At 42.6% G+C, this 258,654-nt stretch overlaps 2 protein-coding genes across 10 annotated transcripts in view; one reads left to right on the top strand and one right to left on the bottom strand.

Annotated features, from left to right (window-relative positions):
• The first annotated feature begins 29,923 nt into the window (after positions 1-29,923).
• On the top strand, positions 29,924-222,694 carry LOC126636387 (multiple epidermal growth factor-like domains protein 6). Of its 6 annotated transcripts, none has more exons than XM_050308502.1 (38): positions 29,924-30,044; positions 42,266-42,400; positions 43,055-43,164; positions 44,581-44,685; positions 133,751-133,873; positions 153,400-153,522; positions 159,560-159,682; positions 164,101-164,223; positions 166,824-166,946; positions 169,512-169,649; positions 171,983-172,105; positions 172,985-173,107; positions 174,049-174,207; positions 176,586-176,717; positions 178,752-178,880; positions 179,106-179,234; positions 180,356-180,490; positions 181,450-181,584; positions 182,035-182,160; positions 183,179-183,310; positions 184,162-184,290; positions 185,871-186,002; positions 188,886-189,014; positions 194,761-194,889; positions 199,849-199,977; positions 201,579-201,707; positions 202,201-202,326; positions 203,375-203,503; positions 203,706-203,834; positions 204,906-205,037; positions 209,876-210,004; positions 210,864-210,989; positions 211,416-211,544; positions 213,769-213,897; positions 214,187-214,315; positions 214,987-215,112; positions 217,433-217,561; positions 217,899-222,694. In XM_050308502.1, the coding sequence occupies exons 1-38, from the start codon at positions 29,953-29,955 to the stop codon at positions 217,976-217,978; spliced, it is 4,788 nt and encodes a 1,595-aa protein (XP_050164459.1). In that variant the 5' UTR covers positions 29,924-29,952; the 3' UTR covers positions 217,979-222,694. The 6 variants fall into 6 exon arrangements, 5 of the variants coding, with proteins under 5 accessions (XP_050164459.1, XP_050164460.1, XP_050164461.1 ...); XM_050308505.1 differs by lacking the exon at positions 29,924-30,044 and adding an exon at positions 30,528-30,621; XM_050308503.1 differs by lacking the exon at positions 164,101-164,223.
• Positions 222,695-257,010: 34,316 nt separating this feature from the next.
• Positions 257,011-258,654, bottom strand: part of MECOM (MDS1 and EVI1 complex locus) — a 331,033-nt gene continuing 329,389 nt past the window's right edge. For all 4 annotated transcript variants that reach the window (XM_050308405.1, XM_050308404.1, XM_050308406.1 and 1 more), the window contains one exon: positions 257,011-258,654. This exon is cut by the window's right edge and continues 54 nt beyond it. In XM_050308405.1, the coding sequence (XP_050164362.1) occupies positions 258,574-258,654 (81 nt within the window). In that variant the 3' untranslated portion in view covers positions 257,011-258,573.

Here is a 258,654-nt window from a genome sequence, read left to right as displayed (position 1 = left end):
GACATGGGGTGTGTGTGACAGCGGGGGTGTGACAGCGGAGGTGACACTCAGAACGTGGTCCATGTGGCACAGCCATCACCGCCTGGGGCTGAGGGGTGAGGGGAAAGCAAAGCCCCAGAGAGCCTGGTGTTGTAGCCAAGCACCTGAGGCACTTACACCCTTCCTAAAATCATTGAATGGCCTGGGTTGGAAGGGACCTTAAAACTCATCTCATTCCAAACCCCCTGCCCAAACCCAATGGGCAGGGACACCTTCCACTAGCCCAGGTTGCTGAAAGCTCCATCCAACCTGGTCTTGGACAATTCCAGGGATGGGGCAGCCCCAGCTTCTCTGGGCAACCTGTGCCAGGGCCTCCCCACCCTCAGGGGGAAGAATGTTTCCCACAATAATCAATCTAAACCTATTCATCAGAATAATTTATTTTTTCATAGGCCACTCGCCACAGTTTGTTTTGGGTGCTGTGCCATGGCCTTCACTGCTCTTGGCCTTTCCCTCTCTCTCACAGCTCCCAGCCCAGGCCATGCAATTCAGGCACAGAAAAACAAAACCCAACCAAGACTCAAGCTAAAACTAGGAGTAGTAATAATAATAATAATAATTAAAAAATCAAATATATACTCCCAAGTTATATTTTCTAAAAATATCTAATTAATCTATGTTTTTCATAGGCATTATTCTGGCCTTAAAGGAAAAACTACATCAAAGAAGCTTTAAAAAATTCATATTCAAATATTCTACAAATATTCTACATATACCAGTAATTAATAGTCAGTACTACAAGCTGGTAAGATTTAACTAAATGTATTTCAAATATCTGTTGTTTATATTTTAATTTATCAGAATGCCTTTCTCTCCATCTGAAGACCAAAATGTTCACAATGATGCATTAGACACCCAGGAAGGAATTGTAATGGCTTTGAAATAGTGATAATTGGAAAAGAAAAAAAAAAATCCTAATTTTTTTTCCTTGATTTTAGGAAGCTTCCTAAGGTGCTCGAAGTTACATTTAAAATCTTTTGTACCAAAGCATGAGGGTTTCAAGTTGAGGCATTTTCATCCTGCTTTATAGTATCCATTTCTTTCACAAAGTGTTCCCAGAAGGTTTCTTAGTATCTCCTCCAAATTCCAGCTCCCCTCCCTCTCTCTCCCAGACTCCTCAGAGCTGTCCTGTGCTTTTTCCCCTGCCAGGCACCTCGGGCTGAGCTCAGCTGAGTAAAATGAGATAATTCTTTATTTTGAGGCTGAGACTTTGAAATCATTGAAGGTGATTTATACTTTGGTATCGCAGCTCTTCAAATGATTTAATTTCTTGTGGTTGCACTTGTTGCTTTCATCACCTTCCCCAGAACCAGCCTATGCCTTTTGATTAGTTTGCACTGGAGAACAGTTGGGTAACCTTTAAAAATGTTTAAAAAAATGTTAAAATGTAAATTTAAGAGGACACTGAACTCACATTGGTTTTAATACCTATTCCAAATACATTTAATTGATTATGGTGTAAATATTCTTTATCCACTTGTAGAATTTGGCAACATCATTAACAAATGCTGAGGGGGAAAAAAAATTAGTATCTCATTCTATTTAATCAAATATTACTTATACTCAGTATTAGCTAGTGATATATCTCCCCTTCACCTTGTGTAAATTGTGATTCTTCATGAGCAAACCAATTAAAGTTAAAATGAGGACTTTATTGGGAGCAAGGGACTATTATGCAAAGCTATTAGGCAAATTTGAATTGGAAGTCCCAAAATAGAAAGGTTTGGACCTAAAAGAGGCTGCAATATATTCAAAAGCCTTAAATTAGTTGCTAGGAGAGGAAGAACGTTGCTTTGACTAATCTCTGGGTGCCTTGCTGATATAATCAGAAAAGATGGGGGATAAGTGCTTTTGGAGCCTCGGGAAGCCTGCTTGGAGGCTGCAAAGGGAACTCGAGGCAGCAATTTATACACACCTATTTGTCACCTTTAGCTTCATTTCCCAAGCAAGTGAGGCTTTGTGCAATCAAACTGTCAGTCTGTGCTGTGGGGACGAGCCATTGGCCAAAGCACTGGCCAACTTCAGTCAGATTTGAGTGGGTTGAGCACAAATGGAGTTTCTCTAAGTTCTGAGAAATTAGGGGAGAAATGCATAAATTACAGTAGATCCCTTACAGAAAGAAAGGCTACATGGACTCAGATTCAGCTAAGAAGCTGATCAGGGGAGAGATGTTGGAAACACCCCCTTTCTTGGGGGGGACGTGGGTTCTCAATGTCAACACAAGATGTGGGAAGCCAGTCCTCTCTAATTTGGACATCACAGAACTACATTTGGGGTTTCTTTCTTTTTTTCCTCCTTTGCCTGTTTTCCTCCTCATGATGTAATTATCTTCCACTTTCTTTCATTTTTTTTTTCACTGTCAGTTTTACTGAACTTGATGCCACAATTATTTCGTAACTAGGGATAACAGTTTCTAAAAAAAAGTGACCATTGAACAGCTTTGAGGTTTTCCTGAATGATGCAGTGAGCACAGCAGTTAGATGGATCAGGCAGCAGGTCTTTTATTTACTTATACATATTTTTTTTTAATCCCACCAACCAGCGGACCAGGGATCCAAAGTGATGGAAATGCACAGTGAAGGTTGCCCCTCACAAGTCACAGCCCATTCCCTTGGTTGCCAGAAGCTAAGGAATGTTCTGGCAAGGCCTGTGTTTTTACCTCTGCAGCTACAAAGTGCATTCCACCCACAGATGTTTAGCCAAGAATGACCTTTCTGTCCAGTGGCTAAGGCTTCCTAATGCATACAAAGATTGTTTTAACTCTCAGTGCCATTTATTAGTGATCAGGAGCTGAAGGAATAAAAAGGTTGGGCTTGAAGAGGTAAGCGCTCCTGGGAAAATTGAATTTATCCCTGCCTGAGGTCACAGTTTGTGACATGAGGGGAAGTCAGGGTTTTTATAGCTGGCCTGTGTCTGAGTGCCCAGCTTGAGTAATCAGTTGAACTCTGCTTGTGGATGCCCAAATTTGAGGTGAGGTCAAGGAGGGCTGTGTTTTGATATAGAAAGTGCTAGGGGGAAAAAAATCAAACAATGTATCCCAAACTGGACACTCAAAATGAACAGAGCTTTGACATTTGTGTTCTAGTACCCTAAATTCTGGCTGTGGAACAGTAGATGATGACTGACTTCTACTTCATGCATGCATATAAGGATACATTTTTCTAAATATCTTGGCATTCGTAGTAGGAATGGGGATGGAACACCAGAAATAATTCTGTGTGGCTCCATGGAATAATTTAAATAGCATTCCGTGCTGAGGTGAGAATGTGGATACTGGTGGAGGTGACCAAGGAGGCCACACTGTGACTTTGGGTATCTTGTTCCTGGTGCTTCCTGATTTAAACAGTCTTGTCGTTATAGTGGCTCCACCACATCATCCTTTGTAAATAATTAATGCAGGTGAGCAGATGCACTAAAATGTTTTAGCAGGACTAGGAAGTAATGGAGCTGCTTTTGCCACAGACCTACAAATTCACTTATGTGTGACATGCAGGGTGCACTTGGAATTGCCAGACATTACTTTATGTCACTGCCATTCAGTCCCCACAGCTGAGCCTCAGCGTATCCTGTGCTGGAGCCATTACTTGCCTGTCGAGGCAGAGCAGCTTTTTAAGAAACACTGAAATCTGATCAGCCTTTTGCTGCAATCCCCAGGAAAAAAAACCCTCCTCGTGCCGTTACATGCTCCGTTGTTCTTAACGTGACAGCTACCACAAAAACAAGAGTAAACACTTAGAAAGGGCAGGATCCCAAAACAACAACGGGCACACGATCCACCTTATGAGAAATTTGCAATTGGAAACCCCGGCGTTGCTGAGGAACAAAAAAGAACAATAATAATGATTGAGTGCTAATGGTAATCTGGATAATCCGACAATTATTTGGATATTTGAACCTTGGGCACTGATCTAACAGCATGTTATTTACATTAAAACAGGGATCTGTGAGTATTTTGCCAATGAGTGTTTTGTTGATGCTGCAGATCCCTCCAAACCACCGGGTGAAATGCAAACAACAAACAATAAACAACAACAATTCAGGCTGTCCCTTGCAGGGGGATGAGTTTTGTAGCACGAACAGCAGCACATCAAAGCCCAGGGGGTTGTGCTGCACTGAGGTGGGAACGGCAGGGAAAAAAATCCAGCTCCTGGGGGAACACCATGGAGGTGTAAGAACTCGGGAGCCTGGTGGTTTTTCCACGCAGTTGAGGGCTGGGGAATTCTGTGTCCTCGCTGTGAGGGAAATGGGCTTCCCCATTTTACAGTTTCAGAAGGCAGCAGTTGCATTCCGTGTTTTATGAGTTGGAGGAAATTGTTGAGCTTGGGAACGCTGACTACAGACGTTGTTTTTTTTTTCTCATACATAGAATAATCTCCAGTGATTACATTTTCCTGGTGCATTTCACTGTGCTGTCCAGACTGGAGGCCACGGCAGATGCAGGAGCAAACAAGTCAGTGAATTTTGAATTGTTCCATCCCCTGCTTTTTCCAGCCTTGTCAGACTTATCCATGGGTTTTTTGGTTTTTTTTTGGTTTTTTCACAGTCTTTGGTTTTCCAGCACCTGAACAAAAGCCAGGGCCTGATATCCCACAGCTGTAAAATTGGCCTTCCAGAAATCTCATCTTCATAATAGTTTCCATTATCGCTGCACTGTAAGATAGTGAGTGATGAACTAATGCACTTCTCATTGATGTTTATATCTGGGATATCTTTGTGATTCAAGGATGTGAAGTGAAAACTTCTAAATGGAGTTTGGAAACTGTTACTTTGTAGAATTAGTTTGAGGAGAGAAAACAAAACACTCTGGAATTTACGTAGGAAATCTGAAGAAACGTAGATAAAGAACTTTAAATGAGCTTAAAATGAACTCTGGACTTTACCAGCCATATCCACATTCATTTTTGTCTTCAGGGGACTGCTATCTCTGATAGTGATGTTATCATGGCCTGCCAGACTCAGAAGCTGTTTTTTCCAGTCAGTTACAGGATTATCCCCAAATTGTAGTTTTAATTTAATTGCAGTTATTGACTTCTAGCTTTTGTGCTGCTCTTATTCACCAGGAAAACGTGTGCAGGCCTCTCTCCCAAAGCACGACTATCTGTCCTAATTGTTAGTCTTGGAAGTGTTTGCTGTTGCATTACAAACTAAAATTAGTTCCAGTGCAAAGGAATTTTACAGATTTGTTTGGGAACATATAAAAATATAGAGAGGAGTGGAGAAAAGGGCTGAATTTGAGAAAAGCCTGTCTGAAAAAAACCTCCATCTCTTTTCCTGAAAGATATCCAAAATTACTTCAGACCTATTAGTGAGGAATTTCTCTTGACTTCCTCCTGTTGAGAGAATTAGTTTTATTTGCTACCAAAACCTTTGTGTAAGACTCTTTCCCCATCCCCTTATTTGCTGGAAGGTAAATGGCTGCTGGCAGCTCTCAGTCACTGCCACATCAGTTTTCCTGACAGCTTTCCCTGTTTCCCAGCTCCTCAGTCTGTCTGGGATAAGGGATGTTCTTGCAGAGATCAGGTTTATTATGCACATAAGTGAGGATGAAAAAGTAAAGCAGCACTAAGGGCTTGTCTGAAGATGGTCCTAAAATACATAATTAATGGTTATACCAGTTAGATTCTTGAACCAGCTGTAGAAATGACGCTGGGAATTGATCTTTTGGTCTGTGAAAAAGCATATCTTGGCTTTTGGCTTGGATCCCTTCAGCACTGTAAGGAGAGGAAAAAAAAAAGATGCCGGGAGCTGTTTGTTTTTGCAGTTATTAGAACCGATGAGCTCAGAGTTTGGAAATGCTGCAGAAAGGGAGAGAAGACCTGGAGCAAAGCAAGGGGAATTCACACGCAGGGTGGAGGGGGAATGTTGGATATCGGTGCCACCTAGTGGGAACTCTCCGGAAGATCGAGGACAAACAGGCTGCTGCTGTACACCCTGAAATACCTCCCAGAGAAATAAGGAAATCCCTGATGAGGGCGGGGGTGCTCTGCAGCATCAATAAGTGAGGCAGGGAGCGTGTGAGATGAAGGCAACAGCTGGTGGGTAAAAAAAAAATAAAGTTAATTAAATCTCTGCTACAGCTCCTTGCAAGGGGACTCTTGTCTTTTAGAATTAGTTAACAAAAAACCCTTAATGACACTGCTCAGGCAGTGTGGAGGAGCTCTTTGCCTGTGATGTGACACGAGCATTGCCCTGAAGTTCTGGGGAGGGACAGGAGACACTGTGCACATGCAGGATTTATTAACTGTACCTGGATTGCAAGTGCTTGGAGGCAAAGGAGCTCATAAAGTTTTACAAGCATTTACAGAGCACATTTACATCGTGAATAAAGAAGTGCCATGGCTGCTGGTAAGAGCCTTAGTGTGGAGTGACTGCATAGTAAATAATGAACCCTGGGAGTAAAACCTGCTCCTCTGCGTTATCAGACATTCTTGTGCTCTGGCCGTGATGATGAACAGCCTCTGAGACAGATGAAGTCCAGCTTGCCTTTCTTGTTCGATTTTTTTGAAGAAAAAAAAAAAAGTTAATTTCTTTAGGAAATGATGTTGAAATCAGCCCAAGGTGTTGTGCTTGGGTGTTGTTCTCCTTCAAACCTCGCAATTCACTGCCTGATTCAAACAGAATTACCAGAGGGCAGCGATGTCAGATATGACATTCCTGAAAGTTTCATGCAAATAAGTGTCTGGGTAGAGGAGAGAGAGCCAGGAGGGAAAGGCTGAACTGTGCCTTTCTGGAATCACAGGAAAAACCTACCATTGCTTTTCGTAGCAAACTATACATCACAAGATTTTCAAAGAAAAGGCTTCTGTTGGAACTATTTGTTGAGGCAAAAGTAACAGAAAAGTGGAAGTAAAACAGGAATGCGAACGGGATTAGGGCATTGAGCAGCATCAGGGATTTTACTCCTGATTACACTCACTGCAGTGGAATCACATTGCCAGGGCACAGTCACCACCCTCACAGCCCAGCTATTCCCTGGCACCCTGGCACCATTCAATGCCACAAAGATCTTTGATGGAACACATTCATATCCTGGCAGAAACCCCAAACCTGAGGTTTGCCTTACCTAAGATGTCTCTCGCTGTTTCATAACAGAGCAGCCTGGTGCACTGTGAACATTTTCCTTCTGTTTGCCACTCATTCTGCTTTAAATGTGAGCTCACTCTGTGCCCAGGTGAGGGTTCAGAACTGCAGTGTGTGATGCCAGCAGACACAGGAACTGGTGGTGCCTCAAGAAGGTGCCCTGTGGTTTAAAAGGGGATGAAAATTCATGTAGGAATGGGCTGAGCTCACCATCTGTGTGCTGCCCTTGGGACATCTTTGCTTCTCTTGTCTCTGGGCTCAGAGAAGCTCTCTTTTCCTTCCCACTTATTCAGTCCTTGGTGTGAAGAGAGGAGGATTTGGTTGATGGGGCAGTCAACCTTGCACCTGTAGGGATCAAAGGTGTGTTCACAATAAGTCAGGCCAATTCTTGAGGAGGAGAGGGGGAGAGAGAAGAGATACCACAAACCTGGTGATCCAGCTGATAGGATCACAGAATCAGTTGGGAGGGACCTTAAAGATCACTTAATTCCAAACCCCCTGATGTGGAAAGGGACACCTTCCACCAGACCAGACTCCTCAGCTCCATCCAGCCTGGCCTTGGACACTTCCAGGGATGGGATATCCGTGATCACTGGGGCAAACATCCCCAATCCCCACAGCATCAGGTACACTTGGAAACCTGATTCTCTGAGGTTTCTCTTTGGATATTTTATGCTTTTTGGAGTCTCCTTTATGCTGACCTGCTACAGGGCTGGCACAGGGGACTTTGCAGATGAGTTTTAACATGCATGTTATCTATAGCATGTTGTTTATTTATCTTCAAAGGGAATCTCCTTCCCAAACAGCCCCACAGAAGGTCCTGTGTTTAAAAATAGCAACCCTGAAGAGCCTTTGGGCTGTTCTTCTTGCTGAGTGCACGAGTCAAGGAGAAGCCTGAATATGCAGGGAGGAAGTGACACAGACATTGCTCGTGATGAGAGCACTGAGCAAATGGAAACCAGGAATTTGGCAGGAGCAGCCAGGAAGATTAAAATACATCTGGACTAGAGCTGTGGTATTCCAAGGGGTAAAATAACCAAAACAACTGGAAATCAAAATACATTATTGGATATTTTAGCATTCAAATGCCAGCAAGGAGGGGAGCGAATCTGCCAAATAACATTTTATTATGCTGAGCTTTCTACTGTGGCTCAGGTAAACTTCCTGGGTGATTAAATTTAAGTTGCTTGATCTGTGCAGTGCCTCAAAGAATGGAGGAAGCTGCTGCAACAAAGCAACATGGCTCTTGAGTTCATATGGGACACGTAGAAGAAACAGGCTGCTAGGAGGCAGATGTTCTCCAGCTTCAGAGAGCACAGAGGTCTAAATCTGAAGGTTACAGTTAAATAAAATAATTCCTGACCTCTTAGACTTAAAAAATGGTGGATTAAAAGTGCAATTCCTAATCAAATCAAGCATGCATTATATTTGCCTAAGGTCTGCACTTCTCAGAATTACTCTGTAATGCGTGTTATGTGTATGAAACAAAGACTGGAATTCCTGCAGGCAGTTTGCTGGGTGACACACTGCTTCTATTAAAGCCAACATCAGATTATTGACTGTAGCACACTCAAGATTTCACTTTTACTTTCTTTTCCCTTCACAATTTAATACGTGGTTGCTTTGTTTTGACTTGACTTATAACCTAAGGCATGACTAATGCTGATACGGGGCGATAAAACTTCCTGTTAGAGTAAATCCCAAGGAGCTCCAGGAACTTTATTGTCAATTTGGACTCGTACCAACGTTACAGTGGAGAATTTTTTTCATTTTTATTTCCACAGTAAAAGTAAGAGGCCCCAGCTGCAACATGACAGCCAGGCTGTGTGTTAGAGCAGTTTAGGTCCAGAGCCAGACCCCTATTCTGCTGTCTGAATCTTTTTCTAATTAAAATACACTTGGTCTACTGTTACAGGGCTGAAGAGCTTTTGAAGTCAGACTCTCACTTTTTCACTTTCACAGGGTATTTTGGGGAAAGAAGGTTGTCTCTGTTTTGGGACACGTGAATGGAGCTTTGTTAATAGATTATAGTAACCATAGGGTGGATGACACTGTAAACTTCATATTCCATTTTGATTTACTCATCCCAGCTTTTTGCTGCATTTATCACAATGGTATTTGGGGAAATAACTAGGTTTCAGAGTGAGCTTACTGAACTTTCTGAATATGTCTTATTTTCCCCCCTCAAGTCAGTGTCCACTGTCTTTTTGGACTCTGTTCATGTGTTCCAGAGCAAATCTTGAAAGTAGGTTTTGTATGATCTTCTGAAGACATGAAGCCTTGGGATCAGTCAGGATTACCCATCCTTTTTGGACACATCACTCGTAACAAAATATGCCAATATTTCTCAATAAATATCAAAGGCACATGGCCTGGTCTGAAGGAAAGGAAGTTTTTTTTGATATAAAATAAATTTCCATTTTTCAAGTGGGAGTTATAGTATCCAGGATATTTTTCTTGAAAACAGGTTCTTTTCCTTATTAATGGTCATACTTGGCTTGGTTTTTTTTTTCACTTCCAAAGGAAATTGTGCAGTTCAGCCCATGTACAGCAGTCCTGTATAACAGGAAACTTCACCCAAGAGATCTGACCATCAGTCTTGAAATCACTGGAAATCTTTTTAGTCCTTCACGGGCCCCAAACTCTTTGGTTATAAAACAGCTCCAGAACATGCATCCAAGCTTTCTGTCCTGTTTCCACGCCAGGGTGTTTTGTTGGGACACAGTTTAAATTCCTTTGAACTCAAATTCTCCTTGACTACAAGAAACATTGCCTGGGATCCTGCCTTTAAAAACAGCAAAGTGAAGGAGCCTCTGTGCTCGGTCACAACTGGTCAGGCTTTTGTGATCTGAGCTGCTTTTCCCACAAACATCTTCAGTGTGAAAAGGAGGCCACCCTGTCAAAGCTCTGCCCCTGAGATGGAGGGATAAATCCTGTCAGAGGCCACAGCCATGGCACATGGATGTCACAATCTTCTCTGAATCAGGGAAATGAAGAATTCAGCCATGGCTTCTGCATTCCTTCTGGGATCACATTGCCCAGAGAGGCTGTGGATCCTCCATCCCTGGAAGTGCTCAAGGCCAGGTTAGGTGGGACTTGGAACAACCTGGGAGAGTGGAAGGTGTCCCTGCCTGTGGCAAGGGTGGAGCAAGATGGTCTTAAGGTCCCTTCCAACCCAAACCATTCTGTGATTCTTTTCTATGATTCTATGCCTAAAATATTCCAAACCCTGGCCTTCTGACTGGTTTGGATATCATGCTGAAAAGACCTGATGTCATCCCAAGGCAGATTGGGATCATAGTGTAAATCTCCAGTTTTTTTAGGCTGGGGTGAGTTTCTGCCTTCAAATAATGAGCTGCTTTTACTGAAACAACCAACCAGGAATGTGCTCCTGCCAATTTAAGTTATTTTCCTTTGCACCTAAAGGTTGAGACTGGAAAAGTCAGGGGTTTTTTTATGTTGTACTTTGATCATACTGTTTCTCTGCCCAGTATCTTATAAATTCCTTATCCCTTGAATTTATCCCAAAGTGGACTTCACTTTGGGGCCATACTGGCTCCTGGGATCAGGACCCTGTTGTTGAAGGGAATTTGGAAAAGGGATTGCAAAACACAGGGTATGAGCACACACAATAAATGTGCAGTGAAGAGCTTTTAGCTTGTGTCTTTCCATCAGTAGAGCCTGTCTAGTAATGGCCAATAATTCTGACACAGCTGAAAAGAGGATGATGGGGGAGACAAAAAGAAGAGTTGATGTTGATTCCCAACTCATTAGCAGCCCTTTTAAAGGAGGGAAACACACTAAAAATTCCTTATCCAAGCTCCCTGGTGTGTCTTATTTTTTACATTACTTCTAGAATGCAGATGCCTTCTGGACAAGGGCCACCTATGTTATGCATTAGTATGGTTTTCTGATTCACATTCATCATCAGGAAGCTTATCCAAGCCTTTTCAGGAATATCCATTTGGATTGAGAGCTGCATGACCTGTAACTCCATCTTTTCCTGACAATGAGCATCATAAAAGTAAATGACCTGAGTACATTTGTGGCAGTGTTTGCAGAAACAAATCCAACAGATCCTTCTGGGGTTCTTCGTCACCTCTCAGATGCTGAATACTAAGTCTTTGGGAGTGAGTAAATGATCCTTTTTTTGGGGGGTTTCAATGAAATATGACTTCACTGGCAGTGACAGGGAAGCCTCTGTATGCAAATCAACTTGTGCAGATGAGATATTGTTTTACTTTTTAATGAGAGGAGAAAGGCTGACTGAAGTACAGCGGTGCTTGTACATCAAAAAGGAGCAGTGTATTTGTTAGCCAAATTTAACACCTTGTAAGGAGAACATGGAGAGACAGAAATATTCCTTGCAAGCACAGCCTGGTGGGAAAATGCTGAGGTGCTCTGGCTCTCAGTCAGCACAGTCCTGCTTTACACAGGTATGTGCACTTCCAGGATGGGCTGGTTGCTCTCCAAACAGCTCAGGTGTGGTTCCAGTGTTCAATTTGTGTTGCATTTATCCATTACAGCCTATGGGTGGCACTGGCATGTGAACCTCTCAGCAAATGCAGAGGTTGTAGCCAGGTGGGGTTGGTCTCTTCTCCCAGGTAACAAGAGACAGTCTGAGAGTAAATGGCCTCAAGTTACACCAGGGGAAGGTTTAGATTGGATATTATGGAAAATTTCCTAGTGGAAAAGCTCTTCAAGCCTTGGAACAGGCTGCCCAGGGCAGTGGTGGAGTCACCATCCCTGGAAGTGTTCAAAAGAATGTAGCACTTATGGACAAGGTTTTGTGGTGAACGTGATGGTGGTGCTGGGATGACATTGGACTTGATAATCTTAAATGTTTTGCCAACTTCAGTGATCCTGTGATTCTGTGATTTTGTGATCCCTGGTCACTTACAGAAGAAACTTCTCCAACCCACCTGGTGTTTCTCTCCGACACAGGTTTTTACCCAGAAATTCTGTTTTCTGCTATTCAGGCACCCAAACCGGGAGCCAGTTTGAGATTAGTCCTTCCTCTCCTTTCTTCTCTCCTTGTTCAATCACGTTTAACTAGGCATTTTTTTAAAAAATTCTTGTTCTATTTGCACTCTACAATTCCCAACAGCTCCAGCACATGTCAGGAACGTGATCCTGAGGGTCACGCAGGGGGAACTCGGAGAATTCTGGTTTGGGTGGGTGTTCAGACAACGACATTTCGGACCTTAGTGCAGGCCCAGAGACCCGGTGTGTTGTTCCTGTGGGGTACAGGAGGATGGCAGACGTCCTTCTGTCACGAAATCCGCATCCCAGAGGCGCTGGAAAGGCGGGACCGGGCGCTTTCCCGGGATCCGGTGCCGTTCCAGGGTCCGGCCGCCAGGTGGCACCAGGTCACCGATGCTGGGCGATATCCCGGGAATTCCCGCATCGTCTCCCGGACATTCCCGCATCTCCCGCATCATCTCCCGGACATTCCCGCATCTCCCGCATCATCGCCTGGTCCAGGCAGACCGGGGAGAGTCGGGTCTGTCTCGGAGAGGGAATGCTGGGCTGAGCAAGGTGAGCTTTGAGCTTCGGCTCCGCCTTCGCCTCCTTTTTGTCTGACAAAACCAAGTCCTGGGAAAGTAAAACCACTTTTGGTTTAGGTTTCAGACTCCATAAAATGTAAATTTCTCCAGAAGGTGACTGCGGAGGTTGGGCTCCAAATATTCAAACCTCTTCAAGGAAAAAAAAAGAATAATTGTGGTTACAGAGTTCTCTACACCAGCAGGTTTTTTTTCATGGGGATCCAAGGAAGTGTTGACTCCTGGTCTGAAGGATCTTTGTGAGAGGATCTTTTTGAGAGGATCTTTCAAACCATCTACCATTCATGCTCCAGGACAACTTTGTGGAAAGCCATTTGTTCTCATCCCCCCAACTCTGGGTTTCCTCTTGTTTCCTTCAGATCTGCAGCTGAACAGATTGAACTGGGTGGATTTCATCAGCCCTGTAGCAGCTACATGCTACTGTTGGTTGTTTTGTTCCTCTCTCCTTACTCCTGCTGTGCCTGTGCAGTTCCAGGTGTTTGGGGAACATTTGTCAGCTCTTGGGAAAGGATCAGCCAGATGCTGTAATACAATCATAGACTCACAGAGAGGTTTAGGTTGGAAGGGACCTTAAAGACCATCTTGTTCCACCCCTGCCAAGGGCAGGGACATCTTCCACTATCCCAGTTGCTCCAAGCCCTGTTCAACCTGGCCTTGGACACTTCCAGGGATGGGGCAGCCACAGCTTCTCTGGGCAAGCTGTGCCAGGGCCTCACCACTCTCTGAATAAAGGATTTCTTTTTAAGTTAGTCCTCCTATTCTGCACTGCTCTGATCTGCTTCAAACAGCCTCAGGAAAAGTTCTGGTTTAAAGAGCACCCTCGGTTTCTGAGTGAGCTGGTTGGTGGGTTTGGAGGTGAATTCATCACTGTAACGACACAAAGGCACTGCCTCAGAGTGGGAACCTTTGGTACACGTGTAAATAAAGAGGGTTTTTTGTTTACTGTGATCTTTTCATCATTTGCATTGGGCAGCACCTGGCATTGCACAGGGTAGCCTGACTGAAGAGGTTGGTTACTTGGAGCAGCAGCATTTCCTCCTCCACAAAGCAGTGAATTGACACTGTATTGATACTCGTCTTCCACTCTTCTACTCTCTTCACTTGACAGTAACCCTGTTCAAGGAAAATAAAAGCTAGTTTTATTTCAGAGGGTTTTTTTTATTTATTTAACAGTTTTATTTCAGAGACAAAAAAGAAATGGGAAAAAGGAAATAGAAAAAAAATCCTTTCCTAGATAGTGGCAATTTCTGCACAGAGATCAAAGATGTTCTCATTATATCACTAAACAAGAAACTATAACTGTATGTTCATGTTCACCTAAAATTCCCATCAGCTTGCACTTTCATGGGTTAGTTTTATGCCTTCTACTATCTTGAAAAAACCCAAAACATTATGCTGTACCAGACTTGTGTCTTGGGAACTGGACCAGGCTGTCAGATAACCATGCTCTGAGCATCCTATCTGCATCTGCTTGACCTTGGACATGCTACCTACAGCCTCTGTCTCCCTGTGAATTTGGGATGTCCATTTGCTTCTTCCCATGTGTTGTTTACTTAAACTATAAAATTTCAACCTCTCGCTGTATATTTTTTCACAACTGATTTTGTCTCAGTGGACACCCTTAGATGTTGATACAATGGAAGAATATTTGCTGTGATTTTTTTATTGATTCCCCCCCCCCTTTCTGTTTGAAAAGTGCTGATAATATTCAGAAAAACTTTCCCAGAACTTTAAGGCAGCCTTTGCCAGAGGTTTGTAAATTGTTTTGAGATCTGCAGGAGGAACATTCTGGAGTGCCAAGTGAGATGATAATAGTGTCTGTTTATACAGTCCATAGACTTTCAGTGCAGACAAGTAATAAAGTGCTTGTACCCAGCTGAAACTGGGGGCTTACAAAACATTTTAATTCCCTTCTTCCCCCCACTCCAGGTCTTGTCCTGCTTTTCCTTGACCTGCTGTTCTCGGTGTGCTGGGGAGTTGCTTATTTCCAGTGCAAATTTGATGCACACAGCCCAAAGTCTGCCCTGGAAGTGAAGCACTTTGGTTTCTGTTGTCTCATTATTTTCCTTCGTGACACGAGGGGGGTTTTGCAAAGCTTTATTGAAACCAACAGGAACTGTCTCACAGTCAGAAATACCTACTAGGTATTGAGTTTGTATACTTGGGCTTGGACACCAACATTTATGGCAAATTGGTTTAAAACTTACTGTAACAGAGTTGCTGTGGCCCCACAGGATTATTTATATCTCAGCATTTTCAGCCCTTAAAGTTCAGGGTTTATTTCAGAAATGAAAAATGCATCTGTTCATCTCTGCTAAATGGATTTTATTTTGCTCCTGTGCAGACCCATCACTGGGAACTGCTCAAACTGGAGGCCTCAGTCAGGCCCCTGAAAAGGAGAGGGAAGTGGAAATCTGTGTACATGGGGGCTCACCAGGCAGCTCCAAATGGGGCCTTTGGTCACTCATTTTTCTCAGGAAAAGCTTTTATAGGAGTTGTTTGTGGAGGAAAAAAAATCCCAGTAATCTTGAAAGCGTTGGAAACATGTTTTTCCCTTCAGCGGACATCTGCTGTGCTAAAGACAAAGCAGGGTTGGAGAATAACGATGATTTCTGTAGCTCCAGATGATCTGCTCTGCTTGTCCATCCCCAGAACAAACCTCATTTGTCAAAAGTTTCGCTGAGGATTGGTGAGGGTCGATGTGAGCACGGCGTGCTGAAGTGTGCCTGGAGAAATCCCATCCTCATCATAACTCACGGAAACGCGGAGCCAAAGGCAGAGCATCCCCAGCAGTCTGGAGCTCACAGCATCAGTGACCATAAAAAGTCCTCTTGGGTTTGCACTGAAGGGGAGGAGAAGATGGTGGGAAGTTTTTTTGGATACCCACTTTTTGGTAAGTTGTAAACATACCAGGAAAGCTCTTTGCAGCGTGAGAATTTCCTCTGGAGTCCAGGAGTTGAAAACTGGATGGACTAAGTAGTGACAAGTCCTTCTTGCAGCTTCAGCACTAGCTGGATATAGGCCCTTTCTCTGGGAGAAGATAAGATTATGGGTATTTTGTTTGTTAGAAGAAGATTCACTGAGTGAGAGTAATTCATGTTTCCTAAGCATGCCACACTTCCTTAATGTGCCTTTTCTACAAGCGAAATGTGCCTGTGTCCTGTCCATCATCTGTCCTAGGAATGGGGAAATGAGTGACAGAAACTATTTGTTAAAAATTGTTAAAATTGTTTCACAAATGCTGCAGGAAAGATACATCCTTTATGTAGTTGCGCTGTGATATATCCTTAAAGTGAAATATATTGGGGAAAAAACATGGTCAGTGGGGTGTGTTAAAGGATTTTTATTTGCATGGGTGATTCGCTTTGCCAGCTCTGACTTATCAATCTGTGGATTCTGACTAAATATCAGTTTGATATTTGTCCCTTTTAACCACATACTGGAGCTGGAGTTTGCTCAGCAAAACTGTCACCCCCCCAGCTGATCCAAAGATCAGCTCTTTTCTTATCATCCTGATCTGTCTGAGCCTTAATAGGAAGACATTTGTTTTGCATATCTAAGGGCAATAAAACAAAACCATTGCAGAAGGGAACAGGTGGAAACATTCATGTTCTCTGATGTTTAGACTTGTATATCACAACAGATCCTGATTTCCAGAGACTGATGGTTTATTATTAGTTTATTTCTCATAATTAGGCTGTCTGTGTGCTCACATGGACTTCGTGAGTCACATCTCAGCACATTATCTTGGGAAACAGACCTATTATTTTTGAAAGCCATCCAGCAATAAATTAGCTTGGAAGAAATGATAGTCCAAACCACCTTTTGAATAGATTGCTGTCATGCTTGGTTCCTATCAAAGGGAAGCCTGGATTTTTTGTCATGACATATGGATTAGCTGAGCCTCTCCTGCTGCGAGAAAACAAAAGACAATTGGTGATGCATGGGGAAAAAAGATCTTAAAACAGAGACATCAACAAAGAAACACGACAGCATGAAAAGACAGAGTACAGTCTGCTGTCCACATTTACAAAGTCATCCTGCCTGCAACTCCAACATACAGATATTGCCTATTTTTCTCCTCAAAGTCAGTGACAGCGTTCCTTAACTACAGCATCTCCAAAGCCCTGCACCTCAGGCAGGAGGAGGGAGATGTTAACCATGTTTGGTTTGATCTCGATCCTGCTTTCCTGCTTGCTGTGGAGCCACAATAAGCTCACCCATTGTCCACAAGGAATAATTCTCCAAGCCCAGTTCCTTCCTTTGCTCTGGCTTTCATTTGCTCTTCCACCCCAGTGGGACCAGGTGGATATTTCGATGGGATGCAACAGAACAAGCTGATCTCTGCATTTCCCCCTCGTTATTTATGCATGAATATGGCTTTTACCTGACATAATTGTATGGTTTTTTCTGGTGTTATGTGCACTTCTGAGGCATTCCCATAGCTCACTACACGCTGTTTAATGTGACTTTGCATTTTCCAATCATGTCTTGATGCTGCACCCAGACAAATATGGAAGTTTAATGCAGCTGGGTCTCGTGTGTCAGCTCCATGCCAGATCCTGAGGCTCTGAGGTTTATTTTACTGTGGATGAGGGGAAGGCCCTGGCTGCCAGCAGAGGTCACACAGCCATGGTGCCTCTCTTCTAGGAGTGCAGCTTCATGAATTTTGAACTTCCTGATGTGACTTCTAGAACTGAACCAAGTGAATCTTGATCATTATCTCATTTTCTTGTTCAGGTGGCCTGAACCAGTATTTTGGCTTTTACCCCTTGAGCACTTTTTGTTTCAGTGTCTTCAGTAATAAATGCTGAGCATTTTCTCAGTTTTTAGAGAACCAGGCATTTTATTTCCTATCTCTTTAAAAGTATGTCTCTTCTCTGAAATTCAGGCTATTTGTGTGAAAAATTATTCATCTATTGTGCAGTTGCTGTCATACTGACTATTGCTTTTAAGTGTGATTGATTCTTAAAGAACAGCTAATAGAGCTCTTTGCCCACTATCCTCTTGTCATTGCTGTAGATAGAAAAAAAAACCCTTTCAGCAAGAGAAACTATTGATTTTATTACACCTTGTACAGACTGCCATCAAAATAGAACCAGAGAGCTTGATCCTTCCCTTACTAATCCCTGTTTTACATTGGTAATTCCTCTGGCTTATTGCTGTGAGCAATGAGAGGGGCTCACACAGCCCTCTGCAGATGGAAGGATTGGAACTGTCATCCCTTAAGACACTGTCCCTTGAAATTATTCATAAGAAAAGCACATGGACCGGGGGACTTGCCCAGAAACCCCGAGAAGGCAGAAGAAAATGGTCACATCTTACTTTACCCACAGAGCCTTTAATTATTGATGAGCTCTACCTGCTTACATAACCCCCCTAATGTAAATATACCTGCACATCACAGGCATTAATGGATTTGTCCTTAGGCCACCTTGGCAAGGCAGGGAGGACTTAAAGGGAAATTTGAAATTAAAGCACAACCCCCCGGTGCCTTAAGACATCGAGGTGAAATACGAGTGCTTTAATCCTGGCAGAGCAGTGAGAATTGCAAGCCTAAAGCTCGTAATGGCCGTGGTTTTGATAGTGATGCTTCCCTAATGCTTAACAATCTGTTTCAGCTCGTGGCCAGAGCTGTGCCTGTCCTAGCTGGGTTCAGCAGCTCTGCCTGCCCCGTGCTGACACCCCTCTGTGCAGGCTGCTGCCTGAGATAACCCCTCCAGAAGTCATGAAAACAGGATTTATCCTCACTAGGAATGACTCTGAAGGACACAGGTCTCTCTATTCTTGCACAACAGTTCAAAAGGAAAGATTTTCCTCCTGTGCTCCATGTGCTTCTGCCAGCCTTCCTCTGTGGAAGCACCTGACAAAGGAGGGATAAGGATGAGAAACTGGGGATTTCTGGAGAAACACTGAGAGAAAGAGGAATCCAAGGCAAGGATGCAGATGGATGGAGGAGCTCTGAGCAGGCTGTGGCCCCTCAGTGTGGTGCAGGAGCAGAAGGAGGCACTGAGCTGAGAGAGAGGTGACTTGGCCTTGATCCCTCTCCTAAAGATTGCCAATTTATCAGTGATCACTGGACAACAAAAATCAGGATAATCCCAGACTGCAGATTCCAAACTGACATAGTTATTTTTTCACAGGGCAGTATTTATGCCCAGAGGAAGGTGGGATTTAGGACGTGTCTTTGCCTTTGTATTTTTCTATAGGATAATTTCTAGGCTTCCTCGTGGTGATGCTGTGGATTCATTTCTCCTCTGCTATGAGATTAGGTGCTGCAACTCTACTTTAGGAGCTAAATAGCCCGAAGTTATCTCTTTTACAACTTTACAGCGCTTCTCGTGGCTTCTTTCAGGTCACCTACGAGCTCTGGGAGCAAGAAAATAAACTCAGTGGCCTATAAACTTTTAATTCCTAAGCCATTAAATTCTGGTTCCCTGTGCTGCATTTACTGACTTTTAAGTAAGTGAAAACAAGCCTTAAGATGGACAGGATGTTTTATCAGTAAAAAAATGCATATCTGAATGACATCACTGCTGTTCTCAACACTTAAAGAGAGCAAATACAAAAAAAAAACCCATAAATTTGAAGATTCCAGCTGAGTAACGTTGCAACAGCCAAAATATAACACAGCAGTTCAGGAAGCAAATCCCATTTTCACTGAAAATTGCAGTGTAATGTATACAAAGAGCAACTGCTTTTCAAAGCAGGTTTTAGTACATCAGTGTGATCTCTAATGACAGGAGCAGATGTCCTGGGGAGCTGATACCTAGTGCAACACCCACAGAGTTCAGTGACAGGGGAGGAGCACCACAGCTGCAGAGGCATCCCCCTGCATCCATATGGCATCCCCTTTACCCATATCAGGTCCCCACCGAGCTCTGAATGCCAATTGCACGTTGCCCTGGCCCAAATTATCAGCTATAATGCAGCTAATTGGTGTTAAGTGGATGTTGTCTACCATATCAATTTAATGAAATTAAATGTTTCTGTTGAATTTTTGCCTCCCGTGAGTTCAGCAGGAAAGTGGGGGAAATGCTGTTGCACAGGATGCTCTGCAGTTGTTTAGACCCCCCCAAAATCAACTTTGTAAGTGCTGGTCAATGGATGGTCTTTTTCCTCTGTGTGTCATTGTTGGAGATAAAGGTCCTTTAAAGAAAATTTAGGAGGGAACTTGCTGATGGTGTACAAAGATGTGATGGAAACTCTAATTCCTCTGTTAGCCCTGCAGTGCTGACCTTGGCTGAGCTGGCTGATTAGTAAATATTTAGCTGCAAAGGACGGTGCTGTTGCATTGAAAAGAAAGTTGACATGTATTATTTTCTAATTCTAACTAAATTATATTAAAAAAAATATCATTCCCATTGCTAATAACATTGCAAATAAACTCAGACAGCAGGTCTGGACTGCCTTGGCACCACTGGTGTTGTTACCCTTGCTATCAAGACATCGGTGCAAGCAAATATGCCTTTTGAAACTGCAGCTGGTCTTTGCTTTTCTTAGCCTCTGGGTGTTTTTCTGTGACCTAAAAGACAAAAATATTTCTTTGCTAAGAGAAAACATCGTAGCATGCCCTAATATCAGGGTTAGTTTGCCGTTTTTTTTTTTTGGTTATTATTTAGATTAGCACAGGGCTAAAGATCCCCAGGATTCTCTTGCACACAAATCAGAAAGATTATTCCCACTTCAAGGAGCAAAAGGCTGTTGGAAGTCACTGAAAGTCAGTTAAACTGGCAATCTCCAAAGCTGTTTCAGGCAGTTACTTCAGGTATAGCACTGCTTTGAGCAGGGAAATTACTAGAAGGAGATCAGTGTGTTGTTCTTGTACCTGAGGCTGCAGCACACTCTGGCTGGAGGGATACAATTCATAACTGGAAGGCTGAAACCCAGCAAGGAATGTGGGATGGAAAGGCACTGCCTGGTGCCCAAGTCCAGTCCCCTGTTACCACAGAAAAGCACATTTTGGAGTTCTTTTAGTGAATTTATAAATTTCCACCACACAGATAGCTTGCGTTAGGAGGCTATTTCAGACACTCTCTGCTCAAACCTATGTGTGGCTGGTTTGGACTGGCCTGTTCCCATGCCAGGCTTGTCTTTTCCTGTGCCAACATCCTCGTGTGGCCCTGATATTTATCCTGTCCCACCCCCCTTTTCACAGTGTGCTTTAAGAGAGCACTCAAATAACAACCTCTCTTTGTGCCACCTTGACCTTCATTTTACTACTTTAAACAAGCCTTATTGCTCGTCTAAACAGATCAAATCCCTTCTCTTTTCCTGGCTGCCTCTTTTGTTCATCCTCACAGACCCTCTCCATGTCTGCATCATTCTGAATTCTCTTCTCCATGTTCCTGAAGAGTTCAAACTCTATGTGGTATCTCAGAAGACCCCTTAGTAGGAGCAATTATTATTAGTCCCCAAGTGTTCCTTTTAGCTTCTCGTGGCTTTAGATTTCATCCACCTTGTCCACAGACTTCAGCCTCAAAATAACCTTGTTTTTCCAGCATGAGATTCTCATCCTCTCCAACCTTTTCCCCAGCAAGCTCCATGAGGTTATGCCTGTCATTTGTGCTATATTTTTTTCCCTGAGACTCATCACTGAGGCTTCATTAACGAGCTTCCCATAACTAAACAATTCCCTTTTGGACACAGCTGATCATTTCATCCTCCTTAGCTTTTCTTGAGGCTGAACAAGTTACTTTGCACATCTAATGTGCAAATGCTTCACTGAAATCTTTCTAGGATGGAGTTTGCACCTAAAGGGTCAATAATAAAACAAAACTGTTGAGTTAGCTGGACAAGGTTTAGCTTCATAAACTTTTTACAACTTTTTGCCATTTCCATTAATCTTTCATTACAGTAAACTTCAGAAAAACTTTTGATTTTTGCCCTAATTTGGAGGTCAAGTCTGAAATGGCTGCTTAACTGCTGACATTGCCTTTCTCCTCTGTATACTTAGGTGCTTAATTTCTTATTGTTTTGCTATTTGAATTAATAAAACATGCTTGATTTGCAGCACTTAACCCCCTCAGTGCTGATCTCCTTGGGAGCAAAGACAGCTTTTTGCCTGCTGTGTGTATTCTTAGCCGCTTTTTGTGTAACTCTTTGTGGCAATCCGGGTTTCTCTGCCACTTTTCTTGCAACCCTCAACGTGGGTTTCTCCCCAGGTTAATGACAGGCACAGAATTATTAGCTGGGGATTCCATTCCAACGCCAGGTTTGTTGCTGTTGGATATAATGGTGGCACAACCCTTTAAAGCCTCAGATAAACAGCCATGCAGGCACGTGTGGAAATATTTAATTGCCACTTTCCTGCTGCAGTTCCTGGGCTCGCTGGCTCCTGGAGCGCGGTCAGCGCAATTCCCGCCCTCCGAAGGGTTTTATTTGCGTTTAGCAACAAATACTGCTGATGCCAAAATCTGCCTCCCCCAAGGATTCAAAAAAGAAAAGCTTATTAAACCATTTTCAGCTCCTCAGCTCCCTGTGGACAGCAGTGTTTAAATCCTGCTGTATAATATATAAATACCTGTCCGTGTGTGCGTGGCAGGGTGAGGTTGACTCTGGGCATTAACAGAGCTGGTCCAGGATGTGTAGGATTCCCTGAGAATAAAGGAAATTAAATACCTTTCTGCATATCACTGGTTATTACAGTGACAAGAATCCTCTTTGCTCCTCATCACCCATGATGAGGAAAGCAGGATCTGTGTACTGTTAACTCTTTAACAGTTCATTTGTTTCTTCTAAGAGAACTCAGTTATGAACATTTGAATATTTATTTATTTATTTATTTTAAATCATGGCCAAAGAGTACTTTTGGAACATATGTTTTAGCAAGAGGCATTCTCGTCTATGGGGAAGGGACCCAGCAGGAGAGAAGGAGAGAAAAAACCCCTTTTTTTTCTATCAAAACATGACAAAGTTATCTTAATTTTAAAACATCTGTTTTAGTTCTAAAACCATCTGAAAATCTGGGTCAGGTCTTGCAGTTGCTACTCGTTCCAAAGACATACTGCAGTCCAGGAGTGTTAATAGGGGACAAACAAATGCAAAATCTTAGATTTTTTTTTCTCTTAGATTTCAGTATTATCAATCCCATTTAATTCTCCTGGCCTCTGTTAATAGTTGGTAAATAGATTTATAGTGGAGGAACTGTCAGGAGGAAAAAGCACAGACAAATTCTCCTCTATGCTATGGATAAAGCACCTTTCAAAAGCAATAAAAACATGAAGAATATGGAAAAAAAAATCCCTTTTTTCATTTCATCCTTCCCTCCAAGCCACTACATTAATTAGCTCTCTGACTGATTACTCAGTCAAGGACTTAAAAGATCAATGGTGACAGTAGCCAGGCAGGTAATTTAGAGGGAAAAACAGGAAAGTCTAATGTCTTTGGGAGAATGAAATGTGGTCTAGTTGTGTCAGCAGAACAGACAGAGAGGAAAGTTATACACAGAAACACACTATTGAGTTCCAGTTCTTCTGTGACAAATTACCTGCAAGTGTATTCCTGGGATTTCATTAGCTCCTAATTGGGAGCAAACAAACAAAGCATTTCTTCCTTTGAATTTTAGTATTTTAAGTGCCAGTGATGTGCTCAGCACTGTGTTAGACAAAGGAGAACACACGGGCTCACAGGGCAGCTCACATCTGCCATCCATGAGCAATTCCAAAGGGACTGGCAAACCCCGAGGAGAATTCGACTTCTGAGCACTTTTTTTTTTTTCTTTGATATATTTTGCCACTGCGTTTTCAGTGATGTAGATGAGAGTTACTGGTTTTAACATCTAAAAACCCAAATTTTGAGGGGGCTGCCTACCCCCGGAGGATAAATTAGAATGATTGAAGTATCAGGGCTGGTTTAAGCTGCAGTTTTACACCAGTGTTGTTGTGGCCAGCTTTGTGTGATTGAGTTCATCCCTTTAGTGCTGCCCTGGCACTCTCTGAACTGTGCTGTGAACTAACTAAAAAATTCATCAGGAGAAGAAGACCTCTTTTATCACATATTTCAATATTTTTTGCATTTATTTGTTCGAATTTTCTGAGAGAGTAACAGCTCTTTGAAATTTCCTGTCCTCTGGATAGATCAAGAATATTTGATAATCAGATTGTGTTGTCTCCCTCTGGTTGTCTGTCCAAGTCTCAAAGGGCTCTTTGTATCTCCTCACTTGATGAGCCTTGAAACCCTCCGAGCACGAACACCCCAAATTTGATTTCTCTCAACACGTGAGCAAACAGGTACTCTGCTAAATTTTTGAAAGAGCTGCTTGTTCAGCTGTTTGCAGGTTTTTCAGGTGGGTGAGAGCAGGGCCAAAAGAAGATCACTGAGAAAATAAAATGTTAAAAACCAAACAAAATGTTTCCTCCTAGAAAATATCTTGTAATACATGCACTGCTCTACCAAATAATGGATTGCTCTGAAGTTTCTAGACCTTAATTCTTCTCTTTGTGTTGAGATGAGGCTGGAACAGCTCCATTAAATTTAGAGTTACATCTGGCTCTCACCTGTGTAGGTCAGAGAAGACGTGAGTCACCCCCAAAAGTGTGATTTCAATTTGAATGTACACAAGCACACCAGATTAGCCACTCACTGGAGTGTCATTATCCCAAATCCAGAAATAGATAAAAGTACTCCCAGTTGCTATTGCCTGCCAACATAAAACTTATTTTAGGATTATATTGTCAAGAGCGTGTTTTTACCAGGGTTTTGGTTAACTAATGCTAAAGAGGAAAGCTCAGGAATGAGATCAGTGTTCTTTACAGAAGTAATTGTGAATGTGGGTAACATTTTATTTTCCCAATCAGATGTAATAGCTCCCTACAGAAATATCCTCCTGACTTGAATATCAATGGCTTTCTGCTAATTCTGACAAAAAGAAACACTTTGTTTGAGCATTTTGTTTCCTTTTTGGAGGGACTGAGGGCACTGAGGGGAGACCTTATTGTTCTCTAGAATTACCAAAAGGAGGTTGTAGAGAGAGGGGGGTCAGTCCCTTTTCCCAGGTGAGTCCCAGTGACAGGACAAGAGGAAATATTCTCAAGTTGTGCCCTCCTTCTTGTTTTGATAAAGGGGAGGTTTAAATTTGATATCAGGGAAAATTTCTCCATGGAAACATTGGAATAGGCTGCCCAGGGCACTGGTGGGGCCACCATTCCTGGAAGTGTTCAAGAAACATGTGGATGTTTCTTGATGTCACTTGAGGACATGGTTTAGTGGTGAACATGATGGTGGTGGCTGACAGCTGGACTTGATGATCTTAAAGGTCTTTTCCAACCTTAACAATTCTGTGATTCTACTGCTATGGGGGCAGATTTTTCAGACTGTTCAGTCTCCAGTTTGCTCGAGCACAGCGAGTTTGTCGTTGCTCTCCATGCAGGGGGGTGGCTCTTGGTGGCAGGCAGTGTGTGTGGATGGCTCTGTGGCTCCCAAGTAATGGAAGGGAGGGTCAGAGGGCAGGAATGCTCAGAAAGACAGAAATGAGGCAGGAATTTCAATCCAACGCTAATAGATGGGGTTCGGAGGGTGCTATTAGCAGAAATTATCACTGTGTTAATGTATTTCAGGCAGCGTTTTTTACAGTTAAATGGTGTTATTTTCCTAGTTATCCATTCCCTGACAAGTGGTTATAATCAAAGCTGTCTGTGAGCACTATTATCAGAAACTTACTATTATGTGCTGGAGGAAAAAATATCGGGGGATGCTGCAGTGCCAGAAACCTATTATATGTTTTAAAGATCTACTGCAACACCAAGTATTTATTTATGTACTACTTTTACCTCCTGTGGAAGAAAATAATTTTAACTTAATTTTCTTGTCTTCCCCAACTGCTTTGGAAAATGCACCTCCCAAAATAAGCCCATAATTATGATTAACAACGAGGGCTGGATCCTCACTCGCTGTAAATTAGTGTTCCCCTATTCCTTGCAATGGAGCAAGGCCAATTCCCTGCAACAGAGAAAGCTCCCAGTGCCCTTGGAATGCTACTTTACATCTTTAAGGGTATTAACAAACATTCTTTAATGTAGCATTGTACAGAACTTGCTCTGGCCAGAACTTAAAACCCAGGATAAATCAGGCGTCGTGGTCCTAAAAGTCTTAGAAATTATCTTGTAAGCAAAATGAATCCCTCCAATATATCCCGTGGATGAATTAAATCTACAAAACTGCTATTGCTCTGTCATGTGGCCTGGCTTTGGAGCACAGCTTTATTTTCTTCTTAATTTTCAGGTTAGCCCTATACTTAAAAATATTACTGTAATTCTGGCATAGCTCTGTGAAGGAGGGAACTCCAAAGAGACAACATAGAAAGGAGGTAATTGCCAAAAAATGTTTATATGTATATAGTTGACTACAAAACATGAAGGAAAAAAAATTCAAGTACCATAGGGATTTTGAGGTCAAGGATATGAACAGGCAATAATAGATTCTTCACTTTTCATTTAATATATCCTTAATAACAATCAGATTAATTGGAGCATCAGAGTAATCAATACATTTTTGAACACATCCTCTTTTAGGCTGCTCTGCCGTGCTCTCCATTCAGTGGGTGCAGCTGAAAATGATGGGCCAAGACTAAGAGTAATGAAGAAAAATTCAGAATTCCTGAGGATCCACGGACAGACACTTTGCATCTGAAACAGGTACAATCCCTGCAACTTGTACTTCCCAGACCTCCACTTCTCAGCATCCCCTCCTTTTCATCTTACACCTGGGAACTGAACAAACAGAACCCAAAATCAGGATTTGGAACAATCCTAAATCAGGGATACTGTGAAGACAAATGGTAAATGTCTGTTGCCCCAGCTGCTAAGTTAATTACTGTAATGGGAAACATCTTGACAGAAGCATTGCATATGGTTATTAGCAATTAACCCACCACTCCAAAAATCACAATTCCTGCTAATAACAGAACAGAGCTCAGCCTTCCTAATTACAATCTCTGCACGAAAATTTCTTTGTATCAGAAGGGAATGTGAAATCCTGTAACTAGCTAAGATTTAAAAAGGCTGGAAATGGAGATGCTGAGAATTAGACAGAAAAATGAAAATAGAACAGGATGGTGTGTTACTGACTCAAAGTTGTGGGCAACACTCACTCATGCTTGGGGATACACAGCAACTGTCACAGCATCTTTGTAGGAAGACAAAATTATAAATCAAAATTGAAATGCTAATGAAGAGGGAAATACGCTTTTAAGTGGAGAGGATAGGATGGAATGTCGTGAGAGATACCAGCCCTTCTACAGAATTCATGATCTGGACAGTGCTGTAAACAATGTGCTGAATTTGGATCGCACTGGAATCTGACAGGACAATTTTCGGATCAACAAGAGAGGAGAATCACGTAATTTCCATCCCACAGAAAGTCCTTCAGTGATATATGGAGGGTGTGAGCTGCTTTTTCCCTAAGCACTTGCATTCCAGGCAATTGGAGCCCATTATAACTCACCTGCACAAAGCCACCAGCGGGGGAACTGGTGCTCAGTTCAAAAGCTGGTTTAGCTGAGCAAGATGCAATTTAATTCCCCAACAGGGAAGGGAACTCTTGTCAACATGTTTAGTGACTTTTTTGGTGGTGACCACGATGTGATTTGGAGATGTCCAGCTCAAAGATGGACAATTTGTAGCAAATTAATTTCCTGAGAGTAGGCACGTGCCCAGCTGGCCATGGCAGGGATGTGGAGTACAAAGAAGTCACCAGTTCTGTATCCAGTGCCCTTTTGTCCTGACACAGCCCACTGTTACAACAGTAAAAATTGGAATACAGGAGTCAGCTTCTACCTCTGTCAGCTCTGAAGGTTTAACTGACTTGGGGCACAGCAGATCAAATATCCCAGCAGGCTTTGAAACTTCCATCAGTGCTGCAGCTCCACTCACGGGAATGATGCCATTTAAGTCAACAGCTTTGCAGAATATTCTCAATGGAAACATATTCTGAGGAGAAAGCACTAGATAACATTTATAACATTGCACAGGTTGGGTTTCTGCTGGAGTTCAGGACAATGCCAGTGTCACAGCAGACAAAGCCAGGCCTGCAAAGCTTTCTGCCCAGGTTGCAGGAGATTTTACCCAGCTCCATCTCCAGATTTTGGCTGCAGCTGTGTTTTGCTGCATGGCCCCCCCAGGCAAAGGTCTCATCTATTAAGTGGCCTTCACTCTGCATTTCAGTACCTCCCAATTTGCACGTTGCTGTTCCATTATTCTTAACAACTGAGTGTAATAAATGTTGTGTGTAATTTGTAATGATCACACACAGCTTTGAAAAATAATGTTGAACTGTTTATTTTTGAGTTCCTTAAGATGGAAAAAATTATTTTTTCAAGGCTAATTTACCTCTCCTGGAAAAAAAAACCCAAACAGCTGAGCAATAAGATCCTTTGCTATTTTGCCATGATGTGATCCTGAATATAAGCCAGGTTGGGATGACATCACAGGACATAATGAACACTCAGCCTTGACATAATGAAGGTCTATTATTTTATGAAGAAAGATTTTCTGGGGTTTAAGAAATAAAATGATTAGAAAACTATGTGCTCTGCAGGAGGTAATGAGATTAGCTCAACACATGGTCCTGCAGAGCTAAAACTACTCCAGACACAAGAAAGACTCAGCCATTCAGTGGAAATTTCAGGGTACAATTAATCTGCTCTAAGGTCAGATAAGGGCTGTGTCTTTTCCTCACCATGAAAAAGAAATCAGTTGATAAAATCTCGAGGGATCATGTCAATGCAAGCTTCAAAGCAAGGAACAATATAAACCCAGTTTTCTTGTTATGAATGGTAAATGTTTACCTACTTTAGCAAAGACCTTGGAAAATAAAAGCCATACAGGAAACTGCTTGTAAAGTGCGTGTAAAAGGAACAGCCGGTGGATCTTGTTACAGGACTGAAAGGAAGATAAATTAATGCACTGTAAAAAGGAGGCTGAGTCCTGACCTGTGAGGATGCTGGTGTATCCATCCAGTTCTCTCTGTCACAAATCTGTACAGGAGCTGGTTTGGAGCAACCTGATTCCAAGCCCATTCCACTGGAGTGGAAAGAAATCGCAGTTTTTAGCATGGGTTGGCTCAGGGCCCATCTGCTTGTTCACAGCCCAGTGCCTGGTTAGTCACAGGTCTCTTGAGAGAGGAAAACTGTGGTGTAATGGACCCTGAGACCTACATTAGATCATAAAATGCTTAAGGTGTGTTTTTCTCATTTTTTATTGCTACTATGTGCAGTTCCCTTTCCAGGTCAGTTGGTCTCCCGTCTCTCACCAGTAAAGGAGAAAGAGTTGCCTTCTGACAGCAGTAAAGGTCTGTGGAGAACATAAAGATGAGAGGATGGATGGTCTAGAGGATGGCAGGCAGCTCTGGGATTTAAAACCCACTCCTCAGCCCCCGTTTTTATGTTCTTGCTGTGACTAACTCTCAGCTGCAGCAGTTCATCCCTCCCTGAAGATGTTAAATGCATTTATTTTCATGGTTACCTCTTTGAAGTGCTCAGATGTGATTGCAAAGGGCATCACACACAGAACAAAGGACCAGAGGAAAAAGGAGAAGCCAAGATACGTCTCTGGCAGAGGGACAGAACCAGAGCTGAAGGCAGAGCTGGGGGTGTCCAGATCTCGCATAGAATATCCTGAGCTGGAAGGGACCCACAAGGATCATCGAAGTCCAACTCCCATCCATAACCAAGGACTACAGCAAGAATCACACCAGGTGCCCGACAGCATTGTCTGAACACTTACTGAGCTCTGCCCTGGGGAGCCTGTTCCAGTGCCCGATCACGCTCTCTGTGAAGAACCTTTTCCCAACACCCACCCTGACCCTCCCCTGACACAGCTTCACGCCGCTGCCTCCCACGGTCCTCCCCGGGAACTGGCGACGGTGCAGGAGCGTGAATTTGCACGTCCCTTCGTGTCCTACTCGGTGAGAACAATCCCCTCCTCTGCGAGAACAATCCCCTCCTCTGCGCTGCGCCCGGCAGGGATGTGGAGCAGGAGGGAGCTCCCTTTACAGCAGGGGGATGAGGGCACATCGCAGCGGGGGGCTGTGAGGACACGGGCAGGGCAGAGCAGAGCCATCTCCCACCCCCTCGGAGCTCGGGGCGGTGCGGGAGCCCCGGGACAGCCCCGGTGGGGGCGGGTCGGGGGCGGGCCGGGACCGCCCCATCAGTGGCGCGTCTCGCCGCCGCTTTAAATGATTTGGGGGCCGGGGGCGGCGGGGCTGCTGCTGCTGCGGGTGCTGCCGGAGCTGCCGCGGCCGCTCCATCCTCTTTTCCTCCCCCGGCAGCGCGATGGGAGCGGGGCCGGCGCTGCTGTGCCCGTTCCTGCCCCTGTGCTGGGCTCTGGCGAGCGCGGCCGCGGAGCCGCCGCTGCAGCGGGGCATGTGAGTGTGCCGGGGGTCTGGGGGCTCGGGGGAGGGGGCAGCACCACCGGGACACGCCGCCTTTGTCCCCGCGGGCGGGTCCTGCGACCCCCGGGGCAACCTCACCCCAAAGAAAGTTTGGGTGGGAGCGCCCCAACTCAGCGCAGGGCGCGGACCCGCGGGGGTGCTTTGGGTGGGCACTCGAGAGGCTCCCCGGGCGGGCTCGCCTCCGATGTGGCATCTGAAGGGAGCTCCGTGGAGCGCATCGGCATCCCCGGGTCTGCTCCTGCCCTCCCGTTCAACGAGCCAGAGCAGAGCCGAGCCCTGCGAGGGGCACGCTGAGCTCTGCCCGGGGGGAGAGCAGCTGGAGGGGGATCAGAGTGACGGACGTGAATCCGGGAGGGGGATCAGAGTGACGGACGTGAATCCGGGAGGGAAGAAGCGAGGCGGGGAGCGGGCGAGGTGGGAGCGCGGGGAGCATCCTCCCGCAGCGGTGAGCGCACACAAAGGAGCCGGGGCCGCACGTGTGCGGGTGCGGGGGGAAGTTTCTGCGAGGTGTTTCTCTCTGCACGGCGTGAGCAACAAACGGCCTTTTGTTGTAAGTGCGGCGTGACATTTGTGCCTAGATGTAGTTTTCTGGTCAAATTCTGAACCAGGGGCGCCAGCCGGCAGCGTGCGCAGGATCTGTGGTTAAAGTTTGTGCTCGTCGGAATGGAACGTTTCTGGAAACTGTTTCCTGCTTTGTGTATCTTTTCCCTGCAAGGCTCTTCTTGTGTTTTTAAGGAATGTGGTGTCCCCTGCTTCCCCCTCAAAGCCACCTGACAACAGCCTTCTCAGGTGTCTGTGTATACCCTAATTTCTAATCTCTTATCTTCCTGTTTTTTGGGGTTTTTTTTGTTTTGTTTTTTTTTTTTACTTCATCAACTTCATCCTACCCTTTCATAATAATGACTTGTATTTACTTTCAACGTAGCTATTTCTTCTGTCAGAAAGTCGAGATTTCCAAGCCTATTGCTCATTAGTTTTCTATGCAATACTATGTAAATAAGCATTCAGCAGAAGTGCTTTTAAGGTGGTTTATATTACTCCATTTTGCTGGAGAACAAAGTATCCATCCCAGTGTTTAGAGAAGTTAAGTTCATTCTGTGGTAAAGCATTTTCCTTTGTTAAAAGTGCTCTGTGTTCCTTTCAGATGTACCTCTTGCTCTCTTTCAGAGCAATTACTCTATTAGGAGGAGGAATAGCATTGGCCTACATTAATCTTTTTGCATTTGACATCAGTAATAACTATGATTCTGCACTTTTGAAGCTGGAGGTGCTGTTAACCGTGTGTTGCCTCCAAACAATTCTTGTTTGCTTTCACCTTTCTCAAGGTAGTGTCACTGAAAGAATGCAGGAAACATTCCCTTCTGGAAATGATGCTGTGTGAGGATGGGCTGAAGTCACTGGGAGCAGCAGTTGCACTGTTTGCCAGCAGCAATCACAAACACCCACCCAGACCCACAGACCCGTGGCAGAGCCCTGAGTGCTTCTCCCAAGAGGCATATTCCTGAAATTGCTGCACTTCTTACTGCTTTTCCTGAGCTGTGGCAAGAATAAGTATTACTCCAAACTTATTTTATGCTGTGTAGGGACTTTACCTTTGGTGTAAACAGAAATGCTCAGTCATGACTCCTTAGCCTGCCAGCTTTCATCAAGAACAAGTGGAATGTCCCAGAGGATTCTTTCCATGAATCACCTTTTTCTAGTCATTCTGGCTTGTTCTTTTGACATTGGTCATCTGCAGTCAATGGAATAAGAACAACAAATGTATCCCTTGGAACACAGCATGCTGGGTACGTTCTTTGCTGTTGTTGTGATTGAGATCTTATGTGGCTGAGGCTATACAGGATATTCTTCATAATTGTTTTTGTTCTGCTGCTAACTCGAGTGCTCGCTCCTCGCTAGGATCTGTGTGGATGTTGGTGTTCTGCTCCCAAGCCCCCTGAGGAGATTTAATGTAGAACAGATAACAGGATGACTAGCTATTTCCATCAGCTGCATTTCCAGACAATTAGCCCTTGATGATCTTGTATTAGAACTTTGGAGAACACTGGAAGGACCAGAGAACAAATATGCCATTTTCGTTGGAAAGCATATTTGAGCCTCAAAATGAAGAATTAACCGTCTCTTATCATAAAAAGCACATTTTTAACAGTGTGCTCTGTAGTTCAAAACTGGGGTATGTAATGAAGTGTAGATGTCATGAATGGTTATCCAGCACTGGGTTCACTTTCAGCATCGTGCTTCATGGAATTCCAGGGTGGCTGTGGGACAGTTCAGAAATAAGAATTGAGAGTAGAGGGCTTGAGTTGCAGGAATAGGAGCTAAGAGGAGAGGGCTTGAGCTGCTGTCAGAAGTGGTAAATCCTCTCTTAGAGAAATATTCCACTAGGAGTTTGAGCAGTACAGATGTCTGCTCGTGGTTGGTGATATAGGACAGAGCAAGAGGCTGGAGTGGTTATGAGGTGCGTGCAAGGAACCTCCTTTGTGCAATAAATATGACCTTCCAGGGTTAAGACTGGGCTCAAGAATGGATTCCTCTGTTCCCAGGTGACATGAGTGAGGACTTCTTTGAAGAAGCCATGAGATAAGCTTTGTTCCTGGCTTTTCCATGCCCCTTGACTCGCTCTGCAGTTTTGCAGGTCCAGGGTGACACCTGAAGGATCTGCTTTGGTCTTAGAGGACTCAGTCACAGTCCTGCAATAAAACTGTTTTGTTTAGGGTTTCCCTTTACTGCTCACATGTTGCAGCTGCATATTTTCACTTTGTCCATAAACAAGTAAATCTGGTCGCATTCCAAGGAACACCTGGATGCGGAGCCAGATTCCTGGCTGAGTAACTGTTTTCCAGCTCCTTGAATTCTATTGGACACTGTAGGGTTTCTTGTGCTCCTCCAGATAAATCATGTTCCCAAAAGCAAAGTCGTTCACTTAGATGTTTATCTGCATTTGCAGCACTCCAGGAAACTTGGCCCTTCAGCTGTACCAGTTGTTGGGCTGGAATGATACGGGACTCTTCTTGCTCCAGGTCTCAGTGCACACAGATGTGGCTGTGGCCACTACTTCCAAGTGACATAAATAAAGATTTCTTTTAAGGAATAATTAAGAGAGGTAATTAAGAAAGGTGAAGTTCACTTTTTTTTTTTTTTCTTTCTGAGGGCTGGAACGTGTTTCAGGTTGAGCTGCTGCTGTTGTACAAAGCATTTCCATATGAAGAGATGGCTCTGGGTTTTGATTGCTGCAGTGAAACAAATTGCAAGTCAATTGGAATGTGTTGGAATGCAATGCAGAAAACAAAGTAACACAAGAAATGCTTCTATGAAGTATATGGTGATACAGCTTGAACTTGGAGCCTGGAGTTGTGTCATAATACTGTCTAAATGATGTGAAAAGTAAGGTTGTGTAGTAATTTCTTGGTGAGAAATTATCTCAGTGTATTGGCTGTTTAGCCAATACACTGTATTTTCACCTGTGGTGATGCCAATTTGCAGGTGTCAGGAAAGTTTGTATTCCCAGCATTAAATAGGGGCTTTAAGTATTTCTAGGGGTTTTTTTGAACTGAAATGAGTAATGCAGTAGAATCTGCGTCCATTTCTTTCAATGGGTTGTCTTCTGTTCAGAGATTTGTCACTTTAAAGAAAAAAATTAAAAAGTGAAAATAAGCACCTGATTATAAAAATAAGCCCCTAGTTTATTTATGTTTGCATCTTACATTAAGACCAAGTCTTTCTCATCAGTTCCTTTAAAGGGATGCTGACAGCCCAGAGCCACTGCCAGTTGTTTTCAGCTGAATCCTCAAGCACTTCTTCCCATTTCTGCCTCCCCAGAACCTTTAAGGCTGCAATAAACCCTCACTTCTCTCGAGTAGCAGCCACTGCAGCCTTTGAAGTTTGGGTAATGTGATTCTGGCAACACAGCTGAAATGCCTTGGCATCAAAGTTTATGGTGGTTTCATCCCCTCAATCCCACATCCCTTCCCCCCCTACCCAGTCTTTTAATATGCAGTTGAAGTCTGAGGTGTTTCTCATCTTTGTGACTGTGAACATCCCCCTGAACAAAAATTAGTCTGTTTAGCCTGTGCACTACAGAGTGTTGCCACCAGATAGAGCTCATGCTGGTCAGCATTAGAGCACACAATCCCATTTTTCAAGACTTTGCACTTAAAGCTTCTGTTTCGCAGTTCCTAAAGGAAAATTAATTTTCGATTTAGTCTTTTAACAGATGGTAAAAAGGCTCTTTTTTTCCCCCTCTTTTTTTTTTCCCCTGGTATATTCACTGTCAGGAGACTTAAAGATAATGAATGAGTGTCATCTTGCTATAGTACTTTTCCTGATTTATGACATTTTCCTGCTCTTCTGGAGAAAAATGAGATCGAGGCTTTCTCCTCAAGTCTGAAATAGCTGTAAGACAGGATCATAAAATGTGATTGCCTGAAGTTGCTGTATTTATCAAAGTTCTCAATTTGGCTGTAAATATTTTCCAGTTTTATAAATATTTGTTTTTGTACCAGATACGTCACAAAATATATTTACAAGAGGCTCAGAAATTTGCTACCCATAATCACAGCAGCTTATATATACACTGCATGATTCTTAAATCTGCATGTTTAAAGTAGGTGCTTTTCATTTTTAATGGGATTTGGCTTCTCAAGTTACTCTTTGAAAATGTCCAAGAGGGGAGAACTTGTCAGGTTTCTTGAGGTTTAATTGTTCAGCATTATGAAATGTTGATATAGTTTAGTTATTTATGCAATGCTTTGATGTTCATATACTGTGTGTTTGCAGTATTTCTGATTTCTAGGAAAATTGCCTGTTTTTTTGCTTGGACTTCCTTCTTCTGCATTGTTTTTATCCAGTACTGTTTCTTTATCCTAGTTCTAGGCATGCCATGATCTAGATATGACAGAGAACATGGAGTACTTTTTAATAAATTTGAAGAAACCTCCTGGTGAGGAGGGGTGAGATCATCTGTAATGTAAAAACTTCATCTTTGGATGACTTGTCAGTTGTGATGGAAGCGATGCTTTGGCTCCCAGAGAGTTAACAGCCCATGTTGCAGACTTGTGTTATTCACCAATTAAATACCTTCTCTTTGAACACAGTTAATAGATTTCCTTCCTCTGAAATTCAAGCCTGTTATTGCTTATGTTCTCTCTCGAATCCATTGCTTTTAATTTATTTCTGAGGAGAAAGAAATTTCCTTTCATTACTGCGAAATCAAAGCGTTTTAAAATTACGGACTGAACATATGCGGTCTTGGGTCCATGCTTTGGATTCCAGGCCGGTCTTGGTTTAAAACTAATCATTAATTGTTCCTGAGGTGAACTTGAGATTTCTGCCTTTGGTGTAGGATGATGTGTGCTTTAATGTGTACACAAGCCGAGCCCACACTGAGCTGTATTTCAGTGCCTTTGACCTGTGGATGAATATTTGATCTCCTGAGTGTGAAAAGGGGAATGTTATTTAAGTCAGAGTGCTGATGCTCTTTTTTTTGTGTTCTTTCGCAGGAACACCTTGCTTTCCCCTTAAGTCAGAGCAGAATGTGGCACAAAATGTTGTTGAGTGGGGAATACCATGCCCAGATTGTATTTTTGTGTACCCAAATCATAATATCTTGGGCTGTGCCTGGAGAGGAGTTATAAGGTGCTTTGTATTGTTTTGTAACGAAAGAATCCACTCAAAATATGAAACACTTGGGTGTTTTGGACCTGGTCTTTTCAGGTTAGAATATTCTCGTATAGGAAATGAGTTTTCATACATTTTATCCCTCAGAAGACTCTTCAGTGGTTACCCTTGTGTTTGTAATTGCTGGGGCTCTCCCTGCCTGACAGGTGCATCACCAGTGGTGAAAAATACAGTTGCATAAAGTTATCTCTAGTAATTGTACTGTTCATGAGGCAAGACCTGTCCTTCTCTTTGTCTGTAGAATAATACCAGGAATCTGTGGGTTATTTAGAACCTCTGTAAGTTTCTAATACAAAAGATCAAAATGTTTGAGGGTTCTTTTTTTTCTCCCCCCTTTTACCACCCTTGAACAGTAATCCACTAATGCACACTTGTTAGTTGCCATATTTATGTGGCTTAACTTCATGAAATATTGAGCTCTATGGAAATTGCTTAATGTTTAAGAAACAACAAGCAAACAAACATAAATCCAAACCAAACAAAAACCCCCATCAAATGGGTATTTGCGTCAGTGGTACCAAGGTTTATAGAGGGATAAAAGGCAAGGAATATTTTAACACTTAAAACGCTGGCAGGTAGGGATTTTTCTGACATATATTAGATGTTAATTCAAAAGTGAGCTTTCAAAATAGAGTTTTGGGCCTGAAACTGTTAAAATTCGGCAACCACCAGAAAAGCAGTGAGAAGTTCTTAGATACTGGTTGCCAAAATGAAACTGAGGATTTTGCGACCTTCTAACTAATTTAATTGTCAGACAACATGGCACTTTCTGTGCACCAAAATGAGCTTTGTCTCCCTGTGACAAAGTGGCGTGACCTTTTCAGTGATTTTATTTTAATATTTTAGTATCAGGTCCTATTGTGCCTTCTTGCCAAAAGAAGCTCAGGTGTTTGTACCTGGCAGATTTGCTGGGGTGACTTGTATTGCACCCCCCCTGCAGTGGAATGAGAATGGGGATGGTGTAGTCAAGGTGAAATGTCAGCTAGAGATGGATGTTTAGCTACTCAATGCTTTCCTCCATAATGTTGAAATGCTTAGTTTTGTCTGTATCCTGGAAATTTATTTGCTTTGTCTTAACAATGAGAACATGCAAGCTATTTCTTAGCATAGTATGTGATGTCCCTGGTGGTTTTCTAATTGTATTAGAGATGGATCCTTGGGACAAGGGTTCTTAATTTGTCTGTAAAGCTCTATGTTGGTGCTGCTTGAGGCTTTGCAGGCCTGGTCACCTGCAGGGATGCTGACACTCTCCTGGATGAAGTAGAAGAAACTGTAAAAATGGATGTTGCAAGGGACTGAGACTACATGACACTATTAAAAAAAAAAAAAAAAAAAAAAAGAAAAGTGACTTGGCAAATCATAGTAGAATGAGCTGGATGTGCATGTTTATCTTCTGCTTTTCCTGCTAACCCAAATAGATTATTCTGTCCTGGGGGAGGGCTGAGGATGGTTAAACAGGAGCTGAACGACAGGCACTGCACTATGAGAGCGGTAAGGACTAAAAATCTTATTGTTGTTGTAATAGCTGAGTGTGTAATTAATCATCTCCTATTGATCTGCTCTTCATCTGGCTGCAGTGCACAAAGGCTGAGGGACTCTCCTGTCCTTTGGCTGCTCCCTCCAATCAAGGGGGATGTGAGAAAGACCCAGCAGTGCATCAGTCACCTGTGGGCTGAGTCTTCTGTGGTGGACCTTCCTCCACAGAGCCAGAGAACAGCAGTGATAATGAGACCTAATCTAAATGAGCTTGGTGCTTACAATCCACGTCCCAGAGGGCGTATAAACATCACAAATATTGATACAGGATCAGGAGAGAGCAGGGATTGATTAGTGGTCAAGGGAGAGGGATGTCCTAATTGTCTCTGGCGGTGCTGATTCGTTTTCTGAGGGAAATGTGGGGACAGGAGCCTTAAAATAGATTAAGGGCAGAAAGTTCGTCAGTTTAAAAGAGAAAATCTGTTTCTGTCATTCCAGACTTTCTGAATTAATATTACTATTAAGCAATAAATATCTAGAGACAAAATTAATCTATATAAATAAATATATGTAACTTGTTCTTTGGACCTTTTGTTTCCTGTGACCTTTTTTCCTAATTTGACTTTCCTTTTTGTGTTCAAATAAAATTTGTTGTTTTTTTCTCCTTTCCAATGGAGATTATATTTATATAGAAAACTTTTAATTGACATCTTGTTTGCACACATCATGTTGCTGGCTGTTTCTCCTCTACAGTGCCACATGTTTGTTCATGGTGCCACCCTGCCTTTCTAGAGATCTGGGGATGTTTTGCTCGTGTGGTTGGAGGTGTGAGGGCATCCAGACAATTTTCTGGCCTGAGAAGTTTGTGACCAAAGCCACTGTAGCAACATACACTGATGTTGACCAGAAAACAGTTGTATCTCTCGAGCAAAACCACTTGTCATCACATCAGTGGAGAATTTAGCCCTGACTGTAATCTCGGTTTCCTTAAGCAGAGTTCTTATTTGATGTTGTCAAACTGAACCTGGAAAAGCAGGCTACGCTTTTCTAAACTTTTAATAGCGGGCATAAAGGCATGAAAGCACTGACCAATTAGTGTTTTGAGAATACAGGATTCCAGCAAGTTGCTTCTCATGACAGGTTTCATCTATTGACTGTTCTATGGGAAGATCAATGGTGTTCAGGCTGCAAATCCGTCAGCTGAGGCAGTATAGGCTACAACAGCTCACTTTTAGGAAGATGTTAGCAGCCATCTGACTTAGTGTAGAAGGTGGTGTCATTCACACAGTCTCTGTGGAAAGACCTAAAATCAGACAGACAAATCAGTCTTTGCTTCTTATTCATTAAGGTTTTGATTTAAAGTTTGCACTGTAGAAAGGAGCCTTTAGGGATATGTTGATGTGTGTTTGCTCTCTCACTCCCGTTAAATCTGCCTAACTTGAGCTTCTTGTATTGAGCTGGAAGAAAAGTGGGTTGGGAGAATGAGAGATTTAATTTAATTGTCATTCCAAGAGCCAGGTGTCAGGCTCGTGTTAGGCAGAAAATGAAAATATCCCTGTCACAGAGATATGATGTATGTTTGTAACCAAGAAACAAGAAAAGGGAGCGCCCAAGGCCAGGCTGGGCAGGGCTTGGAGCAGCCTGGTCTAGTGGAAGGTGTCCCTGCCCATGGCAAGGGAGTTGGAACTAGGTGATCTTTAAGGTCCCTTCTAATTCCAATCATTCTATGATTCTGTGGTACAGCTATTCCCTTTCTTTTTAAAATTCTAACCACAGGAATGACTTATATCCCGCCTGGAGAAGCTTTTAATTGTCCCTGAACTTTCCTGTTGTGCAGTGGTTCACAGGCACCACAGCCATACGATTAGCCCAGGCTGCTCTTGCTTCATGTTGGCCTAATTATCTGTTCATTAGAATCTCAAGTCTCGAGCTGGAAGTGTGGAGGGTGTCTTTGTTTAAAGGGCAGTCTCCTAATGCAAATATTAAGAGAGCTTTCTGCCTCGCCTGAGTCAGAGTGACAAGCTAATAATAGCCTTCGTGTTAGCCTTGGCTAACAGAGAGCATCAGGATAAAAAGGTTTTAAGGGACTGGTGTATCAATCAAATCACAGGCCATAATATGCATTTGAGTGTTTTGCTTGTTTTAACACTTAAACTCCCATTAAGAAGTGTTTTCTGAACGCAGAGGGCATGGGAGTAAAAATGGAGCCGTTCTCCTCTAAATACGCCCTTACATCCACTTGAGGCTTCAGGTTAGCCTTGGGTGGCCTCTATTAGCAGAATCCCATAGTACAAAAGCTTTGAATAGCTTTCCATAGCTGGGGTTTTGTTCAAGTCACTGTCCTTAAGTTAATAGGTAAGGTATCAAACAAGTCAGATGGCTTAAAAACCGTTATGTTGACTCTGGGGGGGGAACTGTGAAGATGGTGAGTTGCTGGAGAGGGCATGTTTGATTCCCAGCTTTGCCAGCAGAGGATTACATGTTATGCAATTGCTGCAATTTAATTATAGTGTTTCAGTGGTTTTGATATCTGCCTTTAAATTATCCCAAGGGCATCTAGGAGGAATGGCTTACTTTGAATAAATCTTAATAAATATATGGCTCTGCTGCTGGCTTGTTTTGCTCTGTGAGTGCCATTTGTTCCTATTAACTGTATCCTGGAAGTCAATACAGCTATTCCTGGAAACATGGCAATATCACATGGGCAGGAACTTATGGGATGGGCTCAATATGTCATTACAACCATTGTCAGCTTCTCCCTTTTATTTATGGAAGGGCGATGCATATGAATGTACCTTTATCTGGGAAGTTTTAGGCAATTCTAATAAAAGGAGATATGCATGAATTATCAGAACATGATGTTCTATTCACTGGAGGGAGAGTCATTTTAAAAAGCCTGCTAAGTGAGATGTGGTTGCTAAGTAAGGAGAGGGTTTTATTAGACCAACTGACGTAATAGAACAAAAAAAAAAAAAAGTCAGGCAAGATTTTGGGTACACAAAGATCTTCTTCAGATGGGAAACAAATGGCAGACTTTGGGCTGAGAATGGCTTGGGAACAATGGCTCTGAATTTAAGCTGGATCTGTTAAATGGGGAGGTAATTCTAGAGGGAAGGGGTAGATGGAACACATGGGAAGGATTGCTAAGTGATGGAAGTGGCACGGGAATGTGGAGGAAGGCTGGTTTCTGGAGGAATTTACAGCAATCTGAAACTGGGCTGTGACTGTCTTCTATCTTCCTTCAAGGTGTTGGCAGCTGCAGGCAGGGGAGGAATGGGAAATGCAGAGCAATATAGAAATTAGACTCTGCATTGGAGAAGGAAGAACACGGGGGACGTCCACTGGCAGTGTTGTTTAATACGATGGAGATGAGCAGTTTCTCTAAAGCCTAAAGCAAAAAACATTCTAATTCAGGAAAGTAACTTCTGTCAAACAAGGTTTTCCGGTACAAATGGACTCTACTGTTTTTCCATGGTGAGATAGGACAACTGGAGCATACAGTTGTGGACTTTTTTCTGATGTCCTTAACATTGGCTACCTGAATTCCTGAGGGGGTGGTTGGCTTCAAAATCTGTTCTTAAATCTCATTTGTCTCTCTCCTGAAGTGTCCTTGTTGGGCAGAGGACTTCTTTCCCCAGAGGTAATATACCAGGCATTCCCTGGGAGCTGTGGTACCTTTGGGAGACCTGGTTGGATTTCCCATCCTCTGGGCTTGGCAGGACCACCAGCTTGTGTGAAATACAGGGAATATTGTGGAGTGGGTTTGATCTAGGCAGGGTTTCTTCCATGTATTCAGCTCAGCAGTAAAATTCATCATGGTTATAGTATTTTCCTGTTCTGCACAGGCTTAATCTAATGATATTTGTAAACTACTTGAAGACCTGTGGATGAAAGATGTGCTCTATTATTAGCAAGGCTACTTTGTGTGGTGTTCAGACATAATAGGGAGCCTCAGAGATAAAAAGCACCATAAATCTTGAATGAGATATTAACAATATCCAGTGTAGCTGATGAGAACTAACTGCCAGGCAGCTGTTGGGCTGGAACTGTTCTCTCTTATTAGAGCAACCCCCCCTGGTTTTGTAGCTCAGGCTCGTGTTTGTACCTGTGTCAACTGACAGGAAAGAAGGGTGACAGTGTGTGTGGTATTTGATCACTCTTTTAGCTTGAAGTGAGGTCTCAGGCTGAAATTTGGGGAAAGACTTGTCTGCTGATTGTTGTTGTTGCCAGAGTGGGTAAACAGGGTCCCTGTTCCCCTCTGTGCTTTAGTTATTGAGGCTTAAGTTTGGAAAGCCTCACCAGGCTGTCTTGGGGAATTGGTAATTAAATTATTGCATTAACAATCTGTAAACTACTCGAAGAAATGGCTGAATTAATTTCACTTTGTTACAGCAGGCTCCTGCCTCAAAAGACGACAAACTCCCTCCCTTTTTTGTGGTTTTAGTTAGACCCTGAAAGTTTGATGCCGTTGTTTTCTGTCATATAGAATTTCCTCATTTACACCAGGACAAAGAAATTGGGATAAGGCTGACAGTCTCTGCAAAACCATTGACATGTAACCTTTTCTTTGGCCCTCCATAGCTCCTGCAATCCTGCTATTTTTGAACTCTGGCTAGGTAGCAGGATGAAGATTACATATCATCCTCCAAAGCAGCGCTTTTGTTTTGGTCTTGTTATTTTAGGAATAATCAGCAGAGAACAAGGATGCTTCCCCTTTACGAATTTCATGTGGTTCCCTCAGGGGACTGATAGCAAGGGAGGGCTCTTGTAGAATACACAATTTCCCCAGAAGCAGTTTAGATAAATCTTATCTGCCCTTGAATCTGTGGTAAATCTTTCACTGACTCGTGTGGAGTCTGAATTTCAGTGTGTGTTTATGTCCTGCTTCCTAAGACACAGAGCTGCAGTGTTTTTAAACAGCTGTGTAAATGCTGTTTCAAACTGTTATTAACTGTTCTACATAGAATAATTTTATGCGTATTTCTCTAAATGTCTGAATTTTATGCTGGAAACAATAAAATATGTCTTTTTTTTCCCTCAAGGCCGAATGTGTGCCCGGTGTTCGAGTTGGCCCTGGTGGGACACCAAGAGCCCTGCGTTCAAGCCTTCAGTCGGATGGTCAAGATGTGGAAACAAGGGTGTACAAAGAGGAGGTGGTGTGTGAGCTACGAGAGAAGGTAATGTATTATCTATATCATCACAAATGGATTTCACCACTAAACTTTGTGCAAGTTCTTTTACTTTGTCAGAAAGTTGTGAACTTACTTTGTCAGAAATGTGTGTGACTTGGTTATGGACAAAGTGCCCTGCTGAGACTTTACTTAAAATCTCTTCTTACTGAGTAGAAAATGGGACTTTTTTAGTGTGTTTTGGGTTGGTCATGAACTTCTTGACTGGCTTTAGATCACAATTTTACATTATCAGAAAATGCTCCTGTCTCATTCGTGTCCAGGTGAAGTCCAGCTGTCAAGTCATTGACTTTGAAAAATTAAACTTCTTTCTGTTTCTGTCATATGCTTGGAACTGATGGGAGATCTGACTCTCCCAACAGCTAAACCCAAAACTGATTGCAAAACAAAATTACTCACCTTTGACTAGCCTGAACACAAATTCTTCCAAAAAAATACGTGGACATAAGAACATGTAAGAGCTATTGGATGTTATCAGGATGCAGTTTGCTGTATTTGCTTCATTTTTAACGAGAGCTTCTGATAGAGGCTGGAAAGAAAAAGTCTGGTAAATATGACAGATGAGTAGAGTTAGTTACTGATGAGATGTGAATGGGTGGAACAGAAGTTGTGACTGTTCTCTGAAACTTTCTCTCCTCCAAGGTCCGGGTACTACACAGTTTACAAGCAGGTGTACAGGATGGAGCACCAGACTGTCTACAAGTGCTGCCCTGGGTGGGCCCAGCGTGACAACGAACCTGGCTGTTTGCACTGTAAGTTGGTGGCAAAACTGTGACAAACCAAGGGAGATGGCATCCCTAGCCCTTCAACCTACTTCCAGAAAGATGGATTTTGTGCCTTGCTGGTTATAGCGGGGATTTCCAGTTCTAAGGAGGTGATCTGGTGACGGGGAAAGGAAACACCCTTTTAAAAATACTAAAGCAGTCATGTAAAAGTACCAGATAGCTCTAATTTTAATCTGACAGCATAGATTAACAGTCTAAACTCTGATTATAGTTGTTGCAGCATTTTTGTGCCAGTCTGGCTTTGACAGGCCAGCCAAATTTATTGCTGTTACCCAAATTATGCAAAGAAATCTGCTGTAAGGCACTTGTTTCTTGGACGTGGCACTCACTGCAGAGCCTGCCTGAGTTTGGCTTTTTCATTGCTGTTGTTGCCATCGGAGCAATTGTGGTTTTGCCCTGTGGTTCTCCATCTGATGAGAACCTGTTTCTATCTAATCATGATTGGATGTTTTCCTAAAAGATAGAATTTAATTTAAATGATGAGGAAGCACTTCAGCCACTGTTAACAAGATGTCAGTGGAAGATGGCAACCTACTCAGTGTTTAGTTTTGTTACTGTTTTGTCAGTAATTGTATTTTCTGTATGAGAGTTAGCATCTGTTCTTACATATTTTTTTAATCTTCAAACCAACTTGAGGGCTGTGTTCAGACATCTTGCTTTTATGATTGTCTTTGTAGTTAAAAAATAAAAACAAGCCTGAGAGGGGTTCCTGTTAGCTTTAGCCTGAATCTACATATTTAGTGTGCACCTGTTTAGTTGTAAGAAGTCAAAGATATGTTTACAATCTGTATTTTAATCTCTGGTGTAAGGGAATTTAATGTATGTGAGCACCAGTGGCAATATGAAATTATTTTCTTCCTGAAAGAGCAGTGCAAGACTTGCTTTGAATTCTTTAAGGCACCAAAGTGGTTGAATTACTCTTTGATACTCTTTGCAACTTTGGCTCAAGTCTGTGGAACTCAAGTTGTTGTAAATAAAAACTGTTCTGGGTTGGAGGAAGGGAAGAATTGTCATTCCCTTGCACATATAGAACATTTTTTAGTACCAGTGGTTCTTTGTTGTGGAGCAGTTCCTCTGCTCCTTTGTTCTGGATTCAGGCAGTGTTTTGAGTCCTTAGAAACTGTTTTCTGCCTCTGAAGCATCTTTAAGAAAATGCAGTTTAACTTGGTCTTATTTTTATTAAACTTCTTTGTATCAGCATGGTAGTCATACCCATGACAGCAAGTTCTACTGAAGCCCAACCTTTTCCACATAAACAAAAAGCTGGGTTCCTTCATATTTGGAAGGTGTTGTTACAACAGGGCTATGACTTTGGCAGTTCTGGAGGATCCTTGGCACAAAACCAACTCAAATCCCCTGTTTCATTCTGTTTGTGTGCACCAGTGCTCTGCACAGCTGGCACTTGCTTCAACGGAGGGAAATGTTCTGAAGAAGGATCCCAGGTGTGCCAGTGTCCTGCAGGATTTCAGGGGCCTCGCTGCCAGTATGGTGAGTCAAATGTAAATTGTTTCAAACGCATGTGGTGTTTGGGGAAAATGCACGTTCAACAGCAATTGGTGAAACGTGAGTATTTTTTTAACGTTGACTCAAAATTAAAAATGCCTTTGCTGCACTTCTGAGTGTTTATTTGGTAATTTTCTTGTTTTCCAAAATTGTATTTTTTTTGGCACTGGATTATAACAAAGCAAGATGAAAACTTAAGTTGATTGATGTCAGAAGCGAGTGAGCATCTGTAAAGGATAATATCACTGAATATTGGTAATGGGGTCCAGTGGAATACCTTTCAACTGCTTCTCAACCTCCACATCCTTGTGGTGCTCTTACTAAATTTCTCAGCATTGCTTTTACACTTGTGAAAGTAAATTCTGAGTCAGAACAGGTGGGCAGTGGCTAAAGAATGTAGCAAGTGAACCAAAGGTGCTTGTTTATGGGGCTTTTTTTGGTGCCTCTGAAAGTAGGAAGGCTGGTTTTACAGATCACTACCAAGTATTTCCTAGTATTCTTGGAGTAATTTATTCACTAATCTTCCATTTCACTGTGTTCTAGCATATGATAGACTAAATTCTGTACGACTTAGACTATCACCCACTCTCAGTGAGGATCCTTTGTCTCACACACTGGCTCACAATCTATAAACCCACAATGGCTTGTCTTGTAATTTAACATACTGTGTGAAGCTCTCCAAAATTACAGAGCTGCATCCATTTGGCTTCTTAAGGGAAGGAAGAAAGTCATTCCTTCAGAGTAGGCTGTGATTGGGACAAAGGATTTCTTTTGTATCAGGCAAATGATAATTTCCTTTTCAACTGAAGCACGCTATGTTTTGTTCAAAGAAAGGCAGATTTTTAAGTGCTTCAGGTCTTCCCTTTTGCATTCTAATATGTTCACGTCCTCACCTGGCTTGTCTGTCGTGAAATATAAGTGAGAAGGAATGTAACAATAAATAAAGTGCTGCTTCCAGTGAATGTTCTGCTGACATGAGACTGCACTGTGCCAGCAGCTGCCTTCAGACAGAGTTAGTTCAGGTAAGCTGTGATTGTGTATTTCTTTACTGCCCAGAGAAACAACCAGTTTATATAGATAAGTTGACATGAACCAGAGTGACACCAATGCAGGTTGTTTTGTTCTCAGCTTACAGAAGAGCTGCTGTTTCAAGGTAAGAAAGATGAGGCTCTCTGAGCAGCTTTTACCAAATGCAGTGTAAGTTTTAGCAAAATATGAACTGTTCTTGCTTGTCTTTTGAGTCTCCTTTTGCTTGGAAATACCTACAGCACTAAGGCATTCCCAACAGGCAGATTGTGTGGGTGCAGCCTGTGGACAGCACAGGTCAGATTTCCAGACCGGACTGAGATTGTTCAGTCTCTATTTCACAGGCTGGTGACTGCAGACACTGTAAAACAATGAGAGGTGTCCTGCAGCTCTTGCCCTTTGCAGTTGGGTGGAACTTTTTTATCTTGGTCGTTTGTCTGCTCTCTATTGATTCCCGAGGTCTGAATGGAATTCCAGTCGTCATCATTTTCAGGTTTATACAGCAGCTGCTATCGCAGCCTGGCAGGAGTAAGTTTATAAATTAAATTCTGAAGGAAAAAAAAAACCCTCCTTTCAGGAAGAATGTTATGGACCATTCACCTGCCTAACAAAAGCAAGGTAATTTAGAGTGTAAGGCCTCTTAACCATTGCAGGCATCTCCAGTCTGGTGCTCGTGGGGTTTGTACCGTATTTGTGCAAGCAAAACTGGATAAGAAATGTAGTGTGGGACTAGCAGCTACAGCCTCTAGTTTTCTTGGCTGATGTTGGAATACTGCTCTGAAAGTAGCTTGGATTTAATGCAGCTGCATTACTTAATGGTAATGCACTGTGGGTTTAAATGATCATTAAGTCTAGACCCTGCCTTGCCTACTTTCCTGTGCAGCCTTACTGTAAAATCGACTGTTTTCCTTCCAGCAATTGAACTAAAGGAAAAGGAATCTCTCCTACCAGCATCTTTTGCTTTGAGGATTCTGTGGAATAGGCGAGTTCCAGGAAAACCACAGACTCTTTTTGGAACACGTGCTATAAAATGGCAGTGGAAAAGCTGGTCCTGTGAGATGTGAGGCTGCCACCGGGGCTGTTGTTGGTGCTGAGGCCCCTGACCTTGTACCTCGAGACCCTGTCCCTCAGCTGCCCCTTTGGCAGGAGTGTTCAGGAAGCTGTTTCAAGGGCTTTTACACAGGGAAAGGGAGGCTCTAACTGGATATCAGACCATAAACTGCTGGCAGAAATCTGCCCCTCGGACGTTCTTGGTTGTAATCTTGGTTTCTGTCACTTTTGGTTTTGTGGCCTCCTGTCTGTCTCCTGACAGAGGAGGAATCGTGGGCATTTCATAGCTGCACCTGCACTCACTGGAGCTAAATTGCTGTGTGTATCCCACTTTATATCTCCCACTCTACAACCCTTTTGCTTATCTTCTTTCTTTTTCTGTCATCAGTGTTGACAGTTAATTCTGAAGTTCCACTCTTGCAGTGACTCCCATGATCTCCTTGCTGGGCACTATGATCTGCAGACAGTAGGCCAGGAATTATTATAAAAATATTATTAAATTCAGTTACTGTAAAAAGTAAATGGGAACATTCATCTCAAGAACCTTCTAATCTTGGTTTTCCTACTGGTGGGATTTGCTTGCCATTAAGTTGGGAAGTAGATCAGCATCCTGGAAATGAAGATTTGTCCTGGTCTGTCCTACAGAAAGTTTGTGAGGGATCATCTGGAATGACTCAGGACAGCCCAGTGGCTCACTGCAATCTGAGCAGAGATGATTATTCACAATTGACATGATCTCAGCTAATGACTTTTCAAAGATATCCTGTGGTGTTTTTGCAGCCTGGAGCACGACACATTCCTGATTAGACGCTGAAAGGGTCAGAGGTCCGGTTACAAACTTACTGTAATTGTGTTTAGAAATGTGTTACTGCATCTCTTGTACACGTCACTCCTCAGTTTTATTATTTCATGCACACAAGCAGCAAATAAAAACTCAGAAGAAAGATTTATGGGTGAGATGGTCGAGTTCTTCATCCAGCCATTACAGGGATTCGGTAACAGATTGAGCTGTCTCTGGCATTGTCTGCTGCAATTCATCTTGTAATAATAGACTTATATCAATTACAATGTGAACTTGCAAGCTGGATTTCTTCCTAGTTTCTTTTTGGTTTTTTTCTTTTAACTTGTTTGGACATTGTGATCCCCACTTCTCCCAGGGAAAATAAGAGAAGATTTGTAACAAAATGAGAAGGTAAAACCCAGTGCTGAGAATCAAGTCTGCTGCAGTGCTGGTGTCATTGTTATTCACTACTTGTCCTGGTAATCTTGTTCAAGGCCTGCTGGCCACCTGAGCTGGACATGAAAGTAAATTAATTTCATTTAGCTTGTTTAATTCAGCCCTGGGACTTGCACTTGGACACGCAGCCAGTGAAAACATCCCAAATTCTACAAACAAGTATTATTTACTCTTCGTGTACATAAAATTGCTCAGTGCAAAATGAGGGGTTAGCTTTGGCTCTTAAACGTTTTGTCATCGAACCTCAAGTTGTTGCTGGTTTTACCAAGTGTCTCCTGATGGTTTTAATAGTTAAAGACAGAGTGATAACTGAAAAAAATTACAGGTTTTGTAATTTTGTGACTGCAGCAAAGTCTCAGCATTACTAAGGTTTTGCAAGAGGCTCCCATAATTAGGAAAGAATAACTACAACTCTCTGAGATGATGGATGTTATCAGAAGATGTTTAAAAATAGGTGAGGAATGTCCGGGGCAGACTTGTCAGGAAAGTCATCTTATGGTGACATGTTTGTCATCTCAGCTTAATCATTTGGAGAAAGCTGCACACAATATTCCAGTGTTTAACAGATCAAGTGTCTATAGATTTAAATTTTACGCTGTAATGTTTGCTGTAACACGGGTGGAATTTTAAATGCTTTTACAGTGCCTGATGTAGATTACAGGGGATTGTAGGGAAAGCTTCCCAAGCCCACATCTCAAGTGCAGTGTGGTCTGCTGAGTGCAGTGCTTGCCTGATGAGAGCTTTCTTTTTCACCTGCCACTGACCTTGGATATTAGTACAGTAACTTTTAGCAAATTATCCCACTATGCCTGGATTCCTTTGTCCATGAAGTGTTGATAATGACAGCGTGTTCCTTTGTAAAGCGCTTTGAGACCCAAGTAATTAAGTGTCAGATAATGGCACTGGAATGTGTATATAAAGGCAAAATGCACACTGCATGGGTAGCTAAATGAAATGCTTATGAGATAGATATTCATCAGTTCATTGACTGGCTGTCAATCTCTTCCCTAGCTCTGGTCACACGCTATTAAGATATTGAACTATATAAAGATTCTGGGAAACAAAAGTGTCAGCACCTCCTAGTCCAGGTAGTTCAGAGTTTACACTACAGAACTACTTAAAACAAAAGTGCCTTTTTTTTCTTTCAAACCATCGATTAAAATGGCAGGAATTTTGGTGTTGCTTCTCACAAATAAAAATATTTGCTCATTCACTGTCAAAAAGAATTTTCTTCAGTTTTCTTCTGTCTTCCTGCAATGACTTATTTGATAAAACTTCTGATTAATGCACTGTCTGCCATCCTGGTGTCTTGCAGAGATGTAGATCTTCTTCTTAGAGACTGAAGACCTACGCCAACCTTATAGGGCAGTGTATACCTATGAGCCAGTGTTACAAATTCTCCTCCTCTGGAGGTCCTTTAAAATAGAGAGTGGGAAAGTGAGAGCTCAGGGAGATGTCTTCTGTTTTCATGGATCTCTGTTTCCCAGTGAAATGAGATAATGTTTGAGTATTTCTGAGGGTAGATTAGTTCTAAAAGTGCTTATGCAGGGCTGCTGATATCAGAACCTTCACTGTTCCAGGTGTTCTGGCCTTTTTTCCCCCCCCATGTTTTGGTTATGAGACCTGTGCAGTTTTAACAAAGGTAACATTTTTAACATGAAAATTCTCCACTAGCCCATAGGGAGAGTGGAGAGGAGGGTGCAAAGATAATTTATGCTCAGATTGCTCTAGTTTAGTGCATAAAATATCTTGAAGATATGAGGTTTGGGTTTTTTCCTGTGCTAGCACAGTCATTCTGCTCCAAATGACTCAGTCTCATTAGTGAAATTCCAGCGAGCCTCTCATGGCAAGGGAAGCAGAGATGACTGATTAGGCTGCCCAGGATTGCAAAGTACCTGTCCTCTGGTAGGAAGAAACCTTGTGATCATCCTCTACTCCTAGTGGGACCTGCTCTCCTGTTCTTCCTCTGCTCCTTTTCAACTCCCAGGAAAACTGATCCATCCCTCCTGTACCCAATTTTTGGCCGCCGTTCTCTTCTGGTGATTGAGAAGCGCTGGCGGACAGCAAGTACAAAGGTGTAGGTGCTTCTGGTGCTTCCCATGGCAGTGAAGGAGCCCCAGTGAGTAATGGCTTGATGTTGTGTTAAAGAAGGAGACACTCTCATCTCAGCCAGTTCTAAAGCAAATGGTTTTAATTCCAGGCAGTCCAGGTTTTAAATCTCAGTATAAATTTGTTGCATTGCAAAAGCAGAAGCCCTTGATTTAGATGAACTGATCTGAGAACCCAGTAAATATTTAGCTCTTTGCTGGGATTCTTTTCCACACTGAAGATTTCACAGACACTTAAAACTGCTTCCAAGGCTGTTTCAGGTGATTTTTATTCAGTGTTAAGTGTTCTGCTGCTCAACATGCATTCGAAAAATATCCCTTATTTAACTTCTTTTTGGTGGTTTTGGATTTAAAGTCCTGCTTCAGTTGGCTTGAAAATTTTGCCCTTGCTAAAGTAAGGGTGACCCTTTCAAATTTCCCCTCTCATTGTCAGCATCTTATTTGATACTGCTGTTTTTAGTGCATTAGTCCTGCTAATGGTGCTATTGGTGTCCTGCTGTCACCACTGCCTTCATTTGGATGCTCCTCATGCAATCTGCCTCTTGGTGACCTTGCAAGTTGCCTTGGGTGGGGCTGTGAAGCATCACAAGGTCTACAAATCTAGGTTTGGCCCTTCCAGAAGCAAGGGGAAAATGGAAAAAAAAAAACCCTTATGTCTTTGTCTTTGAGTGTGTAATTAGTTTACCAACTTTATTGAAATTTTAACCAGAGTAAAGTACTCTTCTATAACCTTTTAGATAGCTGGAGACCTTCATCACTTCAGTGACCAAATTACCTCAAAAATCTGAAAAACAAAAATGCGCTGCTTGATTTTTTCTAAATTTTTTTTATTCTTTGTTACCCCTAAACCTTGATGAAGCCTATAAATTTTGCATTGGATTTTACAATGTTTTGAAAAAGAGACTATTTTAAGTCTGTAGAAAGATTTTTTTTTTTTACAGTGTCACCCCCTATGGATCTGTCAGAAGTGACCTGCTGTCAGGGTTTGGTCTCATGGTGACACACCTCTCTCTAGTCTATCTCCTGCACTCTGCACTTTGATGGCAGCTGATAGGTGTCCTGAAGCTTCAAACATATTATGATTTGAATATATTAAATTTTAGACATCATATATTTGTATTAGTTTGTGACTAGAGATCACTGGACCTAAATATGAAGTGTTACAGGCCTGGAGCTGATTAGAAACCCATGAGAAAGAGGAGCTGGATGTTCTTTGGTGCAGAGGCAAATGTAGTGCACAGAACACTGCAGAAGGCACAGGCTATCTGCAATCTCTCCAGAAAAAAGGTTATGATTAAGATAAAATGATGTTATCTAAGTGGCAGATAACAGCTGATTCAGAGGTTGATTCCACTTATGAGCAAGATCCTAGGAAGGATTCACAAACCCTGGAAGCTGGGCTTCCTCCAACCTTCCCGTTTGTTTTTCTTTGCCTTCCCCCTGCCTTTGCTTCCCTCTTCACACCCACCTGCTCTTTGCCAGTGCTGTCTGTAGCAACACCTTTCAGTGCTGGTAAGATATGAACCTCTCCAGATAAAAAGCCCTTGGAAGTAGCCACTAAAAAGCCAGGAGGAATAAAAGCCCGGCCGTTCTAAAACGAGAGTGGTAAAACACTGATTGGAAAATCGTGACTGGCTCTCTCCTGGATATGACAGGAGATAATAATCAGCCCATCTTGCTGAAAGGCTCTTGAGTGCCTGGGCTTCACAGCCCTCAGGATGGAGGGACAGGCAGACAGAGGCAGTGGGGAAACAGCAAACAAAGATGTCAGAAGTAAATGAACCTCAGAATAACCACCCAAGAGCGAATTCACCTTTATTGTCTTTGCTACAAAGAGCTGTTTGCCTTTTGCAGCAAGCACTAAGTGAAAAATAATAGGGGAAAAGTTGCTTTCTGGCTGCTGGCATTTATTCTGTGGTTGGTTCAGGAAATGTGCTGAATGTTGTGTGCAGAGACGGTTGCAGATGAATTCTTACCCTCCATCCCCAAAAGGTGAGCGAGTGGACCTTGAGCCTCCAGGAACATCTGGCTTCTATTTCATGACTCCTGCTGGTCTCTGTGACCGTGGGCACATTTATTTGGGTTTGCAGCTTGCTTCAGTGCAGTGCAGAGGGGTTTGAGCTGGATCACAATCCGGTGATGGGGATGAGTTTAGCCTGTGGTACCGTGGCTGGGCTGTGACAACACCCAGTTCGTGACGTGTTTATGTAGCTCTGAATGCAACCCCTGTATTACAGAATCATCTAGATAATGTGGGGCTTTAATGATTTGGCAGAATATCCAGCAGGTCATTATGCGTTTAAAAATCATTTTGGCAATGAATTTTGGGAGTTTTTCAGAGTGAATTTGGAGGTGGTCACTATGCATCTCATTCCTCTCTCAATAAATAGCTCTCTGGTTTTTTTAGCCTACCTGTGCTTGGAGTGAGAGGTCAACCACTTCTGTCTTCTGCTGTGCTTTGTCACCCATCCTCAAAAATGTTTGGACTGATGAAGGTTTCCAAAGAGGTACAAACAAAGCTGAGTTCGCTGTGGCTTTCTACTTCAGTGGAATTAGTCTTGCTTGTCATTGCTGATTGCTGTTACTGCCATGAAGTGTTCTTGGGGATTGTCATTGCAATATTTCTTATAAAAGGTAGGAAATGGAGTTGCCTTGAGCAGCACCTCAAGAATTGTGACTGACAAAGTCAAATTTAGGCAGCTGATTATTTTTGCTGACTTAAACACTTAGACACATGAATGTGAACAGATTTTGACTGTAAAAGAAAAAAAGGATACCTCTAGAAATGTGTGTGTACAGCTGTTCAGGATTGCATTATAGAACCATAGAATGGTTTAGGTCTTTACAGACATTAAAGATCATCTTGTTCTACCTCCCTGCCATGGGCAGGGACAACTTCCAGTAGACCAGGTTGCTCCAAGCCCTGTCTGATTTGGCCTTGGACACTTCCAGGGATGGGGCAGCCACAGCTTCTCTGGTCTGGTATCTCTAAGTCTGACTCAAGGCATGGACAGTGGTCTTTAAGAAATTATTTTAGCATCAAAGGAAGGTCTGTGGTGCCTGGCCTGGTTCCTCTCCTTGCATTTTGTTCGAGCTGGATCTTGATATGTGCTTTATGCCAGAGCCTTAAGAGTAGATCTTTAAATGTGTATCCTCTCCTACTCTGTTTCTACAGGAAACTCCTTTCATCCTGTGCCTTGTGTCTCCTTGGGTGTCCTCTCAGTGCTTTTAAGGGAACAGCCATTTGCTGTCAGCCATCATCCCCCTAGAAATTTGTTTTCCCAGGTCTGAGGACCGCAACAGAATCCTTCTATATAAATACGATTTTACAGTCATTTAACAGCATTTTCAGTGCTGATGTTTATTTCATCTAAAAGGGGCAAAAGAGTTAATTGCATTGTCTAGGAAGAGAGACAGAATCTTGCCAGCAACCACGAGGCATTGCTGCTCACTTGGATATAACTGAGCTCACAGTAGTGGCAGCTGGATTTAATTATAAGTTTGCAACCCTGTGGTTTCAGCAGCAGCTGCTGAAGAATGGATAATGCAAGTAGCCTTCGAAGCCATTCACATTAGAGATAAAACCTTGTCATTCACAGAGACAGCTGACTGAACAAGTATTAAAATGAATAAAGATTTCCCCAGGGAGGTTGCAGGATGAGGTTTGTTTTTTGTCTCTCTGGATCTTGCTCAGATATGTCAGGCATGTGGTGTTTTATTCTGTTTCCACCCAAAAATATGAGACTATTGACAAATAAAAGCCTTAGAGTATCTAATCCGAGCATTGGTTGTGTGATTAACCTAAACAAGTTAGAAAGGAAATAATACTTACTGGATTATTTTGTGTTTCAGTAGTAGTGTGAAATAAACACTATCCCAGCCTGGAATAGGGGGGAGGATGGGGGGAGGCTTAAGCATGTGCTAAAGGCATCTTAAAGTTTCACTTTGTTATTTTGTACAATGCTGTGTCACTAAAAGGCCACCACAATTGGCATACTCTGTGGCTAGAGAAATGATGTTTTCATTTTTATGGCTGATGTATTTCAGTTTTTTCTAGAATGTAGAATTTAAAATTCTAAAGCGAATTTGAGTTTTGTACAGCTTAAACTAGAAGCTACAGCCTCCACAGGGAAATTCAAATATTCTCCAAGTCAGATTGGAGCAAGACCTTGGTCTAAATGATGCTGAAATTCAATGTTTGATGCAGATGTAGGACTAGTTTCAAACTCGGCTGTAGTGGTGCCATTCATCATAACATCCTAATACACCTGAAAAAGTGTTTGCTGCTCTGCTTTCTCCAGGGAGATAAATCTGCACCATTTCGTGTGTGGATACAGAGCCTGTGGTGTCATGTGCAACACAAGGATGTGTCCTAACAAGTTTATTTACCCTTGCTTAATTTTCTCTGCTCAGAAAGGCTTTCCAGCATCTCTCAAATGACAGTAACTACAGTGCAAACCTCGACAGTTACTCTGGAAACATGGAGAAGGTTTTCATCCCTACTCAGTTAATTTTCCAGCTGTCATTTGCCAGCATCGTTGGTCACAGCCGCTTCCTAAAATGAATTCACTTGCTCTTAAATTTTGAGGTGAGTAATGATTTGCAGTCCTGGAAAACCTTTTCTGTTTTCCCTGCCATGAGACTTGCTGTTCTCTGAAAACAGGCCCTGTTTAAGTTAAGTTTAGGTGGGCACATAAAAGCCCTGGAAAGTTGGGCAAATTCTGGACTTGACTGTCTCAAAGCTGAGCCTTTTTTCCCCAATAATAATGAAGCACTGAATTACTCTGCTTAAAGGAAGTGCAGCTTTTATTTGCCTAAGCAGATATCTCATTTCTGCTTTGTCACATCCCCTGTGGAGGAAGAGGCAGCTGTGGCTGAGGTGGTCCCTGGAGGTGCTGGCCCTTGTCAGTCTTTGAAATTATTTTGTTTTTATTGAGTGTCTTCATCATTCCTGCTTCTTTTCCCTCTTTATTTTTTTTCCCTGTCCTCACTACTTCTCAAACCTGAAGATTCGACTTAAACTTGAGATCCAGTTACTTCAAAATTGTTTTCTTCTTCTTCAGGTGCTTTGTAATAACCTTTTCTAAGTACACCAAAAGTTGAAAAGGCCAAATCTATTTCGTGGCCACCTGGAATAAAAGTGGCTACTCCTGCTTTTCAGATGTTTGAGAGATTCTGATGGTGGTACTGAAGCGAGGGAAATGGTGTCTGTGCTATCCTTTTAAAGAAAACTTATTTCTAGCTGTTTCTTTTTTTTTGTAAAATCTAATTGCTTTTGCTTCACCAAGAATTCACAGGCAATTGCTTTTCTCACTATTACCCACACTGCAAGGACAGCTTTTGTGTTCAGGGTTGCTGACCTGAATCTGTTTTCTCTCCCTGTAATCTCATCCTGTTTTGGAGCTCAGAAAGCTGACAGGAGTTCGGGGAGGCAGTGGGACCTCTTGGATGTCTTACATCGCTTCCTTCACATGTGAATACCAGAAATCCTGTTAGTATATAATATAAAGGCTAAATGAGGAAGGAAATAGCTCATTTTTAGGGCTAGATTTTCGACTTTTCCATCCATCTCCTCTTCCTACCTCTACTCCAATCCAAAATGCATCTGCAGTGTGACTTTTTTCTCCCCCCCTGACCCTTTGCAACTCTGACTGTGGCCTCTGGATCCCTGTGCTTTGTTTATGCTGTAAATAATGTAAAAACTGTAAATGGAGCTTATTTGGGGTGGTGGGAAAAAAGTCAAAATCCAAATGATGTTAAACCTCCTGAATGTCTTTCTCATCTCGGATCTTTGTACCCTATGGAACATAGTTTTGAGAGTGTGTGTAGTGCTTGTTTAGCTGAATAACCCTGTCTGCTTCTTGTGCTACTGCTACAAATAGGAGCTATTTATGTGAGTGATATTTTCCAAGCTGGAATCTGCAGTCTGTCCCTTCTCAATCCTTGTACAGTCAAAGAAGTTGAGGGTTCAGTTAAACCCTTTCTTCCCCGTTTTCTTTACTTTGTGGTTAAAATTTGCTTTCATCAGCTGGAAGGTGGTACTGTTTGGAAAGATCCGAGAACTGAATTTGTTTATGTGGTGTGCAAAAATAATTTCCAATCTCCACTTGCAATAATCTTCCTTTAGTTTTACATGGTGTGGGAAGCAACAGGAGGGAGAATGTGCTAACAGAGTAGATAAGATAGATGTTCATCAGAGGGCAAACCTAATAACTGTGAAATAAGTGAATATATTACAGTGCTTGCTGAATTCTTTGCATGGAGAGCAAATCCATCTGTAGCATGACTGTGCAGTTATCCATTGATTGCAGCAGAGTTGTACTTTGCATCTCTAGAGAATTTAGCCACAATTTGTTTCGTGTTCCACCTTTGTTCCAGCCAAGTAAACCTGAGACAGAAGAAAATTGCACAATACATGGGGAAAAATGGGAAAAGAATAAAACTGTAGGTGTAGCTTGGAGTGTTGCTCTCGTCATCATCTTTGTGTTTCCGAGAGCTTTGTGTGACGATCCATTTCTCCTGGCAGTTGTTCATTATCCTGCCAGCACTTGGCATTATCATTCATTCTGACAAGCACATAATAAAGCTGAGAGTTTTAGAGCTGATGAACTACTGTATCTGGGAATAAATAGTCCAGGATCTTCGGGTTGTGCAACTAATTCAGGTTCGCTGAAAACATTTGCTTTTGGTTTCGTGTCTAATTTTGTGTGAAAATGGGATGGCAAATAGAAGAATCCCCTAAAAACTGAACTGCCATCACTCCTATCGTGGATTATGACCAGCTTATTGCAGGTGAAGGATAAAGCTAATCAGCAGTTTAGACAAGTGAATGAAGGGTAACATAACTTACTAAAGTCTCAGAGAAAATTATAGTTATCCATCCAGAACAGTTCCAAGTGAGGTTTGGTCAGCACCTGACTCATTTTCTCAAAATCCTTGTGTACTCTGAGATAAGCATTTGTAATGTAAGGTTGCTGTCCTTATTGAAAATGAAAAAGGTGACACATTACAAGAATTTTTTTTTCCTGTAAAAGTCTAACTGGGCACTTGGTGAGCTCAAGCACTTCATCCAGTCCAGTTATTCCATCCTAGGAATGCTTCTTTCCACGTGCTTTAGCCTTAAAAATAAATAAGATTATCCAAAGAAGAAAGCTTGAACTACCACAGAATATCCAGACCCCCATATTTGTGATGTACCCACGTTTTCAGATGTACCTAAAAATCCAGAAAAGCAAGATGCACAGGTTGCAGTGGGGGAGAACTCGTGGGAGAAGAACTGAGTGAGGTTAAATCTGCTCTGACTTGTTCTTGATTACCAAGAATTTCTTGAAACAGGGCTATTCTATCAGTGCAAGTTTTCCTTATTAATAGATATATTACTCTCGAGGCCTCTTTATAAATGTTCATTTACATAAGCTTTCAAAAATGCAAATTCAATGCCAGTATCTTTCTTTTCTTTTTAACAGACATAACAATGTATCAAGTGGAAAGCCTGTATAGCAACAGCACATTCTAATTTATAAATAGGAAAGTATACTCCAAATATGCTGGGACTCAGAAGTTGAATATGCTTGAAGTATAGTTCATCATAGTGTAAATTATAGCCTGGTTACCTTGCACAAACACCTCTGACTGGCCTGCAGTGCAGTTCATTCCCTCTGTACAACTCACTGGATAGAATGCCTTGAGTTTTGTTTGCCCTTTATCTTGACACAGGTACTTAGTAACTATCACCTGATTTATTTCATTGGGCTTGTTCCCTTCCAGTATCAAATTTCCTGACTTGGTAGTTTTAAAAAGGTCATATTTTTTGCTCTGTTGGGAGGCCCATATTTCTGTCACCATTTCAAAGGTTTCCTGTGTGGTCATTATTAAGCTTGTTCAGTGCTAACAGGGAACCTGTGAGGTTTTTAACTAGTGATGGTGAAGAACTCTTGCCCATATAAAATCCAGCATGACAAAGGTGCCAGCCTCTTCCTGATGGCACTCTCGTGTCTGTGGGCTAAATTAGTTGATGACTTGCACAGCTTTGCTGCACTGAAGCACCAGGCCAAAGGATGGGTGGTTGTATTCACCCAGAAACCACATCAGCATGGTTCATATCTTATATTGCACACCAGCTTGGGGAAAAGAAAATAAATATGGTCTCGTGTGTGAGAACACAGAGTGACTGGAGGTTGCTCTCCAATGGTTCTGTGTCATCATCCCAGCTGAGGGACTGAGCATTTCTCCTTTATCCAGCACTTTCAGCAGAAAGAATCCAGCCCCTTTCTGAAGTCCCTTTGCCAGTGGGATCCAGGGTCATCTTTCAGTGCCTTCCCTTGCTTTCCTTCTGTGTTTGGTCTTGCACAGTGTCAGCATGAGCTGTGAGGCTCAGTGTTAGGTGGCTTTATTTGGTGGTCCCTGGACACGAGCCAGAGCACACTGAAATCTGTGGAACACATCTTGTGTTTTGTTGCACTGAAGTACGAGAGAAGTCCATTCAGGAATTCTGGACAGCACGTGTGAAGTATCTTTCCCAGGCCAAGAAGAATTTGTTGCTGTTCCAGCAACAGCAATCCACAAAGGAAATGTTAAATGGCACAGTGTCCTCTGGCCTGTTCCTCCCTCAGTCTTTCCTCCACTGTAAGGGATTGTCCTGTTCCTGTCACTCACTCTTTGGGATGAATACGTGTGTGTTTCCCTGGAAGGACTGAGTGCTCTTCAGTCCAGGCCTTAAAGAATCACCAGGCCTTATGAAGGAAGTGGTGGCTTTTGGGTGTTCCCACCAACAGAACAACAGATGTTCTTCAGGAGCACCATCCCCATCCCTGCTCTTGCCCAGTTCAGCAGGAGGTGTTGCCATTGTTTCTGGCCTCTCACACCCCTTTTGTTGTGCTGGGTGTTTTGCCATGTTTAAACTCTACATCAGGTTTATTTTACTTTGCTAGAGAAAACAAACATTTAACCTTACCTTCTTGGGTCTGTCCTTGGCTCACCTGATGTCTGGGACAAGCAACACCCAGACTTTTCCTCATCTTACCCATCTATGAAGTACATGTAAGTGTGGCTTTGGTGTTTTTCCTTAATAATTGCAAAGCCTTTTGGAAGCCCTTGTAAAGAATTTCATCTCTATGGAGAAACACTCATTAAAAACCCTTTCTGTTCACAATGAAGGAAGTAAGATTCTGTGGTTTAAAAAACCCCACTCATTTCAAAATCCTCCAAGTATTGCAGCAACTACATTAAAATTGAGGAGAGCTATTGATTTAATGCACACAATATGATATTGTGCTATGTTAGGCTTTTCTTTTGCTAGAAATGTATTATTGATTGTTTTCACTTTGACCAGATAGTAATGACTAGTGAAGTAAGTCTTTACAAGTTGCCAATATCAAGAAATGCTTGAAAACTTTCTTGCCATTTTTGACTGTAGCGTACTTGTAATGATCTCACTCTTTTTCATGCTTAAGTAAATCATTGTCTTAATTTTCTTGAGAATAGATGTAAGCTGAAAGTACAAGTTTATATAAATGGCAGTACTTTGTGACTTGCTGCTTCAATTTAAAGGTAGGAAAATGTGAATGTTGCAAATACTTGAAGGGACTTTGGCTGGAATTACCCTGACTTAGGCTCTTTTCAGCCCTGCTGACTTTGAGGGGAGGGATATGAGGCAGCAGAAGACTTGATGCACCATTAACCTCGCTAAAATAGAGGACTTTTTCGATTCTTAGATACTTGCAGCTCTTACTGAAACTGCTGGTAAGTTTAAATGAGACAATGCAACTTCAGGTTAAAATGTGTGACCTTGAAACAAACAGTCCCAGCAGAATTGGGGAGAGCAGGAGCAAAGTGGTAAAATCCCATGTTGTGTAATGGTGGCTGTCTCTGGCAGGGTCCCTCCTGACTGCACACACCCCTCAGCATGTTTGGAAGCTTCAGTATCATTTTGGTAAGTGCTGGGCTGTCCCCCTGGAGTAAATGAGAAATGATCACCTTCCACTACAAGTGCTGGGAGACTTCACACACGTGGGGCACGACTGAATCTTTCTGTCCAGTGTCTCCAAGCTGGTGCCCAGAGAGTGTGGCAGAATAAAAGGCCAGGCTGGTTCAGGTGGAGAGGATAAAAAGTAGTCAGAAGGGAGAAGAGGAGTTTTGACTTCGACAGATAAGAGTGTGAAGTGATTTGGAGTGGCAGTTGTGCAATTACGTGGATCTGGGACTATGTGGGCAGAGGGAATAGTCCTGGAGCCAGAGGAGAAAATTAGGAATAGGAGCCAGGAGAGCGGATGATTGTTTCATTTTTATTCTTATTATTTATAACATTAATTTTTTATAGATTTTTTGTTCTTCCTGACTGACGCCAGAAAGTTCGTGGTTAGTGCTGCAAACTGAGGTTCTGGTCTTGGCAGTGAAATGCAGCTCCAGGATTTTGGCCGGTCGGCTTGTTTAACTCTGCCCATCTGTCATCAGCATCCTTTATTCCATGGCAGAGAGAAACAGGGAGTTTGACTTCAGAGATGCTTGTTATGCCTGGCATGTCACTGCTCGTGACAGATCTGATGTACTCGTGTAGCAATTAATGGTGGTGCAGATTTTCTTTTGGCACCATCGTGTTTCATGAGTTTTCATCATCCTGCACTTGGTTTGAAGTGAACAAAATGCTGAATATTAGAGACAGAGGAGGCTGAGGCTGCAGTGCTTTTGTAAGTAGCATGAGAGAAGATGTGCCATAGTGTAGGGCTGGCTGGGCAACAAGATCTGTTCTGAGATTCTTTTCAACATGAGAGAGATGTTTTGTCTTGATCTTGCTCTGATTTAGAACAGAGCAGCAAAATTCAAGTGTTTATGGACCTGAAGATCTGCCTTATGTTGCTTCAGATAGAGAACATCTATAACTTTAGAAGACACCTGATCTTGCAGGTGCTGAATAAACCTGAAATGATCATTGTGACCTCTGTTAGACTCATCAATAAAATGAAGAGATGCAACGTGACGTGCCCCTGGTTCTGTGCAAGCCTTGCAGCCTGGCTGTTTCCAGAACATCCCATTGTGTTACTCAAGGAAACCCTGTGGTTTGTGGTCCATAACCCCTCCAGATGAGCTCTTAGGGTTGTTGCAGACCAGGGATCTGCAGCTGCCACCTGCAGGAGCTGCTGAGCAGCTTTGCTCTGCACGAGCATGTCTCACCAGAACTGCATTTCAGCTCATGTGTTTTCTGTAAGATACTTCTTTTATTGAAGGATCTAAAATCTAAACAAGCTTGTTTTTCTTGGAAAGTTCTCAATAGCTCTTATTGTATATTAAATTCTGCTGGTGTTTCTGGAAGATCTGATTGGCACCAGTCACTGCAGTGGGCCTCTTCTCATTGATGGTCACCAGAATGGGTTTAGTACAGCACTAAAATCTCCTCTGCTGAGAATGTAACTACTTTGTTTTTAACGTAAAACTAGTGAAATAACACATGAAGTCTAACTACTTTGCCTCAGAATGAAATTCAATGTAAATATTTAGGCTAAAATATGAAATATTTTAAAGCAAGATACAGTATTCAGCATCTAATCGTGTAAAATAAGGTAACAAAACAAAGATAATCTTTCTCTTCCCCAAATTAAAAAACCCACAGTGCTGATCTCACTTAAGCCTGTATAAATAATTACTCTGAATTAATTTTGAGTTTCTGTTTATTCTGCAACGTGCTTGTCTGACAGCTGTTTGTGTGCAGTTGTGGCTTTATAGCCCAATTCTGCTGCTGCTGATGTGAATGTCAAACTCAGCTTCCTTCAGTGGAAGGAGAATTGGACCCATCTGAAGAGTAATACTGCAAGTTCTTACTTTATAAGAATAAATTGCTACAGAAAACCTTGCTGTCTGGGTTTTCAGTGCCTAGAATGTGTTTTCCACATTCGAACTGTAACCAGCAACAAGTCGAAACTTGCATTATCTTTGCTGGTTTTACTGGCTATTACAACATATTTCCAAACTGTTTTACAGGCATAATATTTCAGGCTTTTGCTCATTGTAGTCTTTAAGCTGAAAAATGGCCTTCTAGAGCGGAGCTGTCCAAGTCCAGTTTGGCAGCTGCTCCTCTGCAGACTCGTGTGCGCCTCCCTTTAAACCCCGTCGATCGAGTTATTCCATACTGCATTACAGATTTCTTATATAAATAACTTCAAATCTCCCAGGGGCTGAAACAACAGTCCTGGCCTGTGACTTTTGTGATCTTTTCTGCCTTTGCTGGCAGTGATGTGTGTGTGGGTCCTGACTCAGCTACTGCACTCTTCTGCCTGCTTTATTTTTCCCTCCCTTCTTTTCCATTATTAATATCGAAGGATCACTTTGTTGCCTCAGCCTAAGTCTGCACACCCCATTTGCTGGTCAGTTTTGGTCTTCCAGCCTGGAAGGTCTGGATCATCTAAGCTTTAGAAAAGCCTTAAAGTAAGTCTTTAATATAGGAAAAGATTCCTCAGAGCTCGGACTTCATTCTGTTTGCCAGTGCTATGGGTGACAACTAAAATATCCAGTGATACCATTTTCAAACCAGCACTGTTTAGGTCCTTTTTCCCAAATGCTGCTTCATTCCTCCTCTGTTTCCCTGCTGTTGATAGGGATGGAAGGGACAGGTGTTTAATGTGGTTTAGTCACTTCACCATTTGCATAACAACCAAAAGCATCCACTAAAAATCCCTTTCTGCCTTACAATAACATAGTATGCAAAAATGAACAAATATATTTGAAATGTCCATGCCTTTTAATTAGCACTGCCAGTATTCCTGTAATGAACATATCCCCTGGAAGAGTTATTATTTTAATGCCTTCTTTTGGGGTGTGGGGGAGTGGATCTGAAGATATACTTTAGCAAAAACCCTTTTTTTTGAGAGAGAGTAAACATATATCTCTGCAGAGCAGCTGTGATGGGTGTCACTGAACTGAGTGATTGATTGGTGTCTGTGTGACTTTCAAAATAAGTTAGAGAATATTTTTTTTATTAAATGTGTCTTTCTGGTTTCAATAAAGAAGGAACAAGCTGGTTTTAGATGCTGTGAGAAATTCCTAACAGTTTCTTGAGTTTCTTTTTCCCAGCCACCTGTGTTAGAAGGTGGGAATTCTGTTTTATTCCAGTTTTTAGGGTTGCCTAGGGCACTTAGTAAAGTCAGTATTGTTTGTTTGTGACTCTGCTATGTACAGAGATTGTCTCTTAATGAATATGTAATTTGTGTATGTACACAAATATTATCAGAGGGTAAGAAAAAAGGTTAATTCTGTAAATCTGCAGAGTTTTTAGTGGAACTTTAAAGGTAAGTAAATGGTGCTTCTCTACTTTCCTTGTTTACAGAGTAACTCTAAGTCCAAGTTCACTGTTGCCAGATATTCCCTGTGCATTCTGAATACAAACAAAGAAATTCTTTAAAGGTGGCTCTTCCCAGCTGACCTCTTGACAAATGCTTACAGAGAGAGCAGGACCTTTCCAAGACAAGCTTTTTTTTCAGAGGATCTGTTTCTCAGCTGAGAGTCCTTTAGGACTGATGCTTCAGCACTCGCCTGGATATTGAAATCTGGGCACCATTAACTGGAGTGTCCCAATTACTTTAATTGACACCGACATATTTGAGGAGAGAGGCTGTTTCCAAGGTTACCAGGATTTGAATTACAGCATCACTTTTTAAAAAGAAGAAGAAGAAGAAAAAAAAAGGATAGAAAAAGCCACCCTCCCTCTAAACTCCAGTCCTATTAAAAGTCAAAGAAATCATAGTAAGAGTGGAGTAGGCTCTTCCCAGTGCTAGTAAATACAGTCTAAGCAAAATTATCCAATGTCTTATCTAATGCTGTGGCCACTTTGATTTGATTTATTTGCAAAGTACCAGTGTTATGACTAAATGCTCTTAAAGGATCGGTTTCTGGATTATAGCTGCAGCCACTGGGGAATATTGTGAAACACTTTCCTCAGTGTCAGATCCATGTGCATGTCTGGCACTGAAAGAAAACACATCTCCTCTCATCACCCGTTTTCAGGAGAAATGTGTGTTGCAGTCGATAGAAATGAGAGTTGAGGCTTCAGCTCTGTTCTATATTAATGTTAAAATGTTCATCTTATTACAAGTTGGCCTAATTCTAGAAGTATAGTGTCTTCCAAGCACTTTTAAATAATTCTTCAAAATAATTTCTGTGCCGTGATGCAACTCTCATTTCCACTGCTGCATCCCAACATCTGTTTCACTTTAGTGGGAATTTCAAACACTTATCCTCGATGTGCTGTGTGAAATTTTTAGACTATAATTTTATCCAGTTTTCCAGGGCCAGTTTTAGGCTGTTGTGGATTACAAGAGGGAGGTACAAGGAAAGTTAATGCTTAAAGGTTCTCAGTTTTCCTTCTGCCCCACTGCTGCCACTTTATTGTGAGTACTGCACTGTAACACAAAGAACAGGAGTTTGCTGTGACATCTGGAGCTCCTTGTCTGGTTGGTGGCTTTCTTTCCTCCATAATGTGGTTCCACATTCGAACTCACCCTCCCCTCTGCCCTGCAGACTCTCTTCTCATCCTCAGGCTCTCCAGCAGCCATGGAAATGTTAAGGACCTGCCAGTGGTGACTGTAAAGGAAGAGAGAATGTTGGAAGGATGGGGAGAGAATGCAGCAGGGGAGCATCTATAAAATACATGTTAATCTCTGTCCTCTGGCAGTCAGCTTTGCATTTAGTTTGGGGGATGAACATTGTGGGAATTGACTCAGCCAGTGCTGGAGCTGAACATTTGCTGTTTTCTCCCCTTCTGTTGTCTTGTAGACTAAGTGGTGCTTCAAAGTTCAGAGGATCATTTTGTTCTTAATTCTGTGCTTTCTGTAATGGTCTAATGGAGAAAGTCTCTCTGCCTGCAAGTTCAGCCAATTCACTTTCTGTGAACTCTCCTGCGAAATTTTCCTCTGTCTCCATCGTTGTAAATCAGGAGCAGCTTTGCTGGCCCCAGTCTGAAAACACTTCGTGTAATTGAAACTGGAGAGCTTGAAAAATAGTTTGCAAAAGGTTTTGTGGCAGGAGTTGCCTTAAGAGAAGAAGCTTTTAGTCCTCCTGTGACAGTGCTGTGTCAGGTACATTGCCTGTATGTTGTGGAACAGGGATGGGTCCCCAGTTAATTTATACCTCAGTATCTCCTGTAGATGTGATATCTCCCACTGGCTCAGCTTTCTGGTTGAACAGGTCCAGTGCCATGTTGCCTAATACTCTGGCAGGCCTGCATTCCCAAAATCCCTCACTTTCTGGAGCATAAAGCAGCAAAAAGGCACTGAAAGCCTCGATGCTGGTTCAAAGCTATTGATAAATGTCTGGACGTGGAAGGAGAGAAATTCTGTGAGATCTCCAGAGCAATTATGTAGCTGTGATGAGTTTAAATAAAGTTCAGGAAGACACACTGGACTCTCAGATCATCAGTCATCTGTGTGGATGAGACTGTAATTGTTGCAGGCACGCTGTCCAGCTCTGGAAGGCTCTGGTAAGGAATTGTTTTCAAGACAAGTTCATCATCAATATTGTTATGTAAGAGTGAAACCAATTTTTTTCTTATTGGACAAAGCTGAAATATCCATGGATCTTATCCAGGGGATATCTTCTTTTAAAGCCATTCTGGGTTATAACAGCTTTACTGAACTATAACCAGTAAGGAAATTAAAAGGCTGTTCTTGGAGCCCTAGATGTGGAGAATGCCACAGTAGGTGGGAAGGGCTTGTGAGAAGTTTTTTTTCTAGCCCACGGGTCAGGTGTTTATGTTAACAAGTGGAAGTTATTTATGAGATTAACCTAAACTTCAGACTGTGTTTGGCCGGGAGAGGGGAAGAGGCAGCAACACCCTCTGAACAGCACAATAAAAACAAGGCATTTAATTTTTTAACATCTTCATTAAGTGAAGCCTGACAGTTCTAGGCATGTGTGCCATTCCTGTTTTAATCATATAAATGATGCATACACAGAAATGATACACAACTCATTTATTTGGAATTATTTAGTGTTCTTTGTGCTGCTTCTGTGAAAAATAGCCTTTTCTTACAATCTTTTAGAGCTCTGACTAGAGAATTGCATTCCTTAGTGTTGAACTGGAGTTTTTAGGCACTGTGACGTGTAGCAGGAGGTTTGTGTGTTAAGGACTGGATAAATGCTGGGCAAAAAGTCTGTAGAGAGAAGGCTGACAAAGGAAAGGCTCATTTTCTTTGCTAAACCAAATCTACCAAGAACACCTTCTACTGAACGTTATTTTTCTTAATTTTAAAATTCAGTCACCTCTTTCATTCTGTACAGAATCGAGCACTCAGGGTAAATGAATTGTAAATAAGACCAATCCCTTTGACTGCAGAGGTGCGCAGTGTTCTTCCAGTGCTTTTATACTGGGACCAGTATAAATGCTGAGCTGAGACCCAGTGCAAGCTGTAGCAGCAAGGAAGTGTTTCTGAATGTGTCTGAAAGGGTGTTGGATGGAAAATGACTGTGGCAGTGCAGCCCTGCTGTCTGTGCTTGCCTGAAATAAAAGGTCAGGAAGGTGCAGAAACACTTTGTGGTCTTGTAAAAGGCTGGCCCAGATCCCATCTCTGGAACTATCCCATATAGAACACAGGGAATCAAGAATTAAACTGTGAAGAGACCAAAGGAGAAAAGCACAGAGTGCAGTTGCAGCTATTTTTTTTTTTATTTTTTATTTAAGAATGCCAGTTAGAGATCTCATTGCAAGAACTTAAAAAATTATAAATTCTGAATGTTTTGAAACAAATTTGTAAAACTATTGTCTCTTTTTAGCAAATATGGTTGTGTACCCTTCACGGATATGTTGTAGGAGTTGCTTATTAAATCCACTGAGGCTGTTTGTCACCTGGTGAGACACGTCCTGATACCCAGCCATGATTTCCTAGTTCCAGTTTCACAAAAAATCATGCTGGGGATGTGGAGTGAAATTGCAAACTTTTATTTTGCTCCAACCCATTGAAGAATTGCTTTAACACACTTCATCATTTATCTCCTCATTTGTATTCAACTGCTGTTCTGGGATTTGCCAGACTCGAAGGTTTTTCGTTTTACTATTTCTCTCTTTGTTAAAAAAAAAGAAAAAGAGGAAAGAAAGAAAAAGAAAAAAAAGATGTAGTAGCTGGTTGCACTTCATAACCGTCTGGGGCTGAAGTCATGGCTCCCTTAGAATTGATGGAAAAGCACTCCTTGACTGTAATGAAACTGAGTTTTCCTTTTGAGATCTGTTTATAATTATGAAAACAAACCTTTCCTTTTTTTTTCCTCTTTGCCTTCTCCTCCATCCTTCCTTGACTTTTCAGCCCCGCTCGCTTGCATCACATTCAAATGCAATTTGTAGTAACAACAACAAACTTCATTTCTTTTGTATGACCAACTTAAGGGACCCCCAAGGTCCAACTCCTTGCCCTCCACAGGACCATTCCCAACAATCCCTCTCTGTCCCTGAGAGTCTTGTCCAAACCCTCCTGGAGCTCTGGCAGCCTTGGGGCTGTGACCGCTGTCCTGGGGAGCCTGTTTAGTACCCAACAACCCTCTGGAGGAAGAACCTTTTCCCAGTACCCAGCCTAAACCTCCCCTGACACAGCTCCAGCCGTTCCCTGGGGTCCTGTAACTGGTCACCAAAGAGGAGAGATCAGTACCTGCCTTTCCTCTTCCCCTCATGAGGAAGTTTTTTAGGCTGCTGTGGGGTTTCCCCTCCGTCTCCTCCAGGCTGAACAGTCCAAGTGCCCTCAGCTGCTCCTCATTTGGCTTCCCCTCAGGGCCCCTTCACCATCTTCATAGCCCTTCATGGTCAACTTTCCTCACAAATTCTGGTGCCTTTTGAAGAGGAGAAATAGCCCAATAGGTTTTGATGCTGACAGGAAGCAGAACATGCTTGACAAGGCTGAAAAAACACACTTAGGTTATCTGTTCATCCCTGGAGTTGTTGCAGAAAGGATCTGCAGCCCTGACTGAAGGTATTAGAGTGTATGTAAGTCTCTAAGATCTCACCCTGAATGTCTCACTGAGCACTCGACTGTCCTACTGAAAGCACAAATGAATTAGGACATGCTGCAGGCTCAGAAGCAGTTGGTAGAGTTGCAGCCTGTTTTACAACTACAGCGTTCCGCTCCCCCAGCCAAAACTTTCTGATGTCTTCTTAGAAAAACTGATTCTGGATACAGTGGCCAACAGGTGTTTGAAGGAGGCAGATAACAGTGTTTTCTAAATTTGTCCACTGTAAATAAAGCCCAGTGGTTGCTTTAGCCAGCGTTGTTGTGTGGAAAGCCCTGGGTTTGCGGTGCCTTTGTGAAGAGGGAATTGGATGTACAAGTTCCTCCATTGTTAGGTAACCTCAGCAACCAGCTCCTCTGAAAGTGAACATGAAAGGGGCTCGTGTCTCCAGACATTGCCTGGCTGCAATTGCGTTTCTATAACAACTTGAGGGATCATTAATAAATTTGAAACACAGCTTCTCCCCCTAAGCGTTTCTTGCAGCAGAACGGGGGCTTGGACTGGATTTCAAAGAGAACATCATGTCTACAATTTATTTTCTGAGTAAAATACATTTCTTTCTGAATCAGAATTGAGCTGATACACTGTAATAAAAAACCCCTGATGGCTTTAAAATTTGTCCAGTGGGTAGCTTGCTCAAACAAGTAATTATCTCTAACATTCTGTAAATTATTAACTCCTTAAGATATAAAAACATTTGTCTGTCTAACTGCTTTTGCAATGTTTTCTTTTCCTATGTTATTTTTCCTCTTCTCTTGTATCTGGAGATTCAAAAATAACTAAAGATCTTGCAGGTTTTATGCCCACTTATTTTTATTTTTAGGTTTTTTTATATTGCTCACCTCTTAGGATGAATTTTCAAAGGTTGCTTCTGAGAAAATTCATTAATGATGCTTTTTTGAGATATGTATTTCATGGGATTATAAAAAGCAGCTTCTGATCCCATTTTTACTACCAATTTGTTCTTGGGGTTGTCAGTTAATTTGTCTGTTCCTCAGTTTCTGAAATAAAACTGAGCTTATCTTGTAATGAGGTGTTTGACAACTGTTACATAGCTAACAAGAATGAGGAAGGGTAGTCACAGAAAGAGTTTCAGAAACTCTTGTAACCTTGTGCATATATAATGATACTATGGTTTTTCAAAGGTTTTACCTTCTGTGACTGCCATACTTTTAAAAAGGGGAAAAAACCCAACATGCAGAAAGCCGTTTTCTAGATTTTGTCTCATCTGTAAGTTGCCCAAAACTTTAGGAAAAATAAATGTCATCAAGGTACATGCTGAAAGAATTTATGCAGATTGCAGCATCTTCCTGTTTGTGCTTTGACTTGGTAATTCTACATCTGTTCACTGGTCATCATTTGCAGAAGGAAATGATTTAGGGCTGTAATTAATATTGGCCAGTGCTCATACTAACCTGACTTTCAGTTGAAATTATTCTTCCAATTTAATTTTAGAGGCAGTAGATCTCACTGCAGGTACACAGTCTTCCCCAGGAATGGCAAGATTTCCTTGGTGCAAATGGAACATTTTGAAGAGTCTGTAATTATGACAGAGGCTTGATCAATATTTATTTTCCTTTCTAGATATACTATGGCTTTCTGGGTGGAGAGCTGGTGAAGTGATTTACCTCCTGTAAGCACTGCTGTGCTGAAATGCACCGAGCACAGCGTCATAAAACCAGATAAGACAGTTAATCTAAAAGTCCATTGTAGAATAAGAAATGTTATTATTATGGCCTATGTAGAACGGTCCAGCGTGTTCCTAGAGAGCAGCTCGGATGATTCACACAGTCCTTGTTTCCATTACAGCTGTCCCCAGTGAGTAATGGGGTGCTGTCCAGAAAACAGGATTTTTACAGCTCCTCCTCTTTGTGAAAATCTGTTGTTCTGCACCGGCTCTGTCTGCTGTTACTTCCATGTCTCAAACATATCCTTTCAGAGGACAAAAATACACAGGCATTGCTGAGTGAAGCTGAGAGGAGCTCTGCTAATTCTACTCTTGCATTCACTCAGATTACTGAGCTCATCTTGGGATGCAGAGCCCAAGTCACTCCATTGCATCTCTGTTGCTGTCGAATATAAAACACCAACGTGGAGCTGTCTCTTGTTTGCCCTATAATTTTCAGCCATTGACTCTGTTCTATGATGCCCTCAGGAGGTTATTAAGAAAGTAACTCATTATGGGAATCCAAAGTGCAGTGATAATCGTTTGCCATAAACTGCGTAATGGAAGAATTTTGTAGATTGTTAAAGCTCATTTTAACATTCTTTATTTCATGTTCTGCTTTGGATTAATGCAGAGGCATTGCAGACAAAGAATGGATGGTTGCTGCTGGATTCGTGAACTTTGGATCAGGGTGGATAGGAGTCAATGAATAGAAGCAGATGGTTCCTATTGGGCAAACAGGGTCTGGGAAATCAAATTGGTGTGTATTTTTACTCTTTTTTTTTTTTTTTTTTTTTTTTGCAAATAGTAAGAACACCAGTCATGATTTCGAGGTCTCTAGTGTGGTTTTACCAGATGCTTCCAGTGCAAAACTCTTACTCTTTCTGGCAGTAAGATTAATGCACTCTGCCTGCCCAGCATACTCTGTTCTCCACAGTTAGTAACATTAGAGGACTAGAAAATATAGTAATAAAACCCTTTTAGCATAAGCAAGTGCATTGTCCCTCAGTGTGATATTGAAAGGGGTTGAGATGGTTCACTGGAAAATACTTGATACATCAACATACAGAACTGCCAAATCACAGAAGTTGGGTGGAGGCCAGAGGGAGAAAGAGGAGCATGTTCCTGGTGATTTGGGGGAAAAAGGGGGGACAAAAATGCAGGGCTTATCAGCTTCTGTTGAAAGATGTAAAGCAGTAGATCTATTTCTTGTTTAACTCATGTATGGTATTTCACTTAAACATCATTACTGTGGAGTCCAGTTATGGATGAGGTTCTCAGGGTGGTGAAAATACGAAGGGATTTTGCTTATCTCTGCTCAGAATTGCACCTTAAATGTAAAAGGAAGGTAGAAAACCAATGAGAATTTAAACTACTTACTGGTTCTGTGACATAATTGTTGAGTTTCTTAGTAACAAAAAGTTGCTCCAGAGATTTTTGAAGGTGGGCAGTGATTTAGTTTTGTTCAGGGAGAGTTGTGTCCCTGCCTGGTCCCACAAGGTGAGAGACAATGTAAGACAATATGCAAGGAGAGATGTTTGCTTTTATTTTTATCATGTGGGTAATCAAGTCTGACATCTTGATTGACGGGACAGAGCTGTTGGGGACCTTGGAAGTGAGGTAAGGCAGGAAAATGTATGCTTGATGTCTCAGAGAGGAAGGAGCCAGTAGAAGAAAGAGAACCAAGATCTGGCTGCAGATCCCACTTACCCAGGCTGGGGGTTTCACAAGTCTGTATGGACATGAACAAGGGAAGTTGCAACACTTGGACTCTAAATAAAATGAAAAAAATGATGTGCAGGTTAGCAGATAACCTCAGAGGATGGTGATGTACCTGGCAGGCAAAAGAAGATAGAACAGTTTTTTTCACTCCAATTAATACCCAGACAGAAAACATGGCAACCTCGTTCTCCCCACTGCAATTAGTCCTCAAAGGAGCTGGAGATCCCTTTAAAACATCTAACCAATTTGTTAATTAGCTTGTCCATTCAAAGGTACATATGTAAGAGCTCAAGGAAATAATTGGAATACCTGGAATTCCAGTTTCTGTGGGAAAACAGAATTATAATTTTAACTCCATGTAAAAGCAAACAGGAAGCTAGCTCCTGTTTTGAGCAAAACCATATGAGCATTAGGAAAAAGGCAGATGAAGATGATAAACCAAGCAATTAATTTTGGAAAAGCTACCCCAGAGACTGGATGGATCTTAATCTAGAGTTTTCCTCACTGTCAAGTGTTTGCTCCCATTTGTTACCTGCAGCAGGCTCTGTCCTCGCATTTTATTTCTCCTTTTGATATTTTATTGTTGCTACCAATTGTTTTGATCTTCACTTTTCCCACCTTACCAGTTTGAAAAAATTCATCAAATGCCTGACCATGACCAGAACTATTAATCTTTTGTGCTTCATTGTTGCATATTTTTTGTATCTTATTTTCTAAAGCTAAGACATATTTAGCATCAGACCTTTGTGGCTGACACATTCCCCTTTTGTAAGGAGTCTTTATTTTGGAAGTCCACTGAGACTTGCAAATAAATTGAGTTGACCTGTGCAGCTCTCTGTGTGTTTGTCTCCTGCCTGACCCTCCCCTCACACTGCCAGCAGACAGATTTGAGGGAATATGATTATATGAGAAAGCAAATCCTCTGTTTGTAATTGCTTTTAATTGCTGTTGCTTGGCACTAAAACCTGCTAGTGCTCCTTTCCCCCGAAATATTTTTTTCTCTACAGGAACTTTTGTTTAAAATTATGATCTCAGCTGTTGAGTGACTATGCCATGACTAGTTCCTAGCTACTATAATTAGCAGCTAATTAGAAGCATTGATTGCACGTCTAACACTGCGTCTATTCAGGAGCAAATGTACCTTTTCTGTGGCTCAGGTGAAATGAGCTCAGTGGTTTGTTATTCTGCCCTCTGATCATCCCCCCTGCACCGGGAGCTTTCCCTTTCATGTGCTATCTGTAGGAAATTTGTCTCTGTCAGCAGCGTTCCCTTGCTCTGCACACCCGAGGATGTGGCTCTGTTTTAGGAGAATTAGTCTGTGTTGGGGGGGAAAGTCTCAGAGGGGGAATTTGTCCAGCCATTTGGGTCAGGAATCTCATCCCTGTGCAGGATTTTCAATCCAGCTATTGCAGTATTATGCAAAGACTTGCAAACTGGAAGATGAAGCGAGCTGTAGACGAGGGGGATGTTTGTTAATATACTTTGCCTGTGCAAGCTGCAGATAACAAACAACAATAGTGATGCAGGGTCTGATACACAGCTGCCAGTAAACTGGGCTTTTTGTTAAAAAAGGTGATCTAGATAACATCTCACAAAAGATAAGGGCAAGGATTTTCATTTGAAAATGTATGTATAGTCTACCTTCCTTGGATTTGAATCTCTAGTTAAATCCCTATAATTTTTGTTTGTTTGTTTGTTCTGTGTCAGTCCTGATAGTGGTACTTTCAGGATAGGTTTTGTATATGAAACTTAGGAAACAGTCATTTTAATGACAAATTCTTTGCTGTATTAAGATACAGTCTTGTTTTTTCTCTGTGTAGACAATGCTGAATTATTTTCCCTTTCAAGCAGCCTACTGGGAAGTGAAAGAAAATGTTAAGTACTTCAGATAGCAAGAGCAAAGCTAAAGGTTGAATGGAAATCTCTGCCTTGCTGCTGCTGACAGTGGTTCTGATATTTCTCTGGCACTTTGTTTACCGGATGGAAATATTTCATCACTGATAACTTTTTCTGTTTGTCACAAAACCCAGAACTGGACTTCATCTCTTTAAGCCCTGGGTAGTAGAATTAATACAGGGAGAGTCACAGAGTGGTGCTGAGAAGGCTGGAAAAGTTAGCACTTATTTTTTTAAAGAAAAATGAAATTACATATGTGAAAATGAAACTTTTTTTTCTCACCTTATCTTACTGTTTCATCACAGACCTTGCAACTCACATTCTCTCTGTCGGATGCTTAAGGTTTTGATGTGATAACTCAAACTGTTCTGCAAACTTGAAAGCTCAAGGAAATGCCTGTAAGCACATATTAATGATACAGTTTTTCTGGATTAAATTCACTTATATCATTCCTGAAAGAGGAGATAAGTTTGAATTCCTAAATCTGCCCAATTACTCTCTGGTGCAATATCTTCTTTATGCTTTGATAAAGGGAAAGTGGGAGATGTGGCTTTATTTAAAACAAAATGAATATTTAGGAAAACAGAAGTATGAGAGTTTTCATGTGTCCTGTAGGAGCAGAGCAGACTATTTTGCTGAAATACCTTATCTGTTAAATGTTGCAAAATTTGAAGTCTTACCTAGTAGGATGCCAAATGTACAATGTTAATTTTGTCTGTGTATGTTCTGAGTGTTGGCTTGAAGGTTTTTTAAGCATTTGAGCCAGGAAAGTGCCCGTAAGGATCTTACTACCCTTGCTAAGACTCCATCCCTCTAATTACCAACCAAAATACCCTATCAGCAATGTGCACAATGGTCACAGAAGAAATCCCAAATATATTTAAAGCCCTAACTCCACACAGCCTACATTTTATTTAATATTCTTTGTAAGCATGATTCTCGTGAAAAGAGAAACAGGACCACGTGAAACATCAGCTCTGGATCCTTCCACCTGCCCCAGAATGGGAGTAGGGACACTGCCTTCCAAATTGCTGGACCACCAACATGCCTCAAGCATGCTGTCCCTGGTGGAAACCCTTCCTTTCAAGCAGAGAGTGCCTTTGTTCCCACTTCAGGCTTCCAGTAAGGCAATTTGTGAAAATTGGGGTTATTTTCAGCGTGGGGAGGTATTAGCTGTAATCTGGGTTAAAGCCATTTAACTTTGGAACTCATATTGGGAGCACAGAATTTATTTGACTGGGAGCCATAGTTATTTCCAGCACTTTTAGAAGAAAGTCAACCTAGCAAATGCTGGTTATCTTTATTTCTTACCACTGTGTTCCAAACAGTGGTGCTCTCAGCACTCTACATATTTGAAAGTTCAAAGGCTGTTTCACATTAAGCAGCTTTATTCCCTGAAAGTGTATTCTTGTACCATTACTGGAATCTCAGACCTCCCTGCTTGGTCATAAGTCCCTCTTAAGCTTCCATCACCTCTTTGCAATGATGCTTTTAATGAGACTCTGCAGTTCACATCTGGCTTTTACTACTGTGGATGTGTGACAGAACACAAAGGGTTCCTTGTTTAAAAACGAAGTCCTGAGGTTTGTAAGAAAGCAGTTGGAGTTGAAAGTGGCTCTAAACAAAATCCATTTAAAGTGGATTCAATTCTACGAGAGTGTTTCTTGGATATCAAAGGCCTTCATTTCTTGTTTATGATAGGTAAAAACTGTATAGATCATTGCTTGGTATTGTTTTGCTCTTATTTCACTACATCAATGCCTGCTTACTTTAGGATAGCATCTATATTCAGTAAACCTATTTATCCATAAAGAGCCAGTGAGTCTACATTCTCTGTGCAGCAAAGTATCTCAATGTTTACACAGCACCAGCCACTGTTGGCCTTTGGTGACAGGTAGTGAATAATATTTGCAGTGGGAACAGAACAACCTTCTGTCTCTCTCGTGGCCAGACCCCTCAGGAAAGGGTTGTGTTTGCACTGGGAAGCTCCCAGGCACCACCAGTCAGGAGGCAGAGAGGGGCAGCTCCGGGAGGGGTTTACTGGCTGATGGATCCAAGATCTGCAAGATTTGCTAATCCAAAACCTCTCGTGTTTTGGAAAGGGGAAGAGGGCGGGCATTTGGGAGAGCACTTTCTCCTCTGAGCGCGACATCCGCGGAACGACTGGAATGGCAGGCGGGAGCTGGGAAGAGTGTTACGGTCCCCTGTGCTGTGCAACAGAAGGTGCTTGCACAGAGGCCCTCTTGCAAAGTGCAGAAATACGCTCAAGCACCGTGGTTTTTGTAACTCACTGGTAATCTTGCAGAATTTCACCACATGTTATGGGATGACATGCAGGGAAGAGCTGGGGGAGCGGAGAGGCCTGGCCGGGGTTGGCGGGGCTGTGGGATTGCTTTGCGTGGGCTGAGTTGGTGGGTTCTTTCTGCTTTGCTGTGTTGTTGTTTTTCACCTCCCACCACCTCTTTCTGGTTTGTTTGAACTGATTCAGAATGGGGACAGTTTCACTCTGCTGTGTGCTCTCAGCTGGGTTAGTTTGGAATTTCCTCCACACTACCTGTTGCTAATTTTTAGCTGATTTAGACCCACTGCATCTGGGAGCTGAGCTAACGGGACACAAATCTTGTAGGAAGTGATGGAAATGGCAATTTGCTGTGCCATGTTGGCACCTTGCTTGCTTTTGTACAGGTTCCTGCAGCTGAGGCCTCTGAGTGATCCCATATTTGTGCTGATTTCAGACAGGCTGACAGGTTGTGTCTTTTCGTACTGCCCTTTGGTCCTCTAATTTTACTTGCTTCTCAACATTGCTTATGTCATGCAAAGAAGTAATAAACAACAAAAAAAAAAAGATGATTCAGATTAATGGCATGTGGGAAGACAGGAGATAGGGTATTGAACAAATGATAATTCTGGAGAAATAAAAAATTTGTGATTGTGCAGTTACATATGATCCTCCTTAGTGTATACAGAGAAGTGCAAATGATAGAGCTAATCCCGGGATCCCAGCACAGTGTTTGAATAAAATAATTTTTGTCAAGTTATTTCAAGGAATGCTGACGTTAACCTCCTTAATAAGGATTGAATAAAAAAGTTGATCTCTGGAGATAAGAAGTATATTCAGTGCTATCTCTGTGAGATTCAGCGATATGGAATAAAAACAGTTCTTGGATCGCATACATGCAGTAATTTTACTTGGGATGATTTTTGAAGTTGGAAACCAAAACCAGTGAAACGAAAAGAAATGCAGTGAAAAAATACAAGCCTTCATAGATGTTTTTAAGTTAAAAGGTAGCCTACAGAGCTTTTCTGTCACTGTTGTGGGTGCCAAGAATCCTGGGGCTCTCTTGGCTCGCTCTGCTCATCTGAAGCCTTTGTTGGGTTTGCTGTGTGGGGTTGGTGAGGGCCCTGGTTGCTGTTGGTGTTCAGAGGAACATCTGTGAGGGAGCTGGTGGGATTTAAGGGGCAGGTGAGGTGCACTGCACCTGTACAGTCTTTAGAAATTCGTCTAAAGCACAATAAGCGGCGGTAGCCCGTGATTGAGACGAGGAAACAATCTGTGGACAAACCTGAACAAAGCCTGAGCAAGTCAAAGCCAGTGCAGAATTTCTGTGATCCTGTTTTTCACCTGCAAAACACTGATGGGCACAATTTGTAGGTCAGGGTGTGAGATTTGTTTGGCAGCCCGTTTGTGGCACGCTTGGCTGGACTGTGGTCGCGTTGTCACCGGGACTGCTGCCAGCCTGACCTTGTCGGGGCTGGCAGTCTCCAGCTCAGCCCCATCTGTGAGATGGACAGGTTTGTGAGTCTCCCTGTGCCCATGGATGCTCAACTCTGCTCATCTTCACTTTTCTGATACGTGACAGATGATTTCCTGCAATTTTGTTTTCTTGGACATGACATTGTATTTACTTTCTTCCCCCTTAGAGGTTGATTTACTTTTTGTAATTCCTGCCAGGAACGTAAATTTAGAAGGCTTGGTTCTCTAGAGCCAAAGCAATCCCTGTGGTTTGGCATCTGAATGTATTCCAAAGCAAGAAAAGTCTACCCTCCCCTTTGTGTTTAGTCATAATATTGCTTTCAGTCCAGGCAGAAAGAAATATTGTAAAAATATTTAATTCAAGCAGAATTTCACAAATGCAGCTTGCCCTACTCTTCTGGTGCAGGTATGGATATTATTATGTAAATTTCCTTAGGTAATAAGTATCAAAGACTTCCAGTATCGGTTAAATTTTGTACTGTGTTGGTGTATTTATCGGCCAGCACGAGGTGCCAAGAAAACATTTTGGTTCTTTGTGATACCTCTGCTCCTGTTGTGCTGTGTTCTGTAGCACTGGTGTTCTCAGGGACTTCAGTGCTGCAAACACTTTGTATGAAATACTCTCCACTGTGAGTGAGGTTACCGTAATCTGTCCTTAAAATTCAAGATAAGGAGTTTCTGCACCTCCAAGTCCTGAATAGTTGCTTTTGTAACACACAGCACGGTGAGAAATAGAGCCGAGCAATTGAATGCAGGAAAGATCACCAAGGTCTAAGGGAAACAAATACAAAAAAAAAGAATACTGTGCTGAACAAGCAGAAGCCTTTGCATTGAACAGGCACCAGAAACTTTATCTTCTGGGGGCAGATTGTGTGATCTTTGCCTGGTTATCTGCTCCAGAAGCAGAAAGCACTTTGGCCAGGAAGGTTTCTCTTCCCTTCTTTCACTCTCTCATTATGTGGCCTGATTTTTTGCCTGTTTAACCTTTCGTGCTCACACAAGGTTAGAGCTTAGAGGATATTTTTTGCTGTTCCCACTAAAAGCTGCAGTGTGAGGAAAGTACAGAATGCAGCTTCATCTGCTGCAGCTCCTCAGTTAATCCAAAGTGCTGCAGAGGCACCGAAATTGCAGGGCCAGGTGCCAAATTGGTTTTGTCTGCCTCTTCTTTCTCAGGGCTGAGTTAAAGGCATCAATGCATTCATGTTTTGTTAGATGACACCCTTATCACCTCATCTCTGATCACATGGGAGTTCTATCACATAAACTTTGTGATGTAGGAGAGAAACTGAGGCACGTTGTTCAATGTTTGCGGACATATGACTTGGTGAAAACAGCAATAATTATGCCAGATTTCCCTATCTGGAGTTATTTTTGTAACTCCTATGTGCCAGTTTATGTGGGGTTTAGCTCTTTCCATCAAGGGGTGTCTGTTTTGCTGGTAATTTGTTCATTACCTGAAGGACAGGTAGCTCCTGGAGCTTGAATTTTCAGAAATACTGGCTACCTAAATAATCTGAGAAATATAGGGTATGTGAGCTTGACAACTGAGAAAAGACTTTTGGGCTATAAAGTGCTGGTCACAGCCTTCCAAAGCTGAGTCACAGAACCGCAGGATGGGTCAGGTTGGAAGTGACCACATCTGGTCCAACCTCCCTTCTCCAGCAGGGTCATCCCAGAGCGCAAGGCACAGGACTGCATCCAAACGGTTCTGGAATATCTCCACTGAGGGAGACTCCACAACTCCTCTGGGCAAACTGTTTTTCTCAATTCCAGAAAAATAGTTTCTTTTACTGGTGCATGACAGTGGTAAATACTTGGGTGTTTGGTCCAAGTGCTTTGGTTTGACTAAAGCTCAGTGGGGCATAAATGAGACCTTAAACCAGCCCTGTCCAAAGGTAAAACACAGTTCCTCCCCCTTCAGGTTGTTGGCACCATAAATTGAAACAAATCTGCACTGTGTGTCCAGGTCAGGCTTTCTCTACTCCTCCTGTCTTCAGTTTGATCCAACTACTCTCAAGTCTCTCCACTGCTACTTTGGGAATAGATCAGGCACTAATTGTCCCTTTAGTGAGAAAGTTGACCTCTTGTCTGATTATTTTTCTTTTACTGAATTAATTTCTTCTTGTATTTGAAAAGAGACTTCGGATGCCACTGAAGTGGACTCTGTTATACAAAGGAAACTGAGATTTCAAAGAAATAATAATGATGACACTTCTCTTGTACTTCCTTCTGATGTGCCCTATAGGAACATCCTGACACCATCATGAGTGGAAGTCAGTAGAGGCTTCCCATTAACCCCTAACCAAGTTCATACAAAAATAAATGGAATTTTTCATGATACTTTATAAGGACGAGTTATACCTTCAGATACTTCTCTTTATTCTATAGCAGCTTGATAAACCAGTTGGCTGTAAAGAAAGTAAATATATCTTTGTGTATTGCAGCCAACTCTTTTCAAAACTGAAGCATCCTAGGTTGGATTTTTTTTGTTGTTGTTGTTGAACCCTGACGGCACGAAAAGCTTTTGTGTTAATGCATGTATAGTTTTTATAAGTGAATGAAATTCTGAGTCATTATAAATTAGCATTAGAAGAACACTTGAGATTAAATGTTTTGTGAATAACACACCTCTATTGTGACTGTGTGACATCTTAATACTTCGGGTAATATTGTTTTAATTGAGAATTCCAGGAAGCTGCGACCCATATGTATCTTTTTTGAATTTTTATATCCAGAAAGTATTTAGAGGTCACCCACTTCCTTGAAATGTCTTCTCTTTAGCTAAATCACAAGCGTTGTTCTTTGAAAAGAGCAAGAGCAGTAATGAGATGCTGCCTTCCTCCCAAAGAAATCTGGAGCCTGGGAAGAAACTCTGTGGGGAAACCAAACGTAACCATCTAATATTTTCTGAAGAATGATTTCTCCTCCAGGGTTGCTATTTCATGTTTTTATTCTAATAGATCTTGTTAAACAATGAGGCAGGTAACTCTGCCCTTACTTTTAATGACTGCTTTCAAAAAAGTGCAGCTGTTCATCAAGTTAACTGCTTAATTATGGTTCCCTAGGCCATTTACAAATGTGCCCCGAAACAGTCTATCAGAGTAAAGATTAATTGAAGTCTTTTTGTTGTCTGAGGAAAATTTGAAGTAATTTTGTTGTCTGGAGAGAATTTCAGAAACTTTTGTTGCTGTTCCCCAGTTTTCTGGGTGAGCTCACAGGTGAGGTGTCAGGGACTTGTGTTGGGGTTGTCATGTGTGACAACCTTTTTATTTTCAGCTCTAGACAGCGTGTCACTGTTTCTAAAACTGTACCTCTGTTTAGAAGCTGATCCCAGGTCTATATCTCAGACTTTCAATCAGCTCGTGGCTGTGTGTTGGCTTCCTGCTGTGACTCAGAGGACCAAAAGAGCTTCCACTTCAGTGATCAGCAGGCTCTGATAATGAGAGGGAATGTAGAGATGGTGATTTTTCTTTGAACAACCAGTAAAAGTTACTTCATTAACCCAACATGGGTACAAAAAATATCTGTCCAAATAGGCAGTGCCTACCTGCTAAGAGATTGCCACCCCGAATAATGTTTGATATTTGATGTATATTCTGCTTTTCATCAGTGCCTGTGGGCTTTATGAAGTGTTTATGAACTTTTTTGCTTCTCTCCTTATGAAAGTGCATTAACCTCCAGGCTGGAGTTCCTCAGTCATTGCATCACATGCCAGTAGCATGAGGGAAAAATGAAAGAGAACTTTAAAAATTTTGTTCTCCTCTCTCGGTAGTGTAGGAAGGTCCTGATCGTTCTTGGGCCCCTGTTTTGCTGAGCAACGTAAAGCTACATAACAGGAAGATAATTTATTTCCCAGGTATTGTAATAAGATAAATATAAACTTAACAATAACAGGTGGAGGTAACAGATTGAGAGAGCACAAGTTAATGATGATGTGGCTATAATTAAAGTATTAGCACTGGTTATTTTACAACAGCTGCTTTGTTGTCTGGAACAACCTATCCAGCCAAAGTAACAATGATATAGGTGAGAATGCAGCTTCTAAAAAAAAACCCTCAAGAAGGCATTGCCTTCTTGTCACTAATGCAAACTCATCTTACTGTTGCTCTGCACTCATCAGTGATTTTGAACAATTACTGCACCTTTTCACAATCTGGTCCACAAGATGGATCTTAGGAGAGTCTCAATCTAATGCTGTAGTGAGATGGGGGTTTACTCCTTAACCGTGTTATTTTGGACATGTTTGTTTTTAAAAATTACTTTTTTTTTTTTTTTAAAAATTAAATACTTGTTCTTTGAAATTTTATTAAGGCTTAAATAATGAATTTTTAAAGAATTGTCCATTCTCAGCCACATTCTTGAAGTCTATAATTCTGAAAATTGATGGAGACAAAAGGAGTTCCCATATCTGTGGAACTCTCACAAACAGCAAGCACAAGGTGATGCTGAAAGACAAACATCCATTTCACTTTTTGAAAAACTTGGAGAATTGGGGCCTGGTGGGGAAGAAAACCAAGCCCTATAATAGAGAGACAAATACCCCTACAAGTATATTGAAGCATCTCAAGTTTGACCAGAATTCTGTTACTTAAGAGGGGTTGTTTTACACTGAAGTAATAGTATCAGTCAGAGGAAGAAAGTTGGGGTGCTGTGACGATAAGAAATAGGAGCAGATTCAAGAGGAATTCCCTCTTTGTCAGAGACTGCCATTAACTGGATTTTCTTTCTAGTCTTGAAAAGCCACAGGAATATTGTTTTAGTTTAGGTTTCCAAAGATAATAATTAGATGTAGGCAGGAACACATGGCATAAGGTGGGTGAGGTCCATGGTGCTCTTTCACTGCTGTGGTTCTCTCAGAAAAAATCTGGCATAAAGTTACAACATATAAGATGTTTATTATTTTAGTGCTTGCTCTCGTTAAGATCTGCCTGTGTAGCTGATGTCTTGTTTCTAAAAGTACTTTAAAAACCAAATAAATACTTTTTCTTTGGAGGGAAATTTTATTGAGGGCTAAATAATGAATTTTTGAAGGATTGTCCATTCTCAGCCTTGGAGTCTATAATTTTAAAAATTCTGGGAGTCTATATCATTTTGAAAATTGATGGAGACAAAGAGAAGACAAGCGATTTTTCAGTGCATTAAGAAGACAATGGATTTTTCAGTGCTTGTGAAAAGCACAGAATCTTATAAAATCTGGGGGTCTGTCCCCACCAGGAGGTGACTTTAGTCCTCAACCTGCTAATTCCCATGTAATAAGTGATTGGAACAAACATACCGCTAGTAACTGAAATATTTATCATGGCTCTTCCAAAGGCAGTGACAACCTGGGCCGGTGGAAGGTGGTTGGAACGAGATGAGCTTTAAGGTTCCCTTCCAACCCAAACCATTGTGTGATTCCATGGCAATCCCTGGAGCGGTGCAGGGGAGCTGGAGGTGTGACACACACACACTCCTCAGCTTTTGCTCTGCCTCAAAGCAGTGCTGCCATCCTCATCCTCTGAAGGGGAGCTGGAGAAGCTCCGGGCGTCAGTCCGAGCCGGCAGAGTCAGCGAGAGCCCATTAATCATCGTGACCTGCTCAGTCCCTGCAACCCTTCCGTGGTTCTCGGTGCTCTGAGCTGCACCTTGCCCCTCTGCAAATGGAATTAAAGAAGCAGCTGTTCTGCAGAGAATGATTTCCTGGGAAAAGAAATCGCTTAAGTTTTGAAATATTTTTTTTTTTTTTAGAAGCAGAGGAGTTAAAAAATGCCGTATTCAGGTCAACAATTCGTTAGGAGACGTTCCTTGAAAAGGCAGTCTCCTTGGTTTTGAGTGATGCCGCTTTGCAACATCCCATTTTGCAGTGTAAGCTCGCAAGACCTCAAATGTTGTTGCCTTTGCTCAGCACATCACATGTATTAATAATTAAAGTTGGATTCCAAGGGACAACTGGGCTTTGATATGCAACTCCTCTGCCTCCTCCCTTCTCTGTTCATTAGGGACCTTTGGAGTGAGGGAGAAAAAGGGAGAGATTTTCATTCCACTTTTGCTTTGCACACTGAAAGGGCAGTTTTTTGAACTGCAGTAACAAATTTATTTTTTCATTGGGCTTGCTGATTGGATTAGCAATACTGCTGGCTTTATTACCCCTGATTAAAGTCAGGGCACTGGGGATCTGACAAATGAATTCTGTCTGTAGTTCACCCAACACACACTGTTTAATCCTGTTGATTGCAAGGCTTACCAAAATTGTTTAGTCACAAAGCTAGTTCTGTAAGTCAGCAGGGGGGAAAAAAGGTAAATAAAAGATGACTCAGGAGGAAATGAGTTTGCAAATTATGTAGACTTATGTAACCTCTACTAAAAGTCCAGAAAATCAGTGTTAGAAGTTAAGCTCTGGGGAGACCTTTCATTCCTCTGCTCTGTCCCTATATTGATGCTGGATTATTTTCTGTGCTATACATCTTTTAAACCTTGCAGAAAGGAGATGAGGCCTGAGTGTTCTGCTCATGAAAATTACTCAGTGGTGAAACAAAAATAAAAGCTGAACATATTTCACCGTTTTCTGTGTTCCTTGGACCTCAAATCTCTTAAATGTGGATGAATGATTGAATTATTTTGCTTCCATAAACATTTCCTTTCCTCCGTAAAACTGAATAGAGTAATGGCTCTTTACTAAAAGTATTAGTGGGAGAAAAATTAGTAGGCAACTATTTTTGGTTATAATTATGTATGAGGTTTGAGGTTGTCATTGTTCTCTAAATGCCTTATGTCTGCACTCCTCAATTTCTGCCACATTTTTCAGGCTGCAGCCCTGCTTGGCTCCCACCGTGTGCCCTCAAGGAATTAGGCAGACTGTGGCCAGATTTCGTGGTGATCCTTCTACACTGCCAAGGTTTTTACAGTGCAGTGTTCAGTCAGACCTGCTACCCCCTACCCCTGGCTTCTCCTGCTCTGTCACTGATCTGGTGGAGTTTTCCAGAGTTTTGGTTTGCCAGTCATTGGGAATCATGAGAAGGAAAGACAAGTCCAAGCAGGGATGGAGTGGTTGGTTGCTGAGAGTGCGAGTTACACAGCAAAGATTATGTATTGCATGACCTCCCAAGGAAAAGCCTAGTCTTAAAATATCTTGCTAAAGCCTAGAGGGATATGATGAGACTCACCTTAAAAATGGAAATCTGGAACCTCTCTCTTTCTTCAGGTGAAGGTCAGGACTGGTTGTCCCTGCATAGAACGTGTTTGTGCTCCTGGAGTGAAAACTGGAAGGTTGATGTGAGCATTTAAAGTCTTGTTTGTTGGCCCTGCTCAACAACACTGCTTTAGCATTGAGAGCTGGCCTTGACTCGTCAGTGTTGTTGCTTAATTCAGTGCAGTAACATTGGAAATCTTCTGTTAAAAACCACTGAATTAGCTTTCGACTGTAGAAGGAGGTTTTATAAATGAGACGTGATAAATCAAAGCTTTTTTTTTTTTTTTCCTTTTTTTTAGGGGTGTAATTGTACTGAGTGCTCTTGGAATGGGTTTTGTGGGTTTGGAAGCTAAATACTGCAATTTCAATGTGGCAGAAATATGTTTTGGTGAGAATTAATTCCCGAGTAACAGAATTATGTTTATGTCTACTCAGCCTCTATCCTCTCCAAGGCAGCATCTGGCTTATTCTCCTTCCCAATTTCACGTTTGGATAAAGTCCGAGTGAGAAAACTCTGGGCTGTGCTGCAGTTCTCCAAGTAACTCAGGGAACCCAGTCCTGCTGAAATCCTTTCCTAGCTCTCCCCTCAGTGCTGTAACAGGTCATGGGAAGACTCTGAGTACCCAGATAAAGGGATGATGTGTTTGTGCCTCTAATTCTCTGACTTTCTGTGAGAAAGAATTCACGGAACCGCAGAATCATTCAGATGGGAAAAGACACCCAGAATCACAGAGTCCAACCTTGTGCATTCATAATTTGCTGCATAGCTTGACCAGATTTGCAGGTGACAGGCCCAGACAGGCCCAAAAATCAAGGGGAGCTTTTAGTGCAGCAGCTTCTCCCGGTGTTTGGATCTGTGTTATGCTGTGGGAACGGGCTCTTCTGCCCCTCCCCGTGTTCTCACCAGGTGAGAGTCAAGGCAAAGTTGGTAGGAATGAGCTGCCTTGGCTTCCCTCTGTGCCTTCATCAGCAGCTACTGCATGTTTAATAATCCTGCAATAACAAAGCAGGACATCTGGGAGCATCTCTGCTCCCATTAAGGTGGGGAAGTGGTGTTTTCCCAACAAGGTTGTTTTCACCACTGCCTTGTTATCCTTTTCCATTGCTTCTCCCTGCCATGTTTGGGGTCTTGGCTTCTGTACTTTTGTTAATAAATTGAAAACACACAGTGGTACTCAAATCTTGTTAAGTGATGTTTGGGTTGCCTCATAAAACAAGATAATTGTGCAATCACAGAATGGTTTAAACATCTGATTTGGATTTGAAACAAAAATGCTGTGTAATTGCTCTCTAAAACTTGTAACTCACACGAAATGGATGTTATCAGGCAGATGTTCTTTTATTCCACCAGCACACTTGGAATCTCTGGCTCTTAAGTACCAGGGTAAGTGAAACATGCTCAATTAGCTCAATTGGCTGTGGCCAACCCTTCTGCCCAGCTTCTGGCTCCTGGGTACTTCTCTGCAATGGCTCCTGGCAATTTTCTCAAGCCCTTGATGGTGTTATACCAGTGAACTGATTCTGTGCTATGGGACACAAAATCTGTAAAAGTTTGGGGACAACAGCACTTACGGCTGCTCCCTGAAAATTGAGGATTTTGTGATAAATAGGCTTAAAATGGCACTGATGTGTAAAACAACTCGCAGCTTGCTCCAGAGTTACTTGGATGGAAACCTCTTCTTTCATCAAGATAGGAGGTTTTAAAACCTGAATTCTTTCGTTTTAAAACCTATTTTAATGTTTTGCTGACCCACTGTCATGCCTGTGTGCCCTCTCTCCTTGGTTTCACATCCATTTGTGTGTTCTGTGCAAACCAAAAGTTTACCATATAAGCTTGAAAACTCGGTGCAGACAAATAACCCAACAGTGTCCTTAGTTTCTAAAGCTTGGTTATATCAGATCTGATCAGCAGTTAAATGGGAAAGCAAAGGATGAGGCAGAAATTGCTTTTAAATGTAGTGTGGTGAGCAGAGATTGTGTCTGGTCGTGTATTGAGCAAAAGCCAAACCTTGGACATAAAAGGATAGTAGCAGGTTTTGGGCACCTTTAAACCCAAAACTTGATCCTCATTGCCCTTTGATGCTGTTTTAACCAGCTGAGATCTAAACTGGGATCTTTAATTTGTCTAGCTAAATTTCCCTTGAGGATTCAGATTAGACTCTTCTCCCAGCTCTCCATTGCTGATTGCTGGCAGGTTTTTTCTTTCTACCCTTTTTGTCACTAATGTAAGAAAAATGAATATCCTCAAACATAAACTCTTTTATTGCGTAGATGAGACCATTTCTTTCATTTTCATTGTGATGCATCAGCTCCTAAAGGCATCACACATGAGTCTAAAAGAGAGAAAGGCAGATAGATATGGTGACTGAGGTCTGCATTACTCACCATTCTGAATAAAACAGGCTCTGAGCTGGAGGTAAGAGTAGCTGGAGATGCAGTGAAGCAGCACAAAGGGGGGGCATGTAGGCATCTCTGTCTTCTGCAGGACACAGGGCTTCCAGGAACCCTCCTTCCTCCAGGAGAACTGTAAAATTCTGTGGCTGGATTAATTAATTCCTAGAAACAGAAGTTTAGGTCATAAAAGATAATTAAAATAACCACTACGCCACAAAGCACCTTCTGATTTTATGGGAAACACTGATCCTGCTTAGAAGCATTTATGGGATAATTTTTCAATTAAAATCAGGACAAACAGAGAAAAAATAATCATGTGCAAGCAAGGCCTCCAAGCTAATTTTAGGAGACAAAAACAATGAGCAGATACCAAAGTGCAACATGAGACTGTAAAGGATTGTAACTTGTGTAGTTGACAGTCTGATAATCCCTGTGCAGTCATCCTGAAATATTGCTAAATTAACTTAAAGTTGCCTCATAACAAAAATTGATTTTTTTTCCCCTCCTTATCAGACTTTTCTTTCCTTCAGGAGAAAAAAGCCAGCATCATATTTGTTGCACTTAAAGTGTGCCTGGGCGCCTTGAAATCTGGTCCGTGGATTAAAATGAATTAGGGATGAACAGAAGTTTATTTCTGATCAGAACTGAACTTGCAGCTGAAATTTCCATGGTTTTTTTGGGGTCAGCTCTGGCTGTGCTGGACAAATTTGTTGAAGACAGCTGGGGCTGTGCTGTGCAGGAATGTTGGATTCATGGTTCTCATTAACCTGTGCAGGATGTGTGACATGGGCAGTCAGGAGATCATGGAAATACGGTGCTGCCTCACGGGACCTCTTTGATAAAGAAAACAAAAATAGCCTGTGCACTTCTACTGAACTAAATGGGGGATTTCACCTTTCTAGCAAAGTCAGGTCCACCTGGCAGTGAAATTGGGCCAGCCCTTAAACCCCCCCTCTCTTTGTGCACTGTCACAGCACTGCTGTGGGTGTTGGAGGTGGGAGCTGTGGGGTGCCTGTCCTGGGCACCAGGAATGGAGCTGGTTTGCTTTAACATTCCTTACTCTCAGAACATGAATTTCTCGGATGTGAAGCTCACTGCTGGGGTCAGGCTGCAAAACAGGACGGTGGTTATGAATCCGTAACAGCTGCAGGACTAGGTAATTTTGCAGCTAATTTTTTCTGTGGTTTTTAGTGACTGAGTGATTAACTCAGAGCTTAGAATTAAAGTTAAGTTTAAGCCGCAGTGTTGCTTCCTTTAATCAAATCGTCTTCCTTTGTGGTGGGACAGGAACAAGTGGATTTGAGCACAGATCCTGGTGTCTGTATGTTGTTCACATAAGTTATTCTGAGGTTTGTGCTTGGAAATGGAATCTCTGCCACATTTAGCGTTGTTCTGATTGCACCAATTAAACCCTTACGAGGGTACCTTTGGAGAAGGGAAGGAGGTGAGGACAGAGCACTGCAACAACAAGAATTGAAAACCAAACCCCTTCACTGTGTTGGTGTTTAGTTATTTAAGACCAATTGTGCCAGTGCTGTGGTACATCCTTAATCCAACTGGTGGTGCTTGTGCCTTTAAATTGCAACTGAATAAAACTTGATTGTAGATGAGCACGAGATCATAGAATCCCAGAATGGCTTGGGTTGGAAGTGACCTTGAAACTCATCTTGTTCCACCCTCTCCATGGGCAGGGACACCTTCCACTATCCCAGGTTGCTCCAAGCCCTGTCCAACCTGTCCTTGAACACTCTCAGGGCCGGGGCAGCCACAGCTTCTCTGGGCAACCTGTGCCAGGGCCTCCCCACCCTCAGGTGAAGGGAAGAATTTATTCCTAAGGTCCAGATATTCATACAGAAAGATGATCTCATTTTAACAGCTGGGTATTTCAAGATAGTCCTTGCTGGTTTTCTTTTATTTCTATTTTTTGGGGTTGTGTTTTTTTTATGGCAATACCTTCTTTTCGATTAGCACCCCCATAAACCAGAAACAGAGCATCCTATGCTTTACAGACTTAAAAGCTTTACAGACTTGAAACCAATTTATACCGTATATTTTATATACATCTATATTCTTGGGTGGATAAAGATTTTAATTCAGCAACACTAAACTGTAAATTACATATCAGTATTTGAAACTCTTCCATTCAGAAGCTGTTTCTGACTTGTTAATAAGGGTATGAAGGATTCAGGAAATAATTGTGGTAGTCATATTGTGTGCTATGATAAGAGAGTTACACTAATGAGGGCTGACTGAGATTTACTGATCTTGGAAAAGGTGGGAGAATTGGTAATTATTTCATTGCAGAGAAGATTACACCACATAGGGGAAGGTGGTTGGTGGGGTGAGAGCAGCACTGATGGGATCATGTTATACAGGAACATAGCATCCCTCTCAGAGCTTGGAAGGGGGTTGAAAATGTGCTAACTTGGAGAAGGGAAAAACAAGCAGCTGGCATTTGCTAAAGTAAATAGTAACAGTAGAAATGAGGTTGTAGGGCCTGGGAGAACTTGAAAGGACTCCAACTGCTCATGGAGTTTCTAACACTCAGGAAGGGGACGGAGAATTCTGAATGCACACAGTATGCAGATGTCTAACAGCAGCCAGGGAAGGTGTGGAATTTGAGACTTTGCTGAAGGTGAAAGGAGTTTCAACAGGGAAACATTCAGCAGCCTGGGAAGGTCTGAACTGGGGGCACGTGAGATCGCAACGTGGAACGTTCTCACTGGGACAGCAGAGCTCTCCTTCCCCCATGAGCCCAGACAGGACCCTCAACCTTCCTGTTTCCCTGGTGAAATGGGAAGATTGGTGTTTCCCTGCCTCACTGATAGTAAATGCATTAAATACTAAAAGAGTCTCATGAAATAATATAGACCTAGGACTGGAAGAAGCTCCTGGGCCACTGACAGGATTTCCAGCTAGCATGAGCAGATGTGTCTTATTAATCCCCCTACAAACTTGTTAAGCAATTGCTTTAAAAACCTTATGTTCTAGTATTTGTATCGTTCTTTCAGATCTTACTGTCATTAAATATTTTTTTGTTGCTGTTAAACCATCTGGCAGTGGACGCAGATCTCTAGTTTTTCTAAGAGTTTCTTCAGTTTTTCCTGTTGGGTTTTGGGTTCCTCGTTTAGTACCAGACATAAATCCAACTAAATGAAGAGTTGAGGGGCATAAAAAAACCATTAATTCTTTTATTTTGTGACCCCTGTGCAGGCAATGCTTATTTGAACCGTAGACTGAACCTTCACTGTTGTGATGGAAACTTTGTGTTTTCATATGTGTTTAGTTAAAACACATTTCAGAGCACAAAATATTTATAGATCTTGGACTTGTTGTGTCAAGTCTCTGCTTACATTTTTTTTTCCCCCCCCGGGAACTCAGCATAAAAAATATGAAGAAAAAAAAAAAAAGAGGGGAAAAAGTCCAGTTCCCTTGCCTGCCCATTTTGTTCATCTTCAGGCCAACAGGGATGTTTTTGGTGAAGGAAAAGCTTCTCAGATGAGCATCTCTTAAACACGCCACACTCCACAAAGGAATTTTGTATTTCAATTAAAAATCTTAAATGAGGCTTCATGCCCAGGCAGAGCATGGCAGGACACCTGCAGGTGACTGATCAGCTTGGATGTGGCATTAGGCAGCGACTGGGGAATAAAGTCTAATAAATAAATCTGGGAAGGGCAGCAGTGGGAGGGGTGAATCATAGAATAACAGGTTGGAAAGGGACCTCAGGGATCATCTGGTCCAGCCTTTCATGGCAAAAGCAAGCAAAATGCTGTGGTGTTATTTTAGGACAAAAGCAGGTGGTTGTTAATGGGAAGATTGGATGTGAGCACAATAACATTAAACAGAAGGGAAGAAAAAGTGGTAGGGGACAGGGATAAAATTATTTTTGAAGATGGTATTTTTGGTTGCTATGACATTTCATTCAAAAATATTAGACATACTGCTGTAGATTAAGTGCAAAATGTTTTGAAAAAGCACAGAGAAGAGTCTTGGTTGCTTTTTTTTTACAGTGTGCTTGGATACAAGGTACAGCTTTTCATGGTGTGTTTTGCTGTGTTTTTAAATGCAACTAAACCACAATACGTGATTTCTAGTTTTCAGAAAGCAGATTTGTGGCATTAATGAAACACTCTTTGTGCTATATAAAATGTGCAATGGCCAAAATGCAAAAGACAGACTTTGCTGTATGTTAAAGCCAATTTTATTTGCCCAGGGAAAGATTAGCTATGGTAGAAATCATAAGTTATGATTTTTTTCCTCCCCTTTCAGGGAGGAGTGAAGTTCTTTCCTCTCCTTCCCACTTTCCGGTTCAAGAAGAAGCAGAAATGTCTGGTGGTCTCATCACATTTCTCACCTCACCTTTTAACTGGCTGTTTTATTTAGATTCACTTTTAGTGAAGGTCACGCTCCTCTCTGATGTCATTAACTGTGAGACACTTCTTACAAACCTTCATTTCTGTAATAAATCTGAGAAATGTCAGCTGGAATGCAGGGTAGAGTCCTTTCGCTGTCCTTCCCTGTTTGCATGCTGGGTTTTTGTGGACTGTAATTACACTCTCTATTTTCTTTACTTACAAGGTCAAGGTATGATCCCTATTTCCACCTTGCCATCCTGGTTGGAATTGCAGCTCCAGCAGTTACTGTCGACATTAGATATATCTGCTTCCCCTCCAACAGCTGTAAGAAAGGGAAGTCAACTGAACAGGAATATCAAGTTCTGTTGATGCCATTCTTTCCTCAGGCCAGCTTGAATCACTTTCCAGATAAACATTTCCATCCCAATTGTTTGTAAGTGGTTTCTATCAGTGTGTCAAATTTTTACTTGTATTTGTATTCCATTTTGATATATTTATTTGAGGTGGAATTGGCTCTAAATCTAACTACACACACACACACACACACACACTGAAGTATTTTTGTGCTCCAGGTTGCATCAGCTGGTTGAGCATCCTGTCTGCCACTTGGATTTTGGGTCCTGTTATCCAAACTAACTTGCAGACTGACACCAGACTTCCAAGGAAGCCTTGGGATGAGCCACGCAGCTTCCACCCCGGAGCTGTGAGCTGTGCAGCTGCGCTGATCCTCAGCATTTAGCAAAATGATCAATGTGAAAGAAGAGACATCCCTGTGGCAGCTGCTGCTGCTCTGGGTTCCTGGCCAGGATGGCAGCAGAAGTGCACATCAGCATCCTCGGTGCCATACGGCTGGAGACTGCTGTGTCGCACACCATGTGGAAGATGAGAGAGAATAATTTCAGTGGAGTATTTAGGGAAGGCTGCTGGGTGTTTTAGGTGCCTCTGTGTCCTCACATTGACCCTTTCTCTGCAGTGTATCTGCTTAGTTAAATCTTGTCAGCGTGAAGGTTTGCGACGCACACTTTTCCTTATATCGGATAAATTAGTCTGGTGAGAGTATTACTCCAGTAATAAATTTTACCTTATGCCTCCCTCTCCTCATCCCTCCTTCCTGTTGTGAGCAGGCTTTACATCCTGATATGCCCTTTAAGTATCTTTACAAATAACTGAATTAACTTTCTTTTGTGACTTTTATCCTGTGTGTTAGATGGGGCTGACGTTGTTGGTGGAGCTGCTTTTTAGGTAATGGCTGGTGTTTGATACCAAATGCCCCTTTTTAAATGCAAAGAAAACATATCCTGCCAAAATGAAAACAAAGGGTGTTAAGCAAAGACCAGGCACATAGGGCTTGCCTGATGCTCAGAAGTTGTTTTTTTTTGCTTTCTCTCTGAACTCTTGTCAAAGTCTAGAATTCATGAAAGTTAAAAAAAAAAGAGCCTTGATTCGCTTCTCGTGCCCTTGGGGAATATGGATGGCAAAAGGATTTAAAATTCTGATCCAGCGGCTTCAAAAACGTGGCATCTGAAATAAATTATTTTCGCTGCAGAGCAGCAAGTGAGCTTTTACACTCAAGTCATTCCTTTTGAACTTGTGTGGGGTGTGCACCACGGCTGGCTCGAGCCGCACGGCACCGAGAAAACACCGTCTTTGGAGCTGTCGCCTTCCTGGCTCGGCCTCGTCCCAGCAGCTGCCAGACTGCTGTCTGTCCTTTGGTATTGATCATCTGGCTGGAAAATGAGAAGATAATTAAGAGCCTGAAATCTAAGAGGGCATTGTTTGAAAAACAAGGCAAGGCCTAGATGGAAGGGATTCCTGGTGGAAATCACCTGGAGATTGGAGTGTTCCACTTAGCTGCGGATTTGCCTCATAAATCTTAGCAGTTCTGTTCCATGTTGAATGAATTTAGTGTCAGCAAATTCTAAAACTCTGTCTAAAGTGTCTAATGAATTTATAAGCCACTAGAGAAGATAGGATGCTTTGCTTGCAGCGTGGAGCTTAATTTGATATTCAAGGTCAGCACATCAAGCTTCTTAATCAGGACCGTTATGAGGAAAACATTCCTGCTCAAGCAAAGGAGCAGCAAACTGGATCAATGCAAGAAGGAGCATTTACACAGCTGCTTAACATGTTCTTGTTTTAGTCTTCTGACCAAGTTGAACCAAAACTCTTATCTCTTCTTCTACTAAACTAGTGCATTAAAATGTAAAAAAACTTCCTTTAGTTTCCAAGGTTTTGGTAAGTGGCTGTGAAACCACCTCATCCCATTCTCTTTAGCAAGGTGACAGTGTTCTGGTGCCCTACATTTCAAATGGAGAATCTGAAGCCTTCAAGTTTTACTGCACTAAATGGTCTCTTTAATTGTGCCACAATAGAAGTGAAACACAGGGAAGGAACTTAAGGAACGCTTTGCGAAGGAGCTGGGAGCTGCATTGGGGAATTAGTGAAGGTATTCTGTTTATATTAGCAAATGAAGATAAGAACTCCTCAGCTCTTTAGCAGCAGAGTTAAAATCTCAGTCCTTAGGGCACTCTTTTCGATGGAAAAACAGTCTGATGGTTTAATAATTTTATTTGTACAGTTGATAACAGGAATCGCTTCTGTCTTCACAAACTAATGTCCAAGGGTTGAAGCAATAGTGTTCAAATACAGCTGCTTTTGTGAGTGCTTTAGGCATTTGACCTTCACTTTGCCCTTCAAATGGGTGTTTTTGGCTCTGTATCTGCAGACAACGTAAGCAGAGTGTCCAAAATTATTTCAGGCTGAGATACTGTCAATATGTCATCAACTACAGCCCTACTGGGGAGTTTTAAAATTCCTTCCAACACATAATGGATATATCTGTTTAAACAGTTCTTAAAATTCTGAGGAGACAGACAAATCCGGCAGAAAATCAATAGGGTGTTGCTAGTGGCTCTATTATTTATTAATTTCAGCACCATCCAGTACTGCTTGGTGAATACCAAGGGCCAGGGCTTTTTAAAGTACATTATAAAATAATATCTTAAGGGGAATGGGGTAATTTGAAAGTTCTTTGATCAGGTAAATATCTCCATAGGGTCCATCAACTCGATTCAGTTCCTTTTGAAGTCTGAGGTGCATTTTAGAGCCAAACCTCGGCATGTAGATTGATATTTGCATGGATTTCTGTGGAGATACTTTTCTTCATAGTGTTTTATTTTCTCTGAAATTAGAATATGTAGGCTTTGGTGTGATCCTTGTGTCCATGATGTTCTGTAATCTTTCTAAGAAATGAAGTGAAAACTGATACATAGAAATATTTCTTTCCACTTATTGGGCTATCTGGTGTGTCTTATAAATAAAGATTTAAGAAAAGCTGCTTCAGTAAGTATATTTATATTGAGAATAAATCTATTTTATCACAGTACAAGCCATTATTGCTCAGTGTGGGTGTCTGCTATAAATTGGCAATAGCTTGGGGCAGCTTCTAAATGGTAAATTGTGATTATGAAGATATTAAAGCCAGGCACTATCCTCAGAATAAGTATGTAATGATGACACCTTCTTACTTGCAGATGTACTTCCTGCATGTATTTATGGTCCAACCTGCTGATGGAAGAAACTAAAATAGAAACTAAAATGGGGCTTTTCTCAGGGCTAAGCACATCCACCCATCCTCCTTGGGAAAGCTCTGATATCAGGATCTTCATGGCCAGTAATAAATTCAGCATGAAAAATAAAAAATAAAAATTGTCAGGGTTTTTAGATTCAAAATGAAATTGCTATGCTGTCCAAAATCAATGTGAGGAAGGCAATAAACTGATCAAGATAAACCTAAAGCTCTCCTGGGAATAGGGCAATCTCCTGGGCATCTCCTAGAGCACTGTATTTATAAAGAGATGCAGCATTTCAGCACTCACAAAAGTACTGGCAGGAGGGAAGCATACTTTTTTTCTGAAAAAATTTACATTTGTAGTGAAAAATGTGGCAGTTCTTGTGTTTTCCATTTGAAAAAAGAGAAATTAAACTGCAAATCTGATTGGCAGGGAATTTTGTGTGGAGCCTGGTCAGCAGTAGAGAAGGCTAGAAAGGAAAAACTAAACATCTGTCAAAAATCTAACTAAACTAAACCAAATTTTGAACTAAAAACTGGTTCTTTTGATGTATTCCTAGAACTGTGCAAGTGTGCTGGGATAGGACAGAATGGGACCTTTTAGGGCCGTGAGGAATTACCTGTTTTGGGGGAATTTAGGGCAACTGGATCGATCTGGGTAACCAGATCAAATCTGCTGCAGCTGTAGGCCAGCCATGTCACATAAGCCACATATTTTTGTTTTCAGACTACCGTTGTATTTTTCATTTCATTCGCTTCCCTTTCCTGTTCTATAAGTGAGTGACCAGGGGTACAGGACACACTCTGAGTCCTCCTGCCTGGCCACCACGCTGCTCCCTTCTCTAACCTTCAGGAGCTTACTGAGAAGCCTCCCAACTACTGAGTGTGTTTCTCATTTGCTGTAGAACAGACTGAATCATGAAGCTGATGCCCCAGACAATGCAAAACTTCCATCTCCCTGTTTAAGTTAACCCAGTAATGCAGCCCAGATGGCTGCAATCAGCTCCAGGTGCATGGCCGTGGCTCATGGCTGCTCTTACCCTCCTGATTTAACATGAGTTGCTGGTAGGTGCCTATTGGTGTTCATAAAAGGGTGATTAGTTATTTATATTACATTTTTAAAATGTTTCTTTGTTGTTCTCTGAGGACTTTACAGAGGGAAGAGGGCAAAGAATCAGCTTTCACAGCAAGTTTCACATCCCTGCACTGTTTGGGATTTGAGCCTTGTGGTTCACTCTCACCTTGTGTTAGGGAAAAGCTATTTGTCACAGGTACAGAAGTGGAAACTTTCTCTTTAGCAGTAATAAGATTGTTAAGTTATTGTTTTTAAGGAAATTAAACAGTGGAATTATCCTGCTAGAGCCATCTTGGAACCTTTGTCTTACACTGTCATTTTCCCTCCATGAATTGAGAATGAAAACAACTTTTTAAAAAGTTTTTCTATCATCATAATAGACTGAAGCATTTTATAATTAAACCTAGCACAGGTTTTTAAGACTGCAGTTTAGAAGGAACTGCTCATGAGGTTTTTTTATATTGTATTATTTCAATATTATTTCAGTTGTGTTGTTGGGAAAGGGCCATTCTCATTTTGGCTTCCATGCTTGGTGTGTTATTTATGTAATGGGGGTATAAATTCTGTTTGGATGGTTTTATGGACACCGTAGGTTCTGTGACCTAAGATATAGAAGGAGTTTAAACCATTTAAAAGCAGTTGAATCTGATCCTAAACTGGGGAGACAGTGTCAACTGCCAGCACAGTGAAAGTGGCTTTATTCTCATTTGAAATAAAAATATAAAAAGCACATGTGATAGTTGCTTTTAGAACCACCTTTGGAGTTTGAATCTCAAGAGCTGTTTTCTAGGATAATGATTCTAAATATTATATCTTTATTATCTATTAATGTGTTTTTATACATAAAATCACCTTAAAATCATGCATGAATTAGGTCAAGTTCACTCTAGGAAGAGTCTGGGCCAAACACAGTAAAGTGTGAAGCTACACATGAAAAATAAGCTCTAATCCACTTAGTAGCTTCTCTGTACAAAAGCTGTGACCGTTTGAACTGAGCAGTGGGGTGTGGATGTAGGACTCCTAGAGGAAAATTATGAGGGGGTATTTGGGAGAAGGTATGACCTACAAAGGCAAGAAATCTCATTCTAGTATTCCTTTTGTTCCTTAAACAGTAATATGCACATACTTGGGGTTTTTGTTTTTTATTAAATTTATAGGTTAATTTTCTTTGCCAGCTGGACTGTGTAGCTGTATAAGTCTAGTGCAGCTTATTGTTTCATTTGGAATTCCAATTTAGAACAGGAAGTCGTTTCTTAATGTCAGATTTGAATTAACATATTTTTCTGCAATATATTTGAGCATGCAAATATTGTATTCTAGTTTATGGTATCAGAATACCTGTTAAATACACTTTTATCTTCCCCTTCACTCGAAAAGTCATTGTTGCCTGAGATATACTACTTTTGTCGAAGGCAGATATTTTTCATTTTCAATAATTTATTACATATAAATCTTTGCTTATAACTTCACGAAGCCTTCAGGCTGGAGGCATTGTTGAAGAAGAGTTATAGAAGGCAATCATTTTTTATATGTTCCTAATAAATGGAACTAGGCCAGGTAAGGGTATAAAAAAGTCAATCCGTGAGAAGCGAAGACGTGAAGCCAGTGGATTGCATTTGTGTTCTCATCTGAATAAGAAACAGTGCAAACACTACAGAGAGATCAAGTGAGGTTTGTTGTGCATCTGGGCACAAAAAAACAACTCAGGGAAAGGAAAATTCCTGTTCTGGGAGACTTATTTTCTTCCTTCTGAGGATCTCAAGTAGGGGAGGTGTGTGTGTGTGTCAAGTGGTTACATCCCAATGCATTTGGTTACCTTGGGTTTCAGATACAGAACCACCTTTTGATCTGAGTTTCCTGCAAACTCGGTTCAATGGGCAGCTGAATTGTGGATGTAATTTTTCACCAAATACACTTGAAATTATATTGACTGTATGAAGCTGTTTTTCCTCACACAAACCAGTGCACAGGGACAGTTTCCGTGTTCAGCCTTGCTGTGTCAGGCCACGTGATGCCAGTGCCACCATAAAACCTGAACAGTTCCTGCTGAGTGGCAGGTGACAGAGCAGCCAGGATTATAGAGCTGTGGGGCTATAAAATAAGAATCAGATTCCATGTCCATGTAGTTGTATATTAAAAAACCTACAGAGAACAACAAAAACTCCCCCTGAGACTTGCCCCCCTTGCAGCATGCACACCTTCCTGGCTTGGCTGCTTCTCCCATCGCTTATTATCCTACTAAAGTTATAGATGTATTCTGACACCAGCTTGGTGCTGTAAGAGCAGCAGTCAAGAGACTTCAGTGCCTGTGCAGGTGTGTCAGGTGTAAAATCAGAGTCTCAGGGAGCACACAAATTCACCTGAACTGCGGCGCGGGAGAGCAGAAGGCAACGCCGTGTCCTGGTCCGTCACATTCCTGTGTAACACGGGCAGGAAATTCAGCTCCTATAAATCCTCCTGGCTGCACTTGTTAGGGTTCACTTAGTGCTGTTTACAGCACTTGAGGACGTGTCCCTGTTGCACCCACTGCTGACACCGTGTCAGCGTGACTGTCCCATTTGTGCATTCTCTGGTTCAACGGCAGCTTCTGCTTGACACCTGCACGGCAACAGAAATCCTGGTTTGTTTCTAGTGGGAACGAAAGGAGTTGAAAAATTCACAATTCTCAGAATTCTTACAAGTGGAAACCATGGTTTTCAGGATGTTGGATACCCTGAGAAAAACGTTTTTGTGTTTGTGCTGAAGAGACTGAGCTTCAGGGTCAGCCTTGGCACAAACATGATTAGCAGCTGTGGGAGAGTTCAAGGCTCATGGTGTTCAGGTACGGAAACAATAGAGAAAAAAATGAAAATAAACTTCTATCTGAATTCCTTTTTAGGAAAAGAACATAAAAATAACTGTACTAAGTCTAACAAGTCTTAAAAACAAGGCAAGTAGGAGTTTCTGTGACCTTCCCCAGTGTGGGAATGTCTCACCCGCCTGTGTCTCCCCAAGCCAGGGCTTTGCTGTTGGGAGTGATGCTCAGTCTGAGACACTACCTGAAGAGAAAGATTAATGTGTCAGCGCTGGCTTAAATTGTCAAGCAGGTAATATTTCTTTTTTTTCTACAAAAGTAATTACTAGTGAAGTAAAGGATGGGTTTAGGCATCCAGAGGTTTAAACTGACATGAAGTATTTGGTGCGACTGTTCTACGAAGTGATTTATCCAGGTGGATCCAGAGGGTTGGTGCAATGAAAATATTTCTGGTTACTCTTACTGCTTACCATGCATAAAATCCCTGAAAGAGAAATATCTGAACCGTCCTGAAGAGTAATACTGGAAAGAAACCCAGGATGTGTGGTTCCTTGCAGTTCGTATTCATCATCCCATTCGCATTGCTTTCTTTATGTTTCCCGGAAAATTCCAGTAAACCACGAATACTATTTACTGCTAAAACACCCCAACACTTCCACTGTGTTACTAGAACTGCAAACTGCAGATCTTTAAATGACATGAAAGCAAGATCATTTGGCTGATTACCCATTTTCGCAATGATAGGTTTCCTTGTTGTGCGCGGAAAGTAAATGATAACGTTTAAGTCACATGGAATCTGGATGTGCAGAGCTTTCCGGGAGGTGATACCAGAGCCTCGTAGCATAAAGCAGTAATTGATGTGACTGATCCGTGAGTGAACCCTGCGAGGTGTAAGATGAATAGCAATGACTTGCAGGAGCTGCAGTAATGAGGCAGGCTGTGCTTTGCTCTGCTCTGCCAGAGGTGTGCAGAGCTGCAGGTTGCAGGGACTAAAACTGCATGGCAAGGGCGTCCTAATATAAACCCAGAATTCTAGTTTTTCAGCTGTTTCAAGTAGACCTCCAAACTGATGGGTTTGGATCTGGAGATTTTATAGGAAGAACAAATTCTCTTGTGCGTATGTCGTGCTAAAGAGGTTTTTGTAATTTTTTTTTTTTTCCATAAATCTTCCTTCTGAGCAAAATCCCTGTGGTATTTCAAGCGTTGCTTTGGTGTTTTCATAACAAGTTACAGGATGGTTTCTTGTACGTAGCAAAACAGGCTGCTTAACTTATTCAAGCTTTTTAAAAGGAAGAGCAGTTTCCTTCTGCAAAACTGTTCTTGAATTAATGAAGGTATAACCTGTTATGCTTTGGTTTAGTAGTAACACAGTCATTTGTGAATTTGCCCATTATATTTCTTCTACCAAAAGAACCATCTGCAAAACAGCTTTCTTCTAACAAGGGCTGTAAAACATCGGACTCAGAATTTCACAGTCACTTTTTATATTCCCTAACCAGTATGTTTCAGATTTGAAATTATGCATTTGCTGACTTCTTGACACAATTGAAGAATTGAAAAGCACCTGGTGGTCACTGCTGAAGTGCTTCCAGTGTCCCTTAGGCTGAGGAGGTGCCTTCCAGCTGTTTCCACCTTGGCAGTGCTGATGTTTAGCTGATGGTTCACTGTTCCACTCTGGTAATTGTGGAGTTGTGGTGGGATAATTTAAAAAAAACACCAAGTCTCATTTGGCCACGTTGAATGGGACTTTCTCTCATGGCTTTTTCACTTCTTATCATTGAAACTGCACGTGAAAGTGTGATGTGAAAGCAGAAAGTTGAGGAGGATTAACAAAGCCAGTAGCAGTTAAACTGACTCAACCAGCTCACCTCAATGCATGTTGGGCATCACACCAGCAGTGGTTTGCTCAGAGCTCTGGCACTATGAGCAAAACGGATATTTAATCCTTAATTTCCTTTGTTTTTCCATGTCCTCTGCATTCAGGTCCAGCCTTAGCAACACTGTTGAGTTTCAATTTCTTTGTCTGTAAGAATTAAGTTGAGGGGAAGGAGAGTTTGTGTTGCTGGAGCTCAATGGCAGCACTCTCACTGACTTCTGTGGGGTGACAAAATAGCACCCAGGAACTGGGGATGGAGGAAGGAGGGATGGGCCATTACTGTTTGGATCTGAGGGGCGGTGGGAGTTAAAAGGGTCATGAAGTTTATGCATTATTGACAGAATACCCATAATGGCTCCTTAGGAGCTATTACACAGTGATATGTGAGGGCCTGAGTTGGGGATGGTTTAATTTATGAATCATTTCTGTGATGGATTGCCTGCTCTGCCAGCCTGGCTGCTGCACTAACTCGGGGTTCTTAATTCATTATGAAAGATTTTATGCAAAGTAATTGCTGTACAACACCACTCTTCAGAATGAAATAATGTGGATGTTCACCCCCCCACACACCCTTTCCTTCTAGTGAAAGCTTTTGTTCACAATCTGAGAAATGCTCCGTTTGTGAAGTATCATCTGGAAAAGCTTTGCAAGGAAGCAGCTCTGCTAAGGAGCAGAGCTTCTGAAATGGCAAATAGTTTTGCACTTTGAGGTCTAATCTTTCAGGTTTCGGGTTCACTTCTGTCTAATGAAGTCTCATGTTAATTCAGGCAGAGGGAACATATTGAAATTCTTCATTCACAAATCCTCCAGAGGCTTTCAGGAATTGGTTCTGAAATATCAGAGGTGAAATTTAAAAAGGTCTTTTTATTATTTTGGTGGTTTTCCTGTACAGTCTTGAGCGAGGCTCATAATCTCTCTCTGCCTTTCTCTTCTTATTGCAAAACAAAGCTGCCCATGTGCCTTTTTTAAAGAAAGTGAATTACTTTTTCAAGCAGCATAAAAAGAGGGAACTCAGTTTTACAGTATGTGGAACCCCAAATAAGTACAAATGAGTTCAGAAGAACTAGACAAATTTTGTACCCATCTGCAGCATTTGGATTCTGTGGCCCAGATACAGTTTTTGTCTTAGGAAATCCCAAAAGAGTGTGAACAGAGATTGAAGGGATGGAGCACCTCTCCTATGAGGAAAGACTGAGAGAATTGGGATTGTTCAGCCTGGAGAAGAGAAGCGTCAGGGTGACCTGATTGTGGCCTTCCAGTGCCTGAAGGGAACCAACAAGATGGAGAGAGATTTTATTTACAAGGGTTGGAGCAGCAGGACAAGGGGGAATGGCTTCAAACAGAGAGAGGGCAGGGTTAGATGGGATATTGGGAAGAAACTCTTCCCTGTGAGGGTGGGCAGGCCCTGGCACAGGTTGCCCAGAGAAGCTGTGGCTGCCCCATCCCTGGAAGTGTTCAAGGCCAGGTTGGACAGGGCTTGGAGCAACCTGGGATAGTGGAAGATGTCCCTGCCCATGGCAGGGGGTGGAAGGAGCTGGTCTTTAATGTCCTTTTCAACCCAGGCTATTTTCTGAGTCTTCCTTTGCTCCTGATGTGCTGATTTCCCAGCCATCAGCCAGCCAGATGCTGAACCAGGTCAGGCTGTGATCCTCAGGGACACGTCAAGGACCCTCTTTCCTCACCTGGTTTTAACTGTAAACCCTTCCCAGCAGAGACTGCCTGTCCTGCAGGGCAGGTTAGAGCCCTGTTCTTCGAGGCATGGAGGAGATCATCTTCCCCACACAGTGCAGGGGCATGCAGGGATATTGAAGTCAGCCCCAGAATAAGAAGCTTGTTAATATGGTTCACACTTAATTTATTCTGCTCCTCGGGGGGTGAGTGGCGAGTCATTATTGAGCGAGAGCACAAACACAGAAATCCAAGGCATGGGTTTGATAGTTATTTTAAAAATCTTAATTCCTTCATTCTGCTTTCTTAATTCAAAGCAGGGATGGAATTGTACTATATTCTTCTGGGAAACGCAAAAATTGATTCCTCTGGGGGGAAAAAAAATTCAAATGAGAGTTTAAAAATAGCTCAAGTGATCCTTTTTCTTTCCATTAATATGTCCTATTTTTGAAGCCTTGAGATGAAATCTTCAAGATTTTTTTTTTTTCTTTCCAATAAATGGATGAATAACTTAAAAGTGCAATCCCAGAAATCTTGTAAGAGGGTACAAGCTCTTCTGCCTTGGCTAAGATTGATGAGGTTAGCCTGACTGGCAAGTGTGCAGTTTACATGCTAATAGCAAGTAGGCTGTCTCGCAGGGAGAAAATACATTGCAGAGTAAGTGTGGAATGTTTACTAGTCCCAGTAAAGTGCAACAGAGACAGTACAAATGATGTAAGAGGAATGCTGTGCAGGAAATATAAGTCATGAGATCAGGCATATGTGTTTCTTGGCCAAAACCCCTTTGTTTTAGAACCAATCCACGAGGGCTGGGAGCAGACAGACGTCACCCTCACCACCTTCACCCCACGCTGGGTTCCACAGGGATGCAGCAGCGTTCCCAAAGCTTCCCCCACGGCTCCAGAAATCAAGGGTGGGTAAGACCTCGTAAGCAAACTCTAAGGCGACCCATACTTGGTTTCAGGGGCTGTGTGGTCCTCCTCGACTCTGGGCATCGATGTGCTTCCTACGGGCCCTGTCCTCACACAAAACTCAGCCTGGGTGGCGAGCAGAGGGCAATTCTGCTTTTCTCCTGCTTCCAGAGAAGTTTGTGACAGTGAAAAGCTGAAGGAACTGTTCCTACTAAGAGCCTTTTGTGTTGGGAGGCACAAAGCTTTGCTTTCGCTGGTGAGGAGGGAAAGAAGGGAGGGTTTAAAATCTCACCCTCCTTTTTATCGTATGAGCCGTAAATTTGGGGGAGATTTTTAAGGCTCAGCGACTGAACACAAAATGAAATTTATCCCTGATGCCTCATAGGTGGTTTGTATTTTTGTGGAAGGCATCTTGGATTCATTGGCTGGAGCTTCCTTGTAAAAATAGGACAAAAAACTTTGTTTCCTTCACAGACTTACACAGCCTAATATTTATAAATTCATCACATCTTGATTTTAGTATTACTGTAATTTTAGGAGGTGGAAGGGAAGGGTGTCACATTGTTTGTGCTGAACCTATTTTCCCCTAAATTTTCTTCTTGAAGAAGAGAAAATTCAATTAATTTTCCTTTTGAGAATGTTGTTTTTATACAAGAAGCCCATCAAGAAGTGTCCTGCTGTAATGACTGTACCTTTATTTTGGTCTTGCATCATATTTTAAGTTTTGTAGACAAATCCATATGAGTTTTCATTAAGCACAGCTAGAGACTTACTCAAATCCTCATTTACTAAAATCAAATGGAAGTTTCTAAAGAAGCAAAGGAAAAACTGGCAGGAAGCTGTACTAGGCTGTGATGCCTGTCCAGTGTTATTGAAATGTGGTTTTTTCCCCCCAATGACTGTGAATTTTCTGTTCTCTTGGTTGTGTATCTGTTCATATTTGCCTGCACAGGTGTAGCTTTCTAAATTAATTATTCCAATATTTCTTGGATTGGTACCCCTTGAAGCAGCTGACAAACGTGGTGGACCAAGGAATCAGCACTTTGCTACAGAAAATGTCTTTGGGTTTTGGTTTTGCCCCTGGGTACAGACAGAAACATATAAGTAAAAGAAGTATAGACAAATACAAGCATCTGTTATATGATCAATAACCTTAAACAAAACAAGTTACCTGCTCTAAGTAAGCTCCAAAATTCGCTGTCAGGGGCTCTCTGAACTCAAATGTTGAGAAAATTAAGAAATATGAAAAGCCTTGCAATGATACTTTACTGCAGAAACACAAAGTTCATGAACTGCGATGCTCTAGCAAGAGTTTTAAAAAATAAATAAATAAATAAAATCACATCCCTGCATGCCATTTATCCACATCCTTCCTCATTTACGTACTGGCAATCAAAATAACCCGCTCCCCCATCCTCTGATAGGCTTTTCCAGCCTCTTTCTGTTTTAATTGCTCTGTTTCCTTCTGGCACGTAGGATAGGGTCTTTATTTATTTATTTTTTTCTTACCTCATATTTGAGGGGCAATAGTTTTCAGATACATGCTTTTCTAGGAATATAATATTTTGGGTAGTATATTTTTAAAGCTGATTTACTGTTTTTCTTTTGTTAGCTTCAGGGTTAGAAGCTTTGGGCAAATTTTAAAGTCTGTGTTTGATCTTTTTTTTTTTTTCCTCTTTCCTGGAAATATGACAGTTCATGGCAATCAGTAAGCTTTATCTTTCTCAGTTTTCTGCAAAATAATTATCTCCTTATGTGAAAGGATATTTTTGCATTTTAACAGGGACCATTTCAGAAAAGGCCATACTTCCATAATTTTTGAAACAATTGCGTTTAATGATAAAAATAATCCTTAAAAAAACTAATCTAAACTTCGTTGTCTCCTTTTTTCTCCGTGCAAGTTTTGCAATCCATAAGGAGAAAGCCAGTGGAATATTAGGCATTTGTAAATCCCAACTTGAGGACAGGCACGCTGAGAAGTCAATATGACTGTTGGTTGAGAAGAGGGCCCATAAAAAATGAAAATATTCTTATTTACAGAGGTTTAATTATTCTTTTGTGTGTTGACATCCCTTTCATTTTCTGTTTAGAACATGCATCTCCTGTACAGTTCATACATGTTATCACTTTAATTTTGGATGTGCAGTGTCCTGCTCTGGGCACAGCTGCAGTAACTCCAGAGCTGTCCCCAGTCCTGGCACTGCCCATAAAATCCACAGCGGGGGGAACTGCAGGTGGCGGCATGGAAGTCCCAATCAGAACATCTGGAATCGCACTGCTTCAAATCCTGCAAGGGAAAACAACTCTCCTTTTGCTTAAAAATTAATTTTCCTCCAGTTCCCTGCCTTGCTTCAGCACCGTGTCTGCTGAGACAGCATCTAACGCTGCTGGTCCCACCAGTGTCTTGTCTTGGGCTTTCATGTTTGTTCTGCTGTAGCTGGAATATTTCTGCTGCTTAATATATTGAGCCCCTTCCCCCCCATCCCTTTTACACTTCTCCTTTATTGTTTTCTTTGTGCTCAGTCTTCCCTGAATGTTTCCATTGCCCAGGATAGAAGGACCAGAGTAGCTGTTAATTATAACAGAGAACTGCAAGGCACCACGTCACATCTTTTTGGGTGCAGATAAATTACACTGCATCAATAGCTGTTGGTATCTGTGATGTTTAAGGAACTGTGACACATCTAAAAGTGCTGGAGGTATTACCCTGTTTTAAAAGATTTTTGATTATGCTGAAGAATCATTTGTAGGAGTTAATCCCATTCTCTTTTCTCAGTGAAAAGAGGGAGAATCTCTGTCTTGCCTCTGTGGAAAGCATTTAACCATTCAATTAGCAAGTTCATCTGGAAGCATGTGAAAAAAGACACAAAAATCCTCCTGGGCATGCTGTATGAATACCAATGTATTAATTAAAATCTACCTAAATATGTCAGTATTCTGCAGTTAGATTCATATCATCTTTTATCATAAAGTTACAGTTTATATATCATTAGGTGTTTATCTTTTAAAAGGGATATGTTTTCTGGGACATATAAAATTCTGGAAGGCTCCTGGGTTTATAAAAATGTCTCATAACTGCAGAGAACCATATTGGCATTAGAGCAGGGAGATCTGCTGGGATGCCTCGTGTTGGGCCCTGGAAAGGCAAGATCTGTTTGGGTTTGTCCCTCTGGTCTCCTTTCTTTGTTTAAACTGTGAAATGCACAATGTAAACACACAGCAGAAATGGCCAAACCCAAATGTAATCTTTACATTTTGCTGCTTTTGGTTTAGGGTTTTTTTTTTTTTAAAGCTCTGAAGTGCTCAGGCTCCTTAAACTTTGTGCTGAATCAGCAAATGTGCCTCTTGGGATGATCCATTCCACCAGGTTCAGGTCTTGTTATCACCTCACCTGCTCTCACTCCACTTTCTCTGACTGTCTCCCTTACTTTGTCCCATTCTCTTCAGTTATTCTTCCTTTTACTCTAGTGCTTCCTACCCAGCTTCTCAAAATGACTATTTTGGGACCCTAAATCCACGTGAATTTACAGCAAGAACAGATGCTGGTGCTTTGGAGTCCATATTTCCTCTGACCCCCTTTACAAAAAGGACTAAAAACCAGGATTTCCCTGCTGGATTGTGGCATGAATCCAGGAGATGGGTTTTGGAGGGAAAATTAGCAGCTATTGCAAGGCTCATGCTAAATCTCAGGGGTGAGAGACCTCACATAATACCCTCAGTTGTGGCTTACTGTAAGTAGGAGGGTGTCATTCAGGGTGAACTTGGGTGCTGTGCTGGAAAATACTCAATATATGTTGGATTTGATATTAATTTTAAATTAATACGTGCTGAAAGTATTTATAAAGGAGCTGTAGACGTGGCATTTAGGGACGTGGTTTAGTGGTGGGCTTGGCAGTGCCTGTAACCAGGACCATGTCCCTTTGCTCCTTTGTCCCTTTGCTGGGCTTATCCATGTGCTACAAGAGAGAAGGAGCAGGGCACAGACACAGGTGTCCATCTGTCCACGGACTGCCCTCCCTTGGCTGTGTCCCTTTAAGCCCTTTGTGTCTCCTGTGCTGCTTTAAAAAGTTCATAAAGTTTCCCCATTCCATTTGCTGTTGCTAGGTGCTGGGTGGTGGAGGTTTTTTTTTTTTTTTTTTTTTCATTGTGCTTGTTATGAACAAGCCTTCAGCAGGCTAAGAATATTTTATAAGGTTAGAAAATGGTGTTAAATGTTAATTAGCAGTTGCATAATCCCAGGTGGCATCCTCTCACATGCACTCGTCAATTTTTAATGAGTGTCACTCGTGCACATCAAACTCAAAATTAGCTTTCTTTCCCAAGTACTCTGTTTGATTTTCACACTCACTTCCCCTCCCCTTCTCCTTTGATGTTACTGACACAATATATCATGCTGGCATTTGCTTTGGTTTCATCTCCAATGCATATTGTCATGTAGCTAGTTAGTTATCTGCAACATAGACACATCCTCCTACCCGTAGGAGCGCAGTTCAGAGAAGCACAGAATGAAGCCTGGCTTTTATTTTTTTTTTTTTCCTTCTTAGGCGTAGCCTCTCGTAACTTCAGTGAGGAAAACTTGATGCAAAGGCATTTTGGGGTTTGATCTGAGAATTCAGAGTACTAGAGCTGCACTCTGAGCTTAGCTGGAGGTGACCCTCACTGATCTGCTCCGCATCTGCTGGAGCCCTGGTGTAGTTCCTCCAAATTAAAATTTGGAGAAACGGTCTCTGTATCTCCGTTTAATTTATCACAAGTTAAAAAGGCTGACAAGGAGTGTTGTAGATCCATGCATGAGGTATCTGGTGGATGTTGCCCCGCTTTATCTGTGAATTGTGCTGGTATAAAAGCATGAGTACTCATAAGTGGAAAGGGAGATTTAGCATTCCTAGCAAGCTCAGCCCCGTATGGGATTGCCCTCTGTGGGTTGGGTTGGTTTCTGGAAGGTGTCAGGAATGAAAGTGGCCCAAGCCCAGTAATGATTTGCAGATCTGCACGTGCAGGTGAAGTAACCTGATGGTTGTAGCCCTTGTACCACATCTTTGGCTGAGTAAGATCAACTCCATCCCTGTGGAGTCTGTCTCTTGGCTTCCTCAGTTTGAGCAGAGCTGTGGACTCAAACCTGTTAAGCAAGTTGTTGATAAATCCCAGACCAGTGGAACAGAAGCTCAGATAACTGAATTTTCACTGCTGATCATTTCCATTAGTCTTCTTGCTTGTTAGAAGCCAAACTCCATCCCCCCTGCCCTTCCCTCAACATGCACAGCTTGGCCCTTAGGTTCTGATTTGATCATGGAAGTAATTTCACTTTGGTCTGCATTTTGCTTTGATTTTTGTTTGTTAAGGAAAGAGTTCTTCTAAGCATCAGGATGATTTTGTTTTGTTAAATGGAGTTGTTAGCTCACTTGGCAGGAGGCTCTGTACAGACTTTGCTTTGATTTCCCCTAAGAATACCATGTGTTTGAAAAATATTGGCTTCTTGACACTGTAGTGCCAGTGACCTCTCTTTCCAATGAACAAACTCAGCTTTAAATTATTTTTTATTAATCAAGATTTTATCTCTTACCAGAGATTGACAGCTTTCCAAAATCCTTTTGACAGCTACTGTTACATGCAAGAGGTGAACCAGAATTAACGATCAAGGGTTATGGGCCTGATTCCTGCTGTTACTTCCCCAAACTTGAATGGAGGGGGGGAAGCTCACTGATCCTCCTGCACTTACACCAGCACAAATGAGATTAGAATCCAGTCGTGTATCCAGGAAAATGAAAATGTCATGGCAATGACTTGTGTCCAACTTGTGGAATAAACAGATCAAGCAGGAGTAATTGCGTTTCTCTTTCCCCCTCCCTGCACACGGACACTTCTCACTGTCCTTTGATGATCTGCACAGAAAATATAGAGGATAATAAATATTTCCACACTCTTTGCTAGTTTGCAAGAATAATGTAGCCACTTAAAGGGAAGAAGGTGGCAAGATGATCACGAGGTGTTGAAGTGCCAAAAAACCTGTGTATTTTCTGAAAGCTTCCTACTGAAAATGTGGGGTTTGTTATTTGTTGTTTGGTTTTTTTTTAATTTACAGTAGCAAAGGTGAGGGGAGAATCTTGGGCGGGGGGGGGGTGGTGGTGTTTGTTGTTTTTGTGGTTAGTTTTTGGTTTTTGTATCCCAGCAGCACATAGAAGGCCCGGTCCTGTGCAGACACCAGTGCAGGCACTGTCCAAGGAGGCAGTAGGGGTAAATCAAATGGTGCCCCACTGCCAACTCCCTCTGCACTGCTCTCCAGTGCAAGCAAAGATACAAAATGCTCAGATGTGCCCACTGAAACATATTGTGCTTTCATTTCAGAGTTCTTACTGCATGGGAGAACTTAAAAGATAGTTTTAATATCAATTAACGTTGGTTTGATCCTTTAAGAGAAAAATTCTGATAGGAATCCAGCCCTTGCTGTTCCTGAACTTACATCTGCTCCAGACCCATCTGGAAACTCAAATGTGGTGGATGACTTTAGGAAAGAAATGATTACTGAGTGTTTATTCCAGTCTGGATCAGAAGTTGAATGTTAAAAATGCCATGAGATAACTTCATGTGCTGGGATTTGTCACCTCGACTGAGATTCTTAAAAGCTTTGAACTGTCCACAGTATTTATTAGGACTGAGTTTGGACTTGTTTTGACTCTCCCTGTCACTCTTCAGGTTTTCATGCTTTCTTTTCAAGAGCTTTGGACTGTCCATTGAAGCTTTGAGGAGATAGGTACCATTAAAGAGGATGTGTTTCTCAGACTATATTTCTTGGTAGACTATCAAGACAAATTATCAGCTGCTTCTGGGAGACCTCCAGTCATTTCAGGTGCATTTGTGATCGAGCATGTCCTGCCAGGCATTTGCCTCTTGAAAGCAGCTTATTCTCCTGTGTCTGCTAAGCCAAGTGTGTCAGCCTTAAAATGCTGCCTGAATGGTGCCTCAGCCTGGAGAAAGGAGCAGAAAGGTGCTCTCAGTGCATTGCCTCCTGTTCTATTTCCTGACTCATAATTTTCAAACACACGTGCTATAATAAGTGAAACCTATTCATTTGGAGGGCAGGATTTTTTTCTTCTTTTCCTCCCCCCTCCTTGCTTTTGAATTATGATTTACTTAATGTAAGATATTCTGCTTTCCAGGAGACAGAAAATTGGTTGCTTCTGCCAATATTTGGAGTTATAAACCATTGCTTGAACTTTATGATGGCATGGATCCCAGTGTATAGATTGTTACTGTGGTTAAGGATTGTCTTATCAGCTCTAACAGCCCTTGGTGTTGCTTCAGGCCATTAAGCAACAAATTGCCTGTAAGGAATAATTTGTTGCATTTCCTCTACCTTGTTTTATAATGGAAGGTATTATATTTAATGTTATGTGTCCTTGGGTTCAGTTGTCACCAGTTCTTCAGCCTATGTAAGTGTCCAGTTATTCCCTCTCTTGGGAATATACCTTAGAGAAGGTGAGGTGGATTTTAAAGTATTTTGAATTAACAGCAGAGTTTTACTTGTTCGAATTGTGAGTCCAGCAATCCCATGGACTCTGTGTTCTAATGCCTGGGTTTGTTTTTTAGTCCATGGCAATTTCTAGGACAGGCAAATGCAGACGTTTGATCATCCATTTGCATGTCAATATTGAGTTTAATGCATATGCTGGCTTGCAGAAAGTTGTGACAGAAGAAGGATGTCAAAAGACAGAATTACTGCAGAGATGTAATTGTGGTATAAAATTATTAAATAACATTGGAGATGTGATAAAATTAGAGTGTGGCCCTATTTTGAATTAAGACTATGTTTCATGTCATCTTCTCACATTGTGTTAAACCCTATTTATTCAAACCTTAATTGACTCTAAGCTGTGTAATGGAAACGAGAATCAGCCCATTGTTCTCAATGGGTTTTACTGTCCATGTTTACAGCTTGTTTTGCCAAAGAGAGGAGTTAAGGCTTTTTCAGCCTTCATAACTTTCATTGTCATTTGAAGGAGAAAGAAGCAAAGACACGAGTTCTCAAGACACAACAGAAATATTGACCCCCTTGGTGTTCTATCCACAGCAAAGTCCCTCCTCCATATAAACAACATCCCTGTCTCCATCCAGGCAGTGGTGGAGCAAACACACTTGTCTTTAGCCAGGCCTCACTCACTGTTCTCTTGTTTCATTCTGTTGCTTCACTGGAATTAATTTGGTTTCCCTGGAAGTGGGCTGAGAACTGTCCCTAAGGCACGTCTGAAAACAGGCTGAAGGGCTGGGAGTAATGACCAATTATACTGCATTATATCAAAAGCCAAATGATTGGGGGATCACAGGGTTGGAAAATGTTGTGACAAAAGGTAAGAAAGGTGTTTGATGGTTCTTTCCTGCTTCCTGGACCATCTTCTGTGTATGGCTCGCTTTGAAGCGAAGGCTGGATTCCAGCCATCCCCGGTGATCTGCTCCAGACAGGTGTTAGCATTTCACAGTTACTGATTTGGGCAGGGTGATTTAAAAACCTGTTAAATGCCTTTTCTCCTTCTGCTGTGAGACTTGAAGAGCCAACAAATCCAAGGACAGTGCTGTAGAGAGAGCTGTACGTGAGTGAACTCCATTGATTTTTGATGGAGAACTCCATCGATTTTGATGGAGCCACACTGACTGACACCACCCAAGGAATCTGCCTGAAATGAGAGGTGGATTGTGGTTTTTTTTCCCCTTATTATTGAGAGACTTAGAGGTCTTTACGTTCTAGTTAGCCTAGAAATGTGCAAATTTGTTGAAAGCTTTTGGTGACACGGGGAACAAGAAGGACGTAATTTGGCTCTGTGGAACTTTAAGCAGGAAGGTGAGAAACTGAGGAGTTTAATTTTCCTTTAAGAGGAATGTGAATCAGAAATAACTGCTGAAATCAGTGAGGTACACAAATGTAAAAATTGGAGAAAGCAAAAAGCAAATCTCTCCCATTAGCATTTTCCTTGTAAATTCAATGCATCTGATAAAGAAATCATTTAGAAATAATAAACATGCCATTTTTGCAGTCACATTTCAGAGCAGAACCACACTTCAAGGGCTGTAATTGTGACCTACATTTTGAATTATTTGATAAGGCTGACCCCCCATGATGATCTCAAATTAAAATCTTATAAATTACCACTTTCTGGCAAATAGGCTTGCTGTTATCATTTCACTCTGACATTTATTCTTTGCTATGGGTCACTGCTTTATTACTGTAAGAGCTTTTGGCCAAGTGCTGTTCCCAAAGCATAGGAGAGACGTTAAAGGTTAATTTCTTGCAAACTGTGAGAAAATGTTATGTCTCATTCATTTAGACTTGCATTACTGAATTTGCATTCTTTTTATAGTATGTGTATTAGTATGTAGCTAAAATCCCTCACAGCAAATCAACCAATAAATTGCAGTGAATTGCAGTGCAGTAATGAATTGCTTGTCATTTGGTTTCTAACAACAATAAGAAGGAGGGTTTTTTATGGTCTTGGCCAGACAATTAACATATTCTCTGGTGGTGTAACTCTGAAGTCTTTGGAGCTCTGCCTGCAGAGGACTTGGCCCAAAAGTTGCAAGTGCCATAAAAGTTGATTGTCATGTCTTCATCTGAGCATGCCTGGGGCTGTAGCCTTGCTATAAAAAATTATGATGATGAGAGCTAATGTTTGGTTCTGCCCTGCACTGGGTATTCAAATGGACAGGCAATTCCCCTGGAAATTCACAGCAGCACCTCGAATGGAAAACAATTCTTGGTTGGCCAACACAAGACCAGATGGGCTATCCCCCTCAGGAAGAGCCCTGAGAAGTGTTTGTTCTGCATGCAAACGGAATTCATCTGGGATTTGACAAGGGGACAGTGTATGGAGGACTTTTTGGGATTTGTCAGACCTGCCTTTCAGGTGGTGACAAAGCCAGAAGGCAGCAGGAGTGATGTGAATGTGCAATTGCCTTCCAAAGATATTGCATTCCATGTGAGGGTGTTTTTTTTAAGGTATTAATGTCTACCTTCCCAGTGGGAAATACTGTAGAGGAAACTGTTAATTGTCTCCATACTCAGCTGGTGTCAAGGAGAAGGAGCTGAATGACTGTGTAATACCTTCATGTTGCCTGGGCAAGCACTTCCCTGGGGGATTGAAGTTGTCCTTAGAAAGAAAAGGGGTACAGCATGGAGTTGGTAAGAGCAGACACCCCCACACACCTAGTTCTCTTTGGGGTTACTCAGAGGAGTTTGGCTATGAGGAGGAGAAGGAGGGAGGGAGGGAAACACTGACACAGCTCTTTACCAGACAGAAATGATTAAAAAATGACTCGTGGTCTACACCATGTGAGCGATCACTGGGAGCTCCCTGAAGAAATAGGTTAATAAAGTTGTGACCTAATTAAATCACAGATCTTGTTTGTCTCCTTGCCCACTGGAGACTGACATGTTCCAGACTTTGCCATGACACCAGCCCCGAGGATTACGTGCCTCGTGCAGGACAGTGTGAGCAGGTGAGAGATGTTTTACACATCGAGTCACTGAATATTCCACTTTTATGTTGGATGGGGACTCGCATTAGTTAGTTTGTTGTTTACTAGTTGGGCTTGCAGATAGTTTCTGCTTAGCATCAGGAAACATCTGTGTGATCTCTCCTGAGGCTTTTGTCATTACTACACTGTCTAGTCTTAATTCTCTCTGATTATTTTGGCCATCATGCAGTCTCCCTCTACTGCCAAGTTTCGAGGCTTCAGTAAATAGCAAATTAAATGTGTAACCTGCATGTAAAAAACTCCTATATATCATAAAGGCGCTGCTTCACTCTGCACTGCATGACTCATCTGTACAGTAAAAGGAAGATTAGCTGTGTTAGCGAGGCTTACACAAGGTTTACTTCATGCCAGCTGCTGGTTACTCACAACTGTGGGTTCTCAGGGAAGCAAATCCCGTGCCTGGTACTGGTGGATCATTGTTGCCCATCCCAGGTTTGACACTGGCAGAGGTTGGAGCTGACTCCCAGTAAGGTTTGTAGCAGTTTAGAACCAGAAATCGAATTAGTGCCTCGTTCCTGGCACTGAATGAGGTTTGTTTGGAAAGTGAGAACGGTGAAATGTTCTCTATCAGGTTGTACTGTGCAATGTCCCTATACAATAGGGAATACTTATATATATATTTGAGCTTCATATCCTACCCTTTTATGGCTTCACTGGGGTTAAGATAGGAAATGGAGCATTATGTGTGTCCCTATTTGGCCATAAATCTGACCTTTTGAGATTTTATTTTCTTCAGTGTGTGAGCATATTGTGTCTATGCTTTCATCCTGATTTGGACTTTTATTTTGAGTTAAGCTCACTGATAGTTGTCAGTGAAGGATGTAGAACTGCAGCTATGAAATTCAATAAGCCACTGATATGATTATAAAAGCCTCAACAAATAGCTGTGACATTCAGCCCTCACAGAGCTCGTTTTTTTCATTCTCATTCTTACCTAAAGAAGTGCTAATGAGAACATTTTGGAGTGACTTCTATAACTTTTCACTGCTTTCTTGTATGAGACTTGGAGGTTTTGTTTGGATTCGTAAGACAGCTTTTTTATGAGATTTTTTTTTTTCCACAGAGAAACATCAGGGACTGCAAGGAGAAAAATGACAGAAACATGTTGGAGATGAAAATAGATCAGTGTTTGGCACTTCATGCTGTTTAATTAGGAAACATTTAGTTCTCTTTAATTTAGTTATTTGTTTGAGGTAAAGAACTTCTAAGGATTTTGCCATTAAAGATCTCATTGTACATCAATATACACATTGATTTTTGGAGTAGTTTGAGATCATGCGTGTTTTCTCCAATGTATTGCTAAAGCAAATCCACAAATTGTTATTTCTGTGCCAGTCTAATTGACTGAGGGGTCAAGTGGTGGGACCTTCTGTCTCAAGGAAATCCGGCCTCTCGGATATTTCCTTAAACTGTCAGAGGACTGAACAACCTCGTAAGGAAATGCATTTGGTGAAGGGTCATCCAGTCTTAGTGCCATAATACAAACTATTTTGAAGAATATACAAAGAAAGTGCCTGGAGATTAGAATTTTATCACTTGGATGACAAACTTACCAGTGCACTTTGAGTTGCCAGTCGATGCAATGCCTTGACTAAATTTGGAACTTACTGTGTTTAAGAGTCAATAGCAACTAATCCTTTTTTTAACCATGGTGGTAATTAAATTTCTATCTGATTTAATTCTGATTGTTTTAAAGCTTTATCATCTAAGTATTAATGAAAATTAGCCAATTTGATTTTTTCATTGTTAAGAGGATACATCAGGAAGAAGTTGTTTCCTTGTTTTTCCAGAGTCCTCAGCCCAAACTTGCCTCAACAGAAAGGCTGTTTGGATTTAATTTTAAAAACAAATAATGAATGGAAAACCCTGCTTAGCTCCTTTGATAAGAAAAAATAATTCATAAAGGATACAGATTGCAAAGTAGGGGCTTTTTAAGTGCGTGATGATAAGAAATAATTTTTTTTAGGAATGAAATGAGACCCTTTCAAAATCTTGTGCCAGGAGAGGGAACGAATGTTTCTAAGTGCTGGAGAAGTCAGACTGGTGACAATTGTCATTTGAGTGGATTAGGGAGAATAATGAGTGTCTCCTCTCACACTGTTCTGCTGCCTTGCTCTCCAGCTGCTTTCAGCCCCTCGCCCTGGATGTCTATTACCTATTTCATTGATAGAGGACTGTATGAATTTGTCCTCTAGGTAAACACATTTCTATTTTAAAGGGTGCAGAAATTGTTCCAAGATACGACTAAATGATCAGAATGTGCTCTCAGCTCCAGGTGTAATTTTTGCCTTATTGATTTGTTCTGGGGCTGGCTACAGTACATTTAAAACCACTCAAGTGAGTGGAAAATGAGGGAATATCCTCCAGCAGCATGGACTGGCCAGATGATGCAACAGGTTTTTTTGTGTGTGCTGCAAGTCCTGGTATTGTACAAGTTTAAATTAAAAGGGAGATTTCAATTTTAATGTAAGCAGTGAGGGTACAATGTGCAACTTCAAAATAAAAAAGGCAGAAATACAGTATTAAATGTAAGTGTTAAGTCAGTGTTAAGGCTCCTGAGATGTGTGTCGAGGTTGTTATTCTTCCAAATTTAAATACCCAGTAGTACTTTTCGAAACCCACTTGTACAGACATGCTATTTCTCTTTGAACAATAATGATTTGCCACCTTTTGTTTTATCTTTTGAATGTCCAGGGTGGCAGCATTACCACGTCAAAACTAAATCATATTTCTTATGTCTTATTTCATTCCCTTTAGCAGCATTTGACAAGAGAGAGAAGACTGTTGTATTTTCAGCAGCAAAATACCATACATCCTTAGGAGAAATTATAAAACTTATCAGACACATTTTAATAACTTCAGTCACATGTACTGAAAGCAGGCAGAAGCAAAATATTGACTAATGAAGTATTTACACATGGAAAAATTTGGTTATTTACTGTGTTGCAAGGGCTTATGACCATTTTATGGAGATTTCTATGCTGTGAGATTTAATAATCTTTCTGATTTGTCACTCCAGTGGACTGAAGTTGCTTGTGAATTTACCCTAAATAGAATTTTCTAATCATCCTTAAGGAAAATTAGAAATATGTGGCAGATTAACAAAGCAGCCATTCATCTGCTGGGTTAAATGCACTAACATGAACTTAACAAGCGATGTCGTCTTTTAACACATGCAAAGGACCAAATTATCTGCTGAAAGACTGACATTATGTAAATGTAACATTTGCTGGACCTCTAAACCCTGTGATTAAATTACTGTCTAAATTATTCTGCAATATGAATGTCGCCTAGAAAAAGAAAAGCTGTAAAAGAGACGACTGTGACATCTTTGGGGTTTGCAGTATTTCCATAATGAGTGTTTGAAATGAAGGGTTTGTATATATAACTCAAAATCTTAATGAAATGAGAAGAAAGGAAGGGGAGGGCGTGACGTGAGGAAAACTTACTTTTGCAAAGAGGTAGATTTATCCTGGGGTTTCCACAAGGCTCTGTTAGCAGAAGAAGTATGGCTCAATTAAGAGGGGGATTTAATCCACAAATCAAAACTTGTCACCGGAGAGACGCTTCCCCCACCTTCCTCTGCGGATGTGTTGGGTAATCAGTGGCAGGTAATCTGTTTTCACTTAGTGCTCTGAGAGTGACACATCTGTAAAATAGCAGAAAAATGAAAAGGGAAGAGTGTGCTGAGACTGTGGTATTGCAAGTAATTATGGCCCTGAAAGGCTGCGTGGAAATTGTTCCCTGAGAAAAGCCATCTCCTCGTGCAGAATGGGCGATCAGTTAACTGGCTCTGTGTCATTAGCTCATGGAAATTATCTTACTTGTATTTCACTCATTCAAAAAATTAAAATCTAGCAGAACAAATGGGCTTCAGCAAATGGAGGAGTTGAATGTTTTATTAATTGGCTGCTTGGTAAGCTGTGACAACAACGGAGAGGGGCTGAACTTCGCCAGGAGGCGTCATCTGAGCCTCAGGGAACACCTGTGAGGTGAAATTACTGACTGACAGCCCTTTTTGGATTACACAGCACCAGGGTCCAGAGTGATGGAGAGTTAACACTCCCCTGAAAATCCATAAAGAGCAGGGGTTTGGTCCTTTTGTGTCTCCATGAAGCCCCAGGTGGGAATCCACCACAGATGGAAAGCAGCAAAACTCAGATGCTTGGAGAAACCCCTTGATATCCACCCTCACTGGCAGGTTAAAGATTTCTGTAAAGCTCAACTGTATTTGTTTGGTGGAGCTTTTACTTTTTGGTAGGGGCCTTTTTCTCTCTCCTCTCTGTGCCTCTTTCCTGGGGGAAGAATTTGGGGAGGACAGGGAAGTCTGTAGGAGGGGAGGGCAGCTCTGAGACCTTGGAGATGAAACACTCCTGCTTCCTGTTCACCATTTAGTAAACATGTAATAATAGATAAAAGGAGACAAATACATGTTCATTTACTGAAAGCAAGGTGTTACATTTCTGGTTTTAGAGTGGTTGATTTGAGCTCACACTAAGGAACACTGACAGAGAAGGGGGGGTGGGAGGAGAAAAGACAGAAATATTAGCAAACCAGCATCAAACAGATACTAATTTTGTGTGTTTCCAGGCTTTGCCAACCAACTGAAACATCTAGAACAGACTTGCTCCACAAAAATGTCTTGTAGTTTGTAAGACACCTTGTTTTATTTGTGCTCCTAGCTTTCCTTCCCTCCCTCGCTTCCTGAAAATAAGCACTGCAAATTTTGCTTCGCCCCATAATACTGTCCCCTTCATATGGAGATTTTTTGGACTATTTATTCACAGGTCTTTATTAGAAATAAAGACAGTCAGTATGATCAGTGCTGGTATATGTCAGTATGAACTCAGCAGACTGATTTGGGGGGGGTGGGTCCTTTTTCACATGGATCTTGCATTTCTGACCAGTTTTGCCTTCAAGGTTTGTTGCTCCCTATCTCCACCATGCCCAGTGATATTTTATAATCAGGAAGGCTGGTTCCAACACATGGTTGTCCCTCCTTGTTTTCTCAGCAGTTTGATGGCACTTCTTGGTTCTTTTTGTAAATGTTTGTGGTTATGAGGACCAGAAAATTCAGTGTGATTGTTTTAACTGCAATGTGTGCATGTTACCTTTTCTCAGGCAGCAGCAAAGTTTCCCCTCAGACAGTGATGTTTTCCTGAGAGCCTTGTTCTTGCTTGATGTGCCAGATCCTGGATGTTTTAGATAGAACCAGCTCATTCAGATTCTGGGGAAATCCAGATGTCTTTCTAGATTGATTCGTGTTTCCCCCAGCCAAGCGATCGAGGTGCTGTTTCCAGATGAAGCAAATCTCTCTTTTGATCCTACAGACCCTTAAACAACTTCACCTCTTCTCCCTTTCCCCCCCTCCTTGTGATTTTGTTCAGTGAGAGCAGGGCTGAAGAGGGTTTAATTCAGGTGATTTTTTAGTGATGCTGCCTGTCCCAGTGCACTGCCATCTGCCACTTCAATGGGGTGTGACGGTTTTGTTCTTTTTGTGAGGAAAAAAGCTATTTTTCATAAAACAAGCCTGCAGGTGTCCTTCTGGCTTCCCTTCATCTGAAGCCTTCCTATTGTGTGGGAAGAAAAGCAGAAAAAAACTGTGGATAGTAATGATAGTAATAATAATGAAACCCTCTAAACTGATCCCCCTCCCCAAACTATTTGCAGATTCAACCAAGATGGTATCTTAATGTTTGAAACTTGCTTTTTATTTATGGTTTGTCTTCAAGCCTTAATGATGTGCCCTGGCCCCTTCACAGCTGGGAGAAGACTCTGCAGAGTGACTTAGTGGTTTGGTGGTTTTCCTCTTTTGAGGTGAAAATACAATTTTCTGTGCAACTGTGCCAAAGTTACCTCCAGGATTGGCTTTGTTTTTGGTTTGAAAATGAAATGTTCCTGGTTTGCCTTTCTCCATTCCCTGTTCCTGTTCAGTCAGTGCCCCATAAATACACCTGAACACAACCCCTGCTCTAAGCAGTTCAGTTTGTGATTGAAAATACCAGGAAAATAGAGAAGCACAAGAATCAGTGGCAAATATACTCCCTTTGAAGTTTATTTAAATTCTGGAGGAAATTAATTGCACAGGTAATTATATGAGTTTAAATGCTTTGAGGGTGAGGGCTGGTCCTATATTTGATTATCTCTGATATATATATATACACATTGCTCTTAATTATACCATAATGCCTGGTAACTGAGAATTTTGGTCATTTCTGGCACAAAAATATGTAGTTTTTCAGTATGTTGTTCTTGAGCTTAAATTACCACAGGTTTACACCTGTGGACTATAAACTAAACTTTATCATTAATTTTTCAGCATTTAAAAAGAAAAAGTAGGCTAAACTTCAGCTGTTGTAGATGAAGTATTTAGAATAATTTCCCAAAGCCCTTCATAAATGTGACATTGATTCATTGATATACAGACCATTAGCAGTTAGTCTCCTCTGTTCATCTATCATTTCAATTATCTCTAGACTTCCCCAGGGTCTTTGACAAATGGGAGACAATTTGCATTTTGTACATTAATGACCTTGGTGGAATTTGTAATTTTATCCCCCCATCTTATAATTATACTTTAGCGTTGGAGGGGAAAACCCCCCAAAAACTGCACTTGGCCAGTTTTTAATTTAATCGGAAGTGTGTGGGAATTGAGGTGTGGGAAAAGGAAGAAATAAGGGAAAAAGGAACAATTAAGGAATAAAATGCTTAAAAATATTTTTCACCTCGTGAAGAACCTCTACCTGAGGTCTGTTTTACAAGGGAATGGGTCTCAGGCTTAGGGAAGTCTGACAATGCACAAGAGGAATTTCAAGAAATGGTCCCTAAAAAGACAAAAAAAAAAAGGAGAGGGAAAAGAGCCATGTTTTAAAACATGAATTCTGGAGGTGAATGGCACAGGTGGATGTCCAAGCATCTAACATGGACCACAACATCCCTCGCTGCTTTGCACCATCAGACAGCTGCTCCACAGGGAGCCAGACTCGGCTGTGGAAAGTGGGAATGATTCATTCAGTGATCATAGAAATGATAAGGTTGGAAGAGATCTCTAAGGTCAAGTCCGACCATTCCCCCAGCACTGCCAAGCCCACCATTAACCACGTCCCCAAGTGCCACATGCACTCACCTTTTAAATCCCCCCAGAGATGGGGACTTCCCCACTGTCCTGGGCAGCTGTGCCAGGGCTCAACAACCCTTTTGGGGAAGAAACTTTACCCAGTATCCATCCAAACCTCCCCAGCACAATTTGAGGGCATTTCCTCTTGTCCTGTTGAGTATTATCTGGGAAAAGAGATCAACTCCCACCTTGCTATGACCTCCCTTCAACTGCACGTAGCCTGCTGGACCTGGCAGAGGTTTATGTTGAAGCTCTCCAGACTTCAGGAGTTGTCTCCACAGAATATCTCACTAAAACTCCTGCAATGTGCAGCAGGAAGGTGAACTGTGGGCTAGAGTAGCACCAAGGTTGGCTCTAGGTAAAAATGTCAGGTGTTAAAACAATTTCCATTAATGATTTTGGGTTGTCTGATACTCACAAATAATCCTTCTTGGCTTTATGTTTTATAGAACATAAGGTAAACTATTAACTTCCTACTCTCCCATGTTTGAACCTCTGGTGTTTTGCTCCAGTGGTGAAACAACCAGGTTTTAGAGTTACCTGTATTGGCCACTGTTCACAGATTTCCTTTGTTTAAAAGAATAAATGCAGAGAAGTATCCCCATGTTGTCAGTTCTTTTCGCTGTTTGTTAATGGTCATAGTGTGGGAGATATGAGATATAAGTATTTAGTAAAATGAAAAAGTAAAAGTATTTAGTAAAAGTAGGAGTTGTAAGTATCCGGGAAAATTAAGCCTTGAAAGCTTCTAGGTGGGTCAAAGAGGTGGTGCAGTGCAGACAGAAAAAGTAAAATTAATAACTAAAGTATCCTGTAATTGAAGAACAAGTTGCAGTCTCGCTCCATTCGTTCCTTCAGCAGAAAACTTCACAGCCAACTTTCAGGATTTTGGGGTAATGTGTTGTTTTTTCGAGTAACACAGGGAGACGTACGCAGTGACTGCATCCATCGTGGGGAAGGAATATTCTCCAGGAATATTCTCCAGTTGTTAAAAATTCCCCGTTGCCATCAGTAACGGCAGCGTGGTATCTGAGACACCAGAGGCTTTGCCTTTCCCTTTGAACACGAAATCACTGCAGTCTCTCAGACAACATTAGGTGGTAACTGTTGGCAACAGAGACGATGTTGGGAGCGACGTATTTTTCTGGCTGGATTTCCAGAACCATCCATAACATTGCACTACACGTCCTCTGCTCGTAGATCACACTTCCCTTTTGTGCGTCAGAACGACTTTGGCTGTCTCTGCCACGCAAAAATTAAAAAAAAAAAGGTAATTAGCCTGGGTTGGATGTGAGGAATTTCTTTTCTGATTGGAACTGAAAGGGTGAAATTCCAAACGTGGAAACCCGAGCTGTGAACTGGCACCGACCGACCTGCGGCCGCGGCGATCCCACCTGGATGCTCACGCTTAGGGGGGGTTTATGCACATAGGAAGAAAAATCTTGGTATGAAATCGTGCTCAACCCAGTCTGGGATGTGTTCAGGCCAGGCTGTTCAGCCTTGGATCCCTCTGACGTGCGTTGCACAACTGTTTTTCCAAAAGCTGAAGAGCCGGCAGCGCGTGGTTTGAAGAGGTTTGGTTAAATGAGATGCTCTGAGTGGTCCATAAGAGTGAGCTAAAGATCAAGGTAAACATATTTATGGATTTATTTCCTCACTCTTCTGAAAGCAGGACTCAGACTCCAAACAATCCACATATCTGTGGATATACTTGTCTTTTACCTGTGCTCGTGTGCACGCAAGTGTCAGCTGGATACAGATTTATTTTCACACAATCTCACAACCTTGCTTAGATTTTTCTACCCCGATAGTGTCTGCCTTTTGCTGTCTGTTTTTTAATTTTTTGAACATCTACAGTAGATCTTTAAAACTTTGAGCTTATTTCTAATACATGTTCTGTTTAACAGTATTGAGTTTAGTACTTGGACCTTACTGCTGCTCAGAAAATAGAGCTGGTTATCCTCAATCCAACAATCTTACAGGAGTGTGGTGTTATTTAAGATTTTACTATGGTACACAGTTTGTTAATAGTGAGGAACATAAAATATTTCATCTGTTTGCAGGGAGAGAAGTAGAGGAACACATGTTTGAAGGTGTAAAATGGTCATGTATAAAAAGACCAACTCATGTAGCAACTTTGAAGTTTTAAACTATTTACACTGAGACAGTGATGTCTTGCTGAAAACACAAATGCAAATTTCTCTTTGGTTATACCCCTTGCAAAAACTGGTGATGGATCTCCATCAAAACCAGATGCCTGAGATCCAGAGAGATTTGAAAGGCAAATTTAGTTTGTGTTGGGAACCAGAGTGTAAAGTTTGGGTTACATAAAACCGGCTCGTTCTGGCTCTGGTACGAACCAATTTTAGCAATGCAGGATTAACAATTTCAGCCCTCCAACTTCTGCCTGCGATCACCTTTGACACTGGTTGGTTTATAAACCTTGAGATCACGTATTTTTATAAGCTGGACTCCCAGGCTGTAAAGCTGAGCCTGCTGCCTGTGCTCAGGCCAGGAGCTACAGGTGGGGAGCACATGTGTGTGCAGGAGCTGGGCAGCTCCTGGGTTCAAATGCCGGTGTCAGGTGGAGGGAACTTGCTGCCAAACTGTTCTTTCTGCAGAGTGTCTGCCTTACCCCATCGTGCTGAGCCTGATTTATTTGTTTTAAAGGAGACCTCTGTGCTGTTCTGCTAGGAAAGGCCCCGAGGAATCACAGCTGTGCTCTGCTGCTCATTGTTAATTTAACTGGAAAAAGAAAATCCTGTTCCTTCAGCTCTTTGCTTCGAGCTTGTCACTGGTAAAATCTTCATGCAAGTTAATGGTTTGTACATCCCTCCTTTTCTCAGGCTTCATCTAACTCTGTATCCAAGTTTAAGTGTCCTGCTTAGTGGGAATTCCCTTTCAGTTAAAGGATGCTCACCTCACTGCCGTTTCTGATGAGGGGGATTCAGACCTCTCTGAAATATTTAGCTCCTCTTCAGCACTAAATGCCATCTCTGCCTTTCCAAAGCACCCAGGGACTCCCTCACACCGGGGACATTAAGCAATAGTTAACAAGCACCCATTGGTGTCAGATAAGTTAGAAGAATTCATAAAACAAATTAGGTAATGGAATCTCTGGGAATAATGACTTCCCTTGGGCTGCTTTACAAATTAAACTGATGAAGATTTAATCTTTTTTTTTTTTTTTTCCCCTCATGGGTTTTTTTGCCCTTGACACACAAGATCAGTTACTAGAACACACAATGACTGTGTCTTAAACATCTATCTGTGTAAACCAAATAATAGGTTCTCGTCTATGTCTCTGGTAAAAGAGTGACCTGGTTGTGTGGTTGTGTTTCAGCCACGCAGGGAAATGATTACAGAAATGTTGTTTTCTGTAGTAGAAAGTGAGGTGGCTTTACAACTCTAGTTAGAGCAGGATTTTTGTCAGGGCAGTGAGTAATTCTGCCCACAGAACTGTTAGAAAGATCCTCTAGAAATGGGGGAAAAAAGATAGGAGGGAATATTCATGAGGACATAGGAAAGAAGAAATATTTAACCTGTTTCAGTTTGTAGCAGAGGCTTTTTGATTTGAGGCTAGATCTGAGGATGAGTAAAGTTTTTGACTGACTAACAAGGACAACTATTAAGAAAAATAAGAAAAGAAAACAGGAGCTTCCATTTAAATTCTCCATAATGAATTCCTGTTCTAAACTAGAAGCTGGGCACACATCATCCTTTCTCTGCTAAGAAATTTCTTACATTCATTTCTGTTCGTAATGGTTTGGGAAAAGAAAAAAAGGAAAAAAAGGTTTTCATTATTCATGTGAAAAATGAACTAATTTGCTCACATGCTTAGTCCTGGGGTTAATTATATTATGAAAAAGAATATTTTGTAAGGAAATGGCTTATTACAATAGGAGTGCCTTGGAATTTAAGCTGCCCAATTTGTCAGCTTGCTCAAACCGTACAATTGCAATAATCACCCTGTTTGTAGGTTAAGCAGCAACTTCTGGACTTGGGGCTTTGGTCCTGTGGTGGGGACTGTGGGCAGGAGAGGGTTTGATGTGCTCTCTACCCTGCAGCAGCACCTGTCACTTGGCACCCACGTCCTGCCAGGACATCAGGCAGTGTTTTGTACCAGGTGAGAGCCTGCCCTGGTGTGAATTGAATTATCAGAATTGGCTGTGGAGTGCTTCAGGTGTCCCTTTTCCATAGTGTTGCAGTGGAGGAAAGGACTCTCCTGGATTCGAGGCGTTTATTTCACAGGTGTAGATAAAAAGAGCCGTTCACTTTCTCAGACCGATCAGTTCTGCTCCTGAGCACAAAGGCAGAAAAAGCCGGAATAAACACTTACTTTATTCTGCACTTACAATAGGGCTTTTCTTTTGTTGTCTTTTGTGCAGCTCGGAGCTAAAGCTGTGATTTGAGTGTCCTTTACGTGAAAGTTTGGGAGCTGATTTCCAGACAAGCCGTTCCGGTAGCGCTCGGTTCCCCGTTCCTGCACCCTGCTGGCTGGAGCTCCTCGTCCTCCTCGCACTCCTGCTGTCACAAACTCCAGTGGCTGCTATATTTAGCAATAACACAGCAGAGCTTTTGAGCATCCCACGTTGCACATGGAATGCCAGCACAGAATTGGTAGAATCTGACCCATCCTTACAGGTTTTACCTGGAACAAGCATTTATTTCTGTTTGAAATGGCTCATTCACCTTCTCTCCTGGGGAGTCTGAAAGGCATCAGCAATGGACACCTCTATCTTTTTCTCTGGTTTTGTTGTTTGTGTGTTGGACTATTGCAGTGGTCCTCAGAGGACATAGCATCTTAAATCTCTTAAAAATTCAGGTTGATCAGAACACATGAGCAGCTGCCTTTTCTTCCTTGCTATTCTTTTTTAATGCCAGTGCTGTGGTATCTGATCTTGTGTTTGGTCCTGAAGATGTTGGCACTACCTAACCCATGGGTACCTTCAGGTTATTTACACTTATACATGTCACAAGCTGACACTCTCCAGCTGTCTTGGCCTGAAAACCTCTAAAAATTTTCATAGCCTTGATTTTTGTTTTTATATTTTTAAATGTGAGAGCAATTAGTTCTTATGGACCTCTGTAAAACTAAATGACTGTAAATCCTAAGCTTTTAGAAATCACCCAGAATATTTTTTTCTCTATCCATTTTAAATTCAATTCTGATGATAGCCTAATTTTTAGACCTTTAATGGAACCTGAAGGAAAGACAGAAGTTCTTGAGATACAGGAGCAAGAGAGGAAAGTTGAACATCTTGTTGGGAATAATAGAAAATACTAGGAAAGAGCAGCCTTAGTTCATGATCAGGTGGCTGATACCTTCTACTGACTTCCTCAGCCAGGAAAGCAGAAGGATGTCTGGGGTTCAAGGTGCACTTTGTGATCTCCTTTGGGCACCAGGATTTAGCTCAGCTGGACTCAACCACTGGACTTGTTTTGGGATTCAAAACATAAAAGAAATCCAGTTGCTGAGTCTTGAAGTCTCACTAATAATGACTGCTTTGGAAATGATGTCTGAAGAATGTTTACCTGCCTGCAAAGATATGTAAGGGCTTATACTGTGGAATCAAACTTTCAAAGTCTTTCCTTGTTTGTGTGTGCATAACCAACACTTGTCGGTGCTGCAAAAAGTTAGACATACCACAAAGAGATTGCATTTTTAGGGCAAAAGCACTTCTAGACCAAAGCAAGGGTTTTTAAGGATGTCACTGCAGAGTCCCAAATTCTTCCTAAGGAGGCTCCATTTTGTGGCATCGAAAGTCAAAGCAGAAAGAAACCCATCTCGGCAGAGCTCTGACGTAGGGAAGCTGCCCTACAGCCAGAGATGCTTGCTTTTATGTTTTACTCATAACCATCATAGCAGGCAAAGGCAAACACTTGTCTAATTTGATAAAATATCTTTAATTGCAGCAGCAGTACTTGAGGTTTGGGCTGGCTGCATCAGCTCTGTTTGTAATCACAGCTCCAGCCGCACTCCACAATCAGCCCCAATTGCTGCCAATTAACATCCGTTAGGCTGGTGTTGCTTTATTCAGATCTTCTGGGGTGTTCAGTTGCATTATTCATACCTTGTCTGGGAAAACATAGTTTAAAAATGAGCACTATTACAGGATTTCATTGTACTGTGATAGGTCTTTTTTCTCCACCTCTCGGTTTAGTTATTCTAGTTGGTGAAGAGAGGAAAACTTTGGGCGTGATTTAGGTCTTGCATTTCACTTTTAGGAAATAGCTGTTCCTGCTTGAAAGAGAATCTTAAAGAGGGATTAAAAGAAATCAAAGCTGGTGTTTTTTCACATACAAGTTTGGGTTTGGAAGTTGTTGTTTCAAAATGTCACCGATGTGCAGCACATTAGGAATGAAAAGAAGAACAAGAAAGAGAGAGAGTAGCCATGTGTATGGTTATGGAGAGCTGTCATAACCAGGGATAGAGATGTTAAAAGGGCTTTTAAATGCCAGGTTTCAGAACTGAGTCTACTCTGTAGTTAGCAGAGAGCAGGAGGGTGAGGGCTTGTGGTGGAAGGGGCCATCTCTGTACCCACAGCACTGGCACGAGATGAGCTATAAGTCCAGTCTAACACAGCAGCACCTTGGGCTTTAGGAGCTTATTGTTTAACTTATTTAAACTTTGAGCCTGGTTTTTTCCCCTAGAGAATTTTATTCTGACTTCAAAGGAGTTGTTCTTAACGTGAGCAAGTGCAAATGGTTGCTTAATGTGTTTGGTTTTATTTTTTCTTCAGATGATGATTTTAATAAGGAAATACGAATTCTAGCTAAGTATGTCTAACAAGGAGCTTTGTTTGCTTTTGGTTTTGCATCTAAGATTCATTAAATGGAAGTTCTTAGTGCCCCAATAAAAAAAGAAACCAAACCATGGCAGAGACCCACATCCCTGGGGAACACGGGCCATGCACACAATCGTTAGGTGACTGATGTTCTCTGCACGTAGGAATGTGACACGGGGATAAAGAGGAATGAGTGCAGCAGTAATTTCTTTAATTAAAAAAAAAGCCAAAAAAAAAATGAAAAAGGGGAGGTGATAAGCTGTGAGAGCACAGGTGCCACAGCTGCTGATGGAGACAGTGGAAGTGATGGGTGTTTTCCGGGAGGTGACGCTCAGGGAGCCTGTGCCAAACCCTCAGATAAGTTTGCTCCACTAATCAGGTGCTTGTTAATAATGGCTCAGATTTACGATACTTCATAACGGCCCAAGAAGAAATATTCATCCTGTTATTGACTTTGGGGAGGAAGAAAACCTAATAAAGCATTGAGAGTGCTTAATCAATACCCGGGCAGGGCTGCGCTGACTATCAGAATGAGCAGCTTTGTTTGCTATTCAGGCGGGTAATTTATGGTTAGTGCTGGAAGTGATGTATGTAATTTATGTTTTAGAGACAATTACTGCTCAAAGACAACTGCTGCAAAGCTTTTGCAGCAGACCAAGGGAAAGACAAATGCAGTCTTTGGGGTGTGAGTGTTGTGTCTGACAGCCTGTCCAGTATGTTTGCTCATTAGATTATATTTATGTATAACGTTGCTGTGATCTACGTGTGTGTGTGCTTGTGTGAACCACATTTTCTCGTAGCAGTGAGTGGCCTTTAAAGTTCAAATCAACTGTTTCAGGTTTCTGGATTTTTTTTTTTTTTAGACCTATGGTTTTGGTTGCGGACCATCTAAGCTGTAATTTAAAAAAAAACCCCACTGTGTAAAGCCTAAGTTAATAAAGCACCTATTCGCTGGATCTTTAGCACTTAAAAAGAATCAAATCAGATTATTTAGATCTGTAAATAAATAATTGTCAAATATGCATTGTCTTAGCAGACACTTGCCTATACCATCTCCTTATAGAAGCAAATTGTAAAATAGTTGCAGATATACATCTTTGTGTACGAGGCACTCAGATATATTAAGGTGCACATAGCAGGGCATTTAAGTTGCATGTGATAAACTATATTCAGGTTTTGATCCTAACCATTATGAGGGTTCTTTTACCTGACAGCTTTTGAGTTACGTTTTCTGAGTTAGGAATTTACATCTCTAAATTGCTATAAAAGTCAATATAAGCTGCCAGTGCCTCTTAGAGAGAGTAATCAAACTGCTCTCTTAAAGATATTTAACATTTAGATTCCTGAAATCAGACCACCTTCATCACAGTCTTCAGAAGAAAGTCCCAAGTGTTATTACTGTTATTAGTGAAATGCTGTCTTCCCACTAAATAATGAGTTCTGGTTACTTTGACCCCTAATTGAAGCTCGGTGTTTTAGCCTAATGCTTTTAAACTAATCAAAATCACCTTCCCTCTCCACGCTGGTGGGCTTTGTTCATGCGGGCTTGCCATAACAATGTGAATGATTTTGCAGATTTTATTCCACTCCAGTGATTTATTGCAAGTCCAGGGAGCTCTGGAGTCGGCGGCTCACGGGTCAGAGCGTGGGCGAGCCCCAGAGCTGGGCACCAAAAAGGCAAGTTTGCCTGTGGTTGTGCTAAATAAATAAAAGTTGTTGCTCATATGCAGCCGATAAATATAGAAACTGTGGAAAATGGGTTTGAAATACCGGGCTGCAGCTCTGAGATTCCTTTTGCTGCCTTAAAAATTAGTCTTTGTGTTAATGCATGTTGCGTAAAGTTGTTGTATGGGTAAAGTAGGAGCGCTTTAAATTCTAGGCAGGGCGTTAACTGGTGTGTTCCACAGATCCAAACATACAAACCGTTGCCAAAATTTTGTTGTTGTTTCATTCCATGGTTTTCATGCTGCAGATTTGAGCTCCTGCTCGGTGCAGGGGCTTTCTCCTTCCCCAGGTCTGGCCAGTCCTCTGGTCAGAGCAGGCTTAATCCCCCACTGGTTTTTAAAGATGCTGAATTCAGCTGCATGTGGAGACCCTGCAGAGCTGCAGCCCTCACCTATAGCTCAGTGTAGAGGACACTTCTGCCCCAATGCCAATATATATTTCTGCTTTCTAGACTGATTGTTTTGTTCATCTGCTTTCTACATCTGAGAGCTAGTGACAGTGCAGGTCACTGCTGCTAGCTTTCAAATTGGAATTGCCAGTGAAAAACACTTTGTCCAGTGTCTGCTTTTATGTGAAGTTTTCATTTATTTGTGGGAAATCTGAAATCATCTAGATTTTCATAGAAGACTTGGTGAAGGGTTGTTTTCCCCAGGGCTGAGGATGTGTGATATTTTCAGACAGGGAGTGAGAAGCATTAAACAAGTATAGAGAAGTAAGGGGTTGGGATCAGTCCTTCTCCATTTAGCACGTAGCTCCTAGGCATGGTTAATTGGGCAAAGATGGTCCATTTCATTAAAAAAAAAAAAAAAAAGGCATATTACCTTACATATCAAGTATTTGATGAGATTTTTGGAGCAAGGACATCTTTTTACGTAGTGTGGGACATGGACACATGTCAACAATCCACATTTCAACGTACTAGTGGATTTAAAATACATTGTAGACTTTTTCCCCACAGTTTGTAGACAGGTCATTAATAAAATTAATATCTAGTTAATCTAGATGAAAGGAGTTTTCAGTTATTTTTCCCTATGACTTCCCATGGCAGGATTGAAGGCTCACATCCAGTGTGTCCCATGGATAATGTTTTTGTGTTGCAACATTGGCTCTATAAATAAATGGGAAACACTGCAGTAGCAAACATCACATTTATTTCTTGTTTTGAAGTGCCTACAGCGTGTCATTACAGATGGATTGATAGGCTTGATAACATTGAACTTTTGTCAGACCTAACATGGCAGACTTGTTACATGTCAGAAATTTTCTGTCATTTTTCTCACTATTCAGAAGACAAAATATATTTGCAACCTTGAATGACATTGGATATGGAAAGCAGACAGAAATTATTTATCATTTGACAGAATTGTTTTTGTTGGGTTTATTTTTTGGTGTTTGTTTTTTGGTTTGTTGTTGTTGTTTTGGTTTTTGGTGTGTTTTTTTTTCCCCAGTGGCAAAGCTGTGATCAGATTTAAAAATCCTGACTTACTCTGTTTAAGGAATATGGAACAGCTGACTGTGGCTTGTAAGAGCTGCATGAACCATCCTCTTACAAATGTAAAACACATTCTTTATTACTTCACATTCAGCTCATTTATTTTTGTGCTTCTTGGACTGAGGCAACATCTGACCTTTTATTATGGAGTTGAAGAAAACAACTTGGTAGGGTGCAGACAATGGAGAAGGTCTTGTACAGGAGGCAGGACAGTGAAGGATGTGGGTGCTTAGAGAGCGAATCTTCATGGAATTTAACCATAAACTAGTGTAATTTATACCTATTGAGTGTATTCCTTCAAATATAAGTGCTCTGTAATAGGGATAAAGCTTTATCAAAAAGCTTATTTTGGTGTCTTAACTCAGAAATTAAAGTATAGTTTATATTACGATGATCAGCTTTAAATAAGGTATTTGTTTTAAAGAGACATGAGGATGAAAAATCAAGTTTTGTGTGTAAAACAGAAAAAACAATGGGTGCCTGGTGTAAAAAAAAAACAAAAACAAACAACAAAGAAATGGATAAAAACATTTCATCAGAGGATGAAAACAAGCATTAAGGTAGAGACAAGAAAATCCTGGATGGAGCATTAAGAAGATAGAGTTGGAAGAAGTAGAAAATGAGTTCTCAGTCATACAGCACCAATACTTTCATAGCTGGACCAGGGCATTTCATGTTGAAAAAGAAAGGAAAAGATTTCTGATTCCTAATAGACCTGCAGTCAAAGGAGAAACATTCTATATATTAGTATGCAACAGCACTGTACACTTCCAAATGGATTATAGCCTAGTGAAATCAAGAGGATAATGATTAGCTCCTCAGCTAGAAAGGTTTCCTTCCAATATTTTGGTTCAAAATATAGACACTGGTGTTAATAAATTGGGCTGTGTATCGTAGGCCACCTCATTTAGTCAATATTTTATGCCGGGAGATCAGGTGGGTTTGTGGGTGCTAAACACGGTGTGGAAGAACAAAGCAGCTCTTCCCTTTATTTTGATTAAAAAAAAAAAAAAAAAAAAAAAAGAAAAAAGAGCAAGAGACTTTATTAGTTTTCAATACTGTCGGTATAAACAGAAGTCGAAGCTGTGGAGCAGGGTTATTATGTGGCTCATTACTGTTTATTACCACGAGGCACATCAAGATGTCTGCGAGTGAGGGTGGTTGGGGGGTGAGGCGGGGGGAGTAAATCACTTGGAACGTGCCTGTTTGCCGCTCTCCTGCGCGGTGCTGGGAGCATCCTGCCTCCTTCCAGTGCTTTGAGGAATATGTCCAAAATCTGTCGCTTGTCATATGTTCTCCCCGTCTCTTGCCGAGGAGAAGCGAACAGACGCACGTCTTATTTTGGTACCATTTGTTTTTGCGTTTCGGAGTGGAGTGGAGTGGGGAGGGGGGAGTGTTTTTCTCCTGTCGGAAAAGTTTCCGTCTAATTTGCGTCCCCGTGAAATGGAGAAGGGCCTTGTTGACTTCACGCGAGTTAGGGCTGGGTTTGTTGTGTAGCTCTGAGATAAGTGAATTGTAAGTGAGTTTTACTTTATTTTCTGTGTGGCCTGTCCATGTTTTTCGGCATCACTGAGAACAAAGAAGTTTTCCTTGTGTTGGTCATTGCACAGATTCTGGAGCCGGAGAGAAGAGAGATGGTTTTAGTGAGTTCGTGCCTCTTCAGCTGCACTTTCACAAATATTTGTGTTTCACCACACACTTTTCTTTAAGCTTTTTAATTTGTGTTTCACCACAAGCTTTTTAATAGTCTGAAACCTCTTCAAAAATTTTCTTTTAGCCTGTGGCTTTTAGCCAGTATCAGAAATGAGCCAGTAAAGTGAAGCTCGAGCTCATCAAAGAACTAACAAACCTTGGTAAATCTTAGTCTTTAACATCGAAGGTTTGCAGCTGAAAGGCTTTCACCTCTCTTGCATGAATGTGAAATTCTTTTTTTTTTTGATTTGTCTTCCCAAACTAATTAAATGGGTTTTTTTAAAGCCTCCTTTCCCCATTGGGAACGTGGAGTGCTGCTAATATGAAGTAACTGCCTGTGGTTTTTACAGTCATGGTGATGCTTATCTTCTCTTGCTTAATCTTCCTCCTCCTGATTTTCATTCTCTCTAGCCCAAATGCAATGTGTGATCCCAACCAGTGCCAAAGGCCTTGTGGATGAGAGATCTGGCACCTTCAACCTCATCCTGGGCCTGATGATTTCTTTGGAATTCCATACATAGGGTACATAAGTACAGGGTTAAAAAGCATATGTCTTTGCTATTGATTTTTCACTGCCACAGGCTGCTTATTTACTTATTTCTTTTTTCCATGCTGTTCTTTAATGTTCTTCATTTATAATGGGTAAGGTTCTATTTTGCATGCAGGCAAACAGTAACTTATCAAGTGAATAAGGTGTATAGATACCAGTGCCTGACAGAAAGCAGGTTAGACAGAAAGCTTAATTGATTTAAAAGACTACACTCTTTCAGAGGTTTCTCATCTCTGCCACAGCTGCTGGAAGCAACATAATACACAAGTGAGGCTGCTGGAAGTGACTGTATAAAGGTTGTTCCTGATGTTGCTGCACAGGGGTGGAATTTGGCCAGTTGGGTAGAACCTGCAGCCAGAGCTGGCTGGACTCTGCACTCAACCTGCGCAGAAGAGGGGGAGGAAAATCCCACCCTTGCAACTCTTAGAATCATAGAATTGTTTAGGTTTAAAAGACCATTAAGACCATCAAGTCCAACCATTCCCCCAGCACTGCCAAGCCCATCACTGAAATGTGTCCCCAAGTGCCCCATCTACTAATGGTTGGGATCGATGGTCGTAGAGGTGTTTTCCAATTGTAAGGATTCCATGATACTTGTCTTTTAGATCCCGACAGGGATGATGACTCCACTACTTCACTGGGCAGCCTGAGAGCTTGGCAACCCTTACCATGAAGAGATGTTTCCTAATATCCAGTCCAAACTTCACCCTGGTGCAACTTGGTTGGTCTGGGGGGGTGGGGCACTCAGCAAGATATCCAGGAGTTGCTGCTCCTGGCGTTGCTTCACTCCTTATCTGTACATCCCAGTAACTGTCTCATTTTGTCACTTTGGAATTACACACAACTGTCCTCAAATCCCCAGGAAAAATGGCCAGTGCCCACTCCTTACTGACTGCTGTGCCCTTTCCTCTGGCAGATGTCAACGAGTGCACCGTGGAGAACGGGGGCTGTCAGGACCAGTGCTGCAACACCGTCGGCAGCTACCACTGCAAGTGTCCAGCTGGCCAGAAACTGCAGGAAGATGGAAAATCGTGTGGAGGTAATTTTTTGTGCTGTGTCTCCCTGCTGTTAAGGAATCAGAGGAGAGACACTGGAAAGGAGAAGGAAATGCTGGCTTTTATGTGGTGCCAGCTGAGGAGCGTGTGCTCCGAGTTGTGGAGAGTGCGGATCTTCTCATGCCTGGATTATGAAGATGTAACTGTAAGAACACTTCAAAGGGTTGGGGGGTTGTTTTATTTTGTTGAAAAAATGTTATCACTTAACCTGGATTGGCCGTGCCATGTTCTGATTATGGGATTTCCATCATCAATTTAAAAACTTGAGGAAAGTGTATACGTTTGATAATATTTCATCTGCCTCTAAAGCAAAATGGTTCTTATCAGAAAATACACATACATTTCACATTTCAATCACAATTCCACAGCTAGAGATTAACCGAATAAAAAAGGATTTAAAACCACATGCTATGTAAACCCATTTGTCTTTTTCCTAAGGGAAATATAAGTCTAGTTAGTGCATTATAGGGTAAAATTCGTTCTTATGCAAAAGCTTGACGTTGTGCAGAAGGAAAACATCAGAGAAGCTTGTGTTAGAACACATATTGAATTATGGTCAGACTTCTGACTGGTAAACAGAGTGGGTGTAAACAAGCCCAGCTGATGTGTTGACCTACAGTCACTACATTCTGTGCATCATCAGATGCTGCAAAAGGCAGAGGAGGTCAGGTGTAAGGTACCCAGGGTGTAATGGATTGCAGGCCAGAGCAGTTCCTTCCTCCTGAGCTCTCCCCTCACACAGGTCATGAGTGTGTGCTGCCATATGATCTTGAGAGCTCTGCTATGTGCCTGGATTCCACCCTCCACTGCATTTCATTGCTGCAGTAACTGCACCATTGGTGGTTTTTTGTATTATCTCAGGGTAGGTTTTCATGAATTGTATTATCATCTTTTCACAAGAAACTCTCTTCTCTGGCTTTTCCTGTTGCACAGTGCCAGACAAATTCCTTTCTCCCAGGATTTCCTTTTACCATTGTCCAACTCCTTTTTAAGATTTGTACAAAGCACTGTGTTTCTTGCTTGTCACGTGCTTTATCCTAACTTTATAATCGATTTGGCTGTGCTCCTTTTTTCACTAAAAGATGATAGAACTATTTTCTACGGCAACCTATCACTTGAGATCCACCTTGAGAGCGTAAACAAGCTGTAGATGATTATTTTATTTTGATTGAAGCATTTGTTATGATCCTCCATGCTTTCAGTTTGTCCTTTTGAGAGCTCAGCCCAGGAACACCATGCCTGATTCACAGATTCCTGCTACTTCACCTCAGACTGCTCCTACCTCTTTTGGGCACTGAATGGTAATGTTCCCATGAACCAGTGGACAGGTCTGTATTTTGGTGACTAGTTACTGCTTTCAAGTCTGCATAAAAGTTGTCCAAACCCCAAGTTTTTGAAAGCAGGGGTCCTACTCATTGTAATCCTAATTTTCATGGCATGCAAGAGTCCTTTTTTCTTTAAAATAGTTAATTAAATTAAAGTTCCTTCTGCACAATTCATCTATTCTTAAAATATACTTTAAATTCTAGCATTTTGACATCCTTTAAAAACTCAAACAGAGCTTAAGATACTTGATTCTTGTGCTATATTTTATCTGACCAAAAATTGCAAGAGAATATATAATTAGCTGTTTTGAAGCCACTTTTTGAAATGTTTAGGCTAAAATGGAAACACACAAACTGGAAGGGCTCAAGTCACAGGACAAAGTGAAGTAGTGGTGACACTAAATACGCCTGACCTTTTGCAGAGGTGATAATACAAGGAGCACATGGCTCTACTGACCTGCAAAAAGGCCAGCTTTGGCCAACTTCTGGCCATCAGATGTTACAGTGTGAGTAACTTAGTGGTTGATTATGACATGAGGGGAAAGCGAGCTTCCAGACAAAACTGCCTGTGCTGCTGGAAGGTCTTTCAGGACGTGCCACTGAATTGGTGTTTCATTGATGCCTCTGCGTTGCCCAGTGGAGTCATTTTGCAGATGGGAGTAAAACAGCTTCCCGTTCAGTTTAACCAGAGTTTTTGCAGGAATAAGGCTTATCGTCGTTCTGGGTTGTTCCATTCTTTCTGCCTTTACAGCATCACTGTTCTTTGTGTTGCCCCTCAGTCTACACTCCAGTGTTAAATAGATGTGCACTATTGTTCTGCTCCCATTACTCGTCTCATGGTTGGTTTTATTTCACCGGTGACTGAAATGATCGATCGGTGTACAGGGTTTTTTATAAACCAAGGTACAAATAAGGTGCATTGTTAGAAAAGCAGCATGGAAGTAGCACAGATTTTATTCAGCAAGTCATTATTAGTAGAAAGATTGATTGTGTTTTTTCAGAAACAAAATAGAGCATCCTTCTGACAAAAGGGAAAGGTGTTGTCAGAAAATAACTGTTGGGTTTTTTAAAATATTTTTTAGCCATTTATAGCTGTTTAATGCTAAGGAAGGGAATCCAACAACATAAAGAAGTATACTACTGGTTTGATCAATCATTGCTAGGGGGGATGGATGGGGGGATGGGGTTGTGAGCAATTTTTTTTGGAGACCCAAAAGCCTGATTTTGGGTCTAGAATGAGCTGAGGATGCTCAGCATCTCCAGCTTCTAGTGTGTCAGAGGTGTGTGCAAGACACAAGGCTCCATGAATATGCACAAGACAACAGAATATAATAGGTGAGATAATCTTAAAATAGTTATTGCTCTCAGCTTTGACTAAACCTTCCCTTCCTCAGGTGGTTCTGTGGCTGCTTGGAACCACGTGGGGAGGGGGATTGAGCACCACAGCCTGGGACACCCCACACTTTGGGGTCCATGCTCCTGCTGAGGGGTCTTTCCTAAATAACTGGGGGCTCTTACAGCAGGATATAACATTCAGAGTTGTGTGGTATGTAAAGCCTTACTTCAGTGAGGGATGCTTGCACCGAGAGGCAAGTTGTGGTGAGGTGAAGGCACGTGCATCTCTAGAGAAATGCCAGCCAGAGCTGTGACCTGATTAGCCTTTCAAAACTAATTATCTCCATGTTGTACTGCAGCTTTCACTCTCCAGCCTTCATGCTCAGAACTTCAGTTTGCTTCTCTGACAGAGAAATATTTTCTGGCAGTTACTGGCACAGGCATTACAGATTGTGACAGAAAGCTCCTGCTTCCCTCCCGCTCTTCATGTGTCTGATGGAAATGAGTGATGAGAAGGGATTTGGATTTAAATCACTGCACAAATAATATGACAAATTAGGATTTGACATTTACTAGTGTATGACTGTTGGCCTGACGCTGTGCCCTGTGGATCTGGACTGGTGTGTGGTGTTTCAGGGACGTTTCTGGTCAGGGTCTGTGGGTGGATTTGCTCAGAAAGGTGTCTGTAACGTGGTCTGAGGAAGGCAGTGGAAATATATGCATGTGCAATACCTCCTTGTTTGCTGAGCAGAGGTACCACTGACAACCCATGGCAGTGAGATATGCTGTGAAATGTATAGACATTTAATATTTTATTCCAATGCAAAGCAGTTCTGCTCAAGCTTTGCAAAAGGCAGAACTGGTATTTTCTGAACATAAATACCATTTTAAATGGTAATTTTAAAGCTCAGTTGTTGGCACAGGTCCAGATCTGTAAGGGATGCTGAGGTTACAGCTACAAAAGCGTGTTTTCACACATGAATAAGCTGCAGAAGTCAACTAGAAAAAAAGGTCGTGACCTTATGTTAACCTTCTTTGGCAAATTGTCATTTCTTATTTATATTATTGTGCTCTCATCTGTCAAGGCAACTGAAGGAACTTAGAGGCAAGTGAAGTTCTGTGATTAACTGTTGATGAGAAGAAGCTTCTATTTTACTGATTAGAGTGATATTGCAATCACAGCAAGCCCGTCCCAGGAGGTTTCGGTCGAACCTCGGAGCCCTGGCTGGTTCCCTGACCTTTGCCAGAGGGACTTTGGGAGCAGCTGCTTCCAGAGCCAGTGTGTGACTTTGCAGGATCACTGCTGGTTACCCCAGTAATGGGAGAGTCACCGCTGTCACTGCTGGAGCCTGATCCCAGGAGGGATGGGAACTCTCCGAACACTGTTGCCTCAGAAGAGTTAATAGCTGGGCTAAAAGGAATACTGAGAGCAAGAAAGTGTTTACTGAAGTGACCCCAGGGTTTTTAAGTTGGTAAGGTTTGAGATGTAACTTATTCTTGTCAAATTCTGGTTCTATCAAAGAGAACAAATGTTAATTCTGCATTTGTTTTCCCTGCCCAACAAATCAGTGTACAGGCTTCTGCCATGTCCTGTGGTAAAACCTGAAGGTCATAATACCATGCAGCTCTAGGGAAATGCCAATTCATTCATTTAATATTTATTAGAACAGGAGAAATTAGTCCACTGGAGGGATTCAGGAGGATTTTGCATCGTTTTATCTCTGAAAGTTGCGTTTGACTCAACAGGTAGTGTCAGCATGCTGTGACACAGAGGTAGTTGGTTCCAGGATCACTTCAACCGAAGGAGAACCAGGGAAATACATTTTACAAAAGGAAAAAATGCAACAGCTCTTGTTACAGCTGCAACAAGTAGCAAGCTGTATGAACTCAGCTCTTAGGGCAGTCAAGTGAAGGTACTTCTCCAGTAGGTGTAGCCACCCCGACTTCTTTGTCTTTCATTATTTCAAGACCTTGTCTTGAGAAAAGGAAATAAATCCAGTTGCAGGAATTTTATCACAATTACCTAATTATTTGTAACTGAATTACTGTGCCCCCCTAATGTCCTCCTCAGAGAGTTAGGGCAACAGGCAACTCCATCTCATGACCTTAACAGACCCTGCATGAACAATCTTGATAACGAAGGTGTTTCAGTATATTGGAATTTTACAGCAATTCCAAAAGGAAAAGAATGGGCAAAAGAAAAAGACTTTTGAGAGGAAAGAAGGTAAAACCTATTTCTCATTTTTTCCGGTGCTGTGCTTAGTTGCTCTCAGGTATCCTGGGAATCCAGCTTTTGGGGCTAAGTCAGAAAATTCCAAATATTTAAGTTTCAAAACATAAAAAAACTCTGTGCAGCACTGCCATCGGGTTAGGAATAAACATTTTCTTCTCCATTTGTTTGCACATCCAGAATACTGGTAGGTGTCTGATATTTTAAATGAATTCAACAAGAAGCAATATCTGTTTTTACATTTAAATATTGTTTATTTATAGTTGCTCCTACCTGTCAAATCAGTATTTTTAGTCACAAGCAAGAAGCATAATTACTGCTTTTAATTTCAGATCCCAGTTGATAATAATAATAATAATAAAAAAAGGTTCCCCTACTTCTCTTATAAAGGCAACTATATTAACTTAAACTAAGGATTAATTGTGCATTATAAGCACCATTGTGCACTCAGGCTTCTGTGGTTTCCTGGAGACTATTTGATTTAGGCAGGAGAACTGAGGGGTGTTTGTGCTCGGCCGTGGAAAAGCTCCAGGCAGAAACTACTGGAGACATTCACAGCTACGTTTACAAACTATTGGGAATATAAGTTTATTTCTACTCCTGAGTAAGATTCTTACAGAATTCGCTTTTTTTAAGCGTTTGTCTCTGGCTTTTGAGAAGAAATGAAGGCTTGAGGTGGTTCCTCTCACCTCACTTACAGTCTCCTATGCCATGTTGGAGCTGGCTGGGATCAGGCTGGGATCAATAGCTGTGTGAGGCTGTTACACTCTCCTAGGCAAATAGTGTCATCTATCTGCATTTGTCTGTTCCTGGTAGTTCTACAGCAAAAAATGTGCTCAAAATAAGTAGTAAAAATGACAGCAGATTCGTGGTAAAGGTAACACTGACTGCAGGTTTTTGGACTTTTTAAATGGATTAGCTTAGTCCTGATTCACGGCAAGCCCGAGCAGGCAGGAACCCGAGCTGGATTCCAGGGGCTCATTCCAGGATGGCAGTGGCTGTCAGCACAGCAAATGCCTTGGCTTGCTCTGTTCAGCCCCCTTTGCTTTTTGTGAGCCCTTCCCAGCCTCATCCACTCAGTTACACACTGGGGACACACAAACCCTTTCAATCTTATTAGAATATATCATATCAGCAAATCCCAGTATTTTATGTCTGAGCTGTTTCTCCTTATTCAGGAGAAGGACACATCACTTAGGCCAGAAGAGACACTTCCAACCTGGTTTAGAGCATTTGTGTCGGTCTTGGCCGAGAAGAGCATCCAATGCTATGATAACTGATTTACTGTTGAATTTTAATTACCCTTGTTCAGTTTTTTTCCTGATTCCTGCTCGACTGTTGCTAAAGTCTCCCCACTCCCCTCTCACGCACCGAACAAAGGCGGCTGTGAGCTGAACCACCCAGTTTCTCACATCTGCTATCCCTCAGGGTAGACAAGCTAACAGTTATGACAGCTCCCTCCAAAGTGAGTATTGCCATTGAAGGCTGAGCTCGTTTATCCTGGATACATGTTTTTATCGATTGGAGCTGAGAACAGGCACAGTCAGTTTGCAGTCACTTTTTAAGTAGAAGTTTTGTGCACACCAGTTGGGTGTAGACAGCATTATCCTAATCCAAGGCTCCAAAGCAACAGCTGAAGGAGTCCTACCTGTATTTACAGCCTTGACTCTTGGGGCAGTCTGGGACCACCTATATTTCAATGGTTATTTCGAGATAATTCTGGTAAATCTCTTTTTTTTTCCTTGGAGGAAAAAAAATCTCCTTTTTCCATGGATCTTGTTTTTTGGTGCCTAGATTTTTCTCTTTGAATGCCTAATTCAACTGCAACGTTTTAATAACAGCCTTTTGCATAAACAAACCATGGAACTGGCAGTTTAATGTTCAGGTTATGTCAGGATTACACAGGGCTGGGTGTAGTGCAGCTTGTCACCATGTCATACGTTTCCTGCAGCACATCCTCTGCTGTGTTCCGAGGCGCCGTGCCTTTTAAAAAGCACAGTATTATTCATACCCCACAGAAAACTGGCACGCTTTTCCTGCATCTCACTTATCAGATGAATTATTGATCACCAATCTGACACGGACTGAAAGGGAAAACTTGTTTCTGGATGTCACAGGTAGCAACAAACGCAGAGTCCCATCTCCAGAGCATCTGCTGGCCCCGTCCATATGGCGCTCGAAGCTCCCCGTGCGTCACAGCTGATTATAGACTCGGCACACGGGCTGCTTCCCAAGGCTCCCAGCTCCCTCTTGTCTTCCTCTGGGAGCTGAAGAGCCTCACATGGGCTCTACCAGCTGGAAGGAAGCACAAAGTGGGAACCATAGCTTGCCATTATCTCTGGAAAGGAGCGGCTGTGGGAAGTGCAGGGACGGTGACAGTCACCCCCTCTGTGGTGTTTCTGCGTGCGGCTCCAGGTCTTGCAGTTGTGAGTTTGTGCAGAAAGCTGGGCGTGAGCTAAAACAATACAAAAAATAGCCTGAAAAGTTTTCTTTGTGCAAACAACTCCATGAATAAGGCTGTATTGATCAGCTTTTGACAATGAAGACAATTAGGGTTCAGAAATATTGTAGTATTTGCTACACTACTCAAGGATTTAATGCTTTTAATTAACGCAGGAGCTTTGAATAGTTACATGAAAAGCATTATACAGCTATATGAAAAGACTGTTATTGTCCAGGCAAAATAAAATATTTAGAAATAATACGACAAAAATGATAGACTGCAGTGCAAATATGTTTTGAGATATTTCTAGGGCTCTGATTAGTTTATATTAGCTAGTTTCTAGCATTTATGACTACCTCTGAAAGGCAGGTTATGGAGAATGTTAACATTCCACTGGGCTGATTGACGATAATTAGTTTATTTTAAAGGAAAGGAGAGAAGCACGGTATTGTTGGAGCTGACTAATGTGAATTAAAAGCCAGGTAATCTTTTCTGCAATTACAGAGATACAATGATTGCCGTTGTCAGAGAAGAAAATCCACTCGTACTTTTAAGAATCATTATGTAGGAAGAGTTTTGCAAGCCTGAAATTGAAGCTCTGGTCATGGTCTCCAAAATTACGGTTAGTAGTAATTTTATGCAGAAGCAAGACTTTCGAATACTTAAATTACAGCTTGTTTGTAGCAAGGTATTTACCAGCAAATATAAGCATCTTATAAACATCACATGAGTCATCTTGGTGTTCATTTTGAGCACATCAAAAATGTAAATTGCAGCCAAATTATTCTTGTGTGGAGAGGCGAGGCTCAGAAACCTTAAATTTGTGCTTTAAATGGAAATTATGAGAGGAAAAATGTGCACATTTGCCTTTCAGTGGAGAGTATTGTGTGGGGTAACTACAGCTTTCTCTATGGCTTTGCCTGCAGGCTTCACAAACAAGGACTAAGACAGGAAGGAACACGGCTCCTGAGTGGTGTTTATGTTCCTCTTTAGCAGCATTTAATCCTGATCTTCACCAGGACAGCTAATAGAACTTGTTTTTTGGGGGCTTTTTAATTGAAATGCCTGTGGATTTCACGAGCCATCTGATATATCTTTAAAAAGCCTTAAAACAATTTGTGATAAAATCTAAAGCAAACAGAAATCTGTCAGCCTCTCTGTTCAAAGCCTTGGCCCAAAGGAAGCGATCCAGACATGGCTGTCAGCGAGATAGCAACTGCTGGGAGAGCTCCACTGCGTTATTAAAAGATCAGTAGTTTGATCAGCATCATATTGGATTACTCAAACTTCAATTACAGGAGTACCTGAGGGCTTTAGCTGGGATATATTAGAAGACCAACTTGAAGCAAACCTGCTGTTGTTGCATACCGGGTCTGTGAAAGACCCACCTGAGAACCTTTTAACAGTTTCCTGTGCCAAAAGAGACTCAGTGTCAGCCAAGGAGTTCAAAAACAAGTAATGAAAATGGAGCAATTGGCTGATTAATTTGATGTGATTTTTTTTAATCTCAGGAAGAGGAAAAAAAAAACAGGTAAAAAAATTTCTTCTGTGGCAGGTGTCATTGTTCCTACAAAGGCAGGCTGAGAGGGTTGGGGTGGTTCAGCTCGGAGAAGAGAAGACTCTGGGGGGATCTTACCTTTCAGGGGCTACAAGAGCTGGAGAGAGAATTTGGACAAGGGCATGGAGGGTTGAGACAAAGGGGAATGGCTTCCCACTGCCAGAGGGCAGGTTTAGATTAGGTATGGGGAAGAAATTCTTCCCTGTGAGGGTGGTGAGGCCCTGGCACAGGTTGCCCAGACAAGCTGTGGATACCCTATCCCTGGAAGTGTTCAAGGACAGGTTGGACAGGGTTCTGAGCAACCTGGTCTAGTGGAAGGTGTCCCTGCCCATGGTAGGGGGATTAAACTGGGCTATCTTCAAGCTCCCTTCCAACCCAAACCATTCTGTCATTCTGTGGTTAGGATCCAGCTCTGGAAGTTGGCATTGGCATGTTTTGGATGTGTTAATGCCAATTCTCTCTCCTTGTGGTTGAATCTCTGCAGAGGCTCATGTGATGTGTGTCACGAGGAAGCAGAGCAGGAAAATCTCTGTAAAATGCTGGCATTTGCTCACTGGCAATTCGTGTTACAGATTGTCCTGGAGCTGGGATGGCTCCAGTGGAGGATCAACGCTCGTGGTGGTATCTGAAGAGGCACCCCATGAACAAATGGCTGTAGAGCAGTGCCAGGAGCCAGCTCTCACAGAGATGGGGGAGGCTGTGCTGTGGGCTCTAGTTTAGAAGGGCAGAGATGGATCTTGGTGGCTGAATGGTGTGTGTGCCCTCCCTGTTCTCCTAGTCCTGCACAGCCTCGTCACAAATGACATCCATGTTTCCAGCCAGCACAGCACGTGTAGTGTAAGGTGGAAACATCAGATTACAAAGGTGTTTGCATGATCATAATTTCCTTGTGCATTTTTTACCTACTGTGAGTGGAAAACGCATTTCTCCGCATTCTGTTGTAGCAAAGACACTCACGGAGCTCAGCGAGTGTTCATTAATATTGCTGCTAGCAAAAACCAGGTGTTCTCATCAGATCAGGCATTCCTCTGGTTTTATTCCATAACTGCTCTTCCAAACAGCCACGTCCTGCTGAGAAAAGATGCTGATGGCCCAACACGTAAACCTCCTTAATGCGGCTCAGATCTGAGTCCACACAAGGAGTCTGGGCTGTATCACGCTGTCACTTATTAAGTACATCTCCTCCTAGAGATCCTTTCCTCCTTTGCCACCCTCCTGCCTCCCAGCATGGCCCAACTGGATTGTGCTGAGGAGCTGTATTTAAAAATTGATGGCCCCATAACTAATTTTCCCTCTCCTCTTCTGGCCCACGTCACAGAATCTTGCAGGAGCGTTGCAGTAGCTGCTGATGGAGATGATGGAGATCTCAAAGCCTTTCTCCTAAGCAGAAATTACATAAAATTTTGATTGTTGTCTTTCAATACAGGCAAAACATTCCCTTCTTACTTCCCTGTTTACAGCTGGTACATTCATTTCTTTTCTACAGGAAACAGCGAAATTAATGAAGCTGTTTTTTCCAGTATATAAACATTTTACAAGAGCCTAAGTTACGCATTTATCTGGATTGTTGTTCTTCAGCTTTTGCTCCCGTGTTATTTCATGTGGTCATTCACTTATCCTGGCACCAGTTCTCCACTGAGAGTTTGTGTCCATCTGTGTGGGTTTCATATTGATGGGAGCTGGAGTCGTCAAGGGTGTGCAGTTGCCAAAATATCTATTAGTGTAACCCCACTGTGGAGGCTGGTAACCCTACCGCTCTTCCTTTTTTGGCTTTTCTTTGCTGAGATCCCAAAATGGATCATTCTTTTTTGCTTTAAAGACTAAGAGTGGAGAAAAATGTACAGATCTGCTTTGTGAAAAGGTGGAAAATATGTATTTCTTCACAGCTGTGTGAAAGCATCACGGTGTTGTCAGAGGTCTGTCGGTGAAATTATCACATTCCTTACTTTAATTCTATACCCTGATTTCCTTGCAAATTATCTGGTCTAAATAATTGCTTAAAACTTATATATATATATGTCTGTGTGTGTATATTTAATGAAGAATGCCTTGAAACTCTAATTAGAGCTGCTTGACTCCAAAGCAGTTTACATATCACAGGCTTACACAGCTATCAAACAGATGCTTCTCCTTTTTTTCATTCAGCTGACATTTTCATTTTCTCTGCATATTTTGAGGACTGAGCAGTGATGTGTTTTGACTCCTGAGGCTACAGATGATATCAAAATGAGGATTAGAAATGAAGCTTTACCTGTCAATTAAGTTGTTAAGCTTGTCCTCCATGGTGTGTACACTTTGAAATGGCCTGTTTATTGAATTTGAAATAGTTTTCATTCTTGACTTTGTTTAAATTGAATGGACAGTTCTAATTATAATCTTCAGGGTTTTCAACTGCAACATATGGTTTGCATATAGAGTTGTGGATGAGGAGCTCTTGGATGTTTATTGAGCTAAACCACTGTTAAATATCTCAGGAGACAGTGGCATGTCAGGCATTGAGAGTGAGCAGAAATGGGCAGTACAAATATTGGCCAATTTTCTCCTTTCACTTCACTCTGTCCAGGAGATCTCCTGGGGGACATCTGAGAAATGAACTGTGGTGGAAGGATCCAGGCATTGGTGAGGAACAAGTCACCTCTTTCAGTGGTTGCCTTGTGCCCATCTTCACATGAAAGCAATATTTATTAAAAAAACCACAAAACAAACAAAAAGAAAACAACAACAACAACAAAAACCCACAAACCAACAAAACCAACCAAACAAAAAAAATTCATCTTTTCCCCTCATATATTCCTCCCCCACCCCAACAGTGAATTCAAATTACCAGGATCTTTGGCAAGTCAGTGTTGTTCTTTCCAATCACCTGTGGGCTCACTAACAGGATTGTGTGACATCTCACAGCAGTTTATTCTCCAATACAGCCTAGATCAAGAAATGGAATCCAGTTTTTTTAGACTTGATGGAGTGAATTGTCCCTTTCAGTGTCTGTAGAAGTCTTCTCCCCAAAAGCAGGTTGTGGGCAGCTCTCAGCAGGTTGTGTGCTGTGAGCAGCTCTTGCTGTTTCTCCACAGCTGCTCCGTGGATCTGCCAAAAAATGCCAGGGCTCAGAGATGCCTCTGTCCTCTTCCCTCCTTGAAAATAAGCATCAGATGTGTCTCCTTTCAAATCTGGACATAAGTATTTACTAAGGCAAACGTGGTCCTATCCATGTTCAGCATCTCACAGCACCGTGGTCTCTGTCCTTTGGTGTTCTCTGTACAAAGAGAGAGAAACCAGAGGTAAGAGAAAGGAAACCCAATCTAGACACAGCTAGAAATCCTTGAAACTACCTAGAAAAGCACCTGAAGTGTAGGGCAAGGTACCAACTACTGTGATGTGACCGAATCTCCAAGGGAGATCTGAAGGGAGGTGACAGACTGAAAGACAGTGAATCCAGTACAAAAAGCTTTGGTTGTTTAATTTGGTTGATTAATGCCATTATTTACCTTTCCCATTTTCAGGGGAAGGTAAATAATCAGGTAAGTTGGAAAGCCTATTTCTGTGCATGGCTATTTGAACAGTCCTGCCAAATGGGTGCTGGTAAAAACTGCTTTGTCCTTAATCCCGGGTGAAGAAATGTAGAAATCTGACTGCACTAACAGGGGTGCTCCTTCACTGTGGAGGCTAAAGGGGTAAGGAATCATTAACCAGGCCTTTTAACCAGCATCTTACCAGATCTGATGTGTTGTCCCTTTTGGTAGCTTGCTGAAACCATTCCATTAATTAATTCTGCTGTAGCAGCCTTGCCTTGGACACCTGTGACTTACAGGAATGTGAGTGAGCTGCAGTGATCGGGGTAACCTGGCTGGCTTGGAACCAGAGCAGACAAGGGATGCTCATTTAATCCATCAGAGGGGCCAGGAAAGGGCAGAGCAAATAGCTGAGGAGCAAAAATAAAAGCCTGGGAGCACTAACAGTTCAAAATGACCCAGCTGGCTCTGCAGGAGCACATTTATCTATGCTGAAAGCTGTTTCATGAAGGTGTTTTAACACCAGGTTCTAGCAGACCACTCAAAAGAGCTTGTGGCATATTTGTGGGGTTTTATGAAGCATAAAAGAGCCCTAGACCAGGGGGTTTGCAATTTAAAATCTCCCAGCCATCCAAAACTGCTCTTCTCAGTATTTGCTGCTCGCTTTGGTTCAATGAAAAAGAAATATGTTTTCTATTAATATGAACATATTTTTTTTTCTTTTTAATTTTAGGCTTTATTTTTGACCGGACTTTAAACTTGTATTTTCCTTCCTAAAGTCAGTGCCAAAGTCAAACTTCCTTCATGGTGGAAAAGATGGACAAATATTTGTCGAGCAACAGGAGTTTCAAACCTCATCCAATCTAAGTTTCAAACCCTGAAAACCACTTTAGTGTTAGTAAAGCAGGAGATCCTTTAAAAAACTTCTGCCGCAAGAGCAAATTATGCCCTGCTTAGTAGTGAGTGCATTTGTGAGGGGATTCACACTGGTTGTCAAATTATGGACATTCTTAAGCTCGAGACTCGAGGGACTGTGATTTAAAGGAAGTTGTGAGTTGAATCTGTTATAAATGTACCTACTTATAGCAATAACAAGGTCTTATTTTCAGTTTTACTTTTATAGAATAATTTCTGACTTTTGTGATCAACTTAAGAATGGCTGGGAAGCATAAATTATTTAATTTAGAGACACACTAAATTAATGTGTAAAATGCACCATGTAAATTAGTGGGGAAAGACCATATGATATTTTCACTTCATAACTTGTGTGAGGTTTAAACATCATTTGGAATATATAGAAGAGAGTAGTCACAGTGTAGTTACAAATAACAGAAGGGAAAAGCACTGTCATGCATCTTTGTTGATTTTAAATATCATGTTAAATAGCAAACAAGCAGAGTTTTCATGTCAGATGTACTAAAAGATCTGCAGCTGAAGAGATGGGGGAGCTGGTCAGGGCAAGGGAGGGATAAGACAGATTGTTGGAACTTATTTCCAAATGAATGTTCAAGTTGAACAGTTTATGCACTTGTGGCAATTTTAAATAGAGACATTTAAGATTCCTCATTGTGGTTCTTAAGATCCAATCTTCCCTCTTTCTCTATCACCGTTATAACTGGCTGATCCTCACAAGATCATGTGGGGACCAACAACTCCCTGGGCAAAGAGGAGCCAAAACCTGATTTTACTGAATTTTGAGGTAATCCTACAAAGATTAGGCCTTGCTTCCTCTTTTCGGTCATGATTTTTTAAAAATAAATAATTACTATAATTATTTTTTATTATAATCTGACTTTAAAACCACCAGCATAAACTGTCCTCTAAGTAAAATACAAGCAGGGGTTTGTGTATCTCTGCTTTTGCTGGTCACATCCTTCCTGCAGCGAGCTGGGGAATTGTGGTGGCTGGGAAATGGAAACGTGTGTGTGTCATTCATTCCAGTATTATGTAGTATTTCTCAGGATTTCTGCTAAAAAGGGTGTAGTTATGCTTCTGTGAAAGTCATTTTGGCCAGATCCACAGATGGTGCTGTGGTGGTTTGGGTCCCTGGGTGCAGGTGGCTGTGCCAGCAGGAACCCAGAAAGGGTTCTTACATCAGCTCCCAGCTGGACAGAAATATTGTCACCCATAGGAAGTCTCTGTGAGGTGGGTGATGCTCAGAACTCCTTGGTTCCTGCCTCTCCTTGGTGTTCTTTGCTTGCTAAAGAGTTTTTGACAAAACCCAGTAAATAAATAAATAAATAAATAGCCCCAAAATCATAGAATTGTTAAGGTTGGAAAAGACCTTTAAGACCATCCAGTCCAGCTGTCAGCCCAACATCACCACCATATTCACCACTAAACCATATCCTCAAGTGTGAAATCCACGCTTCCAGGATGGTGACTCCACCCCTGCCACAGGCAGCCTGTTCCAATTCTTTACAACTCTTTTTTTTATCCTTATATCTAATCCAATATTTTTCCTTATATCTCATCTAAATTATCAGGTTGGTACAGTCCAGTTCTGGTTTCTTTCTCCATCAGTGCCTGGGCACTGAGAAGAGGAAATTTCATCTCTGTTTATCTGTCAGAAAGTACTGGCTTTGAACAGTTCTCCATCTGTGCATGTTTTTATATCCAAGAGAGAAATCCTGTTCATTTGTCACCCTGAAGAAATGCCACTGGCTTGGTAAAGCTTCCTGAGAGGTAAACTTTGCTTTGTCTTCAGTGTGAATGCCATCCCTGGGCACATCTTTTTCCACTCAGGATTCTCAAAATGGGATCCTTCAGGTTTTTATTTGCACTTTTAAGGATGTACCTGGTTTGTAGTTGGCAACGTCAGCTCTGGTTGCAGCTCTTGACCTGCAAGTGCTGCTGGGCTATTCCAAGGGGAGAACTTAAAAACTGGGAGCCAAAAAGTAGTCCACCCACTCACAACCCTGTCTTGCTCAGTATGGTCAGAAAAGAGGGGAAATATCATAAAAATTGAGAGGATAATGCAAAAACTCAGTTCTGCTGCCATCAGAACAGTCTTTTTCCTTCTTTTGGGATTTAGTTCTGTATGTTGTTTACATTTCTTAGTGGCTTATAAAAGCAAAGCTATTTGTTAGTTAGGGAATTGATCTGGCAGCATCTTGCCTTTTTTTTTTTTTTTTCCTTTGTACAAAAGATGATTTCAGGTTTAGCATTTATCAGTGTTTAACACCACTGTTGGTGTATTCTTTAGGAACTGATTGGTCGTATCTGTTCCTAATATTTTAGTAATGATAAGAAAAAAGCCACTGATGTGATGACCCTGAATTCCAAACAAGCAGTCGCACAGCTCTGTATTGGGCAGAGAAAACAGACTGTTGCCAATGTGGCTCCTCAAATCATTTAGGGACAAACCTCCTTCAAGATTAGCAGGTCCCTAAATCAAGGGTGTGGAAGATTCACAATCTGTAACTTCTTCAGCAGGACCCGCCCTTGGAAAGGGCACAGCGCTGACAGCAGATACATTTGTACACTGCATCCTCTTCTCCTGTGTTTGGAACTTGGGATGTACCTTGTGATGGGATGGAGGAAAGGTCAGTCCAAGTGCACAGACCCCAGAAGGGTGAAGAGCTCTGAAAGATGCATGTCATGGTGGCTGAAATACTTTTTACATCTTGGAAACACACAGACTATTGGCTTGTATTGAGCAGCAGATTATCCCTGCCAGGTTGTTCCCGATGAAAAGTGGGTAAACAGGAACACAGGGAGATTCCTTCAATGGGGAATCCAACTGTAAGGCATGTCTGTTGAAATCTTCTGATAATGAGAAGGAGAATGTCCACAGTGCCACCTCTGCTTTGGTTACCCAGCAGTATAATCCCCTTGGCAAGGCAGCCCAGGGACAGCACACAGTTTTCACTCCCCCTCTTGTCTCTGTGGATTGCTCTCCCTCTGTTTTGTGGGAATTCAGTTGCTTTCATTATAGTCTGACTTGTGATAAGCAAACCATAAGTGGCTTGATGTTCAGGTTATTCAGATAAGCATCCTAAGTTGTAACTATAGAAAGTTGAGCACGTAGGTGTTTCAGCTTGATCTGCAGTGAAAACTAATCCAAATTTAGTCGTAGATACAATCTTCCATAATCCTATAATATTCTAGAATTGTAATAGAACGACTTTATATTTCTGGAATACTTTAAAAGTCATTCATATGTCTAAAATTCTTTCATCTTTCTATAGCTATTCTCATGTAGAGAAATAAATGGTCATTGTGTGCCTACAGCAGCATAGGCTGTTGTTTTCTCGCCGTGTGTGTCCTTTACTACCACAGCAGTTTGAACATAAAAGTCCAGATAGTTTGGAATTTTAAAACTTTCAAGTTGCAGTTCAAGCACTTAGATCAGTGTCTGCTTTCCAGACTGCTCCCCCAGACAAAATAATTAAGGAATTTTTCTGCTGTAACTGTGGGCGAAGCTGTTTCCTGGCCTGGAGATGGAGGAGACACGGAAAGGCGACTGAGCCTTGCATTCTTCTTGATTTTATCTGTGGGATGTGAAGGAATCTTTCAACGTGTAATCCTTAAAATATTGATCCTGCAGAGGAAGGCTGAGGCTGGAAGGGATCGTCTGTCATCAGGTTTGCTGTTCGTGTGGGTTTGAGGGTCTGGCCTCTGGTTTCCTCCCACTTGCTACAGGGAGTCTCAGGGTGGGGGTAGGTCCAGCTCAACTATGCAAGTATTGTAGGATCTTTTATTTTTCATGGAATTATGTTGCCTTTTAGCCATATCGTTGGTTTATGGCCCTCTGGGATGTGCCAGTATGAGGGAAATACCATTGAAGGAAGAGCTGCTGGACTCAGAGCTCCCTTTAAACCAAGACCCTTCTTTTAAATCTTCAGATCGAGACTAATAAATAGCACTAACTCCAAGCTCGTTTTTATTATCTGGATGATTTTTTCTCCTTTGTAAGTGCCAATATCCTAACTTAAAACTGCGTTTGGTGTATGAGAGAAAATCTGCAGCTGATTGTAGCCCATAAAATTAATATATTGAAGCTCCCTGTGTTCAAGTTTATTGAGGTATAAATAGTAGAATGTGGCATGCTATGTAGTTCAGCTGATTCCTTGTTCTATTTTTCTGAGTCTTTTTTCTAATTTTATTTCTCAGATACTCAACACAAATAGTTTCCTGGGTTTGATTTTGCCCTGGCATTTTTCAGGCTGGTTCTTAACAATGGGGAGTTCAACAGGGTGGATAACATTTTCTGCTTAGTGTTTACATTTTAAAAAGCAAAGTTTCTGTTTTAAAAAAAGGGAAATTCCAGATGTCTGCAGGCAGTAGGAAATGTATGAAGTATACAGTTTAATAAAATGGCAAATATAGCAGAAAGATAAAAAAGTGGTTCATGTTAGCAAATGGTCTGAATTTAAACACCAGTCAACACGAGGACTTCATTTTAGGTGAGGGAAATTCACATGTGAAGCATTATAATGTAGCTTTATAAATACATTTCCTCAGGACAGGGATGTTGTGCATTTTCAAATCATCTTTAAAACTTCCCTTTTCATTTAATTTTGATTAGATTTTCTAAAACGGAATAAACATAAAGGCATTAAAAATATGTAAACCATGAAAGCCAAATGCAAAGCAGATACATCCACAGCAAAGACATGAAAGTCAGACCCCTTGTTCCTCAAGAGCAATGGGGGAGGGGGGAGAAACCCCTTCATTGCCAGCTCATTTTCCCACAGGAGCATTCATGGACTTGCCCCTCATTAAATGATTTCAGAACATGATGTAAAGAGCAACTAAACAAGAGGCTTTAGTGTTGAAAGGGGGGTTCTTTTGGGGTGTCTGTTGCAGGAAGGAGGTTTGGTTTTGGGAGCAGGATGCCTTTGGTGTTTGGGATAATTCGGTAGCAGGATTGCCCCTGGTTGAGATGGTGGGAGGTGGAGTTGCCATCCCTGGGGACTGCTGAGGAAAGGGCAGACAAATTCTAGGCCAAGACTTGCCAGGTGAATTTTTTTCAGGGAATGGACTAATTGACCCTTATTGTCAGTGACCTCTGTGTTGATTTTTAAGGTAAGGGTGTCAACATGCCCATCAAATGTTATTTACAGTACCTCAGCATTGCTGAAAGGGTGTAGAAACTGCTTATGTGGTACTTTTGGAAATTCAGTTTATGGATCTATTTCAGACCTTCACCTGTTTACTTAAACTGTTTTTGATCTTTGTCCATCATTGTCCATCATTTTCAGAGGAAACATTACTTCAGTGTTCTCAAGTTGGTTTAATGTTCATTTCCCTCTTTATTTGAATGTAATCCCCTAAAATGTGAAATTATGGAATGATACCTGCTTAGCTTCACAAAAGGTGTCAACAGGAATTCACATCATTTTTTTTGGAGGTCATCTGAGAAGATGCTGTGAAAAGTTCAGGTGAACACAGCTAAGATCAAGGGACAATGTTGTCCCCCATCCTGACAGTGTTCAAGGCCAGGCTTGATGGAGCTTGGAGAAACCTGGTCTGGTGGAAGGGTGTTGGAATGAGATGAGCTTTTGAGGTCCCTTCCAACCCAAACCCTTCTATGATTCTATGACAAGAGTCACAGAAAATGTGACACAAACCCCTCATTCTTTTGAAATTTGCTTGTTGAGCTCTCTGTGCATTCCATGGTTGAAAGTGTAATGGTGATGGAGAGCGTGGCTCTTTTCCATTTATGTCAGTTGTGTGTGGCTGTACCCTCAGGAGCTAATAGGATTAAAGGCTTGATGCAAAAGGAAATCCTCATACAGCAAATTATTACTGAAGCCACGTGTTTGACCAGTGGTACCTGCAAGCTCAGATGTTATCTAACCCTAACTCATTCCCTGTATTTTTCTCTTGGCCCCAAGGAAGCAGCCATGTCACAAATCACCCTACTTAACAAGGCCTTCAGAAGTAGGGGGCTACAGAGGCTGTGCCTGCGGGAACTTGGAAAAAATACCATAAAATTCTGATTTTCTTTGCTCTGTTTACGAGGCCGAAGCGAAGTAAACAACAGCCTAGGCCGAGTGCAGGGGCTGCATTATGTATGAGCCACGTGCTGCCCAGGAGAACGGGGTTGTGTCTGTGCTGGGGCTCCCTTGTAAGCACTCCTCACCATCTCCCTTCCTTCTCCAGACGTGGATGAGTGTGCTGTGGTGAACGGTGGCTGCCAGCAAGGCTGTGTCAACACTCCTGGCTCCTTCCACTGCCAGTGCCGGCCGGGATTCCGGCTCCACGCCGACGGCCGCACCTGCATCGGTAAGGAGGCATTAACAAGCACCTCACACACTTCCGAGGTGTTGTTTTCCTTGGCTAAACCTGTCTTGGTCTAAGTGCAAAGGTTTGTGGACTTGCTCTGGTCTTAGTTTTTATTTATTCACAAAGGATGTCATTATCCATCCCATGCCAAGCAGCTCGCGAGAATTCAGGTATTGCCAAATTTACTCCTTTTTGAGTTGGTTTTTGTGAGCAAATGAAGTGATGGTGTCCCACTTTTGTGAAAATTCCTTCTGTTTTGCATTTGCAAAATACGGTGTTTTCCTGACTTTTTTGAATCCTGAGCATTTTTTTTTCTCTGTGGCACATCTCCCTGCATGTTCCAGCACTGTCCCGGGACTCAAGGATTTTAAAGGTCTTTTCCAGCCTAAGTGATTCTGTGATTTACAGTGTGGAGTTACCTGTGTGTGTGCTCATGTCAGTGACAGCACCACTGACACTCAGCAGTTCAGCCCATGACATGCTGCCCATTTAAGTGGAGAGGATTAGCAGCTCTGCCCATTAGAAATAAACCCTGTGTTTCTTAGGCTGGACTCTGAGCCCTGAAACAAGACATAACAAAGCAAATTCTGCATATTGCTAAAAATAATAATGTAAAATATACAGTCCTTGTATTGCATTTAAATCACTACTGTGATTTAAAGTTGTTGAATTCTGCAAAAAAAGATTAATATGTTCTTTCGTCTGGGAAGAGGAAAAGGGCATCATTTGTTTAAATTTTTAAGCCTGATTTGAGGTAATATGAGAAGAACAGTCAAGTGTGGTCAGACCACATCTGCAGAATAAGCTCACTCACACTTTGGTCATTGTCTCAGTTCTTGCTCAAAGTCCCTTGGTTGTGCTTAACATCAGCCAAGGGTGTCATCACTCATGCCTGGTATTATCACAGCAGTACATCCACTGATGCAACTAGAACACAAGAGGTACCTGTGCTCAAGCTGTGGGAATAACCATTTGTTTTGGTTTGTTTTTATTTAAAAATATACTCTTTTGCTGGGTTTATCACATAGAGAGATTTTCAGTGATTTGGCAATTAACTGCAATTAAAAATATGGTAAAGTCTCAACCTTTTCTTGTTAGTGAAGGAATGGGTAGGAAACACTATTGTTAGAGAAAAAATAATGTGAAAGTGGAGTTGTTCATATTTAACTAGAAGCAATAGTGTTTTTCTCTGAGTTAAAAGAGAAATTTTTTCTCTCTCTGATGAGATCTGACCAGGAAGACCCAGAAGTGAAGAATGTGAGGTTTGAGTTACATGACTTTCTCTGAATAGTCTCATTTTCAGCTGTGGTGGAGAGGGAATTTTATACAAAAAATGGACTAAAGTGACTTTGGGCAAAAGGAGCAGGAGAACTGAATGACAAATGCAAAAAGTAGATATTATTGCAATTGAATGAATTTGCCTTTGCAATATGTAAAACTTTCTGTGGAGACATAGATTAGCAAAGTTTTCTCAAGCTCCAGATAATCCAGAAGCTCCCTTTGGAGCTGTCAGAGCTAGGAACAGTTTCAAAGTTTTCATTTCACAAATGTGTAAGTATTCTCAAGAAGTTATTAAAAATACTTCATGCAGTGATCAGTTTTGTTTTCAATATCTCAGAAATTATCAAGGAGACACAGAAATAAATCCTAAGATGAGAGTCAGGAGTGAGTTTCGGAGAGAGCTGCTATCATGATAATGGATATTCACAATACTGACAAGAGGATATTGAGTTCTGTTGCAGCTGCTTAGGCAAGACACCAAAATAAATGGATATAATAAGCTCTAATGCAATGGAGCACAAGACAGATGCTAGTTGATGAGAAGCATTTCCCATAAACCAGTAATCCAGGAGTGCCTAGAACTGGGATCTGGGCAGAGGTGCTTCTTGGGGATGGAGAGTTTGTCTCTTCTGCTGCCCCAGGTTATACATTCAGCTTTCACCACTCATCTGACGGAGGAGTAAACCCAACAAATGCCCCTCTCTTTTGACCTCGTGCCGCTAAAGAGAATATGTAGCATTTCAAATAGGGCTTGGATTAACAATAGGACTTCTTGCATGGATGCTTTAGAGGATGTAACGATCTCTCCCACATGCTGAGAACAAAAAGAGACCACATTCCAGCACTGTGCTGTTTATGGAAGGTGATTATCTTAGCTGCAGAAATAAGAAACAATCATCCCTTTAGACAGGCTTTTCAGATGAGCCCAGCCCAGATTGCTGTTGCGTTCATTCTTTCCACGTCTTCTTTTTCTTTTTTGGCAACCTTGTGTTTTCTGAGAGCAAAAGTGCCAAAATCATTTGAGGGGAAGCAGATTTTGCAGCCTGGATGTCTTGGATGTCTCCCATACATAAGGAAGTGGATCTATCATCTTATAAGATATTCATCCTACATCTGAAGACTCAAAAACTTGGGATAAGCTACTTTCTCATGTGATTCATGGAATATTAATGAACTTCTGTCACAAGCTCTTTCCAGCGAGCCTGGTCCTCCTGCCATGTCATCACAGTGTGTTTGGGATCCTGACCAGTTGCTGGTGCTCCATCCCTCCACTGCCAGTATGATCCTCAAAGTACATGGATTGAGGAAATCTATTTCTTGTTCCTCCTCCTTCTGCCTGTACTTTTAAGGCAAAGAACCTCCAAAATGGGTTCCATTGTTCAGTGAAAAACAGTTTGTGAAGGTGAAATACTTCATTCTTGGATCCTTGATAATACCTAATACTTCGTGCCACGCCAGAATCCCATCTTTTCCAATGATCCTTTTCTTTCTTTAGCTCTTTTTGGTCCCACAAATTTTGCTCAATATTGAATCCAGTTTTGGATATATGTGCCAGACCAAATATTCACTACAAATTAGGTAATTAGAATAAACAGAGGTAACACTGTCCAATTTTCTGTTTGTTTTGTTCGTAATGCCTTGATTATGTTATTGAGATGAATTTGACTTCACTGGAGTTTAACTAACTGCTCTCTGGAAAGCTTGAAGCTCAGAAAGGACATGTTTATTGTAGTATCAGGCTGTGGTTTTGGATTGTTGTAGAGTCATTGTCTTCACTGGAATTCATTCCTCTTTGAACTCCTAGAAGTGAAAGCAAAGCACGGCCGTTAGACCCCGATTCATCTCTGGTGCCAGCTCTTATCTTTGATGTCTGCTTTATCTTGAGGTGCAGGTTTTTATGGAGATTTTAGCACACTAAGGCTCTTAATAGAGGAAGTTACAAAGAAAATATCTCTACAACTCTATAATCTACGTTTCCCCACATAAATAAAAGCGCTGTCTGAAGTTACAGTTCTTACATTGCTAAGGTTGGATTTAAGGTGATGGAAAACATAGTCTTGAAGAGATTTCATGTTCTAACCCCTTGGTTGCTTTACATGCATCTAACCATGGCTTCAGACTCAGCTCCTTGTCAAAATATGACCATTATAAAAAACTAATGGGTTGAGAAATGTATATTTCCCAACTATCAGGAGATCAGACCTATGAGAGAACTGGAGAGGGACTTTTTATGAGGACATGTAGTGACAGGACAAGGGGAATGGGCTTCAAACTGACAGAGGGCAGGGTTACATTAGATATTAGGAAGAAATTCTTGCCTGTGAGGGTGGTGAGGCCCTAGCACAGGTTGCCCAGAGAAGCTGTGGCTGCCCCATCCCTGGAAGTGTTCAGGACTAGTTTGGACAGGGCTTGGAGCAACCTGGGGTAGTGGAAGGTGTTCCTGCCCTTGTCAGAGAGTTGGAGCAAGATGATCATTAAGATCCCTTCCAACCCAAACCATTCCATGATTCTCTGATCCTATGATTCTTGTCTTTCTTGCACGCTGCCTCCCACCTCTGTCCCCCTTCCAGCAACGTTGCCTCTCTCTTGGCATTTCCAGACACCCTGAAGAGCCATGGCCACGCCTGTGCCAACATTCCTGTTGGGATTTCACAGAGGGGCTGGTTTTCCACCAAGCTTCAGGAGTAATTCCTTAAAAGCAGAGGGCATTCCTTATTTCTTCCCAGACCCTGTGGAGGTGCTCAGACCTCCAGGCACAAGCCCCTTTATGACAGGTGGAATTAGACTCATGTCGTGCCAAGTCTCTCCCTCTTTCTGATCAGACAGCGCCTGGCAGCACGAGCACAATCCATCCTGTTCTGTCCCCAGAGGCACTTCTGCTTCAGTCTGGCACCTCCTCTCATGTATCCAGCACGATGCCTCAGCAGCAGCCGTGGATAAACCTGCCCTGGCTGCTCTGGAGGAACCTCTGGCTCCCCGGCCGCTGGCAGAGCCCACCCCGGACTGGGATGAACGGCCTCGCCAGCACGAGCTCTTGGCACAGGACTCCACACCTGTCCCCTTCCTCCTTCGAAGCCTCCAAAATTCTCATCGTGACAGGTTGCTGCTCATCTCCTCTTGCATCCAGATTGGCTCGTGCCCAGGGAAGGAGGGAGGAAAATGGCACTTTTAAAAACCGAGATGTATATTCTGTCACTTGGTTTTAAGATGCTTTTCATCCTCTGAAATATTTTCATCTTATTTGAATATTCTTGCTGAAAAACAGGTCTTTGGATACAAATGTGCAGGAAGCTGGAAGCTCAGAGTGTATGGGGTCTGCTGCCTCCTGTGCAGACACAGAGCTGCTTTCAAGTTCCATCGCTAACAGGGTAGGAGGTTCATGGGCACAGATGGAGATCAGAAGCTGGGGTCAGGTCCTTGTGCAGCGAGGTGCCTCCTGCCCCCTGCTGAGTGTGCATCCAGGAGAATGTAAAAATTTGCTTTTCTTTTTGCCTTTTATCACATACTTCACTGCACAAACTCAGTATTTGCTAATTGGTGGCATAGGGTGAAACGAATCCTGCAGCAGGCTTGGTCTCTAAGGTTTGCTAATGTCTATTACAGATAAATGAGTCCAGATAAATGAATTACAGATTCATATGAATATTCCTAAAACAAATATCAAAGCTCTTTGATGATTTCATTGGGTTCAAAGTTTGGTGCCTTCCGTGAACAACCAAATAGTCTTTTCATCTGCTCATGGAGAACGTGGAATTGTAGAGAACATAGAATCACAAAGTGGTTTGGATTGGAAGGGACCTTAAAGATCATCTCATTACACCCCCCCCTGCCATGGGCAGGGACACCTTGTGCTAGGTCAGGTTGCTCCAAGCCCTATCCAATCCAGCCTTAAACACTTTCAGGGATGAGGCATCCACAGCCTCTCTGGGTAACCTGTGTCAGCACCTCACCACCCTCAGGGTCAAGAATTCCTTTCTAATATCTGACCTAAATCTCTACATTCTACATCCCTGCTGTTAAAATATATGTAAATGCAGCCATGCACACAGTCACACTTCCATCCATACAGCACAATAGCAGCTTCAAACCATCGCTCTTATTTTTACATGCAGCGTGTGAATAGGTGTGGGTGTGCTGTGAACATATTTTGGCAGAAGGAGAAATGTTTTTCCAGAGGCCAGGGATATGTGTTGAACAAAAAAGAATATTAATTTGCTTGGGTGAAAGAAGCAGCGTCTTTTGAGATGTACTGAAGACCCTCTGTTCCTGTGGTTTGCTTTGTAAATCTGTGCTGTGGAGCTTTTGGCTCCTGTCATTTGCATTTTCCTATGCACAAGGCTGAGGAAATCAGCCTGAAAGACAATTATTATTATTATTATTATTATTTTTAATCAATGAAAGCCAGGAGAGAAAAAAGCAACCACTGGGCAAGTGCCAGCAGGGCTGCTCTTTTTCCCCCCTCCTTACCTCAGTGGATTCTCAGTGCTTTGGTGCTGTCAGATCAAAGGGTGCTGTGCTTCAGTCAGCATTCCAACCCTTAGATCTCACCTGCCTCTCACTGGAATTAGACTTCCACCAGTGTGGTACAAGCTCCGTGAACACAAGGGAGGGTAATCACTCAGGGGATGGGACAGGTGCATTCATGAAAGCAGTTTGGAGAGATTTGCCTACTTTTACTGTCATTTGTGTATTTAAAATAGGGAATAAGTTTCCCAGGTTGCTGACATGCATTCCTTCCCTGCTTCCTTGGCTCCAGCCCTCCATTCCTGCAGCGTTAACAACGGGGGCTGTGAGCACGAGTGTGTTCAGCTCGAAGATCACTACAAGTGCCAGTGCCAGCCAGGCTACCAGCTGAGGAGGGATGCCAAATCCTGTGAAGGTAAGTCCTGTTCTACCTGCTCAGAGACACATAGTAGAGGCAATTTAAAAGACTCCAGGCTGGTGTTTTGGGTCACTGCATTCACTCCTGTTTCCCACTGCTCTCCATAAGCAGCTTTAGGAATCACTTCGTTACAGGGTTTTAAAATGACATGTGTTTAAGGTGTGAAGTTCACATTGAATCACAACTTCAAACAAGACTTTGGCCTTGTAGACCCCTGGCTGCTCCTTGCTCACTGACAATGATGACATAGGTTAGGAACTTAATCGTGTTTTAACTCTAACATTTTATTACTCATCAAGTTGTATATAGAGTTGGCCTGTATAACATGTTTTATTCTACATGAAGTGTTTTCTTTATCTGCTTTTGGCTTATCACAGTCTGATTCATTCATCCCCCCCTTCAGGTTTCTAAGCACTCTCGCAAGCAGAACAGCAGTGCTACCTTTGGGTTTGATTGTTGCTTTTCTTTCCTCATATGCCTTAAAATATTCATCAGTTTTTAAGGCAGCCCCCCCACTCCCCAACACAAGCTCACACACTCATACCCTTGAATATGCCAGAGAAAGACAGGGCCAAATTTATGGATTTATTGCACTAAAATCCCTGTCACAAAACCGTTTCCATATGGCTCCTCTTCTGCTGGGAGATTTTATATGCTGTGTATGAAGTGTAAGTAAATCCTGCTGTTCAGCCTGATTCCAGCTCCCGCTGACTGCAGCGAGCACTCTCCCTTCGCTTTTGGCCCCCCCAAATCCTGCCCTCTGCAGAGGCTGTGCCTCAGTGAGCACCCACAGCAGCCTGGCCTCTCTGTCTCTCACGGGGTGGCCACATTTTGTCCCTGGGATTATCAGAAAAAGTCGGAAAAGGGGGGCCTTTAGTGCAGAGAGAGCATCAGAGACCTTGCTCCGCTGTGCCCCATCCTGTTTCCAAACCTCTCGTGTCTCCTCCGCTGCCCCTGGCACTCCAGGTGTCCTTTGCCAAGCCATGTGCAGACAGCTGCGTGGAACTTTTTGGTGGTTTTTATGGTGTCGTGGTGGGACAGTGGTTGGATCAGTGGGGTCTAATTGTGGCAATGCCTGGGGGGGGTGGAAGTTGTCCCTGGGTGGTCATGGAGCAGCTCAAACCTCCATGTGACACCTCATGCTCCATCCCAGCTGCCAGCAACTGGTTCTGCTCAGCAGCCAAACCAGCAGGCTGGGACCCCTGAGAGGGGAGGTTTTGCCACTGCTGCTCCCTCCCTCACATCGTGGGGCTGATGAGGGTCAGCCCCTCAGCAAAGGCAGTGTTTTGTCACCAGCCAGTCATTACTGAACAGTGGAGAAGGGGCAGGGTCAGCTCTGCAGGTGAGACCTTGCCTGGAGCTGGCCTGGGTGCCTGCTTACCTGTGTTCAGGGCGTGTAAATCAAAATAAATCAGTGCAGCATCCCCTCCCAGGAGGGCAGCTGTTCTCAGAGGAAGGAGAATCTGTAAGCAGAGCTCAGCTTGCAAAATTAATACCAAGTAGGATGTTCTTCCCCCATAAATAACTTAGTAAATGAATGCCTGAGAGAGAAAAGTGCTAGTTGAACCAATGGACAAGATTTTTAAAGGAACAAATGAGGCTGAAGTGGCCATGAATGCATTTGGGTTGGCAATCAGAGGTGTTTTAAGTAGAAAAGGTGGGAGGAGGTGAGCCTGGCTGCTTTTAATTTCCAGCCACAAAGCATGGCTGCTGTAGGCATGGTTTGGATGGGGAAAGCTCAGCATCATGAGGGTATTTACCACAGCAGTTGTAGCTGCTCTGCAGGTGTGAATTCATGCCTGCAGACTCCTTGGGAGCTAATGCTGCACCCCATAGCCCCAAAAAGCCATGGAGAAACACCTAGCAATTTTAATCTTAACCACTTCAAATTTTCTCCAGTGTAGAGTCATGATTGCTGTGAACAAGGAAGTTAATTTGATAAGGCCCAATTCTCTTTCTTTGTGTGCTGTAGAGGTCATGGCAGGTAGGACTGCACCAAGAGCATTTGCTGCTGTCCCAAATCAGTGCAATCACCGTGGCTTTCTCACATGAGGTTCCTGGCCATCTGGGAAACCTCTTCTCTGGTGACAGGTTGCCCAGGGAAATTGTGGGTGCCCCATCCCTGGAAGTGTTCAAGGCCAGGTTGGATGGGGCACTGAGCAACCTGGTCTAGCAAAAGGTGTCCCTGCCAGTGCCAGGGGGGTGGAATGAGATGATCTTAAAAGTCCCTTCCAATCCAGAATGTTTTGTGCTTCTCAGTCCTGGGACATCTGGGAAATCAAATCATTCCAGTAAATTTTTTGTCGTAGTGTTTGACAGCTTGGATTAGATCTTTGTAGGATGGAGTCTGTTATCCACTGAAGTTATTGAGTGAAACAAAAAGAGCCAAATGTGTAGGAAAAAGAACACTAATGAATCATTTTTAGCTTCTCCTGAAACCTGCCTATAACAGGAACAAATATGTCACTGAAAACCAAGTCAAACAGTGATCACATTATGTCCTGAAGATCTTTCCTTTACAAACTTTTATCTCATCTAAGGACTTCCAAGGCTGCTATCTTTATTCAAATTACTATATTTTACTACCATCTACCATATAATTTGTAGTTTGCCTGTTGTCATGTCACAGAGCATTACAAGTTTCACTCTCTGCTGTAATCATTCCCAAATTAAAGCTCTAGCTGCTCGGAAAACCTCTGTAATGTGCAGGTTTAACAGATGCTGTTTGATAGTGATTTCATTTAATTTACCCAAATAGAAAAAGAATCAGCAAATAACTCAGTATTTCATATCAGCAAGGAGTGAGCTCTTGCTTGAAGCTAAATCCTTTGTAGAGTGCAAATTGTCGAGCTGCAGAGCCAAGTTGTCAGCCTTGAAAGTGTCACGTGCGATGAAGTGCTGCTGTTCCCTGCAAACCTGTTTGCAACCTATCGTGTCAGAAGTTCAATTTCAGTTCTACATCCCTAACTGGGGCTTTATTTTTTTCATTATTATTTAATTTATTATTTTTTTAAAATACTGTCAAGTCAAACTCAGCCTTGCAGACTGGAATGGTTGTGTTCTTGAGATGGTGACGTGAGGGACTTTGAGGGTGTTCTGGGGCAACATCCCCCTTTGCCAAACAGTGGCACCAAATGCTGCTTGGCTGTACAGAAGAGTGAAAATTGGAGGAAATTAAAAAACCCTACCCCATGTTTAAATGTGTTATAGAAAGCAGAGGTCTTTCTCTCCTATTCCCTGCTCTTACATGGCTACATATATATGGATGGCCACTGGAAGAGCAAAGCAGCAAGGTCTGGATCAAAACTCCTTCATCCCAGGGTTCCTCAGACTCTGACTCCACTGCCAGTGCTGTGGAACTGATGTTGATTTTCTCCCTGGGGCTCTGATAGAAGGTGGATTTTACAGAGCTTGGGAAGGAGATGCTGGAGGTGAGTGAGGAATACTGGTCAAATGTCTCAAATGAGACAGTAACAAGTAAAATGTGAATTAGAGCTTGAATTGTAAGGAAATAAGCATAACTTTTAAAAAGCTTCAGTTGAAACTAAGCAGAACTCTAGAGGACACATTTTAAAGGTGTCCTCCAAATTTACCTACAGAATGTTATTCACCAGTATGTTGGTGTGACGAGTGCTCCAACCCAAAACCTCAGCCTGGTGCAGAATATCAGATCTTAACCCAAGTCAGGCCTGTCTAATCAGTCCTAGAAGGTCTGTTTTGGTGTGTGTCAGGTCTTTATTTGGGCAGATACCTCAGTATGCTTCCAGCAGGTATATGTTGCAGAAATAAACCCATAAAACACAGCAAAATCTTTGAGCTGGAGACTTCTGTAGGCACTTTTTATAGAGTGTTTCTAAGCACTCGCCCCTTAGAGTGGCTTATCCTTGAAAAAGTATGTTATTGTTCAAGAAAAGGGAAAAAACCTTGATGTACAACATGAATGGCATATGTTTATAGACTGAGGGATGTCTTTGGGGGCTCTTCAGTGTTTATTTCCTCTAGAGCCTTTTAAATATTCATTGTCTCATGGTGAACTGCACCATTGTGTGTGTTTATGGGTTCACACATATTGGAGTGCTAATTGCTGTTGTTTAGAGAACTCTTGAAATCTGTTCAGGTACAACAAAATAAGAATAAAATGTACTCTTTTTTTTTTTTGTCCTACTTCCAGTGTGTAATACAAGCTCAGTTTCCTGCTGTTTAAAGCATTGTTGCTGCTCTGTGAAAAATATTGTCCAGCAACAGAGGAAATAAAACCCAGAAAAACAACGGCTTTACTACACACCAAAGTCTGTCAATTTTTTTTTTCCCCAGTCTAATCTCTTACAGCTACTTCATTGTAACGATGGCAGGTAAGACCATTTTCAGGCAAAAAAGTGACCTTTCAGTTGACAGTGTGCTCTAATTGGTTTCAGCAATAGACCCCTGCACAAGTGGGAATGGAGGATGCTCACAAATCTGTCAAAATGCGAGAGGAATTGCAAAATGCGAGTGTCATCCAGGGCATTACCTTTCTGCAGACAAAAAGTCCTGTTTAGGTAAGAAACTATGGACTATTTATCGTGAAGAAAGTTACGAATCAGAGCTCACTGAGCTCTGGGTGGAGAGGAATATGTTATACAAATATATGTGTGCATTTTGAAGCAGCGTCTCTCTCTCTCTCTGTGTGATATTCACATCAGCCCCCAGTCTTGAAGGACCATTCTAGTAATGAAAACTCCTCTGTGATCTCCAAAGTCATGCTTTCTAGCAACTGGATTTGTAGATGCTGGAGTGTTATTGTTGTAGTGTTCCCTTTAAAACAATGTCCCAGATACAACTCCTGGAAAATTGGTTCAAGTAACACTCTGAACCAGGTCACTGAGAGCCTATTTAGAATTCAAAGGGCTTTTTAGCTGGAGAACTGTTTCCATATTAATGGAGAAACTACTGTGAAGGAAGAAATCCTGATGTGTAAGATTTCCAAAGAGAATGGCTTAAAGTTGAATTCCAAAGTCCTGTATTTAGTCTCAGGTTTTCAAAAGGATCTGTAGCATCTCTGACCTAAAGTGTGGTGGAACTAGAGATCAAAATACCTGCTTTTCTCTTCCAATATGATGATTGGAAGCTCATTTAGCAGTTTTATGAAGTAAAAAGCATTTTAACAGCCAAGTCAGGATGAACATACATATTCAGACACTAATTTTAAACTCCTCCTTTTAAGAATTTAGTCAGTGCTTTGCCAATATTTAAATTATTATCTTGTATAAAGGGTGCTGAGTTGCCTTGCAAAACACTTGCTTCCTACCCTGAGTATTTTTTATTGCCTGGAAGCCCTTCTGTGAGTAGCATGGGACACCTCAGCAATTCCCCTCTTACTGGGGTTGCTCGTGAGGAAGTTACTGAAAAAGAAAAAGTATTTTCGAGTAGTTAAGACACTTCACTGGTGATTATTAGATGGAAATAGCAGTTGATTTAACAGTAGGGTCATCATGTCACTTGTTTTATCTCAGATACACATTGACAATTCCTTTAATTTATGTATAAACTAAAGCAGTGAGTTAACTTGCAGTGTTGTATATTGGAACAACTTTTCTCCCCAGCCTCATGGCAACAATCTTTTGAATCATTAAGCAGCATGTCTTGCCATGGATATACAATTACTGGTTTTTCCTCCTAGAAGTTATTCAATGTCTTTTGCAAAATTCAAGCTGGTATTTGACCCTCAGGAAGCTGAGCTGGAAGGAGACAGAGGGCAACTGAAGGCTCATATTTTGACTGCGTTTCCAAGACAGGAAGAAACATGTGCAGGATGGTGGCTCTTTAACAGGTTTTCCAACTTTTTATTATTATTTTTGAAAAGAAGAAAAGAAAAGAATATTTACAGCGCTGTCCAAGATACTCTACTTGCAGGCTGACAGTTGCAGGAAAAGGAGAAATAAGCCATTTTATTCTAAGCAGCAGCTGCTCACGGGGCTGCTTCAGAGAAGCTGTCATTTGTCCTGAAATTTTCATGAGCCCGTGTGTGGTGTTTGCACTGCCTGGGGCCTCTCTTTGCAAGGAGCCTGATTGCATTCATCAGGCTGCTTGTGTTCAACTACGAGGGGCCACGAGCACAGCGCTGCTTACGGCACACGTGCAGGAAAAGAACTGCTGGGAAGTGGTTTGCCGGGATAAAAGGTGAGGAGCTGCTGGCCAGACTGTTCCCTCCCATGTGCGAGACACTGACCCAGGGTTTGGTGCAATAAATAATCTGCATTTTGCAAGGAAAATGTCAGGGCAAGAAGGAACAGGAGGCGGGTCAGGGGTTTGCCATTTGTAATGCGAGTCTTTGCGCAGGGGTTGGTGTTCTGTGCAGTGTTTAGTGTAGGGTTTTGCTTTGCTTTTTTTTGCAGTAATTACTCCTTAAAAGTGTTTTTATGCTCCACTGAGATTTTAGGAAGATGGGCACCTTTGGTGGTGTTTAACTCCAAAACACAGACTAGTACATGTGAAGGTGAGGAACAGACTGTTTGACAGAGGACTGGGGGAAGAACAGCCTCTCCACCTACAGCTCTGCACCTTTTTCTTTTCTTACAAGTGGGATGAAGCTCCTCTGGCTGGAGCAGGTGCCTCCTGCTGTGCTGCTGTAGAAGCAGCTGCAGGATTCAGGGATGTGACAGAGGAGTTCTGTCTCTATCACCCCTGCTGAAACCCAGCCACCACTTAACCCAGATCATTTGACATTCAGAAAATAATCAGCTATTTCTTACTCCATTAATTTAAATATAATGGCATTGAGGACCTGGTGATAATTTCAGAGCAGTGAGAGTAAAGACTTTCTCCTGAGTTCTTCATGTGGCATCTTTTTCCACTGCTCTTTTTACAGGAACAATAAACAAGTTGCTTTGGATGATACTGTAAATATAATGTTTGATGTTGTAGATATTCACTCTGAGAAGTTCAAGGTCAATGGTGTTTAGAAAAATAAAAAAAAATTGTTTTGGAGAACAATGTGACTTCAGTGTTCCTGGATCCATCAGATGCTGCCCTTTGTAGACTCCCATCAGGATGCTGTTTTCAGCAGATGTCTGGACATACAGCCATGTCCGTGTAGAGCAATAGTATGTTTTATTTTAACCTCCAAGTGAATGTCTTCGCCTCTCTCCCTGCTCTGCAGACATTGACGAGTGTGCAGAAGGCAGAGCCAGGTGTGCTCATCGTTGTGTGAACACTCTGGGATCCTTCACCTGTGCCTGCAATCCCGGCTTCGAGCTGGGGGCTGATGGAAAGCAGTGCTACCGTAAGTGACACCTGCGCGCTTCGGGCTGGTTTAGCTCCAAACTGCCATGCTTTGCTTTTAATTCGGTGGGATTAGCATTCCCAGCAAAATAAATGTATGCAAAAGCCCAAGCTTAATAGTATTTGCTCTATCTTCTGCTGCTGCTGCTGGGTTCGCAGGGTGACACATTCCTAAGCCTGTGTTCACAGACCTTAATTACTGCATTTCAAAGAGCAAATAGCCCTGTTGGTTTATCTTCAGAGTCTGGTGAATTCTACTGCAGAGCTACCAGAATATTGCTGCTCTATGAAATGCTTCCTGCCCTCCTCCTCCCAATTTTCTTCTGTGCTGAACCTGATGCAAGAGAAAATTAACGTGATGTTCTGCTCTTGTCTTTATCTGCCTGGGTTTGCTTGTGTTTCTCCTGAGATTATTGACACTATTAAGAGGATGCTTTTTAAAAAGGAGAAAAAAAAAGAAGCAAGATGGGGATGAAAAAAAAAGAGTTGAACAACTGAAATTTCCTGAACTAAAGTGAGCCCTGTTGTCTTCTCTCACATACTTACCTCTTGCCAGGGGGCTTTCTTAATCAACACTGCTTTTCTGGAAAGGGGGATTGACTCCCAGCACTGTGAGTTGATAGGTGATTCCTGGGCTGTCCTTGAGGGCAAATTTAGATTAATAAAGGAGGTGATGTGGAAGAGTTGGGGTTATTATGGACCTAACATAAGCTCACTGGAATGCAGACAAAAGCATGACCTGTTTTAGCAAAGAGGTGGGCAAAGATCATTCAGTCTAATAATACTGTGCAAGAGCTTTCAGCAGTGTTTCCTTAGGAAAATACAGTGCATGCCAGAGAATGAGTGCTTTATTTAAGAATGTGTGTGTAAGAAATACTTATTAAGGATGAAATTCAGTTTCAAAGCATTAACATACATTAAAAACAAAACCCAATTATGTGAGAGACATCCTGGAGAGCTATTTCATAGGAGATGGGGAACTGTGAGTGGTACAATGGCAGAGGAAATGTGATTAATATATAGATATGAAATGCTCTGTTATAGGCATAAAAAAGAGGTTTAGACCACTTAGATTTCATTGTGGTTTTCTGATAATATATTTTCTGGATGTTCAGCAGATCTCAGGGGACGGTGATTCTCTGTGCCTCATGAACAATATTGCAGAGCAAACAATAAAAATAAAAACATTCTGCATATATTTATGATCAGGATTATCCCAGTGTTTGAGCAATTTACAATCTTTGTTTATTCTTTCATTTCCCCAGTGGCTTGGGGAAGAGCTGTTATTGCAGTTTTACTGATGAAGAACTGAGACAAAGTAAATGATGAAGATTGTGTATAAAGTCAGATTCTGCATTTAATCGCTGGGTTTCCTAAATCCCAGCTTAACGTGCTGGACAGGAGACAGGATTTCTTATCCCTGGTGCAAATAATCATCCTATGCATGAGATGTAGCCCTCAATATTTCTTCCCCTAATTTATGCCCTCTTCCAGCTAGACTTACATTTCTTGTTGGCAAGCAGGCGGCTCCCTGGGAGTGCCAAGAGGGGTAGCAGCAGATCCACAGACACAGATGTGTCTGGGGAAATTTTGAGCCAGATCTGAGCTGGGGTGTTTCTGCAACTACAGTGGCTCCTTTAGGAAGGGTGTTTCTCAGTTCCCTTGCATAGCATGAGAAATTAATTCCTCTCTAAATAAATAGCTCTGTAGCAAGACAATCCAGCTAATCCTTCAAGAGAAACTTTATAATTGGTCCCATAGTATCTTTTCATCCTGAAGAAATCATCTGGTGAAGTACCTGGGTGGGAATGAGGTGGCCAGGTGTTCCCTTTTCTCTATCAGGGTTCCCACTGCACATGGCCAGGATGTTGTGAGGATTGTCAGGCAGTGCAGGAGGGTGGAGGGCTCTGCCAGGGCAAAGGGGGCTGGCAGTGGCGTTGTACCACCAGCCTGTCTTAGCTATAGGGGACAAAGTCTCAGCAGAGGAGCTGCTCCATTCCCCTGGAAGGGACATCCAGAGTGGGCCAAAACCTGCAGATTGTTTTGTGTTGTGGTTGGGTGCCCACTTCACCAGCAGGACTCTGCTATGTAAGTTTTAATGCCTTTGTGTTTGGTGGGTGTTTCAGCATGCAAGTCTTTGCCGTTCCCATACAAATCTAGAAGCTGCTCTTTGGAAAACATAAGCAGGCTGGGTTGAGATGGACCACCTGGGCTCCTCAGATGGTTCTTTTCCTCCTTTGGGGCAAGGGTTGTGTCCAAACAAAGCATAAATCTGAGGAAACCTGTGGAGGCTCCCGTAGCAGGCAGGCTGTTGGAACGCTGAGCTGGCTTCATGTTGCTGAAGTCAAGTGAATCCACTGTTATGACACATGGAGGCAAACACCCGGAGCTCGGTGACTCCAAAGCGGGCTCCTCTGGGGCGTGTGTGGGAGCCGAGTTTATATTCCCTGCTGCATCACTCGGCTCATGGCTGCTGTTTTACAGAAGGCTGATTCTCTAGTGACTCCCCCCCACCCCAGGCCCCAGGCTTGCTTTTTAACATTCTTTTGATTTGTTTCTCTGCAAGGCATCGAAATGGAAATCGTCGATAGCTGCCAGGACGGCAACGGGGGCTGCTCACACCGCTGCTCGCACACGGCCGCGGGGCCCCGCTGCTCCTGCCACAGCGGGTATCGCCTGGGGACGGACGGACAGACCTGCTCGGGTAATCCAGGGAGGGAGGAGGAGTGGGGGGCTCTGCAAGGGGAGCTGTCGCTCAAGGAAATGCCTTCCCATCCCTTCCCCTTCTTCTGCAAGTGTTAATTAGTGCTGTCCTCCGGCGCTTGCTCGGCGCTGCTCCAGCTTGCCCTGCTCCGCTGGGATTGTTCGCTGGCGAGGGGAAGGAGTTCTGCCTCCCACATGGAAGATGACACTGGTGCATCACCAGTTGCCGTGGCCATGTGACAAGTGTGTGCAGCCCTGACTTGACTTGATTTTCCTTCCCTTCTCACCTGGTGGCTGGGAAGAGGTTGGCTGTGGCTGGGAGCAGCGACACGGCTGCTCTGAAGTGCTTCGTGCTCAAACCTCGCTTTGTGTCATGGAGGTTGTTCTGTTTCCACCAGATTTACTCAGTGATGAGATTGTGCTTCTGGCTGTGGGAAGTCTCACTTGGGAAGTGAAAGCAATGGAGTTAGATTTGGGTTTATTTCAAGAGAAGAGCTTAAGAATTCATTCACGTTTTGAGCAATTTTGCTATGTGATTTTTTTTTTTGTTTTGTTTTCTTTTTTGGGATTTGGGTTTATGGCTTTTGCAATGCAAACTTTATCTCATTCTGGTTTTAACTTGCTGTCACTAAGCCATTAAAGTTTTGAAGAATAGCCAAGAAGAGTGGGGGGGGGAAAGGAGCAGGCATCACAAAGCAGTGTAGTAAGACATGAGGAGAGGTAGAGAGTGGGAGCACTGGTGAGTGAGAGACATTACAGACAAAATGAGTCTTGCAAGGAAAAAAAGCCAAGTGCAGGAGAGAGGAGGAACAGGGGAGGAGGGAGGCAAAGGTGGGTGATGATGGAACTTCAAAAGCAAAACTTAAAAAGGTCTGGGAGGCAAATTTGGAGCCAGAGTCTCACAGGAGTGGGTGGGTTACACAGTCTTGTCTGCTTATGGCTGACAGGAGCAGAGCAGCCTCCTGCCCACATCCCAGCTCAGTGGCCTGCTGATGGGGATTTCAGAGGGAAGCTGTTACTCCTGACACAGAAAGGGAAGGGAGAGCACAAAGGAAGGGTTTGGCAAGGCTGAGGACATGGAAAGTTGCTCTTGATAGCAAAAATCTCCTTTTTGTTGGATGGATGTTTTGTATTCCTACACAAACAAGGAGCTGTTGCTGGACCCCAGAGCATCACCTGACTTACTGCAGGGGAGCTCAGCCTGTGACATTTCTGGAAAACACTGCATTCAAATAACCTGCATTAATCTCTTTCACAATGACCTCCTCACCTCAATTGATTAATTACATTTTCTTTCTCCTGTCCGTGTTTCCTCGTAAAGTTGGTGCTCCTTCCAAGGTTAATTGAGACACTGACCTTTCCCATCTGCAGCTGCTCAGCTGGGCAACCTTCAGAAGCATTTTGCGGACTCAGCATCGACAAGGTGGCCCTTGGATGGCCACTGACCTGCTCAGCAGCCTGCCCGGGCTGACAGCAGCCAGGAGCCTGCAGTGCAAAGATAACAACAGCTCAGTTCTCGTATCTAATCACCACAACAGGGGTGTCAATGATACCAGTTTCTGGGTGGACACAGAGCAGGATGAGGCAACAGACAATTAGTTATCAAAAACTGCAATTAGTTAACAAAAACACCTAACAGCTGCTGATGTCCAGTAAAATGCCTTGTTGGATCAGAGCATTGTTTCACTGTTAGTTTGCATTGAATAAGGTTAAATGTAAAAAGGTCCAAATGGTTAAATTTAGGTTACTGTTAAGTAGCAGGTATTTGAGGGCTGGTGGGTCCTAGCTGTTGTCTGTTTTCTTAGAATCATAGAGTATCCTGAGTTGGAAGGGACCCACAAGGATCAAGTCCAACTCCTGGCACCACACAGGACACCTCAAGAATCCCACTATGTGCCTGAAAGTGTTGTCCAAACACCCTTTGAGCTCTATCAGGCTTGGTGCTCTGGGGAGTCTGTTCCAGTGCCCAAACACCCTCTGGGTGAAGAACCTTCTCCTAATATCCAACCCAAACCTCTCCTGACACAGCTCCAGCTGTTCCCTTGGGTCCTGCTGCTGGTCACCAGCGAGACCAGCTGGTGTTTAGTTAACCACCTCGTGGCAGCTGAGACCTGTGGAGGAGATGCCTCTCCCTGGACATGGAGGGTGTTGGCTGCTATGAGAGAAGGTAGAAGACAGCTGCTGTCACGATTCAGGATTCAAACAATGCTTTAGGTGGGTGAAGGGAGAGGCAGACATAGAAAGGCGTGTGCTGAAGCACAATATCCGAGAGCAGAACTGTGGCAGCAGCTCAGACTGTGTCCAAGGGCTGAATGTGCTGCCCTTTCCTTGCAGAGGTGGATGAGTGTGAGACTGGAGAGTCCTGCTGCTCCCAGTTCTGCATCAACTACGCGGGGGGCTACGAGTGCGCCTGCAAAGGGGGGTTCCAGCTCAACACTGACGGCTGCGCCTGTGACGGTGAGTCACGGAATTATGGGATGGTTTGGGTTGGAAGGGACTTAAAGATCATCTCATTCCCACCCTGCTGCCATGGGCAAGGACACCTTCCACTAGAGCAGGTTGCTCCAAGCCCCGTCCAACCTGGCCTTGATGGGAGTGGCAGGGACTTCCAGGGATGGGGCAGCCACAGCTTCTCTGGGCAACCTGTACCAGGGGCCTCTCCGCCCTCAGAGGGAAGGATTTCTTCCTAATATCCAATCTAATCCTGCCCTCTGCTAATTAGAGGCCATTCTCACTTGTTCTATATCATTCCATGCCCTTGTCAAAAGTCCTTTGATACCAGAGGCTCGATCTAACCAAGCACAACCAAGGGCAGAAGAAATGCTGTCAAAGCTCATTGCAGGGCTTTGTAGGCATTGCCCTAATGAGAGAATCACTGACCCTCCGCCAGCTTTGCCGATAAGGTTTTACAAATGTGTAATTTCCTCTTTGTGAGGATGGAATACAGGAATAACCCAGCATTCAGCATGGTGAAGAGGGGATATGGGAGATGAGCCAGCAGAGAGGAACTTTTCCTCCTCTCTCCATGGACACTGTATACTGATGTGTGTTAAAGACTCCTTCTACAAAAGAAGAACCCTCAAAATAACTGAAGGATCAACTGAGCTTAACAGCTTAAAGCAGCTGTTTGCACTTGAAACAAAAACATCAAAATAATCTGTTCCGCGTTGCCCTAAAATGTTTTCATATCTCCAATACTACTGAGAAACAGAGACCCAAAGTACGAAGAAAATTGGGTTTACTTATGTGCAGTCTGTCCAGTGCAGCCGGGCACAGCATGTGCTCCCCAAGCAGAGGTACTTGCTCCTGACCATCATTTCTGTCTGGATTTTCTAGATGTGGATGAATGTCGTGTGGGTAACGGCAACTGCGACCACTTCTGTGTTAACTCCCTGGGGTCGTACGAATGTGCCTGCAAGGAGGGCTACAGGCTCGGTGATAACAGATGGGCCTGTGTCGGTGAGTTCTTTTTGTATCTTGAGGGCCATTAAGTGTTTAAAATGTTACTTTGGAACTGGGATTTTCACAGATCCTGGGATTTTGGGAGCCCAACTGGAACCACCTCTGAACGTGATCAGGGTAGAGCTACGTGCAGTGCGTGGATCCAAGTTCATCCTCCAGTAATGGGTTTTGCCAAAGATTAACGGGAGATGAACACTTAAATCCCATGGACATGCTTGAAAATCTAAAGCTCATGTTTTTGAAATAAATAGTGTTTTGACAGTTTTCTTTCACTATTTGATGAAGTTTAACATCCTGTGGAAAAGAAAAGGTAGCCAGACTCTGCTTTGATCAACCACGGCAAGTTTTCCATTAGTCAGTGCTGTGAGGCTGGATTTCTGCCAGTGTAACCAGTACAGAGTTCAGCTGAGCAACTCGATTTTATAACCAAGTTTAGCACCTGCTAAAACTTAGGCAGTTTGATACTTTAACCAACACCAAAAAGAAAGCCAGCTGATTTCCCATCATTTTAAGGCTCAGATTTTAGTGTTTCTGAAAATAAATTGCACAGCCAACCTCACTCTCTATTTGTCGTCTCCAAAACGAGCAAGAGTAATGACCTTCATTAACTAAAAATAATCTCAAACTTCAAGTGAGGAAAATTAATCTCCTCATTTAATTTTTTTTTTTTTAATTTGCCAGGACCAAAGTTTATTTTCAGAAGAAAGAAAAGGGAAAGATGGGCAGGGGGGGATTCCCTTTTTTTTTTTTTTTGATAGCAGAAACTCTGCAAGCCCAGCTGAGAAAACGACTGGGCTGTGACTGCTGGGCAAACCGAACAGGGGCGTCGCTGGAAAACCTACCAGCATCATAATAATAATAATAAAAAAAAAAGATGTAAATGAGAGGAAATTGCTGTGGAGGAAGACTGAGGTGCTGATGGTGTGTGTTTGTGTCAGCCCTAGGTGGGGAGGAGGTGGATGCAGAGGAGGCAGTGGGGTTCGCCGGGGCCCCGGGGCTGCAGTTCCGAGGTCCCCCCCAGCTCCTCCGCTACGCGCTCGGGGCCCTGTACGAGGATGAAGACCCCCGAGGAGAGCTCACCCTGGTGCACAGGGTCGGTGAGTGCCCTGAGTGCTCTGAACCACCACAGCAAACTGGGGGGAAGGGTCTTGGAAAGAGGATTTGGGGCGAGAATTGTGCCAGGCTGGCCAGGCTCGAGTGTCGGGAGGAGCAGAGGAGAGGAGCGTTAATCCTGCTTCCCGCCTGTCTCCGTGCCAGCAGGGATGAGGCTGTGTCCCATCCCAAATGGGACATGTTTGAGGAACTGGGAGGCTGCCTGGATGCAGTGGGGAGTTCAGGGGAAAAGTGAGCAGCACAGCAAGCAAGGACTGGGAGACTGCTTGGAAAACAGGGCGTCTGCACAGAACTCCAGAGGCAACAGCCAGAGGAATTTCTTCATCCCGAGGGTGAGAGGATTGTGTGGGTTACTGAGTGTACAGAATCCCTTGGGAAACACTCTGTTTCTCCTAGAGCTGGGAATGGGAGTGTGGGGGCAGCATGTGTCCCTTTTGGCAAACCCTTTCATAACAACTGGAGGGCTTTTGTTTAAGATATTTGGATCTTTGTTTGTGGAAAAAAACAACCCTCTGAGGACTCAGGTTTATCTTGATGTTTTGGGCATGTTCTCCAGGAAAAGGACAGACCCATCCACGTATTGCTCAGGCTGGCCAAGGGCTCGGCACCAGTGGTGACAATCAGCACAGGAGCACCCACTGTCACAGGAGTGGGTCCAGAGCAGCTTTGCAAACCCACATGGGTTTTGCATAACTTCAGTCCTTCCACCTTAGAGTGGAAACTTCACCACTTAAAGACAATTATGAGGTGAAACCCTGTGTTTGCTTTGTGCTGAGTGCTGGTGGGTCACCAGGGACGAGTGAGATTTCTTGTTTTTCCTCTGTGTGTCCTGTGATTTTTATATAGGCTCTAATTAGTCATCTGAGGACTGTGCCCTGCAGGCAAAAATCAGGAGCTGATCTTGACTTTGATAAAAAATTAACTTATTTTTATGAACAAAACTGTTAAGACCCCCCCCAAATCACACAGCATCCAGCCGGACTCAGCGACACCGACAACCAATTGGGAAGCTGATAAATGAGATAACCACGGGCAAAATTATCAGGCCTAGAAACCACAATCAAATATTTATTGACCATTTTTTTGCATGTTTTATTTATACTTAGCCACTGAAATTTGGGTGTTATCAGTCATAGCTGAGAAGCTGCACTTTTTCTAAGGCTGAGGCATTGCAGCACACAGTGGTTTGTAGGAAAAGGTGATGGAGAAATAGAACTTTAAATGGTTTAGTAGATTCTTTTGCCTCCCAGATAGTAATTTATTGCCTTTACTTTCAGACATATTTTTGAGCTGCCATCTATATTAGAAAAAGATCATGTTTTATCAATAAGCTGGTGTAAGTAATTAAATATTTTCTACAGATTAAATGACTTTTTAACGTGGAAGCATAATGTTTTTAATGGTGATCTGTATTCTTCTCCTGAAGTATGAATTTGTAACCCGTTCCAAGTGGGAGCACTGGGATTCTGAATGTCTCTGAAAGCTTGGGCATTTTTTCAGCTGCAGAAAAGGGAACAAACAGTTGGGTGCTCAGACCTAGAGGAAATCTGTCCTCGCATAGAAAATTGCTGGTGAAAAGCAACCAGCCTGTGTCTTACTGGAGGCTGTAATAAGCTGCCAGCTTGCTTTCAGGTGCTGTTCAAAGCCTCCTTCCAAAAAGCCTCCAGCCACAGCCACAAAGCCTCAAAGGCAATAAAGTGACCATGTGGATGGGATCTTAATGCCACTGAGGTATTTTATCAGGCAGTAACATTTATTTTCTATGTTTTTCTCAACCAACCCCACAAAGAGAACGTGAGGGTGCAAGGGAGAAAAGTAGAGTGGAGAAGGGGAGGGAGGGTTTCCATTTAAGGTTTCCTCTATAAACTAACTCCTTTTTCACATCCATGAAGAAAAAAGGAAGTGATAAATGTGTATTTTGCTTTGTTATCCTAGAATAACACTCAAACTATCCTGTTAAAAATATCAGTGATCAATATTTAAATAGCACCACATCTACTTACTGCAGTAGAACAACAGGGTTAAACTAGCAAGGAGAAAAGGAGAGTCACTCCCAGCAAATTCAATATTAAGCAGTAGGTGCAAATTCGCTTTTTGTGAAGGCAAAATATTTGCTCTTAAGAAGTAGCTTGAAGTGCTCTTCCCTGGTGAATAACAGCATTTAAGGAAGTAAATTCAGCTAAACTCCCAGCTTCCCTTTTACTCAGAGTCAAAAATTCAGAGAGGAAAATTCAGGAATCTCCATTTCGGACTGTCCTGTGCACTGAATCGGTGGCATTTGCAACCTAACGACAGGTAAGAGCTTGTGTGGGAGCATTTTGTCTGGCTGCTCGCTGAGCACTGTGTATGTTTTTCATTTCAGTTTGCCTTGATAACACTTTTGGCCACGACTGCAGCCTGAGGTGTGAGGACTGTCAGAACGGGGGCCGGTGTGACGGCAACCACAGCGGCTGCGTTTGCCCCCCTGGCTGGACTGGAGTTGTCTGCAACGAGAGTGAGTACAGAGGGTCTGAGAGGTGGGCACTTGGTCCTTGTGATGGGACCCTGCAGGTAGAAAAAAGAATAACCTGTTGTACTTCTAATGCACAAAGCTCTCTGAGGAGCACATCAAAATTTTATTGTATTGGGGCACATTAAATAGAAGTTGTAAGGGATGCTGTCAGACACCATGCAGACCCTCAAAGAGTGAGGTCCCTGACAAGAGGACAAAATCATACCCCTTCTAAATATTTGCTGTTCATTCACTGTGCTGCTGAAAACTGCCAAAGTTTACTGGCCATGCTTCATTCCACAGCTTGCCTCAGTGACTTTCAGAAGTCTGTCCCAGCAATCTGGGTGGAGATGTACACTAAACTTGAGTTTTCCATTATTGCATCTCAAGACATTGCCTTTTTTTTTTTTTTCCCCTATTTTTTCTCCTTATCATTCTTTTTATTATTAGCATCATATTCTTGGGACGACTAATTTTTCGTATTGGAAATTGTATTTTTCAGAATTCTCTTGCCAAGTCACTGCCCTTTATAATAGCTTTCTACTCTTCTTATTCCTGCTTCCTGGCAGAAGATCTTTCTGATTCAGAAGTATGTGTCAAAACCAACTGGAAAGAGAGTGGTGATTTCTTGATTCACTGTTTTTCATCTGCAGTTTGGCAAAACTTGTCTGTTGCTTGTCTGAGCAGATTTCCTGTGCTTTTGAGATGGGTCCCTTTGTTTCACGGTGTGTGATATGATGGCCCATCATACCCAGAAAGTCTGTGCTGTCACTGGCGAGACAAAGAGTCGATGAAAATTTATTACTTGACATCAGTAGACAGCAATCTTCAGGTTAATTGCCTTCAAGATTGTTTATCAGGTGTCAGCACAAGGACAGAAATACAGAAAACCCAGCAAGTGATTGAAACCAACAGTCTGCCCATGGTTATTTTGGGAGACTGATGGTGGATTTGGTTTGTAAACACTGGGAACAGCTGAGAGAATAGGAATGGAGAGGATTACAATGATAATTTCCAGTCTCTCTAAAACAGTTATCGATTACCAAATATATCAGTTTATCAAGTTAGCATATTCTTCTATTCCTGGTGTTCTGATGGTTCAGGACAGATCATAAAAATCTCAAGGTAGGATCCCAATTCTCTAGTTAATTTTATAAAGAATAACTTTTTTGGTGTATATTTACAGTCAATATCCATTGGTGGAATTCACCTCTAGAATTTAAAGAACTTTTTAATAGGGCTGTGTTATTGAGCCAAACCTGCAGTCCAGTGAAATAGGCATTGATGGTCATAATACAATATCTAATCTGTATGAATTAGCCATAAGTGACTGCTTTCACTCTTTTCTCTTACTTTTTTAATATACAGCATAGTTTGTGAGTTTGGGGTAGGCTAAAACTGTTGAGAAAACTGGAACTAAATTTCTCTAATAATGTACCAAAGAAGCTGAATGAAAATTGATGTGAAATGTCAACTTTCTTAATGTACATTGATAAAATGTCAGTTAAGTCAGATGACTCCAGCAGCTGTATTCACTCAGCCAGCTCAGGCTGCAACAGTGGAGCGAGGCTTCATCTCACAGTTTGGCTTTGCTTTTGTGGCCCCATTGCTGCCTTCATCATCTGGGCAGTTTCAGAGACTACGTTGGAAAAACAGAGTGTTATTTTCGTCATAGTATTTGGGAGAGGGGGGAAAAATGTTTAAAATTTTTATCTCCAAATATTCAAAGCTGTGCTCTGATTTTTAAGCTCTGGACTTGACAGGCAACGGTTTTTGAGTTGAGGGGAGGGGAAGGTTGGGTAAGCGATGTAGTACTTCACAAAGCTTGATTAGTTTGGGTGTCCTTTGAAATGTTCTAGTAAATATCAGGTGGGTGTCCGTTGCCTTGTATAGAAAGAATGTGACTTTGTTTAGAGCCCGCTGGACTAAAAGGGCTCTCTCCTTGCTCGGTTTTGATGACTGAAGTCTTATTTCCCTTCCTTTACAGCAAAGGGGAAGGATTTCTCGGTCTGCTCACCTTCCCTGCTCTCTCCACAGCTTGTCCCCCTGGGACCTACGGCAGAGGCTGTGCTGGTGTCTGCAAGTGCCAGAACGGAGGCTCCTGTGACCCCGGCACGGGGCAGTGCCGCTGCCCGCCCGGAGTGCACGGCCGGCTCTGCGAGGACGGTACGGCCCCCCCTGTGCCTGAGGCACCTCCACCTCTTCCCCCTTTGTTTCTTTTTATAAATAACGAGCCAAACGGTGCGTGAGAAAGAGCAAGTGGCTGGTGAGCTCCAGGTCAGCCACCAGCCGGCCTGGGCTTTCTGTAGCGCCAGCTAAAAGCAAACCGATTTGGAGCTGGGGTTTGAACCCTTGGCAGCTGATTCCTCGCTGTGTTTGTGCCCTCCAAAGGTTGCCCAAAAGGATTCTTCGGGAAGAACTGTAACAAGCCATGCAACTGTGCCAACAAGGGCCACTGCCACAGACTTTATGGAGCCTGCCTGTGTGACCCCGGGCTCTACGGGCGCTTCTGTCACCTCAGTAAGTCCCCAGCAGTTTTTGGATCTGTTTAATGCACACACCACGTGACAGTCTTGAAAGATTCCACACTGTGTAAAGGAGGCTTGCAAAAAGGGAGGAGGGTGACGTTTTACACAGGGAAGTAGTAATAGGACAAGGGGAATGGCCTTAAGTTGAAAAAGGACAAGCTTACATTAAACATTAAAAATAAATTCTTTACTACAAGGGTGGTGACTGGCACAGGTTGCCCAGAGAAGCTGTGACTGCTCCATCCCTGGAAGTGTTCAAGGCCAGGTTGGACAGGGCTTGGAGCAACCTGGGCTACTGGAAAGTGTCTCTGCCCATGACAGGCAGGTGGAACTAGATGGGCTTTATGGTCCCTCCCATCCCAAACCATTCCATGATTCTATGATAAAATGAGTGAGGCTTTGAGTTCTGCGATGGGCTGGCAGTAGCAGGAGGACAGGACTTTTGGTGTGTGTCAGGAGGCCCCAAAAACTTCGTTAATCTTTTTCTCTAGCAATTAATCTTTGCCGCAAGGACAGAGATTTACTGACACAAAGCTGAGGACTACAGGTAGGGTTGGGTTGGGATGGGTAGATTAACTTTGGGGTTACTACTGAGGTTTGGAGCTCGTTAGAGGCTGCCAATGTGGTTGGAGTGGGAGTTGAGGAGCAGAGGCAGGATGAGGGCAAAATGTTAAATGGGAAAAAAAAATTAAAAAACATTGCAAATTAGATGATCAAGTTTCTTTGTACTTACAGGTTTTGTTTGTAAAATCTATGCAAGACTGAAAATGTTCTGTTTTATTTTTGTTTGGCTTTGTTTTATTTTTTAATGAAAGCTTTTGTCTTGGAGTGCGTCCAAATAATTTTCCATTCAGAAACTTAGTTAAGTTTGCTTGGAAACATTTCTGGTTCTTGCATTCACGTGCTGCTTGACATGAAACGAATCACTTAACACAGGAGTCATGTGAAGTCTATTCTACCCACCCACGCAGGAGCAGGAATGGGGGGGATGCGTTTGCTGAGAGCGAAGCGAGCGCTTTGCTTCTTGCAGCAGTTGCATCCTGCAGCCGTGCGCAATTCCAAACAACTCCTGAGTAATTACAGAGCTAATGACTGCTTTTCATCTGGCTGCAGCCTGTCCCAGGTGGGCCTTCGGAGCGGGCTGCTCGGAGGAGTGTCAGTGCGTGAAGGAGCACACGCTGGAGTGCAGCGCCAGGAACGGCTCCTGCACCTGCAAGCCTGGTTATCACGGCAAGAGGTGTCAGAAAGGTACCCTAGAAAGCCAGATTCCCCATATCTGCTCGTTCCTTTGTCCTAGTAATTTCTCATTCTTCTGCCCATCTGTTTAATTTGGCTGCTGCTACTGATATATTCGTGTTCCACTGGTTATTTGGTGTGGGTTTTTTAGCCCTGTTAGCACAGGGTTGCAGGAACGCCAAGGGTAACGCAGCTGAAGAATGCAGGAGTTTTAGCCTGATAAAACAGCAACAGAAATCCACAACCCAAATTCTAATACAGCCCTAAATAATGAAGATTGTGAGAGTTTTCGTTTTTGTTCTTTGCTTTTTCCACACAGACAGTAAATAAGTGTCAAACCCCGTGTTTTGTGGCAGCAGCGTGATTTGTAAACAGGTTCCGTAACACTGCTTTTCCTTCAGATTTGCAGCCCTTTGAATTCAAACTTATTCTTTGTAGTTTTGGGGGGTAGTTCAAAGAGAATTGTATTCCACATTCATGTTTGCATGTCTTAGTAGCCCTTTCCAGACAGCAATAGGGATTCTTCCCTGGGCAGACAGGAACATGTCAGATTGATGACACTAGTTCTGGGGGTTTGGTAGAGAACAATAGTGACAATATTTAATATTTTTAGCATTCTTGGTGATGGACTCAGTTCTGGCAGGGAGCATCCCTTGCCCAACACCGGCTCTGCACCAAGACAGAGAGCAGCAGAATGTACAGACATGTAAGAGAACTCTGTAATGGCTGTAATTGAATAAATCCTTAAGTATTCTAATTGAATAAGTTACAAGTTAATTAAGTACTCTGCCACTCTGTTTCTGGCTTGTATATAAGCAGAAACCTCTGTGAAATGTCCACACAAATGTTTGTTAAGTACTTACACTTTGTTATCACCACCTCTTAAAACATACATTATTTTATGGTTTTAGTTCAGTTTTCTTAACTCTTCCTCTTTCTTATACATGTTCTCTGTCTCCTTCCATTTCCAGAGTGCACATCTGGCTTTTATGGGGCTGGTTGCAAGCTGAGGTGCAACTGTCCTCCTGATATTTTGTGTGATCCTGAGACAGGAGTCTGCAAACATCCATGTCCACCTGGCTTTCATGGAGAAAAATGCCATTTATGTAGGTACTCACTGCCATGTTTCCCTGGGAGATGCACTTTGGATGGGAAAGATTATTCAAGAGACTTGCGTTCAGATACAGAAGTTGCAAATATAAAAGGGCACATTTGTTGTTGATACGAGCTGGCAGGTCCCCACTGAAACCAAACTGATATTTGGAGCCTGGCAAATCCTGTCTCTCTCTGCTCACAAAGCTTGAGGGCACAAGGCTGAGGCCAGTTACTAAAACTAAAAAAGCATTTGTGCAGGTAACTGTAGTTGCTTTTAGAGCTTCAGGCACAGAATTTTCCAGAGCTCTGTCACAGTTAATCACAGATCACCAGTTGCTGAGACACTGATGCTAATATTGATCACTTTTACAAGTTCAGCTCAGTTTAAAATTGGTGGTGGTGGTGCCTCCTAATGTCTTTAAAATGCTTCCTAACCTGGTCTTTGGGCTTCTTTCATCCAGCTTGTCAGCCTGGGAGCTTTGGGGTGAGCTGCAGGCAGAGGTGCAACTGTGGAGGAGCACCATGTGATCCGAAGACAGGGAAGTGTGTTTGTCCAGCTGGCAAGACTGGTGCTACGTGTGAGCAAGGTGTGTGGGACCAGGGTGATGAGTGCCTTGCTTTGGAAGATGTGATAAGAAGTGGAATCACCCTGTCTCCCACCCAAACTGCTGCAGTGCAGTGTGCTTCCTTTGCAGAATGGGCAAAGGATCGGTCTTGGTGCAGAACAGGTGACATCCACTACGTGGGATTGCTTGGAAAAGAGGGAGTGTGGCTCACTTATCCTGCCCCATCTCTCTGCTCCAGTTAATAATGGTGATTTGTATGCTGGGTTGGGTTTGTACAAGCTGGGCAGAGGTGTTGGTAGCATTGCAGCAGCTCCGAGTCCCGGAGCAGAGCTTGGGCCTGTGCTGCCACATGCACACAGGGTGTCTCAGGAGCTGTGGAGGGGCCTTGGTCAGAAACAGCTGTTGTGGAACCAGCAAGAACCTAGAATGGAGGAAGTAATTAAAAAGGACAGTATTATTGTGGATAATTAAGCAAAGGGATGCAAAATTTCTCAGAGACCCTGAACTACTAAGGAGACATGGGATGCCCCCTGGCCACTCTCAAAGCTCTGGCTGTGACATACCTGAGGGACACCTGCTGGACCCAGGTTGTGTCTCACTGCTCCACAGAGCTCAAAGGAGGTGGAGTTGTGTAAAGACCTGGGCTCCAGCTCACATCCAGGGCTGTATGACCAGCCTGACCCTCACTCAGCCCAGCAAAAATACGACAGCAGCCCTCCTCTCCTGCAGATTACCATCCTCTGGAGATCTCCTTTGCTGAGTGCAATAATTAATTTTTCAGACGCATCCAAATATTCCTGACATTACTGTGTCAGAAACCAAACTAATAAACAGGCACACAGTGATGGAAGTTGGGAGAGAGCCTTTGGGTCTGTCTTAAGCTGAGTTCTCACGTGCTGCAGTGTTCTGTGACAGGGCTGCAGGTCTGTGGAGACAATATAACAATCCAGCTCAATTGTACTAGTATTTTTAAATTTTTCTGCGGAAATCTGTAGCTGTCCTGAAACAGTAAATGGACACCTCGTGTTTTCTTCCTTAGATTGCCCAGCTGGCTGGTGGGGACCAGACTGCCAGTCCTCCTGTGAGCCCTGTGCCAACGGGGGACAGTGCAACAGAGAAACTGGAGCCTGTGACTGTGCCCCTGGCTACACTGGGGCATCCTGCTCTGACAGTAAGTCCTTGTATCAGCCTTCCCCACGAAAAGAGAGTCAGATTGAAAATCCAGTTAATGATTTTTACCTTCTTATTGTTTTGTGAGATGCAATGTGCTGATCCAAAATAAAGTGCCCTTCAGCTTCAGGAATTCCCCGGACATTATTTATGGGAGGGAGATATTGCAGATAAATGCAGATGACCAGCTAAGCTGCATCCCAAATGGATGTTACCATTAGACCTAATTTATGGCATACTGTACTCTAGAAGTACAATGTTTAAAAGCCACAACACTTGCACTGTAAACCTGGCTGTTTGGCACCACCTTGGGTTGTTTGCAGCAGCATTCTTTGATGTATAGAATTTAGGATTAAATAATAGTGAGGGTGAAGGACTAGTATCAGTGCTATCCTTGCAAACAGAGACCATGGGAATATACTCAAGCAACAGGTTTGTGCTGCTTATCCAGCCTCTGGGTGTTAAAAGGCTGCTTGAGTAAGTATAGCTGTTGTGCTGCACAGACAGGTTATCAGGGACAGCCCTGCTTTGCGCCAGACCTCAGTGGTGGCATATTTTAATCCTTGTTAGTCACAAAGTGGATTTTAGGGAAGGTTTGCTCAGCAGTTTTTCCTCCTCTGAGCAAGACAGATACGGAGAAGTACCCAAAAGTCACTCAAGCTATTCCCACATTACAGGACTTGGCCCCAGCCAACCCAGGGTACAAATTACAGTTATTTCTTTCATCTTGCCATTTTGATTTCTGGATGCAGCTGAATCGTGTTTGAGGGGGGGTGAGACGTTGCTGTCTGTTTGGAAAGATCAGCCTGTGCCTGACCTAGGTGAAATCACAGTCTGCCCATCTGTTCTCAGCCTGCCCCGAAGGCTCCTATGGACCAAAGTGCCTGTTGCTGTGCAGCTGTGGCAGCAGTGCCCAGTGTCACCACGTCACTGGAGAGTGCTCCTGTCCCCCGGGCTGGACTGGCCACGGCTGCAAACACCGTAAGTCAGGGCACCCGGTACCTCCCAGGGACTCAACTGCACGTGGGAGAACCAGCTCTGTTTGTTCTTAGTCTGTTACAGGTTTTTTCAATATAGTTTTGTTAATCTTGCCGCCTCTGAAATTGTGTGTTTATGGGTTTGCACAGCCTGGGTGGTTATAATCCTTAATTATCCAGGTTCAAAGCATTGAAATAGATGGCTGATGAAGCGCAAAGTATTGATATAAGCTCTTATTTCAACACTATGGATCCCTTTGCCCAATACCATCTGTCCCGTCAGCTTTTTGACTGACAGACAGTTTTGTTTTTCCTTTTCAGCGCAGATTAGATTTGAGATTAATTCTCCCATTTTTCATTTTGTTTGGGGGAGATTTATTCAACAAGTGAGTGGCACGTAGAGTCGTGTGTCTAAAGGTCACTTTTTAACTTGGGAATATAAATGCTGTGAAAAATTCTGTTCTCTGGAAGAGCAGAGCATCCTTCTGTTGACTTTAGCATCACTCACCATATTGGTGGCTGTGTAAGGGAGTAGATTTGCCCTTTTTGGATGGCACCATATAAATGTGAAGCCATCCTGCTTGATTCCTTCCTTTTCCTGTGACACATCTATTCTGCTTGATTCCTTGTGATGCCTCTTGCAAAAAGCCAACAGAACACAAACCTCTCTCTAAACGTGGTCTTAAACACATAAAATCATTTAAATTAATTGCCAGTGTTGACAGCAGTAAGTTTTGGACCTGTCTTCTCAGGCTCTGCACTGAAGAAAACTCTGGGAAAATTTGAAGTTTCCACCAGTATGGGTATTCTAAAAATCAAACCAGCTGGCAGCGTGTAGAGCCGTTGAGATGGCTTTTCATGAATCCCAAGGCTGTCTAAGGAACAGAGAGACCATGGGAAAGAAAAGCTTTTATTTCTATTCAGTATAAGATCTGAGAAAAGTTGTTTTGCAGAGACGTCTCGGCAAGGCACCTCTTCCAGCAGTTGCAGACTGGAGATGAAACAGATTACCAGCTCCAAAACCTCCAAAACCAGGTTTTTGTTGCTCTAATTGACACTTTCATCTTTATACTCACTCGAAAGAGAGGAGATGCCGCAGTGCATTGTCATGATTGTGTCAGATGTGATTTTTAGAATGAAAGCAAAAAGTTTCTTTAACAAACATTGTGTGATTTCTCCATATCCTTATTGCATTTCCCAGTATTTTGAAGAAATCATGGAAGGTGCTCCCAAATCTGTCCAGTTTTACCCATTAACTCTTCTGGTTATGCAGATTTTTGCTAAGTGAGTCAACAGCTGGTATTTTATTTCCATGAAATTATGTGTTTGTGGCTGTGGATTGATTGGTACGGATTGACTACCAAGGGTTAGTTTTATGTGGATGGGATGTGCCTACTTTCAGCTGAGATAGTTCAGCAGAAGTTGTCTTTGTTTCCACTGATTTGTGCCCGTACTACATCTGAGAGCTCACTCCAGAGCTGCCGCAGCGTGCCGAGTATTTTCTGCTCTCTCATTTAGAGGTAAAATAATCCACGAGGCGGGTTTGAAGGTGGTTCCCAGTGTAAATCCCACTTTCCCTTGCAGCCTGCGGCAGCGGCCGCTGGGGCCCGCGCTGTGAGAACTCCTGTGCCTGCAGCAACGGCGACGGCAGCTGCGACCCCGTCAGCGGCTCCTGCCTCTGCGAGCCGGGATTCACCGGGACACGCTGCGAGCACAGTAAGTGCCCGCTCCGTCAACACACGGAATCTGCAAACCTGAGCGGCGGAAACTGTGTTTTCCTGCGCTAATTCCCTGCAGGAAGCAACTCCGGGGGCTGTGCCGCCCCCGGTCTGCCCAGCGCGTCGCTGCGCTCTCGGGTTTCGTCGGGGTTAGATCCCTTCCTTAATCTGAATTCCAGAAAAGGTATTTTCAGACTTGTTTCGGGCTCAGCAGCTATTTTTAATGTTAAGACCTCGTGTGAGGGATAGGACTGATGCATGTTTGCTTTGTGGCGTAAGGGTTTCCATGTTGGTTTTATTTATTCAGTTTTAGGGCTGCACTATTCCTCCATAAATCTCTTTTTAAGGTCAGGCATACAATGCTTCACATGTATATAACATAAGAAAAATCAGGGAGTTTTAGGGTCCTGTGGTTATTAACAACAAAAATGCTCACTGGTCTTACCAGAGGCCCATGACCTTCACCTTTACCAGAGGTCAGTATCAGAGGCCTTAAGCATATAAAAACAAGCTTATAGAGAATTCCTGATATGTCTCCCCACGTTTCTTCACTTTGTCATTCATGAGCTCCTTGAAACAGAAGCAATATCTCTATATGTAATACAACTTGATTTTTTTTTTTTCCAATTAATGTGCCTATTTTCTTTTTCATTCTGTGCAAGCGTTTGGAGTCCACTTCATCTTGTGGCAGTAAGTTGCATGGTTGAGCTGCTATTATTATTATTGATTATATTGATGTTGTTAAACAAAATAAACATTTTATCTATTAGTTTAACAATCTTACAGTAGCACAGATGTAGCTACCTGAGTCTCAGTAGCGTGGGCAGGATTAACTGCTGGTGTCGCACAGAAATGTCAAAACAATTAATCTCTAACTGTGACCTAAGACAAAAAGCCGGGAAAGTTGATCTTGCAGCCCTTGTTGCTGTTGGCACAGAGGGAGTGGAAGGGCAATGTGTTGGGAAGACCAGCTCCCAGAGAAAGAGCTGCCAACTCCACTTCTCCTTCTCTCTTGATCTCTCTCAAAATAGCAGCTTTGCAGACAGAAAGTAGCTAAATAGCTGGTTTTAATCTTGGCTGGCAAGGGAATCAGTGAAGCCATTGCCACTGATGAAACATCTGGCAGTCCCAAAAGTTCTGTCTATGGGTGTTTTTTTGTTTTATTAAGTCTGCTTTTTACCCCACTTGTGTGTGTGCAAGACTCTGAAAGCCATAATTCTTCCCTAAACATTTTATGCTGCGTTGAAGGTGAGCTCTTTATCCCTGGAGAGCTCCTCTGCTCCCAAGGCATCCCCAGCCTCTCCCTGCGGCTTGGGCTCCTTCCCTTGGCAGGAGCTGGTTCTCTGGAGAGGTGCCTGGATCTCAACATGCATCACAGCAACCTGTGCCTGCTTGGGCAGGGGCAGATTCTCTGTGATGTGGACTGTGAAATTGTTTGTGAAGTGTGCTGACCCCTTGCCATCACCTAGAAGCCTCAGCTCCGGGCTAAACACCGTCAGTTTGAAGGAGGCTCTGCTGAGAGCCCCACACCTGTGGCTGCTCTGCTGTGTGACTTCCCTTGCAGAGATCCTCTGACTGAAATTTGGAGTGAAAATGCTGAGGAAATGCACTTCAGTGTATTTATTTGTTGGACTAGCATGGGAGGCAGGCAGCATGGGGATCTGCAGCTTTGGGAGCAGGAGGGGATGGAAATGGGGGGACTGAATTTCACCTGTAAGTGCAAACAATGCATTCAAACATATCCATATTTAAATGACATCCCATTTTTTGACTATTTTAAAGCAAAGAAATACTTAATGTACCTTGCTATTCTTCTGTCTCCTGCCCCAGCTTCTCTGTAAGAGGCACAGGGGTTGGCTCCAATTAGGAGAAAGTCACAGCTGCAGGAGCACCCAAATTCACACCAACTCCCATCACTGTCCACCAAACAGGCAACACCAAACCCACCCCTTTAGAGAAGAAATGGAATTGTCTTTGAGGACCCTCATTGCTCTCTGTTCTCTGTGATTCTTTCCATATTGCCTGATAATCACTTTGTTGATGTAAACACTAAAATCATATGCTTCTAGAAGAGGTCTGGCAATAATCTACATAAGTCATTTAGAGGAATGGTCACAAGACCTTCAAAAATTAGTGGAGGCACTGTAATATTGTGTTTAACCAAGTGCATCTCTGCGTTTCAGCCTGTCCAAAATATCTAATGTGAATTAGGCAACTGGCCCTGTTCTTAATTGATTTTCCTATAATCCTGGAAGAAATTATTTTCTTTCTTAAATATTTTCTTTCTTCCAATAGTGAGTACCATGCAAATCTTTTATAACTCCTTACATTAACTGCTGTGGAAATGTAATTGTTAATCTGTCCCCCAGATGTAATGTTTTCATTTGAATTTTTCAAAGCAGAGCATGAAAGTAGAGTGTGCAGCACTCAGTTTGGAGCTTTCCAGAGGAAATCACCACATTTCATATTTTCTCCAGCTTTCTGGGGAAAGAGGATTTGCAGGAAACAGAGGAGCTTCTCCCCTCCCAGTTGATGAAGTCCCAGAGGAGATGTGCACATAAGCAACTCCAGACCAGTGGGCAAAGTGTTATCAGGCAGACCCTGTGAATTTTCAGGCTTTGCAACTAGAAGATGTTAGTTTTCTTTGCAGAATTTAGCCTTTCAACACCGTGGTGTTTTCCTTAAAATAGATCTTAAAACCAGCCCAACTTACCTAGACCCCAAGGAGAACACCTAATCTCCTCAGTTTTAAGCCCTTACCGTTACGCCTTGATTCTTCTTTTGGAAACAGTAAGATTTCCCATGTATCTAAAAACTCCTTGTTGACCCCTGATCTGCTGCAGCACTAACCCATCATGTGGCTGTGATTCCTGTGCTGCAGGGTGCCCCGAGGGAAGCTTTGGCCCGGGCTGTGAGCGCAGCTGTCAGTGCCAGAACGGAGCTGCCTGCGACCACGTCAGCGGAGCCTGCGCCTGTACAGCGGGCTGGACAGGAACCTTCTGTGAAAGAGGTACTGTTGCTCCCTCTGGTCCTGTTTGGGTTTATGCAGAGGTTTTGGTTTGGGTTCTTTTTTTTTTTTTTTTTTAATTCAGGGAGCTGATTTTAAAATTGACAGTGTCAGATTTAAATAAAGCATTGAACTTCGTTGGAAGCCAACACCAAAATGAGAGCTTCCATCCTAACTCAGCAAAGCATCTTGCTGGATGCCTGGTGTTGGGTATGTTTTAACATGGGTAAAATTAGAGATATGCTTAAGGGTCTTGCTATATCACATCTTTATGGAGACTCTTTTAAAGCAGAGTCCTACTATTTGAGCTCTGAGCAGGAAGATTCTTGTTCAGCCTTACACTTGCTTGTTTCTAGTGCCTCCCTAGAAACAATTCAGAGAAAAGCATGGATATGTGCATCATCCCAATGGAACTCTTTAGCAACAGATACACTTTTAAACTTTACAAATCCAAAAGATCACCTTCGATCACCTAGTCATTTGGTAAAGTGTTGGATTGGATTCCTTAAATACATTATTAAGTCAGTCCATGGCATCACCAAAGGAAGTGGCTGTTGAGCTGCATCATTGTGCAGATCATAAAAAATGCAACAGAAACAGTCAGGCACTCTGAAACTTATTTAAGTGTAAAGGATTGAAGATCCTATGAATTATGATCCTTAAACCACAATTGTTTTGCTTAGAAAGCAGCTTTATCAACCACTTTACAACAGCAGCGTTAGAGCCACAGTAGAAGGAAGTGGCAGCACTTGCAGGCAGCTGCTGCCCTCTCATGGGAAGGGAGATGCTCCACAGCCTGACCAGGAATATAGCAAAGCACCCACTGGCTTGTATTCACATATTGCTTGTTGTTTCCCTCTCATTCTTACCAAGGATTAATATAGAAAATAAATATTCTTCCTAAGGCTCTGCTGCAAACAGTGCCTTGTAATTTATGGTATCTCCATTATATCCCTTTTTTTAATATGATTTAGTTGAACTCTGGTTTCCTAAATCTATTATTTTTTTAATTTTTATTTTTTATTGGAAAAACAAAGCATTCATCTGTGTTGTTGTGTAAATCTGTTCATTCCAGCAGGAATCATAATGGGGACAAAGAAACTAAATATCCTTTGCCAGAGTAGGTGTGAGAAGTATGATGTCTATAGGGGGAAAAAAAAAAATACAGCTCTCACCTTCCAAATCAGTCGTGTTGGACATTTTTATCTTTTTTAATTCCTGAAAGAAGATTGTGGAGGGGAGAGTGGAATTTAGAACTTACCGTTGGTAAAACCCTGTTTTCTACGTGTTTTCTCTCAAGGAGGCAGGGTGCTTGATCCGGGCTGACCTGAGTTACCTTTTTACATAAAGCATTTCAGCCAGAACAGTTTGGCTGCTTCCGAAAGACGACGTGGGAGGAGAACGTGTGGGCGGTTTGCCCTTGGTGGAACCTTTTTTGGCACCTTTTCTCTGAGGAGCTGCCGCGCTTCTGTTTCTGGAGACTGGGAGACTGGCAGGGTTTCCTTCTGGCAGGGATGTGCTTTTTGCCGTCCTCTTGGCAATCCACCCACGCTGGCCAGGCTCTGGGCCTCCCAGGCTCAAATTTAGGGATTGAGACCCAGCACTGTGGTGTCAAACTTTTCACATCCTGCCGGTGCCTCATCCCGCGGCTGGGAAGGGCTTTTCCATCGTCACAGAAATGTCGAGACTGAGGCTTTTGCAGCCTTCGAAGTTCAAAGCCCTAGGAGAATGCAGTCCCTTATAAAATCTAATATTTACTTATATTAATAATTAGTATCACCCCTGCACAGTGAGGGTGTTTGAACCTGCAGTCATTGCTTCTGGTATTTTGCATTGTGGCAGCAACGTGGGATCGAGATTCAGGGTGAAACTGCAGAAGTCCCAAAGTTTGCCTTTGGGTTTTCCGGAATTGGTTTTCATTTCTTCAGGTGGGAGCAAAGTGCTCCTGTTCTTTCTCATTAATTTATGACCTTCAGTATGAAGTAGGGCTTCACAGGTTAGCCTGCCAGTCCCTGTTGGAAAACACCACTTCAGTGGCCGTTTCCAAGTTCTTTATTTGCCACAAATTTCCATAATCTCTTATTTATTAGAATAGTTAATGTAATTTTAGTCTTTCCTAAGTCTCAACCTACATATATCACCTGTCAGTAATGCAGATAAGAGCCAAACACCCCTCCATCATCATCATCATCGTTATTTTCCAGCACAAGACAGTTTCCCAGCTCACCCATAGCAGGAGATACCTTCGCTCCAGGCTGCTGTTTCATGAGACCTTGCTGTGAATTATCTGGGAGGTGACTGAACTTCTGTGCCCTCAGCCACAGGAAGCTGCCAAAAGACCTCACACTCTTCAAAGTACTTTTGTCTGTCCACCAGCATCTCAGTTCAGCTCTGCTCTGAGCCACCTTTGATCAGCTGCCCTTCATCTGGTGGCATTCAGTGGTACTGCTGCCCCTGCAGTGGTGCCGTGGTCACATATAATAATGATGGGTAAGAATAAAGCTACTGAGACACTTCCTGAAAGAAAATTAGGCATTGCTGAAAGTGGTACATGCCTGCTCCATCTTTCACCCCTACTCAATCCTTTGTGAAAATGAACCTGGTGAATCTTTTCAAATCTATTTCAAAGGAGTTGCAAGATGAGCAGAACTGTTTCAGTTGCAAAATAGGTAACATTTGCAAATAAGGCTGAGAACAAAATAATCTACAAAGAAATGTTTTCAGTCTGTAGGAACAATCTAGGAAAGGCTTCCTTTGAATTTTCTTGAAAGCAGTGACACAAAAAAGAACACCAATGAAATAATATATGTTTCTTCACAAGGTCTTGCATTACCAAAGGAAAATGAATCATTTTTGGTAGATGCTATTAGCAATGCCACTAGATACCTTCCTTATCTGGGTGGAGAATGCTACTTGCCTGGGGACAAGGTACCAGAGGCATACATGGAGTTCTGGCTGTTCCTGAACTGAAGTAGCAATTAATCCACGTTCATGGACTGTACACAGGCAAGGATCATGGCAAAGATGGTTTAGTAAAGTCCTTTCTCTCTCCTGTTCCACCACAGATAACGTACGTAGCAGCTTCTCCAGAAAAGGTGCTTCTGTATTCACCCACTGCTGAGGGGCTTTGGATTTAATGTAATACAGCTAAACAGGCAAGGAGAAAAAAAAATCAAAAAATCCCAACTTCAAACCCAATATTTATTGTGATAATTAGATAAAATATAAATTCTTACTTCAACTAAATGTAAACATCTGACATGCAGGAAGCCTGAGCCATGGGCTCCTGATGTCAGGCAGCCCAGCACACCCAGAGGAATCCAGGTGTGCCTGCCTTCCCCAGCCACACTCCCAGCTCTGTCAGAAATGTGCCAAGCAAGCAGAGTCACCCTGCCCTGAACCGGGGCTGCTCCTGTTTGGGGAGGCAATTGTTACAATTGTTTTAATTCTGTGAAGTGCTGAGCATCTGCTGCTCCCGCTTTGAAGGTTGGGGTTGCCTTCACTGCTCTGTAATTTCATTTAATTCCGTTCCCTGCTGCTCCCTGGTATGTGCTGTGTGACCCAAGGCTGTGTCCAGTTATGGGATCAGGCCAACACCAGAATTATCCAGTTCGCTGGTTCATCCGACCGAATATCCCCAAATGCCAGACAATTAGTTCACTAACTGGAGGCAGCAGGAGTCTTGGGCCATTCCTACAGAATATGTATTAATTGATGCATTAGTAACAGCAACATATTTTCCTTGTGGGGCACAGCACTTGGCTTTTGCATCTCAGCTGCTGATCAGAGCTGCCACAGGACGGACAGACTGGACTTCTCCCTTGAGATTTCAGCTGTTAATCATTGTCATAGGATAGCTCAGCAAGATAAAAAGGGAAAATAAATACTGTGCATGTCGAGGAACAGCTGACAAGGCTGTGTAGTCCCTCCGTTAAACAAAGAACTTTGTCAGGCTTTGAAGTCACTGAGGGTTCAGCAGGAGAAGCCTGTCCTTGTCTGCTGAAGCAGAATAAATAGGGACAGAAAGATTAAACCACACACAGGTGGCTCATCCTTACAACTTGCAAACAGCTCTCTCCCAGTGCAGTTTGAGCAGAGGCTGATGGATGCATTATGGTGTTACACTGGTATGAAGCTCTTTTCCATTTTCCTGAGGCAGCACAAACTTGGGAAGGATGGGAAACCTGAAGTCTTTCTGGACAGGGCGAAAGGAAGAGCAGCCTTTTGATTCTGAGTAGATGAAACAATAGTTTGTAGTCACAAGCTGTGCAGAAGCTCTGAGAGTAGAGGAGCCAAAGCAGATGCTCAGTGTGCTACACTGCTGCTGTCACTGGATGAAGGTCAGGTTTGCCTCTGGCTATGAGTATGGAGTTCCCCCACCTCATAGCCAAAGCAGACAGCTCACTGCTGGAGAATGGAATTTGCATCCATGGAAGAGGCAGGATGAGCAGACTGAGACAAAAAACCTGGGCATGGAGAAGACACAGGGCAAGAAAAACGACAGAAGAGTCCAACGATGAAAGATGCACATGGATAACTCCCTGGAAGTGTTCAAGGCCAGGTTGGACGGGGCTTGGAGCAACCTGGTCTAGTGGAAGGTGTCCTTGCCCATGGCAGGGAGGTTGGAATGAGATGATCTTTAAGGTCCTTTCCAACCTAAATCATTCTACAATGATGCCAGTGTTATTCTGACCTGGTTGAGGGCTGTGAAATTAGTGTGGAGGGTTGTTGGGTAGTGTGTGTGATGATAATTGTCATAAGACTCAGCTGGAAGACAGTTGTTCTGATTTCACTATAGAAGTGTGAGGATTTGGTTTTAAATATAAGCTTATATTGACAAGGATGACAAAGAGATAAGTTTTATTGAATAACTTATGCTTATCTCATGAGCAGGATAATTCCTGAGACTGATTCAGGGGTTCTGGGGAAAGAGTGACACACAATTGTGTGTCTACAGATTTATTATCACTTAGTGTGACACAAATATACATCTACTTATATAAGCTAGACATACACATATATATGCAGAGATGTTAAATAAGGTCATTTTATTTTTTTAAAAATTCTACGTAGCAGCCTTAGCATTCTTGTAGTGAAACATTTAGCTAGACTATGGCCCACAGACAAGTATCAATGCTTATTTTCACTGCTTTCAGCACTGGTAAATATATAAATTGAATCCATGGTGCTGCTCTTCCTTACATCTCCCAGATGTAGGTACGGAGCTCCTTCAGCTCCCTGGAGTTGTTTTGCTACATTTCATTCATCTTGGTTTTCTCTATTCATTCACTTTGCCAGTTTTTCATTTCAACACTGAACTGCACCACTCTGCCTTATGTTCGCTGTAAAAAATCTTCAGGAAAGTGTCAGGACAGTAAATGGGAGCAGAAGTTTTGCATTTCCAAAGGGAGGGAGATCAACAGGGATGGCCCTGGAGTCTCGCATTATGTTGAATTATTTCTTTTTTCCTCAGTTTGTTGTAGAAGCACAAGTGCCAGCTTGTGTGAACCCATCTGTTCTCTGACTTGTTTTATGGCTTTTCAATACTCTCAGCCATGTTTTACAGTGCAGAAATCCATTGCTTATGTAAAAGGGTCACATTTTTTTCCAAGATGCTTTTAGCAGAACTGTGCAGGCTTAGCCCCTTGAAGCAACTTTGGTTGTTAAGCATCTGCAAAAAGATGAGCTGGAGTTTACACAGAAAAAACAAACAGGAACTGGGCTAAAAATTAATGTTTTGCGTTTGCAGCTTGTCCAGAAGGATTCTTTGGGCTTGACTGCCACCAGGTGTGCAAGTGCCAGAATGCTGCTGGCTGTGACCACGTCCTGGGCACGTGCCGCTGCCTGCCGGGCTGGCTGGGAGAGACCTGCGAGCAGCGTAAGTACCTCCCTGCTCCCAAACTCCCCCAGCACTGGCATGGGCTTGCCCTGGGAATGCAGGATGACCTGCCAGGGTCATACAGTTTTAGATGGGTCGCATTCCTTTCCAAAGATGCCAAAAAAGGGAAGAATTTTTGGTAGCTGCGGAAATCGTCAACATAATTTATTTTTTTTTTTCGGCTGCTGTTGGCATTTGTCAAACATGATAAGCATCAGGTTTTAAATAGCAGAGCTGTCTCCTGCCATATGACAACTCCCTGCTTTTTATTTTTGTGTGACATGGAGAGATGAAATCTTGTGTATCTGTTTCTGGTGTATCCCATCTAATTATCAATTATAAAATGACAGATTACAAATGTGCAAAGTGGAAAAACCAGAGCTGGGACTGTTTTGTTGTTTGAGTGTGGCAAAATAGGTTTTTAACTAGTTATTAGAAAAGTTATTTGTTTTAAAACAAATGTCAACTTCCTAGGTGTTCACAGATATGGATTATCCCACACTCTTTAAGCTAATAAGGTGTTTGTGTGTGTGTAAATATAACATTGTCTTTTCTGAGAAATTTTTCACTACGTTTCATTTTTTTTTCTTTAGCTACATGACTTTACATATGGAAACACTGAACCTATTTGCAAAGTTTAGCAAATATCTGGGATTTTTTAAGATCAAATATGTGGGCTTTTTTAAGATTTTCAGGTTTTAGCCTCTCAGCTTCCTTGTTTCACTTTAGGATGATGTCATGGTCTAAACTTCCTTTTGAAAATACAACTGCTGTCTGCAGGACCGTGCTGTAGAGCTGGGCTCCAGAGCAGTTCCACAAGGAACCAACTCTGACTGTGAACACTTCTTTAAACCATGGGTAGTGGTTTTCTGCAATAGAGAATTGGCTTAATTTATAAAAAAAAAAGAGAGAAAAATTGCTTTTATTGAAGCAATTCTGTTCTCCAGCCCTATGCCGCCTTATCAGCAGCCCTGTTTGAGGGCAGCACTTGCTCCCCATAATATTTTTCCCTTATTTGCCCACACCATGCAACACAACCCATCTTCTCCTGCAGAATCCCTTCATGCCTCCTCGTGCCCCCTGTAGGAACACTTGGCTCTCCATCACCCACCACCCGAAGATGCTGGTGGTAACACACCCTGTGGCTGTAGTTTAATGGGCTGACCACAACATAAATACAGAGCCAGAGTCATTTAGCCATCCCACAGAGCAGAAAAGGTGCTGCTGAGCAGGTGTGATGAGCCAAGACGTTGGAATGTGTCACCTCGCCCCTTCCCTGCTCCTTATCTTGCATTAGGGACAGGAAGCTTTGTTACGTATTTAATTAAAATCAATTAAGAAGTGCAGCTCTTTGTCCATGGCCTCCTCTGCCCTCTCCCCTACTCACATTAGGAAAAAACCCCTATTTATTGTCTTGTGCCTGGGCCACTGGAACTTTGTGCTGGTCAACTCATTCCTCGCGCTGCTGAAGATGCCAAAGCCTCCGAGGTCCCTGTAAGTGAAAGAGTGAGGTCAGTGAATGGTGCAGAGTGAAACCAAACCCTTTTTCTCTTGGCTAAGTGGGGAACCTTCATTTTGATTTTACGACTGCACCTCATCCACGCTGCTCCAGAGCTGCTCAGGGTAAGGCAGCCAGGGGTGGGAGGCAGCCCACACCACTCCCCATCCTCACTGGGTGTTTAATATTCACCTTGCTGGTTCCTGGGACCAGCTCTGGCAGCTGGAAGGACAGCACTCGTGTGGAAGTAATCAGATTGCAGGCAATGTGCTGGAGGATATTGAGGAATAATTTTGGCATCATGGGATTTGAATTGATCTTAAGCCAACCATGCAGTGCATTTTATGCTCTGCTATCTAATTATGGGCAATACAGACAGTGATGCCTTTTGTTGAAGCTGCCTAACGCTTTCCATTACCAGACCGTGGTTTTCAGTTTGTTTGAAAATGAATTATGTTAAACTGGGATGAAATCTGCCAAGCAAGCTTTTTTTTTTTTTTTTTTTTTGAGTGTCCACCTAAGATATTTTAGGGTTCCAAGAAAGAGGTTTAGGGAAAAGTATGTTGCCTGTTCTTTTTTTGGTTTTTGGTGGGTTTTTTTTAATAAACTGCTTCATTGAGTGTTGTGATGCCTCAGTGATACAGAAATGAGGATCTGACATGTGGCATTTCTTTAGGACAGAGGTGTAACCTTCCTTTCTGTATACTCCATCCCTGGAAGAGTTCAAGGCCAGATTAGATGGGGTCCTGAGCAGCCTGATTTAGTGAGTGGCATCACTGTTCATGGCAGGGGAGTTGGAACTAGACGATCTTTATGGTCCCTTCCACCCCAAACCATTCTGTGATTCTATACAAACTCATTCAAAGTTTGCAGTCTTAAAAAAACCAGCCCAAACCTCCAGGAATCTCATGTTGGATATGGTATGTAGAAGCCAAACACAACTAAACATCTGAATTTTGCCTTAATTCTATCAGTACTAAAAATACCTCTTTTTTGGAGCTGTTTGGGCTCAGCAGGATCTTCACAAAAGGGGTTCTCTGTGGTAAAAAAAGAAACCACATTGGTCTGGAAAATAAACAAGTACAGAAAGATTGGTTCTGCCAGAGGCACTGATAACAGAGGTTTGACGTTTCGTGGCATGTGAACACTTGACTTTGCAAATTCCCCATTCTTTTAAATCCAGTGCTTCATTTTGTGGTGAGTGATCCACAGGAGCTGCATAGAAACAAAGCTTCTGGACATCCTGTACAACATTAGTGCCCATCATTTCCTGTGCTCCTGGACACTTTGGGTGGCTTTTTTGACTTCCAGTCTGGACGAAAATCTCCAGTTTCATATATTCCTTACTCTGCATGCAAAAATGGGATTTTAAAGGCTGCAAACAAGTAAATCCCCCCCTTATGGGGGAAAGGCACTGAGAGGGAAATTTTGAAGAAAGAAGAAAAGGCCCAGGGATATTTGTTCATTTAGTTGTGGAACTTCATGCAATAACTTCAGTATATAATTTATTTTCCTAATCTTCAGAAAAGTAATTTGATAATCAGGATTGTCCCACCAAGAAGCAAAAAGCGTTTGTATTCACCCAATAGAATAATCAAAATTTTCTTCTCCAGAAATTTTTGCTTTCTTACCAGAAGTTTCACTGGAACACTCTTTTATCTTCTCAATAAGTGTAACAAGAGCTTTGCACACATGCTCCAAAAACCTCACACAAACCACTGGTAACCAGTCAGGGGACCTGGTGATGAGCTGGTTTTTCCTTTGGCTTGGTTATGCTATAGTTCTGGTCTGTATTGTGGAAATATTTAGTTCTGCTCCCAAAATCGAGCCAGAGCTCTGTAGGATGGGCTGAACTTTTCACTTGGCAACCAAGCTTCATTTGCAGAGCAAACTTTTAGCTGTGATGGGACTGAGCTCCTTCTCTTTCTTGTGGTTTCAATGTGAATGAGGTCCAAGTGATGACAAAAATGAGCACTGTTGAAAAGAAGTCCTGGGAGAAATGGTGTCTGAGAAACAGGCTGGGAAGCTGGAAGTCTTCAGATGGGAAGAAAAGGGCTGAGAATGGATCAGATGCTGTCAACCAAGTTCACCTCTGAGACCAAGATGGTTTCACGCCTCCCATCTGTTCCCAGGCACGTGTCCTCCTGCAACACTGCATCTCATTCACTGACACCCTCAAAGGTATAAAGGTTTGGGTCTGAGCCTGGGAGATGTCACATCCAGCAAGTGCAGGACACTCTCCTGGATTAGGGATCTGGGCTTTTTTTGCTTCTCCAGTGCATACCAGAAGTGCTGCAGGGATGAGAGACTTTGGCAGCTTTGTCCAAGTGCAGGACAACCCCTGCAAGACAGGATGAAAACCACCCAAGGGGGTGATCCAGCTCCATCAACTCACTTTGTACTTTTTTGGGGTGATATCTGAAGAAAACAGGGTAGCAGTGCGGTCTGTTTTCCACCATTTAAAGCTATCCAAATCTCCAAAGCAGTGGGGACTGCAGGAATTTTATCACTGCCATTTTTCACAGGCAGCAGCACTGAAAGCAGAGCTGCGGCGAGCGTGCGCTTGCGAGATGGCTGCGTTAAAGTTTCCACCTGGGAGCCAGCTGCTTAACCAAACTCACTGAAAATATCACCCCTCTCTGACCAAAGAACGAGTGCCTGGGTGAGCGAAGGCATCCAGCTGTGAAAAATGAACACTGAAAACAATGAAGTTGTCAGGTCTCTTACCAGGATGCAAATAAATACCCGGGCTGTCAGGCGGGTGGTTCTGCTGGACCATTAGTTTAGCACAAAGACATTCCGCAGGGCAGGGACTGACAGCTGATCCATCACCCCAGCGGTCCAGCCCTCCCATAAAAACCTCTTCAGAATGTGCCATGATACATATTTTTAAGCCACATTATTGTGCTAGGCTCTCATAAGATACATTATCTCTAGACTGCAAGTGTTGCAGAGCAATTTCATTTTATGTGATCCTAATTTGCGGAATTGTTTTAAAATACCCTTTGCAGTTGTGCTGGCTGGTGCTGTGGTGGACTTGGCAGTGCTGAGTTAACAGTTGGACTTAACGATCTTAAAGGCCTTTTCAAACCTTGCTCTATCTAGTGTCAGGTTAATAAATGGTTTTATATATGTGTATATATATATATATATTTCGGGGAATGGTGGAGTCACCATCCCTTGAAGTGTTCAAAAAAATGAGTAGATGTGGCATTCTGTGATTTGGTTTAATGAACATGGTGGTATTAGGCCAAAGGCTGGACTTTATCTTGGAGTTTTTTTCCATTCTTAATGATTTTATGATTATATATGGTCTTAACACCCTTGTGATGTGAAAAGTGTGTCATCAGAAGACAATTCCAACCTGATTTCCCTGGCGCTGGGTTGTGTCTCAGGTTTGCTCTGTGCAGTGCCTCCTTTGATGCTTCCTGATGGGGTTTTGTGGAATTCTCTCATTGCAGCCTGCCAGGGGAACAGCTACGGGCCAGGCTGCAGCAACACTTGTCACTGTCACAACGGAGCACTCTGTCATCACATCACCGGGAAGTGCCTCTGTAGCCCGGGCTGGAAAGGAGACACCTGCCAAGAAGGTATAGTTGGAAATTCAACCCCCTGAAGACAGATTTTAGGAGGGAAAAAAATAAAACATCGGCTTGGGGGAAGTTCATTGGCATTTTAACTATCAGCTCATTGCCCTGTGTTGTCACTGGTTCTGCATCCGCAATGACGTGATGGGTCCATTAAATAAATCCACGGCACCATTGCAGTGGTGTAGGAGCTCAGTGTATGCACGGGGCAAAGGGGGCTGAAACAGCCATAAGCTGGAAAGGGAGATGATTTTGAGGGCTGATGAAGGGAGAAAAGCTCCATAAAACTCCGAGTTATGACACTGAAGCGAAGCTCTGTTTCTTTTCTGTGGCCTGATTTACCATCCCATGCACCCAACTGATCCTCATCGTTACCGTGCACTGTTCCAGACATGGGCTAAATCCAGGACATGTGAAAGGCATTGAGCCTGGGCAATTAGGCCCATACGTGCGACTCGAACACAAGCCCAGCTCCACAGAGCCTCAAGAAAAGAGGCTGGCAAAGAAAGGCTGCACTGCAGCTTGTGTGACCTAATCCTCTGCATCTCCCCCGCTGCAAAGTCTGTCCATCCCCATTGCAGAAGGCTCCTTGTCCTGTGTACCCTTCCCTGTACTGTCAGCAGTGCCCTGGAGCTGCGTGTGGGTGCTCCAGGGTGAGCTGGGCTTTGGTGTCAGCACCTTCACTCAGTGACCTTCAGCATACCAAGAGAGCTGTTAGGGAAAGGCAATGAAAGCTGGCAGGGGTAGAATAATATAAAAATTAAGTGTATCCCCTCTTTAAAATCTGATTTGAAGAGCTCTTTCCATGAAGGATTAAAAAATTGTGAAGGCACCAAACCATTCTTGATGACACGCCCTAAATTTTTCTGGTTTGCCTGAGAGCCTCAAATATGAAACCAATGCAAAAGTTAAAAAAGCTGTTGTCAAATATGAAACCATTGTCAAATATACCCTCTTTCTTTAAAGATATGTTTGGGGATTTCTTTTCTCTTTGGAAGTAAAAAGGTAGAAAATTGTGTGAGGCTGAGGGAGCCATCCTCCTGTGACTGTGCTTTTGCTGAGTGAGAACTCACTCCTATTGCCATCCTAGAGAGGTGTTACTCTGGCATGTGACAGAGCTTTGGGATTTTATGTGCCAAAAAGGTAGAGTCTGTCCATCTGGTTGTGATGGGAATTAATACAAACTTGCTAAATTAAAGTCAGTTAAACTGTGAAATGTTGTCAGCCAGCTGTGGGCAGCAGAATTAATTAGAGAAAGGAGATGTGATTTTAAAAGAAATTCTGAAAAGAGGGGAATCAATAACTTCCCTTCTTGGTGTTGAGAAAGCTGGTGGGAATCAGGGGGTGTTTTTTGTTGGTACAAACAGGAAATCTCAAGGTCATTTGGCGGGTCACAGCTAATTCACTTCATCCACTATGTTATTCCCAGACCAGTTTTACACTGAGCAGTTCCTTATCAATCACATCCCCATTTCTGCTTGGTTGTACCTCCCACAGCATCTTCCAGGGCAAGAAGGGGTGTGAGCTGGGAAAGGGTGGTGTTTAACCTGCATCCTTCTCCTGCACTTCCTAACGGAGGGTTTTGTGCTGCCTCCCCTTCCCAGCCTGCCCTCCCGGATGGTACGGGGCCAGCTGCCTCCAGCGCTGCGTCTGCCACGGCCAGGCCACGTGTGACAGGGTGACAGGAGAGTGCCACTGTCCCCAGGGCTGGACAGGGACAGCCTGTGAGCTGGGTGAGTCTCATCTCCATCCCTCCAGCACCTCCATTGCTCTGCTAGGAAATTCAGTTGTGGCGGCGTCTGGTTTGAGACAACATGGGGAAAAAAAAAGAGGAGGCAGAGGGATGGAAAGCACTAGGTGTGGAGAGGCTGAAAAAATTGGGGTTGTTTAGTCAGAGATGAGAAGACTGAAGGGACATGTGATTTTGGCACTTGAATGTACAATGGTGCTGGAAACTTGTTCAGCAGATGAGAAAAATAGGCTATTCCGTGTCCCCATGGTGACAGGGAAAATAGGTAATGGTCTTCATTTAAAGAAAAAAGTAGTAAACCCTCCAAGAGGAAAATTACTTATTTCTAAGGAATTTTAAGGGAAACTTCAAAATCTCTCTCCCTGAAGGCTTTTAAGACCAGTTTAGGTGGCTCACTGTCTTGCAGAGGCATGAGTTTGTTCCTCCTGGAGCTCCTCCAGCCTGGCCCTCTGTCAGTCTCCCCCATCTCGTTTCAGAGTGTGGGGATGGGCAACATGGAGAGGGCTGTGAGCGGAACTGCAGCTGCCACCACGGGGTGTGTGACCAGCCCTCGGGGAAATGCATCTGTCGTGCCGGCTGGACTGGGGACCACTGTGATGTTGGTAAGGGCAGCTCCTTCTGCACATGCTTGATTTTAACAACCAACCATTTCTGCCTCCACAGTATGAAGTTCCTTTTGTGTTTTGTATCTTAGTTTGCCAATATTCTGTAGGCCAATCAGGGTTCATGCCTGCTCACCTCGTGTCTCAGCCCCACAGGCTCCAGGGCTGTGATGACCATTCCCTCTCTACCCAACCATGCCCTTGTCCAAATCATTTTGTCTCCTATCTCTGTTCTCTGCCTGCTAAGAAAACAAAGATATTTCTCTGCTTTAGGGGTACAGGGAAGAACATACAAAAGGGAGGAAAAAAATCTGAGGACAATTTGCCAGATCAGCCACCTGCTGCTGAGTCTCTGTGGGTCGTGGAGGGGAGCTCAGCAAAATAGACTGTGATGGTTCAGATTTACAGATCTTGCATTTGACAAAGACCCAGATGCAGATTTGACAAAGCTGTTTGGCATGTTTAGAGCCACCTGAATCCCTGAAATAGGGATGAAATCTGTTGTGCAGTAGATACCAGGTGACTTGAAATGTGCTTCCAGCTTGGCCACTGAGGTGCTGTGATTTTTGCAAGACACAAGCAGTTTCCTGACATCTCCTCTAGTTCTGAGGACTCTCAAAGCCCCAGCCAACAGCATGGCCTTAAAAGCCTTCACAGTTCCCACCTTTCCTTTCTGCAGGCCTCACCTTCTCCTTGATTCTTTGCACTGGGAGGTGGAAGCAGTATGTGGACAGAGCAGGTTTTCTCTGTTCAAACAGCTTTCTTTGTGCACACTTATGTCAAACCAAATCACGTCACCATCTCTATACCTGGATTAATACTCCAGACTATGACTAAGGTTTTGTAAGCTTTCCTGTGTGGACTCGTTAACAGCCGGCACTAAATGCTTTTGATATTTTCAATATCTTCTCTTTCACTGATATTTTCTGGCCATGCCCTCTGCTAAATATACATCACCACAGGCAAGGATGATATTGGCTGATTACTACCAGTGGTGGGTGCTGTCCATGCAGCAGGTAGAGATGTTGCTCTCTCTCCTCCCCCCCAGCCTGCCCCCCGGGATTTTTTGGGAAGCGGTGCGAGGAGCGGTGTGACTGCGTGCACGGCTTGTCCTGCCACCACCAAACCGGAGCGTGCCACTGCCAGAAGGGATGGCGAGGGAGGCACTGTGACAAACGTGAGTGAAGGAAGGCAGTTCAGGTTGGTGCGCATGTTCCTCCCAAATCCGGGGCCGGTGGCGGGGTGTTCTTGCTCCCACCTTGTTCCACGGGGTCGGTCTGGAGGCGCTCGTGGGGGAGGGGGCAGCAGGTCCACTGGAGTGGGGTGGCTTTGTCCCGTGCTGCCCCATGCCCTGAGGAGGGTTGGTGTCACCCTTGCAGCGTGTTTGCCCGGCCGGTTTGGCACGGGCTGTGCCCAGCGGTGCCGCTGTCCCCCCGGCAGCCCCTGCCACCACCTGACGGGAGCCTGCGGTTGTCCCCCGGGATTCACCGGCCACGGCTGCGAGAAAAGTAAGTTGGTTCTTGTAAAAAGGCAAAGGCTTCCCGTGGAAATTAATTAAGAAATTAATTTCTCCTGATGATATAATGCCTGAAGAGGGAGGAGACAACAGCCTGACGGCAGGGAGGATGGCCAAGGGCTGCTTGTCTCTCACCTGGCTCTGAGCTCTGTGCCAGGCACAGTTTGGGCTGGTGGGGTTTGCCCTCTCTGGGTTTGCAGCTCTTGGAGCAGCTGGGGGCTAAACTGGATCCAAGTAGGCTGAGGAGGTGCTGGTGGAGCCCAGCTCCTGCCTGCAGCCATCACTGTGCTGTCAGTAAAGCAGCCGCTCAGGTTTCTGTTGTCCCCATGAGAGACTGTCTGTTCCTGCTCTCAGAGCTCATGGAAAGGGCATTATCTGGTTTTTCTTCAGCATAGAGTTTTTCCTCCAGAGCTGTCTTTGGAAGCAGGCTCCTGCTCTGACCTCAGCTGCAGCTCCCAGGCTTTGTTCCTCCTTACAAAGCTTTGCCCAAACCCTGCTTCAGCAAAAGGAAAAACAGCAATAAATAAGAAGTGAAAGAATTGACATCGGTATCCCGTATCCTCCAGTAAAGGACTCGAAATCCTGACCCATAGCCAGGGCAACTTAATGGAAGTCAGAGCTAAGAATTACATGTGGAAGGTCCAAACCTGTAGGCAATGTGGCTGTCAACAGGCAGAATGAAACCTCTGGAGATGTTGATGCCGCAGCTGCTTTGCAAGTTTAAACTCTCCGCAAAAGGTAGAATGTCTTTATCCACATGCCTGGTCCCTTGGGAATTATACTGTTATTTTAGTCAATTTTACCTGACATTTCCCTATGATTTTTTTTCTAGTGACAGGAAAATTGTATCTGGCCCTTGACAGTTGGGCACAAATTGACTGAACAAAACAAAATCAAGCAGTCAAGTAACCCCCAAGTAAATGTAATAAATCCAAAGTCCCGGAGGAGAGCGTCGTTCCATAGGCAGGGATTTTATTTAATAAATTTGAGCTCGCTCTTTGTTTGAGTGCTATATTTACCAAGACAAATTCAATTTATTGGTTTACATTTCTTCTTCCCAAAGCTTGTCCACCGGGCACGTATGGGAGGAGCTGTAACGGAGTGTGTGAGTGCTCTGCCGAGAACGAGGAATGTCACCCTGTGACTGGAGAATGCTCCTGCATCCCGGGCTACCACGGGGCCCACTGCCACCTCCGTGAGTATCTTTGGGGGCTGCTGCCTTTTGGAGAGAGGACTGAGTCATGCAGGGAGCATGTGCTGATGCTTTTGAGTTCATCTGGTCAGTACCCCCACTTTGACTGAGAGAAATAGAGGTGTTTATGTATATCTGTATGTAAAAGTAAATTTTAATGTAAGAAGTTATAGTATAAGAAGTAAGCATATTAATTTACAATAGTATAACTGCCTGTATTATTGCAAGGCATTAATTTTAAAATCTGTATTTTAAAAATTTTTAATTGAAAAATGTAATTAATTCAACATTTAGATTAACGTTTAAAACCCCCAGATATATTAGGTAAATTCTTTCCAGTTTTATGCCATGCTAAAGAATATAAACATATTGTCTGCATTTATGCACTCCCACCTTCAGCTACACCTGGATACTGAGTAGCTCTTTCATTTCCAAATACCAAGTCCAAAATACTTCCCGAAATCTCTGCGTGCTCAAGTAAGGACAAATGGTTATGAGAAAACAACAAGCTGCAATTGGCAATAAATCTGAGTGATTCATAAAGTTGTAGGGCCTTCTGAGGAACAATCAAATTAAACCAACTGTTACTCTGGATTGAAAAATGGTGACTAGTGTAGAGGACAAAATGCCAACTGGCCCAACGCTCCATCATAAAAAATATTCCCAGATCCTCGTGCCGGTATTTTAGGACATCTGTAAAGTTGTTTCTGGTGGAATGTGGTGGCTGATAAGAAACACATACCAAAGTAGCCAATAAAGGAGACAGTTAATTACCTTTTTATTTACAACTTTAATTTTGGTTTTACTCCATGGCTTGTAATTGTCTCATTTTGAGAGGAAAAAAAGAGGGGAGGAAAAAGCTGTTGTCTTTTGAGCTCAGCCTTTCTCTCTTTGGCTAATTCTGATTTTCCTTTCTTAGGAATCCAGCATGGCCCTGGTTTAATTACCTTTTTTGGGTGACAGTTTGTATACAAAAGCCAGCTGTAACATGTGCAGCTCTAGTAAGGGTTAAACTCAGAAGTAGGAAAGAGACTCATTTTAGGCATTGGCTTTTGTAGTACCATCATGTCATCACAAGTTATTCTTTAAAATATAAATTATAAATAAAATGGAAAGGATTGATTCAGTCTCCCTTTGTACATCAGTTTTTGCTGTAAGTGATATCGAAATCTGGCCTTCAGTACTGAGGCTGGAGCCATCTGGATCCATTATACATTAGATTATAATAAATGTTATAGTAGAGAAGTAGTGGAGATCAACTATTTAACAGTATTGTTTTAAAAGATTTAATCATGGTCTGCCTATTACTTTTATGTAGCAATCCCTCAGGACTCACTATCTGTTTGCATAGCAGTAAATCTAAATTATAAATTATGATAAATATCTTTGAACTTGCTTTAGTCCTTAAGATTTCATTTCAGAATTTTAAAATTAAAAACATTAAAAATGACACTGAAGTTCTGATATAAAAGATATAAAAAGATTCATTGCAAACTGAAATCTGTGTTTTGCTGCATTCAGAGGGAATTTTGCCATGGATTTCTATGTAGCTGGGATTAAACCTATTGAGTATGAGACAAGAGACTTCATGGTGTTGTGCTCTCTGAGATTCCAAAATTCCACAGTGTCTTGCACAGCAAATTCTCACTTAAATACAGGCTTGTTAAACGTTTGCTGGAGAAATAATGGAATGGTGGAGGTTCATAAAGAGAGAACCTCCTATTCTCCCCTGTACAACTCAGAGCATTGCATGGATAGACACGAAAATAGAAGGCACAACAGTTGATTGTGAGTTATTTTTAGGTGGTTGTCAGTGAAGGGAGAGATTGTGGGCCTGATTCTAAAGTGACTGACTGAAAACCAAGGATAGCTAGCGTGACTTTGGTGGGAATACTCGATGTTCCCGCTGTCCTCACTACAGGGAGAACTGGGACTGCTCCAGGATGAAGAAGCTTTCAATAGGATATTAAAACCAGCACAGGGAGCCGCTCCCAAACACGTGAAATGGGCTTCAGTCCAGTCAACATGTGGTTGGATGCTGCTGGAAACAGTTTCTGGCAACTGTTGCTATATTTATAGTACTGTGAAAAAAAGGTTGAAGAAAGTATCTATAAAAGGTGTAGTTGGCTGGGAAAGTCAAACTTCCAGGAGCCAAGAGCAACGAGGCTTTCATGTTCTCAAATTTTGGAGTGAAGAGCTGAAACAGTCTCTTGGCAGGATCCAGAGGAAGCAGACAAATTAGCAGTAAGGTTCCCATCACTTGTCCATAACTTGGTGAATGGGAAGATCTGCTTGGGTGAAATGAATAAAAAGCAGTAAGTGGTGACATTGACTGGGCTGGAGACACCCAGAGCCAGAAAGACCTCACCAGCTTCACCTCCAGGCTGTAGGTAACAGGATGGGTCAGAAGGGATTATTTGACAATGCAAAAACACTGGTCAGTTTAAAAACACTGGTCAGAAAAGCCTCAGAATGTGCAACTGGTATGAAAAGATTTGGGAGCTCTTGGTCATGGCAAACTGGCTGAAGCCAGAAGGAAAAAAATTGGGAAGCGAGGTGGAAATCTGGCTGCCACTCTTTTGTTAGCAGAAAAACATGAACCAGAAGCACAGGAAACTTAAATTTGAGAATATCTCTATGAGATAAAGATGTAAAGACACGTGGCAGTGAGAGAATAACCCTCTTTAGAAAGTCAGAGCCTGCTGAAATGGTAGAACACGGTGGAAATTGCCCCTGCTGTCTGCACTGAAATTCTTCTGCAAATTAGTAACAGATGAGGTGGCCTTGTTAATAAATATGTGCATATTGCAGTGGCTGAACTTGACCTGCTTGTGCTTCTCCTTCTTGAACTGAAATACAGATGATGCTGCAAGAATAAACAAATTGGTAAGGGTTGATAGGGGGAGGGAGAGGAATTACTGCTTCCCTTTCAGTGATGGAGCATCTATCACTGGTCTTGAGCTGAGGAGCAGCTCTGGAAGCTTTGCCAAGGAGAAGCAACATGTTTGGGAGCGTGGGAAACAGAATTAAAGAAAAAGAGGAAAGCCAAATGATGACCAAAAGGAAACAGAAAAGGAAAAGAGTAGAGTCCAATTAAATCATTGAATCTGGGTGTGCCCTTAACTTCATGTTTTGTGGGAATGAATTAGATGTTGCAGGGCTCACCTCTTGATGTCAAGGTTTGCATGTGAATTTGTGTGCTGACAGATGGAAGCACTGATGACAAAGTATTCATTGAGAAGAGTTCATGGTTGGGAAAGGCTGGGGAGAGTATCTGCATGTTGTAAAAGTGTGTATCTGTTTAGTCCTGATGATCTGCTATCCTGGTTTGAGCAGAAGCCAATGTTCAGTTTTATTTTAAGAGGCACCCCTTCAAAGCTTCCCCATAAGCTCTTCCTTGCTATTGAATAGTTCAGAAAATCCAGAGATTTCTCCAGCCAGTCAGGCCATGTTTTCATGCCTTCAGGAAAGAGAAAATACATTAAGCTATTTATGCACAGATTGCAAGGGATCTGTTGCTTGGAGACATGTGTGAATATACATTCAACCAGATTTCCAAAGCAGCCATAGACTTTCCTTTTGCCAGGGAAGAGAAGGAAGGAGCAAGAAAAAAAATGACATTTAGAGGTAGCGGCACTAGTGGAACTGTTTGATGATCATGCTGCTCTTAAAGTACCATGTACTCTCTCTTCCAACAGTCTGGAAAATTAGGAGAATAACCTGCATCTCTGGAATTCAGTGATGACATGCTGGAGGTTCAGTGGTGACAGACAGAGGCACGTGCTCAGCAGCTCTGCCCAGCACTTTCCCTCCCTTCCAACCTTCATTGCTCTAAAGAGCATCTTGAAGACATAAGCTAAGCATGGCAGATGCATTCATATCTCCCTGATCTTTTGTTCACTGCTCCTTCAATGTTAGCTGTCCAGCAAGAAACCAGAAACAGTCCCTGGAAAACCTCTTCATGGAGAGCTTGTTGCCATGTAACGCTGGCTCAGCAATCCATCCAGGTCTAATGATCCCCATGGTTCTTATGAAATACAGCTGCTTTGGTTTTTTCCTCAGGGAATTTTCTGACTTTGCATTTAAACCATCTTTCTCCTGTGTCTGTCTCCTGAGAAGGTCTCTTCTGCAATTCCATGAACAGGTTCCACCTAGAGCAGGTTGCTTAGAGCCCCATCCAACCTCTCCTTGAACACTTTCAGGGACGGAGAATCCCCAGCTTCTCTGGGCAACCACTTACAGTGCCAGCTCCATTTTGCAGGGAATCAGTAGATAATAGAGGCAACAAACTTTCTCCAACTTCCACATTTTTAAAAGATGTGACCTGCCCCAGTATCCATAAAATGGCTGCTAAAAGGCGTGGAGATGGCTCACGGCTTCTCATCGTCTCAGGCAAACCAGGCTGCTGCTGCCCAAAGGAAGAGGAAGCAGGGCCCCATCTTTCCTTCTCTGTAGGAGGGAAAGAGGGAAAACAGGTTTATTTGGAACAGAAATCCCAAGAGGAAAACCTTTCTAGAACTGGACTTGCTCATCTTTCTACAGTCACATGTAAGGAATGGAAGGAGCACAGAGCCAGGAGCAGTCAGAGCAGGCAGCACTTAGTCCAGCTCTCCAGGGGTTTGACATTCTAAGTCAGTGCTGCCCCAAGGACCATGCTGCCCAAGGCAGCCATCTGCTCACCAATGCCTGCTCCTGGTCCTCTAGAAGTGACTTGAGTTAGAAAATAAAAATCTAATTTCGGTTGAAAGCAAAAAAAGTGTCTACGTTGTGAAAAGCAACAGGCCCAGTAGCAACGTAGCCTGATTACTGGTGGGTTTTTTTGTTTGTTTGTTTTAAAACAGGGTGTCCAAAAGGTACTTACGGGTCAAACTGCCAAAATCCCTGTAAATGCATGAATGGAGGCCACTGCGACCCCGTGTCGGGAACGTGTGACTGCGCGCCCGGTTTCATTGGAGCCGACTGCAGTAAAAGTAAGCCAGCATTCATGTTCTGCCTCTGTCAAAACACAGCACAGAGAATAATTTGCATAAGAGTTTGTCAGTAGAAAAACAGACAGATCCCAGCTACCTCTTCCTTGAATTGTAAATCAGGATTCCAGCTTTGTAAAAAAATCTCTTGCAAAATATTTTCCCTCTCTTCTGTGAGTGTAGGAGCGAGGACACTCATCCCAGGATTACAACCTGCTTGCCCAAATTTATTTCTAGAGCCAGCTCAGCATGAGTTGCTCCAGTTCCTTCTTCCTGTCCAAAATTTTGGGGTTGAGAAATTATCTCAATATTTTGCTTCACTCTATGGTGCCATTAGTTTCAATAAATGGGAAAAAGATCAAGTTTTGTCATGGCAAAGACTGGTAAAGACTCCATGGCAACTTTACTGTGTACTTCTGTGTTTCAGAGCTAAATGATGTGGCTGAATTTCTGTGCTGTTTCCAAAGCTCTGATCTCTGTGAAGTCCTCTTCAGCTTATTCACAGAAAGGCAATGTTTGAATGTTTAGGAGCCTATAGCTTTTTCCTCTGGTATAGGACAGCATCAATATTAAAGAAGGAATGATGTTTTTCAGCTGGAAGGATGAGCAACTGATATTTCAGTTATACACTGACATTTTGGTAGGAAACCATCTAAATAGTCCATGTGAAACCGCAGATTGTATTTATAACCCCAGGTAAAGTCTCGGAGGATGAAGCAGTCATGTCTTTGGAGGGGTTTTGGTTTCATAGGTGTTGCTTTGAAGCGCATTAGGTGGAATAAAAATGAAGCCAACTCTACCTATAAGACCCTGCCTATGTTAAAGATGAAAACTGCTTAACAAAGGCCTGTGTTTCCTTCAGCTTGCCCTGGAAACCGATACGGGAAGGACTGCGCCCAGTTCTGTGCCTGTGGTAAAGGTCAGTGTGACCCACAGACTGGCAAGTGCTCCTGTCCCCCTGGCCAAACGGGACCTGGCTGTCAGCAAGGTAACAAAGCGGGACCCGAGGTCACCTCGTCAGTGGTGACACACTTAAAACACCCAGCAAACAAAACCCAGCACCAAACATTGTTTGTAGCTGCCTTTCCCAGTGCCTTTGCTCGATAATGTCGCCGTTGGGTGTACTCAGCTCTGTCCCTCTCTGCTCCATCACCGTGCCTTATCCTGCCCACATCTCCCCGCTTCGCTCTGCCACCCCCAGAGCCAGGGCACTGGGATCTCCACGGGAGATATGAGGAGATATGGCAAGAGAAATTGTTTGGATAAAACTGAAAAGAGTCATGGAGTGGTGTCCTGCCACCCTCGGGAGACACCACTTATTGTGTTTGTGTTGAGTCACCTTCATCCTTTTTTTTTTTTTTTTTTTTTGGATGCTAATTTATTTTTCTTTACAAACTTTGTTAATTCTCTGTAGTGTGTCCCCAGGGACAGTATGGCCCCAGCTGCCAGCTGACATGTACCTGTCAGAACGGTGGCATCTGTGACCACGTGGATGGCAACTGCACCTGCGGGCTGGGCTGGACAGGAAGATCCTGTGAGAAAGGTGATTTTCTGCTTTGATGCCAGTGGACTTGTACATTCAAGCAGAAGTTTGAAGTGTTCCCAGACAGCCACAAGAGGGGACAGACCGTTTTTGCTGAAGTAGACTGCATCAGTGCTGCATTCCCCGATGTAGCTTCTCTCATGCAGAACTACCCCTAGTTAGAGCTTCAGGTCTTTTCTCAGAGACAGTTTCCTTGTGTGTTATGCTTGTAACTCTCATAAATTCCTTTGCAGGGACTCTTATTTCTCCTGCTGTCCAACTTTTGTATTCTTTTGTTCATGGGAATGTTGTTTTGTGTCTTCTTTCCTGTGCTTCTGCTCAGTCAGCAGAAGCCTGTTTCCCTCCTCTCTTGTTGTGGTGTTCTCTTCCATTGGACACTGGACTGCAGTTGAACATCCCATGTATTGACTTCACAGATGTTCTGACAACTTCTGTCCAAAGCAGTTGAGCTTGTCCTGCCATCTCTCACCCTTGCTTCTCCATGAGAGCTCTCCCTTACACAAGGCAAAGCACACTAACAGAATAAGCTCAGTTTTCACTTTAGAAACCCTCCTGCCAGCCCAGAGTAGACTCTTCCCCCATCTGTCCTTCTGTCTGTCTCCCCAAAACATTCTGCATTTCTACCTTCCCATGTTTCTCTGTAAATGAGATACCTGTATATTTGCAGACTTAAATGTTCGGGAAACTGTGAGTTCTGAGTTCACATTCAAGAAAAATGTCATCCTCAGAACACAACTGCCATGGTTCAAGCTCCCCAACATGCTCTTAGGATCTTATTTACAGCCTTTCTGCCCCTGACACCTGTAGAATGTCCACCTCAAACTCCATAAGTGTCTTTACCAAGAACTGGTCTTTACAGGGCAGCATCCCTGTATAAAAGTATTATATAAAAATGACACTTTTTAGCAGCATTCTGAGATATAATTCTTTCACTTTGCGCTTGAGAAGACCCAGAAGCCCAATTCATGCATGTGTGTGTGCAGAGAATAAGCAGGGAGAAAAGGAAAGATGCTGCATGGAGGTACTCACAGTGAGTATTCAGTGGACAGTGAATGATCACCGTGGACAGGCACTAAAAAATTTGCAGTTAACCAATAACTGGCTGGCCTGGCATTTCACAGACCAGTTGTGCTCCTCTCTGTCTGTTCCTGTAAATCCCTGCAAGTCATCCACAGGCTGCACTGGGGGTTGCCAAGCCTCATCAGGGTGATGCAGGTGTCACCACATGGGGTCGTGGCTCGTGGGTGTACCTTACAGATAAAACATCTCTGGAGTGGAGCATGGGGGGCAGACATGCACACACTGTATAAGGGACTGTGTGTTATATCACTAGAAAGAGCTTCACTGTTTATCTTTTGACAGTGAGAGTGAAATTATTGGAAAATCGAGTCTTGATCTCCACAGCAGTGTGGGTTTGAGTGTGTTTTGACTGGAAATCAAAGACAGCTAGTCAGGCATCCTTTTAATAGTGATTAGATAGGATGTTCTTGAAAGATCTTGTCTGGCATTTGCGGAGTTCTGAATCTGATTACTTATACGGCCACGCTCGTTTAAGTTCGTCTGCCTGGATTCAAATTATCACAGCAGTGGGAAGTTAACTTATTCAGAGATGATGCTGGGGTTAATTATATTGGCACAGTCCCTTTTGCACGGCTTGGCTTTCAGTAATTTGAGACGTGTTTGGTACTGTGAAAGCAGATATCTCATTATACATGGAAAGGCTGTTGCTATGTGTGAAAAAGATTCTCCTGGTTTTATTAGAAACTGGAATAGTGTGAACTCCGACGATAACACCGAGGAGGAAAAGCTTCATGTTTTCTTTCACACTTTCTAAGTGCCTAAAAGAAAATATTGCTATAGATTAAAAAAAAAAAAGAAAAAAGAAGATAACATTTATGCTGTTCACTACACAGCTTTACAGCCCATGGTGTGGGTTCAGTATCCAGTATGTGAAGAGACGAATTAAAAGAGGCAGGCTATTAAAAGTACGAGGAAATTATTGTTCATTTATATTATATAAATGATTTTTACTCAAAGTACATAAATGCATCACAGCTGGGCAGAAGTTCTGTTTCTTCATAACATATATTCTTGTGTCTGCAAGTTATCCTCTGGGCATCACCTCTCAGCAATACGAGCTATCCCATAGGAGCATTTTTGGGGTGAGGTCAGTGATTGTTTCTTTGTGTGTTTGTCTGTTTTTCTGTCCATGTCCTGCCAGCAGAATGTCTCCCAGGGAAGTACGGCTCTGGCTGCACCTTGGACTGCTCGTGCCAGCACAATGGCACCTGTGACAGGTTCACAGGGTGCTGCCAGTGCCCCCAGGGCTACTACGGGCACTCCTGCGAGCACAGTAAGTGGGGCACTCGGGGTAGTTGTGGTGGGAGGTGGGGCTTTGGAGTAGTCAAGAAACACCCTGCTGGTTCAGTAAAAATTTTCGGGGTGTCCCAGATCACCTGGCTGCCTCCTGATCTTGCATGTCTCTGGTGCTGGGTGGCACAATCTCTAAAGCACATGGTACTATTAGAGTTGAGTTTAACTATCACTTTTGTTGGCTCCCAGGGAACGTGACTGAGAATACAAAGGATTTTAACAGGGTGTATGATTTTCTTCATGAACCTTCCTCGCTTTAATTTTTTCAGGGTGTCCCCTTGGATTTTATGGGCTGGGCTGTCTTCACACCTGTGCCTGTAAAAATGGAGCGAGCTGTGATGCAGTGACAGGACAGTGCATTTGTCCTGTGGGGTATCATGGTGTCCACTGTGAGAAAGGTACTGGTACCCCTGCAATGTGAGGAAAAAAAAACAAACAAAAAACCAAAGCCAAAACAGACCTCAAAAAGCCTCATGTAATTACTCAAATATTTGTTTGTTAAGAGCAACTTCTTCCATATTTTCTTTGTGAATATCCTGAAACACTGAAATTGGGACAGATTTCCTGTTATACAGCTGGGTGTTCTTATTCCCTTAGAAATTAACTAATCTGGTTCCGATTAATACAGTGAAAGTCCTGGTCTCCATGATGTCTTGGAGCAATGAGTTCCACATGTCATTTATTAAAAATAAGTCCCTTTTACTGATTCTAAATTTGCTTCTAAAGCTCCAAATAAGATTATTAAATAGGTGCATGTCGGACCTGCTGAGTGTTATGGAATAGTCTTCTATAGAGTCCTAATTAAAAATGAAAATAAGTGCCAGTTACATTTCTGGGACAGATTTACAGATACCTTTGATAGGTTAGGTTAGACAAACCCAGCATAAGGAGAGCTCATACAAATATTATGCTACTCCACTGCATTCAATTCTTCATTAAACTTGGCATTTACACTGGCTTCAGCAGAGAGTTTATGAGCTTTCCTCTGAGACATCCTGGGAAAACTCCTCTGGCTTTGACATACATCTTGCCATTCAAATGTGCATCTGAAACATTCTCTTGGTATCAGCCTGTGACAGGGGTTGGTTTGGTGAGAGGTGCCAGCATCGGTGTGACTGTGGAGATGCTCCCTGTGATCCAGAGACTGGGAAGTGCCTTTGCCCCCCTGGGAAGACTGGAGACAAATGTGACATTGGTAAGGGTAGTGTTTTGAAGGGCTGGACTGTGAATAGTTAAACCACTGTGACCTGTTGGTTTAAGAATAACTGTAAAAGGACATTTGCTGGTGTTCAAGGTCACATTGTTTGTAGCAAATTGCTCTTAAGGGTTATCAACACCTTTATCAGCAGGGTTGTACCTCGTGCTTTAATCAATATTTAAATTGATACACTGATAGGAAAAATGTTTATGGGTCAGCTGTAAAATGTCACTTGCCTGGGGCTTTGGAGAACATGGACTGGGGAAAAATAGACCAAGAAGTTTTGCAAATGTAGTGGGGAAGACTTACAGAGGATACAGATGGGCACCAAGGGCTCCAGTTTCTGTCTGTTTTGCCACATGAACATTTGTGACCCTTTTCAGACCAATGCAAAAGTATGACCAGCTCAGGATTTGCTTCCCCTGGAAGTAGGGCAGAATCCCAATGGATAAGGGTAGTGGTGCTGCAGCAGCTGTGCTTAGTTCAAGGCCAGGTTGGACAGGACTTGGAGCAACCTGGTTTGGTGGAAGGTGTCCCTGCCCATGGCAGGAGGCTGGAGCTGGAACCAGATGAGCTTTAAGGTCCCTTCCAACCTAAACCTTTCTGTGATTCTGTGATTACGATGGAGTAGATTTAGGATAACACTGGAGTAAAAGGAATTGCAATGGTTTAATTGAGTGTAAGAGATTTGTGATCCGGATGCTGTGGCAAACAAGATGAAAAGAGGGAACATCCATGTGCTACTGTGGAGCTTCACACCAGGAACCATAATCCTCCAGTACCCCTGAAACAGTGGGGGAATTTTATTTCTCCTCTTGTCCTAGGATAGGGCAGGAAATAGCTTTGAATAGGCAATTAATAATATAAAGTAATTGCTGAAAGCTTAAGCACTAGTGCAACCTGCAAAGATAAAGTGGAAAATTATTTGATTTGACCACTGTCCTGTGGTCAGAGAAGGAAGTCACCCAATCTGCAGTGCTGCTCCAGTGGGGAATATCAGCCACACAGCACTGGGCATCCACAGGCCTTTCCAAGGAAATTTTAGGCAGAAGTGAAACGCAAGGGGGAAGCTCAGCACCAAAAATGGGAACTGAGGTTTCGCTTCTTGCAAACTCTGTGAGTCACTTTTATTTTTCTCAAATCAGCTAGGGTAGCCCCCATCCATGAAAAGCTGTTATGGGGTAGGTTTTATTTGCATTTTTATTTTCAATTAGGCTCAGTTCATCTGTGATATAACTGTGAGCAGCTGTGACTGTGCAGCAGCCATAAAGATAAAAGGCCTGATTTTAATTTGAACTCTGGTAAAGCACCCATTAAACAGGCAAAATGTTAATTAAAAAAAAAAAAAAAAGAGAGAGAGAGAGAATATAACAGACTTTTATGGGCGTTCTTTTTCTGTAGTAAATTAACATTGCAGACTTTCAAACAGATGTCTTAAATACACATTGTTATTAACATGAAAATGTGGTATTACATAAATTAAAATCAGGTCCAGAGGTGTTTGAGGAGACCTTTTCTCATAACATTTCCTAATTGAAAAGGCCAACCTCGGAGCACACGGGGCGAGTTCTCCCACGTGCTGGGGCTGCAGCTGATGGGGGGCTCAGCAGAGCTTTATTTACCCGAGGGTGCTCGTGGGAGAAAGGAAAGGCCCTGGGTGCTCACAGGGTTTCCCAGCCAGGCAAGGGAGACAGGACTATTGTTTGCAGAGTACTTCACACCCTGCCCTGTGACCTGCTGCTCACTTTCCCTTCACGCCTGTACCTCTGATGCATAAAGAACCGTGATGAGGATTTACCAGCCTGGGTATGAAACAGATTTGTATTTGGAAGTGTGATTTTTTTTTTTTCTTTTTTGTGAGTTTGGTTTGCCAGGAGGCAGCAGAATTGTGCAACCAGAGCAAGACATAGGAGTGTATATAAAATGGATTAATTTTCAATTCCACATTCTGTGAGTGAAGGCTCTTGGCCGGCACCCACTGACAGCCAAGCCGTGCAGGAAGGAGAGGGGCAGGAGATAGTGTGGATCCAGGATGCTGACAGTAACTTTCCTGAGCAGATCCCAAGATGTTTTCTGTTGGGCTGTCAACCCCTGTTTTTACACCAGTAATGATTTCCATTCTGGGAACTTCTTCGGGACAGCTAGGCTGCAGTTTGGGCAGACCATGTGGCAGACGAAACTCGAGGGCTGCGGCGCTTTCCAAAATGTCATGTTTTAATGCTAACAGATGTAGGTGTCTAAGTAGCTTCCCGATTCCAGAGAACAGGGAGACTGCTAGGAAGTGTTCCACCTCTTCCAAACACTCCTGTCCTTCCAGGATGCAGGTCAGACCGGTATGGCCCCAACTGCTCCCTGCGGTGCCAGTGTGCCAGCAAATCCCAGTGCAATCCATACAACGGGAACTGCGCCTGCCCAGCCACCTGGATGGGGCCAACCTGCAGAGAAGGTAACACAGGCTGGCAGTGTCCAGCCTAAATCATTGGTTGCCCATGGTGGTGGTCAGTGTTTGGACAAGAGCATCAATTATTTAGATATCTGTTCTTAATGAGGTATAGCATTGAGGGGAAGCTTCTTCTCAATTCCTCCTTTCTTTAGGAAACACATTTGGAAACCTCCCATTTGAGAGGTGTTTTGCCTCTGTGAGGAGAATGATGTAACTTTCCCCTACCTGCTTTTCAAGACTACCATATATTGAATTATTTAAGTGTAAATGGTATAATCTATATACTATTTCGGCATTATGTTATATAGACCTGAAACCATGTTTCTACTTAATTCTCTAGGTGGCCCTGCAAGGCTTCCTTTTTATGAAGAACAAACTCAAGAAAAAGGGAGTATTTTTCCAAGAGCTCTACAACAGTAACATTTGGACTAATAAATGAACTGTTTTATATGCACAGACGGTATTTGAATTTGGATATGAAAACAGTTATTCAATTCAGCTTGAATTGTACTGAAGTATTCACACTTCTTATGGAAGACTACAGAGGGCATTTAGTAGCTGGATCCTTTTAAAAAGTTGAATCTGTTTCATGTACTTATTTCTAGCCTCTTGCCCCTCCATTAATCTACTCTGGACATTCTTTCTGATATTAATATAATTTATCACTTGAAAGCTCCGACATGTTTTTAATCAGACCAGCTCCAAAGAGTATCAGGATAAGCAGCGTGTGGCATATCAATGTTCAGTGAGCCACACCACGTATCAGGGACTTTCTAAACCCTCCTGACAACCAACACCACGTTTAATGAGTGTTTCACGGATTATGAAGCTGGTACAGATCCACTGCAAAATCACACTGCACAGAAACTGGTGGGATTCACCACACTGACTCCTCTTTGAATAACACTGTGTGTTCCAGAGAAACACGCAGTCTAATTTTAAGCTTGCAGCTGAAGAAGAATCCACCCCAGTCCCCAAGAAGTTCTTAATGAATTTAGGAACATCTACTGCATTTCTAGTGTGGACTGACTGACTGGAAGGTCTCCGTCTGTATCTTGCTTATGTCCGAATCCATCTTCCAAAGAGCGTGGTGTCACCTGTCAGACTCTCCTGGCTTTCTGCATTCTCACATCGTGTCAGATGAGTTTCAGTGGTTTGTCGAGTCAAACTGTGCAGCAGATCTCCTCAAACAGTACCTGCTAACGCAGAAGAGGTTTTATTTTGGATGGAGAAAGCAGACAGTAAACGAGGATAGATGTTTAAGGATAATATCTCTGTGGGTTTTATGATTTTACTGCACAATTTTGTTTTTTATTAACTCATCTTAAAACAGTCCTGATACCATTCAACAACTGCTGTTGGTGATTTCATGGAACAAAGACATTATGGTGCTATTTTGTCTCTTTAGACAGGTTGTTCTTTGACACAGGACTATGTTGTTATAAAGAATTTATGTTCTATATTTTAACATCCTGAGTTAACCAGACTAAAAGATTTCAGAGTGCCTCTTTATACCTCTTTAGGTTAGAAGTTACAAAACTATGCAGTAACCACTCAAGCCTGACCATCAAAAGTGCACTTAGGAAAGGGCATCAGGACTGTGGGCTCAGCAGACATGGAAATATGGGCAGTCCCAGGTCTTGTTTTCACACTCCATTCACCCACCATAATGAGCTGCAAGACCAGATTTTTGTCTTAGAAGAGACAAAACTACAATAATTGATGGTAATTTATGATTTTTTAAGACGTTTGTTGTTGTGCTTGCATAAGTGATGAGTTGGCGAAGTAGGATCCAGTTGTTTGGATGAATGGGTGAGGTAACAATTTTACCCCACAGTTCACCTCAGGTCTGCAATGATTAACTGTCCAGGACAAAGCGAGTGGCACTTGCTCACCTGTGATTCAATTCAAACTGTGATCTGTTGGAAGCAATACTGGTTTGGAAGGTAATTTTTCAAGCTTTACGGAAATCTTATTCTTGTTGTCCGTCACTTCATAGGTATTGAAAGTAAAGATATTTGTGAATGTGTCAAAATTAATTAACCTACTCTGCTTTCAGCTAGAAAATCAGTGTAGTTGATGCTGATCCCTTGTCATATCTACTGTAGAGCTCTGTAAACGCTGATGGAAAGTTCATTCAGTGTAAATGTGGCAAAAATCTTGTTCCAAAACTAGTCAGAAGCATATGACTTTCAGCAGGGCTGTGACATTTTAAATGTTCTTTTGGAGATGTGAAGGCCTGGGTCTGATCCTACAATTATGTGCATTTGGGGCAATTTCACTGTACTAGAACTGATAAGGTAAATGAGACAGTGAGATATAATCTTAACAACTGCTGGAGAAGAACAGTTCAGGTTGAGCAGTTGACATATTTTGATCTTAACTATGTGTTTACTGCAGAACCAAATCACAATAGTAATGCAAGTGTCTCGTTGTACTCAAGATTTTGTGTAGAATCATCAGGAGAGTAAAGTTGTAGGAGACCTCTGAAGTTCCAGGGTTCCCTTCAAAGCCTGGTCAACTTCAGAGTTAAATGGGGTTGCTCAGAGATTCACCCAGCTGAGTTCTGAATATCTCCAAGGATGGAGATCCCACCACCACTATCCTAGTGAAGATTTCATGGTTGGTTTTTTTTTATTTTTCCTGCTTTCCAAACAGAATTTCCCAAGTGTCAGCTTTGGTCCACTGCTTTCTCATCCTTTCAATGTGGATCTCTGAGAAGTGTTTGGCTTTATCTCCTCCACAGCCCCCATGGGGTAGTTGACTAAACAGTGGTGCCTTCTCTTCTGAAGGCTGAGCAGAGCCTGTTCCCCTCAACCCAACTGCACCAGCCCCTCTTCCCTCGGTGACCCTCCACTGGCCCCATTCCAGGACATCCGACATTCCTGTTCAGGGACAGATGCCCAGAGACTGATGAGGTTACTCAGCACCTAATGCATAAAATCCTGACACTGCTGTCAAACAGCAAAATGTATCAAATGTACTGTTTTTTCTCTTATTTTTGTGTACTGACACGTGACTTGAGCAGCTAATCCAAAGGGAAAATTTCCTCAAGCCATGTTATTTACACCTGTGCACACTTGTTTACATTTTCCACAGTACCTTGATAATAGAATTGTAAATATGTAGTATAAGGAAATAAAGGATTTTTGTATTAAGTGTTTTAAAAGAATGTCACAATTTTAGGTACATGATGAAACACATATTTTAGGAGACGGATACTGAGCCTGTGCCAATGGATTAGAGGACCAGGTAGATCTGCTCGGGAAATATTTCAGTAAACCTTTTTTTAAATCAAAACCTGCCAATTCATACAAAACCATTCATATGCAATACTCTTTTTTATTCATTCCTCCATCAAAATACTTCTTAGCTTCTTTATGATATTGCCTTAGAGAAAGAAGTTCCCCTCAGTGCCATCAAACAGATCATTCCGATCTGGGGCTCAGTGTGACTTTCTGTTCCAAAACAAAGTATAGTCATTTAAAGGTAAAAATCAGAATTAAACATTTCAAAAAAGCTAAAACATCAATTTTGATTGGGATTGTTTGGAATGTCTTGGTTCTCTATTTCCGAAGGTTTTCACTTTTTTCACAAGGGAGGGAAAATGTTTACAGAATTTTGTTTTCTAGAAGAGCCGTAACTTTACATTATTAACTATTAATTAAGGATGTTTACTTATGATGTCATTATTATGTTTTGATTCTGCTTCCTACTACAGATTAACCCATTTATCTAATTCTTTACCTACAAAGTAGACTTTATTAGACAGCATGAACTTTTTTAATTAAAAAAAATACTAAATCAGCTCATCCATAGGTTGCTTTTCTGGCAAGTGATTGTAGCTACTACTAAATTAATATAACTCTGCTTATTTGCTTCATCAGGTTCCAGTGAAAGGTGTCAGGGTGATACTGTCTTGACCATAGCGCTGGGGCTTGTGGAAAATGAAAGCGAAAACTTCAGTGAAAATGGAGTTTATAGTTAAATTGATGTCCATCTTCCACTTTGTGAAGGCCTTTCTTGGCTCCCCATTTCCCGGGAGGCTGAAGTTAATTACTCTTTCTTGAAGAGTGTGCTCTGTGAATTCCTCTGCAACACACTTGCATGTGCAGATAACTCCTTTCAGAAGGACATTGGAATTATTTCAGCCATGCAGTTTCTGTGCCAAATCCCCCTCTCTTACCTTGTGTATTCCAGATAACTTCAGCTGGAGTGGAAATAAGTGGAGTGTAACTCAGTGTGTCCAGCAGGATCTTGCTCAATGCGAATTCGTGAAACCAGAACAACATGTTTCAAGTTAGACTTCACTAACACTATTCTCATAGGAAAACAATCAGAATTTTAAAAATTCCCCGCTTCCCCTGCCAAAAATTATTATTCTGCTTTTATCCTTTTTATGTTGAAGAACCATGGCTATTAAAGTTTGCCCAGATTCCTTACCAACCATATTATTTTGATTGGCTGCAGATTTCTGTTTGTGTAAGTAATAACCAGCATAGTGTCAGGAGTTGCCAACGGGACAAACATGGAAATAATACCTTTATGTCCTTCCCAGAAAAGGCAAAGACACATTTTGGAGCCCTTATGGCTTCATACTGTAGATCAAACAGTGACTCTGTTAGAATTGAAGTTCTTATCAGAGCAAAGTAAGCTTAAGAATAATCTTTGAGAGAACTGATAGACCAAGAAACCTCCATCCTCTCATCCTTGTGTTAATTTTACTACATTTAGGCTAGAAACCTTCTCACTCCCCAGTTCCTGAAGGACTTTTCCTGCAAGTTGACCTGTGGTTGAATGAGCAACTCCATGCATGAGCTGCAACTGTGCCCAGTAATTCTTTTGCAGGGTAAAAGCTTTAAATTCTGATACTATGTAAAGCAATTTTCCAGCAGTAGACATCAAATCTCAGACTTGTAGAGCATAAATTGTTCGTTCTGTTCTTTTTATTGCTTTTAATAAGCACTTGCATAGCAATGTATTATGTCTTTGTGAATTCGTAACCCCTCTTCAAGGAATATGTGGGATGTATCTCAGATCTGTACTGTACTTTCTGTTGTAGACATATCATAGTGAAGAGATGCTGATTTTTTATATATAAACATGTCATTAAAACTTGCTCTTGTTTTTCCTTTATTGACAGTCTTGAAGCAACAGGTTTGTGTTGTGGGTGAAACTTTATTCTGTTGAGCCAATACTCTCGGGCACATGATGTGACTCCTGGTGGTCCTGTGCAGGGCCAGGAGCTGGACTCAGTGATCCTTGTGTGTCCCCTCCAGCTCAGCACATTCTGTGATTCTGTAATTTGTGTTCAGAGCAAACAGACTTGAAATCACACCTGCTTTTAGAAGTTTGTATAGAATAAAAAATGGCCTGTGCACAAATGGGTTTATGTGTGATCCCTGACCAGAGCAACCTGGCCAGTGACTGAGACTGATAAGTAGAGGTTTCTGGCACTCAGGCTCCTGAGTATCAGAAATATTCAAAACACAGCATAAATCTTGCTGGAAGAGGATGGATGTGAAGTGCAACATTTCTGCAAGACTTGGGCATGAAGCACTTTGAAGGCTTTTGAAACCACACACCTGTGGGCTTCCATCAGCCTGCTTGGACACTTCCCAGAGCCTAATACTGCTGAACAAATAGCCTGGTTCACCTTCAGGGTATTGTCTTCTCACATTGGCAGGAGCTGAAGGAGCACATGTGCCTGTTTAATGCCAAATAATGCAGTAAGTGTGTGCTGGATAATTGGAAGTAGCATGCTAAATTGAATTCAAAATGTGTAACAAAGGGGGGACGGTATATCAAGCTGTCAGAGCAAAAGTGGACAGCTATGGCTTGGTAGCTTCTGGGAGAGCAGCTCTGCAGGCTTGGAATCCTTTTTAAATTTTTGGGCAAATGTTTTAAATTGAGCCTTGTAATACTGCTGGGTTCTGTCTTACATGATTTACTTCACTTTTCCTGCAGTTTTCAACAAGGAATAGAATAATTAAGTTCATTTGGTCTGTCATCTTTTTAACATATGTTCTAAAAATAATCCTTATAAGCCTTGCAACTTATTCAGTAATTTCTTTATTAGAAGCAATACTTAAACTATTCAAAGAAGCTGTTGATGTTATTGCACTAACCTTTCAGATTGCTATTAAGAGCTGATCAAAAAAGTAGGCATGGAATATTTAACCATAATATTCTCAACATATGCAGAGTTAGCACTGGTCTGTGTCTTAAACCTTTAAAAAGCCATGCCTCTGCAGCACTTAAATGCTCACAAATCATAGATCACTGACTGATTTGGGTTGGAAAGAAACTTAAATTTATCTTGTTCCACCCCTTGCCAGGGGCAGGGACACCTTCCACTAGACCAGGTTGATCAGAGCTCCATCCAGCCTGGCCTTGGACACTTCCAGGGATGGGGCAGCCACAGCTTCTCTGGGCAACCTGGGCCAGGGCCTGCCCACCCTCACAGGGAAGAAATTTTTCCCAGCCTCTAAGATATATGGCACCAGAGTAAGAGTGACCTTGTGACTGTATCCAGGGAGCAATGCTCCATGGGATGGTCCCTCAGCATCTCCAGAAGCTGTTGTACCAATCTGCAGCCAGCAGTTCTTATCTCTTATTTTAGTCAGCACTAGAAGTTCACAGGGTGCTAATAGAATACTCTGTATGCACACAATAAAAACAACTATCCAAAGCCCATGAATGATTTAAAAATGACTTAAAAGTTCTGTATGATAAGGCACTGCTTTGTTGATTCCTTCAAGCATGGTAGTTAAAAAAAATACAACTCAGTTGTGTTGTTTTATATATGAATAAAGATGTCAGCAACTAGTCATCTAACTGTCCGTGCCATTTGGCAGTATCTAGCTTCCTTTTCAGTAATAGCCCAATAAATCTTTATCTTTTAGTAAGCTGATGACAGCAAAACATCTTGAGAAGCTGCATGTGGTGCAGATATTATAGTTAATGTATAAATGCTTCATGCCATCGTCTACTGGGTGTTTTTTTTTCCTGTCCAGATGTAGTATCTTGGTTTGAGGCATGTGCTTTCTTCTCCCTCTGGTGATTCCAAGAGCCTAACGATAATTAAGCTGGTTAATTAGTTTAAGGTCTGTGATTTCTTGGGGTAAGAGAGTGAAGAGTTAGGCTTGCTGCTCCTCAGCGGTTGAATCATGGCTAATTAATTAATATATTAAGTGAAACCTACTAACCACAGTCATAGACCAAGGTCCATCTGACCAAAGGCTGCACAAAGGTATCAGGGTGATGATCCTGCCCTAAAACCACCACACTGGTCCCCAAGAGCTGAGTTTCTGTACTTTGAATCCATGTTTTCTTTCTACCTACAAGTCCTTCTTCGTTCATCCAGAAATGGGAAAGAAACCTCTTGTGAAATCCAGGGGTTGTCTCATCTCTGTCCCCTACTTTGGAGGTGGCCATGGTGATTTTTCAGTGTGGGAGCAGCGCTGTTAACTGAGTGTATGTTGGTTGGTTAAATGGAGCCACGTTTGGGGTGGAAATGCTCCATGTTCCCATCGATTCTGTCCTGTTTTTCCAGTTCTTATTAACAAGAAACCAGCCTGTCATTTCTTTGTTATTTTATAAGTCTTGGAGTACCATAAATTGCTTACAAAGTGACTTAATGAAAATTCTCTAATTTTCGCAGCTGGAGGCTTTTTTTTAACCAGAAATGGAGTTTTAAATGATTTATTTATCCTGTAAGACCCACATTAGGATTCCTTGCTGTACGTCACAGCAAAGAGTAGGATCGGTGCAAGCAGAGGCTGTGGGGTGATTCCTGCATTTCCATTTGCTTTTTCCCTTTCTCTGGCATTTCTGCTGTGGGAGCTGTTGTGGATCTTGGCCTTGCACTACCAGGCACAGGGGAGGTTGCTCTTAATTTAGCAGTAGGGGTATATATGAAGTACAAAACAGCAAGCACAATAGCATTGCATTAAATATGGTCTGTATTCCTGGGTAATGAGGGATGGGAATGCTGCAGGAACAGCCTCACAATGACCACTCTGGCCAGGGTAATTCTCTGCTCCAGCCTCTTCTGGAACCCTTCACCCTCTCAAAAATAAGAGGTTTGAACAGACAGCTTGAAGGGTTATTAAAACTGCTCACGGTCATATTTAGCCTGTTAAAATATTTTACAAGAACTAGTGAATTTGATCAGAAAATAGTTATTTTTGGCTGCCAATGTGGCAAAACCACTTAAAATACAAACTCAAGAACGTGTTGAAAGGAGCTGGTTTGCCAGCACAGCTATTGTTGTAGCTAAGTTTCCCCTCTGATCCAACAGGAATCCTCTCCTCAAGTTTTATTACTTAAAAAGTTAAGGTGAATGTCAAGCACCTGGAAAATCTTTACATCTTTGAAAAGAGTATTGGTGGGGGTTGCTGTGTTTTGGTTCCTTGTTGCAAACCTTTTTGCTGTGGAGTGTCAGCTGGAGATTTCCTGCCCTTGGGCAGTTTTGCAGATTAATTTGGTAGTTCAGTGTCACTGGTGTGATAACTTGGGGATAGCAAGATGTGTGATTTGGTGCATCAGTACTTTGAGTCCAGTTTTTTTACGCTATACTAAGTATAGCATCATGATGAATTTGCAGTGTATTTTGTCTTATTTCTGATTTCTAGCTTTAAAAAAAAAAAAAAAACCACAAACAAAAACAAAATCAAACAAGACCAAAAAAAAGACACCTTGACTTTTTTTGGGGGGTAGCTTTTTTTTTTGTTTAAATATGTAAAAAAAACCCAGTGCTGCTCCCAGGTGTGCAGCCCAACTACCACACAGTGTCCTCTAGAGAACCAGGGCTGCCTCCCCTGAGAAAAATCCAAAAAGCTGTGTAAGGTCTTGGGACAGAATGATTTCACTGCACATGGCAGCAGTAAAAATCCATTTTTATGCATATCTCAGCAAGGGCTTGTGCAAGCAGAAAGCAGCCCCTGAACACTTGAGGAGCTGGAAAAGGGGTGGATCCGCAGCCCTTGTTATCTCGAGTACATAATCCGTGCTCCAGCTCCCTGCTGCAGCCTCACGTGGTAAGTGTGTTCCAAGTCATGGGAGACGTGGAAAGCATCATGGTCCATAAGCAAATGTATTATTTGGAGTAGGCACGAAGGAGGATGTTGAAAACTGTGTTTCTTCCTGCCTCTGCTGCCAGCAAAACAAAAGCCCCACACAAGAGACTTTGAAGGTCCCCCTGGGAAAAATGCCATTACTGGCTCGACTGGGGTGCCTGGTCCAAATTGCCCTGAAGGAATCTCTGCCAGAAATACCTGTTAACAATAAGGACTTGTTAATGTTTCACAATTATTTTCCCAAGTATGTAATTGCTACACCAGTCCCCAGCACAAGAAGCTTTGGCAAATATTAAATGCACGATAACTGTGAAAAGCTCTGGTCTGTCTGAATCTGCCAAGACCAAGATACAGCTGCATCTGCAGGTCTGGTGAGGGCTCAGGGAAATGAGCTTGCAACTCAGCAGGGAGGGATTAATGGGGTGTGTTGGGCACACACTGGGGATCTGTTCTAAACCAGCACTAGGGAAGAGATGGTGGTCCATAATGAAAAGTTAGCTATGCCAGTGCCTTTTTATCACAGTATTGAAAATCTTACTTGTTTTATTTTCTATGATTTTGAATGTCTCATTTTTTAGACCCAAGGCTGACCCACTTCATTAGAGATGAAAAAAAAAAATCTCAGACTTGTGCTTTTCATGCCACTCCCCTGACATGGGGCACACCTGACATCACGTAGTGTCCCCCCCTGGTCTGTGTGCAGTCATGAAGAATAAAAACCTGAGGCTCTCTCAGTCCTGACTTCAGCTCTCCCAAAGAAAATCAACATGATTTCATCTTTTGTGGAAGCAAGTTAAGCAACAAACAAACTCCTTATGGCTGGCACATCCTAACTTTTCTGTTAGAGGCTGCACAAGGGAACGAAGGAGAGCTGTGTTGGTGGCCAGTCAGGAGGGATTGCTGGTAAGTGCCCCATCCTTCTGAAGCTGTTGCTTCATCACTGGCTTCAGATCAGAGACAAACTCATGATTTGTCAGAGCTGTGATCTTCCTGCCTCAAGGTGTATTTACAGAGCTCTTCACTGACTTTCCCTTGTGAATGTCAAGGCTGACCAGGCTGTGTACCTTTATCACCGAAGAGTGGTGGCTTCTCTGCCTGATATCAGGGCAACATTGAAGTTCATTTTGATAGTTTATCCTCCCCAAGTGAGGAAACTGCAGAGCTAGCCTGTCACCTTCTGTATTTCTGCCTCACTCTGCAGGATCTTAAAGACAAGGCTGTGCCTTGACGGACGTCAAAAAGGGACATTGGAGTTTGAAGTGGCACTGAGAGCCTGTCTTCATTCTTGAGCCCTGATACACCTTTTCACCTAGTAAATTTAGGTGCCTGCCTGAATCTCATCTGGTTGATAAAGTGTATGTGCGAGCTACTTGACAACACACCTTCCCAATTAGTGCCAGGCCGCTAAATGACATGGGTCCTGTGCAGTGGGTCACGGTGGTGGTGCAGCACTGCTGGATTCTCATGCCCTGTGACACCCCCTGCTTGCAAAAGATATTCATGGGCTGTGATGACACAGGCTGACTCGTTTTGCTCGGGTTTTCCGGAGGAATAGGTGGTTTCAAACCTGCTGAGAAACAGGGAGCTGGAGCTGGGGTCTCCTACGCCCTGGTAAGAGCTCTAGTCACTGAGTGATTTGATAAGGAAAACACTCCCTGTGGCTATATTCCCACAGGCTTATAAATACAGCTTGAAGGTTTGGGGTTTTTTTTAACTGGAAAGAACATATCGGTAATTTGCACGATTTTTCGGCCTCCAAAAATGTCTGAGCGACTCAGTAGGTGGCACCCTTTCTATTCCTTTTATTTTCCACCAAGTGTCAAAAATAAGTTGGAGCTGGAGCTTGTGTGTGTGCGCGTGTGAAAATGTTTGGTAAAAATGTAAATGCATATTTGTCTCCTTAATTGAATATAGTATATTGTGAAATCATTACTGTCAGGGCACACTTGGGTTTATACAAGCGCTTAAGTAAAGAAAATATATAAACCTAGATTGACTTGAACAATTTGAGTGTGATAGTGGACATCTGTGTTCAATAACGTTACTTTGGTAAGCGGTGTTTAATATTTCATGTCAAAGCAAGCGGAGTAATAGAACAGGGTATTTTCAGAATTCTTAGATTGCTGAAGTTTATGGCATGGCATAATATATAATCTGTCCTTTGTCAAGCTCACCAGAAAGAGCCCTACTGCAGCTGAAGACGTAAAGTGCTCTAATATATATGTTTCTAGACCTCTCCGTGCTTGAGGAATTAATCTTGGAAGGTGCTGAGTGCCCTGAAGTGCCAGTGAAGTCAGTGGGATTTGAAGTTTCTCTCAGCTCAGAGGACCAGGATCCTTACAGGGGCTAATTACCCTCCTCCAGTCCTGGCCAGGAAAGCCCTTCAGTGCTCCTTGACTTCTAGTGTGTGAGGAGTCCTCTTTAAACTGGCATTAGGAATGCTGCTGGGATAGTGTCCAGAGGTCCAGCTCATTCCTCCATCTTCTGATAAAATAAGAGCTGCTCCCCAGCCTCAGGAATTTAGAATTTCGAGGTGAAGAGCTGAAAAAGAGGGAGAAAGTTCCTTCCCCAGGGGCAGATCTGCCACCGAGGGCTGAGCCCAGAGTGCCCCAAAGCAGACCAGAGCCGTATCTGCTGGGTTTTGGGTGGTGGAGGAGGAAGCAAGGGATACCCCTGCACTCCAAGTGAAGTCCAGGCACAAGTACATCACCAGCTCGAGGACTTTGTTTGCCTTCAGAAAGTTCAAAGGAAGAGAAACATTTCTAAGTATCTTCCAAGTCTCTTATTAATGAGCAATTACACTGATGTTCTTGGATGGATTTGCACAGAGTAATTCATCTACAAACAAATCTTTCTTTTGTATTTCTCCTCCCCCCACCCCCAAAAAAAAAAAAAACAGTCTTTTGTATTTCATTTTTAGGTGAAATTCTGTAGTGGAAGTGGCCAAAAGAAACAATCTTTCCCAAGCCACATGCTGAATGTCTGTCTGGATAGTTTCATTTTAACTGCAGCTTGGGAAAAAAAAATGTAAACATGGTGTGAGTATCATTTTTAAGCTGAAACTGTTCTTCCCCCGTGTTCAAATAGCGTTATAAATGTTTGCTCAAAAGAGGCATATTTATTCATCTAGCCTCTGAGAGAACACTGTGTGCATAGGTAGTAATAAAAATGTATTAAGGACTGAGAGAGATTCCCCTGGTAAATGGCTTTTCTCTTGACCTCCTCTTAAGCATCTTAGCGGGGCTCTGCTGCTGCCTCTCTGAGGAAGTATGTTTGCACTGGGGAGGAAGAATTTTTAAAGTTGCAGAGTGTTACAAACAGTGAGCAAATAACTGTGGGGGGTTGAGGGTTTTTTTTTTTTTTACAGTGCTGGAAAAAAATTCCTGTGAAAAAGACATGGCATGCAGAGCAGTCACACATATTGAAAGTTGTTTCAAACATGCTACATAATTTCTTACAAGGAAGAGGATCCATGTAGCTGTTATTTCCTACTTTTTTTCTCACTAATTTCTCTAAAAATAACTTTTTTGTGTGTAACTGTTCACCACTCCTGTGTTTGATAGTGGAATCTAGCTGTAAGAGGGTTGTTTAGGCTGGAGAAAAGGAATCTCAGGGGGACCTTCTCACTCTCTACAACCTGTCTGACTGTAGGCTGTAGGTGGGTGATCTTTTTTCCCAGGTAACAAATGACAGGACAAGAGGAAACAGCCTAAAGTGGTGCCAGGGGAGGTTTGGGTTGCATATTAGGAGAGGTTTCTTCACTGAGGTGGTGTTCAGGCATTGGAACAGGCTTCCCAGGGAAATGATGGAGTCACCATCCCTGGAAGCGTTCAAAGAACACGTAAATGTGGTGCTTAGGGACATGGTTAGTGGCAGACTTGGCAGTGCTGGGTTTACAGTTGGACTCAATGGTTTTAGAGGGCTTTTCCAACCTTAATAATTCCATGATTCTGTGTATATTTAGATGTGGATCAGATACCCAACATCTGACCATGTGGCTTCTCTGGCACATGACATTATTGTCCCCTAATTACCAGCCCAAGGATTTGCATGTGCAAAAATGACTCCCAGTAACTCTTTTACATGAGGCCATGGGATTGCTTTTCCATGAATTTGGTTCACTCGAATGTTTGTGGGAAGCAAATGGAAAACAGGGGGGACTGTAGCAGAAAGAAATTCATCAGGCTGTATGAATAAGGGCAAGACTTGCCTGTTTTGCTCACCCAACTCTCTCTCCTATCCAATTAAATGTGCACTTGGCAGTCGTCAAGCTGAATGCCTCGACTCACCATAGAAGCTGGAGATGGAAAACACCTGCTCAGATCATCTTCTGTCCAGTGCAGAGCCATTTCCCTGCAGGACACACAGGTCATCCCTGAATTCTGCAGCTGACACGCAATATACAGCCTCAGCTGGCAACATCCTGTCCAGAGCTGCACTTCATAAATCAGGGCTAGGCCCAGGAAACCGGCAGGGAAGAGCAGTTACCAACAGCATATCTCCCCTCCCAATGGCTCTCTTACACCCCCAGGAATCAGTGGCATGTCAGAAATGATCCTGTTACTCCAACACTCCATAGTATCCCGATAGTGCCGTATCTTGCCAAGCAAGAACATAAGCAAACACTCAGGTCTTCACTGGGGACTTGAGCAATCGCCCTCCGTGGCCAACATTCCTCCCAGCTGTTTATGTGTCCACCATGGGGTCGTTGCTGCTGTTATCAATAGCTGATGTTATTGCTGCTGCAGCGCTGTGTCTTTTTATCATTGCTGGGTGGGAGGATGAGTTAAGCGATGAATCTGTGCATATTTGTCACGATGGGAGCCTCCAGATCGCCGTGTTTCTGTGGAAACCTGGCCCTGGTTTAGCTGAACTGGCCCCATCGTGGGTGCTGAGGGCTCAGGAAAGGAAAAAAAAAGCTGGCACTGAGCTCCACTTGGAAATCTGCTCCCAGATGTATGGATGTTTGTTTATTTTCACGTTTAAGAGATCTAGAAAACTGCACCAAGATGCGAAAGACCATGAAAAAAAGTAGTCTTTGCATGTTCTAATCCTCACTGATTGGCATAAAGTGAATATGTATTCTTTCCATAAAGTTTTGGGTAAGATTAAATTACAAGAGGCCTAAATGGAAAGATTTAAAAAAAAAAAAAAAAGAAAAAAGAAAAAAAAAGCCTATCTTAGCCAAGATCATTAGTTTAGAACATATATAGTGCCAAAACGATGCAAGTTGCACAATTTCACCACACGTTTCTTAACCCATTCTGGCTTGATCAAACTCAACAGAAGTTGATGACTCCAGTAGCCTGCGATGGACTTTACACTGGGCTGTGGCAGCTGATCCTACTCCTGGTTACGGCCTGTTGACCTCAGTGCAGGTAATACTGCACAATGTATGGTTATTTCTGCCTTACCTGGTGAAGCAGTGAGTATTTTGAGCACAGGTTCCTTAGGGACTAATCAGAAATTATGCACCCTGCCCTCTGTTAGACATGGGTTGGAAGCAAGTTCTGATGAAAGGTTGCTGCTTCATTTTCTAAAAGAGCCCTATATTATTGTGTGTGTCTTTCCAGGCTTTGAGATGAAGTTTTTCAAAGTGCTCTTGAGATGCCTCTAACATGTGGTGACACTTCCAGATCTTCATCAGTGCTGGAGAGTCTGTGCTGTAATGTCACTGGCACGCTGCAGGGACACCGGGGAAACGGCAGAAGTCTGGCTTACAGAGCGAAGATTAAATCCTATTGTCCACATTTTAACGAGGTTATCACAGCGGCCCTGGGAAAACTTCAGCCTTGTGGCTCTCTGAAGACTTTGAGGTATTGTTAATTAAATGACTGCTGTGTTTTTACCTCTCATAAAAAACTTTGCCTCCTGTAAAAGGCTTTTCAGCTCGACAACGCATGAGGCGGAAATCCTTGCCCAGTGTCTGCTTTGTGTTGCTCCTTGGGCTGTGCGAGCAACACAGCTCCAGTGCCAGCATCCCAACCCAGCTGTGCCTGGCTGGAAGGGTCCCATTTGGTCACGGGTGAGACAGTGCCCACAACCTTCTGGGTGACAAGATGGGCAGGGCATGAAAAGGTTCAGCTTGCCGTGAGTGAGGAGCAGCACAGCACCAGTATTGCCTCTCTTGCTCTTGGCATTGCAACAATGCATAGCTTTCTGTTGTCTCTGGAACCACTCAGGCCTGTAATGAATGGAGTACCGGTGATTGGAAACGGTCCTTTCAAGCGGATGTTTCCATTAATTTGTTTTTCCTCCTAAAACCTCGCGGTGCTTTTTTCAAGTGTCGGCAGAAGGGCTGAAGCATCTCTTGATCTTGCAGACTCTGTGTCCGTGTGGACCAGTCCAGGCACTGTGTGGAATTTTCAGCACAATATTCACTTGTTCTCCCAACTTCTCAGTGTTTTGATTATTTCATTTCGCTGGTGCTAAGGAGGGAAGGCATCCAAGGTCTACATTTTTAAAGGTGATCGCAGACAGTAATTCTGTTCACAAACTCGGGACTTACAGCTGATTTTCAGAAACGCTGAGGTCACCTTCTCCTCGGTGACTCCAGGCAAAGTTATGGGAGCTTGGTATCTCCAAAGAACTGAAAAAAAAAATAATGGCCATCCCTCTAAAATATCTGTTGAATGTTTAGAGTTGGTTAGGACGGGTCAATTAAAATTAAATTTTAGAAAATCATTTGTCAACACCAAAGCCCTGTGGAGGATCAGATGAACTTAGAACATCCCTTAAACTGTCTCCACTTCTTATTCTGTGATTTACCCAAATCCCAAGAATTTTGCTGTTTTAAAGAGCCCAGTGGTCAGGATAGCTCACACGTGTGAGAACTGGGATTACAACCTTCCGCTGAATGTGTCTGAGCAGAGGTTTGCTCTTGAATTTCCCACACCCAAAAGCCTAAATTCCAGGATATTAACAAGATAGAAACAGTTGTCAGGCATCTATCTTGTTCTCTTGGAGAGAAAAAGGAAAAAAAAAAAAAAAGAAGAAGAGAAAGGGAGAGAAAAAACCCTTGGCTTTATCCCAGTGTGGAAACCTTTTCCCATCTCAATTTAGCTGAAAAAAGAGCCAAGACTAACAGCCAATCCTTAGTAACATAGGGACCCCATTCAGCAAGCTGTTTAATCCCATACTTAAGTGTACCTATGGAAATGGGTTATGTTCAAACTTGCATGTTTTGCTGGATTTGGATGGATTTAGATGGAAACTTGAAGATCTAGAGAAGCAAGTCTGTATTAGGGTGGTTGGTAAGACACTGGAACAGGTTGCCCAGAGAAGCTGTGGTTGCCCTGGAAATGTCCAAGGCCAGGTTGGACAGGGCTTGGAGAAACTTGGTCTAGTGGAAGGTGTCCCTGCCCGTGGCAGGGAGTTGGAAGGAGATGGTCTTTAAAGGACACCCTCCAAATCAAATCATTCCAGGATTCTATGACAAAAGAGGGATATCCTGAATCTGATTTACTTTTGCATCAGTGCAGTAAAGAAGTCCCACATTTCCATGATCCCAGACATGCCATAGATGCATTTTGATGAGCTCAAACCGTGGGGTTGGCTGGGACCTCGGGAGGTCACTTAGCCAAGCTACTGCACTGAGGCCAAGAGCATCTCTGACGTGTGTTTGCCCGTGCAGTTATTGCAAAGCTCCCCTCGAGGGACTCACTGACTTCACTCTTTTCTTTTCGTGCTTCACAACCTCTGCAGTCGGGCAGTGTTGCCTCACACCCAGCCCACACCACCTCTGCTGCAAACCCCACAGGACACACAGTTATTCACTGCCCTTTTCACAACCTCCCTGGAGCTGTGCCCCTCTCCTATCCCATGCGCTGCTCAGCTCCTGTGGATCACCCTCACAGCTACGAGGGTGACCCTGAGCTCCTTCCCTCAGGTCATTTTTCTAGGCTTTGTCAGACTGTGTTGAACGGGGGCTCTCTCGAAATCCTCCCCAAATCCCCCCAGGTCCCATGTGAGGAGGTGCTGGAGGGCCTGTAAATCCCGGTGGCCCCGTGGGGTGACCCCGTTATCTGTGGGTTCTCACGCTGATACAATGGCATCATTGTTCATAAAAGAAATATGCTGGCATTCAGGCATGACTCTGCCCCACAGGATCATAGAGTGATTTAATATTTTAAACTAGAAACATGGCTTTTAACGGTTTCTGCAGGGTGCAAGGGGACTTACAGGATAGCACTGTATTAGTCACTACCATGGGCCACCTTCTGAATATTATAAACCTTAATTTACTTTTTTTATAATCTGAATGGACTTTTTAAGTATATCTAAGGGAATTGGAGTGAGGAGAAACATTGCTTAATTCAGCCATTGCATACTTAAAGCCAGATTGGAAACATGGAAACCATATGTGAGCTTTTAGCTAATAAAATAAAATGCCAAAATGTGGCGGCTGAAGCTATTGCACCCAAAATATAATTGCACATATGCTCATTTACTCACTTATAATCAAAACATTAAAAATAAAAAAAAAAAAAAATCTTTGATACTCAGACTAGGTGTAACTGTTGGACTAAGTTATTTTACAAAATTATTTTACATGGAAAGAATGTGCACGGGTTTTTCTAATGGCAATATGAAAAGCAAACTGTATAAATACAGCCACACACAGCACCAATTGATAATGTTTCACCTGAACACAAAAAAGTCCTCGAAATCCTTTAGCAAGCCAAATTTATATTCATTTTACTATAAAGTAATCTTACTTTTAGATGGCTCTAGACTACATATTAATGGTAAATGTGCTTTTTGTGCTGAGTGTTGGTTTTCTTAGCAGCACATTCATTTTTTTATTACTAAGAGTCCTAAAGAGATATTTAGCCCTGCTAAAGGTGCCAGAACTGAAATCATCTCTTTACTTAAACACTTCATCCCTCATGTCCTGACTGTCTCTAAAACATTAGTTTTAGCTGTTTTTTACTTTCTCTTCAATCCAAGTTTTACTGTCCCAGAACTGATTGGAAGCCTCATGTAGATGTTTGAAATGAGCTGCTTAAAAATCAGTCAGAGAAGACCGTGTTCCTCGTGCAGAGGTTAAGGACCATACAGTCCTTTTCCTCCTCCTCTTTTTCCCTGTGATATCAGTTGCATGAATCCAAGGAATCTCAGCTCAGCCTGGGCAGCTGAAAAGGGTTTTGCAGCTCGTGGTCCCTCGGGAGGTGTTTGCTGGAGCCACGCAGGAACGGGCAGAGAACATCGATGGCATCAATCTTGAGCGCCGAGGTCTAGCGCAAGGCTGAACCACTGATGGGGCCACAATAAATCTGCTTTTTCTGTGGATTACCTGTCAAGAGTGGGGAGCAAGAGGAGCAGCGTTGCTCTCTCTGACCGATAGACTGCACTAAGCTTTGTCTGAGGGTAAACCTCATCCCAACGCGTAACGAGATGTGTTGTCTGGCTGGAAACAACGGGAGTAGCTCTCTTACTTTGAAAGCAGTGACCTTCCTGGTGCTGCCCTCTCCAGGGGCAGCCCCCACGTCTGGCCCAAAAAAGCCAACTCAAAGTTCCTAGAAAATTAGCCAAAGTGACTGAAAAACGTGTGACGCGCAGGAGGAATCCGATTTTTCAATCTCCAGCACTTTATTTTTTTAGAAACTCGAGAGAAGGGGGTAAAAATTATAATGTGCCTTCCAAAAGGATGAGAGAGGAAAATTAATTAGTAGGGAAGCAATTGGATGGGAACGTGGGTTAAGTGCCTGGCTCTGCCACTGGCTTCTTTCGCAAGCATGGCCAACATCCATAATTCTTCCTCTCCCCAACCTCCACGTCCCTCCTGCCCCCGTCCTCCATCTGTACAACAGCTCCCATCTGTAAAGTGTTTCCATTGTTTGTCTCAAGAGCTTGATGGCTTTTGACTATGTGCAGCGCGTTGCACAATGGCCTCTGGATGCGATTTTATAAACAGCAAATATAAATAGAAGACTTTTAGGGAGACTAATAAAAAAAAAAACTTTAGGAATAATCTGTTTAAAGCGAATTTGAAAGTGAAAAGCTGACATGCAGATGCAGTGCTGGGATATCTTTAGGACGGGCTAGCCAAGGAATTGGCCCTTGTTTATTTTCTTATGTGATAAGTTAGATAGCGAAAATGTTTTCATATTTTTTTTTTTGAAATCATAAAATCAGATGGAGCAGCCAAAGGAATGAGTGAAGTCAGATCAAAGATGATAAATTGCGTCTGATGAGATGAAGACTTTACCTATTTCAAATACCCAAGTGGAAGTCTCATTTTATAGAAAATTCTTTCTTAAAAAAAAAAAAAAAGAGAGAGAGAGAGAGAGAGGAAGAAAAAAAACACAAGAGAAATGAAAAGAAAAACATGCCATAGCCAATAAGTTGTGAAAAACTCTGGAGACTGGCACTTTCAAATGCTTGGCAGGTTATTAAGCCAATTTTTATTTAGTCCACTATAACTGTTGGAGGGTCTGTGATTCCCAACTGTTTCACATCAGAGAATGAAAACAACTATAGCCCAGCCAAGACCACATTGGTGACTGCCAGCCCCTTTATGTGCCAAACATGAAAGCAACAAGTCCAGATGCTTTGATCCCAGCATTTTTGGATTTAGCCCAGAATGTTTTTAACTCATGTTAGGACAACATACATTATAACTGGAAATCAATCAATAGCACTGTGACCTTCAAACGCAGTAAATGTTTGGAGTTAGTTTCTGAGCGTGTAATCTAAATTGGGGATTGGAAGTTGGAAGCAATCCTAACCTAACAGAAAAAAAAAAAAAAAGACTATAGTTTTAAAATCTGGAGTTGCAAGGAAGCAACAAATGAAGGTTTAATTGTCTAGGAAAAGAGTATGAGGCATTAGAGATGCATCTGATGTGGAGGGAGGGCTGGAACAGCCCAAGGAGCAGGGCAGTCAAGCCATCCACCCCAGCACGATGGAGAAACAATAAATGGGACGATATGGGAGAAATACATATGGACCAGCCCTTGCCCACTCTGGGCTGGGAACCATGAGGCTGTTTCAGAGGTGAAACCACCCCTGCATTGGTGCCACAGCGAATGGCCACAAAGGCCTCCTCTCAGTCATGGGTGGGAGCACACTGGCATCTCCCAAAAACGTGGTTGGTCTTCCCTCCACGCTGCAGGTCTGCAGGACAGGGTGGCAGCAAGGATGAGGAGAAGCCCCCGGAGAACAGGAAATGCACCCATGGAAAATCCATCCCTGGAAGGTTTATGCCCAGTATTTGAATCCTGGGAACTTCCCATGAGAAATGAGTGACAACATGAGTGACATCCCATGCTAAGGGACTCCTTCGGCAAAGTTTGTAGGAACTGGAAAAAAAAAAAAAAGAAAAAGAACAAATTTATTGCAAATATAGCTGTGCTATAAGTTTTATATAAAACCACCATGATCCCTTTAACCTTTACACTGCTGCTACATCAGTGGAGCAACACCTGATGTGCACCAATTTAAATCAGATCGAGGTTCTGACATCTGCAGGGGAGAAGTGGCTTCAAAAGGTAATTAAAATAATTTAATCTCTTTTTCTTTTTTTCTTCTGCAATATGATTTAATTGTATTGCCACTAAATACCAGTCTAGACAAGGTCTTGTTAAAAGCTTTAAAATCCCTGAGTAGTTTTACCTATTAGTGATGGTGAGTAGCTGTTGGCATGTGGACCAAGCTCACACAAAGCTCTCTTACAGCAATGTTCCTAAAGCTACAAACCCTATCACAAGGAATAAAAATAAACCTTAAAATTTGAAAAAAAAAAAAACCAGCTAAAAAAGCAACTTATTTTTAGCAAATATGAAATCTGTAATAATGTAGATTACAAATTAGCAAATGGCTGTGTTAATGCAATACCAACCCAGTGCCCAGCCTGGTCATCACCTGCAGTTGTGGGGACACAGGGATAGCGGTGATGGCAAAAAGGTGCCCCCCCACACCTCCTTGAGGTGGTGTAATGCAGGGAAGGGAGGCAGCCAGGTCATTGGGAAACCATTGGGAGAGGAGACATCACCTGGCTGGTGGGAAAACCTCTGCTTTAGTGAGCACAGTGTGCAGGAGCAGGGCTGGGAAGGCCTGAACTCCCCACAGCAGTTACACCCTGCACCCTTTGCATTGCTTCTCCTTTTCCAGGGCACCCTATTCTTAGTGGCCCATTTTTAAGAAAAGGGTAGATGCTTCAAGTGTCACAGGGGATCTAAAACTGTTTTCATGAGCCCCCAGCCCTACACTGCCAGAAAAAGTGCTTTATGTCAATACTCAGGGAAAACAACACCGTGGTAGATAATTGCTGTCGTTTGTCAGTCTGAGCTGATGACTTTCCCGTTTCATTTCCTCCTGTGTAATGTTATAGGGGACATATATGAGATATTCAGCGAGGACTGAAGCAGGGAAGTCTGCAGGAGTGTTTAGTGGGAGGTCAGGAATTTTTAAGAGGTATTATTACAAGGCGGTGTGGTTTGGGTCATGTTTCTTGTAGACATCTTGTCAGGAAACTTTTTGAATAATAAATTATAATCTCTTTATATATCGTACAAGCTTATTAAACTTAATCTTTAAACATAAAACTGAATTTTGAAAATATCGTCAGACAAGCCCAGAATCTAAACAAACAAAAAAAAGCATGAAAAGGGAGAGAAATAAAACATGTGCTGGCCAGAGTTTTAGAGACAGTAGCCACAGCACAGCAGATTTTAATTAGCAGCTACCTGCAGTGGCAGTGGCCTGGGATGAAATGTTTTGATGTGTGTAAATGTTTCTATAAAACAGCTGAAGCTTTCTTAGATCCTGTATCATTTTTTTCCTGAGCATTGTGGTTTTCCAGCGTGGACATTTCACAGACTGCGATCTCAGGAAGATCTGAAGTCTTTGCTTTCTGTCTCTGTTTCTCCAGTAGTAAATGGAGGATACTTATATTTATTTACTATGAAAGGCTCTTAGTTCTTGCAAAAACCCAGTATTTAATGACTGGGTAGAACTAGCAGTTGTGGCAGCAATAGTTGAAGGGACAATCTTACCATAAATCCTGCCAACACTTGGACTTGAAGAATAACTCCATATATAGTGATGCAGAATTCCTATTTGAAATATATCTGCTGTGCCATCTTTTGTTAAAAATATTCTTGAGTCTAACCAGCACACATCTTTTTCAGAAATGTGAAGTAAATAATTTATATTCCTTCTCCCAGACCCCTCCAGTAAATGGCTGTGCACTGCTGAGTCTGACTTACCTAAGGCACTTCACAAACTGGATCCTTGAAGGTGCTTGGTGACCCAGTCTCCAGTTCTCCTGGGATTTCCTCATGCCAGTATCTCAGCTCTGGCTTGCACATGGGGCTCTTTGCCTTATCATCACCCCTTCCCTTCCAGATGTGCCAAGACCGCACAAAATCATTACAAGAAGCAGTGGTGGAGTCATTGACATCACTTCATGTCCCAGAAAGATGTGGGATGATAAGGGGGTCCTGAGGAGCTTTTGGAGAAGGAAGGAGATGTCCAGCCCCATGCCCTTGTTCATCCATAGGGACTGACTTCATGGCACAGAAAGAAATGGAAAGGCAGGACTGATCCAGCCTCCAAGTCAGGACTTCATGGTAAGAGCTGATAATGTCTGATAAAGTTGGGAGAAAGTCCGTCTTCCTGAGCACAGCCTGATTTATATGATTTATACAGGGTGAGGTGTGCCTGCTGTCCTCTACATAAATCCTGCTCCAAGTCAGGCAGGTGGCTCCTGCTTCTGCTTAATGGAATGCCTGTGAATTTTTGGGATATCCCTTAATTCATGAGCACTCTTGATCTAAACGGGAGAGACAATATATGTAAACGTGTCCCACTTTCTGCACCCATAGTGCTCATTCTTGGGCCCATGCTTCTGCCTTGAATTTCCTGCAGCCCAAAATGAAGGATCTTGTGTGTCACAGCCTATACCTCCACCTACATCCCCGTGGAGGTCACCCCATAATACCACATTGTCCTTTAGGGACCTGCCCTTCAAGTGGATGCAGAGGACACATCATATCCTGTCCTGATTACACCCTACACAGTCCAGCCTGGCCCTGTGTTGGCAGCTGGCACCAGGTGAGGAGATAATATTTACAGAGATATAAATCAGGGAACCACTTTCCAATGTAAATAGTACCAAAAGGATTTGACCCTCAGTACTAATTTCCTTTCTTAATCCGTAGCCTAATGGAGTGTTCTTGTAAAATGCAACTTTTCCTCCAAGGTGCTTTTACCCAAAGCTTGATGGAATGACTGGTTGTGAATCACCAGCCTCGGAGTAAGGATAAATGTGATTCAGGTAATTAAGTTGTAGGCACTGTTACATGTTAGAGATAGCCACAGATTTTTATTATCTGTCGTGTCAGGTGTAACTGGTGGCTATTAGTGTCTTGTCAGATCTGAAGATACACAGAGCTATTTAATGGGAAATCTGATCTTACCTGGGGGCATCTTGTCTCCGCAGTCAAGATCACTTTTCTTCTCTGTCCCAGGGAATACTTGTATTCATCAGTACCACAGCAGCTCTTGATCAAAAAACAACCTTCAGTGGTCATGAGGAGGGTTAGAAGGCCTAGGATGGACAGGAAACATGGACAGAATCACAGAATCATTTAGGTTGGAAAAGACCTGTAAGATCATCACATCCAGCCTTTGACCATACACCACTCTGTCAACTAGAACAGGACAGGATTGTCTGTGGGGTATCAAGGAGCTGGATGTTTATTCTCTGCATTGCTAACAACCTTTGTCTGAATTTCTGTCCATTTCTGCCTAATTTTGGAAATTCTTTAAGATAAGAAGAATTACACTACATCACTATATTTGTACTGAGATGACCATATTGCCCTTGGTCTTATTTTTGGATCTGTTGGTCTTCCTATAACACAAATAACAACTACAGAATACTACCAGACACTGGGGATCCTTTAAAAATTTTATTTAAAAGTGAGATCCAGATCCAGGCTTAGAACAAGAATTTCTGGCACGGGAACAGTTTAGAGAACAGGAAAGGGAGTTGTACGATCCTTTAATTAACCATAGACCGGGCAAGATACACTGGCAAATCCCACTGAGCAGCTGCTGATCCCAGCAACGCATTACATGGGTACCTGGTATTATCCTGGAGGGAGCGTCCTTACTGCTGAACCACACAGCTCATCAGCTTCAAATAACATGCTAGATTTATCCTCTGCAAATTCTCATCCACATGTACAGACTCAGTCCAATGTTGTTAAGCTTGTGAAATTTGATGGGCTCACAGCACGAGGCAGTTTAGCTGCTGCTATGCGAGATTCCCATCCATGTTCAGGTTTATTGAAAACGTTATGTCCCATCTGTTTCTAGATGCTCCTTTCATGTTCCTCATCTCTTTAGACTCTCTTTTCCAAAGAGCTCACTTGATCCATGTGGACTTAATAAGCGACTTCGGTGAGTGCGCATACGCGTAAGGACCAAGATGTCTTGTTTCATAAAAGTCTGTCACTGATTTATTCCTCCTTCTGCTGCCTCGCTTCCTGTTCATTTCTCCTCGCACTTTCTGAGCGAGAGACGCTGTTTACATTAAGGATGTTTCTTGTGTTTACAGATGGGGCAGCATTTGTAAATGATTCCAAAGAGTTGTTGTTTCCAAGGAGCCTCTCCAGGCTTTCAGGAGGGGTTCTCACCATGTTAGTGCTTTGTGATCACTGTTTATTTTTAAGTTGTTTTATAAGTCCTAAAAACGTCCCAACTGGTCAGTTCCTGATGCTGTTAACCTCCACACCATTTTCTGATGGCTGTGCAGCCGGGATGCATGTGGACATCAGATCAACAGCATTTGGTCTTCTCCTTGTGCGTAATTGAGTGTGACTTGCAATCATGGGCTTTTATTTCAGAAAGGCATCATCCTCCCTCCTCCTCTCTCTGACCTGTGTGTTGCATCCCTACACCATAACTAGGAACACTGGAGTTTTATAATAGCATTGCCTTTTTGTTCAGGAAAAAAACCCCAAAACCACACCAGTTTTGTGTTTCATTGGTGTGTGCTCTTTGCCTTTTGACTTCTCCTTGAAAGACACATTTGTTGTTCTGAATATGTTCAGGTCAATTAAAAAGGTAGTCCAGAAACAGATCAGTCAGAGGCATGGCTCCTCATGGAAGTCCTTCTGCCACTCCTGGTGGATTTTGTGCTTCTCTCAGTGTCAGAACTGTAGAGGAACACTGGAAATAAACACATTTATCAGCTAGATGTTCCTGCACTTGGCAAGGAAGAGCGGACACCAATTTGAATTGACTGCCATTCTTTTTATCCTGGGTTGCAGGGGGATATATTTTCCCTAGAGTCGTGACATAGTTTTTGCATAGCCTAAAATAAAAAGCACATGTTTGCACGAAGGCAAAGTGCGCCGATATCTAAGCTGTCAAAGAGGAAGAGTGACCAAGCCAAATATCTTCAGCTAAATGAGGCAAGAATTCAAAGCTGAGCAGTGAAAATGAATAAAATGCCAAATTCATTGTCATTGCTCGTAGTTTTTTATAGAAGAGGAACACTGTGGGCTGATCTCAGCAGGCAAATCCAACCTGGAGGGTTACTGAGCCAGCAAGACCTGCAAACACACGTGTCAGCTGGCAGGATGGAGATGATAGCTTTTGAAAACCTTGCCTGAGCAGGAGCATTTCTGTGTCTTCTGAGACGGGTTTAGAGGATGGCTACAAGTCAAGAGTTCAGCTCCTACTTGTTGAACGTCTTTATTTAAATTGCACTAAATGCAGTTTCTTGGATGAGATGGGAAACTGAGGTCTTAACCTCCTGTTTTATAGATATTTTTTTAATCCAATTTTAAACTTCACAGTGTCATGATGTTCTTACTAAATTGCTGCTGGTTATACTCAGTCAAATCCTGGGGGAGTTTTTTTAACCACTTCTTCTCCAAAGTAAATTCCGCTGGGAGGAATTGAACTCAGCAGAAATATTTGGCTGAACAAGCATATTGGGAGAAGGCTTGAAACACTCACTGTACTTGCTGGAACTTCTTAAGATTGTGAGAAATGTGGAAAGTAACTAAAATCACTAAACAGATATTTAAAACCTCAATTTTGTCAAAAAAACCACCTCCATTTGGAGATATGTACTGAGAAACTGTTGCAACCTGAAGCACAGAGAAGTTACAGGGTTTGTTTAGAGAAGAATTTTGAATTAAACACAGAAGCCTTCATAGGTATGGGTTTAATACAGGCAATTCCAGTTTTAAACATAACCTCTGAGCCAAAATATAGGCAGAGCTGCTGGTGCTGAAATGTTATCCAGGGAAAGGTCTGAAAGGAGCTGATACTTCTGTGATAATGCTGCTCTGGGTGCTTGATTGTTCTTTCCATTTCTGTTTTTACTATGCTCCATTACCAGTAAAATATGCAATGTCAGTCCAGCTCTACTGGTTTTGAAGTGCTGCTCGAGCATTGTAGGAATCTTTTGGCAGGAAAAATGTATCTTTCACAGGAAATTCTATAACTATCAAGATAAGTTTTAAAAATATTTTCTTTCTCAAAGAAATGCAAATCAAGCACTGCTCTGCAAACTGACACTCTAGATGAAGCAATGAGCCCGAGCTGCCCGAAAGCAGAGCGAAGAGGCTACAAGTCCCTAAATCTGCTGTTATCTGAGTGCCTCTCCAAAAGGTACTTGAATTAATTTGTAGTCTTGGAAATACCGTTTTCTGGGTCAACCCTGTGTGGATGATGCTGCCAAAAAGCCCCTCATCCTTCTGGGGAAAGTGGCAGTTCTGATGTAGATGTGCCTGACCCACAGGAGCTGTTATCCCCACTTCAGTGTGACAGCAGCTCCCTAGAAGTTGCCAAACTCTGGGATTCAGGTCCTGCTGCAATGGATTTGAGCAGGAGGTCCTTAGAGAGTCAGATTTTGAGCCCCTTGACCATCCATGCCTTGAGTTTTAATATTATCCCTACAAGCACCTCTGATGTAAAGCACCTCTGACGTAACGAGAACCTCTTGGCCGTTATGGGAAATATTATCCTTCAAAGGAAGGGCAGAATTTACATCTTTAAAAAATCAATTCAAGATCAGAAGCAATGGCTTCCAACGCTATTTTTGTTTCCAGTTTTCAGTACCCTGAGCCATCTGAGCTCACCTAATAATGCTGCAGCATGTCAGCTGATCGATCTCCTCTTTGTTCCTTGGTAGCCTCCACCGAGATGTGTTTGCTTTGGGTAAGGTACCAGGTTATGCCAATGTTGTTTTGCGGTGGACAACTTTCTGATGTTTGATTGCCCTGGGTAAGACATTTTTTGGTGAATCATTATACCAAAATGCAAAGAAGGTAACTTGAGAAAGATGCTTATGTTTCTGTAGCACTTCGCAGCAGATGTCTCCTATTTACTGCTTTATTTTATTGCTTAATGACTGGATCTCAAGTAATTGAACGATTTGACAGATATTTATTTGTAAAACGTGATTCATTTAGTCAGACATTGTGAAACAGTTTCATGCCAGTTCTAGAGATTTTGGTAGAACTTTCTAAAGATGCAAACATTCAAGTAAATTGCTCATGTCAATAGCACATCCACTTTTTACTGTTCTTTACTGCACACAAATATTTGAGTTGACAAAAAAGCGCTGGTGAACAGACTACAGGGACTTCTGAACTTTAATCAACCACAAGCACTGGCAGGGTTCAGAAGTAATTTCCTAACTATGAATCACCTGCAGACAATGAATCACATACTGGAGAAGATTGCCAAATAAAACAAGCCATCATGTATAGCTCGCATTGACTGGACTAAGGAAAGGCCTTTGATTCACCTAGCTGAAAGAGAAGCTGTGATGAAAGCACTGAAATAAAGGCATAAAAGAATGTAGGAATCCCAAACCACATCTGCTAGCAGTGAATGGCGACGTTTAAGTTCGACAAGGAAGATAAAAGAAAGCGAGACTAAGCAAAATAGCAGGCAAGGAGACACTATCTTACTGGAAAAGCCTTGCCTGGAGAAGAACTTCACAAAGCATTTCTGGGAAGAAGACCTTAGCTTAACTTCAACCAGATGTGAGAGCTCAGATTTCGGCTGTGATGGAGCAGTTGTCTTTGCTGAACTGGCCAATGATCTCCGGGTGATTTTTAGGGGAACTGAAATGCGGGGACAGCAGGGAAGACAAATAGCAGGGGAAGGTTGAGGGAGAAGGCGCTCTCCCGGCCGTCTGTCTGGTGCTCACTGAGGTGAACAGAAAGCTTCTCCAGGGATTCCACAGGCCAAACTCCCGCTGCTGGAGGAGAGGTGTTAGGTTTCCACCTCAGACGGAAAGGGGCCAAGAGTTTGGGTGCTAACAACAACAACAAAAAAAAAGGACGGGATCTTGTATAATGTTTTTCAGAGACAGCGCTGAATAAAGGGATAGTGAAATAGGAGAAGAAACCGAAAACTTCCCGGAGACTGTAAAGAATCACACACAAGAGTAAGTCCTACCACAAGGAAAAGAAATAGAAGAAGGGATAAAATTGACTTTTTTGACTATTTTATTTCTTCTGAGAGGTCCTTGGCCCTGCTCACCCGAGCAGTGAGACAATAGCTGGTAAAGCAATGACAGCAGAAGCAACGAGAGCCCTGCAATTATCTCCACTTTGATGATTCCCCTCTGGTTGTGCCAGTATTCAATAAACCCTCAAATTGCATGCTGTAGCAGGAGAGTGAATTTACTGCAGCCAAAATCATATGAGTGCAATGAATCAAGACAGCCTTTCCGTGCTGCTCAGGTCTGGCTCGTGCGTTCCGCTCCACATACTAACGTGTACTAAAAAAAAAAATAAAAAAAAAGGTAAAGCTGAATTCCAAAATCCTTGTGGTAGGTACCAGCTAACAGAGAGAAACTGCCAGCACAAGGAGGTCAAAGCTGATACCGTCTTAGCTCCTGTTTGTTTCTCGGCTTCCCAAACAGGCAATAATTAGTCAAAAAATCTGAAATTTCTCCCCACTGCCAGCCCAGCAAGGAGCTCTGGTAAGCCGGCGCTGAGGTGCTGGGCTGTAAAGAGTCCTCTTACCGGGGACTTTACAGCCGTGACTTCCAGTTGGAGACGGGCCCTTTGCTTTGCCTTGTTTTGAAGAAGTCTGTTCTGAGCCGGAGGAGGGACCGCGAGCACTTCCCTGTGCAGCCACGAGAGAGCACCCGGCAATTGGGGCTGGAGGGCTCGGGCTGCGCCGGGCAGGGCACAAATCACCCTCGGCGCTCCGAGAAACCCTCGCAGGGCTCCCTCCTCCAGAATTAGAGTCAGGAACGCAAGCCAGGGTTAACTAAACCCTGGCTACTTGCTTTGAGCTGCTCCGAGGTTTGCCACGGGTGGGTGCCTCGGTGTGGGCTGCGGGTATCGCCCCGGCGCAGGGGATGGGGGAGTTTGCCCCCCTTGGATTTGTGATACTCCTGTTCAAAGCCAGAGGCAGCCTAATGACTGCTGGCAATGTCGACAGCCCCTTTCGCGGCGGCTAGCGCCGTACCTAAAAGTCTGAAAGTTAAGTTGTCCATTTTCCTGCGTGCTGAGTAATGCTCAGGCACTGGCTGATCAAAGAGCCTGCCCGTGAAACGCAGCTGAAATAAGTTTTCCACACTTTATTTCTCACGTTAGGTACATCGATAGAGACAAGAAACGCTGTGCAGACAGGCAGGCACGGGGAGGGGGTCTTTGGGGGGTCTATCGCCTGCTGCCGGCCCCGCCAGGGCACGTTTCATCGGGTCATAGACTCACTTCTGGTTGGAAAAAACCCTCTAAAATCATCAAATCCAACCATTCCTGATGCTCCCGTGAAGAACTGCAGCGCTCCCAGAAGATATTACAATCTTGGTTATAAACTCAAAGGTTTTACCACTGTTTTCATATAGAGTTTATGCCAGATTTTACTCTAAGGTTTAGGGTGAGCTGACAAAAAAGAGACACAAATATAATAAATATTAGAAAAAAATTTGCTTCGAGGCTTTATGTTCCTGGACAGTGCTTTCAAACATGGATAGCATTTAAAATACGCAGAAATATCCTAAAACCTCAGATCACATGTGAATCATGTAGTTCACAAGGCACATGTGTAATTACTGGTGTGGCTCCTGGGATACATATTTTCACAGGCATGTAACAGCAGCTCCCAGGCACAGGTCCGAGGCAGCGTGCCCAGCTGAGAGCTGTGATGTCCAAGGCTTGATCCCATCCCGCTGCCAGAGCTGCTGGTGACTTGCACACCTCCTGACATGTGGCCTGGCTGTGCTACAGCAAGGCTGGGGGTCGATGGTCTCCCCGGAGCAGGGACAAGGGCGATGCCCTGCATGGCATGGCAAGTATCCTTAGCAAAGGGGTTTGGGCTCTTTGCTTTCAGCTGTGGGGTGTCCCTGAGCCAGGGCTCCATCCCTCGAGGGAGGTACTTTTCTCCCAGGGCTGGGTTTGGGAAAGCTTTCTTTTGGGAGAAGGAGGAGGAAGTAGAGTGTGCCCAAGGCCGAAGAGTTTGTAAAGGGATTTTAGTGCTCTGAGCTCCCAGTGAGCAGCCTCTGCAGCACCAGCTCCACTCCCTGGTACTGTCAAGTTGGAGCCTTTCAACAGAGATAAAACCCCTCATATTTAAAAAAAACAACAAAGCAATTAAGCGCCGATTGAGCTCTGTGTGTTGTTTTGTGTTTGGCAGCCCCTCTCAGAGACGCTCTGGCTCCAGCCATTCAAGCAGTTTCCTATGACTTCAAAACCAACCAACAACAACAACAACAACAACCAGCAGCTCTGCCACGCACTGACCTTCACTGACCCCGGGGCAGGGGACACACACCCCAACTGGGCACAGGTGTGTGGACCCCTCACCTTTCAGCCAGGGGTACTCTGAAGTCACCTCCTTACTCCCACAGCCACTGTTGCCTCTGTCCCTTTGGTGGGCAATAAGCACTGCCTACAAATTGCACTAATAGATATGCAGTTATATGCAACACTCAGATTTAAGTAGTTGGTATTATATGCAGTGCTGATGAGAAGGGTGAAAAGCAGCAAAATATGTTTGAAACTACCCAGGGGTATTTCCAGCCCTGCCCTTGGGAGAGTCAGCCCCTAATTCAGCTGAGGCTTCATTCAGGTTACCCTGTGGAGGAATTCCACTAATTAAGTCTACACTTCAATATCACAGAAATCATAAGAAAACAAAACTTCGCTTAATACTTAACAGGCACTGAATATTTAATACTTAATAAAAGGGTTTATGTAAATACATTCAACTGAGAGAGATCAGACGGTTGGTTTGATAACCAGGTGTCAAAAAACTTACCAGAAGGTGCTTTGAAGGATATCCATAGTATTTGGTGGGGAAATGAAAAAAAAATCTCCAAGTGAAGTATATAATGGGTCTATTTCTCTAAATAAATTTGGGGGTATTGGAAGGCAATAGCAGACACAGGGAAAGCAGAGCCAAGCAGCCAGTGCTCAAGTTAGATTTTCACAATGTTTTCTCCCTCCCTTCATTTGATCATATCTTAAAATGTTTTCAAAAGCTAAAATTTTTCCTTCTGATACCTCTTGTACCCAGTAAATGTTGTTTATATTGACTGCAAACAAATCTTAACTGAATCTACACAAGTAATGTCCAAGTTCAGCGAACAAAAATAATCATTCCAAAAAGTGTTTAAGGTGAAATCAAGGTAGGACTGCAAAAGGCTGGTGGAAAACATATTGGATGGTGTGGGCTGACAGTCAGGCTGCTAAAGACACCTTCTGGATCTGTTTTAGGACTTGCTTATTAACCACTTCAATAATAAACAGAGAGATTAAGAGCACGCAATAAAAGAAAATCCAGTGGATAATTCACTTGATATCCTTGAGCATGACACAATTATTTCATTCAAAAATTCTCTGTTGCTGATTCTGTAACGTGATTCAATGCTTACTTCAGTTAACGATTTTTAGGGATCTTTCACTGGTCTTTCAGTGCTATAAATGCAGTGAAGATCTGTGAGGCATGTAAGTGCTCATTTTGTTTTTGAAATGTAAACAATATAGAAGTAATTTAAATCATTGTTTAACCTTCACCAATGAGTTTCTGGATGGCCATATACCCCAAAAGTGTTGTACAATAACACGGTGATGAAATATAGGACTGGGCCTGATGCTGCAAAGGAAGTGAAGGATTTTATTGCCATACCTCTCTTCATTTGTGTGCTTTGGGGTCAGGAGGAATGGCCCCAAAGGTGCTGCTCTTGGAGGGTGCTGAGCAATGAACCACTTTCAGGGCTTTTCTGCAGTAGGCACTGAGTGCTTAGTGGCTTCTGGCTCATCCTCTAATGTGAGAGTGTAGCAGTAAATATGCCTATTTCCACTCTTCTCCTCAGGGAAATGTCATGGTGTACTAACTGTTCAATTTAATTGCATTTTAACCCTTTCTGAAAGTCATGCTAAACTGAGGACTGGCTGCTGGGAACAGGCTGACCAGGAAAGCACCTACGTGTAATTTGGAGAACTGACACAACCCTGCCCAGATTGAAGTAGTAGTTGATCCTTAGAAAGCTTCTCATATCTGCTCAGAGCTAGAATTTACTTCTCAAGACCAAATTTTGAAGCGAGTGAATAAAATGCCAGTGGGCTTAGTTGTTTCGTCAGACTGAAGAAAATAAGTTAAGAGTGGGTCCTTGCAGTTTGCTGATCCAGGATTGTTTTAAGATACAATTGTTAGGCATGTTTAAAAAAGAAAAAAAGATCTTTCAAGAGCTCGTTTCCCAGAACATTACCAGCCAACAGCCCTAATGGGCTCACGCCACACAACAATTGTTGACTAATACTATGTGCTTTGCAAAGAAAAAAAAAAAAAAAAAAAAGAAGAAACAAACTGTTATATGTTTTTTGTTGAGATATATTTAGAGGGCTTTCTTATTGTTAAGAGCTTTAGGAACAATAATCAGTGGATGTCATTCTGGTATTGTTAGCAAAGTCCTTTCTATTGAATTTTCAAGATGTTGTAAAGTGAGATTATGTGAGTAGCACCTCTGGACACTTTTTCCCATCATTGTGTTGGTATCAATCGCTGACTTCCACTGTTTCTCCTGGTATTAAATGAAAATGTTGTTTCCCACTACGCTGATTGGAGGCTGTATAATGCATGACATAACTGATAACCCTACTGAGATTACGCATTGTAGGATTCGAACTGCACGAGAAATTTGGACAACAAAGTAGGTGGCCACTGTGACTGGGGAGACAGAGTTTAAAAGAAAGTGTACTGGGATCATTGTTTCAGCTGAAACGAAGAAACATAATAAATGGATAATTTATGAGGCTGGTTCCTCAGGTTTTGGGAAAATGCTTCTTCTTTTTTTTTTCCCCTTGTTGTCCTGTGGTGACAGTAGCTAGAATATATTTTCCAAGGGCAAAGTGTTGCCCTAAGGCACCCCAGCCTCCCTCACCCTTGGCAGAGCTGTCTTAGAGCAGAAGCCCACACCCTGCTGAGACTCCTGACATTTTCCAAAGAGGAAATATTAAAAATTCAGTGGAAGAGTGGAGGAGGAGGAAGTTATACTTTGGAACTAGCAGTGAGCTGGGAAAGCCAGATTTTTCTACTCCATAATAAAAAAAAAGAGTCAAAATAATGAGAGGCTTTGAGCTTCTGTGTTACACCCCACCAGTATCTGGGCAACATAAAGAGCAACATAGGGAGTTGCCTTATAGAAGTTTTTGACTGGTGCCATTTCCCTTACACCATGTCAGGTTGTTTTGGTTTTCCACTTGTGCTTCAGAGGGTTTTTTTGGAGGGGCGACTGAGCTGGTCAATGTTTCTGTGTCATCCCGCTGATTACCCATGTCTGCTTCTTTTCCCCCAGCACTGTGTCAAGTTTAGGGTGATTCAAGATTTCTTTGGGGCTTTTTGGGGTGGGATTAACCCAGTCCCTATTCCTGCTCTCCTTCATTCTCCACACAGTGACTTTCCTTCCAACTTTACTCCTTCCTAAGCTAACAGAGGGTGGCATGTGCAGGGCTTGGCTTACAGCCCACACAAGGGGGAAGGAGAGGTCACTGTGGCTTCCCACTCCATGTCCTTCCTTACGGGCAGCAGAGAAAACCATGGGGAAAAGCCAGTTACAAGCCATGCTCCTGCCCTTCAGCATCTCTCAGCCTGGTGTGTACACTCAGCCAGGGCAGGGACAAATTCAGACCCGACTCTACCATTCCTCAGCTGATGGGGTGTTAGGTCCAAAAAGTAGTTCTTGATCTCCCATTCAGATATTTTATGGACAAGTGTAAAGCTGGAGCAAGTTGCTCCATGCTGTGGTTAAGGTTTTAATAGCTCTTAAGTAATAAAAACAGCAGAACTGCTTCCAGGGAGTACCAGGGAATCAAGTCTAAATGTAATAAAGGTCTTTCCTTCGTTACAGTGGATTGCAAAGTGTTTTGTGGCTTGTGGTTACACAGAGCAGAGGGTCTGTGGATCCTTCTGAACTACATCTTTATTACATGGTGTGAGTGCAGCTGACTGGACTTCACACCTGTAAGAGTCCCCTCCTGAGGATGGGTAGGGTTGTGTCAGTGAGCCAGGATTTGCACTGGTCTGAGCATAGCAAAGATTATCCTCCTTTAAGACATGAGCCAGAGACTGGGTGCTGGAAAAGACCTCTGGCCAGGCTCAGACACGAGATGAATTCAAGAGAAGACACACCAGACTGGTGCCCAACAGACCCTGCAGCCACAGGGGAAAGGGAACAGACTCCAGCAGGGCCTGTTGCACTTGGACAAGGGGTGATGGTTTTAAACTAAAAGAGAGTAACTTTAGAGTAGACATAAAGAAGGATTTTTTTATGATGAGGGTGGTGGGGCCCTGGCACAGGTTGCCCAGAGAAGCTGTGACTGACCCATCCCTGGAACTGTTCAAGGCCAGGTTGGATGGGGCTTGGAGCAATCTGGGATAGTGGAAGGTGTCCCTGCCCACAGCACAGGGATGGAACTGGATGGAACTGGGTGGCTTTTAAAGGTCCCCTCCGACCCAAACTGTTTTATGATTCTATGAAAGAGTCAGGTACAGTAAAACACTTGCTTCCTTAACTAGAAAAACCAAAATGCTTAAAATGTTTGTAGGGATCTGTCTTGAATGAAGACCAATGGAGGACTCTGTCCTCCATTATTTCACTTTCATTTGGATTACAGACAACCTGAAACTGAGTCTGTCATGGAGATTTTCACACAAATCCCTCTCAGATTCAAGAGAGGTTAAAAGCTTAAAATAATTTCCATATTTCAGCTCACGCCTTAATTTTTCTTTCTCTATTCTAGTGTGTTAACGCTTCAGTTGTCAGAAAAAACCCTCTAAATTTTGGGAGTGGAGAAAGATTTGTGGAGGAGGTGAGGGAGCAGCCTTGGAGGATGCTGATGTCAGGCTCACACTTTGTGTGTGGAGGGATACAGCTCACCACCTGTATTTCCTGTGTGATACCTATAATGCAGGAGGTAGGTGCTGAGCTAACACTGAGCACCACGAGCTGTCCTATCCACTCCACTCCAGCTGTTAGCTTTTTCCAGGTGATTTTCTAGCAGGAGTAACTCTGCTGGCCACCCTTGGGAAGACAGACCGGCTGGTGTGGCCTGGACAAAGGGGCTGCTTTGCTAAAGGACCACGTTACACCACTGCATAACTCAACCCAATTAGTGCAAGGCTGCCTGGACCTTAATTGGGCCTGACACGCGCCTGCTGAAAGAGATTCCCCAGGAATTAAAGCGCTACTCCTCTAGTTTGAGTTGGCTGGTGATGTGAAACATGACATGAGTTTTTCAGAATTTTCTGCGCTACCATGAAACAAATCTGCCACAGGTATCAAGCAGGCTTTGTGTTGGGGCTGTAATCATATTACAAATTGAACGCTTCCACATGTGCGTGCTGGCACATCTACCCTCGGCTATCTCACATGTATCTGCCCCAAGGTACAGATGCTGAGGTCTTGACATAGCATAATATAGACCTAAATATATTTTCCAGATTGCCTTAGCACATGCTAATGAAAATGAGTGAAAAGGCCCCGAAAGAAGCAGCTGTTTAAAATTTTCTTCAATCCCCAAAAAGCAACTTCTTAATTACTGATAATTTAGGCATCAAAATCACCACTAACCCTCTTCTCCCACTAGACCCTCCCAAGCTGGGAGGCCTTTTCTAAGGCTCTCGGGCAAAACTTTCTCTTAGAAGTGTATAGCATTTCATCAAATATCTTTAGCCTTTCTGGAATTAATTAGTATTAAAATAAAGCAGGGAAAAGGCGGGTGCCTGATGGAGGTGCCTTCTCTCAGACCCCCCGCTCAGACAGCCAGAGCAGATACTGCTAAAGCTCGTTGTATCACAATACTCTTATATTTTCACAGCACCTATTGTAATAAAAGGTTCTCCAAACTTCCCCAAATGGATTTATAGATATAAATAACTTCAATTGCCATTAAAATGCTGACCCTCTTGGATTAAAAAAAGGAGGTTCTGCTTCCAGCACGCAAAAGGATCTGTGTTCAGTCTGGTTTATGTTGACACCCAGGTGGGCAACCAGTCCCGAAATCTAGGCAGTAGTTTTGGGATAAAGGCTTCAGTCTTGCAGGATGTACCACAAGTTCCTGAATCCTGGCAGTGGGGCCTCTTTCCAGGGATTACTTTACTGTTAGTCTGATTAAAATCTAAATTCTGGGACAATTTTGCTGAAAATTGTTTTCCTCTAGCAGCAAATGAGTCTGAGTCGGGATAAAAATAAGTAACAGAAGAGGAATACAGTATTCATTTTTTACTTTTTATTTGATGTTCACCATCTCCCCAGGCTTCATTAAGTGACATTGAACTGTAAAGCTGAGCATTTCCTCAAGCTGGCAGCATTTTCTCTATAGAAGCAAAAGTTGAATTAATCAGGCTCTTGGAAGCCCCAGACTAGGTGCACTCACAAACCTACAGAGCCATTCAGTGGGATGGGAGACAGGATGGTTTTGGCCAGGCTGCAGGATACATTTTCCCCTAACTGGAGTCCTGGCAAGGTACACGGGCTTTGACATGGAGAAAGGGCTTTCTGTTTGCTGCTGGATACCTTTGCTTTGTTTAAATCATTACTGGAAGCATCTTTAACTTTTCCACACCACTCTATGACTGACCAACAAAACCACAACTGAGACTAAATATAGCTGAAGGCAGAGAATGCAGCGGAACCATCCAGGAGTTCAGGGTGATTCTCCGTCTGTCTGAGTTAACAGGGACCTGACAGCAAGTTTTTAAGGCTCAAGACACGCACAGAGCAACGGGCCAAACTGAATCACTACTGAGCAAAAGCAGCCTCACAAATGCTTTTATAATAACTTCCCCTCCCATTACTCCACAAATGTACCTATTTAAAACAGCAGCTGACACGGGAACAGCGACTGGGACCAGCAGTGGTATCGGGGAGCTGGGCCAGGGTGAAATATTGATTAATCATCTTGTCATGCCGGGGCTTTGTCAGGTTCTGCAGATAGGAATTGAGGGGGTAATGTGCAGCTCCTCCATGTAGTAAGGCTGCTGGACCACATGGGAATGATTTGCTGAGTTATGGAGAACTGCTACAGTGGGGTGAACAGTAGGATGATGCTGAAATAAGCTGAAGGGTTTTTTAAAAATTGGCTTGTTTGCTTTTTTTCCCTCTCTTAAAAAAATGAAATTATTGTAGCAGAAAGGCAGAAACCTTAGTCCTCGCTCAACAATGTTTGCAACTGGTAAAGTGTACTGTGTGGTCCATCAGGGTGGGTATGACACAAAAAATTACCCAGTTTTCTTTGTTTACTGGGGGATGAGATGACTAATTAAATCTCATTTTGCTCTTCAGCTATTCCTCTGGGTGGGTAGCTCCAGCACTGAGAAAAGGCAGTGAACATCAAGGTCTCCTGCAGAGAGTTGGAGGGCTCTTTGTGATGTTACAGAAATACGTTTTGTTCCCTCAGCTCATCACATCCCATGGGCAGGGCTGCTGGGTGGGATACTTTGACAAGGAAACACCAAATTCCAGGCACCCAACGGGAACAACAGCTCAGGGATTGGATGAGGTGCCAAGATCAGCTCATGGTGAACAGACCTGGTTATGGGCAGGTTAAACTAACCCTGCAGCTCAGCTCAAGTGCTTTCCCTGACAGGTATAACCCAGAACATTAAACCCAGGGGAGACTGTCCCACCCTTTCTCCACCTCCCAAAACCCCTTTCATCTAGGGCAGGTGAGGGTAGAGCTGAAAAGAACTGTCATTCCATCAAATTAAAGGGGAAAATGATCTGGAAAGTTGTTTGCAGATAAAACGTGACTTGATTAATCTATTTGTTCTCTTTATTTGGCAGAAACCTAAAACCAAGTTTCACGGTGACTTTAACTGCACTAAAAATAATAGCCTATTTATGCAATTATCTGCATGTACCTGGCCATTGCCTCAGGCCAGTGAAGTGAGTACAAGAATATGAACACAGGCTTTTTTTAAATTTTTTTTTTTTTTTCCCCAGTTCTGGTTTAGGCCTCCTGCATGGAAACCATCAGCTTATAGGTGTCAGCTTGCCATCAGCATGTGCAGGGGGCTCTAGAGCTGAGAGAGCAAACCAAAGGCAGCCCACATCTGCCTTAGGAGGGTTTGGGTTCAGCCTTGCCCATGCCCTTGATGCTGCAGGATGGTTCTACATCTGGGCAGAAGACAAGAGTGACACACACACACAGGTCATTCTGAAATGTAACTTAGGAATCTGGCAAGCTGTGAGAGGTCTCTGTGTACTGACAGAGGCTGGGAGAGGAGCACCTCAGTCCTTCCATCTCCGCTGATGAGCAGAGCACTAAGATGGGCAGTCCCTGGAACAGTGCTGTCTTTCCTGACATCCCGCCTCCCACCGCTCCACAGGCTGCCCAGAAGCAGGGGTTTGGACCTGATTTCAAAGGGAACACAAAACATTTTTTTTCTTTTAGACTCTAAAGGTTCATTTCATGCAGTTGGATGCTTGTTTGGCTTCTCAGCTGTGGATTTTGATCATTCTGGTGAGCCAATATTTCACTGTGCACCATCCAGGGCACTGCATCCCAACACTGTCCCCACGAGCAGCAGGTGGGTGCAACATCAGCCCAAGCTCAAGGCTCCACAACTCTCTTTGAAGGTGACATTGCACCAATCCCTCCTGAAAAAAAAAACACTTAAAATATTCTTCTTTTCCAAGGTAGTGTTTTGAAACTTAAAGAGGACAGATCTAAACCCTTTCAACAGTCTACTGAGAGGCTCTGACTTGGGTCCTAAATTGCACGGCCAAGTCCAAGACACCTCACTGTGCCTCGTCCTCTGGTTACCCTTATCCTCGTCATCCCACAGACCCATCTTTGCTCCCCAGAATGCAGAAAAAAAAATGGCCCATTACTGCCCCAACCCAGACAAAACCAAGACAATAATAGATCCCTTCAGTTTTGTAGTCCTTTATTATTTTTTTTTAAGTTGATCCTCCCATAGTAATGTACTGAAATGCGTAACAGTTACATTGTACAAAGCATTTAAAGAAAGTACCTCAACTTGCCGATTATTTCAAAATGAGATTATAAACAAAAGGAAAAATAAATCTGGTCCCTCACTAAAGGCCAAAAAAACCCCAAAAAATAACTGAATACCTTCCGTTCTTTATTTATTTTTTTTTTTTAAAACATAAATTTGGAACACTTCATCTTACAAATAGGATTAACATGAACATAACATCACACAAGCTCGCAGACAACCAGCATAAAATATTGGGTACAGTTTTTTTAATCAGAAGAATCATGCTTTCATGAAGAAATTATAACTGTTTATACAATCGAATCAATTTACTGTATTACAAAAACAAAAAAAAACCAAAAAAAACCAACCTAAGTCGCATCTATTAGTTATTTAGTTCATTAAAAGGCAAAAAATAAAATAAAAGAGGAATGTAAGAAAATTTCCAACACTGTTTTGCACTCCCATATACACAGATCAGTTCACCTCACTTTTTTGGAAGTACATGGGTGCCTTACATCGTAACGCAGTGGGGGACTGGAGCAGTGCTGTTTGTTACAGGAACAGTGCTATTGTAATCAACAAACAATCGTTTGCCAACAAATAAATACATGGTACACACAACACAAAGAAGAAATTAAGAGGGTAGGGGGGAAAGGGAAACAATACAACAAAATAGTGACATGATTGTCGAAAATTAAAATCTCCTTACAATGATTCGAACTAGTGGTGCTGTCGATGAACGCGGTGCTTTCACGGAATTATCTGGATGATTTAGCTTCTTGGAGTAGTGAACATTCATAGTTTACAATATACACAAGCCTCTTATGTATTGTTTCTCAGAGTTCTTTCTTTTTCTGTCTTTTTTTTTTCTCCTTGTTTTTCCTTTTTTTTTTTTTAACAATGCAGTTGAGAAGGCAAAAAGAATTACGGAGAGAACAAAATATTCCCTGTTACTTCTTTCTACATTTACGATGGATAGTGTGCATTTGATAGAACTGTTTTCTTTCTTTGAAGGGCTAAAATGCATAAAGCTTTAATGAAGAGATTTGTACATAAAAGCAACTGTTCCCAATCCTGTGTCAAACTATCTTATACAAAAAGAAAATCAATTCAGTTCCTACTTTAAAGGAGTGCCCATGTGTGTATCAATGCAGTCTTAACCCTTCTGCCCCTGCCCCTCAAAGCCGGGTGAACTGGAAGACACTTTTTCCCGGCCCCGTTTACATAATCCACTGAAACATTTTTTTTTTATTTTTTAAGTCGCATTGATCCTCCAGAAGTCAGCAGCTGCCTTTGCTGTGCAAAACAAAAATATTGAGAATAAATAGTTTCTTTTCTTTTTAAAATTATTCAGTTTAAGGTCACCGGACTTTAAATGAGTGACCCTGCAGATTTATAAGGCATTCTGCTCAGCAGTCTTTTTAAATAGTCATACATGAAAGAGCCATGCTACTGGGTTGGACTTGGTCCCATTCTCGGTACGGCTTCACACTGTCATACGTGACTGATGGACTGGATGGCGCTGGATTCCGCGGCCGCCCTCGCCATACTGTGCCACATGTTGGGAGAACTGTG

This window comes from Myiozetetes cayanensis, unplaced genomic scaffold (assembly GCF_022539395.1).
Source record: "Myiozetetes cayanensis isolate MyiCay16 unplaced genomic scaffold, myiCay2020 scf13, whole genome shotgun sequence".
In the NCBI taxonomy this organism is placed as follows: Eukaryota; Metazoa; Chordata; class Aves; order Passeriformes; family Tyrannidae; genus Myiozetetes; species Myiozetetes cayanensis.
Note: the sequence above shows the minus strand (reverse complement) of the source record. Positions and strands in the feature narration are given on the sequence as shown.

Excerpts from the sequence above, each read along its gene's own strand:
- LOC126636387 (XM_050308502.1), top strand. The coding sequence starts at position 29,953 with ATGGGAGCGGGGCCGGCGCTGCTGTGCCCGTTCCTGCCCCTGTGCTGG. Across the intron at positions 178,881-179,105 it reads CGGCCGGCTCTGCGAGGACG|GTTGCCCAAAAGGATTCTTC; the intron begins GTACGGCCCCCC and ends TGCCCTCCAAAG. Across the intron at positions 203,504-203,705 it reads AGGGAGGCACTGTGACAAAC|CGTGTTTGCCCGGCCGGTTT; the intron begins GTGAGTGAAGGA and ends TCACCCTTGCAG.